Here is a 245,339-nt window from a genome sequence, read left to right as displayed (position 1 = left end):
CATATTTTTACATAAAAACAACTGCATAGGTACATAACAGGTGTATCGCCCATCAAAGTATTGATCGTAAAACATAGACCTGCGCAATGCAATCAGAACATTCTAGACTTGTGCACTCAATGTGTCGTCTGCAGAAGGTCCATTCTTAATGTTCGAAATTAAATAGGTTTTAATTTTATATACCACTAACTGGCTCATGCTCAGCTCATGGCGGTCGATCAAATGGTATGATACAGTTTTTTCAGAAACTTTGAATAGACTCGCCCCTGTTACATGGGACTGATGACATATCTACCATACCGGGTGATATCCAGGTATTTCATTCGATACCTTGTACCTAATTTGGTAATCAATCGAATATCTACCAATGCTCAAAAATCTTGTCTGTTAATTTCCTGACTTATATACATGACCTATGTGTGTACGTCACATACATTATTTTTTGAGCATAATGACTACTTACGTCTGATTATTTAGTCTAAAGTTAGTTTAAGAACAAAATGTAAATAAAACAAGCGCCGATATATCGTAAATACAACATTTAATTGGTAACAAAGATATCAGACAAAACATTTTTTTCTGCCCTTACTTGCATTAATACATTATATTATAACTTAATAATATATACAATTCACAATTTTAGCCGTTGGAATAGAAATGTAACCCAAGTCATTAAGATTAATACAATAGAACAAAAAATTCCGTGACATAACGTCGCTCTTATTCAATGAAAAGTTCTCACTGGATATCTACCAGAACTCAACAAGAACTAATGACATAAGGCACAATGAAAAATAATTATTTTGTCATAATACATAAGACGTTCAACTTTTCCATTCCGACGCGTAAAAGTGTAAAAAAGAAGACAATACATAATCGGCATTTATAACAAGAGGCAGAACACGCGACTTGAGCCATCGGCGCACGCATGTGTACATAGACGATTAATGATTTTAAGTATATGTTCATAGATCGATACACGAACTGTAAACAAGTACCTGAGTAAACGATAGCTTTGTAGTGACGGTAGGAAATGGTTCTTCCGACACAATTATCATTTTTTAATTTAAATAACATTACAATAAATACTGTGGTCGGTTCATTAAACACGTACTTGTGTAAAATGTTTAGCCAAAGGTTAGCATTAAATTAATATCACTACTTATTGATCAAGATGTATAAAAGTACTTAAATTATATTTATCTATGACACCTACCTCCCTATAGTACGGGCGGGTATGAAATAGTCTATGAGTTTATCCCAAAAAGTAGGCGGACGTCTCGTTGTAGTGAACATCGCAGGGATCGACGTCATGCAGATCTTAACCGGCTTCCGTTGGGGGTTCACGAAAGGGTATGGATGCTTCACCAGAGGAGAGACGGTGGTTCCGACTAAACTAATGGTCGGTTTCATAAAAGTAATAGGTTGACTCTTCACCACCTGACGCTGACTCGCTCCACCCAGTAATATGATTGGAATCGAACTTCCTTTCGTCGAACTCGTTGTTGGTCTGGTCGAACTTATCGGTGGTCTTGTGCTACTTATAATTGGTTTGAACGAAGACGGTCTATTCGTGGAAGTTGGCGCAGTTTCAATAATCTCATGGAAGATGGAGTCGTCATACTCCTTTGGCTCATCGACGAATGGCGATATGAACACTACTTGACGGAGGCTGTTTATATCTTGGACTAATTTTGCGTGTTCTTTGAGCAAATGCGTGCCTCTTGGTATTATGTTGGTGAAAATATCATCCATGCGTCTCGACATGGGCTCCGTGGTGAGGGAGAACTCAGCAGGTATTGTGGAACGCTTCTGGATGTTTTTCCTAGGCGTTGGGTTCTGGGCATGCCAACCTACGTAACATACATAAGAACATTATAAACAAAACGATACCGAAACATTAATAAACATTCGTTACCAAAACTACTTTACCTTCTTTGAGCATTCTACCAATCCTGTTTTGATTTGCGATTGCATATTCGATGCAGTTCACCTGAAAAGAAAGGATTCCTTTATTGTAACATCCATTGTTGTTCTTGTTGTCACTGCATATTGCATAATAACAAAGTTTATACACAGGAACTTAGGTATGTAGATACAATTTTGCATAGAAAAAATTATGTCACGACACTGCATTAGCGGCCTTTTCAAACACTCAAAGTTCATTAACTCGCAATAGGCGTCAAAAAACAATACATCAAATATACATTTCGCATGCGTATTATTATTTATGCCACAAGAAAAAAAAGTGATTATAATAGCAGACTACATTTAGATACATACCTAGGTATATTGGGTGTTTTTATAAATATTAGGAAATGATTAACAAAACTTAATACGATATGATTTAACTTATTTCTAATTATAATATAATTTACTAGAAACATCTACATATCAAACGTTGGTTTGATTAGATACTAAAACTTTTAACTAATAATCACGTATATTAATGGACAAAAGTTCTAGGTACCGGTAAACTATGGCAACTTTACCGGGCCCTTGGCAACTTTACCATACTATAGGTATTCGGTATAAACTCATTTATCTAAAAATCTACCCACTAGAATTCTGTTTTGTAATAGAAGTATTTTTAAGACATTAAAAGGAAATATTTACTATATTTTGCGTAGACGTAAGACTGCTATTATGCCAGTAATAGCCGTCACAATGTATGCGTGAAAATGAGCTAAAAGTTAGTTGTTCCTAAATTGTGCTTACAGAGCCTTAACTATTTGTCACAGGTGAGTGAAATTTTGATCTTGTATGTATATTATAGTTGGGATTACTGTTGTAATGTCAGCAATTGCTTTTTCTTTAATTTATTGATAAATAATCGCTTCGGTAATGTTGACACAGGTTAGGTAAAGTTGCCACGGCCTGCTTTGTGGCAACTTTACCTACAGTTAGGGTTGGCAATAAATGTTTTTTTCTTGTTTGTGTGTATGTAACCATTTTCGAATACCTAAATTTCACAGCATAATAGTGAATATCCTGGATGATAAGATATAATGTATTTAATAATACCTTTTGTTTTACAGCCAAAATGGCTCCCATGAAACAAAACCGCAGAAAACTCGGAGCTAGACACTATAAAAATTATACGAAAGTGATGTTAAAATTAGCTATGGAGATAGTGAAGTCATAAAATTAAAAAGTCAAGGATTAAACATTATTTTGTAGCCTTTTTTACAATTTTAAACATAAATACTTAAAATTTTAGAACTTAATTTAGTTTAAAAGGGAATAATATTTATGTTAGAAAATTGTGCGTTTTTTTACTTTAGGTTTAAGGATTATTAATTTTTTTTTTTAAATATAGATGTCATAAAAATGTTCCTCCTTTTTTGACAACCCCGAGCGTAACAAATTATTTGTATGTAAATTACGATGAAACCCGTGGCAACTTTCCCTAATGTCTGTGTAGCCGTTATCTTTATAGATATCCTCATACTGTTTGCATTATAATACGAAGAGGTCCTAGATGAAGCCCTCTGTACTTCAACAACTCTTCAATATGCAATACACGATGAATACGGCGCGTAGGTAAAGTTGCCAAAAATTTGGTATCTTTACCCATGTTGTTTTTTCTTTACTACGGCTAAAATAAGTGTTTGTATATAATGACGATTACGGTAAAGCGAGCCAGATAGACTACAATTCTAAATATATAGTTTTGGTTTCTATGCGTCTTATGGTTAAAAATATATTTCGTGTTTTGTTCTAAAATATGGTAAAGTTGCCATGTTTTACGGTACTAGTTTCGAGTCATAGAGGAACTCCTCATCATGAGCAGCGTGTGCAGACGTAGTAGAGTAGGTACCTAAGGCAAGCGCAGTAGAGCTCTTCTCCATTAAAATAAGTAAATAAACCGTGATCTTTATTTATTTTGTATATCTCATGATAGTTATTGTAAAAATAGGTATGCTGAAACTTTTGTCAATTTTCTCCACAATTATTAATACCTACATGGTTACATTTTACTTTATTTCCAATTAGGTGCAATGATATTTCGATAATAGCGATTAATGCATCGCCAAGTATGAAATGTGATCGTAAATTTTACCTGTCGACAATAATTAGTATTGTAACATACCAGCTTGTCAATTACGCGGTACACTGATTCCTGAATATGGATCATTGTGTGTTCATTAACAGGTCTAATACATACTCTCCATTTTTTTTAGCTTCATTAGTATGTAATAGTTAATATTTTATCGTTCACTTCTCGTTATATGATTATATCTACTAGTATAAATTTAAAATTGATACCCAAAAGACACGCGACTATATAAAACGATTACCTATAGACTAAAAATGATTTGAAAATGGAATATAGAAATAAAAAAATATCCAACTTTTGAGAACTAATCACCCTTTAAATGTTACTAGACAAGAAAAATCATTAAAAATAATTAACACAATTTTAATAATTCTAATTGCACACTTTAGATCAAAGGGAAGCTGAATAAAACATTAAAAAAATCGAATTTAAGTAAAATAGGTGTAACTTACATCTGTTGAGGTCTCGTAGTACTGGGGCATCAGGTGCATGCCCTCGGCGAGGAGCAAGACCTGGCACCACATGACCAGCCACTGCATGATCCTACCACTAACTGGTGCACTCGAGTTCATACACGGCCCCACCAACACACTCGTTCGTACTTTCCTCTCACTATTCACCACCAACAAATGACTGACTTTGTTTATTACGTTGCTAGTAGGTAAATCTCACCACATTGTAATTTACTACAATATTATTTATTTACAATATATAGAATAGAATAACTACCTTCCTGAGTCCGTATCTAGTGGTTGAAGGACTTGAAAGTGCTACTGTTAGAACAAGTTTCTTAAATTCGGTGCCCCAAGCGTAACAATCTCAGTTACATAAAGTATTTAGTGTAAAGCGTAGCATGAGAGTAAATTTCCTATTTTCGGGATAGTTGGGCCCACTAATACTACTATCAGATTTGTTATAATCTTACCTAGTCCTTGTTTAAGATGAGAATACTTCCTCCTTTCTTCAGCCTTGTACACCTGTATTCCCTTTAACTGGTTTATCTCGACTCAAGACTTTTTTCCATTCTACACTATGTGCTGACAGTTATAACCGAGTCGGGAATCGGTCCCATCAGCTCCCGTTTGTCAGACATACTTACAGTCACAAGACTAAACGAGAACAAGGCAGTACCTACCTAATATTTTTTGTTCTCAAGAGAAACTCGTCACGTTTAAAAATGTTAGGTGCCTAAATTATATGGTTATAAATTACACTATGCTTTGCGGGAATCGAAACCGTGACGCCTTACGCTGCATCGGGGTATCAACCACTGGGCTTACCGTGCAGTTCATAATATCAATTTAAATACAAATGAATCATAAAATAAAAACTATTTAGGTATTTTATTATATTAAGAGTGGACCTTCTGCATACGACTCATCGAGTGCACAAGTCTAGAGTCTAGAATGTTGTGATTGCACTGCGCAGGTCACGATCAATATTTTGATGAGAGGTACAACTGTATGCAGGTAATACAAAATGTAGGTACAATATTCGAAAATCTGAAATTGGAATAATGTGAGTAAATTCGATTAGAGAGTCGATGCAATTCCTTAAATTGACCCCCTCTACTCCCTAATCGAGCAAAATATCTTACCGAGTAGGTATGACAATAGGCTCAATCCTAATCCTAAAGCCCTCTCTTAATCCTAATCACATACATTCATCTACAACTTCCATGAGTGTAAGCAGGTGAATTTGTAGGATATTATATTCGTTAAGTAGGTACCATAAATGTTAAAACAAAGGAATATTCAATCCTGTGATTCTACCTCCTAACAGCGCCATCTAGGGAGCTCCAATCAAAATGTATAAATATAGATATAAGTACCTACCACAGTCCTTTGTACAAACTTACACATAGTATACCTAGTAACTCCCCTCACCCCTCACTTCAATGTCCACTATAAGTCGAGCCCTCGCTCGGTGCGTCATCTGTTGAGCCTTAAAACATCTAAACGGACCCGGTTTATTTAAATTGTCTGCCAGCGTCAGCGCGCGTTGAAATAATAATAATTGGTAGAATAATTATTATAGCTGCTATAACTAAAAGTGCTCAAATTCCTTTTAGATCTTGATTACTATATTAAGCTATAGCTAGAGGGAATTAAAGTGGTTTATATGCTATTACAAGCTATTTTGGTAACTTATTTCTGATATCCAATATTTGAAACTTACCTGTCATCATAATTATCAGCCTCAATTCTTCCACAGCTGAACATAGACCTCCTCCAGTGACTTACACTAACAGATCCGCAATTACAACCGACCTGCATCTTGCAACTTTCTGCCACTTTAATTACTATAAAGACAAGTCCATTCCATTCAAGGTAGTCTTTAAACTGCTTAAATTTTTGTACCTCTATCCTGCTAGATAGCTAGACTAAAGGAATGCTAGTTTTGCTAAGATTCAGTTGGACACTGTTCTTCAGTTTGCTGTTGAATACCGCTCCCGAGGACGACTCTGATGCAGTAGCAACTTTACGAAGCAAAATATTTTATAGCCTAGCGTCGTGGCTATTGTCGTAGCTAGGACATTTATATTAATCTAACCACATTCGCCCTTTTCTGTTGTAGGTCAGACACAGCTTTTTTATGTTTTTGTGACAAAATCATGAATCAAACAACACCATACGTTTACTTTATATTAAAAAAATGAAACATCGATAATGGTAAGGTATCTTTATTACAAATACTTAATGATACCTGTTATTTACAAGATAACAAAATTATACAAAACTTTTGGATCGTATTCGTTTAAGTATTATGAAATCAATCAGGTTCCACTACTCGCAATCACTCAAGTTCGAAACACATAGGTCGAAAAGAAAACACAATAGCAGAAAATAAATCTTTAAGTTATTATTTTACTCTCAATTTAACTAAAAGCTAGTTTAACAACCTAAGTTTAAATAATAAATATTTACCACGCACCTCCGGTACTATTACAATCATATATAATCTTCATTCATTAGGAATGCCCCATCCTAAACACAAACATTCATCAACATAGCCCAATTAAAAAGAAATTTAGGCTTTGTATAATATATATTAATTATTACGCTATGTGTCTAAACTTATTTGTATTAACACAGCAGCTATTGCTATTCAAATGATAATGATATAATCACAATAATAATTAGATTTACAATTAGCTGATCATTTGCTAGTGTAGTGTGCCTGAAATATTTTCCGGGCGTGATGAAATTTTACAGTTTTGTAGATTCTGGCGTGCTATTTCCAATTTCCAACCAAAGTCTACATAAGTGTAAATTTTCAACAATCCTGGTAAACTTTCCAGGCATCTCCAACCAATATTTCCAACCAAATGATTAGACTAAATAATGCGACTTATGGCCGAAATTGATAACCTATCTCAACCCGAAATCTATAGATTAGGATCGATTTTTGACAGAAACTGCATATTACTGTCCAAAATCTTCCTGAATCTACAGATTTTAGATTGAGATAAGTTATTCAATTCAGTTATAAAATATGCATAATCAAAGTTTATTTCAATAATGGCAAAGTTCTATAAAAACAACTGTAATTTTTATAAGATATTCATTACAATTGGAAGTCGTACGGGTAACGTAAAAGGTTTTGGATAGCTATTATCTAAAACATTTTAAATGGATCGGAATTAATATTAATTACATTTGCCAGTTAAATATATCAGGAACGTACCCATATGGTAGTTTTAAAACTGGCTCTTGATATCGTATGGCTCCTTCGATTTTAAGCATCATTAGTTTGTCTATGGCTATTCCACGTTGGCGAATATTAAATATTATTTATTATATAGGTAGTTCAATTAAAATCATAATACTTCAATGAAATTCACTCGCTATTGCATGAAAATCTTTGCCAATGTAGATTCACCATATAGTTTAAAAACTATATATTATATATTTGAAATTGTGTTATTAAGGTACATAATAATATAATTTGTAAAACATGTGTCACATGGTAAATATAAATAATGAAATGTCATAATCATTACAAAAAAAAAAATGACAAAAACAATTCATTCAAATTTCAAATCAGTCAGTTTATATGAAGATTTCAGTACACCATTAGTACGAGTTTGCTTCACGTTTAACGAAATCGAAACGAGAACGCGGTCGGCGCTCTGATTGGCCGGCTTAAATGAACCAACCAATGAGAGCGCCAAACGCACTATCGCTTCGATCACGTTAAACATATAAAACCAACTCGTACTAAGCCCTCAGTAAAATATTATCAGACGGTAGCGCTGTATCAATATTTATTGATACTGGAAACTAGACTTTAATTAATGTCATTTGCATTAGTGATAACAGAATACCTATTTTTGGAAAAAGAGGAAATTTAAAAAAACATATTTGTAATTAAACAAAAAACCCGTCTAATCATATTTATGAAATATTGAAACATTTACTAAGAATATTTTATATTGCAACGCGATTGCAGATAATATCAATATTCGTCAAACAGTAGCATATATTATCCTCCTATCAATATTGGACCTAACCACATAATGTAACAAAGCGACGGGCTTCGCAACTACTGCTGGCTCTGCACTCAAGCATGAAGTCGTGCCGCGATCCGCGCTTGAACTGTGTACCTCTCTACTAGCAAAAATTCAGTCATTTTCGCGTCGACGACGACATGATTTCTGTTGCAATTTAATCCACTTTTTTGTTGAAAATCTACTTCAATCATTTATGTTCTGTGGTCAAAAATAAAGAACGGTACTTTGAAATTCGATTTTTCGAAGTAGGTCTGCCTAACGCTACTACGAAAAACTAAGTGGGGATGCATTCACGTTCACGTACCGCAAACCTTTTGTCGCGAGCCAAAAAACCGACACTGGTCGCAGACGGCGCTAGGTGGGACGAGGACTGAACAACATCTACATTAATTGTGATTCACTGTTGTCGCGTACTATTGCGGGTTCACGCCGTAAGTGTAGAGCCGGCTTATAATACTAGCCCAGGTAACATTCTACGAAATATAGATATCTATTGCACCAAACTAAACTCTTGGTAAATATAATGATTGTTTAGTAAGCTATATATTTAAGTATTAATATCTTTATGTAAATAAAACATCTCAATATTTATAAGATCTATGAAAAACAACACAAGTTGTTTTTAATATATCGTAACTATATGCAGCATAGGCAATCTTCCTATTTTAATCACATTTATTCTCTTAATTACCTTACTGTGCGCCAATTCAATAGAGTCGTGTTGATGGTTCCTAACAGTCGTGATAAAAGTTGTATGAACTATTATGCCACAGTACTAATCAGAGATAACACGTAAGACGGCATCGGACACCGATAATTACGTGGAGGCGGGACACATGCCATCTCGTTTGCATATTTTCTAATTACTAAACTCCGCAAAATGTGATATGAAACTTACTATGTGTATTACTATTACTACTATCATATCTGATTAAAAATTTAATTTACCCTGAAACATATATTTTGGTCGAAATGCTTGCAAAATATGTGAACTAGTAAAACCGAGCCAAAAATTACACGTTCTGTTACTTATATCGCAACTTTGATGTAATTTTTACCGGCGCTACGTTTGATCCTTTGTCGGCACTCTTAAAGTCTGTTTACTTCTGACAATCTCATAATAAATATACACACCTATTTCAGTTTTTAATTTATTAAATTCCCCTATTTCCTAACCGGACGTTGTGATACAGGCCCTTAATAATATTTTAATTAATTATCATTTAACTTAGTCTTCGTCAACTTAGCTCTATAATCATTTGTTTGGTTCAATTACCAATAACGTAACTTTGCAAAGACAGAAAACTCAACATTCTGTAAAACACATACTATATCTTCGTATGCGCCAAGAACGGCGGGGTAGCCTAACGCTGAGCAGAGCCCGGCCCCTACACCTATTTCCGGACTAGAAATTGTAGGTCGCAAAATTTCAATAAATAACTATAATAAAAACTTAACGTAGAAAATTCTAGTTTTCAGGATTTACTGGCAATATTGGCAATTATTATTTAGATGTAAACTTTCTCTTTACAAATAATTTGAGAAATAGGGCTCTGCTCGAAACACAATATTGTACTCATTGGCATAGAATTGTAAATTGGAGAATATTATGAACAGCATTATGAATGAAATCTGAAAAATTTACATTTTCGAATAAAACTGTAAGATGTTTGCTTAATTTTCTGATAAAAACGCAATTTAATATCAGAAGCCCATAGACTTAGACTTGACTCAAAAGATATACTTTCAACCACACACTTTACAGTAAGTGCTGTATGTGATTTTTATCAACAACAAAAATAATTTCTCAAATCGGTCTATAACTGCCGGAGATATGGATTAACATACATAAAAAAAATACGGTTGACTTGAGAACCTCCTCCTTTTTTTGAAGTCGGTTAAAAATAGAAGTCGATAGGCTTGGCATATAGTCTGACTTTGCATGTTTTTATTTTATTTGATAAAATATGTACCTGTGTCGAAGTTGGTCCCTTATTTTGGAATGAAAATTCCATGTCTATGGATAGGAGATTAACGTAAAATATATTGTTCTGTAAAGAAGTGTGGAAATAACTAAATACATAATTGTTTATTAGATTCTCGTCAGCTTTGATCTTTGTTTTTTACTGTTTTACAACTTTGTAAATTTCATTTAAAACGCTGTTCATTCCTGTCAACTTTCACATATTATACGCAAATGAAATCAATAGGACGCAAATCAATCTCAATTTCTATGTAACGTACCTATTTAACTTCGCAATCTTTAAATCTGGTAATTGAATGACATAAAGCTAGCCGATCATTGCTTTTAATTGTATAGGGTAATTATACGTGTTTGTAAAACCAATGACTTTCAGACTTGCAGTTAAAACATTCCACTTCTCTCAAATACTATTATTCTATAACCCTACAGTCATTCTCCCACTCAACCTAGGCTTGACAAAATCTACTTACAAAGTATGTAGACTATCAGTTTATAAATTATATTTGTTACAGTCGGTAAACTTAGTAGAGCTCGTATAACGTACAAACCTCTCAGTTCGTATAGCGTTTGATATCAACCACGTCTTGTGGATTGACAACATATCAATTTAAATACGTCTCTAGACTCTTGTTATGTTTTTCATACAAAAAAATTACAAGCAAAATTAATTTTCAATGTCAATTTCTTCATAATAAACATAAACACTAATTTTCTCTCATACCGGATGGTAAGAGCGTTTTCTAATAAAACTTTTTACGTTTACCTGCCAGTTTTTAGATACGTGCGGCCTTTGATTTGCCATGATCTGCTAAGATCATTCTGTGACCTTCCCACACTTCAACTACTGCATAAATCAAATACAAGTTCTAATTTCCACCTTACCCCTCACGGCATAGCATTATAATACCTTACATAAAATTACAATATAATCTAAGATTCGCTGAGGTATATTTAGCATTTACGTGAGTTATCTCTCTGCGTAACCGGTGTACATTCCTCACAATCCATATTATTAAAATTACGTTAAATGTTACCAAAATTTACAACATCAAAAATTACAAACAACCACCGTACATAATTACTTGTATAAAACCAAATTGAAAGTCTACATCCCGTAATCGAATTTATGATATAAATAATATATCACTGGCTTTTAAAGCCAAGGCAGTGTAAGATACTCTTTTAGAAGTCTAAATACCTACATTGCCACAACAAGGTGAAGTATTATATTTAAAATCGTTCGAAACTAGCCATTTAATTACCATACGTAATATTTTTATGTCTAAATCTAGGTAGCGTTTTATAAAGCTTTATTGGCTAAGTTGGAATGTACACTGGTACTAAGTGTCCCACCACGCCCGGCGATGGGCTCTGCCCTCCGTAACATCGTGGCTCGAAGGCACCGGCAAGCTCGTAGCCCGAAGATACGGCGACCTCTGCCACCTTCACTTCTGTAACAAGTGTCACCTTCCATATAGTACGGACTTCCATAAACAAACAACACATTAAGACAAACCGGTTTTCCAATTGTGTTACTCAATTTGAAATGAAATGGGAATAATTTCGCATGACCATATAGACCTATTTGCGCAGCTAGGTTCGCTAACAGCGTTCAAATATTATGAAGTACAAAATAGGAATGCCATTGTACCTAAGTAAAATTATAGTAATGGACAAAGATCCAGCAGTAAAATATTCATAACATTTCTTTTTAATCAAAACATCTTTATGTATTTATGAATATGTTTGTTGTATTCGCTCATTACTATTAAATAGCTAACTGCTAGAAATAGCAAGATGCAAGCTTAGAAAAGATTTTTCGAATATAAACACGTACAATAAGGTCAGGGAAATTTAGTGCCGCAGAAGCATATTCTTGATCGAAACTAATAGATTTAATCAATGTTTCTTGAATGTATTCTGTTTCTAGAATTAGTAAATAAACTAATAATGGAAGAAAAATAATACACAATCATACAATAGCGAGCTTAATTCACTTTTTCAGTTGCCACAAATTACTTTTTCTGAATTGTAGGTGGTTTGCAAAGAAATATACAGACACGGAACAACACAAAGAATTGTACCAACCGGGAATCGGACCCTGCGCCAACTTCCTGCGTCTGGTGATATAATATTATTTAACGTAAAACAATACCACGATAATATACTAAATTGCTTTGGTTCGCTTATTTATGACTTCATATGATCGCAAAGCAATTACATGGCATGTTTACTTCGCGCGGTCGATGGCAATTGTCGGATTTATTTGGGATTACGAAACAATGCATAGTAAGGTAAAAAAATAATAGAACACAAATAAAGTCGCAATATGCAAAAGTAAGCTATAGCAAGTGTATGAATGGAGAATTCGTAAATATGTAATTATTGAGTATACAATACAAAAATGAGAATTTCGACAGAGCGTAATAAATTAGTGTTAATGTCGACGCGTAGCGTTAAGGTGTGGGAGAGTAAGGCCTTCGCCAATAACCAGCTGTGACTTTCACTCGCATACCGCACAAGTTTTATTTGTAGCTTCAGCAATCATCATCTAATTCTAGGATTATGGCACACAGTAACGGCACGGCGTTTTTGCTTTGGAAATATATCATACGATAGAAGATTTAATGTTCAAATTGAAATGCCAAGATAATAGCTGGGTTCAACTAATCGTGATTTCTAATCCCCAAAAAAGCCGGCAACGCACTTTTGACGCGTTTAGTATTTTGGCCGTCCATAGGCGGCCCTGATTGCTTACCATCAAGGAATACGTCTGCCATTGGCTTATATATAATAGTTCACTATTTTGTTTATCTGCTGCTTACAATATAAAGATAAGATAATAAGCAAAAATAAAAAGCAAATCTATACAGATGAATATAATGACGAATGTATAAATTATTACCTTAATCATCATCTTCAGCCGCTCCCTTCACTGGCTGCGGTATTATAGTAATCTCATCATTAATTTTTAATGGCTTCAAAAGAGTATCACTATTATTAGTCTTTGCAGGCACAGAACTCTTGCTTTTGTCCATGACTCGTTTGGCCACAACACTGTGGGCCGAATACACATGATTCTCAAACTGTTTGTACATTCCAAATGTAGCTGTGCATACGGTACATTTGTACGATAGATGAGCTGGTTTCAACGTCAGGTTGTGGTCTCGCGCCACGTGATTCAGTAACTTCCATTGATATACCTAGAACATTTATATTTGCATTTAGACCAAAATATCACCAGCGAAATTAAAAATATTAATGTTTTCTTATTAATAAAAAAAAGTTATATATGATAGCGCTTTCCTTACCCTGCCACATACGGGACACCTGCCCGCATCTTTTCCTTTATTGGCGGCCTCTTGCATTGAACTCGTGACGAGGCCGTGGGAACCCAGTAAATGTCGCTCGAGACCTTGATCCGTGAAAAACCTGTAATAGTCGGCAATCAAGTATTTAGTTATTTAATATCTGTGTTAATAAATGTCAATTGTTCAAAGGAAATACATATCAGGTTGTAGTTCTATGAAAAGTATTTTTGTACCTAAATTGACATTTTTGGCAGTTAAGTGGTGGTCTGTTGTAGATCATCTTAGGATGTATCTTGACTTTGTGTATCCACTGCATGTGATTCCGTAACTGTTCAAGGTCCTTTATATAACCATCACAAATCTCACAAATAACGAAAGTACTCTTCGAGTTGATGGCAGGAGGTGGGAGCTGCACAGGTGGTGGTTGTCTTGGTAAAGGTGTAATGGAAATCGATGGCTGATGCACTGACTTCTGCTTAGTATTATTCTGAAACAACAACAACTATATTAGTTGTAACAGTAAAATTATATGTTTATATTTACTAGAGGTTATCTAGTGGTAGAAATTATGCAAAATAAAATAACATTTTGGAATACAATGTTTTTTAAACCATCGTTTGGCACTATCATGTCGCTATCATTGAATAACACATAAGCCACTTTTTATAGTAAACTATAAATGTACCAAATTTTATACAGGTTATATAGATACACTAGTAAAAACTTGTACTTACTGCAGCAGGATAATTTGAGGACATAAGGACGGGTGCGTTGTGCCTGACCATCACACCGCCGCGCAAGATGGGCACGCCATGGACAGGCATGGCACGTGGCGGCACGGACATGGGGGTCCGGCCCCGTGGCCTGTATGAGGAACTTAGACCTGGCATTGCATTAGACATGTTAGAAGACTGTCGCCCCTGACTGTTATGCATATTACTTCGATTGAATGTGCTTTGATAAGAACCCATCATATTATTCCGGGATCTCGTTATCTGTAAATTAATTAGAATAGATATTAAGTCATATTCTTCAGAATTTACTTGAAAAAAAAATATTTAAACAACTGAATTGTGGTCATACCTTTGGTATCTTAGCAGGAGGTTCCCATTCAAGCGGTGGAGCCAAATTAGTTTCAGGTTTGAATTTCTTGGCACACGGTATTAGATGACGTGCCAATTTTCCCTTGCCGTTGTCCTCAAAAGGACAGTTAGCGCACTGGTGGTACGCGGGTGCTCTCTCCAACTTTCCTCTAACATTATGCTCAGCTTCCATATGATACAAAATATCATGAGGACTTCGTATTTCGAATGGACAAAAGTTACATTTGTAAACATTATTCTTCATATGAGGAGTCTCCAAGTGATGGGCCATTGCCAACTTAGATTCTGTCTTAAAACTACAAAATTCGCATTTATTTTGTGTAAAGGAATAAGGCGCATTATTTTCTTTGCTGAATTCAATATTCTTTATTAAAGAAGCAATAGACGATTCAGTGTTTTTAGTGTTATGTCCGGTCTTCTTCTCACGATTTAATTTTCGTGTCTGTTGTTTTAATAAATCACTTTGTACATATTCCTGAACAAGACCTAAGCCAATATTAATAAAAAACTTTCCAAGGGAGCAGTCGAAATAATTATCAGTTTTGTTTGAGCACACCTTATCTACAGTTAAATCTGCAACATCTTTTATCTCTTCAATAGAATCAACTTTATCTTTAATAATAATAGTCTTATTTTCTTCATCACTCATTAGGATTTCATCCTCTGAGTCTGTGAATGTGTCACCATCCCAAGAAGCATCGTCTTCTTCGCCGCCTCTCTTCCGTTTCTCTAAAATAGAATACATTCATTTTAGTATAATACATATCCCTACATAAAATAAAAGTGCAAATATTAAAAAGATACTTATAACAAGTTTAAGACTAGCACCTCTTATGAAAGTTTAATAGCATGTTAAATAAATAATGGAATTCAAACTTATTTTACTAATCCACTTTTAGTTACATAATGTATTTTTTTAAAGCAACATACCTTTTTTCCTCTTCTTCTTGTCATCAACTTCTTTAGCTTGTTCAGACTGTGCCGATGAACTTTTAGGATCAGAATCTTCCGAAGCACCCTCATCACCATTTTCTTTTTTATCTTGTTTCTGTTTTGTATCCTTACTTTGTTTTTCTTTTTCTTCTTTGGCTTTCTGGTCATCCAACTCCTTACCCAACAGGTCTACAAATTCTCTGAAGGGCTTTACAGAAGGCTTTTCATAAACATAGGGCACAATAAATGAAGGTGCTTCAACTACAAACATATCATCTGTTAAAGACGGTAGTATAGAAGTCTGTGCAGGTTGGGATGAACTCTGTGCTGCCACACTCGACTTGCTACTAACGGGTGTCACTGTTGTCCCACGGGCAACAATGCTTTGATATAAACTTTGTGCACTTAAACTAGAACTTATTGGCAACCCAGTAGGTTTAGGTGGTGCTGAAGTTTTTTCAGAATGTGAGGCATTAGTGTCTATGATAACAACAGTTGGTTCCTTCTTCTGATTATTATTTTGATTTAATTTCATCTGCCTGGCTGCCATTTCAACTAAAGCCTTAGTATCATTAATAACAATCGGCTTATTTTTGCGGTGTATGGTTTCTGGTGCAACTTCATCTAAGTCAGACATATGTCCACCATTTTCGACTTCGTCGTTATATTTTTTACGCTTAATAGCTCTACTACTACGGCGCAGTTGTACTTTGTTATCACTATTAGGTTTTTCTTCTTCCACAAGACAGTCATCATTATCACTTTCAATTTCTTGAACTTCTGGACTTGGTGAACCATGTGAGTTTCCATTTTGACTGGGAGAATCTTCATTTGCTAATACTATTACATTATTCTTATTTTTTATTTTAATTACACCCCCTTCTGGGTAATCATCTATTCTTTCTGGTTCACTATCAGAATTAATACTTACTGTGTCTTCTGCCCTAGTTTCGCAATCATATATTTCATCATCTGAAGAGTCAACTTCTGAGTCGAGCATAGTATCAGAATTCTGAAAATAAATAACAATTTAATTTATTATTTTAACATTGAATAACTACTATTTTAGGAGGTCGATGTAAATATGGATTTTTTACGCCTATAAGGAATTAAACCGGAACGTCAGTAACCCGCACCTATGTCGGTCGATCTTGAGAAAGCCCCCACGAATGACGCCGCGTGCATTCTCCCCGCGTGGCGCCCGCGTTTTGTATAGACCCGCAATTTCAGACCCTATGTCCGAACAAGGGTAACTTGTCGCCTGACCACTACCAGCCCGAGTCATATTGAAATTTGCAATAAATAAGTTTCAATTTGTCTAATTTAAAATTAGACAAATTGAAGCCACTTGCAAAGATATTTTACAAATTTTATAACACATGGGTACATATTTATGTAATATGAATGCTCTAGTTATAAGAATTACTGCGGCGCAAAGCTTTTCATCGAAGATAACAAAGTGCCGTCAGGCAGTGGCCAAATACGACGTGTACCCATGACAGATATTATTACGCAGATTTGTAAACAACGACGACGTTTCGTTGTTATACTATACAGTTATGTTAGTAATAAAGATCCCACCAAAAACTTCCGAGCACACAGATGGCTCTAATCCTATCCAAAGGTTTTGAAATAGAGGCCTGAAAATGCGTTGAAATGGTTCCAGGAAAATGGTTCAAGGAACGGTAGGGAGGTACGACAGTGTTTGCTTCGCTGTCGACTTTGTAAATTGATTTATACTCCAAACAACAACAATTCATACTTCATAATAAGACAACTAGGTCTCCCTTGGTTTTTCAAAATTATTTGGAAATAAAACTTGTCGGTCGCCTAAAGGATAGCTTTATTGTTCATAATGACCGCGAAAATTGTTGTTGACAAAGCGTACGCTTTTTAATCGATGCTAGTGTTAGACACAATCAATACCGAAAGCAGTAGAGGGGGCGAAACTGTCCTGAGTGCCCTTCACTACAGAACATTTTTCGATTTTGTTGGTTTCATTGTTTTCATAACAAAATTGAGACAATCCCAGTAAGTTACGAAAGTACGAGTGTTAGGACTCGCAACTTCCTATAAAATATAATTTAGTAATACCATAGCAACAAAAAACGGTAAATAAATCAATCGTTCATCATCAATAAATTTTCACTTCTAGCAGTAGAAAATTAACTTATTAATATCATAATTATATATTCTTTAGGCTAAACTAAAAGGTATCAGATAGAACAACTAAATGTGTGATCGTGAATATTTAATGATAATTGGAACGCGTAGGTATACTTATCATTTGCAACGATAGTCGATTCGATATTTAGTCTCAGTATGACACAGATATCGGGTTTAAGAAACTTTATTCTCATAAGAATACAACAATACACTTACAGATATTGGTATAAAAAAAGATTGCCTAAATAGTTAATATATTATTATATTAAATCCCGTGAAATAGCTATATAGCTATATATATATATATATATAGCTATTTCACGGGATTTAATAGGATTTCGAAAGACATGAGAACAAATCTTTAGTCAAAACAAATGTATTTTAAATTTGTTTACAAAAAAAAAATACGACTTTTGACCTCTTTAGTACTAATAATAAAATACGTAATACACGCGTAATTACGTTCAATCTGACATATTAAGAAACTACATAAACATTACGATAATGTTACTCTGGAGACAAAAGACATCTTGCACTATTTTCGCCAATTATGTTATTAGTCTGGCATTATGAAGCTTGCCTATTGCAATATGGCTGATACTGGCACAATGGGCTATCGTCGTAATCTCCCTGATTACGATAATTTTACCTATCCTACAATAAGTTGTCCAATATGCGGACCAAATAGATGACCTCAAGTTTTTTTTTAATGGGCCCATCTCACAAACTTTCTTGAGACAAATTATTATTATTCTGAATTGAACTCTTTGTAAAACAGTTTGTCTCAAAGGTCTTTTGAGTAAAGAAAAACACTTTTAGTATTAACTAAAAGTGGAAAATTTTCAAGGATTAGATGAATATAATTAAATATAATTTTTGATTCATAATAAAAATAACTTACCTCTTCTGGAGTAATTTCAGTAATGCGTGTGATGCTAGTGGTGTTTTTACCCATAGCTCTTGCTGCTTCAGCTTCTTTATTTTTTTGTATCATTAGTTTACGCAGCAAATCATCATTAACATCAGATTTGACATGGCAGCCTGTCAATGAGTCTGGGTATGATTCATTACTGTTGCCACAATTACTATCCATAAAAATTATATTATCGTTATCAATTTCACCATCCTGATCTGCCAGATCATGCACATCTGTGGCCAATTCGAGTTCAACATCTTGACTTTCACTGCAATTACTATTGTCAATCTCTATATCTTCTTCGGTACTGTTAGCTGTACCTCCTTGGCTGCTTTCACTGTCTAAGTGATTACTGTCCTCAGTATGATTGCTATTTTCACAGACATTGCTTGCATTATCACAGCCTTCAGATGCAGGTTCCTTGTTATTTTGTAAATTGTCTGAAGGGTTCGAGACAGAGGTGTCTATCGGATTTTCCATAGTACAATTTATTATGCCATTCATAGTGATATGAATCTACATTCCATGTGAGTAAACCTGTCAAAGCAAAACAACATAATTAGTGTGGTTGTTTGTTTTTATTGGGGGTTGAGTTTCAAAACATAATGTTACCTAAACAATTTGTAAAAAGTTGCTAATAGAAATCAATATAGTGGAGATGATGAATGATCATGACAGAGATGTCTCTCAAATCTCAGCATCTTATTTTGTAATGTAGTGAGAGGCGCCCCTCCTACCCGCCCTTCCCCTCCCCCCTCTGGCAAGGTGCTAGCTATCAAAATGGCGTCGTTCCATAGTATAGCTGTCTAAAGCTACGTGTACATAATGCACAACGAATGTAAAGGTCACATAGTAAAATCACTGAAAGGATTGATAATAACCATCGATTTTCTTAGATCTACATAACAGTTTAGATGTATAAACAACACCCTACGACTTGTCAAAGGAAAAACTCAAAACTTTCGCTCTATATACCATTTAGAATACTATTTAATGGAATGAATCATGATAATTTACAAAAATGTATGATCCCGTAACTAGAAAAATATTTCTTATAAATTTTATAAAAGTTATCCATACAATAAGTAGCGTTTTAGGGTAAACAACTGAAGCCGGCATTCAAAGCAGCTCTAAAATATCAACAAACGCTAAAATTTAGGTATCAGAGTGTTATGTAGGTAAAGGAAATATTTTTAATACCATACCTACTCCAGTCTGCAATGCGCTGTCGGTGAACCTTTTCTGGTACTCGGCCACTACTTGGTTATTTCAATGGTGGAACCCAGAACAAATTTATATACTTTTAATGTACACTATACACTTATTATGAATTGAAACCAAACTCAAAACGTAAACAAACTTAGGAATAAACAGACACCAACAATTTTGAGTACATAATTATTTTAGACATTTATAAAATTACAAATTAGGCATTAGTAAATGATCCCTTGCCACCATACTAATGCAATATGGCGGCCACTAGTCAGTCACGTGACTACTGATTTTGCCAGTAGCACCATAGATTATACATAAAATTTAGCGCACTCTTTCGGATTTTTAATTACTACTACTGGAAATGAAAACATCGTGTAATGTGCAGGGTCATAAATCGATAACAACGAAGACTAATATAAATAGAAAAATCAACGATGAGAAAACATTAACAGAGTTTAAATTCTATACCATTATTGTAAAATTTTGTGAAAACTGAAATACGTTGTTTGACCGGGGAGTCGAACTGTCTTCTTACCTTTTTGGGACTTAAATTGAAACATTTTGATTAAATAAATTTAATATAATTATAAAAAGGGCTCATTCAAGGATTTAGCTATCTGCAGGTTGATTGAAAATAAATGTTAAAATAATAAAAACCTACTTTCATTTCATATTTATAATGCTAAAAGACCTAGCTACAATAATAATGGACCGTGTTTATATCCACGCACTCACACGCAATGTCTCACCATAGTCACTCTTGACAATATAGACTTGACTTGACAACTGTCATGGACGATTGTTAGGTACTGGTAGGAGTTATTTATTAGTGCAGGCCTCTTAAAACGGCTTATTTTCCTTTAATATGTTACAACATCCTAAATAATAACAGAATACAACTTTTCCCTGAGCATTACAATTTCATTTATTATTGCAGAAATTTTGTTGAAGTCTTACTTGTAGATAAGAATACTAGTCATTTGAAAATATTGTGATTATGGTGATAATGGCATATCGTGTTTTATTAGTCTTCATTTTAGCAATAATATGTGTAAGCACAGAGGAAGAAGCTGCTTCTCGAATGTCGAAATCAGAACGCCAGAGTTTAAGGTAAATAATTTGATGTTTAGAATTGTTTGTTAATTATAACAATAGTTTCCTTTGATTGTTCTAATTATTTAACTATTTAGGAATAAATAGAAAGTTTTTAATACCTGTAGGTTACCAGATTATGTAGGCTACAATACAATAATATTCTGGTAATAATATAGTAAATTGCTATGAGGCAGGATATTGATCAGTCACAAAAGTCATGGTAGATATTTTAGTGCATTACCCCAAACTACCTAATTTACACCTAAATGACAATAAACAAATTTGAATTAAAAACTGGCTTTTATGTAGCTTTGCAAACCAAACATGTAATACAAAATCAGCTCAATCTGTTGAAAATATCTGCTTCAAAATTTACTTGCAAGTTTCCACTTCACCCACATTCATACACACATTGCAAGTTAAATAAAAGCTATGTGGCTAGCTTGACTAGCAGAAAATAATGATGTGAAAGGTATATGAATATATTGATGAGGAAAGAGAGAGAATTCTAATAAGAAGAATACTAAGTATCATTATTACATACCATCTTCACCTGCATTCCTATGGGATAAAAAGTAGCATATGTGTTATTCCAGACATTAATCTACCCTTATGCCCTTTTTTATTAAAAAAACCATGTCTGCCTTTGCATTTGGTGATAACTGAACCATTGTTTACAGGAAAACCTGTACATTTTAAAGTAATTTGCATTGCATTGTTTGCGATTTGCACATGAGTATGGAAAACTGTATCAGCTATGCGATCTTAGCTATACTGTGCTAGCTTAGCTTAGAAAGTTTTAGTTAAGTTAAGGTTTAATGTATTCATTAAACCTCTGTCAAATGGCTGTCAATCGCTATCTTATCTGTAATCTCTATCTCTCTTGTAAGTAAAGTACCCATGAATAAAGATACCACTACAGATGAAGACACTAAAGTCATTTAGTGCTGCAATCACATTTGATCACCATGGTGTTGATCAAATCAAACGCCTTAACTATATTATGTTTCATATGAGAAGGCTACCCTTCTCATGGAATCGAAAAGGTGGCAGATTATCACACTCTCCTTGATCAATGAGGCATTAATCGGCTGTTAATACTGCTTAAATATGTACCTATATTATTGTTTAAATTAAAATAAGTTACAAAATAACACAAATATAATGGGGCTCAAACTGACAAACAAGTAAACTTTAATTCAAGTGTTTTAATACAAGCAGGGTTAATGTTGACATTGATGTTCTTTCTCTTCATGTCCAACTAAGATTGTTAGACGGGTAGCAATTACCTAATGTTTTCACCATTTCAGGGAGGAGGCACGAAAAATGTTCTATCATGCATACAACGCGTACATGGAGAATGCATACCCTGCTGATGAACTGATGCCGCTAAGCTGTAAAGGACGGTGGAAGGGGATAACACCAAGTCGAGGTGACATGGATGACGCTCTTGGAAAGTAAGTAGCTACCCAACGAACCTGATGTTCATTTTAAAATAAGTTCATATTCATTTTTATATGTACAGTGAACCTACTCCAACCTGCAATGTTTTTATTAGGTTTTGAACTACATATTATACCAAAATAATAAAGTTAAAAATCAAAAAATAAAATTGACTGGAAGGTTAGCCACAGTACCTATGAGGAACTAGCTAGAGAATTTTTTGATAAATACTAAAAAAATATAAATACAAAGGAACAACAAATAGATAGTTAGTATTATCAGTATTTATCCTTTTTATTTTGAGTACTAGCTTTTGCCCGCGACTTCGTTCGCGTGGAATAGTGACTTCCGGCAAATTTTTGGTTTTAACCACATAGTTCCCGATCACGCGGGATCTCTTCAAAAATAGGATGTGGAAGATATTCCAGGGAACTCTTCAAAAATCAACATAATGAGCTCTGCGTTTGAATTTAATAGATGTATACTCACTTAGGGCATTGAAAAAATAGTTTAAAAACGGACTTAAACTAACTTAAAACTAAAGAAAGCTACGAATTACGAATTTATAACAATTAAAAAAGAAACTATATTACAACCTATCCTCTATGCTATAATAACCAAGCTTAAACTAAATAATTTAAAAGAAACGACTTAAATCTAATCTAATTAATTTATAAATTAGACTTACAATTTTATTAAAAAAACTAACTACAGTAACTACTAATAATCGATATCAAACTAAACCTACGTTAAATAGTTTAACCAAAAAACCAGGAAAACCCAACAAATAAACTTATTAATTGACAAATACAACGAAACCAATTTAGAATATACGAAACAGCAGGACCACTACAGACAAATAATCATACGACTGATAATACACTTTTTCTACGATAGTACCGAAGCGCTCGGCCGATACCCAACCAAATGAATGTAACGAAACCGTAGCGCGATCTATTTCGATCCCAACGCCATCTATCGAGGATAAAGACAACTTGGATTATTTATTTATACTCCGTTCGGGCATTTTCTTTGTACTAAAAGTTTAATTATATTGATATTATTTTTTTCATACCTTTTTACTATTTATTTACTTTTTTTCGATGAATTAAAACAATAACATGAACCGAAGTCGTGTAACGATCGACATAGAATTATCTATACTCCGTTAGAGCATTTTCTTTGTACTAAATGTTTTATTATATTGATATTATTTTTTTCATACCTTTTTACTATTTATTTACTTTTTTTCGATGAATTAAAACAATAACATGAACCGAAGTCGTGTAACGATCGACATAGAATTATTTATAAATAATTTATTTCTTATTTTTATTTTTTGATTTTTGAAATAAAAATATATCTATGTCCTTTCTAAGGTTCTAAACTATATCTGTACCAAATTTCAACCAAATCCGTCAAATAGTTGCGGAGATTAATGGTATAAGCATAGAATGTTCGACGTGATTCTTTAATTTGACATAACTTTTTTATTTATGAACCGATTGACATGAAACAAACACTAAATGTAAATTTAAGCATCCCACAATATATTCGTGAAAACCGCATCCAACTCGGATCAGCCGTTTCTGAGATTAGCGCGCACAGACGAACAGACAAACAGACAAACAGACAAACAGACAAACAGACAAAAAAAAAGTTAATTACATTTTTGGGTTCGACATCGAAATAACAATAACCCCTGCTATTTTTTTTATTTTTATTTTCAATGTACAGACAGCACTTTTCTACGATTTTATTATATGTATAGATTTATCCATAAAATCACCCATCTATAGTACTAGCAAGAAATTCCTAACCAAAGAGTTATTCACTTGTACTAATAATAGTGCAAGTAATTAAAGTACAGTTCTCATAACCATTCCATATGAGTATACCTACCTACAATTTTGTAATCCATATAAAGGTATTAAACATTAGGTTGATTAAAATCCTATTAACTCCAAAGTACATGCATACCTAGTTAAGTTATACAACAAATTTATAGCTTGTATGTACATTATTGAAAGTGTTTTAACCCGTAGATAAGAAAACTAGGTAATATATGTTCTGGCCATTCTTTAATTTATATTCTTTTACATAGCTAGCTAGTTAGTTAGTATACATATTATACATAGTAGAAGTAGATATACAAGCAATCATCTTTACTAGTGGTTACTCGGTGGTCGAAATTTGATTATATTAATTTTAATATTACAAACAGACACTTCATTTTATTTAGTGGTATTAAAAATCTATGAATACAATGTTTTTTGTAAACACTGTTTCATTATTTGCTAAATGTCCTTGACGTTTTCAACATCCTTGGTCCTTGGCGGTTATATTCGAAAATAAGTATATAATTTATACAATTCAAGGCAAATTTAATATTTGTAACAGGTTAAAATTGAGTGCAGAAATGAAAGTGCTGTAAATAAACAAAGTTTGTGCACAGTTTGACCTACATTTATTGTATCGGCGTGAAATCAGTGGAACGATGGAAACTGTTATGCTTGTTTCTGATTACTTCGTTTAATATTCAAGTAACTATCGTATAGGTTCTATACAGAGTGTTAATTCTTTTTGTATGGCAGCAAACGAGCGCGCGAATTATCTACCTGATGGTAAGCAATCGGAGTGGCACTAGGATTGTATTGGGAATTAGGGTATTGCGGATGTGGGGGTCACGCTGGTTTTCTCTCAAGCTGATCGAGCCAGCGTATTCATGCCGAAGCATGGCTCTCTTACGTGTCAATTTCTTACGATGTTGTATTTTTTCAGCTTCTCTCTAACCTTGGTGGACAGCTTAGATACGCTGGCTGTGCTAGGAGATTTCTCAGAGTTCAGTCGCGCCATCAAGCTAGTCATCAAAGATGTCACATTCGACCATGACATTGTGGTCTCCGTGTTTGAAACTAACATTAGGATGCTCGGGTAAGGATCAAACGTATACCTATCTTATTATTTATGTAAATGAATCGTGAATATTATTTTAACATAAGTAGTAACGGCAGATGTTAATTGTTATTATATTTATTCCATTTTTAGCCAATGACTACAACTGAAATAAACATGATTAATAGTGAATAAGGATACAGGCTAATATATTTTGTACCAGTTTTCCTGTGAATACGTAATATTGGTACCTATGTTGTTGTAACATTTATAAACTACTTACTTATAAATAGGTACACTAAAGTTATAAAGAGGAAAAATGCTGTTAGTTTGCTTAAATTAAATAGCCCCAGAAAGTAATGGACTGATGTAAAAACTTTACTAATAATAATATAGGATACTTTTACTCGTACATCGTGTAGAATGGAGTGAATCCCATTCCTGTATTCCTGTGTTCCTGCTCTCAAGTAAGTCTACTTGAGAGAAATTATTTACCTCAAGCAAGACTTACCTATTTTTGTTTTTATAATAAAACAAATATAACACAGTTAAAGAATACATTATTAAACAGTATAATGATGAGCTAAAAGTATTGACTGCGTTCAAACAACCTGAATTAAATAAATGTACTGAACATCATTGTAGAATTTTTACACCCGTTTAATTCCTAAGATAAATAATTGTTACACTTAATTGTCTTTCTCCTATGCAGGGGATTGCTATCAGCCCACGTGTTAGCCACCAAATTAAAGAACGAAGTGCCCGCCTTGCAGTGGTATAATGGAGAACTGCTTGCAATGGCGGAGGATTTGGGCAAGAGGCTTTTGCCTGCCTTTAATACGTCCACTGGGATACCACATGGAAGAGTAAGTACAGGTTTAAAAAACTAGTAGATTTCTTACCGCGGGTTGAAAGAAAGTAGCTCACATCACCCTCCATTGTCCTGACTAGATAGTCAGGAGTGGAGGACATAGGAGTGAATAATTATTTTTGTGTATTGCATTTATCGAGGAAGTATCTAGTCATACCATATACATAAATGCCACAAAGATACAGACTGCAGTAATTCAAATCCGTTGTAAGAATTGAGAATCTTGAGTTGAGAATCTTCTCTTTTTGAATTTAAATGGTATTCTGATGAATGTAGATTTAAATTCGCACGAACTACTTTTGGGAGATGTAGTGCATTATTTTATATTGTACTGTTTCGTAGTTAGCAGTTATAAAATTGAAGAAATCATAAGTAACGAACAAATAAAACCAATTTGCTACCGCGCAATTGATTAATAGTTAAACTTGGCGATAAAAGTAAACGAAAAAGAAGTTCATACATAGTTCATTAAAATTCGTTTAATTGTTGCGCAACGTATTGTGAATTGGATTCCCGTGTACATACTTGTGTGATCCACAATTTGGTGTTGCTAAATGCTACGTGTATAATGCATGTCTCTGTAAAAAGCACCTACGTCACAGGTTACGAGGGGTTTGCCATAATGTATATCTATCCTCATGGCATATCTATGTTATAAGATTAAATTATTGTTGTACAGATAAATCTTCGCCATGGTATGCGAGGGATGTCGGAGTCCCGAGAGACGTGCACGGCGTGTGCTGGCACTATGATCCTCGAGATGGCAGCATTGTCGCGATTAACTGGCAACCCCGTCTACGAGCAAAAGGCACATAAGGCTATGGACAGGCTGTGGAAGATTAGGCATAGGTAAGTGATCAGAAAAAAATAATGACTATTTTTGTATTATAACTCTCATTAGACATGAGATATTAATAATATTTAACGGCTTATTCCATAGGCGTAGCTAGGGGGGGGGGAGGGGGGTTTAATGAAAAAATGCGTACCTAGACATTACAGAGCGTTATTTTTCTAGTTAACATAGTACATCCCCTGTTTGGCAATGGTCCCTAGATTAATAAATTACAATATCGGCACATAGTCCTATGAAGCCAGTGATACTACAATGAAACGCAGTACCTCAGAGCGAAACAAATTTATTTCTGTCAAACCTAGTACCCTAATGTTTTGCCGGTAACGAAACCATATCGCGATTTAACTCGATCCCAACACCATCTATCGAGCTACATGGTAGTTTTTATATAAATATTATTTTTAATAGTAGTATGGTGTTGGAACCGAGTGTATCTTTATAAGAAAGACTTACAACTTGAACACATAGGTAGGCCTATGAATCTGTTTTAGTGTTGCCCAGCAAGAGTCTTGCAAGTCTCGCATTTACCAATTAACAACTTTAATTTTTTATACGATTATGATTTAACTGTATTAACTACCCGGCAAGAGTCTAGCTAGTCTCACAAATACCTATTATAATAAAAAATAGCCATAGGCAAATGCTATTTTTTATATGTTACGTGCTTTTGATCTTACAGAGTAGCTAGTATACTATATTTTGAGGTTGTTTAATAGCGGCCACACCTTACAATATAACTGTATAGTTAAATCTGTACAATACAGTTATTAATACTACAGTTAATACAGTTAAATCATAATCGTATAAAAAATTTAAGCTGGTTAATTGGTAAATGCGAGACTTGCAAGACTCTTGCTGGGCAACACTAATCTGTTTATTACATATAACATAAATTGTTTTTTTTTCTCATGAATGAAGGAAGTTCATGAAAGAAGTTTTGTTCGTTTTACTTTCTTGAACCCCTCCCGACACCTGGATACGCCTATGGCTTATTCCCATAACTATTTTACGAGGTCACTCGATTAGTTTTAAGTCGCGGTAGGGGCTCATAATTACGAAGTGTGGCGCGAAATACGACACTTTAGAACTACTAAACTACCTTTATACCAAACATGTTTTTGATTTGGTACAGACAGCCAAGTTATTTTCTTAAAGATTGCTCCAGTACAGAAACAGTAACGACAGGGTTTCGTTTAAAAGTAAAGAATTTAATTACCCAAAACAATAGCTATTATCTCCATACAATTGATTCAATATTGATTTTTTTTACCAACTAAACTAACTTACCTGTATTTGCATAAATCAACAATTTGAGTATGGAAGAACAGTGTTTCGACACAAATGGGTCGACTCGACCGAAGTAATAATACTCGTACCACGGCCTCACAGTAAACCGACGGGAAACAACGCTTGCGTTATGTTTTACCGTGTACGTGAGGTTACCGGAGGCCTAATTACTCTCCTCCACAATGCTCAAAACCCAAATGCCCAAACAACAAGCAACGCACTTGTAACTCATCTGGTGTTGTCGCCACCAAAAAAGTTACAATGTTGATCGATCTGACAAGGCAATATAGTTCTTATTTTGGGTGCTAATGATAACATAAGTTACTAATACGTGTATACTTCGACCTTGAAGATATGCGTTGTAGGTAAAATCGATAAACGCTTTGTTTCACACACTACCTATGTATATCATAATTTTTTACAACACGCCTCTTTTTACTATTTCACACATTTTAACTGACCATACCAACATTTCATTCATTAATTTCAAGTTACATATTATGTATATCAAAGTATCTTTATTCATGCATCGTTATTCGGGTGATTTTAAGCGAAGAAGAATTTTAGGGGTTCCTGGTCATCCATAGTGTTATTGATTGGGTTGTTCAGTTGTTCGGTTTGTCGATAATTTAGTCTTCAGTAATAGCACAGAATCTTGATTACCCTACCCTACATAACATTTATAACTTACCTAACTGGTGAAAATTACGTGTACCGTACGTAATATGTACATGCGTGATGTTGTGTTATTTTTATTTTAACATTTTCGGAAAACTTACAGCTAGAAGAAACAATAGAGAGACATAATATTACACTTGAAGGCCATTAACAAGTTTTCACAAATAGCTACAGTGTTAAAAAAAAAACATCGATTGGTGTCTGGACAAATTGTAACACTCCTATCACATGTGACTACAGAAAAAAAAATTAAGTAAAAAAATTACTAACTAGACAACGCTTAAGACGAGCAACACTGGTATTAAACAAATCTAAGTCAACATCACGCGAGATTACATTGAAAGATTTGCCTGCTCTTAACATAAAAGAATTTTGCCTGTATGTCGTTCTAACTCGTGGGACATGAATAAGGCGGGGGTTCCTTAACAGTGTGATGTGTGTTACCAGTCCCAATTTACTGAGAAGCTCCGGACAATCCATCCCACTATTAGCTATTTTAAAGAGAGTAGCAATATCAGCTATACGCCTGCGCTCGTATAAGGGTAGCATATGAAATCTTTTACACCTGACAATGTAGTTGGAAGAATATTTACGGGTCTTAAATTGTAGAAATCTAAGGAAACGTTTCTGAACACGCTCAATCCTATCAATATATACTTTATAGTTTGGGTTCCATACTTGTGAAGCGTATTCCAAGTGGCTGCGGACAAACGCACAATATAGTATTTTGTATGTTTTAATATTTTTTAAATCAGCTGAAAGCCTCAAAATAAAGCCTTGGCTTTATTTTGAGGCTACCCAAGCACTTGTGCTTGGGTAGCTTTTTTTATGATATTATCAATATGCACGTCGAAAAGCAATTTCGAGTCAAATGTCACACCTAGGTCCCTCATAGCTTCAATTCTTTTGAGTTCCATATTGTTTAATTTATATTGGTAGCTTACAAAATTAGGTTTACGAGTAAAAGATAATACAAAACATTTAGATACATTGAGCTCTAGTTTGTTCTTCGTACAATAATTCAACAAGCAATCGAGATCTTGCTGAAGAGCGAGACAGTCACTAATGTCATTAATTCGAAACAAAATTTTCATATCATCTGCATATAGAATTATTTTTGCATTTTTAAAACACGATTCAATATCATTAATAAAAATTGTAAACAATAGGGGACCCAAAAGGGAACCCTGCGGAATACCGGAGGGAATAGAAGAAGGAACTGAGTTGTAACCGTTTAAGGCAACAATTTGACAACGATTTGAGATATAAGACGCAAACCATCTAAATAAGTTACCCCTGATACCCAGACCAAGCAACTTTTGTAGCAGGATATCGTGGTCTATTCGATCAAATGCTTTACTGTAGTCTGTGTAGATCACATCGACTTGGGAGGGTTCAGACATAACATTGGAGAGGTAGTCTGAGCAGACAAGAAGATTGGAAACTGTAGACCTATTTCTTAAAAAACCATGCTGACAATCTGTAAGCGAGTGCCGTATACCACTATAGACCTGAGTGTAAACAATTTTTTCTATTATTTTAGCAAATATACAGAGTTTAGAAATTGGTCTATAATTTTCAACCTCATTTCTGGCGCCTTTTTTGTGAACAGGTGTAATATATGCCGTTTTCCAAATTTTGGGTACTACACCTTCCTTAAGGGAACGATTGTATACGATGGTTAAAGGAGTGGATAAACTTTTGGCACACTTAACTATTATAATCGGAGAAACACCATCAGGGCCCGCAGACTTGCTTAAGTCAATCGACTTTAGCAGCCTCAGAACATGCTCCTCACAAACCTCTACGGAACTGATGTCCGCAACAGTCTGATGATTGCACCCTTGGTCATGACATCTGTCGACATCTACAGCCTCACTTGGTAAAAAATTCCTATAAAAGTAATTGCTGAACATGTTACAGATGTCATCACCCAGGCCGGAAGCGTGCTGACCATATGTCATAATAGATGGGTACGAATTGGATGAATTTCTACTTTTAACGTAAGACCAGAATGCTTTAGGCGATTTATAAATATTGTTCTCTACACTTTTTATATAATCCTCAAACATACTCTTTTCGAGAACCTTTGCTCGATCTCTCAAGAGTATAAAAGACTCACGATCTGAAAGGTTACCATACTTTTTGAATTTAGAGTGAAATTTGAATTTTTCTTTAAGTAACTTAATAAGTGGACTTTTGTACCACGCGGGGTATTTGCAAGATGACTGAACACGTTTGGTAGGTATATAAGTATTACAGGATTTATTTAGTCTCGAATATAACAACGAAGAGGCCTCTTCTACAGACCCATCTTTGAGATCGCGATGCCAATTAAAGCCATCGAGTTCGCGAGATATTGACGCAAAATCAGCTGCCTGATATAAATATTTAATTCTAGACTGATTTCGTAATGCTTGACATTCAATAAAATTCGCGAAAATGTCCAAGGCAACATGATGAGGATCTTCAGGTAGTAACGGGTCAGGGCATCTATCAATAGAAATCACATTGTTGCAAAAAACTAAGTCTAATATTCTACCATTAGTGTTTATATGACTATTGTACTGTAACAGATTGCATGTATTCATAACATCAAAAAAATCAGACAATATTGAACCTTGTATATTTACCGGATAATAAGAATGTCCATCATCTGCTAGTAACCAACACAAATTAGGTAAATTAAAATCTCCCAAAACTAGAAAGTAATCAGACAGATTGCCTACTATTTTGTCGTGTAGATTATTATAAAAGTAAGCCAACTGCGTCATCAAACTATTGCCTGAGCCTTGCTTACAAATATACACCGTACAGATATGTAGCTTGTACGTTTTACTAGGGCGCAAATTTCTAAGTGTTATAGTTACCCAAATATCCTCGGCCGATGAACACCAGTCGTTACAGCACTCCGAAATAAGCTCACGCTGAACCGCGATGAGGACCCCTCCCCCGAGAGTCTGATTTGTATTTGAGTAGTTCCTATCTCGCCTCCAGACAATATAACGATCACCAAATAGTTCATAATCATTAAAATCATCCCTAAGCCAAGTCTCAGTTAGACATATCACATCATAGTTGTGTATATAGACGCTTCTCAGAAGATCAGATACTTTAGTCCGCAAGCCACGCACATTCTGATAATATATATTAATCATCATTTTTGCAATGGAAAAAAAATAGCACATAGATTAACACACCCGTTCGTAAACCGCAAGTTAAACGACAATAACATGACGCGGTAAAAACTGTAAACCAGCATTTAAATAAATCCTTCATAACTATAAACAAATTAAGCATAATAATATCATGTTTTATAAGTAAAAATGGCAAGTGGCAAAACATAACGAAAGACTCGTATACAATAATTAAATGGTTAAAAAAGTAAGGTGGAAGAAAAATTAAATACGCAAGGCGTAGTGGAAAAAGATCAACCTTATTAACTGATATGTAAGGTATGAAATTGTAATAGTCCGAGCAGGTAGTAAGACCCGACCCAAGCAGCACGAAGATAATAGCGAAGGTCATTAGCGCAGTTATACAATAAATGTAGATATTCGTACCAGTGTTACTCAAACTCTTAGCATAGTAAACAAACATGTTAACATCGGAAGAGAACTTTAAACCTATGAGATTCTTTTCAAATCTGATTCCGACTTGATCACTAATGTGGGAGAAGTTGTATTTTTCTTCACAAGAATCTTGCAATTTTTTACCCAAATATAGGAAAAATTCTTCTCCTTAGCAAGTAATTTTGCCTTGTTGAGCAACTGTTTGTTCTCAAATGTAAGGTGATCGTTAACATAAATATTACCACTGCCATTTAAGCCTATGTCAGTAATCGTTAGATTTTTACATTTCTTGGCTGCTGCAATGAAGTCATCTCGCAAGTAACGATTATGCAGTGACATAATGATGTTCTTGTTATCCTTGCTATTGCGCTGTGGAACTCGGGCAATGTAATTAATTTGTTCCTGTCTTACTTCACAGTTGACCTTAGTGCAAATTTTAGAGACAATTGTGAAAAGATTCTCAGAAGAGGTAACTGGAACACCTTTAATTTCCACATTGTTTAACCGCAATCTCTGGTCATTCTCATGCAACGTTGTCTCAATCTTCTCCAAACGCTGCTGGAGTCTCGTAATATCCTCCTTAGTCTTCTGTAAGGATTGGATTTCTTGTTCCACATCAGTTAGCTTGTCAGTCAGCTCATCTACAGTAGCATGAACATGGTCCAGCGACTTTTTAAAATCCGGCATTTCATCCTTCAGAGTCTTCAGCTCAGAAATGTCAATTTGAATAGACCTCACGTTTTCTACTAGCTGAGGCAACGCCGACACCTGATCTGTCAGTTTTTTTAGCTCCTGGAAGATGTTATCTAAGTCGACTTGTGTCACTTTTCCTGCTGTTGGTTTGCTGGTAGGGGGGTTCAATGGACTCGCCAGCCCAGTCTTGCATGCGCTGCATTTCCATGTAGCCTTCCTATCACCAAGTTTGCGATAGCCTGCCTCCGTTATACCAGCACATGGAAAATCATACCAGTTTAAGCAAAGTGTACACTGCACACCATCTCTGGCCTCAATATCACAGCGATGGCAAACAAACATAGTGACGAAGTCGTAAAATACGCAGGAACAGGAGTAATAAACAATGTTATGTGTAAAGCATCATAAAATTATAATGGTGTTATTATTTTTTTTCAGGACCTCAGATCTGATGGGCACTGTCATTAACATACACTCCGGTGACTGGGTTCGCAAGGATGCTGGAGTCGGCGCTGGCATCGACTCCTACTACGAATACTGCCTCAAGGCTTACATCTTACTTGGCGATGAGAAATACCTGGCCAGGTTCAACAGACACTACAACGCCGTCATGAAGTACATTAGCAGAGGTCCAGTTATGTTGGCTGTTCACATGCACAGGTAGGTTCACGGTGTTGCGATGTTATTAACTTATTATCATAAAATATAAGCATGTAACAGCTGTTGGTAAGAATAGAATAATTTTATGTAAATTGTTTTAGACCTCATTTGCAATCCCGGAACTTCATGGATGCTCTGCTCGCGTTCTGGCCTGGTCTTCAAGTGTTGCTCGGTGACGTCAGACCGGCCGTCGAAACACATGAAATGCTTTACCAAGTCATGCAACGGCATACCTTCATTCCTGAAGCTTTCACTTCTGACTTCCAGGTAAATATTAGTAAAAAGCTATTTATTACATGGAATTCATACTATTATAACTGGTGGAAACTTATCTTCCCTTCGGGAATTAATGGATGTTACAATAATAATTTTTATATCACGTTTGTTTACAGGTGCATTGGGGTCAACATCCGCTCAGGCCAGAGTTTTTAGAATCCACTTATTTCCTCCACCGCGCTACTGAAGACGATCATTACCTTCAAGTAGGAAAGACAGTACTTAAAGCGTTGCAGCAGTACACCAGGGTGCCTTGTGGGTACGCGGCCGTTAACGATGTAAGGACACGTAACCACGAGGACAGAATGGACTCCTTCGTGTTAGCCGAGACCTTCAAGTACCTCTACATGCTCTTCGGCGAAGACAAAGATATCCCCGTCAAGCTGGAAGACTACGTACTAACCACCGAAGCTCACTTCCTACCATTATCACTGGCAACAGACGGTAAAAATACCTCACAATTGACCTTAAAAATTGACGATGAGGATGACGACAAATATAGAAAGTGAGTGTTATTCCTACTTATATTAACGGAACTTGGCGTGATACGTTATGATTTTATATTGTGTGGCTTTACAGGACATGTCCTAATACAGCGTCGTTGGTAGCGGAGAAGGTACGGCGTCCGATGCGCCAATTGCTTGGATCGACGTCGGCGCGCCCCCCCGCCCGCCTGCGCCCGCTCAACGACCCGCGACAGATACACACGCTGTCCGACATGGGAATATCAGTCCTGACCCTCCCAGACGGTAGAGTCCAGTTGCTCTACACTACTTCGACGGTAAGATAAGATTCATTTATTAATGTTAGAACATAACTGGTAAACAAATAGAATCATTTTTAACGAAAACGACAAACTCGTGATGCTGTTGGTACACTTAGGTGACATTTCACGCTAACTAACACGTAGCCCGTAAGTTTAGTTTCTACCGAGAGTAATGTACTAAAACTTATTAATCTGTACTTGTTTATTCTTCAGGCCAAGTCTGCAAAGGATGCCGCGGAGGGTCTTACGTTTATGCGTGAAATGTCAAAGTGGAATTCCATGAGTGATATAGAGAACGGCGTAGTGCCAGCAGGAGTGAAAATCAATGATAAGATTTTCCCCGCTGGTCCGGGACATTTCGGTAAAGAGATCTCTGCCAATAACCAGTACATCAACTCCGTCGCCTTCGTCATTCCACTCGATGCCTGCTCACCCATTGAAAACAAAAAAGACGTCGAAGGCAAATTTGGCGTAGCCAAACGAGGCCAATGCACTTTCGCTCAAAAAGTACGTCATATGCAAAACGCTGGTGTTACTCTGGCTATAATCATCGATAACGTACCAGACTCAACGCATGAGAGTACTGCCTTGTTCGCGATGTCCGGCGACGGGAAAGATGACATTGAAATACCCGCCGTGTTTCTATTCTCACAAGAGGGACGCTTCCTCACAGATGCATACCTGGATAAACCAGAGATGTCAGTCACTGTGGGCGAGTTGAAAGCTCTTAAAGCACAATATGAAGACGTATGCGACGATGGTAATTGTGAAACTGTGTTGGAAACTCCAAACGTGTCAAATGACAAGGAATCGTTCGAACACCTTAAAAAAGTCCTGAGTCAGCTGGCGACGCAGTTCGAGTTGTCATTATCGAATGATGATCAGAAAAGTTGCAGTGACGAATCAAAGGACGTTGTTTTTATAAAGGACAAGTACACTAGTGAAGACGGTAGCATAGAGGGCCCTCCTAGTTGTTCGGTAAAGAGTGACACAAACAACTCGGAGCAAGCGAGCAAACCAGTTGTTAAGGACGACTCAGAAGATAAAGAGGACAAGTCTGATAAAAAGGCAGAGGACGGTTTTTGACCATTGGAAGTTCGCATTATGCAAAGGATCGATACAAAACTGACGGTAACTTTGCCTTACATTATGTGATGGTTCTAAGTGAAGCGCTGTAACAAAACTCAGGCATTGTACTTGCGGCTAGCAACATATACTCAGTGATACTGTCACTCAAGCTCGGTACCCAGATTTTTGTATAAGTTATAAAGTCTGAACTTCTATATTTTAGGCATTGATAAAGTATAGGAAACGTCTGTAATTCCGGTTAGGGATTTAATTCATAACTTGTCAACTCTTGTACAACAGGAACCAAGAGAACTACCAACCGAACTTAGAATTTATACTTGTTATCCTAAATAGATTGTCAATGTATAATAAATATTAGTTTAAAATTCAATATACCTAATCGTATCATAATATTATACTTTATACATATACCTATAATAATATTGATAGCCGTACACGACTTGCAAATTATAGTGATCAATCAAAATACTAGGCTCAAGTGTTTTGATGATGAATGTTATATAATTTAACTTATTTACAAATAGATTTTTTAATATGTTTTATTATCAAAAACACGTGTTGTCAATTCTATTTTGATGTGCATCTACTGGTCAGTGTGGCCTAAGAACTAAGAACAAAAGAAATAGCTAGGCCAACTTGATAATATCGCTTGAACAATCATTCTTTACAGGCTCGGTCGCAGTTACGTATGTGGCAATTTCAATATTTGTTGGACCAATGCATCAAAAAATATTGTACCACCTCTTTTATAATTTAATCAACAACCATTTTTTTTTATTTATCTAATAATTTTTTTTTTATATTACGTCGTTAATAGTGTCTTATCCTTTTTTTGTTACTTATACTCTTCGTACTGCTTTCTGCATGAAGATATGTTTATTTTTATTTATACTATATACTATCATTTAAGTCGTGCAATAATATACTTAATATCGAAACAGAGTGTATATTATGAATACCGGCCAAGCCAAGTGAAATTATTAAATGAAATATGTTTTTTTATACAATTTATGTAGTGTAATTAATAGAAAACACGTTAGTGTCAGTACAACTACAATGTGATGTAAATACTACAATGACTACAGACTTACATTTAAATTACATCCTAACATCAGTGTCATGTAAATAATATATAAGTAGTCTGTATTTGTACTACTATGTATAAACCGTCTGTACATATTGTTCGTAAGGTATTTTATTTGCCATTTCATAAAGGATGGGTATGGTGACGTTTGACAGTTGAACTTATTACATGTGTGTACAAAAATATAAAAATGATGTCATTAATTATTCATTTCTTTACAAAATAGCATATCTCTGTTTTCAATTTTGTACTAGGCTCTCTTTATTCCTTGTTAATTTTCTACATAAAAATCTCTTAAATACAAACAGTCAATCATAATGTATAAAAAAATAACAGTCAATCATCGAATGAGGGGCAGTATTACCACTGAAAGAATTAAACTTTAAAGATTTTAAAGTTGCAATAATTATTGGGCTATTGGGTTTTAAAAAATTAACTACTAAACGGATGACCTCGAATGCCACCACACCCTTGCTATGTGAAATGGACTACAATTATAAAGATTTTCCGTGCCTTTCAAACTCTTATGTTCCCTCTGTTTATGCACAATGATGAACAGGGGTAAACTATACTTATATCATTTATTTTTACTTAAGTATTCACTGTTTAAAATGAAGGTTTTATAAATATCTTTTAAAGGTTTTTATTATTTTGTTTTAGTACCATAAATCTGTAAATAAATTCGTGTTACTTTTAATTTTGTTTGGTTTGACTTGTTACACGCCCCCTCTTTAATAAAGTTGAAACTTCCTTGGTATATTATGGTGAGCAAGTGATTCATTGCTTGTACGAGTAATACCTACTGTAATAAACAAATTCTTTGTCGCAAAGGTCAGCTAATATCCTATTTATTATTGGTGATAAGATAAACGTATCGACGATGCCTGGATATATTGATATGAAAAATAACAACAAGGTATTTTATAAAATAACATCACATAGTTTATTCCGTTTACCACTTGACTGCCGGTAGATGAGACGCAATAGAGAATACATTTTGTCTCGCGTGGATCCGCGTTCCGGCGTACGACGGGTTCAACAGCATGTTACATGTACCCCCCAGGTTTAAGAGCAGACTTGAGTCGTCGCGGCTGTGGGCTGTAGTCGGGGACTGGCACAGGCGGACCTTGTTGCCAAGGTTCGCGGTTCCAGGGCACTTCCACAGCAGGAGACGGTGGTGGCTTCACTGGCGGCCTGGGCCTCATGTCCTCGAGGTACGAGAACGGACGGGCGGTTTGAGCCAAATTTGGCTGTGCGTGATGCCACGAATCCGAACGGTCGTAGGAGCGGCTGTAATTTAATAAATAATTAAGGTGTAAAAATTTGCGTACGCTGTAGAATGATGCTGTAAAAATAAGTTGATCATAATTTTCTCTATGGGAAGACTAGGTAGAATTAGAATAGGTAAATACCGACTATATTTTAACTATCATATTAAACTCGACACATTTTAAGCGAGAGTATAGAATTTCGAACAGCGAGCACTGAAAATAATGGGCTTCATGATTTGTTGGCACACTGCGACTCGTAAATTCGCTTGTTAAAGAGATGTGGTAAAATACGTAGGTGCTACTGAGCCGTCGCTTCGCGTTGAAATGGTTTCGAATCTGTAGCGTCAGGGCCGGATTTAGGGGAGGGCAACCGGGGCGAAAGCCCCGGGGCCTCCACAATAGAGACTTCGGAAAAAAAATCTTTCAAATTTCAACTAGTAAACCTAGTAAACATCTCTTCCTTTGATATTTTTTTTTGCTTTTACCTTTACCTACAGCCTAAAGTACTTAATGCATACATGATTATTTGATTATATTAATCTTAAATATTAACAGAAATCATTGAAATTTAATTTCAGATAATTCTTGTTTCCGATTATATTTATGTGTTTGTTAAATACTAAGAGAATCTACTTGGTTTCACAATAAATTATTTATTGAAAAACTCGACTGAAAAAAATTGTTCATTTTATTTGGAAAATAATTTGGGGCAAGGGGGCCTCCACTCCTTTGTTGCCACGAGGCCTCTGGACCCCTAAATCGCGCCTAATCGCCCTGTGTAGCGTGCTAGTGAAGATAAACTTAAAGTATATCGTTAATAAAACAATAGCTCCAATGAAGTGAAGGTACTTACTTGGAATTGTTGAAGTCATTGCGTGCTAGCGGACGTCTATTGGGCGGACGGCTGCTGCGGTCTGACTCATCGTCATTGATATAACCATTGTTCGCTCGTGGGCTGTAACAAGGGAATATTCAAATCACCGATTTCAAACGATCGATTTCTTTCTGTGTTATTATTTTTTAAGCTGCCTCATAGGTATATACAGACAGAGATAGGATTGTTCATATGATCTATATCTAAGTAGGCACCAGGAGCTGTACCTAAGTGCTTCTCTGGCTTTCGAGGGTACGAGTTCCAGTAACTCAAGTCACATGACAAACACCAAACAAGTGTTGTTTGCTGCGTAGCCACTTCTATTCTACCTATAGAAATGGCCGTAGTACCACTCCGGTCGCACTAAGTAAGTATATCTAGGGACCTACCTATTTTAAGTGGTTGACTCAGTAGGTACCTAATTAACCAGAAATTCGAGACAGATCGCAGCTTCTCTACACAAGATGGGTTTGCCATAATCTAAACGCTTGGAGATTTCAGTTTAAGAAGGTTTGGGTTTATCAGAGAACGTAGCTGCCCGGTCTTTGCTAATGTAGGAATTATTTTGTCATCGAAATGATTGCGGCTCTACAATACAGTTCTGCGGACGGCCTAAAGGGTTAGTAGGAACGGGGTGGTTCTTATTCAGTAAGAGTCTGACACTTCCTTTCACCCAAGGCGGGAGAAGTCATTAGGCACCTAATTATCCCCCCCAAAAAAGTTATATAATATTCAGTCTACGGTCGTCTTAATTGAATCACGTACCCTCTCGCATAAGGTGACAATACTTCGTTCTGTGCCGCCCAATTATTGTCATCGGGTTTCCTTGGCTGGCTGCAAACAATAAAACAATATCAATTAGATCATAAGTATATGATTTAGAAATGTCTTAGTGCTTTGCACACAGAATAGGCTTTGCAAGATAAATTTATTCATTACAGTACCTAAAACTAAAAAAGTAAACTTACTCGAATCCAGACAGGGCTCCCAGTTTGTGTATTGAATGCTGAAACAGGATAAAATAACAACTCAGTAAAGAAATTCTTGAGTTATTAGCAGGAGTTATATCAGGACCTACTTATCTACCTGTACGGTGCAAACAATGCACAATAATAAAATTCGTCATCACTTTGTTAGCACTTTACGTGACGCGCATCATTCAAATAGTGTACTATTCACTTAAATCAATGAACAATCATCAAATCTATACTATAAGTTGTGTGGTCAAACATCATCAAACACCATACACTACCAGAGGCAGACTAAACCTAGAGAGCGCTCTAAGAAAGCATCTAAAAGGCGCACCTAATTTTTTAGTTCCGTCGCGCGTCGCCACTCTATTGGCAGTTTTGCAAACGCGTCACGTGGTGCCTCTCTGTATCCTGGCGCCCTAGGTACTTGCTTATAGTTTCCCTTAGACATAATCAACGCTGTACATATGGGAACCCATATTTCAAAGTATATTGGAATAAATTAAAGAATCTGTTAGGAAGAGGTACTTTTTAGTGGAAGTATCGATGAAAACATAGCTACTTATGTGTTTACATGGGTAATTAATTACTTACTGCATTACTCTTCATTAATTTTCGATGCTCCAGCACGTAAACGATCAACAATATTATAAGTAGAATGTTGAAGAACGGTATCACGTATCCTTTCAGTGCAAAGGTCATCATGTACAACGACCCTTGACGTAAAAGTTCTACTATGAAAACATCTATAAAGGCAGTATTGGATTCAATATCTATTAAAGTAATATTGGCCTGCGAAAAAAATCTGGTGTTAGTATATAAAATTTGTGAATTCTTAGTAGTCTAACTATAGTCTACATATTATAATCTAATCTACGATCGATGCCATCTATCGACATCGGCCGACGCTAAACGATTGGGGTGGTAGCTTTAATTGATCACGGATACCGGCGACTAACCAATCGATCGATTGCCGGTCGATGACATCGGATTCTTTGGAAATGTATTTACTAGAGGGGCCAATGAAAATTGATTACTTTTTGGCAGAGAATAAACGTGCATGGATGGCACATGGACCATGGACTCTTAGAGATCTATACATGTATCTCTGACTCTCTGATCCGAACAATCGAGATATACCTCTCAATAGCTGTGCTGCTGATGCGTACTCAACGATACAGCCGTTGTTTAGGCAGGTCATAATGTGCAGCAAAAAGAGTATTGCTTCAATTGCTTGCTGAGAGTACTGATCCCTGAGGCGTTTATTCTTATTGTAATTGATCAAAGGAGGAACCATCGATAACCACTCGAATAGACTGATTCCTCAGGATGTCTGTAAGCCGTTTGCATAATAAACCAGTGAGAAATCCAAAAGTGGGAACCCTGATAATAAGGTCTTTATGCCAAGCACTGTCGAAAGGTCCTTTCTTGGCACACTCGATGGCCTAACTAAAGCTTAGAGGCACTTTGAAACGAGCTTACCAGTTTAGAGTTCAATGTACTATGATCTATTCCGAAATGAGCGGCTGTTGTTAGCTCCACTACGAAGACAGCTACACAAGTACCAATGTAAATTGGTACTACATAGGTGAGGTAGCGAGCTGCGTCTATGTTTTGTATCACTGCAAAATTATAAACGATATTATTAATTGCAAGTGTATATGTTTTGGCACCAACCCGCTTTCTGCCCGAACGGCGAAGCGAAGATGTGGCCAAAGGTGGATTTTGGTGTAAATTCTTACTCACATAACTTTTTGCAAGTTAGGGATTTGAAGGATTGGGGACGAGAGAATGGTAATTGGGACTCCAATTCATTCACATGACGAATCACAATGCAAGCATTGTTTCTTGCCGGTTTTCAATTATTTAATATCCCTCAGAGTTAAAAAATACGGTCAAAACTTCCTCGATTTACAACGTGTAACAAAAAGGGGGTATACATATCAATTGCACGGTTTCTAGATAACATAACAAACGATACAGGAAGGGCTTTTAAATTCATGTTTTCATGGTACCAAGTTATTAATTTTTCAAATCACGCCGCCGCGCGATTCAAAATTATATAGACAGGTACTAGGCGATCAGATTGACAGAAGAAATGTTCCGTAATATTAATGAGTGATCCCTGCAGGGATTTTTTTTTAAACTTATTTTTAGCTGTAACTTTGTGTAGAGATTCTATTCAACCTGTATTCATCAGGGCTTCTCGATGTATATGGCCATTTTGTTACACGTTGTATATATCTTTCTTGATTTTCGATGTTATTGTTCTTCTTCATTTATTTATATAGGTACACAGTGCTTACCTATGAGCAGAAGGATGGCAGATATGAGGCAGAGAGCATGGAAACTCAAGGTGAGCGCAGCCAGGACAAACACAGTGTATGCGGTGGTAATCCCCAAATCTTGCCGTAGAAACCCCGACAATTCGCATCGATCTTCTACAAATACGTGAATTATTATGATTTTATTATAATAGTTAATAGTAACATAAATGAACATTTATTTTATATAGGTTAGATACATTGTTAAGCTACGTAGTGGGCAGCAATCTTATGACATGGCTATAGATAGGAAAATGTTTATATTATGTAGCACCCTTAAGGGGGCCAAGACAGGTTTAACTAACTACTGACGAATAAATACTTCGTTCTTCTCAACTTTCAGTCACTAAGCCTATCAGGTTGAGCACTGAAACTTCTAACGTATAATTTTTCTTTCAGCCTTCAATGAAGACTAACATTAACAGCTAGGCTAAGAGCCAATCATTCAGGCTGGTAGTTGAACGGCCGGGACGTACTTAACCCATGCTATGTTTGTACAAGTACCAGTGTTTGAATTCAGGAATTTTAACCCCTTTAAGTACATGGGCCTCATAAAAAAGTAAGCAAGCCGATATTAAGGACTTACCTTCTAGAATATAAGCACCGACAGTGATCTTCCAGAAAAGCTGTGATGTATTTATGTTTTCTAAGTCCTCGAACAACGTGCCACAGTTCGAGAATCTGTATATCAACGCCGCAATGGACAGTAATATGTACACAAGGGACACTGTCTGAAAACAAAGAAATAGCTTAATTATCTACACTTGTCCTAATCGTATACAAGCTTACATTTTATGGCACAATTTTTGGATAAGCCAGCAGATAACTTACATAGGTAAGTAGGTAAACAATAAATTTCAACGAATTTAAAAACAAAAAACCTATTTGAAAATACTAATTGTAAAAATCTTTGATTCCGTTTGAAGCTTACCAACCTGCGATAGTACGGCACTAATCTTAAACATTTAAATAGTTTCGCTAAGCCAATAATGATAAACGTCGCAAGGCAACACAATAAATAAAATTATCATCATTAATAGATATAACACATCAGGTACTTTTTTTACCAACCATACATACGTATTACGATTTGAGCGACCTATTTTAAGGTACTAGAATAATTCTAACTGCTAATTCTTTTTAAAATAATAATTCCGACTATCGTTAATTAATAGATAAATAAGAACACATATCAATCGCAATAGTTTAAATCAAATAAATATTTCTTTAATGCAAGTTTCCCTACCTAAATAGAATATAAAATATCTAAATGACATATAGGGCGCATTTTATCCCGTATAGGACAGAGGGGGAATTTTCAGCGGACCTAATGAGTCATACACGTATGTACCACATCACGCATGCATCGATCGTATTGTAGCAGCGGTAAAATAGAAAATATTACTTACTATGTTAATTCCACTCGACAGCGCAGTAGTCAGTACAAGGTGCGACGAGTACTGGGTCTTTGATGACTTATCCATTTCGGCGATTTTTTCAAAAAAGGTGCTTTGTTTTTTCAAAAAACACGCGTCATGTCGAGTTCGTGATCGTATGTGAAGGAAATCAATGAGATATCAGAGTTAATCGCGGCATGATAATTGTTATCGATAATAATAACACCTACTATCTACATACATACATACATACACACATATGGAGCCTCGACACTTTAATATTTTCCCGATCACGCTAGCGGTCGTATCGAATCACTGCTCATATCGACAACATGTTGCCTTTCTAGTCTCAGGAGTGCGTTTCAAACTAAATCATGTTCCGTGTAAACATTGACAACATAATATATGCCATACACAACACTCGTTTCTCTTCGTGTACTAAAACCATTAATATATAAAACTCAGGATTCACATTCAACGTCTTAAAACCGTCCACTTATAATGAGATCAACATGCGCACTTTTCAAAAATTCTCGCATCTAACAGAATGCCAGTTGAGTGTTCACTGAAGAATTGTATACTACGGCAAAATATAATAGCCGCTTTTTCAATATAAAAACGATTCATTAAGTTTCCTTCTTATTATAGTCGCATAATAAAATTAATCTGTTTTTTTAATGGAGTAGATATTTTCAGTATATTTTTTTTTCCAAATATGTATAGTACAATAGGTATATCAAATATTTATGGGATAACTTCGGGAGATATTTAACCAGTGGTGTCGCTCACTTTCCCATTGAATAAAAAGTGCACTGTGTTGTTCCACACCATAATCTACCCCTGCTCCCAATTTCATTTCATTCCATTTAGTCGTTATGACGTGAAGGTTTGTGTGTTTGTACAAACAAACATACAAACTTTCTTATTTATAATAATAGTAGGATTGTACGACTGTCGCGTGTACTACGTGTGTCACTAATGGCACAGTCACTATAAAACTTTTTTCATGAAATGGACAACAGAATATATTTTCATACTCATGTTATATGTGATAATTTCGTCTTTATACAAAAGAAAAACTAGTAATTAAAGATTTATAAAGTAAAGCTTTGTGTCATTGATATACATAGTGTTTTTCTATATAAAAACATACTTACGCAAACATAGGTATTAAACGTACCTAATTCATAAATTTAAAAAAATAAACTACTAAAAGTTTTATAAAAAATGTAGCTATGTGAAGTCTCCATTCAATGCCTTGTCCAACTGCAATCACAAAATTGTATTGTTTTTCTTATAATTCAATCGCGTAAGGTTCAATTTGCAATGTCATATTCTTATGTGTATGTGTGAGTTTTTGGGGACAATTTCGAGTATTGTTTTATCCGATATTGTGAATCTTGGGTTTTATAAATCTATGACTAAAATAGAGCAATTCTGACGTTAGAAGCATGACTCATTTTGATAATTAATCGTGTGAAAGGTCTTCATTTGGAAATTATTGCGAATCTTGACTTTCCTAATGGTACCTATATTATTGTACAATATACCAGTACTGTACTTAATTTACTGAAACAAAACTGGTCTAAGCAGACCAGTGGGTCTTTATTTCTTACGGATAATTTCAAAAACCTATCTATTTGTACATTTGCCTACAAGAGATAGAATTTTGACAAATTTTGTATGGAGCTTATAATTATATAGGTTTTTGAAATTGGCCGTTAATTAATTAATTGATTAGGTAATAGTAAAAAGGTCCTAGTGACCACGAAATGACATGCTTAAAATCAACATCATTGAAAATGACATTATTGTCAAAGTCAATAACTCTCCATGACGTTTAATAGTTGTCCAAACATTACGTATCTACAGCAATAATATAAATGATAATACAGAAAAATTCTTTTAACATGAGTGCAATGTGAATCAGAAAAACTTAAAAAGATAACACTCCAGGCCGCTCACTACTAAATTAATTGTAATGTAATGCTAGATACTGTGCGGAAATACGTAACAGGTTTATTTTATTTCTTCTGGACATGGCGTATCGGTAGTTTCTGGTATTCGAGCTACTCTTTAGCAGACATGGTGACTCCTACCGACTCGGGTATGAAACTTAAAGGGATGGTCATGGTGATTATGATGGTGGCTTCTGCAATTCTGCATGCTGTGCCTCTGGAACAGTTCCCAATACTAAGCCTCGCGAGTACCATAGCAAGTGTACCGTCACAGATCCACACAATCATCATCGTATACCAATATTTACGACCAGCTGTAGGTAACACCAAGTATTCTGTGTTATTATACTTAATCACTATGTTGTCTGTGTTTGAAACTGGTTACCTAATATATATTGATTGTAACAGAGTTATGCAACTCGAATATATTTAAAAAGTATGTTAAGTAAACGCTTGATTAAAAATATTGTAGTTTTATTAAAATAGTTCATACAAAGTCAAAGAAAAATCAACAAAACGAAACGGGGTGGAAAGTAAACAAATGTATAACAAGAGTTTTATGCAAAATTTATTGCTATATAAATCATAAGTTATATAAAATTCAAGATGTCATACACTTGTTAGTGCAATTTGTAACCTAAGACGTAATGTTATAAGTACACTTATAAGTTAATCGTAGTTTTATAAGAACTTTAAACTAATCTCAAGTAATCTTGAGATAAGAAAGTTGTAAATACGACTACAATGTCCATATTATGTTACAGCCAGTTATATCTATTACACATTTACACAATAACCACAGAAGACAGAATTGGTTCCTGTCCAGTCTTTACATTGGTGATAAGGTATTAATTTAACTATCACATTGATTAGACAGCCCATAATAATAATTTGGGAATAAATAAATGTTTTAAACGAAAGACAATGATTTTCGCTCTCGTCATTGCATATTATGCAAAATGACGAATTATTGTGATAAATTCCTGTAAGATACGCCAACACGATCACCCAAAAATTAGGTGTATAAATAAAAATTACTAATCTTCACTGGACAGTATAAATGATGCAACAGATTACTTTGGCTGTTACACTTATTAACATAATACTACGCAGGTGCATAATAATCTGATATTGCATTACATTCAATATCAGTTATTATTTTTTTCTCAATGTATTTTTTATTACATAAATTATTTTGATTAATTATAGAATAAGAACTTACGTCTAAATATTTACAAAAAGTTATAAACTAGTAACTCTCGTATCCTTCTAAAAATCGATATAAATCTTTAAAAAATCGATGTGTTCTTGTTAATTGCTAACAGTACATTCACAAACAATCAATTACCGTCATAAATAATTAGAACATTTTATAAATATTACAATAACACGTATCATTCACAACGATCACTCATGAGTTCGTGACACATAAACATAGGGATGACGGTGTATGAAAATTAGAAATCTACTTAGTCCGTCAGTTAGGTTATAAAAAAAATATTAGACACGTATTTTTTATTTTCTGATATAAGATAACAATACTTAGAAAAAACCACGGAATTCAGATTCTGTATTCCATGAACAAAATGGATCAAAGTTTAGGAGTGGGACCGAATATGTCATTTCTACGTATAAAATGTACTTAGAAATGACGTCACGCAATATTTCAAATCAATATATCTTCGAAAATATTTGTTTACATAAGAAAATAAAAAATATGTGTCTAATATTAAAAAATATATCTACAAGACGGACATTAAAATACAAATTAGTCATCTACCCTATTCAGTTGCTCAGGGATTTTGTCTACGATCTGAGATTGTTACATCAGCTATATGATCAGTATTAACTCGAAATTACTTGGTGGTGACAATCTTTAAATCAATACAAAACGTCGGATTGATTTAGCGCTGCTGGAAAGAAAGAAAAAGCCTGAATTAGGAATACAACATCATTATTTTGTAAAAGACAACGAGCGATTGTCTTTATTAGGTTTTAACATCAATTTGTTAACTCGAAAGAGAAATTAAACTCTTATTTCATCAAACCACCTATTTTACCATTGCGCTGATACATTTATAAGGTTTTAAATAAAATTGTAAACTGAAAGATAGCAAAATGTTTCAAGGGCTTACTTTGAGAACGATGGGGAATTACTGGCGATTAAGTCTTCTTGTATGTGTAATACTCACGCACAGACCGTGACGTCACATAATTTTTCTTTTGTGTTAGAGAACTTAAGCTGGAAGCCGCTCGATGGACGGCTGTAAGAAAGAAATGAGTTTTATTAAATGATTGCAAACATAAGATCTGTTGAAATTAAATGTGTCATGTATCGAGGATATTTTGACTGTCGCAGACACGAAATTTATGATTGTGAAAGAGATCCTTAGAAAACTTGATTGAAATGCGTCTTGGGATATGTTTTGCGCATTTCATTTATGCCTCATTCATTGAGTACTTGAAGTTAGACAAATATCTTCGTCTGTGCAAGCCTCCCTTTGGTCTGCGGGTACACAATAGCAAACACATTGTGTCTCGCGTAGATCTGCACTCCAGCATACTGCGGGTTAAAAGTGTCTAACACAAATATTTGAATGAAACTCACATGCTTTTCTAGCAGGCTGCATGGCATTGTAGTCTGGGAGGGGGACCGGTGGTAGATCCTCGTCCGGAGGGAGTTGGTCCCGCATGCGGTGCGAGGACGCTGGTATATACGCCCAGGGAAGCTGGCCCTGGAGCTCGGCCGTTGTTCCACGCCGTCTGAATAATTACAACTCCTCATATTATAACCATCAAATACATTGTTTACTTTACCTACGAAATACAGATGGAATGAAATGATACTTTACAAAGCCGACGCGACGGTTCCTAACTCACAAAAACAGAGAAAATGCAACAGCAATGATTGCCACCAATGACACCTACACCATATCACCAGATTAAGTGTGAAATTTGGAAAACAGTGTCAGTCTATGTATCCAACTTTATCTAAGTCCAACATTGACGAAATACCATATAAGTGATTACGCAGTGTTAATGATTGGAGTGAGCATTCGAATGCAACTGTTTGTAGGAAATTGGCGATGAAAAAAGCAGAAGACTGCACTGCGCAGAGGTACGATGGTACAGAAAGTATATATGACCGGTTATAACAAGAAAATAATCTTACCAAAGAAGTCTCGTACCGAGACAGAAGACTCATTGAGACTGAAATGATAACGGTTGAATTTTATGAACGATTCAGAATATGGCAATTTCACTCATTCAGTGGAAATAAGAGATCTACACCATGGGTTATTACAAAGTTAATTTACAAGCCACTCTATCTCTTTGTGGCTGGTGAAACTCTCCTAATGTGGTAGTTGAATTAATTTCTGTAATTGTTTCATTGGTACACTCTTACCCTCGCCCTTCTGGTTGGCTGGAAGTGGTAGCAAGATGAGGCATGGACTGCGAAGCTCGTGGTGGACTGTTTCTTCCAGAGGTGTCTATAGTGGCACGGTCTAAGCGTCGCTGCTGCTCAGCTATTATATTCTCTAAACGCTGCGGCAATGACAGTAGACTCTCCGGGAAATTTACGGTCCGCTTCTTGTCTAGGTCTATGTCCACTTGCTGGTGAACGTGGTGTGTGTGGGGTGACCTAAAAACCATAATTATTCAGATGTATTTAAGGACATGGTATGTATATTTTATAATTTTAGCAATGTTGACTTGTGTGGAATTGAAACAATTTTAAAATGTGACGTATTTGATTAACGTAATCCTTAGTCATTAATAATCTTCAGCCGGAAAAAATAATACATTATTATTATTTATTATCAAATCCACTCGTTATCTCTCCGAGTAAACAAGGATCTATTTTAGGTGATGAATGATAAACATACATTGCGCAGAGCTTAACCTCACCTTTCGGGTGATATTTGGAAAGAATCTGGATTCGATCTGTTATGGATTTCAGGGGAAGGTGTCTTTCTGAAGAGGAACGCCTTCATCCGACGAAAGGAGCGGCTGAGACCAGCGCGTGGTATTCTGGTGGTGATTCTTTCGCTGGGTAAGCTTGCCAATTCTTCATCTCTGTCACTGATAGCATCCCTCTCGGTAACCATGGGAGGCGGAGGAGACGCTTGAACTGCAGTAGATACCTGGACGGGAACTTGAGGCGCAACTGGTGCTTGAGGTGCCGCTTCGATTTGTACTGGAACTGGAGCTTCTACAGTCTGGAAATTGAATTATGTCTAGTAATATAACTGGTCATAGTTCTGCAAGTCCTTATTCCGTAAATTATTAACGGCCCTCTGCTATCGATCGTAGGAAAGATTTTGTTTATAAATAGATACCAATAGGTCTGCACTGCTGTACTATCTAATCTCTGTTAAAACTTAATGGCAATAAAATCTATGTAAGGTTGTCGAGTAACCTTTAAAGAATATTGCGAGGAGCACAAAATTATACATAATAATCCTTGAAACTTGATACTATGTCTTAAACCATACTATGTAATATACCAGGGCCACGATCTTCTAGTCGGCGTGAGTTTGTCGTCAGTATCATTCGTCACGTTCAAAAATTGGTCTGAAGTATTTTTAACTTTTTTTTTATGAAACAAGCCGGTAATCGAGCAGACGTATTACCTGATGGTAAGCAATCGCCGCCGCCCATGGACACTTGAAACACCAGAGGCGTTACAAGTGCGTTGCCGGCTTTTTGGGAGTTAGGAATTTAAGGGTTGTTGTTCGGGAATCGGGGATGGGGAAGATTGGGAAGGGGGAATTGGGCCTCCGGTAACTTCACTCACACAACGAAACACAACGCAAGCGTTGTTTCACGTCGGTTTTCTGTGAGGCCGTGGTATCACTCCGGTCGAGCCGGCCCATTCGTGCCGAAGCATAGCTCTCCCGCACTTAGACTTTAGAACTTTTAAACCTTCTGTATCTTCTGTAATCGTTTCTGTTTTATTTGTCGTAATACTTACAACAATATCAGTTTCTGGTTTTCTTTCCACATTGCAATCCACAATGACGATGACAATAAGAATTATGTTAATGATAAAGAGTATGACGAATCGCGAGTAGAGGATGACCATGGACCAAGCAGTCCACGCGGTGTTCAGCTGAGCATTCCCGATTCCACTCACTCTGCCGCCGATGAAATCCATCATTTCTTGCAAAGTCTGGAAGATGAAACATCAAATAGATTAATAACAAGCAGAAAATCTTGTAAGAATATAAATAACTTCGTATAATGCAGATATAAGCACATTGAAAAATGCCTTATGTTGGATGTGTCCATTTCAAGGTCACTCAATAAATAGTGTTCTAAGATATCTCAGCTATGATTTAAAATATACTTGGTTCTTCAATTGAAAGCACGTAGGTACACCGTGTAATACCTAAGTATCACTAATAACATTGCCCACTGGTAATACGGCGTTAATATATAGAATCTGTAGGACGTGTTTGTGTTCTTTGTAATGCCTCAATGAATGTAATGCAGGTTGCAGATGAATGGTAATTGTTTTAACTTTTATTTATACTTAATTAACATTTTTCACTGTTTGCTCTTTTTAAGTATTTTAATAATGCCATAATTTTTTTTATGAAACACCGAGCTCTGCACTTGATCGTTTACCGGCTCGGTAAACGAGCAGGACGTATCACCTGATGGTAAGCAATCGCCGCCGCCAATTGACACTTGAAACACCAGAGGCGTTACAAGTGCATTGCCGGCTTTTTGGGAGTTAGAAATTTAAGGGTTCCGGAATTGGGGATTGGGAAAGGGGGAATTGGGCCTCCGGTAACCTCACTCACACAACGAAACACAACGCGGACGTTGTTTCACGTCCGTTTTCTGTGAGGTCGTGGTATCACTCCGGTCGAACCAGCCCATTCGTGCCGAAGCATGGCTCTCCCACACTTAAAATTCAATATTGTATTACTTTTCTTAATGGATTCTCATTGATTGGTTTATGAGTTAAAGATTTAATTTTACTTACCCTTGTGTGAAATGTATCGTTGGCGTATGTGACGGTCGCTACCACGTCGAGGCCAGACACGGCAGTAGTGAATATGATCCAGGGCCAACGAGTACATTTTGTCTGGTTATCTCTGGCTCCAGCCACTAAACATTACAACAGACAATCACATTGAAGGAAACATTTAAAAGGCATTTCATTCTACTGAAACATTAATCTTGAAAATTCCGACAATATCTAAGTAGGTATTAGTGTATTCTTAGGCTTTTTTTAAGGACTTCTCCCGCCTTGTGCGAGGCGAGAGAGAATGTCAAACTGCACATGCTCTTACTGAGTAAAAATCACCCCGTTCCTACTTCTGCTTTTTGAGCCGGAGCCCCGGTAAACCCGCTAGGTAATCCGCAGCTGCGGGTATTCTAAGGCTATGGTACTATATCTAAAGTTTTGAGCTCTGGCCAAAGGTGATGGCAATGTTTAACGGGGCATCTTGCACTACACTATAGGTTAAGATGTCCGAGGTTTAGGTTTTGTGTTTGTTGAAAGTACTTTGACACTTACTTATGATAATGATACTGCTGGTCATCCAAAACACACTCAAGCCGAGGCTGACGCAGTTTATAATGAAAGTCCTGAACACCGTGAACGGTTCCGTGTATAACAAAACGAAGGCTTCATTCGCAATACCGTCGATAGCTTGGCCGATGTTGATCGTTGGTCCGCATGCCACGGGGTCTGAATCAAACAACCTATTATTATTATAGATACCTCGGCAACTCGTAGGAGTGCATATTGTTGGTTGCAAGGTTATTATGGAATCTGAAAACGCTGAACTCGATTTTGAAAAGAATGATTCTGAATGAACATACTGAATAGAATGAGCATACTATTTGATTGTGTATTAGCAAAGTATTTTGAGTTGAAACTATATGAAAGTGGCTCAATTACTCCAATAAGTGTAATAACGAGCATCTCTCGTGGCTGTGGACGTGTTTATGTTTAATTCATGTTATACTTACTGTGAAAGTAAAGAACTCTTATGTAGATTAGAAGAGGGAGTCCTCTCAAAAAGTCGATTACGCAAAAATATTGCGCTATGCACATTGATGAGAAGACCAACTGCCCCACGGCTTGAAGCTGTGGACAAAGAAAGTAGTTATAGTACTTACAAAATAATACTTTGAAACATAATATACTTAAGATACAGGAGTTTTTAAGGGGGGAAAATCATCCAATGATTTCTCCCGCCTTGGGCGAGGCAAAGGGAGTGTCAGACTCTTACTGACTAAAAACCACCCCGTTACTCCTGCTTTTCAAGCTGGAACCCCGGTAAACTCGCTAGGAGATGCAGGAATGATGCAGTAATTTTAACATATGTATACCCTAAGCAGGTGAGTTCCCTCAATTGACTTATTGCTCATCAGTGCAGTGTAGAATAAAGAAACTGTTATCCATGTAAGCAAAGGGTCAACATTGCTGATGAATCAACTGTTGTAGAAGGAAATGGTTTATATCGGTTGCTCTGTGTTAAATTAGCTAAGGACAAGTGTATAGTATTGGCTACTGCCAGTGTGGTTAAGGAGGCAAAAAAGAATTTGATCCTAGTAGACTATGCAGATAATATAGTGCAATATACTTTAATACGTGTTTCGCTCAAGTAACTAGGTTCCTACATTAAATATAGTCTCCGAGCTCTGTCCGCGCGATAGTGTGACCTAAAAGTGATATAAGTACCTACACATGTACATATGTACCATGTATCTAGGTACGTGCTTACTTCTAACTCTGCCGTGCTGAACCCAGGACTTATCTTTGATTGGTATGTAGGGAATTTCGTAAGACGATCTTTATGCCTGTTGGCTTTTTGATTTGATACAGATATATTGAAGAGAATTTCCGTCGCACATTATGACGAGAGCAACTTGATAAGATAATCTATCAAAATATTCTTTATCTAGTAAAATTATTATTAATAAATCGGCACCTAGTTCGACTTAAAGAATGAGGATGTGAAATAAAATGTTGAAATAAATACTTTATGATTAAGCTGATAATACGTATACGTGATTACAGACACTGATAGCATTACAATGCTTACCGAAATGTTTGCGTTGGGTTAATCGTCACAATCATAATTAATGTGCGTGGTTTCATTGGCTTGTGTAGTTTTAGGAACATTTAAAGAAAGTATCTACGTTAGTTTTTTAGTAATTTGTAGATTTGTGGATCAACATGACTCACCGGCATTATTTACAAAAGAAGAACAACCGCGGGCGACTGACACAATGACCAACTTACACGGGCCAACAACATACAGTTGCCTTAATTACCATTTATAAACAGATTTACAAAAAGAAACCTAAACACCAATAATATATAAGCTAAATTAGATATCCTAAGACGTATATATCGTAGAACTTAGTTTTAGAAGAATAGTTTTGCAGAACATTAACTTAATTAAACAGTAGATAAAGAATGCTTTTCTACTCATAAATATGTGATTACAGACGGCCTAGCGTAGTCATCGACGAATTAATTAAAATATGCTTTAATCAAGTAGGTATTTAGTACAGATTTACATATACACTAGGTATTTTGGAAAGAATTTACTAACAAAGATAAGTAATCAGAAATATGTATGCAATTGCAGTGCTTATTAAACACAACTGAAACAGGATTAGATATTGAAATATTTCGGTATGAAATGGTTCCACCTGCCTACGGTACGCTTATAATTTTATCGTAACTGGGTACCGGGGTTCCGGCTCAAACCAGGAGTAGGTACGGGGCTATTTTTAGTCAGTAAGAGTCTGACACTCTCTCTCGCTTCATCCAAGGCGGGAGAACTCATTGGATGATTTGCCCCCTCAAAAAGAAGTATTTTTTTAAACTAGATGTTAATGACGTCAGAATTTTTTGTTGTGACTGTTTTGACTGTGACTATTCGAGACAGCAGTAATGTTGGGAAACAATAAAAAGACAGGATGCTTGTGATTAATGATATGGAATAGGAAACAAATGACTGTTCACTCTAACTAATTTAATTGTAATAAAATAATATACATTTTATCGTAATTAGCGCCTGTTTTACCACCTTCATATGTATAAGTAGTGCCCGATAAACTTATATGACAGATAGTGCATACAAATTACGTTCTTAATTCAAAGTTATCTGATACATAGAGGCTATCCAGACATTTTGAAACAAGTCCAATATGATAATTGTTACTTTTAAAAACTAATTCAACTATTTATTTTGATGTGTATGTAAACATGTATTTTTTTATGGAACACGCCGGCGTAAACGAGCAGACGGATCACCTGATAGTAAGCAATCGCCATCGCCCATCGACACTTGGAACACCAAAAGCTTTACAAGTGCGTTGCTGGCCTTTTGGGAGCTAGGAATTTAAGGGCTGTTGGGGAATCGGAGATTAAGAAGGAGTAATTGGGCTTCCGGTAACCTCACTCACATAACGAAAAACAACGCAAGCGTTGTTTCAGGTCGGTATCCTGTGAGGCCGTGGTATCACTCCGGTCGAGCTGGCCCATTCGTGCCGAAGCATGGCTCTTCCACACTTGATGGTTTGTTTAAGATCATAATATTTTGATAATGTCCACGTCGTTCTCACGGCGCGGGCGCCGGCTGTGCTTGTCCCAAACGTTCGCAGTATCGCTATCACTTAGGTACAGAAACTCTCGACTGATAAGCTCACTGATATTCTTACTATCATCTCACGGTTTACTATCGATTACGTTATTGCTATGTCGACTATTGGCCCATTTCCTTTTACTTTTCATAAAAGGAAAGTATCACGGCGTTTTAGAAAGGGTCATATTGACCCACATTTCCATTGTTGTTAACCCCATAACAAAATGGGGGAAACATGTCAATGGTGTTGCATTAAAATATCAAATTCTTAGGGTAAAATTAACTGATCAATCGCTTTCTAATATAAAGCACGTATTATCATCTATTTTCGACCGAAAATGTATTAATTACAATTTGAACTGGTCTTAGTTAATGAGAAAAGGGTATTTTGTATATGATAGATAAATATCAGCACTTCACACATTATTTCACCTACAGATTGAGGAGACTTGACAGAGCTTGCCAATATACTTTTATACATAGAGAACTCATGTGGTACATGGTAAGAAATTGTATTTAACCCGCTCATCACACATCGTACATACATCAACAGCATGTAGGTGACCACTGCTAAAAAAAGGCATCTTCTCACAAAGAGAAGGTTTAAGCAATCATTTAATCAACAAGCTTGCTCAATGCGGGAATAGAAATGCTTTCCTTCAGTATAGTGTAGTGCATCGCAGCGTAAAATTTTGGTGAAGTAAGGTACACTCCTATACTAGACCATAGTATACCATTAAATAAAGGTATATTTCATATATTTTTTGGACAATTTAACATACAAAAGTTGTCGTGTGCAAAATGCATCTATGAAGTAAAAATTATAGGTAGACCTTTATAGAATTTTATAGATTTTCTTTATACAACCACTCATACTAAATGTATTTACAGGGTAATAAAAAAATTGTTAATGTTAAAAATATCACACGATACGCAATGACGTTATACTTATACTTAGTAAAAAAACTATCAGAAAATAATAGGTATAAGTAGACACTTATAAAATCGCACAGCCAACAGTATCGGTAGGTATTAACACAAGTTTAGACATAAGAAGGCAAGCACAGGTTATCGCTAGCTTGCTTAATGCACACATTCCTAAATTATTGCTAAATTAAAACTAAAATAATTAGAAATTATTTATATATACACCTATCATTACCATTATCCCGGAAGGGGTGGGCAGAAGTTCATGCTTGGTACGTCATAGTATGTCAATCACTTTCCAATATTTATGGTACAAAGTTATAAAAGAAGGAATGGTTATTGCAACGACCACAAAATATAATGAGAGACGGACTTACCAGCGTGATGACACCGGAGGTGACCATAATTTTATTGAAACCCATGATCTGTGTAGTACGGTGTCTACTGCGCTATGGTACTATGGTATCGATATTGTGTACCGAGTGTGAGTATATGATCCCGGTCGGTACCGCGCCTCAGGCAGGTCGGTGCACTCCAGAGCGGCCCAGCATCACACTGATAGGACCGCTGGTCCAAAACTGTGTCTTTCTCCAAAGATAACACTCCCATATCGGATATATACCTGTTGACAGTTGGACGTCATCATATCTCGATCGTTTACTATGAAATAAGAGATATGACTCGTCATTACATTGTTATACTTGTCCGAACATCGGAAATACGGAATAGTAGAAAAAACATGATCTTTTTGTAGATAGCTGGGTCTTAATATGAGTTATGTAACTCATAATAATATAGCACTCAACATTAATTGAATACGAAAAAATCAAGTGTAATTTTTCAGTTTTTATCATTGATAGCAATTGAGTATAAGCATGCAGATACTATTACCTACATGCTTTGCAGTAAGTTTGTTATGACTTTCACAGTGTCCAATTTTTAAGAAAAGTAAATGCCCATCTTTTTGTTCCGCTTTCGGCAGTTTACTTAGGATTTAATTAAAGCATAATCTAAAGTTTGTCACGATAACAATTGTCCGATTCGATCCGTACCTTTTTTGACGAAACTCTAATCACAAAAAAAGCGAATGCTAATTTACAGTTTAGGCAATAGTAAGCATTTACTATTTAATTCGCCTGTATATGTAAATAAATACAAGGATAAATAAAGTATGTATCAACTGTATAAGACAGCTGTTAATTATGGCAGTTATAATTAGCACAAAGGGCGTCTGATGTATCGCAGAGAAGCTAATTAACTGGTGGCTATATATGCGACTGGTTCAAGAAATTTCCCATTGAACGCGTAACATTTTATCGAAAATGGAAACGCTGGTTAGTATAATCATTTTCGTAATAAGTTAATCTTTATAGTGTATATTATTTATAGAAGTTATGCTGTGCATAGTAACTGTTGATGCATTTTTGTCATGTTTTAATTGTTTATTGAGTATTGTCCGTTTGCGGATAGGTATTCTATTTTGTTTATACGACACTAAATTCTTTTAGATAGTGTCGCAGGTCTACAGACAAAAAAATGCTTTAGGAATATGCAGTGTCCTTGTAATATAGAATAGTGTATAATATGCATAAAATATTAATTCTTCTGAAATTCGAAATTTATTTGCTTTGTTTTTTAAAGTCTTTGTTTTTTAAACTCTTAACTTATTATTAACCCCTTTAGAAACTCCTTTATGATAACAATTAAATAATAATAATAAAGGCTAATCTTAATTATGTTTGTATAATTGAGTTGTTTTAATACATATGCATGTAATCTAGGCATCTTAGTACTACAATATTATAAATGCGAAAGTTTGTGAGTTTATGTGTTTGTTTGTTACTCAATCACGTCAAAACGGCTGAAGGGGTCGGGATGAAATTTGGAACTGCGGTTGATTATGGTTTGGAATAACATAGGTGATTTTTTATCCCACGGGAACGCAGGTGAAGCCGCTGGCAGAAGTTAGTATAAACTTCTAATTGAATATAATTATGTCGTTTTGCAGATGATACTACTACTAGTTTCTCCATGGCTTACGTTAGCCAGGAGTGAGGATGTGGTCAACAACACAGAAGTCATAGGAAACTCTTCGGATCCTAATAAAGATATGTAAGTAATTATATAGTTACTTCTAGTCCTAATTCTAGTCTAGTCCTAGTTCCGATTTGCGTTAATTTGTTAGTTCAGTACCCTTAGTATGAGTTTACTTTACGTTTAACGATATCAAAACGTGAACATGTTCAGCACTCTGATTGGTTGGCTCATTCGTATCGGCCCATCAAGGTGCCAAACGCGCTCTCGTTTCGTTTTCGATCAACGTAAAGCAAATTCATACTAAGGGTACTGGTGATGGAACGCTATATGACTATACCTATGATGTATAGGATTGTCACTTTGTAATCGAGGTTGCATAGCCAATAGGTAAAGGCGAACCAAACATAAATGTACTATAGTATTTTCATTTCGAATTTATTTACCATTTTTATTTGTTTTTTTTTTTTCATAATAAATAGTTAGTGAACTTGTCTACTTTTCTATAGACATTTTAAGCGATGGTCGTCATGAATATAATATATTACAGGTACGTTATCCATGCTATGGTGTATCAAGTGGGTATCGTTACCAATAAAACTGATAATGAAACTGCTAACATGAATTCTACGTAAGTATCTAGATACCCTAGACTAGCGCATCTCCAATCCCAATAAAACGATATGATATGATTCAATTTACTCAGATCACAGGAGTAAATTGAATCATATCATATCGTAGTTTACTCAGATATGTTGTGTTTAATTTTTTATAATTATACTCAGTTAATGATAAATCATGTTTCAGAAGTATGATAAATCATTAACTAAGTATAGTTACTTCTACTATAAAAAATGATATTTTACCCTATACGATAACCGAACCTAAGAGTAAGACGTCTTGCGAGGCGGTCCTACCGTTCACCTAACGACACACTAACTCAACTATAAATTAAATCCCATTACTAAATTAATCTAATAGTGGTACCTTTATTATTAGTGATCGATGACAATAAGGCCCCTAAGGTAGCAACGTCTAAATATAAACGTATTCATTGATCGTCGTCTATCGCAATTAGTTAGGACGTAAATAGAGCACTTCTACGAACATCCATAATGATTGAAGCCATAAAACTACGATACACGTGGCAAACTGTATTTTATTTATGTGTATGGATCTTAGACACGGATGACTGCACGGTTGGTGCGGTGGCTGGGCAACCGGCTGCCACGCAACGTGTAGCGGGTTCGATTCCCGCACGGAGCAATTCTTTGTGTGATCCACAAATTGTTGTTTCGGGTCTGGGTGTCATGTGTATGTGAACATGTATGTTTGTAAACGCACCCACGACACAGGAGAAAATCCTAGTGTGGGGCAACGTTTTTAAAGAAAGAAAAAGAAAGAAAAGACACTTACAATACATAGATTTTTAGTTTATCCGCTTATAGATGTATTTTCAGCATTTGTTGTGCAGCACCACCCTCCCGCCTGCAATGAAATGCTCATGTAGCAGAGGTGCACACACGCGTTATGCAATTGATTTTCAACATGATGATAACAAATCGCGTGCAAAGTGTTGTCTAGTGCATACGAGGTTATAACGTATGATTTGAGGACTTAGATTTTTTTTATATTTTTTTGATAACAGTTGGAACCTTGCCGATCATTTGGTGCCTGTTGGACGTCGATTTCAGGGACACCCTGTATAAGTACCCGATGAACTTATGTGTCCGATAGTTCATACAACTCACGTTTTAAAATCTGGTACATAGCGGCTATCCAGATATTGTGAAACAGACACTTATAGCGCTTACAAACTTTACTATTTAACTGTACAATGTAACAACGATTAAACTGTAAACAACGATTAAACTGTAAACTGTAACAACAATTTAACTGTACGATGTAACTGTACCGTCGAACTGTACCTACTGTAAATTGTAACGTGTGTAGGCTATATCGACGTACGATTTTATCTGTGCTGCCAACTTAAGTTATAAAAAGTTTCTGAAGTTAAAATGCAACAAACAGAGACTGCTATCATAGTATTTATATGTCAGTATGTAAGTATCTAGCCATTTTAATAGAAAAATCGATATGCGATCATTAGATGCCTATATTTAGATTACTAATAGGTTTATGGTAGAATATTATAGTAAACGGTGTAGACTGCGTACTACTACTACTACAATACACTTACATATTCATATTAATCTATAATACGTACACACACATAATATGTACATTCTTTCCAAGCAAAGGTTGCCTGAAATATATTATTTTAGTAGGTGTGTCCGGTTTTTGTGGGTTTTACGCTCTCGCTTGCATAGGTACATACCTCATTTTGAAGAAAAGGTTATGCAAAATTGTTAACCATTTATATATCTACTTTATTCTTTAAGTGGCAACCAAGAAGCTGTGACTTTCTTCCATACAAATGGCTCGGAAGGTCTGGATTTGAGCCAGATTCCAGCCCCACTTCTTACGAATGTGACCGCTCAGAGTATGGTAGGAGTGGCTCCGGTGGCTGGGAACCAAGGAAACGTTACAAATCAACTGCCTTGGAGTACTTTAGACCAGATGACCAATATGGCACCTGCACCATCTTCTGTGGCAGCAGGTAAGTCTAATTGTGGCACTTTTGAGTTGAGGTTCTAGAAGAGCACTTACAAATTAATTGTCATACAGTATGTCAGTATTAGCTTGTTAGCATCTTGGCCCACAGTACCACACAGGGAAATTTGTCCGTTATTATGTTTAAAGTAGAAAATAATATGAATAGACTAGCATCCTGTATCATAAAGGGTACATTAGTTGCAAGAACAAAGTTAATTATTTGATAAATACATATACGGTATTTAAGGAGTTATTAAGAAACCTACCGAGGGGTCGCAAGTGCGACTGCCGGGCAAGAGTTCTCGAGTTCGATTGCCAGGTCGGGCAAAGGATCACTGGGCTTATTTCGGATTTTCGAAAATTTCTCAGTGGTAGCACGGAGTGTGGAATTGTGTCCAGTATATGGCAATAGGCTCACCCTCTTTTACATGTCGCTTAAAACACAAATGGTGAAAAGTGTACATTATAAAGCGGCATTACGTGCCGTAGTGTGCACTTCTGCCTACTCCTTCGCTTTTGTTTTCATTAAATTGTAAAAGGTTCTAGACAACCTTTTAGAATATAATGGAAGAAACACAGGGTTTGTATATAAAATTCTTAGTAATAAAAGCACTTTCAACAAGCTCTTTGCGTTATTTATCTAATAATGAACCCATAACTTTGAAAGGGCTATTATCAAGTCGCTATTGATGTTATGTTTAATAAAAGATACATTTTATGTAGGTACCTCTACATACAGATAATGAATGAAAATTCTTAAATTGTATTTGATTTCAGTATTTTATAAATATTCTTAAAATTTTCATTATATGCAGAAAGAACTACACTTTCTGAATACAACACTTTAATTAAATAAATTTAAGTTTAAACCTCAATGTTTATTGAACAATACATTATGGATAAATAAATATGTGCATTAAAAACCTTCATATAAGTGCCTCAGTGCCCGATAAACATATGTGACAGACAATGCACACAAATTACGTTGTAAATTCAAAGTTATCTGATACATAGAGGTTATCCAGACACTGTGAAACAAGTCCTTTAAATTCGAGTCCAAACATTAGTGATTGGTGTTTCGATTTTTAACGAGAAATGTAGCTATAGCATAAAATATACTTTCACGTATCAGTTAAGTATTACATTATGTTTCAGATCCAGGCTCAAAGACGTCAAGCAGATCGATAAGAAGTATTGCCATCACGGATGCTGACACACCATTAAATAATTTCTACAGGAGTTTATTTAAACGGGACCTGGGTGACAAGCCAGTGGCCGTGAACACTGGCTCAGCGGTCATTCCACAGGCGGCCGGGGTTCAATCCATTGCCATCCCCTCTCTATTGACCCTGAACAATAACATGTCTGATATACCCGTGCCAATACCCAACACCTCTGTTTTACATTACTCTAAAATCAACACCCTTGTCACAAAACCATAAAAATTCTATTATTATTATATGTTATAGTCAGTAGTGGTTGTCTATTCTTCATTAAATTAAATATATTTTATGAAGTTATTACTTTTCTTACTAAAGATATAAGTTAATAAATACTTGATTTTACTTCGTATATACTAGTTGTTACCGGCGGTTTCGTCTGCGTCGCTACAAAGATGTGAAGGACTATGAAATTGTTTAACGTAAACAATTTTTATACAATACTATAAAAGTATAGAAATGCTTTTCACATTGCTATCCTTTTTAAAGTTACAAAAAGAGAAAAAAATATTTAAGTTATCATAGGTACAAAATAAGAGAAATAATATTTGAAAGTTTGCATCCTTGTTTAAGTGCTAAGTAACAAGTCTGGAAGGTGTTGTCCTTCCAAGATACGCAGGCGCCAACACGACGCATGCGCGGTCGTAATTTAATGATTTGTCGCACCTACGGACCCTCCGTCAGTAGCTAGGTAACGTTAAAGGTAACCATAAGGCAACCATGCCGTTCCATTTATTGTCTTTATAACCAATGCCTCGCGGGGCTTGAGGGCCGCGAACACAATCAGTGGTCGAGATGAGCTCGCCCAAACTCAACGAACGATGCCCGAGCACTATGAGCAACGGAAAAAAACTCCTCAGCAACGATTCTAAGGAAGATTCCTTAGACAATTCCGTAAGTACCTTTGCAATTTTTCACTATTACTCTTGTTTGATGAAACTGAGGCCAATCATAATAATTTCTAGAAAAAGCTGCTAGCAAGTTAAATATCTATCTTAACTTTAAGACATCAATGTCTTTACGTCAATGAGGTGAACGACCTTTGGCGAATCCAGCGCGAAATAAGACCACTGATTTGCTTAGTACCTAATATGTAATTGTGCATATCTAATGTACACAAAATAAACGTTATCTACATGCTAGTTATTTTGAGAAGTATCTATCTAAGACATATATCTCCCATATTTGAATGTTGTTGAAAATAAAAGAAATATTTAACGAACGAACCTTTTAATAAGAGATGGCATTGTTTCCTTTTCAGATAAGAGAATCAATAAAATCAGAGAGACCGGGCAAAAATGAAGAAGATTGGCGAAGGCGCACCATCATCATTGAAAAGAAAAATGGCAGTTACGGGTTCACGCTGCAAAGTTATGGGATTCATTACAAAAAGGTACGTAATTCAATCGATTATTATCAATTATTTATATGTATTACGTAGAGTCCAGTTAAAATCAAGCATTTGCAAATTTGCATTGCGAATTATATAAAAAAACCTAATATTCTATTTTCTACAGTGATGTCTACCCAATATTTCATGAAAACTAACATCTATGTACTATAAATTCTTCAGGAGCAGGAAATTGAAGTGATCACTTACGTGGACCACGTCGAGGGCGATGGGCCAGCAGCAGCAGCCGGCATGCGAGAGGGTGACGTCATCCTGTCCATCAACGGGACGGACGTGGAGCGAGCCGACCACGCCGCCATCGTCGACGCCATCAACCACTGCGACTCCAGAATGCGCATGGTCGTCATCTTCGAAGACTGTGTGAGGAAAGTCGAGCTCCATCTTAAATATATCAATCTCCAGAGAACACTGCAATCTAAAATGAGAGAACTGGAACAACTCACAGTTCGAGAACGGCAAATGTTTGATTGTAACTGGAAAACGCACAGCCTTCCCTCCCAAAAGAAGAAAACTTCTCCATCCGATGTAATTTCAGACAACGAAGAAAATAACATTGGTGAAAATATGAACAATGCATATTGTAGGCCGACTCTATCAAGTGAAAATGTGACAGCGGCTAAACCCCCTCAACCCAGCGTATTCATGTACCAATATTTAGACCCACGTTATGGGGCGTGTCTCATACAGCCTAACCTGCGCACAGGGAGCTTTGTTATTACTGTTGGCTCACCAAGGAATAGGCGAGAATGCCATCACTATGTTGTGAAAACTCCTGGCCAGGAATGCCATAGAGCTTCAGAGAATTACAAAACAAGCAGTGGGAAACACAATAAAGTTCACAGAAGCAGCCATAGCCATGGTTGTGCCCCATGCATGCCTGCCTATAATAATCAAGACGCAAATAGCCTTGAAGCTTACGATCTAGCCAGCCCCTGCTGCGATCCACACTGTGTGCCCAATACTAGAAAGAAAATGCGAAGAAAGAGAGAATGTTCCAAAGAACATAAGAGAAAGGAAAAATGCCAACAAGTCGATAAATCAACTCAAAAGCCTGACAGCGGGTCTCACATGCGACCCAAGAAAGTCTGTCAGTCAGGACATTGCTCCAGTCGCTATCGCTACTTGACAACGGAATCTACGCAAACTAGCCAGTGCAGCCTGCAGTCATACGCAACAAGTAACGCCACGGTAGCGTGTGATAATTCTGCTTCTAGTTACAGTACTTCTCTGAGCAGCGATACACTCTTTTGGGACAATGACAGGGGAGAAGCCAAATCATCACCCAAAATTCAATATCAAAGCAGCCATCAACACGTAAAACCAAAGTCCTGGGATAATTTAACGACTAAGGCGTTTGGCGGTTATGGATTCGGATACGGCTATTTGGATACCGCAACGAAACAATCTAACCGATCTAAGAGTCATGGACGAAACCACAGCAGCCGAAGCACACAAAGTCACCATGAATACCAGCACGCACACTCCCAGGAGAAGCATTCACATCGCCAGAGTGCACCGCACCACTGCTCGGTGTACTCTAGAAGTCATAGCCACTGTCCCCCAACCAAGTCAACAGAGAGCCTCATCATGGTTCCTAAATACCAGCTGGAGAGTAGCGGGTCTGAGAGCAGATTGGCGTGCGACTGCGTCGAGTCCATTGACTACTACCGCCGAGTGAGCACCAGTAAGAGTCCCGCAGAGCAGCACTCCGCGGCCTACTACACACAGCATTTCATTTATCCGACGCATTCCTACAAAAAGAAAGATCCCAACATAAGTTCGGAAATTACAAGACTTTAAAAGAGTGAGATTTAGGAAACAATAGGTACCTACTGTAATCGTAACCATCACTGCTCAACAATAAACTTATAGCCGAAGTCATTTTATTGTAGATGTTAAATTGTATTTTATCAAATCCGCCATTAACTGCTTTTTACCTACTGACATATTGTTTTATAATAAATTATAATTATCAACATATGTCTTGTATATTTTATTTATTTTCTAAGTATCATAACAGTAATTAAAGCTATATTGTACTGCAATTGCTAAATTTTGCTGAATTTTGCTACGGTACTATCATATTTAAGTCAAGGACCAAATCTAAAGTGTAGGCCAGATGCTCACAAAACAGACTTATTTAAGAAACATACAAACTAACACAATTAGAATCAAATTCATCAAAGGTGAAGTGCCTTGACTCTAAAAGTCTAAAATAATTTAAATAATGAATTATTGCGTCAACATAACAGATAAAATCCTACTAATAATAATGTCAGTTTCAAATGATCTGTACGATAATGGTACAGTCGGCGTCAGATACACAATATGTATTTAGTTTTTTTTTTACCCCAATATGGAAAATTCTCGCCTGTTGACTAAACATGAATAATCCCACACGTGGGTACGAGGGTTGCGGGAAACACATTCTTACACTGCCCTCAGAACTGGAGTCGCTCTGTCTTACCAGGCCCCACCTCAAGATGCAAGGAAGAGTGAGGTGTTAGTCTCCTCCATGCAACGTCTCGGAGGTGTTCGTCTACTCATAAATAGGCGCAGTGATGGCATCGAGCATCGAGGTTCCCTGCCTATGCGCATAGGATTTTCACGAAACATCCATGCCCCGAAAGCACCTGCCTTCTCCCGTGCGAGTACTATGATCGAGTATACTTATACAAGTCCAGACTTGCTCAAGTATACTGTAACGTTTGTGTCTACCATAACAGTTAATATTGATGTATAATATAATCGCTATCTTTTTAATAGAAAAATCCGATTGAAAAATTCAGTCGCTTATAATAATAATATGTTTAGGACATATTGGAAAAAATACATACATTGGAAAATATCATCCGATCCTATCCAAAATTTATCTTACAATGACGTAGATTATGCGTGAAAGACAGATCTGATATATAAAATATCTACTCATATGTGTATAAATAATTAGGCTGTAACATTATCTTTCTTTAAGAGTCATGCTTCCTCAATCTCTAGTTTAAGTGTGGCAAATTAGTTTGCTATCGCCGAAATTAGGTGGGTGAACTTATATCTAGCACGGATTGTGAGTTAGGCCAAGGGTCAGATGGCGGACAGTGCGCCTACGACGCCGGCAGAGTGGCAGAGCGTCGGCGCGCACCACCGCATCGGCATGCGTCGTGTCGCACAGCTTGCCCTGCCGCGGGCCGCGCGCACCAACTTCGTCAACGCTGCTTTTCTTCTGTTACCACTGTTCGGCATTGTTACTGCAGAATCAACACAAGTAAGAATTTCTATTTATTACTTACTTTTCAGTATCTACAGAAGAATGTGCAAATTATGTGAACTTACATACAAGTGTTATTAGATTTAGTACACTGTAATAAAAGTAGCGTGATATTTAATACCCACTTGTTTCCAGCTGCAAATCGTGTGTAAAGACTTTAATTCCCACCGGTGTTTTACTTTGGAATCGGAGTTCACCAATGTGGCTGAGGCGAGGGAAGTCCATTCAAACGCGAATCTGCCTAACAATTGCTTTATTAGCAATTCGAGACTTCAACCAGGAATAAAAAAAGTCATAACGGTAAAATATTTATACTATTTAATTTTGTGTTAAAGAGTTCCATCTATAAATGACTGTGATTGCTTGGCGAAAACGAAGTTATCTCACTATGCATTATGATAAGGCAGAGAAAGCACATGAAGCTCGGCGATATTTATTTACTGTTCGAAAACATATTTTTTTCATCTATTTACTATACAATAAGTTAAGTAGCTTAATAGTCTTGGTAGGCAATAAATCTAACATAATTGTGGTGATAAATATGAATAAATATCAGATGTCTTGAGACAGGCGACGAATGCTTGTGACCCAATTATACTTGTTACAATCTTTGAATATACATAGGAAAGCACTGTACACTGTACTAACTTAGTCATCTTATCAGTACTATTTGAAAGTAACGGTTTGTATTATCTTAAAACTATTCTTGAGTGTTGATAAAATACATTAGCCAACTACGTGAAATACTAAAAGTTTGCTAAATGTGGAACATTATTAATTCTTTCAGTCTCAATGGAAACGTATCGTAATCCTCTTGATATGAAGGTTTAGTAAACTCGTTTAGTTTCTTTAAATATTGCACACGTGCGTATTCCAGGAAATTATATAGAGCATCAGAATCAGGAAATAAAAGCTCTGATACATATATTTCATTAGTGGCCATCCATAAATTACGTCACACGTTAAGGGGGAGGGAGGGGGTCGACGAAGTGTGGCATTGTGTGACAAGGGGTGGGAGGAGTCCTAAATTTTGTGACGTCACATTTAAAACACGAACTTGGAACTATTATCGAAAAACTCATGTCATGTTATGTTAATTTTACTAAAAAAATTTAATTGAAATATAACAAATTTCGAAAATGCTGTTTTAATTAAAACATTATTTCTAGATGTAGCTAACATTATAAAATGTGACGTCACACTAGGGAGGGAGTGGTCTTACAAATGTGACCAATTGTGACAAGGACGGGAGAGGGGGTCAAAAATCAAGAAATTCGTGTGACGTAATTTATGGATGGTCCCTTAGATCTAAACATTACAGAAACGATTCACTCTGACAATAAAAAACTACTAAGTGCCCTATGCAGCTCTGTCAGTGGGTTTACTGGGCATATTCAGCAAAGCAACACACTAGGAAGTCCCTATCGTACTCATCATTATCTCATGTCACTATCCCTCTGCTACGCAAAGACCTATTCTCCATACAGAAGGATTGAGCAATAATAATAAACTACGCCTGCTCAAGACAAAGCGATTTCAAACTAATTTGCAATTATAATTCCAAATTCCCTCACGATGTTTTCCTTCTCCATATTAGTAATATCGAAATATATTTAGAAAAGACATAATAACTTTGGCATTGGTACCGTCGACTCCGTACCCCCAAGCTGTAGAAGTGGGCCGTGAGCCATCATTAACTAACTTCATAGTATATTATGTTAATTTGAGGCGTTTAATAAAACCCCAGAATCTTCTAATAGGCGAGGTTCACCTACCACAATAAAAGTAATGTGAAAAGTCCCTGTCAATCCTGTATTTGTCAAAAAAAAAAATGTTTCAAGTCAGCGTCTAATAATGGGACACTTTCAAAATATACCTCAGAAATGTGGGCCAATTTGTAATGAAAATAATTGCATGATAATAATAATTTAAGTCTCATCTACTTTTATAAGAGAACTCAACATTTGACTAAACAAAGAGTCTTCAAAAGTCATTTCTGCGAACTGACCTGTGTAGTAGAATAATAAAATTTTTGGTGTCTGAATTTTTCACAATTCCTCTATAATGGTATTTAATATTCTGAAAATTTATAAAAATTTTCAACTCTGCGAATTGAAGTATTTTTTTCCATTCGATTTTGGGATCCTATATTGACCGAACAATGCCTAAATATGTGTAACTAGTCAAATGTAGTGTTTTTCTAAATATCTACTTATTAAGAGTCTGGGATATACACTATTTTGTATACAGCATGAAATTACAGTTTAACTTATTACAAAGCTCAAAGCATTAATTATTACGGCCACATGATAACGTTGCGATAGAGCTTGAGTTCTAAACGCAGATATTTTTATTTATCGTATATGTATTAGGAGATAACTTCTTTTTGTCAAGGTTGACCGTGTTTCCTTGGCCTATGTTTCACAACTAATAAATACTATCGTAAATGGAACAAAGAAAACCATTTAATATGTCAAGGCAATCTAACTAAAACACGAATGACTGTATGTACATTGTTTTTAAAACAGGTCACATCGCCTAATGGGTTAACACACTTTCTATTCTGCAAGTCCTTGGTTGTGGGAGTGTTGGACAAGAGAAATATAGCGAGAGTGTTAGAAGGATACCAAAGAGATCGTCGTGAAGCTGCGTACTCTCCCCGAGGTCGGTACAGGGGTCAGACACAGTCCCAATATCTCGCAATAGACCGAGGAAGTGGTAAAGATGAAGGGAAAGCTGAAGCCCATTCCGCTGCAGATTCATCACGAGCGACCGTCGGTAAGAATAGTTGTAAACATTAATTTTTCTAACTTACAAGTTAATGTTTAAGTACAGGTATCAAAGTTACATACATTTCTTAAAGAAATTTACTTGAAGTGAAGAAGACAAGTGATAGTATCTATGATAACAATCAATTAAACATTTATTTCAGTTGGCAACAGCGGCATGGGCCAAGCTCAGAGTCAATCGATGTATGATCCGAGCTGCGATGATTGTTTGGGTCGAAATGATTTGGGAGCAGAAAGTTTGAAACGCCGACCAGGTGAAATGTATGTTTTAAAGAATTTGTCATTTTAATAATTCGGCAGTTATGTTTACGGTAATTTATAATAATTTTTATATACCTGTAATCAAACTAGCTACTACTATGCGGTAAGGCTTAGTTAATAAATATCTAATACATTATTTTTTTCAGTACCAGTCAAAATGGGCCAGGAAGCAACGGTGTTGGAAATGGTTCAAATAGACCAGGTGGACTTGGACCTGGTCAAATGGTCGATCCTAGGACTAGTGGCTATGGAGGAAATAATGAAGGTGGTACACCTGGTAATAACTACAACGGACAGTATGGACATCCTGGTGCAACTGGACCTGGTGCTGGGTATGACCCTGGTAAAGATGGATCTTTAGGCGGTACATCATTTGGGCCAGGACAAGGATATCGACCAGGGCAGGATTCCAATGCCATACCAAATCGGAACAATAATGGAGGTGGAGTAGGTACCCCTGGCACTAAGTATGGAATGGGTGACGGCACACATGGGCCAGGCGGCCCTGGTTCTGGAACAGGCACTGGGGGTCAATATGGACCAGGCGGCCCTGGTTCTGGAACAGGCACTGGGGGTCAATATGGGCCAGGCGGCCCTGGTTCTGGAACAGGCACTGGGGGTCAATATGGACCAGGCGGCCCTGGTTCTGGAACAGGCACTGGGGGTCAATATGGACCAGGCGGCCCTGGTTCTGGAACAGGCACTGGGGGTCAATATGGACCAGGCGGCCCTGGTTCTGGAACAGGCACTGGGGGTCAATATGGACCAGGCGGCCCTGGTTCTGGAACAGGCACTGGGGGTCAATATGGCCCAGGCGGCCCTGGTTCTGGAACAGGCACTGGGGGTCAATATGGCCCAGGCGGCCCTGGTTCTGGAACAGGCACTGGGGGTCAATATGGACCAGGCGGCCCTGGTTCTGGAACAGGCACTGGGGGTCAATATAGACCAGGCGGCCCTGGTTCTGGAACAGGCACTGGGGGTCAATATGGACCAGGTGGCCCTGGTTCTGGAACAGGCACTGGGGGTCAATATGGACCAGGTGGCCCTGGTTCTGGAACAGGCACTGGGGGTCAATATGGACCAGGTGGACCAGGTACGGGAGGAACTGGGCCTGGAATGATTGGAAAGTATGGCCCAACAGACAGTTCTCAAAATGGAAATGGGAACATTGGGCCAGGTAACCAACGATACATACCTGGCGGTTCAAATGATGGAAGTAACATACCACCTGGTTCCTTGATGTTGCCACAAAACGGAGTTGGAACCTATGGTCCAAATCAAAGCGGACGACCAGGAAGCGGCATATACCAAGGCGGTGGTCAAAATGGTTATCCAGTACAAAATGGTCGTTACCCAGGAGGATTAAACTGGCCTGGTCTTAGTGTTCTCGGAGCTGATGGCGTTAATTATTATTGCTGTGTTCCACAAAACGGTCAAGGTAATGGGTACAAACCACCTGGAGTCATTGGTGGAGGCCAAGGTAGTGGTGGACAATACGGACCTGGGGGACAACAAGGTAGTGGCTCAGGTGGCCCTGGTGCGGGTACAGGCGGACAATATGGCCCTGGTACTGGTGGTCAATACGGGCCAGGGGGTACAGGCGGATCATACGGACCAGGTGGCCCTGGTTCAGGTACTGGTACTGGTGGACAATATGGACCTGGTGGACCTGGCAGTGGTTCTGGTGGACAATACGGCCCAGGCGGCTCTGGAAGTCAGTACAGGCCCGGTGGCTCTGGAACTGGAACCGGTACTGGAGGCCAATATGGACCAGGAAGCACTGGAGGTCAATACGGACCAGGCGGTCCTGGTGCTGGAACTGGTACGGGTGGACAATATGGACCAGGCAGTACTGGAGGGCAATATGGGCCTGGTGGTACAGGTTCTGGCACTGGTGGGCAATATGGTCCTGGGGGCCCTGGTGCCGGTGCTGGTACTGGAGGTCAATATGGGCCGGGAAGCCAAGGAGGGCAATATGGGCCTGGTGGCACTGGGAGCGGTACAGGTGGACAATATGGACCAGGTGGTTCAGGTGGACAATACGGCCCAGGTGGTTCAGGTGGCCAATACGGCCCAGGCGGTTCTGGAGGGCAATATGGGCCTGGTGGTTCTGGAGCTGGAACTGGAGGTCAATATGGACCAGGCGGCACTGGTGGCCCTGGTTCTGGAACAGGTACGGGAGGACAATATGGCCCAGGTGGTGCTGGTAGCGGAACTGGAGGGCAATACGGTCCCGGTGGCCCAGGAAGTGGCACTGGTGGGCAATACGGGCCAGGTGGACAAGGTAGCGGCACTGGTGGGCAATATGGACCAGGTGGACCAGGTAGCGGCACTGGTGGGCAATATGGACCAGGTGGACCAGGTAGCGGTACTGGAGGTCAATATGGGCCAGGAGGAACTGGGTCTGGAACGGGAACTGGTGGACAATATGGACCAGGTGGCACTGGAGGACAATATGGGCCTGGTGGTCCCGGTTCTGGAACTGGAGGTCAATATGGACCAGGCACTGGAGGACAATATGGACCAGGCGGCCCTGGTTCAGGAACAGGCACGGGTGGACAATATGGACCAGGTGGGACAGGCACGGGTGGACAATATGGCCCAGGCGGCCCTGGTTCAGGAACAGGCACGGGTGGACAATATGGCCCAGGTGGGTCGGGCACGGGTGGGCAATATGGCCCAGGCGGTCCTGGTTCTGGAACAGGCACTGGAGGACAATATGGCCCAGGCGGCCCTGGTTCTGGAACAGGCACTGGGGGTCAATATGGACCAGGTGGGACAGGTACAGGTGGACAATATGGCCCAGGTGGCCCTGGTTCTGGAGCAGGCACAGGTGGACAATATGGCCCAGGCGGCCCTGGTTCTGGAACAGGTACTGGTGGACAATATGGTCCAGGCGGCCCTGGTTCTGGAACAGGTACTGGAGGACAATATGGACCAGGTGGGACAGGCACTGGAGGACAATATGGCCCAGGTGGGACAGGTACAGGTGGACAATATGGCCCAGGTGGCCCTGGTTCTGAAGCAGGCACTGGGGGTCAATATGGACCAGGCGGCCCCGGTAGTGGAACTGGAGGGCAATACGGTCCAGGTGGCCCTGGAAGCGGCACTGGTGGGCAATATGGGCCGGGTGGACCAGGTAGTGGGACTGGTGGGCCAGGTACGGGTGGACAATACGGGCCCGGTGGTTCCGGTGCTGGAACTGGTGGACAGTATGGCCCAGGTGGCACTGGAGGACAATACGGACCTGGTGGTCCCGGTTCTGGCAGTGGTGGACAATACGGTCCAGGTGGCGGACAATATGGGCCAGGCACTGGAACTGGTGGACAGTATGGACCAGGTGGTGGAAGTGGAAGTGGTGGCCAGTATGGTCCAGGTTCTACATATAATCCTGATAATCAAGCGGTAAGTTTACTGACAATATTTTTTTCAATCATCTACTCATTTACATTTCACGGTGTATTCTTCTTAACCTTGTATTACTTGTACAACATACCTTATTGTAATTTCTTTTAAGAACAAAGACTCGACACAAACAGTTGCATACCCTATGGTATGCCTATGCCGGGGCCACGGTGTATGGCTATCCATACACCGTGGCCCCGGCAGACGGTTGAGACGGCAAGGCTGTGTTTCCAAAGAAACTGAACTGCGCAAAGCTGAGCAGAGACTTATAAAAAAATACTAATCACTTTGCTCAAAATATCATTATCATATTGCTCATCTTCGCTCTGATTCAGTGGAAACAGTGTTAGCGGAGTTGAGTACATTATAATGTATGGTACGCGGTAGTAAGCGGGGCACAGCGGTGTCGAGCTTAGTGGAGCTATGCCAGGTGGAGCAGTGCTGTGCAGTGTAAAGCAGAGCTATGCGGTGTAGATGTGGACGGGGATGCGCGCGTTAGAGCGTGCAGCGGGGCTAAGAGGAGTAACGTGACGTCAGTCTCAGAAGTTGTTTGTTTGTTTGCTCCACTCACCTCTGCTCGGCCCAACTTGGCTCCACTTCACCCAGCTATACAGCTCAACTCTGCATAGCTCATCTTTGCGGAGCTTTAGTGGAAACACCTATCTATTTACACGGCTCTGCTCCGCTGAACTCCAAGTAGCTCCGCTTCTGTGGAAACGCACCCTTCGAGATGTATTGACATTCCCGCGACCGCTGCGGGATGGGAAATCTTATGGTGATATTCCTTTATCCTTACAATGACGTGTTACGTGTTACATAATAAATGCCACTGGACTCGTAGCACTCACATGTCGGGCTACTAGTCAAATAGCAGGATATTTTATTTAGAAGTAATTTATTATGGATTGCGCTAATACATAATGTCCACTATTTCAGGGTTCGGGCGGTAACCAGAATGGTATGTATTTTTAAATTTTGTTTATATTTAATTCACGAAATTAGGGATAATTAAAAAAGCCGGTAATTTGAAATCGGTAAAGATTTTGATTGGGGTTTCACCAGATTACCACGAGTCAGAAATTACGTTGACAAAAATAACCCTTTAACGAATTAAAATCTCATATGTAACTTTAATTGCAAAGCTAGTGGAACACTAAATTAGAATACAATATGGCAAGTTTAATAATTTACTATTTAACTCCTTAGGTGTACCACAAAACGTCATCGATCCCAACTCTATCATTGACGGGGATGACTCAGAAGCTCAAGCAAGTGTAAACCAAGCAGCCAACGGAACAGTCGCATCTGCATCGTCTAAAGGTGGCAACGACAAAGGAAGAGCGCAGACTAATGTACAGGGTACTTATACAGGCAGTGGATCTTTCTCAGCTCAAGCAGAAATTACTGGTGAGAATAAAGCCGCCAGCAGCCAGGTAGCTGGTGACAAAAGAAGTGCCTCAAGTACAGCCCAAGGCAGTGGTCGAAACAATAAATCACAAGCTAATGTAGAACTCGGCTTAGAGACCGGCTCAGTTGTAACTGGATCGCAAAGTGAAGGTATATTGCACTCGTCTAATTCACAAGTCCAAGGTAGTGTTAAAGGAGGTATGGCTGACGCGCAAGCACGAGGACCAGGCAGCACATCTTCACAAGCTCAAATCGGATTCACACCCTACAAAGAAGGTGATAAATCGCACGACACACAGAAAACACCATTCGTTGGAGGAGGCGTAGCTGCTGCACAATCCAGTGGCAGAACTGGCATGTCACAATCACAATTACACGGCACTTTCAAATACGGCATAACATACAACGGTGCTGCTCAGGCAGGATCTAGTTTAGACAAAGATGCAGTATTCCCAAATAGATTACCTTTTGAAAAGATTGACGTTAATGATGCAAGCAACAAGAACATCGACATTAATGATGAACCCAATAAAAACACCAACGTAAACGATGACATCAATAAAAACCTCAACATAAATGATGAAAATCTTAACATCACAGAAACAATAGAATATACTACTCCTGCACCTTCGATTGATCTATCTACAACGGAAATATCGTATGAACCGGGTGTACCAGAACCAGACAAAGATGAGCCACTTGGCCCGCCTGAAGATCCGTTCGACACACATAAACACGAAGATCACCATTTAGATGACCCATCATTGATGCCTACTCGTTCACCGCCAGTAGAAAGTAGACGATCGTTCCAACCATCTTACAATCCAGACGGGGACTACGAATACACTCCAGATAAAGATGATGCTCCACCAGAAGATTACGATGATGGTTTCGGTCCTGAAGGAGCTGATGCTGCCGATAGCGAACAGGGTTATATTAATCCTAGCTACAATGAATTCTCAAGAGATCCTGAAACAACACATCAATCACTCCATAGTCCAAAACGAAAAGGCGTAGAAGTGAGGCAGACGACCGGTGGTAATACGCAACATATATTGCTAGGCTCCTTAACAAATCAAGATGTAGAAATCACGCAAAGGAATTCAGAACGCCCTGATGAAAGTAGAATATACCAACCTGGAGAACGTGTACCAGGTACCGGTGGTTATACAATACCTATTGGATTCACAGGTAGTGTCAAATCTGTAGCGTCTAAAGATAAGACTTACGTAGTTGGTTCCAAAGAATCTCCTTCACAGGCACAAACAGTGTCCCTTACTTCAGGGAGCGGCAGAATTAAATACAAATACCCTCCATACCCAAGGAATGTTAATCCGAAAAATTTAAGGTCATTATACAGTCCCAAACCAGATAATAGTAACAGGTACGTTTCGGTCTCGAAATCAGTGACACGTGACCTGGATGGTGAAAATAATGTTCGGAAACAATATTCTCACACATATTACACAAAATCCTCATCCTGCGGTTATTTTACATTTACTTGTACCATGGTCAGCAGCGCTGAGGGTAGGAAAAAGGTTTGCAAGCCCAAAATTCCCACAAACCCGGATGGAACACCAATGAGGTGTAACTAGATATAGTATAGTAAATAACTTCTATCTTAACAAAATACCTATTTAAATACCTATACATTGTACAGACAAATTCATTACGTAAGATTCATTGGTGCTAGTTATTAAGACACTTTAGATAGTAGTAATTAAAATAAATTTCATAGTATTGTACATACTTTGATAAATATTGTTACTAAAAAATAAATAATATTTACTTGTCCTAGTTTTTGTTTCGTACCTTATATACCGTGATACACGGTGATGTAGCTACATGCAACAAACATTAAACTCTCATGGAACTTAGTTTTTATCCAACAAAAACAGGTTTTACCTTAGGGTAGGGCAATTTAAAACACAATTTTTGTTTATTACAATGATGACGTTTTATTTCTTAAATAGTTTTATCTTATTTCAATTTATAATTTTAGAATTTGTGACATTTAGATAATTTACGATAGTAACAAGTAAATTTTTAAACAGATAACTTGAAAACTACATACATTTTCTATGAATATTAGGTAATAATCAATAGCATAACCTGCCCGTACCTGTACAATAATGTACTTGGGTATGTGGAGATTATAGATGAGTTATTAAGCTGAATATAATAAAAAGGAATGTAGAATACAGGTATGACAGATCACATATCACAGGGCAGATGTATTTTACTAATGTAAATATAAAAAATATAAATTTTGATGGCAATATACTGCCATGTTGTACATACAAGAAATCTTCAAAAATATTGCGTAAAATAATACACGAATGCTAATAAGACAAATAAATTAATTAACATACGGCGTGGACTGGCGAAACTTTTACAAAATTAGTATATTTAATTAATAAATCTTACTTTTGATCAAAAATCAAAATGATCATATAGAATTCAATCAAAAATGACTATGTAAGATAACCTATTTATTATGTATACATAACTGAGGGGTGGGCTCGTCTGACTGGTATTGAATATGGTTTTAAGACTATCTAATATCTTACATATAATAAAGTAAAATATAAAAAAGAAAAACAAAGTTTTTCCTACAGTCGGGTAAAATTGGATGGATTGGGGCCTTTGGCAAGGGAAAATCAATGCTATTTTGTATAAAATAGGTAAAGTAATAATATATTTCCAATGAATGTAGTTAAATTGAGGTATATTTTATTGGAAATAAGAATTTTATTCTTAAAAAATTCAAAAAATAACCTTGTAAAGTTTCGACAGTCAAATTTAAAATAAAATTCTACAAAACAGGATTAAGATCAAGAAATATACTTGAAATAAAAACTAATACTGTTTCTAGCTGCCTCTTTAATACTGGTCTAGTCGAACATTGTATTGGAATGTAATAAAGTAACCAGGGTAGAGAAACAAGGTCCAACTATAAATACTGAAAAACTAGGGTATAAAAATTAAGTGCTTTGTTTAATCCAGTTGAGTCCAGATTCAAAATCTGGTTGGTGTTTATGTTACCTATTTTGTGAACTTACATTTAGTGGAGGTGGAATCGTATCCATTTAAACAATACGAGATAAAAGGGGGCCATAGGCATTATAAATAATTCAGAAGTTACTTCTAACCCTAACATGGCAACTTATTTGTACACATAACATTGTTGAAAACCTTCAAAAACTTACAAAATAATCTATTTTAAATGAGTATTAAGTACGTAAAGAATTAAGTACAAATGTTGCTTAAAGATAATAGCCGTGAACACATTTTTACGTAAAAATATAGTTAAAAAAGAACGATTACCGAGCAGTAAACACTAATTCTATATGTGATATGACACATAGACTTTAAATAGGTACATACATAGTTACTACATTCATAACACATAGATGCATATAAGAATCATTTTGTTTCAAATATTAATCATTAAATATATTACCCATGCTGACAATATAATTCAGTTAACTTGGGTTCGAGACTTTAAGTAGACATTTATTTAAATATAATAACGGCCAAGTAAACATCTTAATCGTGCGTAGATAAACACCACAAATGTATGTTTTAGAACTATAATGTTAATAAAACATTAATGAACGCCTTAACAATATCAAATTGATACAAACTAAAGAGAAGAAACAAAATAATAACTGTCAGTTTTGAGACATCAAAAGGAAAACAACAGGAATAAGTGCAATGTATTGTACTGCACAATAAATGCATATACTACACCAAATATACATAATATCCGTCGCACATATACACATTCGAATACACGTTTAACACTTGAACACAAGTTCACAAAAAATAATTCAAACACATGAGATCAATTTTTAGAATGCAAAAAGTAAAAAATAAATATTAAGTACCTACTTACATTACGAGATTCATCATAATGGCGAGATTTAACAGGTAGCTAAATACTGATGTGTAAGGAACTTGGATATAAATGGCCTCATAAATGAAGATCAAGGAGTCATGGAAATAATTTAAATCACACGTATTTCATTCTTAAAGTCAATGCAGTAAATTCCATAGTTTCATTATCAACCGACTTCTTTTTATAACATCTCACTAGCCTGGTGCTCCGGCTAGTTACATACGTACGCAATATTATGAAATATGTCGATATTAAAAAATATTAATCCTCATAACCTCATTATACTCTAAAACTACTCAAAAACGTACTAAACTGTTTGGTACATACTTTCTGTAGCTGCAAAATGTAAAATTAAAATGTTAATACACGTATTGAGCAGTTAGTTGATATGACTATCGTTGGTCAGTTATCTCGTGGATCCAGTAAAAAATGTGACAATATAGTAATCTCATACTATTTCTCTAAGGGTGGTTTCCCCGACCGGTGGATTACGTGAAGCTATTTAATAATAATGTCTAGATGTTCCTATAATCGTTATATCATTATATCAAAGTGTAATAAAATATTGAAATCACATCGCAATTTGAATTTGGATAGAGTTTAAAATGAAGTCGATGCGATTGCATTAGATTTAAAATAAAGTATAACGTGACCTACATGAAACAAAGTACATAGGTACCTTTGCCCTCGAGATAAGACATAACATACGATGACGTAATGAGTTTAAGAGTAGAACACATAACGCTTGGTGGGCGTCACCCATAACAGGGTTTAACTTAGAAAAATTATCGGAATCCCGATCGCAAATACAAGGTTTGTATTTAGTTTAAGTAGCGCCTCGTAAGCGCTTCAGCCGCTCTTTTTCTTGGTGGTCCACCGGGGGCTCGCGCTCAAACGATATGATTTCCAGAGCTGAAAAGATATTATGTTCGATTGAAAACACTTTTGTTTTGTTTAACTTATTGTTGCCGAGTTAGGCCGGTTTACATAATTTACTATAACATACTGAGACACAATCTCTTTTTTTAATAATCTTGCAGGTTCACATTTGTTAGCTGTCCTTATTGTAACTGTCGATTAGATTAGAACACAAAAATACATCGCGCATGCGCATACTAAAAATAAATCAACTATAATTTGCAACAAGCAACTTTACCACTAAATGTAATCAGAATTTCGCAATGATGTATTGTTAGGATTATTCTCATTATAGCAGAAACTAGCTTTTGCATGCGGCTTCGAACGCGTTTGATTTGAAGTTATTAAAAGTATAAAAAACTTTCTCTTGAATATCAATCCAAAAACCCCATTAAGACACACAGACTGCGGAAAGTGACTTTGTATTTTACTATGCAGTAAAACAACAAATACTTGCAACATCAGCACATATTATAAAATTATTCTAAGCATGATATCTGATCTAAAACTAAACGATTTTGCTGTCGCATAGTTGCTGCTGAGAAGTAGTTTTACAAGACTGGAAATGTAGCTTGGGATTGGCAGTGAGTGGGCTGATATTGCCGCGGCTATCGTAAGTTCTAACAAAGGCACTAAACATCTGGCAAATACCGGGCAATAGCGATCTCTTACAAAGCCAAAACTTCTAAACTGCGATCGCCAAGCGAGTCTAGCACCCTCTAGGGCACAAAAGGCACGATATTTTGAGATTCTTTTGAAAATCCCCTTTTTCGCTATGCAGTATTGTAACACCACTAAAAGTTAAATGCAAAAATCGCTTATGGAAACAGAGGATATTACGTAGCGCATTTTGGCGATAGCTTTAAATTAATTACGAAATATCATTTTTTTATTACATAGTTGCAATTAGCAGCCGCATAGTCGAACTGATATTTTACTAGAGACAAAGTATTATAACACATAGATTAGAAGCAAAATTAAATACGATACTTTCCCTACGCAGCTTTGACTGCATCGCCAAGACTTTCCTCAGGAATCGTACTATTTGAGACAACCTTACAACAATGTAGGGACTTCTTTTCATAATATGTAAGGATAATTATAATTACCTAATATGTATGTATGTTACAGCCAAAGTAATAAATCTTGATATTATATATTATCAATTTAGATAAAGTGATAAATGACACAAAATTAATCACATTAACTAGCAACTTTATATACTATCTTCGAAGACTTGGATAATGTAATAAAACGAGCAGCATGCAAGCAAACATGCAGCATGCGAGCAAACATGCAGCATGTATCAGGCAGGGTTTCTGTCATGGCTCCGGCACGCGTGCTAATCGTCGCAGACGGCTTTCGCTCACCACCGCAGCTTCGGCTTGTTGGCCGGCTTCGCCGGCCAGCCTCAGCCACGGTGGCTTGCTAGCAGCCTCCTGCTCCTCAGCCCGCGGGCCGCCTCGGTCCTACGCGCCTATGCGATTTTAAATTACACTCTAGGGGTAGGACAAACAAGACTACGTGGATTCGGTTTTGTAGCAATTCGGTTCTGTCACTAACTTTTGTTGCACAGCATATTAAATTTTTAACCGACATTATTATTTAATTGTTACAGGAACTTATAGCAAATGAGTTTGATCGAAATTATGTATAGGGCACTACAAGTTCACTACCACCATTTCCTTCATAAGTCATTAGGCCTACTAACGTTATGCGACTCAAATTTATGCCAAAACAAATTAGTTTTTGATCTTAAAGACTAATTTTTATCCTTACCAGTTATTCTTACTAGTAAGAGTCTTGTGACATTTTGAAATACACATGTATTATTACTTTGACTTACTTGGACTTCCTATTATGAATAATGTCCAGATAAAGTGATTAATTTATTACATTGTCTAGTGAATTTGGTATTTATATACAATTATTTATAATGACCAGTCATTATGAATAATTGCTATTTAATCACTCTGACTGTAACATGTACATAATTCTATAATGCACAGCGTTAAGACAGCAATGGCTTAAACATAGGAAAACTAACGATGTATTATTTTATAACTCCAAAATAAAAAGTAACGAGCCTTGAAACTCTCAGAAAAATTATGTCTGCAAAGGAATCGAATTCAGTACCAAGCAGATAATTAAGTAAAATCTTCCTAGTATCGATTATAGCCAGCCATAAGTAGAGAATTAAAAATACTATAAAAATAATCACTTTACGCAAGCCACAACAAATAAAAAACTATTCACAATATCCACAATAACTGGATTTAAAACCCAAGAGCTAAGTGCTGTAGTTATTGAGAAAATGTGCGCAATATTGCAATATTTGTAAACAAGGAATAAATCCCGTACTATTAATCCAACAGGTGGTTACAATCAATTTAATAAAATGTAGTAGTTTTAGTTCAAGGGCGTTTTTACGGTTAATCCTCTTAACCGTGAACGTAAATAAACGTAACTGTAATCATCCAATAGGAGCGCTGTAGTAAAACAGGTGTGGATTTTTTAATAACATTTTGCTTACTTTTTTATTGACGCCGATAATTATGTTCAATAGTCCTTCGGGATGCGAATAAACTTCGCTATTGGTATTTGTTGCAAAGAGCGTAAGCAAATACTTAAACTAATTTAACTACGATCGCTTAGAGGCTTAACGCTTTACTATAGCAGAAGTTTAATTTCCAGTAGATGCATGATTTTGTGTTAGCAAATATGATGAACAAGGCGCAGCTCTTTTCTTCACACAAAATGATTTAATGTTACAATAAGGACAGGCTCCCTAATTAACATTTTAACTTGTAAGTTTTGGTAGATTAAATACCTCAGTAACATAATAATAAAGTACTTACCGATCTCAGTAAGTGTTGGTCTATCGTTAAGGAAGCGCCACACTGAGATGTGGGGAGAAGGATGGGAGGAGACGGGAGTCCCCTCGACTGTCAGCTGTCGGCTAGCCAACTGAATGTTGACGTAACGACCCAACAGCAAACATTTCTCGAAATTCACGCGATTTCCAGGCAACCTGTAACATGATAAGCTTATTGTAACATAATACAATTCACTGTAAATTGGCAAATTCGAGGAATTATATTATAACTAGAATATCTATTTAATGCAAGTACTTACTTCGAGGGAGAGCCTTGGTTAGCGAAATGTAGATCTCGGCATGTTACAGAGAGTAACGGCACGGCTGTCTCACTGGGTGCTGCGGCCAATGCTGCGCGGTACCTATAATTTTAATGATTCAGCATCAAACACAAGAAATTTTTATGAGCATATCTATTAAGACCTGACAATATAGCTTCATTCAACTTGATTGATGAGGAATATTCACCTTGCGTGATTTCCACTAGGCTCGACGCAAAGTTCTAGCTGCCTCAGCTGCTGACCACATACAGCTGATGTCCGGCTCCACTACGATCAGAATACAACTTTCTTTAAGTAACAAGACAGTGCAGCATTTGCGCCAAAAAAAGGTCATAATCAAGTATAACTAACCGTCTTCTTAAGTCGCGTCACTGGCGACATATTCAATGCGCTTATGATAGCCATAAGTGAGTTAAAGTTCCCAAGGTTAAAACATTCTCGGGCTGTCATCACCCACTGTTCAATCACTCGAGCGCGGTATTTGCTTTTAACAGCCTGCAACAACACAAAACCAATTAATGTAAGCTAAACTAAAAAACGTCAAGAAAAAATATATAAAATTAATTTAATGGCATTTATTCACCTTAATAATATCAGTGGCCACTAAATAACTGAGTCTGTTAAACCAATCAGCGTATGCTTCCAAATTCCGCGTGCTTTTAGTTTCTATGTGATGTAAGCTGATAGAGGTTTTTCCACATGATGATGAAGACTGTGGGGGTTGTGTTGGTGCAAATGTTTGCACAAATTCTTCAGGGCCAACAAAGGATAGCCTGTGTAGCTCTACAATGGTCAACTGGTTCGCCAATTCGACTGGAGTGAGGCCGAGGGTAAGGATATCGCCCTGAAACAGATTTCAAGTCATTTTTTATTCTATTAAAATAGCATTTTTACAGCAATGTGTAAATTAAAATTTGCCTTACCTGCATCAACTGGTCCAAAGACGACACCTGAGGTGGTTCATTTAAGGTTTCTTCATATTGTTCAAGTGCAGTCAACTTATCAAGCAGTTTTTCCAGTGTAGTAGACATCTCTACCCTTACTGAAGTCATATGGTCTGCTGCACATCTGCACAATAATATACAGAATAGACAATGGAACCAACCACTCAAGAAAATCGATATTAAGAAAATAATATAATTTACCTTTGAGTTATACTGCGTACAAGAGCCATAACCCTGTCATCACGAAAATCGTAAGGAAACATGTTGGTCCACTGACTTAGCACCCTCACAAGGGATATCATGTCACCAAGTTCTTTCTCTACCAATTCTTTCATTTCAGACTTTCCCTGTAATCAAAAAATATGTGTTACAAGAATATTTAAAATAGTTGGTTTAGGAGACTCTTGGATGAATAACACTTACAATTTTTTCATAGCTTTTAAAGTAGCGCTTGCAGAGCTTGTTCAGTAGTTCATGTGGTTTTAAAAATAGCCGTGAACATAGTAGGAATGTGAATGTAAATGCTTTGCTGGCCCCTGGTCGCAGCATATCTACCAGTGCCTCTAAAGTGGCACTCACAATCTGACCATCTCTGTACTCAACCTCAGGCTTGTCAGATGTACAGTTCATGTATGGCAGAGTTGCTAGGGACTTCACACCAGATGGCAGCACAGCTGATAACTGCAAAGATAATAATTATGATTTATAGAACTTTACACTTATAATATTTTCAAATTACAAATAACTAAAGATGTTTGTACTACCTGTGGATTCTCTACTTTCTGAGAAGAAACAAAGTTGATTCCTCCATTCATTACAATATGTTTGCAGGTGCTTTCAGACATGAACTTGTTGCCTCTTACCATTGAATAGTAATCATCATTCTGTAAAAGTATTTTCTTATATTAATTGGTATTTGGTAATTCAAGGTGTTTCAATATTTTGTTTCATATAGAATTTCATTGTTTTGTTACAGAAAAAGCAATATTAATTTTTTTAAGGTATGTTAAGGTAAAGTGGCCATATGGACCATAGGGTTCATAGAAAAAAATATAAAAGCTTTATGCAATACATAGTTAGAGGAAACTTACATCATAATAAGAAAGGCCCGTTCCATGCAGGAGTGATGGGTCTGGTGGTAGTGGAGCAAGATCGGTGGGTGGTGGTGGCACAGGGGCCGGCTCGGAGGGGGCTGGGGGCACTTTCATATTGCACCCACTACATGAGGCTTCATTCAATTTACTTGCGTAATAATACATAGCCATTCAATTCCTCAATGACAACTAACACTAAAGGCTTCAAATGAAGCTTCTCGCAGGTTTTATGTTAAAGAACCCATTGAACGATCTGTGGAGTCAAAAACACACAATGTTGTATGGTTAACATATGTTGCATGTAAAAACTATTTACATGAAAATAAAACAGTTTTAACATAGGTATAAAACAGTGCATTGAAAATTTCCAGCTAAACAATGTTTGCACACAGCTGTTGATTCAATGGTACAGTGCATTTTATTAATTAACTAACTTCATTATGCTAATTAAAGACTTTCAGGAAATTTCTAGTGTAGTAAATATTGTTATAGTAAAATATTATTTAGTACTTGTTTTTGGCTATGTTGTTTTTGTTCAAAGTAATAGTCTAATCTAATCAGATATTAGACAGGCCATACAAAATTAGACCTGTGTTTATATTTACTATGCATAATTTGTTTTATTTGCGCGTGTATTAGCAGAAATACAACATATTATGTATTTTTATACTGGCTATACCTATAGAAAACAAGTAGGCAGTTGTTATGTTGGACATCATAATTAATTAAATTATAAGAATGATTTCAGAATTATTTTGAAATTATTTTGCATTTAATTTACAGAAAGCGAATACAACGTAAAATCGCCAGAATTCGTATCTAGGTACTTGCATCTGCGTCCAGTGCAAACCAAGGCTTCGTTAGGTATCTATATTATGTTAGCAACATAATTTAAATACCATAATATTATTTACCTAAAACCACTTAGGTTTAAAAGATAACTGGATGTTAAATAAGAAATATAAAGGCAGAATTTAGTAAATAATACAATACGCACGTAATTCTCATCCTTTTTGTTCCAACTAAAACATATCGACAAAATTGACAGTAGCGAAAGGAGAAAGTTGCTTTCTAAATGATTAAAGTGTTTAGAAGCGTACCTTGTATGGAGCTTTTAGTATGATTAACCACAGTCGAGGAAACTATTTTGAAACTAGTATTTCATACTTGACACAAATTACACTGTTTTATTAGTTAAATCTAAAATGAAAACGCAAAATAGCGCCAATCACACAATCACAATATTCACAATCAGAACATAGACAAATATTTTTTTTTTAATCCGTGTCGTACTTGAGCGACGGAACGAAGCTAAAGTATGTCTGCGCAAGGGTATTATGTTTCTCGGTCTTGTTCAACCTTTTCTTGTTTCTTGGGGCAAAGAATTTCTAGTTCAATTTGAAAATGCAATCACATAAAAGAATAAACAAAATGTTTTTTGCAAAGTATTCTAGCTTGTACAACGAATCATTAGAACAAAATAGACTGGCGCTATTTGATTCACCAAGCATCAGACATTTTGTTGTCCTTGTACAAAACAGTGGCGGGACTTTCAAAATACCACAACAATGCGCAACGACACGGGCAAAGGCTACACATAAAAGACGCATGAAAAGTCCTGTTTAACATTTTTAATAAATCCTTAAATATGAGTATTAATAAAAACCTGTCTACTCAATAAGTAAAACAGTTAATTAAACAGCCGCCTACCTAGGTACTCAATCATAAACACCTAAATAGGTAGCTCATAATTGAATGGACTTTTTGCTTAGGGCTATTTTTCTCTTGAAATGACGGATAATATTATGTATTATGCATTTTTTATTTATAGGTAATATTTTTTTTAAGTCAACGTTAAACAGGTCTAAAATGTTTTACCTTTATTTATCGAGATACACATATTCGGAATAGATAATTATAGTTACGTATATATTTAAATTGTCTTTATGTTTGACCTAAATACTAATGTTACCTACTTACTACCTAAACATTATTATTTTTTTTGTAATAATCATTAAATTAATTAACAAACAATTGTTTATGTAAACAATGAATAACATTTTTTATTTGGTTTATATCCAATATTTATACTTTATTTCTATAAAAATAATTATATGCAATAAAAATAGATATCGTTTTATTTACCGACTTAAATGCTTCTTTTATAGTCTGATTTTATTATACAGAAAACAAAAATAAACTTTTGTTAAGTTTATTTAAGACACACAACGAAATAAAATACATCAAAAAATATGTTTTGCTGGTTTCGAACCCACATCGGCGTAGAAGGAGACGATTAGATCAAGCTTGTTAAACCACTCGTCCACGCGCACTACGTCTAGTTTGGTGAAAATGTTGAATCATATCATTAATTGTAAATATTTTTAACCTTACCCATCTATAAAATTATAAAAAAAAATACGTATACTGACACAAAATTTATAGTATATACCAATGTGTGCGTAATGGACAAACGTTTTTATGCACATTACTATGGAATACCCACACAGGGATATTGTGTAGCGATAGTTGTGTCGATGTGTTGGTGTATACTAGTTAACGTTGCTTCGTGTACATAATCTGTCGAATAAAAACGAGGAATATCGATTTAATACCTAATAGGTACTTTTAGTTTTTTAGTTCTTTGCTTAGAAAAAACTAAGGAGTATTCGGAATACGATTGTAACCACGGATTTTTTTTTTAAAAACGTTGCTTCACGTTGTGGTTTTCTCCTGTGTCGTGGGTGCGTTTACAAACATACAAGTTCACCACATACACATGACATCCAGACCCGAAACAACAATTTGTGGATCACACAAAGAGTTGCTCCGTGCGGGAATCGGACCCGCTACCCGTTGCGCGGCAGCCAGTTGCCCAGCCACCGCACCAACCGTGCAGGAATATAGTCTGTATTCTGTATTATATATGTATGTACTTATTTGTAGGTAAATAAGTGGGTAGGTATGCCAGAATCGTGTTACAGTTTCATTGATGGTTCCATTGTCTCTGCTTACCCCAACGAGAAACAAGCGTGACGATAATTTCATGCATTCTGGGTAGGTACCCACTTATCCGTCTCTATTGCTTTTAATTATTTATGCTTACCTACCTACTACCAAAGAGAATAATAAGTATACCTACTACCTACTTGATAAGCACCTGTCACTAGTTTCCATGGTGATAAACAAAATTTGGTGTTGTTGACAACTGTCTTCGATTGTCTCATAAAGTCAATCTTGTATCACAATTTTATATTTTCTTGATTATAAAGATACCATTTGTAAAATAATTAGAAAACCTAATCAGATGTAACGACTATAACAGTGTTTGCAAAATGCCTTTATCATTTAACAGCGAGAAGCGATTAACTCGCAGAACCATCTCAACAACATTACCAGCCATAGAGATATTACAAAGAAATATTAAACCTGTACCAACGTACTACTCGAAGTAAATATACCTATTACTATATTATTATCCTAGATATTAAAAAAACACAGTAGTTCACCTTAGGGTCGGACATCGGCCAAGTCCGAGTCTATAGGGGCTGGTGGAATGTTTTACGGTTTTTTGGTACTTATGAACAGTTAAACCTACTTACTAAGAGTTCACAGGTGAAAATTATGATAAAGCAGATGGAAGGGAAAAAGCATTCAAAGTCACCTGTATCTTGTACCTATCCTCATCTCATATTAAAGTACTGTCCTGCTCAATTACAAAGCCGTGAAGGTCTCAAGTGGTCCCGTGCTGGAGAACGAGTCTGGTGCTACACTGGTGCTACTATAACGCCAACAGTTGACGTGATGGTCATATTTTTTTTTTATAAACATTGCCCCACTCTAGTATTTTCTCCTGTGTCCTGGGTGGATCACACAAAGAGTTGCTCCTTGCGGGAATCGTAATAATTGACGTTATAGTAGCAACGGCACTGAACGAAATATGGTATGTTTCAGGAAAATCCGGGAAGTGCCTTTTCATATACCCCACAAGAAGCTACTGGAAAAAATCGAATATGTCAGAAAGGAACCTGAACCTTTGGTACGTAATCTTTATTTAGAAAGGTAGATAGCTACTGGCGTTTGCCTCAATCAAGATCAGCTTTGAGGCTCTGGCCTCTGAGAGTTAATGAGAATAGAAGAAGAGTTTTATTATGTGAGAGCTGCTGCAATGCTTCTGGCGATGGTCCATCTCGATCGGAGTAATACAATAGGTACTAGCGCGTTGTGTTGTGTCGCAGATCATGGTGGTTGGTGGTGTTTGCCATATGAGTGAGGCTACCGATGGCCCAATACCTCATCTTCAATTTTCAAAAGGCCCTACACGCACTTATAAATCCTTTGCTGATACTGATCCATTGGCTTCACTTACCACCGGCACCGGGTGACCCGTCATCTCGATATAAAAAGCCGATTATAAAAAGTATCCGAACTATCCGATAAAAAAAATAACAATCACTATTTGTCTTCGATAATCCTCTATAAGGTAGATAATCATCATCCTAGTCAACGTCTACTCAGATCCACGAGGTTAAGAAACTATGTATTACTTATAATTTCCATACCGAGCAACTTAGGCCCAATGCCCAGCGACGTATCATTTGACGAATTCATGCAACATACATACACATGACAATGGATGGCCTAAAAATGACGAAAGCATGCGAAGCGTAAATCGTGCAGCTACTATGATAACCTATTAATGATTCAGAATAATTTTAATGTATGTTTTTGTTTATTTTTACAGACGGGATTCGCAGCTGCTCAAGAGAATCGAATAAAAAAAGAGCGAAAACCAAATTTAGAGCCACTAAAGTTGACTATAGAAGAAACAGAAGCCAGCAGTAAGTAGTTCTTACCGATAAAGACTTACAAAGACCTTTAGTATTTACCCATAACTTTATACTTAAATTAGTTTAACTGTTGATTAAATACCAAACTTTTAACCCCTGTTTCTTCTTGTAAGGTCTTATAAGAACTGCCTGTTACGTAATTTGACATTATTTCATTCATAAACTGTTAATTAATCTTATGGGTATAATATAAGTACCATTCCAGTACAAGCATGGATTTGAAATTTTCTAAGAAAGTAGTTTTTATTCTTAAGTGCCAGCTGTTTTATATGGTCAGGATCAGACAATACGCCGCGCGTGCGTTTTTGGTGAGATGAACATAAATTAACAATGTGTAGGTGGCGCTGGTGGTAGTGGTACCAAGAAGAAGAAGAAATTCATGATTCAGGATTCAATCACAAGTATGGATGACAAGGAGTATCAGACCACTGACCCCTTGAAAGTAAAACCACCGGTGGCATCTCAGACGGATGTCATAAATCACGTGAGAAGCAACCCGTCATGCGGCTTCCTGTATATGATATACGCTGTGGACCCACAGAATGTTTATTTTACTCCTTACTACCTTCAGTAAGCTCCTATTTATTTAATTAACTTTAGCGGTTAAGATAACACCTTATGTATTTTCTTTCTGTAATGTCAATAACTCGTTAGTCAAGTGGTTGCAATACAACTTTTTTTGTATTAGGTCTCTGAGACTAAGAATATATCTACATCTTATTTTAATATCAATTGACACCGAGTTCACAAAATGTTATCTAGCCGGTTCTCCGAAGACGTGCATTGGCACATCAGACCGGATTTGTATTTGTTTTTACTAGCTACTTATCTTTTTGTCCAATTTCCAGAGTCGTGACTTATGAGAACATTGACAAACGAAATTATTTTACAATAAGTCCGTGTGGGGTCACACACTATTCCAACGAGATGGTCTTTACGAAGCTGCCTGCCTGGGAACAAGAGTACACAATTTTTGTTAAGCTTACCGATGTAAGAATATCTATTACAAATTGACTTTATTAAAACTTCATAAATAATAGAATTTTCTAATCGCGACAAACCAATTTCAGATTAAGTTTTTTAAACTGTATCGTTATTGGAAAGCATTTTATGTTTGGAAGAAGTCAATCATGTTTAGAAAATATACCAAGATTCGTAACAAGTTGGCAAAGAATCTTTTCATCTTGACTCCGGTATTGGGCAAGGCGCTGCTTAGCATACAGGCGATGTGCTGTGAGATGTACCTAACGACGTTCGCTGATTTATCCAGAGATATGGATACTGCGTTCTTCTACTTTATTGAAGATCAGGTAAAATAAAATATGCGAAATTGCTGGTCATATTCTATTTAAGTACCTATATTAGCCCTCCACAAATCTCTTCGTCGTAATTGTGAACTTATAATATACATATAGTACCCTAAATGACTAAAATAATAGGGAACCCTGAAAATAATTTTAATGAACTAATACTATCTGTTGAAAACAACACAAACTTACAGATGAAACAAATAGAATATGTCAGAGACAGGTTAGTGGAATACCGCACTGTGGTTTTGGACGTGATCACCCAATCATGTCACACAGCACTGTACCAGCAAGGATTTGTGTATGATGACAGAAATATCCCACCTTTTCAAATCATCAGAGGAAAGCCCACTGGGGGCATGTCTTACACAGAGAAAGCGAATAAGAGAAAATACTGCGAAAGATTAGCGTGGTAAGATTAATTTAGCCCATCAATAAGGTAATAAAAAAACAAAATCACTAGTTTTTATTTTGTCAAAATAAATAAATAATTGCATCGATACCTTGCCTAATGATCAAAATCGCCACAATTCTCACCACTACCACACTAAAGTTCTAATTTAAAGACTATGCTGTCATCAGCATAAGGAGAAAAGGCGCAGGTATTCACTAAACTACTAAACATATTTATATGTCAAGGAAGTAGAATTGAAGGTTAAGTAATAATAGTAATCAAAATGTAATGCGCAGGTATTTTGAACCTTATGATTAAAAATTTATTAAATAATTAATATTATGCTCTCAGTTTCATAAAGCTTACGGATTATATGACTAATTACATGCTGTACCGCCTAACAAAGCGATCAAACACTATGATGGCCCATATGCTTCGTACTCATGTCAATTTTACTCCGCCTAAAGCACTATTAGAGGGAAATGACGTGGAAGAGGTGCTCGAAGTAATACCACGTGTTACAGAAACTTGCAAAGTACGTGTACCCATTCCATAAATATTCACCATTACATTGAGGGTTTTTTGGACACTTAAATATGGGCATTGACACTTTATGTTTGATTTCACAGTGGGCTTTATTCCAAGTAGATGCTTATATTTTACCATCTGGTGAAATGGAACTGAATCCCAGCGAGAAAGTAATATCAACTTACATCGAAAAAATTACCGGCTACTGGGAAGAGTACGTGCGCACATTCCATAACTTTTTAAACGATGAAACACTGCAAATATTTGTGCAGCCAACAATAATGGGAAAACTTGTCGACTGGTCTGCTGGAGTGTCGCCGAATTTATATTTCCTGATGAACCAAGACAAAACTATGTTGGATGATATAGCATTCATACCTTATTCCATTACACACGCATACGAGGCCGTATGGACATTCCTAAAACGTTACCAGACATTCAGAGATGATTATCGTGAATCTTGCGCAATGGACCTTAATATCATCAAGGAAGAAAGAGATGTACAAAAGTTTAAAATAATGTGTGATAGATTTGTTCATCAAATGGAGACTGTGGAAAGTGTCTTGTGCTACCACCCATTGGGTCTGCTGTTTTTGTGTCTGAGTCCCTTCCAAGAACTATTTAGGCCACAACCGAGAAAACTTTTCGACGTTGTAGCTAATGTCACACCTGAGTAAGTAATTATTTACTTTTCGTGTGCAGTCAGATCATTTTACCCGCTAAAAGGCTTTCGCTATTTTTCTGTTGTGTCTAAAGCCTTTAGGTACTTAACGAGTTTTGGTGTTATATAGGATCGGTCACGCCTGCATAGAAGAAATAATACAAGGTATTGAAAATATTAATGACGATATCGTTAAAGAACCTGAAACTGCAGCAGAATTAGTTGCATTCAACTTTATGATGGATGGTCTGGAAGCCCGGGTAGCATTCCTGGAGGAAAGACTTGAGTATCTTCGAGAACTTTACGATCTCATGGGAGAATTTAATATTCCCATATCGCCAGATGACATGACTGAATACTTAGGTGCGTATTTGTATGATACTAACATAAAATTTCCTTACAATACCTGCATTAAAATTTTATAATAAGTATTTCAAATATTTTTTCCTTTGAATAAATTCAATCTGTTTAATTGATAATACGTACTTAGGTTTGAGTGTGGCATTGGGAACTCTTCGGACTAATGTTGATGCACGTCTTGAGACTAGAAGTAAGTTGGCAGGACTATTCGCAAGTCGAATTGGCAAGGATATCATGGAGCTGATGTTAGATGTTAACAAACTGAGAGAGGAAGTTGCGGTAAAATATTAAAGTTTAATTTTCTTTTAACGTTTGGATTATTATTATTATTAATTTCCTTATTATTTTAGCAAACATGGTTGTATGATGACAAATCAGACATGGAAAAAGTAATGGAAACCTTACAAGAGTTACAAGAGAAGCTCAATGCATGCTCTGCGCGAGAGAAGCAAATACGAGAATGGCAGAAAATATTCAAGGTAAGGGGTGAAAAATTAAGGAGGAGGCGGGGCGCGTGAGGGAACAAACCTCCTCACGCCCCAGCCGTCGCGAGAGACACTCCGGGCGTAGGGGATCGCGAGACGATCTCCGGCCACCGTAAGTGCGGGCCTGCGGACGGCGAGCAAGGGTAGTTCGCCGCCCGACCAGAACCAGACCCGTGCGTGCGGCGCGTCGCGTTCCCCGCGCGCCTCAAAGAGCCATCGGACCATCACAGATGGGGCCCAGTAGGGCTGATGTCTGATCCGGAGTTGCGGACTACCTAGCGGGTTTACCGGGGCTCCGGGTCGAAAAGCAGGAGAGGGAACGGGGTGGTTTTTAGTCAGTAAGAGACTGACACTCCCTCTCACCTTGCCCAAGGCGGGAGAAGTAATTGAATGATTTTCCCCCCTCAAAAAAAAGGGGTGAAAAATAAACAACGTTTCTGTGGTTCAAAAGTTTTGACAAAGCGCTCAAGCTTTCGCATTGATATTTGTTAACAGATTTTTTACTAACGGGATTTTAGCCAATAATCTTGCATTTTAAAATACATAACTTTAAAAAAACGGATTCTTCTAAAAATAGCTTCAAAAAACCAATCCGTTATTTAACAGTCATGAGAATCGACTCCTAGGAGCTAGAAAACTATTTCTTAATACCGTGGCGCGTACCTGAGGGTCACTAGTGTTGAACCTTATACCTGGAGAAACGTTAGCACCGAGTAAAAACAAACCAAAACTATACTACAGCAACAGATGGTTGGAAGTTATTGGAACATTTTATTAACAACCAATAATTTCATAAATCAATAGCTATGCTAAATGTACATTCTAGGAAGAAATCAACGTTACAATGAAAGCTATATTAAAAACAACAAAATAAAACTATCCAATTACTGTTTTAATAGAATGTTGGCTGTATTTAAAGACTTTTATTTTCCTCCCCCGATTGAAACCGCTGGCGGAAATCTAGAACTTAATAAAACGAGTATTATTAATTACGCAAATCTGCAACGTTTAAATTAATTCCATTTGTAGATACCGCCAGCTCGACTGGAACAATTAGATGAAGCTATAAACGATGTTAAGCTCAGGCAGTTACTATGGAAATCATCTAAAGAATGGATTGATATGTATAAGAATTGGTAAGATAATATAAAGCACATTGTTTACCTATGTATATTTATGTATCTAAAATTATCAATAAAGGTGTCAGTTAGTATAAATTCCCTGACATTCTGTGGAGCTGTTTCGAATTACAAGCCGAATCTGCCAAGTAAGATGATTTGAGTTTGAGTTCTGCATCAAGAAACTTATAATGGGGGTTTCAAATTTCTTTATTTCTCTGGTAATTGTCAGTCTATATCCAACTGGTGAATAGTTTCAGAGATAAAAAGAACATCATTACGTTATTAGTATACGTAAATGTCTATAGCTGAATATTTTATTGTCAGGTGTGAGGCTCCATTCAATACATTAGACGTTGATGAAATTCAAGCAACTACCATCAACTTTGCCAAGATATTTAACCAACTGGATAAAGGTGTTCCTCCAAACAAAATCGTACCGAAATGCAAGGCAACTATAGACATAATTAAAGAAAAGGTATGTGGGACTTTGAACGGAAATTCGTATTAATTAGTTATTCATTGCTAAATTTCTAACTTAGCTATATAACTGATGAAAATTTAGAGTTTCATCGTAGATTCGTAGATTATGTACTTTCACCAGCCCTTGGGGCTTAAAAGTATTACGTTGTCATGTTTTAAACTATTTCTAATTTTAGTTACCTGTGATGTCATATCTCCGAAACCCAGCCTTGAAACCACGACACTGGGTGAAAATCGAAGATATTCTTCACACGAGATTCACACCAGACACGGTGCTGACATTGCAAGTATTTGAAGAATTACATGCCTTCCAACATGCTGATGAGCTGATGGAAGTGGCTGGGCAAGCGAGTTCTGAAGCTGGACTAGAAGCCTTGCTTAAGAAGGTAAAAAATAAACCATATTTTACCTAAAGTTTTGCTATTGTGTTACATTGAACACATAATCATGAAGTCGTTCATACCTCATCAATTCATTCATAAATCATCGTTCATGCCTTCAAATTGTTCGCAAAGTAGTACTTTTAAAATATACTTTTCTCATAATTAGGTGGAAGAAATGTGGGCATCTCTGGAGTTCCCGGTGGTATTACACAAAGATGCGAAAGACGTTTACGTGCTGGGTGGCCTGGAGGAAATCCAGACGTGTGTCGATGAAAGCAACATTCATATCAGCACTATACTCAGCTCCCGAAACTGTGGACCAATCAAGAGCAGAGTTGAAGAATGGGATAAAAACTTGGAACTATTTTCTAAAACTCTGGTAACCCACCGTGATATTTAAAACTCTATTGTGAAGTTACATAATTCCAGAGAAGTTACTACTACTAGTTACATAGGTGGTTGTTTTCGTTCTTTCTCGAATTCTTCCATACGAGATCTTTAAAATGCCAATTTTATCATACAGAAAAGAACTATTTGTTGATAAAAAATCAGCCCTTATAGTGTCGACTGTAGAGTCTGCTTTGTAGAGTGCATGAATACCTAAATATTTTTTTTTTTCAAATTCTTACGTAGATTTTCCAGAATGTTCATTACAAGTTATAGCGGTACATAAACTGACAATAACAAACGTCAGAGTTGAACTGTTAGTTTGCGTCGACTGTAGTTATTCGAGAATAACTTTGCTCGTTACAAGTTACACCGGGATGCAGTTAATTTTGAATGTCTCATACTTGGTGGTCTCACAATAGGTATTATATAACTTAATGCTATTCACAGGAAGAATGGTTCAACTGCCAACAGACTTGGATGTATTTGGAAGTGATATTTAGTGCTCCTGATATTCAAAGACAGTTGCCAAATGAAACAAGACTGTTCACTATTGTGGACAAGTCCTGGAAGGATATTATGCGCAAACTAGCCAAAGTAAGTCAAATTTATTTTAAATTTGACATAATATGTAACTAATACAGCCTGATGTTTTTATCACCAGCCATGTTTTTTTTTTGAGAGTTAGGTAGGAATCTTTGAAACATTCCATTATTAAATAAAAAAAAATTAACTGACTTTACTGAAGAAAATCGGTTAAAAAGAACACTAAAATGGTCTAAATAACTTTTATTGCGGAGGACGGTCTTAAATAAGAAACAAACAATATTGAGGAACACCGACTTGTTTTAACCGAATTCGATATTAAATTCATTTAGATCCTTTTAATGTCATTTTAACCGTCTATGTCAGAGAAGTCGGTTATTTTTTTTATGGTAAAAAATATTTTACTATTTAAAAATAGAATGTTTGAATGATACCTAACCCTCAGAAAAAAATTGGCTGGTGATAAAAAAATCAGGCTGTATGCCAACCCAATTATTTGTTTGTCATTTGTATGAGGTTTTCATTTTTATACGGACGTCAACTACGCTTTGAAATATCGTTCTTCTGTACGTACAACGGACAGTTAATAAGTACCCTTTTTTCAGGTACCTCTAGCGATGCCAGCGGCGACTCAACCTAAGCTTTACGAAGAATTTGTAAGAAATAATGAGATGCTTGATCAGATCATGAAATGTCTCGAAGCATATTTAGAGACTAAAAGAGTCGCTTTTCCAAGATTCTTCTTTTTGTCTAACGATGAACTTTTGGAGATTTTGGCTCAGGTAAGTCTAGATACTATATGAAGTTGAGGAGTTTGTTTGTTTGAACGATATAATCTCCAGAATTATTTTTTATTGTTTGGATACTCAATTTCTTGAAATAGTTATGAAACATGACGCTTCAATCGACAGGAACCGAGCAGTGGGTGAGAAATTATATTGGTGTGAAGTGATAAGTCTGGTAAAAATCTGTTTTTGAATAAAATTGCTGGTAACCTCCTTATTCAACTCTTTTGATGATTTGATATTTAAAGTTGATGAACTGACGTGGTGACCTCAAATGGGCCTTCCAGTGCGAGGACCAGCATAAACTTAAAATAAACACAAAATAAATTTATTTAATCAACACTCGAAATTTACTTTCCGAAAATGCGTTCAATTGTTTTTATTTTAATGGTTCTCAAAATAAAAACTAACCGGCGATACTGGCTGAAAATTTAAATATCAAATCATCAAAAGAGTTGAATTTTATTCCAAAATAGTTTTTTACCAGACTTATCACTCGGCCTACGTAAGAATACAAAAGTAACTCACGTCTTTGTCTCTACTTAGAATAGTTTTTATCCCGCAAATCTCATGGGAACGGCAAATATAAAATCCCGGGACTGTCTAACTTTTAAGTCACTGAACCTATTTAAGTTAAATTCGTTACTACGATAGTTCGAGAAATGACATAATATGATAGTTTTTATCCCGGAAATCCTACGAAGACACGAAATATGCATTCAATCTATCTCTTAAACCACTGAACCTTTTTGTTTGAAATTCGGTACAACGATGCGACGGTTGAGATCCGGGGAACCCAAATTCTGCCAGAATTATTTATTGGTCGCGGACGAAGTCGTAGGCAAAAGCAAGTATGTAGTAAGACTAGGCTTTTTAGGTCTGTAAATATAATTAACTTATACTATTTTTTTACATTATCCGCCTTAAAGCTACGTTATTTAATTTATTATTAATGTCATACGCCAATTCGTTTTCTCTACATAAGTCAACCTAATAGTTATAATTGTTTATTAATTACATTAAGTACCTACATTCATACGCACCTACTTGACCTAATTACACTAGAAATATGAGAAATAGATATTATAAAGCACCTTATCTTTCATCTAGACCCGCAACCCGCACGCTGTACAGCCACATTTGCGTAAATGCTTCGACGCTATCGCTAAACTGGAGTTTGGCGTGAAGTTACCGGAGAGCGAGCTGGTGGTGACAGAGGACGGTGGTCTCGTGGAGAGGGAACTATCATTCCAATCCAGGGATATGCTCCAAGCTAAACTAGCCAAGACTGCTAAGCCAGAAGACCTAACTACAGATATTATTGCCATGTTGTCCCCAGAAGGAGAAAGGGTTAATCTAGGCAAGGTAAATATTCTTGATCATTGGGCGTAAAGAATTTAATCACTTCATAATAAAATTAGTGGTATCTATAGTAATGATAAACGTGACCATTTTCGACAAAGACAAGCGGTTACACCGGAGATATTAAACCGACCTCAAAAAAGAGAATTATGTGGTTTGATCTGTATGTACCTAATGTATGTTTGCCCACGACTATCCTGCAATTAGCTTATGTCGATTAATAAACATTAAATTCATTGCGGATTCTTTAGTGAAACAGGTACTATTGTTAAGTTTTTCTAATTATTGAATATTTTTACACAACAGGGCCTCAAAGCGCGTGGTAACGTAGAAGACTGGCTCGGAAAAGTAGAAGAAGCAATGTTTGCATCAGTTAAAAGGTGCATGAAAAACGGCCTAAAAGATTTCCTGGCACGTCCGCGAGTGAAATGGGTCCAACTGCATGCTAATCAGGTAAACAACGAGTACCTTACCTACCTATTTACGAATTATGTACAATCAATTTTTGTGTCATGTTTTGATTATATATTGATTTTCTTAAAAAAATATATATCTATACTACTAATTTAATTTTTTTTACATGATTAACAGATAATTCTGGCAGTATCCCAAGTAATGTGGGCCAAAGGAGTGCACGAAATATTTGATTTAGGAATCCCACTTCGCATTGATACTGGTTTGATGGACTATGAAAAGAAGTGTGTAACAGACTTGAATGACTTGGCAGCACTAACACGTGCTGATATCAATCCTTTGTTCAGAAAGGTTCTATGCGCTCTTATCACTGTAGATGTGCATGCAAGAGATACCATCACACACATGGTGCAGAAACATGTGCAAAAAGCGTAAGTATTTAAGAAGGTACTAAAATAAATGCTGTTATAGCGAACTCACGTATTTCTGTTATAGTAGTAAATTAAACAAGGTGTACTAAAAGACATTAAACTATAAGATCTATAGCAGACGATTTTCTTTTCTTCGATGGCTTTATTTCATATGTATAAGAACGGTACACATTCACAGGCCCGTATCGTACGCATCGCAAGCACCGCACGCAACGGATTTTGGTTTGTCTTGTATAGAAACTCATATAAATGCGTTCACTGATCCGCATCATCAGCAATGCCTACATGCGATGAGTGCTGCTGACGTCATAAGAAATGCGTACGATGCGGGCCTGTGGACGCTTACCTTTAAAAACGTATTTTAGGAATAAATCCAGTTTTTAATTCGTAACAAGTAAATGCTTGGTTTCTAATTTTGTTACTTTTCTAGGGGAGATTTCGAATGGTTGAAAATGATTCGTTATTATTGGGAAGACGAGATCGACAATTGTGTGGCAAGAATGTCAAGTGCCATGTATGTTTATGGACACGAATATTTGGGTGCTGGAGGTGGGTTGAACTTCTAAATTGTAAAGCATTCCTTAAATAAAAAACATACTTACTTATATATATAAATTCTTTTATCTGCTCCCTGATATGCATTGGACCTAAACTAGGAAGTTTAGGTCCAATGCTATCTCGGTACTGATTTATTTACTATCTGTTTGCCGCCCTATCTATACTAATCTATACTTATATAATTATAAACAACCTCTTCAGCTTGAACGCGCTAATCTCCGGAACTACTGGTCCGATTTGAATAATTCTTTTTGTGTTAGATAGTCCATTTATTCAGGAATAGGCTATAGGCTATAAAACATTACGCTATGACCAATAGGAACCGAGCAGAGCGGGTGAAACCGCACGGAAGTAGCTAGTCCCGTATATACATAATAATTCTTAAAGGTCCATTACATTTTTTCTTAAAGGTGTGCTTGTAATAACGCCACTAACCGATCGCTGTTACTTATGTCTCATGGGAGCGTTACAATTGGATCTGGGAGGAGCCCCTGCCGGACCAGCGGGCACGGGGAAGACCGAAACCACCAAAGACATGGCCAAGGCTGTGGCTATACAGTGCGTCGTGTTCAACTGTTCCGAAGGTATACACTTTCAATACGTTTATTTAAAAACTCGGTGCTCTTTACATGCTAACTTTATAAAGTTCATAAAGGCTCACCCTTATAAGCCGGTAAACGAGAAGACGGATGACCTGATGGTAAGCAATCGCCGTCGACCATGGACACCCGAAACACCAGGGGCGTTACAAGTGCGTTGCCGTTGTTTTGGGGGTCGGGAAAATTTAGGAGGGAATAATTGAGCCTCCGGTAACCTCACTCACACAACGAAACACAAAGCAAGATTACTGAATAGGTGTTTTTTTTTTTGGAATTTCCTTAATTACTGTTGTTATATCCCATCTTACATAAACTTCTAGTACTAATCTGAATCAAATATCTAAAATACCGGTTCTCAGGTTTGGATTACAAAATGATGGGGCGCTTCTTCTCCGGCCTCGCGACATCTGGTGCCTGGTGTTGCTTCGATGAATTCAATCGCATTGACATTGAAGTGTTGTCTGTAATCGCTCAGCAGTTGATTACCATCAGAAATGCCAAAGTAGCTCGTGTGAACAGGTATGTTTTCAGCTAAGATCAACCTTCCAAGTAAACATATAATCACTTGCAGTTAACCTATTTACTGATTTATCTATCGCACGCCTTATTGTCACTAAACTTAAACATTATTCTTCTAGGTTCATGTTTGAAGGGCGTGAGATTAAGCTAGTGCGCAGTTGCGCAGCTTTCATCACTATGAACCCTGGTTACGCTGGTAGAACTGAACTGCCTGACAACTTGAAGGCACTGTTCCGGCCTATATCTATGATGGTGCCGGATTATGGTAAACGGGTCTTTGATTCTTTCCGAAATTATGTAGTTTTTTCTTCAATAAACTGTGTTTAGTAAATAGGTAACGTACTTCTAAATGGTCACCTCAAACTTGGTCAGAAAATATTATTCTGTTTAAAATATACAAGGGCAAGGTTTTTATGTAAAATCATCTACAAAATTTTCGAGAAATAGCACTTGTGTGGGACTTGGGCGGGTGACAAACAATACCTTTGAGTACCTACTTAAAGGTATTATTGAATTTGTAGCTTTGATTGCTGAGGTGATCCTGTACTCAGAGGGATTCGAATCCTCGAAAGGTTTAGCGAAAAAGATGGTGCAGATGTACAAGTTATCTAGCGAACAGCTGTCCAAACAAGATCACTACGATTTCGGTATGAGAGCTGTGAAGAGTGTTTTGGTAAGTTTATTTACTTCCTACATCATATTTTGTGTGATAACATAACGTCTTGCCTTTAGTTTCTCTTACTGTAAATCGAACATAATACTCGAATCGTAGACGAAATTACCTATTAAAATTTTTCCCAAATAATGTTAAGATTTTAATTAACTTGAACGAGTATTGCCTATCTATCGCCCGTAGGGCGTGAATACAAACAGAAACGAAGCACCCATTTCTCACTACAAACTCAGATCGAACAAATATTTGTTCCGTGCTGTAATCGAAACTATCTGCTACCGCTACGCTGAACATGCAGCAAACTCACTAGATAAAACAACAAACAACATAAAATTTCCATACAAAAGTAAGGCTTGTATTTCCCAGAGTATAGGCAGTAGCTTCTACACAGTTATAGACTTTAACACCCACCTTTAATAATAATAATAGGGATGAGCCTTTACCATACTTCAGACTTGGACACAATTTCAAATTCGCTGCCGATCAGCTCAGATATAATAATACTCATTAACTTATAACGAAACAGGCGCCTGGGTGGCATACATTATATTTTTGAAATATTACACTTGCGCCGATCGTTACCGTAGTACGTAAAGTTTTGTCTACCCAGACCTACCTGATTGTTTGTATAAGCACCTTATAGAAAAACTTAATAATGCATATTTTGATCAGTGGCTAATCGACCTCAAGATCCCTAGATCTCTTAAATAAAAACTCTCGCATATGGTTCGAACTACAATTCTGTACCCTTAGTATGTGTTTGCTTTACGTTTATAGTAATCGAAACGAAAGCGCTCTGATTGGCTGGCTCGAACAAATTAACCAATCAGAGCGCCAAACGTACTTTTCTTTCGAGTACTTTAAACGTAAAGTAAATTCATACTAAGTGTACTGTAGTATAGCAAACTTCAAAATATAGGAATGTTAGGATGTTGCATGTAGGTAATACTTTTTACCACCATTTTGTCAAGGTGATGGCTGGTGCATTAAAAAGGGCCAGTCCTGACCAACACGAGGAGATGACCCTGCTATGCGCATTGAACGACAGCAATTTGCCAAAATTCCTGGCTGCCGATGCAATCCTGTTCGCTGGTATATTGTCAGATCTATTTCCTGGCGTTGGTTTGCCTATTAGAGACTACGGCGTCATGGACCAAGCTATCAGTAAGTTTAGACATCGTTTTATGAACAAATTGTTATTGCTATATTAGTTATTATACCTTAATATCATTGAATTATTGTTTAAAATGCGTAGTTGTCCCAATAAACATCTTACTAATAATATAAACCAGCATCCGCCAGCGGTTTCCCCGCGAGCCGTGGGATAAAAAGTATCGTATTACCCAAGGCAGCACACCCTGTCTGTATACCAAATTTCATCAAAATCCATTCATTAGTTTCAGCGCGATTGACGGAGGAACATCCAAATAAAAAACTTTTACATTTACAATGTGATAGGGGCGAGACTTCTAACCCGTTAAGGCTGAGTTCTACACCTAATTTTATCGACAAAAGTCGGGGGTCGAAGTGGTCGAATTATGGCTATTTTAATATTTTTTTTACTTTTTTTAATATCAAAGGTTGTATGCGTCGTAGAAACAAAAAAAAACGACTAACGGTACCTAATAACCTTGGCTAACTAATTCATTACTTTTTTCATATGTTTGATAATGTTTTGGTGAGAAAAAAAATCATTTGTGAATTATTTTTACCGAAAAAATCACTATTTTTCAATATTTTCAATTAGGGGTTCAACCCCCTATATTATTATTTTTGTCGATAAAATTAGATGTAGTACTCAGCCTTAACGGGTTAGAAGTCCCAAGCCTATCACATTGTATAATATTAGTGTTATGCGAAAGTTTGTATTCTTGTTAATTCATCACACCAAAACGGCTGTAAGTATCGGAATGAAATTTGGAACAGGAGTAGATGGAATAACTACTTTTTATTCCACGGAACAGAACACGGGCGAGCCCGCTGGCAGAAGCTAGTCTACAATAAACATGAACATATCTGCAGCGAACGAATTAATCAATTAATTTACACATCCCATCCATATCCATGAGAGATAATAGACTGTTCGCCACACAATATATATAACTGTGTGGTGAGTTTTCGAAACACCAAATAGCGTTGACTAATGAATTGATGTGATTGATGTGTTCTCTTACTTTGCAAACAATGAGGCTATCATAAAATTGAGATAAAACTAATATTAAAAAACATCTTCCAATTCTAATGAAATGCCCACAGGAGAGGTGCTATCGGAGAATAAGTATCAGATCGAAGAATGTCAGATACGTAAAGTGATTCAGTTGCATGAGACCATGATTGTACGATGGGGCGTCATGTTAGTTGGTCCGACAGGAGGAGGAAAGACCGTCGTCTTGACTGTAAGGATTAATTATTAATTATCACTGAGAATCTGAACCGAACTTGTCTATGTACAAGGATTAGCTCGCCGCAAATCGTATCTCTATTAATAATAACAATAATATATTAATTTGCTCAAAAACATGGCATACAAGGATCTTACAATTTAAATGAGATTCACGTGTTATGTTTAATCTATAAGCATGCAAATATTTATCTAGAGCTAGAACAACAAATTTAACTTTCAATAAGCGTTAAAAAATAAAACTAAAAGGCAAATACATAAATGTAATCGTGAGTTTTTTTTAACTGTGCTATTATAGGTTTTAGGAGAAACTTACGCTAAGCTTTGTGAAATGGGAGTTGAGAGTCCACAAAATCAATTGGTGCACAAGTACATAATAAACCCGAAGAGTCTTACCATCGGAGAGTTGTATGGTGAAGTTAACCTACAAACACTTGAATGGCACGACGGCATCCTGCCTCTAAGTTTACGTACGGCTGTCCAAGTAAGTCCGGACAGATATTCAAATATACATAACATACGTTGTTTTTCAATCGATTCACAAAATATCTTAAACGATTGTTTCAACACTTCCATATAATAAACTTATTTGTCAGATAGTTCATATAGATTTCATTCTTAATTCAAATTTATCTGGGACATAGCGGCTATCCAGACATTGTGATACAGGCCCTAAGAGTCATAATACCCAACCGCTACCTTTTTCACAAGTAGCTGTAAAACTATTTAATCCTTAATAGATATATAACATAAACCTAAAGTGAAACATAAGGTTTCAGAATAAAAGCCTTTGTATCTGGTCATCAGTCTTCAAATTCGTACCTTGTTGTCAACCTGTGAAAACTAGACAGAAAAATATGAAAACTATGGACTTTTCTCCTTAACTCAAATTCAAATCATTTATTGATTATTGAGATATAACATTAGCACATTCGTTTCAACATGAAACCCGGTTATGGTGCGGCAACATACGTAATGACACAATAAGCATCAAGTCAGTTGGTATTTATTATTTGAGTGATTTATCTTATTTATTCAGTGTGATAAACCGGATCATCAATGGATAATCTGCGACGGTCCGGTCGACGCGGTGTGGATAGAGAATATGAACACTGTACTGGACGACAATAAGATGTTGTGTCTCTCCAATTCTGAGAGAATCAAGCTATCACCTTACGTGCACATGTTATTCGAGGTACAGTCCTTTTACAGACTCAGAATGTATTAATTAAATAAACAATAATTTTCCAAGAAACCATTGTAATTTTCCCTTTTATTGCAATTCAGTATGTTTACTGTTATACAAACCTTCATTATTTTGTTTCCTTTAAATCTCGGCCTCGGCTTGCATTGTTAAGCTGAACAAATACCAGAAGCCGTATTCATTTCCCCAGCTATTGCTAACTTGGTTAAATAATCGACAATAGCAAGCCTGAAAAACGCATAAATAATTGACTGTTGTAACGCGACAATGTTTTTTAACTGTTGGCAACTCGATTCTGGATTTTAAATACAATCGTAGGTTGCTGATCTTGCACAAGCTTCCCCAGCGACGGTGTCTCGTTGTGGCATGGTGTACATCGATCCGAATGAGATGGGCTACATGCCGATGGTACGCTCCTGGATTACTGAAGCCGTAGACAGGAACCTGTTCTCTCAAGAAAACTCCGAATTCGTTCATGAATTGTTCAGTATGCTAGACGTTGGTTTAGGTCACGTGAACACCAAGTGCCGTTTTGGCATTAAACAGGTACTATCATACTATCAATATACATTATTCGCTTTACAATCCAAATTCAGTTTCAATGAGACTACCTAAAAGTTACTTACAAATAAAAAGAATAAAGTGCTATAAAATTGTATATCTAACAAGTATTCGTAGCATACAAGATCGAAATATCATGTATCGTGTCATTAAAACCCTTTATTTTGCAGGTGGATATTAGCAAAGCGTCAGCCGTTTGCTATCTTTTAGGAGCATTGCTTTCGGAACCTGGTGACCGGTTCCCTGATAAAGCTGCCATCAAAGTGTACATCGCTCACTGCTTCGTATTCTGCTACGTTTGGTGCATAGGCGGTAATATTCTGGAAGAAAACAGGAAGCTCTTGGAAGAGGTCGTTAAGAGACAGTTTGAACAATACGAGGAAGCTGAATAGTGAGTTTTGTTTACATTATTATATTGCTGAAAAAAACTATATTTTTTTAAGAAGGGAAAATCATCTCGTTACTTCTGCCGCGTGACTTTTTCCTTCACAAACTCGGAAAAAGTCACATTGGTACTTGCCGTTGGTAGGTTTCGAACCCATCAGAAGTGAATCTTAAACCTTGAGATAGTACCTAATATTAGTGTGTTCACTGTAAACACTCATATCAACCCATGTTTTGGACCTTAAGTTATATCTTCAATCTTAAGTTTTTACTAAAAGCAATAAGATAAATTTTATTTTGCCTCATGATAAATAATTGACATATAAATTCCCTTCGTTTTACTTTATCGTTGTAGCTTAAGTATACCTATTTTAATCAGCTTATCGTTAGTTAGACTAACTAACTAATTAATGAAGATAGTTGCAAATACTCATGGCATAGAAAGCTCACCAACGGGGATGTGGTTTTCTTAGATACACGACTATTTAGAACAAATTACTTTATGTACATATCAAGACGTTCCTTTCTTTTTCTAACTTTTATTAACTGTTCAATATCAAAGAGTTAATTGAGACAGAAATATATTTTTACAGATTGTATAAACTAAATTTGTATTCTTTTCCAATTTTCATAGCGCACCGATGGGCTTCAATTTATTCGACATGTACATGGACACTCGAATGCGCAGATTAAAAGTATGGGCTGAAATAATTCCGGAGTTCTTATATGACTCTGGAAAGCCATTCTTCGAGACCCTAGTACCCACTATAGACACGGTTCGATACGGGTACTTATTTGAAAAACTTGTCAGCTGCGGGAAGCCTGTCATGTTCACAGGGAACACAGGTTATTTTCATATTTTAATTTGTTACTAAGCTCCCTCTAACGAACATAAAAAGATTTTATTCCCCGACACACAAAAAGCTTTCATTTATTATTTTTATCTACATAATTAATATTTTAATTAAGTATAAACATGAATGGTGTACTTACAGCTACGAGTTCCATTCATAAAGGTATGCTATGGTGTATTCAAAGTTATAAATACATTTTCAGGTGTGGGTAAAACTGTAATCGCATTAGAGTCATTGAACAAAATGTCGTTGGGCGGGTATTATATACCTTTCATATTGAATTTTTCGGCACAAACTAGCAGTGGAAGGACACAGGTAATGTGAACAAATTATGATTTAAACGTCTCCTTTACCACCCTCATATAAGTACCTTATAAACATAATATATACAAATTATGTTCTTAATTAAAAAAACTAGTACATAACTAGGCTATCTAGATGTTGTGAAAGAGGGTCCCCTGTCTTTTACTTACTCTTGTCTTATAGTATTTAAACGAGTTTCACTTTCATTAAAAATGTGTACTCTGTAGGCGGTGATTGAGTCTCGTTTGGACAAGAGACCTCGCAAGGCTTTGGGAGCTCCATTGGGCAAGAAAGTAATAATATTTATTGATGACGTAAACATGCCCCGACTGGACGTCTATGGAGCACAGCCGACTATAGAACTCTTAAGGTATAAACATATTCTTCAATAAAATTGTCAGGAAAGTAATTTATTTTGCTGTATGCACCGGAGATACATACTTATATATTACTAAAATAATAATATTTAACTGATTTCACTGTTATTTTTTCCTATATAGACAATATTTAGATTTCGGTGGATTATACGACCGTGACAAATTATTCTGGAAAGATATCCTCGACGTAGTACTGTCATGCGCCTGCGCACCTCCTGGCGGCGGCCGGAACCCGCTCACTGGACGCTTCGTCAGACATTTTGCTATGTTCTTCATTTCTGCACCAAACTCCGAAGCAATGAAAACTATATTTAAGGTTGTTTTTATTGTTTCTACTTATACGTAGGTACTAACGTAATACACTTACCTCCAATTTAAGTATTTCTATAATTATGCAACGTCACGCCTTTTATCCACGAACGGCACACAATGCCGCTATGTACACCCACATTTCACTATTTCTATTTCTATTTCCATGTAATAGGGGTATATTGGAGCCTATTGCCATATAGTGGGCACAAATCCAGCCTTGGTGTGAGAGAAATTTTTGAAAAACCGATAAAAGCACAGTAATACTTTACCCGACCCAGGAATCGAACCCGAGACTCCTTATTCGGCATGCACTTGCGACTACTTGACCAACGAGGCAGTATTTCTATATTTAGTGCAAGTATTACACTGCCTGTCTACTACTGAGAATTCTATTATCCTACACCCTGCACCCATGTAATCCTAGAAGATATACGACGGTATATAATTAGGTACTGAACAAATACTTACACAGTCAAATTAGATATTAGGCATTCAAGTTCCAGTAAGGAAACTTTACAAGCAGTGACTGTTGATCACGGGTTCATAAACATACATATTAAACATATCCTCGATTTGCACAAATTATGTATTTCTACATTCCTAGTTTTAAACAGGTTTGCGATTCATATTAGAAAATACATCTTTTATCATTTTATTCCTTTTCCATCAATCAGGCAATCCTCAAAGGTCACTTAGAGGACTTTGTCACGGAGGTCTCAATTCTTGGAGGACCCATAGTAGATGCAGCTGTAGACCTGTACTTGAAGATTTGCAGCGAATTACTCCCGACGCCAGCTAAATCGCACTACGTATTCAATTTGCGAGACTTGTCTAAATGCATGCAAGGAGTTTTGCAAGCGGACGCTGCATATATGCGAGCGCCGCAAGGAATGCTCAGGTATATGTAAATTAAATTGTCCGTCACCGACGTTTCCTATATTTTCAGTATTTAATCATATTCTTATTATTAATCGTAAATACAATATTTATTGAACACGACCACAATTTTAGTCGCATCGAGTCAGCCATAATGATCACCACGGTACTTATATTTAAAAAAAAATGTGTAGCATAGATTATTACCATCGAGGCGACCTCTGCAGAGTTTCTCAACAGGTAGGATTTGAAATGGACATGGACGAGGTTATATCCTACCCGATATCAATTGGGATAGGGATTTCTACCCTCGAAATTTTTGACAAGTGATTCAGCGTTTATCGATGTAGAAAATCTTCAAAATGTCGTCGCATTTACAAACTACTTAATAAATTTTCAGCTAGTCTTTAGAATCTTTAGTTACTTTACTTTTACGTACATATTTTGTTAACAATGTCCTTGTATTATTTCAGGTTATTCTACCATGAGTGTCTTAGAGTTTTCCACGACCGACTAATTAACATCCAAGATAAGAGTTATTTCTATCACCTTATGAGTAGTATTTGCGATAGATACTTCCAAAGTAAAATACTGGACGTGCCTGATGATCCTATCATTACGTCACCGCCAATTCTACTGTTTGGCGATTTCATCAACTCTGCTGTACCTAAAGAAAATAGAAACTATGCTGAGATACCAGATATTAAGAAGCTGTTGGTGGTTGTGAAGGTAGGTTGACAGTTCAAACAAGAAATGTTAACATGCCTGTTACTCCCCGTCGGTTTAGCAGATATACATTTCATATGAACAACATCAACTTTCCACCAGATATATTATGAGCCCCATGCACTTAAAAGGGGTTTATTGCAAAAATATGGTTTTGCCTAAGTTCACTTTCAGAACTGTCGCAATTCCAATTTGTCCAAGTTTTAATTTTTTTTTCAGGAATATTTAGACGAATATAACTCGACGGCTCGAGCAGAGATGCACCTGGTTTTATTCAAAGACGCTATAGAGCATATAGTGCGAATAGCACGGGTGCTGAGAGCTGAGCGTGGACACTGCCTTATGGTCGGTCCCGGCGGATCAGGCCGGAGGAGCGTGGCCACCCTAGCAGGACACATCAACGAATGCAAGTACGTAACATCCTCTCTCAATATTGCATATGAATGAGCTCCAGTCACGTTGGCTGGACACGTTTTCACAAACGCAATGAAGAAATTATCTATGCAGCCGGTCTGGAAGATTCCACGAGGGGACTCGGCCACTCAAACCGAGACTAAGGACTTTTGATTCCTTCTACGTCTTACGGTCACATGACAATTTAGTAAAGAGAAATCCTGTTCATGGACTCAGACATATATACGAAATATGAGCTTTATTTGTTTTAAAAAACGTAGACAGATAAGGTAAACAAATAGAGAAGAAATTCTAAATAAATATGTAATAAGTACCTAGTCATTTAGTAAAAGAGTCTTGAATAACAAAGATGGGAACTAGGATATCGAGTGCAGGCTGTCGCTAGTTACGAAGTTAGCATTGTTTAAAAAACAATATTAAAACGATGCAATTATTGTACGACTCAGTTACATTTGTATCATTAAGTAGAATGATTATAGACTTAGTATTGTTGGACAACTGCTGATTCACAGGCAAACAATAATTATTGATTCTCAACCCTTACTTTTTACATTTTATTTCTTCGATTAGTCTTTTCTTTGTTTACAATAACAATTGCAAGTATTGAGTAATTAAAAATAGTGGCCTATATTTTGAGGTCGATTTGTCTGGCTCGAAATAGTTTTGCTGCAGCAGAGCTCGAGAAAATATCGAGACGCGATATAAAACAATGTTGCGGTGGACCATCGAAAGGTAGGCTAGCATTCGCCAGCCGCTTACCAAGCGTGGGGATAGTGGCACACCGCTTCATTAAAACATACTCATAAAAATAATACATAACCCAGCTGATATTACATAACAATTTTTATAGTAAGTACGTCGTTACTAAGGCTCCGTTCGTATTCATGATCATCATCAACAGCTTATAAATGGGCCACTGCTGACCAAAGTAACACATGAAGAAGGTTTAAGCATTAATCACCCAATCCATATTTAATTAGATATTATAAGCCCAAGTTTCCTCACAATTGTTTTCTTTTACCGATTGTCAGTGGTATCTAAATATTCTTAGGAAGTACAAAGACCTCGATAAAAATCATATTGGTTCTTGTCGTTGGCAGGTTTCTAACCCCTACTCTTATGCATGAGAAGCGGGCATCTTAAACCTCCGAGCCACTATGACATTTTACTGATAATTATTTAATACTTTTCGACCTAATATTTGGAAAGAGATGAAATATTATAACGGTATCGGTAATTTAGTAGTAGCCACTGACCACTGCATCGCCCCGTGCATCCTATAATTTCTAGTGACGTCCGCTCCTTGGCTAGGCCGTCTCACGATATAATTTATCAATTTAGATAAATTTAGGTCACAAGGAGTGCAGGGCGAGCTCGCTCGAGATTCTTGAATGCAGTGAAGCAAAGGGGGCATACTAAGATCAGAGCACTTGACGTTCTATTGTCTTCTATCCCCTTATGGGAAACTGACGTCACGATACGTCTAGGTATAGAAATAATAGCCAGGTGCCAGCCGTACTTGATAGATACAACGAAACCGCCCAAACAAAAAAATAAATAAGCCTCTTCACCTAAAAATTTAAAAAATATACATTTTCATGATTCTGTACAAGCATGTGTACTTGATCCTCTTAGACAGTATTAATATTCTTATTATAGTTGAACGATCCAATTAGGAGCGTTTCAAGTCGATAGCATATTTATTTGTAAATTAAACTCTCTTAAATGTAGAAAAAGTCTACTGGTTGGTTGTGTTTGAAGTATTTTTTTTATAAATATTGATTTTTAAAGTGACTTCAAATCTTTATCCTCGCGGAGGATGAAAAATATCAAGTTACCTGTGCTGAAGATTCGTCCTAGATTTTTCCCTCGTTCGTATTATTTCTTTTTTCTAGTTGTACGCTTTATTGACTTGTCGCTGGGAAATGTTAAATGGGTCACCAACTTATTGCCTGTTCTACCTGATATAGAAAAATAAAAGTAATATGTAGGATATAGAGATAAAAGATATAGGATATAGATCAAAGCTATGATATTGAATGGTGACAAGATACTGTTAACCGCCATGTAGCTGTACGAGTAAAATGTGCCATTAAAATGCGCCGCCCACACGAAGTAGCTATGCGACGAAGATTCTCAGCTCGAGAATACGGTGCATAGGATAGCCATCCATAGCACGCATCTTTCCATATAACAAACATAACTTAGCAGAGTCCGTTTCCACCAGTGCTAAGCTATGAGTACCCATGAATATGATTGATGACAGCCAAACGTATCCATAGCAACGTAGCATAGTACATCTCTGGTGGAAAATCACTCCAATACTTATCTATACTTATAATAAATCTGTAGAGAGGTCAATTCTGTACATGAAATATATTTCCAAAATAACTATCAGCAGGTGATTAGTGATCGATACTGACGCCAAAAATGCAATCAGAAATTTTTTTGTCTGTCTGTCTGTATGTTCTTTATAGAAATAAAAACCACTCGACAGATTTCAACGAAACTTGGTACAATTGTTCTTCATACTCCTGGGCAGGTTATAGTATACTTTTCATCACGCTATCAATAGGAGCAGAGCAGTGAAGGGAAATGTTGGGAAAACAGGAGAACTTACTCCATATTTTAAGCTTCCGTCGCGTGTGCAGCCATAATGGTTAAAGCTACACAGAAATAATGTATAACGGAAATGTTCTCCTTAAAATTGTTTAAAAAATATTCCACGACAGCAAATGTCTATCTCTTATGGTTGACTCACAATAACACGTATAACTCCCGATAGCTTAGCAGTTCGGAGCTTTCTGATTATATTTCTTTACTCTTACGTTTGTAACACATTCATTAATTAATTCATATTATATTAGAATAAATCTGTAGAAGGGTCAATTCTGTACATTGAAAATATTGAAAGAATAAATAGCAGGGGGTGTTACACCCGTGCGTGCGGCGCGTCGCGTTCCGCGCGCGCCTCAAAGAGCCACCAGAGCACCACACATGGGGCCCAGTAGGGCTGATGCCTGATCCGGAGCTGCGGACTACCTAGCGGGTTTACCGGGGCTCCGGCTCGAAAAGCAGGAGAAGGAACGGGGTGGTTTTTAGTCAGTAAGAGTCTGACACTCCCTCTCGCCTCGCCCAAGGTGGGAGAAGTCATAGGATGATGAAAAAAAGGGGGTGTTGCTGGATCGATACCAAACCCAAATATGTGATTTTTTTTTGTCTGTCTGTCTGTATGTTCATGCATCACGTGAAAACCAACGGTTCGATTTCGATGAAACTTGGTATAATTATACCTTACTAGCAAACCTGGCGAACTTCGTTTCGCCATCAATGATTTTCCCTGATTTCCTGCTTTTCTTTTTTTCTTCCTGAATTTTTTTCTTTGCTATAAACCTCACGGAGCCCAAGACCTTTCCAACGAATGCAAAACCATGAAAATCGGTTCGTGTGTTCTGGAGTTATAGCGTCAGGAAGGAAAACCCGACTTATTTTTATATAATAGATTATCCTGGGCATAAAATAGGATACTTTTTATTCTGGAAAAATACATAGTTGTCCTGCCCATTTGACTATATGTACATATAATCACCCAGTACACCAACGGGACTAGAACAACCCCCACTTATCTCTTGCGGTATAACTAAAAGACTAGACTAAGACCTAGTATTACATTACGTCTACAATAAGTGCATCCATACACAATGAGTCCATCCATTACAGTAGTTAGAATCGACATGCCTCGTTACTGGTTGCAATGGTCGAAGGAGCATGTAATGTTTACGCGTGCACACACAGCGACACAACCATTTTATCAAGACCTCACTTTGTATCATCTTTTCCTACTTTTAAAGGTCTGTTTATACTGATTTTGCATAGATTGATGTGTAGCTTGTGTACGTAAATAACAAGTTGGTCACATATTGCTTGTCACATGCATACATTATAACAACGTAAGTGGTGGTTTGACTGCCAAGTAATGGCTGCACGGTGAATTGTTTACCTTCAATTTTTAATCCCGTCCTCAATGCCCTAATGGCTTTGTTGTATTTTTCCTCTTAACTTATTAGTCTAGATAAGTAGGTAATGTAGGTTATCATATTTATTGGTTACTTGCATAGTTGTTTATGTTTTCTATTCTATCAATTTAATAGTTTTTTAGAACAATATTGAGGTGTTTTCTATTTCACGAATCAGGTCGCACATATCAGTGCAGTTATCTATATACCACATCTATATATTAATACGCGATGCAAAAACTTTGGACCCCTTTTTACGAAAATTGCGCGGACGTAGGAGCATAAAATTTTGTACACTTATAGTTTATGTGTAGGAGAAGTGCAGAACGCTAATATTTTAAAATAATGCTTATAAAGTACATTAAATCAATAAATAAAACATTACACACACTACCATGCATAGTATCTGATCGTATTTGACAAAACGTCAAAATCGACAGACATTGCGATGATATTCTCACGTATCATATGAATAGAGATTTCCTGTTCATGATGCGCCGGAATATATTAATTTGAATTTTACAAAACTAATAGCAATTCGTTAAATAAATAATTTAATAATTTATTGTAAATTAAATCGTATATGGTCGAATTTCGACCACTAGGCGACCACTAGTACAATAATAATTAATTCTGTTTAAAACCAAATTGCAAAATGGTGCCACTTATTTAATTTACACGTATTGTAGGTTACAATGAGTGTCGAATTCAATCAATACTGTATCATTACGCAGGTGTATGGGGATGGAAATTAAGAGGAATTACGACACACCTGAGTTCCACGACGATCTTCGACTCATGTATATGCGCGCTGGTGCCAGTAATGAAGACACCGTCTTCCTTTTCACAGACACGCAAATCACAAAAGAAGAATTCCTTGAAGATATCAATAATATGCTCAATTCTGGTAATATTATTTTGTTGTTTGCCTACTTTAGTATTTCATAGTAACACTAATAAACACTAGTAATTGATATGAAGGTAACTTAACCCTGCAAGTGACTTATGCACGACATATATCCATGGTTACGGAAAGATTTGCCTTTAACACTTAGCTACCGACAGTCAAGGACTATTATAGAATATTTATAGAATTACGTATTTACACAATATTTTGACTAAGTTCGACTACCTACTTAATCGTAGCAATAGCAAGTTGCTCGACTTCTGAGCTTAATTTCCCAAAAAAATATTAACATTTTTGTTTTTGCAACGGTAGCAACAGGTCTAATAATGTACTCAGTATTCTAACTGAATATATATAAAATTTTAGTTACTACGTGAACAGATGATAAACTCATAATATAGTTACTTGTAATACACATTATTTGCACGAATTTAATATCTACTCTGTGCTACATAAAAATTAGATTTAATTTGGAACTAGGCATCAAATCACAATTATTGACTGTTAATGATCAATAACAAGATGGAACTTTACCTTTTTTAACAAACACGCTAACTAGCGGCATTGTATATTTGTAGGACGACCACGTGGTCGCCAGATTAGCCTATAATGAATACATGTGCTCCATGTCCGACCTATTTACATAAAACAAATGTAACAAAAACATAGAAAGCTGTATGCAAAGCAGTCATTTGAACAACTACCGAAAAAGGGACTGAGCTATTGGGTGCGATACCCGGGTTTTGGAGGGTTACATAGACATATTTTGTCAAATCATAACCATCACACCCTAAATACTGCTTCACCTTATCCTTTTCCTAGGTGAGGTGCCGAACTTGTTTGAAGGAGATACGTACGAGGCGGTTCAGAGCGGGTGTCGCAATGAGGCTGCTAAGTTCGGCATCAACCCTGCGGACCGTGACGGAGTCTACTACTTCTTCATCAACAGGGTCCGTGGGAAGCTACACCTCTGTATTTGTATGAGTCCCGTCGGAGAAGCGTTCAGGTAAGATGACCGTACTAGCTTTAAATAATACACATTTTTTATGTAGAATTCATACAATACATTCAAACTTCACACCTGCCTCTCATGAGGGTAGGCAGCGACAATAGACCGCCAATTGCTACGACACTTACATACCTCTTTCGCTTCATCAACAGTCATCAGTCTTTTCATCATGGTGTAGAATTCCTGTTAGAGAAAAAGGGGAATCCTAAACACCAGCCGCTAAGATTCGGTCGGCAGCATCCTTTAAATTCTCGTTGACTTAACATTGATTAAATGCCATCTCCAAGCGTGGGAGTAAAAGTAACTCTTTTAGGTCCACTACTACACAAAGACCTGACTGTTTTTCGCAATACACTTTTGCATGTATGGATGCATTACAGTGATTTCATTTGATTGCCGTTGCTATCCCATTTACAACAAAAGTCTGATTTAAATTAATAAATTACTTTTCATAACATTTGTAGCCATATTAATTCAGTCATTTGTCGAAAAAGGAGTTTAACTGGAATGTTTTCCGGGAATGTTGAAATGAGTGATGAAAATAATTTTATAAATTTTTATGTACTCTTACCAGGCAATGTTTTCAAATCGCTGAAATAATTATCTGTAAATTTTAAATTTGAACTAGATGTTTATTTATCATTTTTATTTGTTATAAAACTTTATGGGATAATAGATATAAAAACGAAGATGGCAATCAGCGTATCATTGCTTGAACTAAAATTTAAGATTAACCCGATACAATTAAGTGCGTCTCTTAAATAATACTGACTGGCTGGCTGGATGTGTACTTCATACCCCACCGCTATGGCAGTGGTGCTAGGATGTGATATCACACGTTAACACCTATTGGCTAACTGGCGGTGAAGCAATCTGTTATATTGTTTTTAATTAGTATAGTTGTGTATTTAGACACAGTTGCAACCGTAATCATCACAGATGATCAGAACAGATAATGACGTAATGCAATCACCCAAAAAAATAATGAATGACTAGTTCCGTATCTAACGTGAACCAAGTCGAGTCTAAGGAGAATGTCTTCCAAGACTACAAGTATATCATTTGGTCGTGAATGTAATTGTGTACGTAAACTACGTAGTGCTGCAACCACGACGTACCACGAATACTATGTTCCAACCTTGACCCTGCACTTTCACTAAGCTCCTGTAGCTTGGCATGCTGCCAGCAGTTTGCGTATTCAGTCAGTAGTACTTGAAATTCAGCAGCAAGCCCCAAAAACTGGGTTAAGTAATACTAGAAGTGATTGGATTAGAAGATAAAATAAATAAATGATAGCAAGTTAATAGAGATGTAGTTTAAAGTGGATGGATCAATAAATCTTGATTGGGGTCGGAAGTAGAGGTGCGCGGCTGCGCTCTGCAACCCGTCCCATACCCGCCTTGCACCTCCCCCCGGTGCAGTCGGTACGCACTATATTTTAATATACACCTAAAAGCTATGACGCAAATTCAGACCCGAATTTAAAGGGCACCGCGGTCTTGTTTTAGATTCCACCCGTCTTGTATTTTATTTATTTAATATATAGCTTTTGTACATACATATTACATAATTATGTTATGTAGCTTTTACCGTAAAGATGTTAACATCAACTATCATTACAATAATTAATTCTTTGCTTAATTAAAGTAAAGGCCTGTTGGATTTGTAATATCTTATTAGTTTTTGTTAACAAGCAACTGACAAATAATTTGATGAATTTCAGTTAAGACATTCCCAATAGAAAACAGATCCCAACAATAATAAAACAGTATAAACACACTGAATCCCTGCACATTGAATACCAACTTATAACGTTGTGCAATAATCATAGTTTCCACTCGCCATTATTACATTGCATTCTGAATGACACACTGACATGAAACTCCCTTTGTGTGGTCAGGCGGCGCTGTCGGATGTTCCCATCTCTAGTCAACTGCTGCACCATTGACTGGTTCACTAAATGGCCGCCAGAAGCACTGCTATCCGTTGCCAAGCAATGCTTACAGCCGCTCGGGAATCAAGAACTTGTCGATCTTATTTCTACCATATGTGTCACAATGCATCAGGTAATATGGACATTCTTTATAAATTAATTATGAGTATCTTATGAAGAGAAATGTCAACAAAATTATTTATTTGCAATAACGGCGATAATTATGCGATGTCCTAATAAATAAATAAATAAGATCTACTCTTTAGTCTATAACAACCTTTAAAGTATTGGTTTCTGTATGGTACATTTTACATGGGTATATGATATTCTACTTATTCCAACTATCGTTCTACTTAAATCGAAATATATGGCCTCTCATATAAGTTTTTATCTATACCCCGTGGCGCACCGCCTGTCCGGGCGGTGCGCTACCAAACTAGGACATTGATTTTAGAGAGCTACCGTTTTATTTTTAACTCGTAGAAGAACCAACTGTTCTGGCTCTTAAATATGAAATTCACATGGACTTTAAATATCACAGAAGAAATAAAAGCCGGCACAATTATATATGAATCACATTGTAAAAGGAACTGTAATTAACAGATTATAAAGTTTTAATTCTATTTTTAGGACGTGGATATAATGACAGATAGATTATACCAGGAGATGAGGCGTTACTTCTACACTACGCCTAGCAGTTACTTAGACTTGCTGAAGTTGTACTTGCAGCTGCTGGACAAGAAGCAGCAACAAATTATACGCGGGAGGGACAGAATATCCTGCGGCCTGCAGGTAAGCTGACTAAGTCTTCAACTGCTCACGGAATATCTGTCTAAAAAGACAAGTCTTGACGGTAAAATCTGCGAGATGTTCACTAAAATGCCTCTTAGTAGATACTATACAAACAACATCACCACGGTACATGTGTAAATATCTAATTATTTTTATCTTGATCCCAGAGCTAATTGCTTACTAACATAAAGCCCAGCATTTCAGTAGTTAGGCACGTAGGTCCCGCTCATTTAATCTGGTGAAACAACAAACTGTGACCGCGAGGGCATGGGAAACGAGAAGTCCAATACAAAACCGATTTCCTCAGAGGACACAGTGAACGCAATCATAATAAAACAATAAATATTGACTCTTACTCCAACGTTGGGCGAAACTCGTTACATTTAATACTCCCTCACAAATATTGCACAGAGACGTTAATAAATAATTGAAGAGCGAGTAAATAGCAAGGACCAAGTTTGAATCCCATTAAAGATGGCTTCCGTACCAAAGGCAAATAGACGTCTGTAGACTAGCTTACTAGAGATAGCATTAGTAACTAAGTTTACCGAAACTGACCGTTAACAAACAACATGACATTATTCTCTGCAATATTTTGAATATAATAAACAAACACTTGCGAATGAATCCTGTAATTAGGCCATACTTAAATGTTAATTGATAACCACGTGTGACTTCGATTGTTTTCTAGCCGTCGAAAGCTATTTTAAATATGTATAATAAACAAATACTTACGTCTATATCTCGTAATTAGGTCATACTAAAGTAATCGTAAGTGCTAATAGATTTCCACGTGTGACTTTGATTATTTTCCAAGCGTTGAAAGCTAAATCTTTACTCAAATTATACTAAACCTAAATAACAGGTAAACATTACTAAAAACAACACAAAAATGTAGCAGAACCAATTAAAAAGTTTTAATAACCAAACGTAGGTAACTTCTGCATCTAGAATATGAAATTAAAATAGTTTGAATGCATCAGGCGAGATTTTACTACTCGTACAAGTTTACATGTGACGTCAAAGTTAACGTATTTGTTTTCATGTCGCTGCGTTTACTATATAAAATAAGAAAAAAAAATTAAGAAAGCAACTGTATTTAATTTTCTTTACCGTCAATTTTTTTTAGGTCAGGTAATATCCCTAAAGCCTACCGCTAAATCTGAAAATTACTATGCTAAAAACCGCATCAAAATCGGTTCAGCCAAACGTGAGTTACTCGCGCACACATAGTATGTATATACATACATATACAGATGAAACTGAGAATCTCCGTTTTTTCAAGTCGGATAAAAATTGAAAATATATTGCTGCTGTTTACTTTTACTAAACTTCTTCAAAATGTAACAGATTTTAAAAATTCTTTAACCAATGAAAAGCCACGTTTTCAGCGTTTAATATGGCCATGTGTGATCACATTCGCTTTTTTATTCAAGAATAAAAAAGCGAAAGAAGTAGCGCAAAGCAGTGCCCAAATTTAATATTACATTTTATTTTAAAAATATATATCAATAATTTTTAAATAACAACTAAATAAAGACTTTATAAAGATTTATACAAAAAACTCCAAAAGTAACTACTCACTGTAGTTACTTTTGAAGTTTTTTGTATTAATAATGTTTTTTGTATTGATGAAGAGCTCAGCTCAGCTGCTGCTGCAATGCTCAGCTTGATGATTCCCGCGCGTTGTGTTAATTTTCTTGTAAAATAACATTATAAATTACATAACCGAAAAACGTAGTATAGTCTATAGGAGAGAAAATTAAAAAAGTCCATTAATTTTTGATAAATTTTTAGTAAAATAAACATGTTTATGATTGGCATAGGTACGTAATTTCATAATTTTTGAGCCGGATTTTCATTAGGATACTGATGGCTTGAAGTTAGAATTAGTGAAATTACTAATAATTTCACGTATCAGCGTTCAGTATTATGTAAAACTGCGCGTATATATTTTTAAAGTAAATCCGTCTTAATTCATGGAATGTTTATAAGTTTGATCTGTCTACTACCGATTTCAGTGCGTTTCTTTGCGAAAACCGTGTCAAGATGAGCTAGCTGTGATTTAAGTAACTTTTTGAACTTTACAACAAAATATTGATGATTAAAGTGATTTGTTATATTTCTATAATAACTATAAGTGTGTATAACTATAGTGTTTACCTATAAGTGAGTGTTACACTGCTACTTATGTATTAAAAAAGCTTTATGTGTATTGTTAGTGTAAACAGTCGTTGGTGAACCAAATAAATAAATAAAAATAAAAATAAATAAAAACTATCGTGAGAATTATCACACACACACACACACAACCTCACGTCTTTTATCCCCGAAGGGGTAGGCAGATGTGCACATTACGACACGTAATGCCGCTATACAATGTACACCCACTTTTCACCATTTTTTGTTATAAGTCCCATGTAATAGGGGGTGAGCCTATTGCCATATCCTGGATACAATTCCAGACTCCGTGCTACTACTGAAAATTTTTCGAAAATCCGAAAAAAGCCCAGCAGTACTTTGCCCGACCCGGGAATCGAACCCGAGACCCCTTGTTCGGCAGTCGCACTTGCGACCACTCGACCAACGAGGCAGTCCAGAACGTGAGAATTATCTAAATCTAAATTAACTAAAAATACTCACCTACAATAAAGGAGTAGACTGCGCGTCGTCGCCGCGTCTGCGCACACTGCTCATGATGAGGAATCCCTCTGTAACTTGAAATTAGTAGAGCTTTTCTCGTTCATATACGTGTGTGATTTGTTTAAAGATTTTTAATCGATAATTTCGGTTTGTGATAAATACTTTTCTTTGTCAGAGTGCTTTTTTTAAGAGCAATTTAAAAAATAAATGCTATTATTTTATAGAACTTACGCGAAAAATATGATTTAGGTCTTTGAAATATTCTCAATAATTGGTTTCGTAAGAATTTTCCACGAAATACTTATTAGAAAACTTAAAAACAAGATTATTATTATGGATTAAGTCTGTAATCTCGTTTTCCAGTTAGAGAGTGTTCTATGAAAAAAGTAATCAATTTTAACTACCTCTGTGATATAGTTTTTAGATGAAAATGTCACCATGTTGTCAATGGCACAGGTTTACAATATTCGATCATTGGTAATTTGCCTGTGGTTAGAAAGACGACGACGGTGACAATGAGATGAGATGTCACGTAACGTGGCGTCACAAGCTACTCATTACTGTATTTGATTACTGATATTCTTGTTTTTAGTTTTTTTTTTTCATTTTTAATGTATTTAGTCTCTTCTTGTGTTTATTTTTTATTTACTTTTAAAAAGTATTTTAAAAGTTATTCGTATTTTTTTCTACTGTGTCTTAGGTGTGTTGACAAACATACAAATTCACGAACCATCGAATGATGGCGAGGTTGTACTGTAACTGCCTAAAAGCTGTAGCATAATTGCTCATCGTATCGCTCAACGTCATCTCACAACTTGCGATCAGATATTCACATGACCGTTAAAAAATGCAAACAGTGTCCTGTCAAATAATAGGGTTCCGATATCATATTTCTGTATAGAACCCTAAAAACATTGTAGGGTCCACTTTGATTCCTAAGGGAAGCGATTCAATGTCACTTATTGAGGGGAGATGACGACCTTGAAAATGGTCCAAGGGTGTGTCCTAGCAACACCCTGTGTAATCAAACAAATTCAAGGTTAGAGGAAATTGAGAGCAGAAAGTCTGTGTGCTAATTTATTTTGTTCAATATAATATTTATGAGTGTTAAAAAACAACGGAAAATTATTCGATTGTTTTTGCGATTCTAAACAGGGTTTTTCTAAATTTAAGAATTTCGAAATCGTAAGTTCGAATGAGCAGTAAATATTTACTTCTTTGCTAGTCGGTGATCATCATACCAACGATGGAAAGTATCTCATTCTAATAATTGTGTTTTCATTAAACAGGGTTCTTCTAAAATTAAGAATTTTGAAATTGTAAGTTCGTATAAGTATGGATATTTACTTCTTTGCTAGTCTGTGATCATCATACCAACGATGGAACGTATCTCATTCTAATAATTGTGTTTTGATAAACCCAGAAACTATACGAAACGTACGAGGTAGTAGGAGTGATGGAACAACAAGTGCGTGAAATGGAGCCAATCCTCGCAAAGAAAGCAGAGGAAGGTCATGCACTGGTCGCCAAGCTGAAGGTTGAACAAAAAGCCGCTGACCAAGTGAAATATGCTGTTATGAAGGACGAGGCGGAAGCAAAGGTACTCCTAGCATTGGTTTCAAAATTAAGGTATAATAAAGTCTTATTCAGATTTGGATGAATATTAGTATTTTACATCTTTGACGTGACTACCATATTTCTTTAACAACCCATAAAATATGTTTACCCTTTTTGTTCGAAGCCAGGTAAATCCACGACTTAACGTACAGCGTCAATTATGTTGTTTTAGAAGTCTTTATCATCATATTAATTTAACTAGATAAAAGCTGAAGAAGTGAGACAAATAGCAGACGAAGCGAAAGCTGACTTGGCCCTCGCTATGCCGGCTATGGACGCCGCTCAAGCTGCACTGAAGGCACTCAACAAAGCTGACATCAATGAACTCAAAGCCTTCCAGAAACCGCCGGTCCTCGTACGATTTGTCATGGAACCCGTCTGCATACTTCTTGGAGCAAAGTAAGTACAAAAGAAAAGTTGCGTAAACAAAGGATTCAAGTTCTAGAGCAGTCTTTGAAGATCAGATCTAGCTTCCCTAAGAATTTAATTTAAACTCACACAAACAAGATTCCGTCGTCAGCGACTAAAGGGATTTTAATAAAGCAAAGCGCAGTACTGTTTGTATAGAACTACGTCCCGGTCTAAATCTCAAACGTAAGGAGTCGAGTTGTATTCATCCTTTACATCTCTGCTCGCTGAGTTTATTAAATTCAGTGAAATAGGTCCCCATATAAGTACGAATTTGTCTATTCACTACGCTACTGACCGTGATTTTAATTTCTTTAGATTGTTCGAGGTCAAAACTATTGCAATAATGCCACAAGGGCAATGAATGGTTCTATTATAGTAATTTTGTACCAAATTATTTAACATCGTTACCCAATATTGTTAATTCCTAACTATTGTCACAAGCCAACAAATAAAAGAATATTATTATATATTTCGTCCCTACATAGGTTTCTTTAAATTGGGTGTGAGTAATACCAACTCGAAAGGTTGTGAAACTACGTAACAACTAACTAGAAATGTTAAATACGATTTTTATTTATAGCAGTGTTATTCATTGCGCCACCACAAAGTATTAATTTTATTTTGGGAAGGTTTTTCGCAGCTCTTTGCGTCTGGAATACCTAGGTAATATATTCCAGACGCAAAGATAATAATATTTAGCCGACTACAAAAGAAGAGGTTTTCAATATTTATTTCAATTTTACATTTTACATTTTAGTGGTACTAATAGTGAACAACTACCAAACCAACGAGTAGGTAAGCCAATAATCGTACCGAAAAACCAATAATCGTGATTTTTAATCGAACATCTTACCGTAGGCCTGACTGGGATTCCACGAAGAAGTTGTTGGCAGATGTGAATTTCATCGGAAAACTTGAAGATTATGACAAAGATCATATTCCGGACGCTACATTGAAGAAGCTGAAGGTGTATCTCACTCATAAAGATTTCAACCCAGACACCGTCGTAAAAGTATCTAAGGTAAATGCTGCAACCCCACTGTCTTACATTCTTTCCCAATTTAGTAATACCTACTAGGCTATTACACTTTCATAAATCATTTTAATTTTAAACTGACGTCACTCGGAAACTGACGTCTCTCGAAAACTGACGTCTTAGGAACCATCATAAAAGGAATTTTATGGGGAATTCCATACTTTAAATTCTTATGCATTTTTTTCCTGCTTGTGTGCTCTCTTTCCTGTAATTCGATTGAGCAGGATGAAATTAATTAGTCATCATAATATATCAGCCACAAGATCTGAAGCCTCGATCACCTTGTAAGTGGATCCTTTAAAATGAATATAATTAAACTTGCAACGTACTTAAATCGCTTTATCAAATATGTTCCTAGGTATGCCGATCCATGGTGCTATGGGTGCAAGCTATCGACATGTACGCCAAAGTATTCAAAGTCGTGGAGCCAAAGATACTCAAGTGAGTAATATACTTTTTTAATATATTGATACTAAAAAATAATATTTTTTTAATTCACAGCCATTGACTGACATTTGATCAGCTGCGAAGATTTGGCAATACAAGATCAATCATTACGAATACCAATATAAATATGAACCACAAAGTAAATGGAATCCCACAAAAACCATTTTCATGTAAAATGTTAGTTACGAATTAACTACGAGCTACGAATTATAAGCTACGCACTACGAGCTACACGCTACAAGCTACGCACTACGGGCTACTCACTATGAGCTACGCATTACGAACTACACGCTACGACCTACGCTCTACTGGTTAAGTACAATAAGCTACGCACTACAAGCTACGTACAACGAGCTACGTACTACGAGCTACGTACTACGAGCTACGCGCTACGAGCTACGCACTACGAGCTACGCACTGCGAGCTACACACTACGAGCTACGCACTACGAGCTACGTACTACGAGCTACACACTACAGGCTACGCACTACGGGCTACGCACTACGAGCTACGCACTACGAGCTACGTACTACGAGCTACGTACTACGAGCTACGTACTACAGGCTACGCACTACGGGCTACGCACTACGAGCTACGCACTACGAGCTACGTACTACGAGCTACGCACTACGAGCTACGTACTACGAGCTACGCACTACGAGCTACGTACTACGAGCTACGTACTACGAGCTACGTACTACGAGCTACGCACTACGGGCTACGCACTACGAGCTACGCACTACGAGCTACACACTACGAGCTACGTACTACGAGCTACGCACTACAGGCTACGCACTACGGGCTACGCACTACGAGCTACGTACTACGAGCTACGTACTACGAGCTACGTACTACAGGCTACGCACTACGGGCTACGCACTACGAGCTACGCACTACGAGCTACGTACTACGAGCTACGCACTACGAGCTACGTACTACGAGCTACGCACTACAGGCTACGCACTACGGGCTACGCACTACGAGCTACGCACTACGAGCTACGCACTACGAGTTACGCATTACGAACAACGTACTTATAAGCTATATGCTACGAGCTACGCGCTATAAGCTACGCTTTATGAGTTACGCATTAACTAGGAGCGATGTGCTACGAGCTACATACTATAAAAAAATACATGAAAATGTTTTTATGGGAAATTTTATAGTTTGAAAACCAGTTGGCAGTTGAATATTAGGAGACAGGCGAGGCTATTGACCTCTCTGATTTGTCCGAGAAAAACCCAATATTAAAATAATTTATGTGTGGTAAGAGTATTACATAGCATAACCTAAATTCAAGAGTTATGCTGGCAGGCTGTTCTTTATGGTTTTGGCTAAAATTATTAGCGTATCTGCGACTTCTTACTTATGGTATTGTACCTATTGTTCATTAATGATTTTAATTGGTCCTGGATTTTTTATTGGTATTCTTCTTGTACAGAAGTAAATGTGTTATTATATTATTTCCTCGCTAACGGTTTCACACCTGGTGGTTCATAATACCCAATAGGCAGAGTTTGAACCTTGCAACCAATAAGCCTTCGACCAGGGTACCTAAAACTGCGACCAGGCACCGAGGTATGGGCAGCAGGCAGCCATTAAACTCATCGGTAACTTACCTGTGATCCCCAAGCCGCCTGCTAAGCGTAAAGATTAAGGAAGCAAAATACTTTGGACCTTAGGACTGTCAGAAGTCCGTAGACAGGGCCAGGATACATACTTACAAACTTACCATATTAACAGGGGCTTAAACGAAATCCATCATATCAAAAGTTTATACGTCGAACGTCGTAACACGGTTTTTTTATTTACTTTATTTTTTAGTATATAAAAAAATCCAGTCTACTGTTTTAAGCAAAATGTTTCGATAAAATAAAAAAAATGATACGCAAGTGGGTACCAGCTAATCAAGCTATTGAATTAATAGTAAATTGAACAAAATCTTTCTCTATTTTTTATAAAAGTTTATTTTAACTTTAGGTTGTCATCATTCTGTTACTGAACAAAGAACTCTTCTGACTCGGGTATGGAATGAGCAGACTAGTGACAACATTTGCTCAAATACGTTTTAGAAAACTTAAAAGTTAAAACACTTACTTGAAACAAAACAGTTGTAGTCACGTTTAAAATAAAAATGGACCAGACCAACTGAAGTCTCTATTCTTAAATGTGAAATGTGAATCGATTTTACCCACAGACCCACATACCCCTATACTGGTATATCCAGCTATCTAGGTACTGTCTGCGCGCACCCCGTTCACGGTGGCGGTCAAACGATTTAGTTTCTCTGTTTATAAGAGTGTATAAGGGTGTTACACAGATAAACTCAGAATAAGCATCGTAATTATAGCCATTTATTAAGCGTAAATGGACACAAAATATTTAATTATAAATTACTTCGAAATTAGTCAGTACAATTGTAGATAAATGTTCAATATCGTTAGTAGGAGATGACTTGTGATAAAGAAGTGTCAATTTATACCAAGAATTCCATTTAAGGACAAATATTAATTAATTAAAATGTATACAAGATTGGAGGTTCACTTCTTCCACGTATTCTATGATATAAATTAATTTATATTATGAATGCATTAAAAAATGTTTGCTTTTCCTTATAAAATTTTCCTTAATCTGCCAACAGAAAACGTCATCTACTCTACTAACGTTATTAATTAAATGCCAGTATATATTAGATAATAATTTACATTGATGGGTTACATTTATACTTATAGCAATTGTAAACAATAATAATTATGTACATTTACTTAGCGAACACATATCAAAGCAGTTTTGTTGGACTACAGAGTTTAAAAATAGAAATTCGTTGGTTCAAATCACCCTTGTGAGCCGGCTATAGGCTTCTTATATAAACTTACATTAAGCTTTTCAAGTTATAATATAATATGATTTTACCAACAAATCGAATTGAACACATGATTTATACACACAGAGTTCTTACTTCACAAGATTTCACATTACAATTATGTATAAATGAATTCACATTTAATTTTATTTGGTACCACATACACACATTTAGTTAAAAGACATTAAAATTGTATATATAATAATATATAATTATTATGTATAAAGTCAGATACCCTAGAACATAATAATATTTAGCCAGTATTTCGTTTCATTACTTCGGCACCCATAGACACCCGCAACACCAGATGATTTACAAATGTGTTGGTGGCCTTTTGGGAATATTATGTAGTTTAGGGTTTTGGGACGGTGACTGGGACTGGGATTGGGATTGGGCTAATGGGCATCCATTACCCTCACCGACGAAACACAAGTATATTACAAGAAAACTACACAATAACAAAAAACATTACAAATGTAGACACATTATTAATTATCTTTAATATATCTAACACAAAAATCATAAACATGGAATTAGGACGCTACATTTCATTTCAGGTTGCTTATATTATTAAAAATTTAGCATAAATAATATTATTACAACAATTACTAATATTTGAGATAATAATGTTTTTGACTTAAGTCTTACTTGAATATTTGGTCACTCGCTTTTTATAAGATTTTCCTTCTGGGCCGCGAAGCCTTAATGGTTCGTGTTGATACTCGAGTTCGGTCGAGCGATATTGGAGATGCGATTCTACCATTTGATGTGGATTCATGTTGTACCGTTGCATAGGTGTTTCGATGGGACGAAACTGAGATAACGGTATCTGCTCTCGGTATTCACGATTAGTTGGATGCATCTGTCGTCCAGAAGACGTGAAGCTTTTAGGGCCTAAAAATGTCGAAGTTGGATAAGTTGGGTTCATTGGCATTTCGGAAGTGATCGGGGTTTTGAAGGTTGACTGAACCCTCGATGTCATTTTTACTTTACAAGACATCGACACCACACAATTTGCGCTGATTCTGGAGATAACAGTAATGGTCGGTGGCCTTTTGCCGAGCCATACAGGAGACGCTGCTGCTACAGAGGTCGCGTGTTTGGAAGTGATCGTTGGTATTACAGAGGTCATTTGCTGCTGCTGCATTGCTGCTGAATTAGAAGATGAAAGTAATTTGTTGATTACAAATTCCTTAGATATACTAGTTTTTCGGGTCGTAGATCTTATGCATGTAACTGTAGTTGATGGAAGTACAGAAGCTTTTGGTCGTTTAGAACTCCCTATAACTTTACAAAAAGCTGACTTGTTTGATGGCTGCTCTACTATCGCGCTCATGGGCACTTTCGGTGAATATGAAGAAGGTGCACTTATATATATAGTGCATGGCGTCGTGGAGCTTGACAGTGCTGGTATCTCTGTATAGACAAACGATTGGAATGAGAATGACGAAGTATCAACACTCGTAGAAATTGTTGCTGACAGTGGTTGGGGTGGTGGTGGGGCAGTTGCTTCATCTGTCTCCCTCATAGGAAACTGAAAACGGTTTCGTTCATATTTTCGATTTTGTTTTGCTAGTGCAGCGTCGCACTCTGCTTTTCTAAGATTTAAAATATATCGTAATAGAGTTTGTAGCTGCTCGATGCGACCCAATAAAGTATATATTAGGGTATTATCATATGCATGAGGCATTTTCCGCCAATTTCTGCCTACAAAAATTGGTTGCTTATGTTTCGGAGTTTTCTTAATAACTTCGATGATATCGTCCAAATTCTCTTCCTTATCAATCCGATTTATAAGCTCAGCATCTGTTTTCAATTTTCTGTAGAGTAATTTTTTTGCTTTGATAATTTCGTACTCGTCATAATTTTCTAAGCATTTTATTTTTACATATATTTCCGGCGTATGTTCAAGTTCGACTTGAATGTACGTTAACATTTCATTAATTATAAAGGAAGGCATTGAAAATGATCTACTAAAGCACACGAAATAAAAAGGTCGGCGCGAAATTAGTGTCCCGGTAGCGCAAACACGTGCGGCTAGGTTCACGCGGTGCGGAGTACTAGTCAACGCGGGAAAATATTGCTCGACTCCTGTTGAACCCGCTTGACTGGTCCCTTATTTTGTGCGAACTTTTTAGTAAACCGTCGTTTAGCATCACTAGGTAGTCTAAGTATAATTATTTACTAAATACTATTAAATGTACAATTAAAACCTTGATATAGAATTTATATAGAATTTCTCTTTTCAAACGGGTTTGCTTTTCTTGTAACTTAAATATTTCTTTGTTTGCACAGGCATAAAGAAGCGGCTAGTATCCTGAAGAATGTAATGGCTGTACTTAGGGCTAAACAGAAAGAAGTAGAAGCTATCGAAGCTCAACTTGCTAAAATGATGGACGAACTGAGGGTACGTATAATAATTATATATTTCAGGGTTCCATATTTGAAAAGGAAGAAACGTAACCTTTATAGGCATTTTTATCTTAAAAACACGCCGATATATCGAATGGAAAGTGCGTAAAAAACAAATATGTAGTCAATTTATGATTCCTTGAAACTGCAAAAATCCTTAATTTATTTAAGATAACGACTTCTCATAAGTATAATCTATATTTTACTGCCGACACAATTATTATTAATTTAATTTATTGTAAATAAATATCTCTGTGGCAACAGCGCCCAAACGTATGTCACTTAGGTACTACTCATTGGTCTTCGTTGGTTAGGTATGATATAACAAAATCTATAAATCAGCCTAAGTACGATGGTTAATCATTTTTCATCAGTATTCATCTGATGCATTTTATTTAATAACATTAGGAGGGATTATAATAAGGATTGATACTCTTGTATCATATGGAATCTGTAAAATATCCAATAACTTCTACATCGTAGAGACGTCCTTTGCAATTTTTTTGTAAGAAATGCCATTCTATAATTCTTTGTATGTACAGAACCCTTGATGGGCTTCCCTTACTCACTGTTGTTTGTAAATGCAAGGCCATGGGCGGAGCTTCTGAAATCCTGATCAATGACTCTGTCTGCCTCACTCAAAGTACACAAGCGAGATGCAATACAATATGGCACCTGCCTATCCCTACATTCGCACATGATGTGTTGAATTGACGCACTTCCTCCCACACCCAAACCCATGGAAGGTAGTAATCAATACCCGCCTCCCTTTACACATAAACATTTAAGTACTTGTATGTATTTAATTTTTACTTACTTCTGAGATTTCAATATGTTCCTGTTTTCATATTTGTACTAATACTCCGGATCAAACAAAGTCTATTATAATATGTGGTTTGAATATCGGTCGTAAATGGCTACCAAAAGTATTGGTTAATAAGGAAGTCATATCCCCAAAAACTTAGACCAAGAAAATCTATTTAGACGTGTAAAGATCGTTAGGACTTATTCTATTTCTATGAAAAAATGCAAGCATTTTTTGTTTAATAGTTTATTAGTTAAATGATAATTTAGCATTATCTAACGCCTTGAAAAAATAATTAAGCTTGTTGAAGAAGAGCGCACGAGATTGCAAGCTGACGTTGACTTGGCAGCCGCGCGGTTGTCCCGGGCCGGAAGGCTAACTCAAGCTTTGGCGGACGAACAAACTCGCTGGGAAGACAGTGTTAAGGTATCGTTAAATCTACAGTTTATGTTTATATATAAAGTTGAAGAGAGCTGAAGTTAGTTTGAACGGTATAATCTCTAGAACTACTGGTTTGTATTGAATAATTATTTTTCTATAAAAGGTATAGGCTATGCACCATCACGCTACCATCGATAGATGCCGAACAGCGGATGAAATCGTGCGGGAGTCAATAATTATATTAAAAATAAAAGCTCCAACAACATTAATAATTTGTCAAATGCATAGCATTTGACAGATTTCGAGCAGGAGCGCTCTCAAATATTTAATTAATTAAATTTTTAACTGTATTTTCCTAATGACTGACAAGCTTGGAGTTTATAGTCAGTTTACTATAATTTTACTTAGAAGAGGCCTGCAGTCCAGCAGTTGTCTGACAGGGACTATAAACGTGATGATAACTACAGATCTTGAGTACATTCAACAGGCGGCGTCGAAAGCATTGCACTGTACTACCGGGGACATTATTATAGCGTCTGGTTGCATTGCCTACTTCGGCGCCTTCCCTTCAAACTACAGGCGGGAATTAGTGGTCAAGTGGATAGATCAGTGCACGGAATTGAAAATACCGGCTTCTGAGACTTTCGAGTAAGTATTAAACTGAAGACAAGACAGAGGCCATGTCTGTGAACCAACTATTCATATAGAAATACTGTTAGTATTGTAAACTTTGGCGCCAAACAGTAATTGTATACGGAAATGAAAAAGGACACAAGTAATTTTTAGTTAGCCTATAAATTTCGACTAGAGTTATGCCCGGGCCACTAAAGCCAAACTCGTGTCCCACCTCCCCTCTCATCCCAACAGTAGTTAGGTCACGCACACAAGCCTAATTGTTGCTATGCAACGCTCTTATAGTGCACCCCCCAGTCGCGGTACCTCCCTAGCTTTTGCGTGTGGTAGTGAGATCACAGAGATGCCGACATATTCAGTAAATCTATAATAATATCAGATCATACAACGTTTGTGTGAGTAAATATGCACTAGTGTTCGACATTCAGCTTCCGATGCTTTTATTTTTAGTCTACTCACACTAACACAAGTCATAAGCCCTGATCGATATTCACTGCAGCCTCCAGGTACCTGGGGCTTGTTTAAAAGCAAATGTATTTCTCTATGTTAGGGAATTTGGGCGACTTTTTGTCTTGTTACTTGAGTACTTGTTATTCTTCCGTCCTTAACCAGACTCAATTTAAGCGTAACAGTACTTCGTATAATCCGAGGTCGAAACTAATTACGTCCCTGTGCAGTAGTAGGCCATTTTTTTTTGTGGGGGGAAAATCATCCAATAACTTCTCCCGCCTTGGGCGAAGCGAGAGGGAGTGTCAGACTCTTACTGACTAAAAACTATCCCGTTCCTTCTCCTGCCCTTCGAGCCGGAGCCCCGGTAAACCCGCTAGGTAGTCCGCAGCTCCGGATCAGAGTAGTAGGCCAATGGGACAAGCAAAATCGAAATTATATACAGTTTTCATAATATACACTTAAACACGTGAAATTTATGTCGTTTTCTTTCTTTTCTTTCTTGCCTAAACACCTTGCCCTAAGGAGTACTTTCGATGCATAAAGTAAAAAAAATCGGTTTATTTACTTTAAGCATTTTACGCGTATGTATTATTAAATTTGTCATACTAAAAGAGCCAGACTTGGTTCCTTGCACTGAGCGCGATTTCAGGTTCCGTATTGGTGATGAGAATTTCTTAATATGAAGATCTTATCGGTATCAGAAGATAACGATAAGATCTTCACATTAAGAAATCAATCGACTATATCAAATATTCATAATCGCAAGTTTGAAAGTTCAATATAGCTTTTAACTATCTTTAATATATCATTTGTATGAATTAATTTATATGTTTGTTTTAAATTAAACTCTGTTCTCAGTCTGATCGCCGTAATGGCTGACTCATACACGGTCAGGACATGGAATTCGCAAGGATTGCCGCGCGATGCAATATCCACAGAGAATGGCATTTTGGTGACAAGAGCCGGGCGATGGCCTCTCACCATCGATCCACAGGAACAGGTATATATTTATTTTATTATTATTATGTAATGCGAACAGCAGCGCAAATGCAAATGAAACGGAAGAATATGCGCTTCCTGCTCTTACACGGCTGATAACACAGCATAGGTAGGTACAGAAATCGGATCCCTATAAACGCACAGAGATTTATTAAATGGTAAAGGATGGAGAATGTTCTGGATTTAACTTAACCTCGATTTAGTAGATATCATGATATCATGTTTATTTTTCTTTCGGATTAGTAAAGCAGACAAAACATCACCTCCCTAAAATAAATATGTAATTATGATATTCTTCTTGAGAAATGTACTTAGTGTAGGAGTACTTTCTGATCAGGTTTCATAAAACAATTCTGAGAAAAGTAAGTAAGCAATAACTTCAGTTGTTATTGTTATTATTCTACTGCTACGCTTTCTATTCTTAGATTCGACGTCAACAAGCTTCTACATGACATTTGATAATTAGAAGATTATTATAGATATTTATATGAGAATAAAATCTTCAATAGTTTTATAAATTTATGTGTTATCGCAGGCTAATAGATGGATACGAAATATGGAGAAAGACAATGGGTTAATGATAACAAAACTGATTGATGCGGGCTACATTCGAGTCCTGGAGAATTGCATTCGGCTCGGTTGGCCGATGCTTATTGAGGACCTCGGGGAGTCGCTTGATGCTACCTTAGCACCTGTGCTTCTGAAGCAAACTTTCTTACAGGTGACGTGAATATAAAAGACGTATTATAAAATTATTATAATGTGGAGCTATCATATAGATCGCGTATTAATACGCACTTTTATAATAACGGCACTTAAAAAAACCTCTATCTATACTTATATGATAGATAATAGATGGAGCATTTAGCTTAAATATTAAAGCATTTTCTAACTAAATAATATTACTTTTTACTCAAAAACCTTTTATTTAAAACGAATTGAAATTGAAATTTGTTTTAATATAATATAATATTTTTTTCCAATTACTTTTGTAAAATTAAGTGCCCGAAATATTTTTTCATCTTTCAAACATTAGCTTTTTTGATAGCAGTTTAAATAATAATTTGTAAACAATTATCCAACAGGCTGGCAGACTGCTTATTCATTTGGGAGACAGTGATATAGAATATGATACGAATTTCCGTCTGTACCTCACGACGAAGCTAGCGAACCCACACTACTTGCCGGAAATCTGCATTCAAGTGACCCTCGTCAACTTTACAGTCACGTTGTCTGGTCTCGAAGACCAATTACTGGCGTTAGTACCTACGTTTATTGTTACTGTTTACATTTTCCGAAATTTAAATTGTATTTCTATAGAAACTTATTATGCAAGTAGTTTGTCATCTCCGAATATAAGTATGATTCCCTTATTGTACTTACATAAAGAAACAAGTCTGTAGGTATGGGTAGACAAATCTGTACACAAATGTATCGGTACCGATCGGCGCAGGTAAGGAATAACGTAGGCTACTTTTATTAGTCAGAAAGTCCGTAATTTACGCGAACGAAGCCGCAGGCATCAGCTAGTATTTCAATATGATCTGTTCACTACTACTACCCTTAGGGCCAACTCACACCGAAAGAGCGGCGAAAGGCAGCGGAGCGCAGCGACCCGCTCGGTAGAGAAGGCGCGAGGATTCCCGTGACTGCTCGAGAAGTCGCTGGAATGCGCGAGAAGTCGCGGGACACCGCGCGCCATCTCGAGCCCGCACGCGATGAATTCACGGGTCGTTCTATGCGCAGTTCACTTTCAATAAAACTCGAGGAAACTTGTGTTTATGCAGTGAAAATGAGTATTTTGGATTTAATTATTATTGCACATATAAATAATTATTATTGCGAGGGGCGGGATATTGCCAGCGGCCGCTCGTGACTGCTCGAGCATTCTCGGGAATTCCCGAGAATGCTCGCGCAGGCGCACGGCTCCGTTTATGGAATTCGCCGGAATTCCTGCGGCTCCGCGGGCATCCGCGCGCCTCGTTCGAGTTTCTCATGCGATAATAGTATTTATAATAATAAAAATTAAGTTAAAATTCTCATGACACTGAAACTGCGCTCCGCTTCGCTGCCCTTCGCCGCTCTTTCGGTGTGAGTTGGCCCTTAGTGTAAGCACCCTTGTTGTCACACAGGTATGTATACATGTCAGTTTCTAAGTCTGCATAACTTCTGTTCACGTAATTTATGAAATGATTTTCTTGCATTATTAACAAGTCTAGTTAATATAAAAAGATGCTATTTATTTTGTTGCTAGTGATGTAGTGAGACTAGAGCGCCCAGACCTTGAAATATTGCGATCGGAACTGATTGTTCGCATCAACACTGACAAAGCATCACTGCTTGAGATCGAAGACAAAATCCTGAGATTGCTTTACGCTTCTACTGGGAACATTTTGGATGACGAGGAACTGATTGAAACACTCAACGAGAGTAAAGTAAGGCCATATCATTATTATTTAACTTTTGTATCCCTGCACCCCCCCCCCCCCACCCACCTATATTAGGTACGTCAAGTTCAGTGTGGTTCAACGGTAAGTGAGACATATTATGACGGCTATCGAAATTCTCGGCGTAGAATTGCATATGCCAACAGGTGAAAAGCGAGTGTTATGTGTGCAAATCTGTTACTCACATGTCACTCGCTAGTAAGACGTTTGTATATTGTTGTTCATATCGTATCGCACGCTTTTTTATCCCCGAAAGGGTAGGAAAAAGTAGTACGTTATGTAATGCTACCGCTGCTTTGTGTTATAAGTCGCACGTAATAGGGGATGAGCATATTGCCAATACTAAACACAATTTTTGCCTGACCCCGAATCGAACCCGAGATTTCTTGCCTGGCAGTGCCACTTGCTAACACTAGACCAACGAAGCACTAGTCAATATCAAGTGGTGACTTTTAAGGGATCGTGAGAGTAAGAAGTAGAAGGTCAGTTTAGCTAGAATTACAATTTGGTAGTAATAGGAATACTCAGCATAAACTTGCCTTAGGTACCTACCTGTGCATTCTCGGAACAGTTTCTATGACCCGTTTTCATCTGGTCGATATTTGGCTTTACAAAACTAGAATATGTAGGTATATCTATGATGCTGTTAACTTCCCTTCCCAAACTTCCACCCTTTGATAAATAAATGCAAATAGGTACTTAGCCTGGATTCCCAGGGGAGTAAATTAATTTAGTAATTGACTGACTTTTTTTCTAGTGTCTTTGTATCGCTTAGTTATCATCACAGTATAAACGATAAACACTACATTCTTCTTAATCACTCGACTTATTTCTTTGGATATTAGCTTTTACAATAGGTAAATAATTGAAGGGCACTTCATTCGACATGCAAGGTCAGGGCTGCATGGAATGTAGGGCCGTTGCGTTCCGAGTGTTTCATCTAACCACGCTATTCACTTCGGTAGCAAGGTTATTGTATTGTATTCATTTATTGACAGGTACAAATAAATAGATGTATTAGATTTCATTAATATTTTATTTTCGTCTCTTCTTGTACTTTGAGTTTTATGAGGTAAAAAGTACAAGGGGAGCGGTGCAATTCCATCGTTTAAAATGAAAACGAGTCATTAGATAGTTACACTAGAATGTGTAGTGCCATTGTAGGAAACACTAGCAACTACTTATTCATAATTTCAGTAATTTGTTAACCTTTAACTAGTGACGTGAAAAATTTATAACACTATAGGTGACGTGTCGTCTCACAGGCTACCACTTTTAATGTAGATTTTTTCGGAAACTATAATTGGAATGTTTTGAAACTATATGTGTATTATACCAGTAGTATGTAATAAAAGACATATTAATGAATTTATACGTTTTTATTTATATATTTATATTTAAAAAATAGGAACAAATAATAGTGAGGGCATTTCAGACGTTTTCGAAGTGAGATCTTTATTTTACTTTAATTTTTATTTTAGGGAAGTGCATTATTCTAAGAATTGGTAATGTGCGCGACGCCTGTGAGGCTACACGTCACTAGTTAAAGGTTAAGAAAACGGGATTAATGTGAGACACCTGACACATGATCGAAAGTTATTTTAAAAGGAAAAGTTTAATAAATCATTCGCAGATCGAGACGAGGCAGTTAATTGTTAAAATCATAATACAGTTATACCAATTTCTTGACTATTTTTTTTTTATTGAACTCCTAAAATGTTTGAATATCAGGATAGGCCAGTTAACAAAATTGATGCACTTTGCCAGTTACAATGTTAACTGCCATTAGAAATTAGGTAACAATTGAACCCACGCCGAGCTCAGGAAATGCATCCTGATTCCGAGACAAAGATATTTTCATGTAATTCGCTTTGTCACGCAACTTGCATCCTATCAATTGTTCGCAAATATTAATGACTTGAACTTTTTTAGGAAACTGCTGAAATAATTAACGCTCGTCTTGAAGAGACTGAAGCTACGGAGATAAGCATATCGGCGGCGCGCGAAAAGTATAGAACCGTAGCGACAAGAGGAGCCGTCTTATATTTCGCTGTAGCACAGTTAGCAGATATCGATCCCATGTACCAATTCTCATTGAAGTACTTTAACCAGGCGAGTATTCTTTTATTTCACATGTCTGTCTTTGCCACTTGTTGCTAAAATAGTATTCCGAAACGTGAGTTCAAGGCTTCATTGAGAGATACAGAACTGAATGAAACTTGTTGCCTGTAAACCCTTTAAATATCACCTGTTAAGTTACCCATGGCAACAAATCCGGCAGGTTACACCTGCTACATTCTGTTGCCAAGATTATTTTCAATCATATCAAAGGCAAATAAAGCTATATACGGGGTGGCTGGTGAGATACCTTCAATACTTATGGAGAGTACTCGGTACTCGATTCTCGTTAACTTGATAGAAAAAAAATAGGTGCTTAATTTTTATCGAAATGTCTCTAAAAATTTGTGAAATTTGGATAGGTCTCGATGTAGGTAGGCAACAGCTGTAAAGTGTAGGTAACTATGTATTCTGTGTTGATAGCGCGCTGCGCGAGTCCAAGTAATCCGCAGTTAAATAAATAAATACTGGACTCTCGGTGTACTGTGTACGAAGATTACTAAGAAGTTATTTAATATTTCATTTTTATGTTATTTTATTTCATCATTATATGTTCGCATACTATCACGTCCTCAAATATTGAAGGTATCTCACCAGTCACCCCGTATATGCTAAGTTCACAGTTATACGTAGCTACGTATCCCACTGTTAATATACCTATACGAAAACATAGTTATTGTTACTTTACAGATATTCAATCAAGTTATAGAGAAAGCCGAAAAATGTGACATTCTCGAAACCCGATTGGAAATTCTCCGCAACGATATAACATTGTCTGTGTATCGCAATGTCTCCAGGGGTCTATTTGAACGACACAAATTAGTTTTTAGTTTCCTCCTAAACACAGCTGTGTACTTAAATGCAGACATTATCACACCAGAACAGTGGAACTTTATCCTACGTGGAGCTGCTGGTTCGGTTGTGGTTAGTAAAACATTATAATTTATAAGTTGCCCTAATCGACGCTTTGATTTATTCGCTTTATTATAACTAGATAGTTTGTAACTGCGGTTGTGCCTATTAGTAATGGTACATATTACAGCGATTGACGCAAAATTTTAGGCGAAAATTTCACTCTTGGTATTTACGTACTTCTTTGAAAATTGTTTCATCCCTACCTTTAAAATACATTACAACCAGAAAACGCTTTGGTTTAAACGTAACTTTTTGCAGCATTACTGCAACACGGCTTAAAATATTGTATATAACTTCGAGGTGTGGAGTAAAATCCTACTAATTTAATTTCTATATGCACTCCCAGGTACCACCCAAAAAGCCACCAATCGAAGCGATGACTGAGCTCATGTGGTTAGCCATCAACCACTTAAATGAAACTAATCCTCGATTTGCAGGAATAGTTGACGATTGCTTTAAGAGAATTTATATTTCGATTGGAAATTTCTCTACGGTAAGTAACCAATTCGAGTCGTAAAGATCCTTAAAAATGCTGGATAGGCACGGAGAGGTACATTTTTAAAATCTGGCGGAAGGTGTCTGGTGATGGAAATGATAAATATTAATAAGGTACAGTCGCCGAAGATGACCTGATTCCTAAGTTAGCCCACTTTAAAAAACTACAGAAAAGATCATCTGAAACATTTCAAACTTTTACTACTACTTTTAATTTCAGACGATATTTGACTTGATCATATCATGTCAAGACGAAACCCGTTTTACAAAACTAGGTTTTGAAATTAGGTTTATTAGACATCTTATTATTATTGAAATTAAACCATTTTCGTAAAACATAAGAACGTTTCTACTTTAACATATGCGAGTTTTCTAGTTTTGAACGCTGACCATCATATTTCAATCAGGAGTCACACAATCTGCTATAAGACTATGATCTATGTAATATTCAGCATGCCAGATCCCCATCCTGGGACCTAGGCCAAGAAAAGCAGGAACTAACAGGATTTGACTAACTGGTGTAACATCAGACAACATCACGCCACTCGGAGATTCAATAGGTCTTAGCGAATGAATGGCTGAACAGACTTCAATGCCCTACCGCTAACCTCAACGTTTTCGACCCGAGTACTTCTCGAAGATTACTACTAACTAGTACAGATGCCGTCTGTATGACGCAGGTGCTCTCAGGTCATAATTGTATTTCGGGAAATTTCTGGAGGTCTAGGTATGTAGGGAGCCAGACATTTGGTGCTATCACTGCGTCTCTTGTGAGAAGGATACAGTGTGGCATGCGCTAATAGAATGCTTAGCACAGGTCAAGCAAGGCCGTGCTCTCATTTACAAGTACGGTGGATACCTGACACTACCGACTGTTTTCTAGAAAACAGTCGATAGAAGTCATGTCGTGGAAGGACACAGACCGTGAAAAGAGAAGAGCAGATAGCACCTCCTAGGAAAAAGCTCTACTCAACCAAACTCCTAAGAAAGCAGAAAATACTCTTTCGTACCCTCTCTATGAGTACCTACTTCCCGGCCGATCCATTTAATCATCTGCGTGAATTAGAGCCGCGTTGCTAGTATGTGATATAAATGATTTAAAATCGCTTAGTGTACGCCTACTATTATTATTAATTATAATTTGGTCTGAGCAATAGAAACTGTGTTCAGCCTCGTCTCCGCTAGGAACATTTGTCGAGCGACATGTGTCCCCAGAGACATCGGGCGATGTCGGACGATGTCGGGCGACGTCGGACGACATCGCCGCGACATTGTTGACTGTGCGACAAGGAACAGTTTCAACAATGTCGCGGCGACGTCTCCTGGGACACACGTCGCTTGACAAATGTTCCTAGTGGGGACGAGGTTTTAGGGTCATTAGGGTGTCTGGCTTTATTTTAATTATTAATATGGTATTTTTAGGACATTCAAATTGACAAGACGAATTTTGTGGCGCCATTGGTAAACTGGGATGCTAGGCTGACAGCATTTGAAAAACTAATGTTATTAAAGTGCCTTAAAGAAGAGAAACTAGTTTTTGCGATTGCTGAATATGTGGCTTCTAACCTGGGAGCAGTGTTCATAGAAAGTCCCACTGTTCAACTAAATACCCTGTACGTATGCAATGCTGAGTTCAGTTATTTAATTATTGGAATCTATGAGCACCTTTCATTTTAGTTATTTAATAGTAGAGGTAAACAACGTTTGAACATTTAGACATTTATTTAATTTAAAACGTGTTTCTTGCATTAACATAAAAGTAACAATTGGTGAGTATACATATAGTTATATACAATCAAGTATGTAGCATAAATATACCTACAATTTATATAATAATAATTAAATAATATTCGACTGCACCGCTTTGTTTTGAACAGAAACGATGCATTATCACAATATGTTTAGGTACAACAAATTAAAGAAATGAACAAAAATACATAAAAATGAGTATTTACTATAACTCAATTTATAATTAATTATAAATATATTTCTATTCAATGTTATCAGTATCGTGCTTTCGTAGGAGCTAAAAAGCTTGAATAGGAAAATTTCAAAATATTTTACTCAGATGTCAACTTAAGTTGACTACAGTCGGCAACATCTAGATGTGAACTAGATGTTAAATTAAATCGATGAATCATACCGTAGGTTAGCCACCCAAAAGCACTGAGATACATCGATAACATATCGCACACAACGCCAAGCAAATCTCAACAACAATGCAATCTATCGCTTGCGCAGATATCTGTGCCTTATTACATACAAAATGCATTCGTTTAACGCACATACCAAAGATAGTTTGACAAATAAATTGAAACATCGCAAGTACATTTCAGAATAGATCAGTCCGTAGTATAGTTTAAGCTCATATTTTAGTAGTGGTCCACACTTCGTACTTTAGTTATTTTCGAATAGGACGTACATGTTCCAGCCAAAGTGATTGTACCGAACAATATTAATTTGTGAGGATGATTGAACCAGATGAAGTTTAGGTCGAGTTGACTAACAGCCAAAACTAACAACAACCGATCTCACTCCCAAAGCTTTGTGAAGGTCGATTTTTAAGATTAGTTCTGAGTGTCATCTAAAAATCCAGATCGATCCAGAGATTTAGGATTAAGATCGAGATCGGTCATTACTTTCAGCTGATAGTCGGTTCGCATAGCATATAAGATTTTAAAATATTTATTTTCGTTCTTAGTACCTAAACGAGATATTTTTTAAAGATTTAATTGTATGTAGTTTATCTTGTCTTTTTTTTCATTTTATATTCACTTTGGCTGTATACATTCGACATTAAACGTAAAGGGAAAGAAGAGAATGATCTTAAAAACAAGCAACATTTGGAAAGTACCTAAGCTCTCATCACTATTGGTACCAACAATACAGTAACCGTATTGGTGTCCCTATATCTGGCAATTTGTACGCACCCAGTCTTAACGAAATCCTACCTATCTAACCAAATTAAAACACACAGATTAAACTCTACGGCATTTGTAAAAATCAACAGAAACATATTATATGGCAAAATAGCACATAGGTACTTGTGTAAATATAATATATGTGAACAGCGCGTGATACGAATGCAACAACCACCTATATTTACCTTTCGTCTTTTGGCCCCCCTATTCACACGAAGGATGGCGGGACAAAAGACAAAAGGTAAATATTTCATCTAACAACAGAGACGCTATGCAGTAAATCACGTACAATAATATACATTTACTTTATTATAATAATACCTAGTAATGAAACTCTTACTTAATAACACCCATTTAAACTAATCTTATAAAATTTTAAACGTGATCAAGAAGCATTTTGTTAATCAAATTCGAAAGGGGCACTGCTGCACGGGAAGTGCTTTTTAATATCTACGATATTTTTGATACGAAGTGAAATAGTACGAGTTACTATAATATTGAAGTTTCACACTGAACTATTTAGTTCATTAACCCCTATACACAAAGATAAGTTATTTCACTACAGTGCCTACCTACTGAGTATAGTATCGTTAATAAAACTAGTGAATACACATAGCTACAAATATTTGTCTTCGAGAAATAGGTATATAGGTATAACTGTAGTGGATATGTGTACTTTTTTAATCCTTACTCGTAATTTTCTTCTCACGCATTATTTGCGTGCTAAACTTAAATCACATCTATTCGTAAAAAATATTAATTTAGTGCAAATAACCAACTGCCGTATTGCAGACTTCCACCTCATTTGTTACATCTTATGTTAATTATAAAATGTACCCATATTGTTCCACCTACCTAACGAACCCTGCCTACGCTCTTAAATTCATACTTTATAGTTTATAACTAAGTTTGAAACTTAATATAATCTAATATAGTAAATCGAAACTACTACAACGAACTATAACATTAATAAACTTATGACAATTGCAACATTTAAAGCGAAAATTTAGACAAAGGAAATGAACTGCTAGGTATGAAACACATAAACATACAATAGCTCTATTATAATTTAATTAGATTTAATTTGTCATGAAATTTATCATAACTCGAAGTCTCGAATAAATAACATTTGTAACGCGACATCTCGATTATGGTTTGTGTAGAACGCATGCGAGCAACTCTAGTGGCATCGCCACATCACTATTCCACTTCCCCGCCACTGACCGCTCGACGCTTGCGTAGAAGGTCGTAGCCCGCGACGCACGCGCCCACAATGCGTACCGCGAATTTTTAAGTTTTACCAGTCAATCGTGGGTTGAAGTTTCTTTCACACCCCTGAGAACAAGCTCTACCATATCGACGTAGCGTCTATTGTCCATTACACACTGTAGTTTAATAGTTGACTTTACAACACTGCACAGCATCATGTGACCTAAGTCTCTTTGTTGAAATAGTCAATTGGAAATAATCAAGGTTTCTCCCAAAGCAGGTAATATTTTATAACTGACCATAGCAAACTCATTCCCCAATTTATTCTAAAAACTATTTTAGTTTTGTACAGAAGTCTCAACTTAGTTGCGACTGGCACCTGCCTTAGATTTAGACGAGGAGCCTTTTGATCGCCTATTTCAGACAATTATGCTGGGATCCCACGCATATTTTACCGATGTTCCTGTTGAAAGGTTATTTAGAGTGTGCAAGTCTTCAGGTGCAATGTCAAAGTTGAGAGAAATGTTCTGCTTGATGTGCAAGGGATTAGTGGACTTTGGAATAACCGCTACATCTTGTTGTAGAGCCCACCTTAATAAAAGTTGAGCATTAGTCACCTCTAGTTTCCGAGCTATAGCTGTTACCTCTGGATGGGTTAGCAAATCATCATTCTTTAGTGATTTTCCTCCAAGTGAACAATATGCTTGCAAAACAATATCATTTGCCTTGCAGTAATCGAGAAGTTCCATTTGATAGTAGAACGGATGCCACTCGACCTTTGCAAAAAATAAAATTAAAATTAGTGATTTGTATGACATTAATTTATTCCTTATCATATTTATGAACACTTACCTGGTTTACAGCTGGAACCACACCGTGGTTTCGCTCCATAAGTAACTTCAGGTGGTACTTAGTAAAGTTGGAAACACCAATAGCATTGACAAGACCATTATCATAAAGCTCAACCATGCTGGCCCAAGTTGTAAGCCGTAGTTCTGCATTCCTCTTATCATTCACGGCTAATTTTTGTGTTCCAGGGAAATGTATCAGATATAAATCTGCAAAATCTAAACCTAAATTCTCCAGCGAGTGTTTGTATGCTCTCGATATGGCTTCTGATCCACCATGTTCAGCAGGAGCTGTAATATATTTTAACAATCTATAGACAACCATAAATAAGAACATAATGCAATAGAGAGAAATCATGTCAATATTTATAAAATAACAAATTAAAATAGGTATGAATACCATGAAGCAAATACAAAGAGATGTCATATCTGGACTTCCCTTTAACATGATATATGTGACACTGTACAGTGAGTACAGTATGTTACAAACCACCACTGTACATTCCATCTAGCCGTCCCATACTACAAAAATTTTACCAATAATTTTAATATGCCATAATTATTCTGAGTACTAATAACCTATCACCTTTTTACTTATAATATCATAGGACAGAGCCGTTTTTTTGTATCACAGTGCTCAATCATATCTTTGTACTTGATTCATGATGAATACTTACATAACTTAGTAGTTATGAAAATATCGTCCCTCTCCAATCCATGTTTGGGAAGTAGGGTTTTAAATGCTTCCCTTAAACTGGTTTCATTACGATACACTGCAGCAGTATCTATTTAACACCAAAATTTATTAGGTTCCTAGTTTATTTTAAATAGTAATAAAAAAATATATAATTAAGTTATACAGTTTTAATGAGCTCTATTCTACAAATCAAGCCCTTTCAATTGATATCCAATATCCATAGTGGAGGTAGTTGTGAAATAAATAGATTGTATTATGATCATCAAGCTTAAGAGATAAGACCAAATATCCGATAGCTCCATTGTTAGGAAGGGATAAAATTCCAATTACTAAATTTAACCCAAACAAACAAATGTGGCAAGCTAAATAAAACTGTTTAATAAGTAAAGTTGGCAAACTTACCAAACATACGATATCCCGCTGATAGGGCTTGATCAACTACAGTCATGATAACTTCAGGGCTACGGATGCGGTAGGTTCCCACTAAAGACAACAAGAACAAAAAATGAAGTGTATGCTTTATTTAATTTAGTCTGCTGGAGAGGTATTTAAGATTAAAATTTGCAAACTAGAGCAATGCATAAAACAGTAGCTTTACATTTGCATACAGTCTATTTTAAATTTAATATAACCATTGTATCATTTTATATTTGTACCTACAAAATTAAGCTGTCGCACTTGTGTTAGACACGTTCGTATTTCTTTAACTATTGATTTCTTAATATAAAGTAAAATATAACTTACGCCCCACTGCAGGCATTTGCGTTCCATTATTTAATGTTATTTTTGTGCTCGTTATGTTAGAATCTAATGCTGCTGCCATTTTAATGGTGATTAAGTTTCAATTTACATAACACGATACAAGACAACAAAAAAAGTTAGAACTTTATCAAAAACTTTTCTCAAAGTTTACTTCTCGTAAACACAAAAGAAATTGATGACGAAAGCACAACTTAAGAAATCGACTCTACGATATAGGAATATACCGCAGATTACAACATTTAAGTTACTGTAAAATTATTTATCTACAACACCACAGGTGAAGGTAGGATTATTTCGCCCCTCACCAACGCACCGATCTAAACCGAATACTGATGGAAAGTGAAACGCTGTTGCCAGTTCGGGCTTAGTGTCGAACTGTCGAATTGACGTAATAGGTGACAGGTAGAACTCGAGACAGAAAGTGTCATATAAATGTCATCTAAATGCCACTGTGACGTTTCGTACAGTGTCGCCAATATGAATTTTCTTAAATTCTACCAGTCGTTATAATAAATCCATGTTTCGTACCGTAATCCGGTTACCAGACACGGAAGTTTCGCGAGGTATCTTTTTCTGATTTGGAGGGAGGAAACGCCCGTCATCATCCCTTGTAGGTACAAAGCGTGATATTTTGATAAGGTTCTTTCGAAGTTTGTTTTTTACAATGGCTCATCGGTTACTTTTTGTTTTAAACATTTTAAGAGAGAAAACCGCTTTACATCCGGCCAAAAACGGTAATAAATTTCACGGTGTAGATCTACAGGTTTGTGGTAACTAACTTACCCTACTTACCTTACCTATTTACATTTACACCTACAAGTATTTGTAGGTATAAGTAGGTTTGTATTGTAAATGTTAAAATATTGTATGCTGGACATGCTTAATATTTTTACACAAGTACCTAGCTGGCTGATTAATGTTGGTAAATGCAAAGGATCATGGGTAATTTAGTATGGAAATGGAAATAGACGGACACACGTCTTATGGGCAGACGTGCTCCATCGTAGGCCGCATCATCACTTACCATCAGGTGAGACAGCGGCCAAAAGTCGGCCCATTTAAAAAAAAAATTGACGTTACATTACACCAATAGAAATTAAATATAATTTATCGATAAGTATTCGATGTCTAGATCACGTAAATATAAATCTTATTTTAATTAAAGGATATGATTTTTGAGGAAATTACTACAAAAGCTGCTATTTAGCGTTATTTTATTATATATTTATATAACTCTTAATTTCGTTTATTTCTCCTATGGAAAACAAGTGCACTGTTTTTTACCGACTTCAAAAAAGGAGCAGGTACTACGTTGAAGAGAAGACGGCCAGATCGTAGCGCCTTACAAAAAACCGCAATGCTGATCGTAAAAAATATTACTTTTTCTAGATACGCTGATACAACTGAGACTATCCCTCTGGTATTTGTATTAAGCACAGGCTCTGATCCTTTTGGAGCTTTTCAAAAGTTTGCCACGGAGATGGGGATGCGTGACCGTGTACATTCAATCTCACTCGGTCAAGGACAAGGACCAGTAGCCGAGAAGATGATAAGTGTAGCGAAACCTAAAGGAGATTGGATTTTCTTACAAGTATTGAAATAATTATTACACAAACATATTTTTAAAATGCATGTTTCGATCAACTATAACTAACTAGACAATCAACGACAAAAAACGTCCTAATAACTAATAAATTATACCATTTGGGTTGCTAAAGTAATGTTAATGTAATAAGGGGTTAAGTAGGTACTTATAATAATAAAACTGTAGAGAAGTGCTACGTAGTTGTGAAAATAAATGGTAGGCAGACTATGCAGACATTGAACCCAAAATTGTGATTAAAAAAAATGTTGTCTCTCTGTATGTTCATGCAAAAATTACCGGTCCGATTACCATGAAACTTAGTGTAGGTACCTACTTAATTATAGGTACTTTATTATCCGGAGCACAACACTGGGTACCTACTTTTTTCCTAAAAAAGTATACAGCAGGACACTTTTGCGACGTGTTTTTATTAGTAATGCTTTATAGTTGATAGAAGATTGCATGTACAGTACCTAACAATTTGTCAACGTACCTACTCACCTGTTTGTCATGTAATGTTTTACAGAATTGCCACTTAGCAGCTTCGTGGATGCTTAACCTCGAAGTAATAGTGGCTAACTTGAGTAGTGAATCCGGCTGGCCACATCCCGAATTTCGACTCTTCTTGAGCTCTATGCCCACGCCCAAATTCCCTGTGTCGGTTTTGCAAAATTCTGTTAAGGTCACAAATGAACCACCTAAGGGGTTGAAAGCGAATGTAAAAAGAGCTCTTATTGAAATGGAAGAAGATTTCTTTGAACAACATGGTACGGGTTATTCTACTGTCAATACTTATTGTCTAAAATCTGAACATTATCATCCTCGATCCCTTACCCTATTCATAAAAAATAATACGTACCTCGTACTTACAGAAATTAATGTTGTTACTTTGGTACCTAGTAATAGTAGGTATCTAGTAGGTAGATATCTACTCAATCTCACAAACAATCTGGATTTCGACACGACACACACTACTTCACAATCACAACTTTCTCATTGAATTTTTCTTTTTACTCTTTTCTTTTAAATGGACCTTCTAATTAAGAACTAGACACTATTACTAGAACCAAATACAATAATTATTTTAGTATTGATACTTATTGTATTTTGTAATTGATAATTATTGTATTTTGTTATTGTATTATAGTATAGATAGATTAGATGAAAACTCTTGATTTTTGTTTTTCAGTATTGGAACAAGACTGGCGCTCGATGCTATTTGGTATTTGTATGTTCCACGCAATCATTCAAGAGCGCAAGAAGTTCGGCCCGCTAGGGTGGAACATTACTTACGAATTTAATAATAGCGACCGTGAGTGCGCTTTGATGAACTTGCAAATGTTCTGTGAGGATGGAACCATACCTTGGGATGCTTTGGAATATATAACAAGTAATAATATAGATTACCTCATAAATTTATTTTATTACAGAACTAGGATAATGGGTGTTCCGCGGAATTGTTTGATATACCCACGGCCACTTTCTATTATCGCACCCAGCACCATCGACAAGGAGTTCACACTCACACATTGGAACCCAAATGGACCCGTACCATTCGGTTTCAGAGCAATTTCCTCTCACAGACCCTCCGATTGTGGAATGAACTTCCCTGTCGAGGTTTTCCCGGTAGGCTACAATATGGGTTACTTCAAGAAGGAAGAAATAGGTTTCTTAAGTGTCGGCAAAATGTATGTAATGCCCCAAGTGTTGCTAGGTTTCATAGGCCACGGTAACCACTTACCATCAGGTGGACCGTGTGCTATCTTACCACCGTCGAGGAATGAAATAAAATAAAAAAGGATAGGTAAGTACAAGTAGGTTGGTTGAATAGTTACCGACCTAAAGAATTATTAATTTTCCTTGTAGGTCTTATAACATACGGAGGTCGCGTAACAGACATGTGGGATCAACGCTGCTTAACAACAATTTTAAAAATATTCTTCTCACCGCAAACCCTTGAAGATGGATATGTGTACTCCGAATCGGGCAGATACTATTGTCCGAGATCGAAAAAACTAGAGACTTACAGGGATTACATAGAGTCATTACCGAATAATGAGAATCCAGAGGTATTCGGTATGCACGAAAACGCGAATATAGCATTTGAGGTATCGTCTACTTATCTATGTATTTGAAATGACGTAGCTGATATAGTAGGTACCTACAGACGACTGCACAATTTTACATTATTGAATTTTCCCTAAAAAACGTGTAAGTTTTTAACTCACACGAATTTAGAAGAGATTTGACAGATTTGTGTTAACTACCTTGAGGTACAGATCTAAGTGTGAGCGTACCTACCTACCGTTTTCATTAAGACACTATTTCTTACCTATTTTACAGAACAAGGAATCTCTCACTTTAATAAAAACAATAGTAGATGTACAGCCTCGTGCCGCCGGTTCTGGTGGCGGGGACACACCGGATCAAATTGTCTGGCGAATTAGTGATCAAACACGATCCAAAATAGCTAAATCTATAGACAAATCCCTCATCAACCCCGATCTCATGATACCTGATGATATGGGGCAACTACATTCTCTCACGACTGTACTGATACATGAGACAGACAGGTTCAACACGTTGCTTCATTTAATACACCATTCACTAAATGAACTTCAGAAAGCAATCAAGGTAAGTTTAGAAGTAAGCTACATTCGTAGAATACAAGTTGGAAAAAACTAATTTAAAAACCCAAATTCTGCCAGAATTCATTATTCCACGCGGATGAAGTCGCAAGCAAAAGCTAGTAATTAATAAAATGTTCTCTATCTTCCTCTTCCTTCCCTTTCCTCTTCTTCCCCTTCATCCGGCCCCACTCCTACAACCTTAACAATTCTTCTACGGCTCCTATTGATCGTATGTTTTATAGCAAACAAAAATAAAACAAACAAACTCTTCAGTTTTATATATTTGTATTGATATAGAAATGGGTATAGGTAACTATACCCATTTTATTACTTTACCTACATGTACCTCTACATCTACACTTTAATATATAAAGCTGAAGGTTTGTTTGTTTGAACGCGCTAATATACTGGTCCGATTTTAATCGTTATTTTTATGTACAAATAGTGCATTTATCGAGGAAGGTATAGAGTAAGTATATATAAAACATCACGGTACTACCAATAGGGGCTGAGCACCGGGTGAAACAGTGCGGGAGAAACTAGTAATAAATAAAGATTGAGTAGATACCTGTTCCTACCCATTCCAGTAATTACGGATAGGTACCTAAAAATACTAAAAATAAACCCATACTTACCAGGTTACCAGCCTGATTCGTTTTTCCCAGGCTAATTATTTGTTTACTAGCTTCCGCCTGCGACTCCGTCCGCGCGGATGTCGGTCTTCGTGTGGAAGTTTTATTTCTCAATTTTGAGTAACTCTGACAATGACATCTTATAAATATCTATTGGACCCAAATACGGCAAGGCCCATAATAATTAAGGAGATCCCTCTATTGAGCTACTGCTGTTGAGCTCGCGTTCTGTAGAATAAAACTGAAAAATAAAGTTTTTTTTTGAATGACTGAATAAAAAGTATCCAATTTTATGCCCAGGATAATAAGGTATAATAATTATACCAAGTTTCACAGACAGATAAAAAAAAATTAATCACATATTTGGGTTTGGTATCGATCCAGTAACACCCCCTGCTATTTATTCTTTCAATATTTTCAATGTACAGAATTGACCCTTCTACAGACTTATTATAATAATATGAATGAATGAATGAGAGTGTTATAAACGTAAGAGTAGACAAATATAGTCAGAAATCTCCGAACTGCTAAGCTATCGGGAGTTATACGTGTTATTGTGAGTCAACCATAAAAGATAGACATTTGCTGTCGTAGAATATTTTTTAAACAATTTTTAGGAGAACATTTCCGTCATACATTATTTCTGTGTAGCTTTAACCATTAAGGCTGCACACGCGACGGAAGCTTAAAAAATGGAGCAAGTTCTCCTGTTTTCCCAACATTTCCCTTCACTGCTTCGCTCCTATTGATCGCAGCGTGATGAAAAGTATACTATAACCTGCCCAGGAGTATGAAGAACAATTGTACCAAGTTTCGTTGAAATCGGTTGAGTGGTTTTTGTTTCTATAAAGAACATACAGACAGACAGACAGACAGACAAAAATTTTTCTGATTGCATTTTTGGCGTCAGTATCGATCACTAATCACCCGCTGATAGTTATTTTGGAAATATATTTCATGTACAGAATTGACCTCTCTACGGATTTATTATAAGTATAGATAGATTTTGTCTTCCTTGAAATATCGGCGCGTCCAGGACATACCTTCAATTTGATTCTTATTTTCAGGGTATTGTGGTAATGTCAGAAGAGTTTGAAGAAGTTTTCACCTCTTTTATAAATAATAAAGTCCCTAACATGTGGCATAAAAAAGGTTATAATTCGTTAAAAACTCTTGGCAGTTGGATACACGATCTCACTTTACGAGTTGACTTTATACAGGTAAGTATACAGATTGAACCACATTTTATCAACAGAGTATTAAAAACTTAATTAGCACAACCAAATCGAAATCAGTGGTTCTTTGCTAACATACCTAACTGAATTGTATTCTTTCAGAAATGGTTGGTAGATGGCGCCCAGCCGAGCAGTTGGGTATCAGGGCTTTTCTTTCCACAAGGCTTGCTCACAGGGTCACTACAGTCATACGCCAGACGCTTCCGTGTGCCCATTGACGCGCTCATGTTTGACTTCTTTCCAATACCGCTTTACTTATCACAAGATGATATTTACAAGCAAAATAATAAGAAAAAGGTTCGTCTAATCAACGACCAATGACAATATAAATATAGCTAGGTACAATCATAGGCGTAGCCAGGTTTTGGTCGCGCCAGATTAGTGCGTGGCGGGACGAGCTCCGGCGCGATCTCATGGCGAAATGGCAGCAACAACTGTCGCAACCGAGGGCTGGGCTCGCTGTCATTGCAGCGATAAGTCCCCTCTTTGAGGAGTGGCTAGAGAGACGCCACGGCGTCCTCACCTACCGCCTGACGCAGGTGCTTACCGGACATGGAAGTTTCGGTAGGTTCCTGTTTTTAATTGGACAGGAGGAAACGCCCGGGTGTCATCACTGCGAGGACCGCCCGGAGGACACAGTGGAACATACGGTTGCGCTGTGCCCTGCATGGGCTGAGCACCGCCGTGTCTTCAGGGATGTGGTCGGCGACGGCGACCTCTCGCGTCCGGCATTGGTACAGCCAAGCCATGGTGCGGAGCGAGGGGGACTGGGATGCCGTCTCCTCCTTCTGCGAAGCAGTCATGCTGGCTAAGGAGGAGGCGGGGCGCGTGAGAGAACGAACCTCCTCACGCCCCAGCCGTCGCGGGAGACACTCCGGGCGTCGGGGATCGCGCGACGATCTCCGGCCACCGTAAGTGCGGGCCTGCGGACGGCGAGCAAGGGTAGCTCGCCGCCCGACCAGAACCAGACCCGTGCGTGCGGCGCGGAACGCGACGCGCCTCAAGGAGCCATCAGACCACCACAGATGGGGCCCAGTAGGGCTGATGCCTGATCCGGAGCTGCGGACTACCTAGCGGGTTCATCGGGGCTCCGGCTCGAAAAGCAGGAGTAGGAACGGGGTGCTTTTTAGTCAGTAAGAGTCTGACACTCCCTCTCGCTTTACCCAAGGCGGGAGAAGTCCTTGGATGATTTTCCCACCTCAAAAAAAAAAGCCAGGTTTTGGTATCGGGAGGGGTTCAAGAAAGTAAAACGAACAAAACTTCCTTCATGAACTTCCTTCATTCATCAGAATATATTATGTTAATATAACCAGTTACTAATAGCTACTTAAATTTTATCTTAACATTTCGGGGGGGGGGCTGGCTACGCCTATGGGTACAATTAGCTAGCCGTGCTAGTAAAATACCTAGATTAAATTTTCATTCATTCGAGTAGATACTTAAGTATCCAAATAATTGTCCTGAGTCGTCAGAGTCATAAGGGGTTATCGCACGATATTTTACCAGACGGCTGGCAGTAGTAGCTGGATGGGTATACCGGTAAACGCACGCTCCGTGCGTACGGCGCGTGCGGCACGGATGAGAACAATCTAGTAGACCGATTTGTCACATGACGTGGTTTTGTTGTTCTTGTATCTTTCAGGGCGAGGAGGGTCCCAGTGCTTACGAATACTTGGAGCTGCCTGATGATGGTGTGAACATACATGGTTTGTTCATTGACGCTGGGCGCTGGGACATCGGATTAATGTGTTTGGTTGATGCCCTACCAGGTAAGTGATACTATACATTTTTGCTTAAGACTACGTTAGTATTAAAAAATCTCCCTCATCGATTTTGATCACGGTGGCCAATCTGTTAAACTAACCCACTGTGCAGGATATATTTTAGTGCACAATTTATTATTGTGTGCGCAAACACAGGTAAACTTTGTTGCCTCATTCTCTGAACCCGATGGGACGGCAGACCAACACGATATCGGAGAAAGGTCAGGCGCAGGACCAACGGCTTTCCGAGCCACGGGGGTGAGACACCGCCGGTCTTACTGACTCTGGGGTAATAATGGTTATTTTACTTAGAAAATGCCATCATTACCTACCGTTTTTCTCGACGCGGGTATCGAACCCGCGACATGTTGCACAGCAGCCAATCACCCAGCCACTGCGCAAACTGTTACCACTATACTATGGCATAATTGCCGGCCTAACCCGGCAACGCACTTGAAACTGTTAGGTGTTGCAGATGGCTTTAGATGGCGAGGATCATGATATTACCTTGACCCGTAACAAAGTATATTTTACCTATTAAATTGCTGCCTGACATACCTAAAGAATTGCACTTATGATTTACTTATATATCTTTTTGACCAGGTCAAATGAACCCTCCGATGCCAGTGGTGTGGTTCAAGCCAGTGCTTACACTTCCGAAACCCGATCCTCGATATGAAGCACCTCTGTACAAGACATCAGAGCGAGCGGGTGTGTTGTCCACCACGGGACACAGCACAAACTTTGTACTGCCTGTATTACTGCCTTCAAATCACCCACAAAGTTACTGGATTATACGTGGCACAGCTCTACTTACGCAAATCTCTGACTGAAAGTTTTTATACAATCTAAGCAAGCAGCTTCCACAATCAGATGAAGATCAGGGAGTATGTATTTTCATAACATGAGTGGCCCTGCCTAATTTATGTAGATGTAAAGTTACTAGTATTTGTTTACAATAAACAAAACCAAGTAGCTACCTACGGTTCGATGATGATGTATGCCTATTCATAGGTAGGTAATTGAGCTGACAAATTAGAAGCAGTCAATTACATCGTGACCGCAAGGACTACTGTAAGTAGTTAATATTGATTAAAATGCTTATTGAAAATATTATCTCGTCGTTTTGTTTCCGTTAATAGCCAACTTGGTACCTATAAGCTGAGTATATTGTTAAGACAAATAAAACTAAGTATAAAAACATTCCAAGTAAAGATAAGTGGATATGGACTGGATAGGTCTCTATTCTTAGAAACCTGTGATAGTGCTAGGATCGTTGGCAATAAAATACAAGTGGAAATTAAATTAATGTGTTGCCTAACTAGCTGCCAACAAGAATTTGGTTTCCCTGCTACCAACATCTGTGTAGATGTATATATTGATAGGATATATATTTTTGGAAATTAAGTAATGAATACACAGGGTTATCAGAAACTGATTTATTTAATCCGGTTTAATTGTCATATTTCTATATGAAAAAAGGTCACAATGTAATTAGGGCTCGCGTAGACACGTCGACCGTCTCGACAACACAAGTACGAAGCGATCGCCAGTCGACTGACTGCGCGGGCGCTGTCAGTATGCGAAAAGAAACATTTTCTAGGAAAGTCCTGCGTGGAGGCGACAATACTAGTCGCATATTATATATATTTCAAATATTTACTATCCTAAGTTTACGGCGGGCGATTTGACAGGTCCCTAGTTAACACTAAAATACAGTTAAAAGACGACGACAGCAGAACGACGTATCGGGTTTCTTTTAAAATTTGCCCGAGACCTGATTTCAGAAGCCCTAAAAATATAAATAAGTGATTTATAAACAGCGTGCTCCTAAATACAGCTCCACACAGGCCTTTTATACATTAATGTATATTTTATTTAAATCCACTATTATTACATGTGAAATAATGAATATCACAGTAGTATTTCCTTTGATTTGTTTATTATATTATGTATCGGTGTGTATTTTCAGCAGTTCAAACAATATAATAGCCCTATTCAATTAGAAAATTAGAAAGACCTAGACCGGAGTTGTTTACCTAAATAATGATTCACTATTTTACTCATGTAGTGAATTTTAGTCCCCTCACTTCACTGTGTGTGTGTACTCGAAATCCAAAGCTTGCAAATGTTACTTTTACTAGGATCTTTAAGCTTTATAGATTTAAAGTCAATTAACATTACGGCTTGAATTCTTTTAAATTTTATTACTAAAAATACTTGGTTCTTTAAAGAATTTTGTTGGTCGTAACTGAACAGTAGCTGCGACAAGTATTACCTCGTCTGCGGCAGACGCATGAGCAATGAGACCGAATCTTTTGTGAAGGAGCGACTAATCGCAAATTTTGTAAACATGATGCATGTGAACTATTGAAATCATTCTCTACCAAATACATTAATTAATAATTTAATTTACAGTAAACACATTACAAAAGTCTGTAGTACCCTTACATTCATTGACAAATAATCATTAAATCTAAGATTGAACCAATGGATAATACATTAATAATATTCTACTTTTATTTGTATCAAGATTTTGGTTACTGAAAGCAAACTTTAAAGTCAAAGTATTTTTTAATGTTTTAAAAATTTTGTAATAGGGAAGCGGACAAATATTCGAACATACATTTTTATTAAACAGCAATAAAATAAAGTCACACTTTTGATAAATTTCAACCTGACGAATGTGTCACGTTTTTAAGACAAATACTTAGTAACAATAGTAAAAAATCAAACTTAATTATTTTCCTAAACTTTCAATTATTAGTTATTGTTTTAGGACGTAATAATGAGACAGATGAGACAAATAATGAGACTATAAAATATATTTCTGCCTGGTCCGCATCTCTATTATTAAATTTATGGGAAGAAAGAAATATAATTATGATCTCAGCTTCTCGACGCGCGCTGCGCCGTATGTCCAGTCATACCTACTTAACCTATCTACATAAACAATAGTTTCATCAAAACATACTTCCGTTTCTATTACAATTACATAATTATATTGATTAATCCACATTTTGATATAAATCAAGTTGAAGCCGAAATTTAGAACCACATTAAAATATTTAAGGTACGTTAAATTCAAATTGTAAAATCCTGGCGATTCTAACGTCATTGCTTACTATATTTGCAGTGCAAATAAATAACTCTTTATAATCGAGTAATTTGATAGCTAACCACTTGAACATGGAGGTTGATCAGCCAGGCTGAGGGGATATATACAACTGCTCAACCACATACTCCTGGAGGAGGCTACAGTACGTACGAACTTGAAAACTTCTGCATACAACCACTGACAAGGATAACTGTAAATACTATAACAAAGAGACACTTTCATTATTAATAACTTAACAGAGAGAATGTTGGCTATTCTTCCGAAAGGTTCAAAATTCCTTGTAACTTCATCCCCTCATCAATCATCATCAATTCAATTCAATTCATTTCAATTCATTATTTTCATTTCATTACATTTCAATTCTTCCGAAAGGTTATAATTGCTTGTATCTTCATCCCCTCATCACCATTACTTTATACACATGAATTGTTTAAATTTTTATCCTATGTTTTAGTGGATTTTAGTATTAATGTGTGTTTGATATCAAACCACACAATACAAAAGTAATTATTTGATCTAAATTACTTAGAAAGTGAACGGAATGAACAATTTTTCCACCAATCGTTTTTGTGGTTTATACTATGCTTTAGTGGATTGTATTTAACGTGTGTTTAACATCAAATCACACAACACAAGAGTAATAATTCGATCTAAATTACATAGAAAGTGAACGGAATGAACAATGTTTAGCATTGACATGTGAAAATTCCCCCGGGAGGGTGGGAAATGCAGCGCGCGTATTAGGCGGCAGCGCGAGGAGAGCGGCGGGGGAGCGCGGCGTCCCCGCCACAAATCCTAGTCCTCTGACATGAACGAATTCTGCGACTTGAGCTCCTCTAGCCGTGAGATCTGCTGCCGCAGGTACATTATTCTGTGGGCATCAAACATTTTATTGTACATATACCTTAAAATATATTTTGACCAAAACAATTGATTTATATAACAAAACGGGTCTATTTTACTGTATTTAAAATTGTTAATGACTCAAGCACCTATCAATAAATAATTGTATTGTGTATACCATAATAATTATAGTTGCTTAATGTTTTTTTTTTTTGATAAGACATAAAAATTCTACAATTACCTGAACATCTTTGTCAATATTAATTATCAAGACAAACCAATTCTCCGCTAATATAATTTACTTACTTTTGTTCCTGTAACGTGGCCCTTATCTCCGTGTGGCGGACAAGTGACCTAGAACACTTCAGCTCAGCGGATACCCGTGTGCATTGCAAGCATCCTAGCTGATATGCTTCTTCAGTGAACTTGTTGGCCTGGTACAAAATAGTAAACTAAAGTCATTAATTTTACCTACAATTAATGATATTATAAAATAAATTAATCAGATAAAGATAGAGAGGCAGTTTCTGCTTTACCTGTTTTTCTAGAATATCTGCTGGCCAGCCAGAAACATGTGACGTTAAATCTGCCCGCACGTAATTGATGAGCGACGGCGTCAGCATAGGCGGCGCATGATGAAGTGTACCACCCACCACTTGTGAATAACTTCCTAGACATTCCACTAGAACACAAATATTACATATTTAGTATTCATATCCAAAACAATTTCAGATATAGTTAATTTGATATTGCTAAGGGTAACTAAATATATGTAGCTTACTTTTTCTAGGTAACGCGGTATCTAGGTGTAGTGGTGGCGCATGGGGATCTATATTTTCAGAGTGTGTTGGCGTCGGTGGCCCCGGGTCGCGATGTGGCGTTCCCGAACCACTGCGAGTACCGTCACAGATAGGCGAAACCGTCGCGCCATTGTTATTGACGGGCGGTAACGTCACCTGTGGCTGCACCGCAACAATTCGGGGTAACGCCGCTGCTAGTAGCGAGCCACTCTGTAATATTAAATACCAAACGTTAGTTACAACAGCTATCAAACAATTTCGCAAAAACTAGATGTAGTGCATGAAACATACCGGCTGATTTGAATTGTCGAGTACAACAACAGGCGGAACCGAATTGTTCTCTGCATTATTCCGTACAGATGAATTTGTATCCCTGGCTCCATACGAATTCTCAGAGAGTGGCGTACTCCTGTCCGGCGAGATGTCCATATCTTGTAATGATTGTCCATCTATTGACAAAAGACTCTATTAACAAAAATTTATATTAATATCCATTAAGCCAAACGATTGGTTCACCTTTTCCGTCATGTGGAGTCGCCGAATGTTTTGGTCTAGATCGATCGTGCACCTCTTCGTCTCTACTGCTATTCCAGTATCTCTCCGAAGCACTATTCGTTCTTTTACTAGATTTTTCTGCTTCTCTTCTGCCTGATCTTGAACTTGATCTCTTATCCCGACCTGAACAATGGAAATATCACAAATTAATTGTTTTTCCTTTAGGAATAAAGGTATGTAACATTTTTGTACATAAATATCAGTAGATGCATGATTATCAATGAAGATAAATATTTATGTTGTGTGCCTTTATATTAAAGAATTACAAATAACTGATATCAGCAATTAAAAACCTACTGTAGAAACATTTTAACTTATAATAAGTAGATAAGTGAATATCGATAAAAATAGGATTGGGCTAAAAGTTATTTTTATTTTTAAGCTTGAGAAGGCAGAGGAAATAATATTTATTTATTCACTCAACATACAAATATTCTTCCAGGTTGAACCCTATGTCATACTGTAGCGTAATTAAAATACTACATATTATAATATATACCAGTTTCTAATAAAAAGTAACTAGCTTCCAGGTTCAATTCAACTCTCAAAAACATCTTGTGCTCTTTTAGGTTCTTGGTGAAGGTGTCAATTTTGTTTCAACTTCGAATTCTTTCGTCTATTGAGTAAGGCTATTTTTTATGGAAATAGTTTTAAGAAAAAGAGCAAAAGCTAGATTTTTTACAAATCGCAACGGGATGTAAGAAAAATATTTTTAAATCAATAATTTTTTCACGTTACATTAGACGAAATAAACTCCCAAAACGAAACTTTTTCAACAGCGACGCGAATTAGATGAGGCGCAAGTTTCTACTGGTGGCTCCGCCTGAGTACTCGTGATGCCAAATAACAAGTGTTATTCCAGACTACAATCTTTTTTATCCAAAGTGAGAAAGAGTAATAACCATACATTAACCCTCACATTCTTTTAGTATGACAAAAGCATTATTTTAAGAGGAAATATAAAATGGAAAATATTGTGGTCCACCTTCCATCTACACCAAAAGAAATGTGCATTTAGGTAGTGTGAAAAGCTTTGTATATATTTAGGTACTATTTCTGACTCATAGCTTAGGTTTAATCAATTTTATTAGAATGGGCACAAAATTTATTATGAATTTGATTATTTTCTATTTAATAAAACTGGATAGAATTTGTTTGTTAATTTTTATATATAGTTCATATCATACTCCTAAGCTCGGCGATACGGAATATTGCCGATGTCCGGCTATGGCCGCCCCTTTTCATTACTACCCACTGCGACATTTCTTCTAACGCATGTTAGTCGCATTACAACGCGTTACAATAGTGACACCAACGCGCTACTGTATCAATATAAACGCAACAGTATCGCTACAAAAAGCCAAGGACGAAGGGACATACTGGCCTTAGCGTTTAGAAAATTATCTCAGGAATCCCGCGACAAAAGCGAATTAAGCGTAATCAGAAAATCTGTTTTAAACATAAAATAAATTTGTGTATGTATATTTTAATAAAGCGGCAATGGCCGCAATATCTGCGCAGATGTGTCGCTCCACATAAACCCAATTAAAATATCCCATAGGTGGGGGTCACACGATTTTGAAGGCCAGCTCACGGGTATTTCAATACTAAAAAACTTGTATTGAAAACGTGGCTCAAATACTATATTGTTTTCGACCCATTCACCGAACGTTTGGGCCGTTCAGTTCAATGCAAATAACGGATACGGTTTTTCAACCCTTATACAATTGAATCTTGCGCAAAGGTTGAAAAAGACTTTTGTTGTAATAAAATAACATCTGTGAGGTCGGAATATTCATAACTATACCCTATGCGCTCTAACAAGGTGCGGCTGACAGATGCCTGTATGACGTTGACGTCTCTCTTTAGGGATGGACATTAGAAAAATCTTTTTTTATCGCTATCGATACTCGCAGCATACATTTAATTCTCTTTAATTTTTTTATTAAATGTGTGTGTTATTTAGTTGTGCAGTCTAACTACGTGTATATAATTGTCAAAATAAATATTATATGACCGAGCCCTGAGGTGTTTCAGAGTTTCAGTTTTAAAGAACCGTGAAGAAAACAAGCGTATATTAGTTTGTATATGTTAGATTAAGTACCATCACGCATTATCAATGGCGCCGGAAATGTCTAGAAAAATGCCTACTACTTATTTCTGCTCAGATAATGTCACTGTGGTTTGGGCAGAGAGAGCCGCGTCTACAGTAGATTTACCCACATAATTAAAGGTTTTTTAAGAATGATAATTGAACGACGCAGGATTTTCGTTTTTTATTCTAAAAAAACCTCGACTACCTATCCATCGTAGCCGTACATCCCATCACTAAACACGACTATGGCTTTACGTTATACGCATAACACTGTACTTTATTTTTCATTTCATTAGATTTTAATTAAATAGTAGAACATTCCGGTTGGTTTTAATTTAATTAACTACGCTTCCGAATGATTTAACATAATACGAATGTGATACAGCTAAAATATTAAGGCATAATTTTTAAATCGCAGCAACTTTCAAGAGTGATACGAAACGTTACTGAATCTGTCAGCCGCACCTTGTATAGTTAGGTATAGTTCCCAGGATCTGGATTCCATACTGAATAATATAGAAAAGTCAGTTAAAGTCATCTTGGATTGAAGTACATAATGTCAAAAATTAAGATAGTTCCACAGGTCATGACATGTTCATGTGATACCAAGATAGCTCTCTGATTTTGGAAGCAAAGCAATAGTTCCGAAAATTTAACTACAATTTTATAATATTAAGTATAGAGAGTCAATAAACACTGTAATTATATAATTTATTTACTTGAATTCTTAATAAACAACGATTTGCCAAATTTTACCACCCATAAAAATCTCAAATCAACACCTATGACGAAAAGTTGACAATTTTGAACAGCGGCCATCTTGGATTTACATTTTGACACCACCCTTTTTACAATCTTCCGGATTTTACAATCCTCCTGCGACATAAACGATACCCAGCGCAGCGTCCCGCGTCACGCGCGTACTGCCAGCGGTTCAAGCTAATTTCAACCATCGACTCTATACTAATAGCGTAAAGTCCACTACGGATAACCTAACATGCGACAAACTTATATTTGCGTTTAGTACAGATATGTGTGTAGGGATCTATCTACCCACAGAATTAAGTTTGTTTTTAGTGTTTATGTAGGTAGGGAGGCCTTTGCCCTGCAGTGGGACGACCATGGCTGAAAATAAATAAAATAATTTAGTGTTTATACTTTTTTGGTACCGTGTTGTGCCCAGGATATTAAAGTATTATTATACAAAGTTTCATCATAATAGGACCGGTAGCTTTTGCGTAATGCATGAACATTCATACAGACAAACAGACAAAAATATTTTTAATCACATTTTTTGCTTTGGTGTCTTTCTAGTGACACCCCATACTAAGCATAACATAAAAAAAAATACAGACCAAAAATAAATATTTATAGCAACAATGGACAAACACGCACAGGGTGTAATTTTTTGTAGATAACACAGAAATGACTGTAATTTAAAAGTATATTATTAAGAATTTTATAATGTTTATGCTAACTAGTACCATGTCAATCACTTGGTGCTATTAGGACATCGATTTCAGGGATACTTGTAAAAAAAACATATATTTAAATGTAAAAGTACCGAATTTACAGAAAAATCAAGAGTGCATCTAATAATAATGTCTAGTTACTGTATATTGTGATGTTTAACAAATATGATCTCTTTCATTACAACAATGTGATTGCACTTATGTTGTGAGCACAAATAATTGTCAGCAATCTCAACTTTGTGTGTATACTATTTAACATCAACAATGTTGTGCATTACATAATTGTAGTAAAATCAACCTTGAACCTTAATTGGATAATGGCAAAACATGCACTTCTTCCTTTTTGTACAATTGTGCATTCATTATATTCAATCAATGCCATATTAATCTCCCTACACAAGTAAATGCAAAAGTTACAAAGTATTTATTTCAAATAGACCAGGAAGGCACTTTTGAACGACAAAGCAAATATAATAATATTAATAACGTCTGTCTGTCGGTCAGTCCTCTAGTGAAGCTATTTGCTTGTTCCAAAGTGTAGATTCCTATGGAGAAGAACAAGCAAGAAACTCCATAGGTTACTCTTTTTCAATCAGATTCACAATACAATTCTTGGTTACATTGTTTCGATTGCTTCAATTATGTGAGAACAATGTAAAACTAATATTCAGTCAAAGGGAATGAAAAAGAAAATAACCTTGAGGACAACAAAATCAATGCAGTCTGGAGCTGAACAGTCCCAGTTGACAGCACCCGTTCACGAACATGACACGTACACCAGCACCGCCCAACTCAACCATATTGCAGGGAATCGAGCGATCCAATGCCCGTGACACCGCCAATGAGACCTTTGAGTGAGCATGACAACTCCAAGCTGGCACAAGTGCATTCTACTAGTCAAATTCAGTTTTAGTTAATTACAGGGCTCTCACATTAACAATGATTGTATCAAATTTAACACCTTCATTGCCAACAAAAAACTGTTAAAGGCTATTCCTCCACTAGTGTCGGACAGCGTTGTCCGACATGGCGTCTAAGGTGTTAACAGAACACATATGATATAACATGGTTATATTACTACATTATTGGAATTAGTTTTTTTTTTTTTTCATTTTCGTTACCCTGTGGAGCCGGACCAGCATGCCTCCAAGCATTTTTATCCTCTATACATCATTCAATTTGTAGTATGCTAGTCTACACATCGTTTTTTTAATACATAATTTAAATTGTCTTTCCTTTAGGTGTTTTATTTCCTCTGGAATTTTGTTATAACATTTAACACAGAATCCCATGAACAACTTACTTATTTTTGCCAATTTAAAGAATAGCTGGCTCAATCTATCCTTATGTCTAGTTTCATAATTGTGTCTGTCAGACACTTTGTCAAACAAGTTTAGATTTTTCCTAACATACATAATATTTTCATAGATAAATTGACATGGAACGGTCATAATATTGATCTCCTTAAACTTTTCCCTGAGAGATTCGCGACGACCAAGATTGTATATATGTAGATCTGACGGCGCGCTTTTGTAAAATAAAAATTGACTCAATGTCAGCAGCCTGTCCCCTCAGCAAAATGCTATACAACATGATGCTATGGAAGTAACTGAAGTACACTAGTCTTGTCGTGTGTATGTCGGTTAACTGTCGGATTTTCCAGACAGCATAAGCTGCAGAGCTTAATCGTCCCGCTAGAGATGTAATGTGAGGACCCCATTGCAATTTGTCGTCTACGGTGATTCCCAGGAAAGTACTCTCTTTTACTAATTCTAATTTCTCAGTTACTTTTTCATTCTCCTAATCGTTGACCATTATTTAGATATTTTAAATAATTTCCTAAAATATGATTACATTTTTGCTTTCCACAAGTCTAATAATCTTGAGAGTATTAATTTTAAAATATATATAATTTTTCGGTATAGTTTAGACTCAATCTGGGTAATTATCCTTGTCAGAGGTGGATTAAATCTAGAGACCGCGACAGGCAAGCACTGCACGGAAGTGACCTTAGAGAAGACGGTGGCATAGTGGTCACGTGCCGCTATGCACAGAGAAGCTACACGTCTGCCTAGCGATTTGCCATAACAGTTGTAATGCCCCCATAGTATAACAGCAGCTGGTCTATCAAAAGACCTGGTGGCCTTTATAGGTGTTGATGGTGGCCACCATAGTGTTTTTGTGAGGTAAGAAACCCACACTCCCTTGGTTTTCTCCCCAAAAAAAACTAGGTGCTTTGTGAAGCTTTCTACCCATCATCAAAAGAGGGCAAGCACCTCATAGACGTCTCTAACTTCTTTTTGAGCTACCACCCCTCAATGGGAGTCTCATGGCGCCTTAGGAATAATACGACTCTGATCCTTGTTAATAGTGTAATCTATCTATATCTTTAATACTATATTAAGAAAATAAAGGTTAAATTCACCAATACTTATTGAAAAATAATTTAACCTTATAAATCTTTATTTCACAAGATATGTTGTAATTATCGAGAAGATTTATTTTATAGTAAATTGTGCAGAATAGAAAAATACCAATAAGTTAATGGAAATGTTTGTTTCGTTAATAATAATATAATAAAAAGTACATATCGAAAGCGATCATAAACATTTAATACAGAGCCATCTGGTAGTTTATAATAGTACTTATAATGCCAAATTTAATCACTAGATGGATTTAAAGTAATTCCAGTAACTTGGGGACTGGCGCCCCAGTGAAAATTTAACTGTACTGAGAAAAGCTCTACTAGTTTCGAGTCAAAGATGGAGTCTTCCTAGTGATGGGCAATGATAATAATCCGGTTAATATCATTTGGCTAATAATCGATTAAAAGCAGTTAATAGCCATTAATAGCCAATTTTGGCTGATAACCCTGCTATTAATGTTATTTTAGTGATTGAAAATTTCCCTTCATGGTTTTCAGGCTTAGGACTGTCAGATTAGACTTCATTTTCATCATCTTTCTTTATAGTAAATAAATGTGCAATTTAAAAGTAGGCCTGCAGTTGCAGGCCTACTCTAATTCAACGAAAAGCGAAGTTTCGTCCGCAACTTCGCAGATTTTGTACTACAATTCTATTTATTGCGAACTTTGGGGAACTAAAATGAACGAATGAAATGAAAATAAATAATAGGTTTTGATATGAAATTAAAAATAAAACGTTATTTCAAGTAATTCTATCAGTAAACCAATAAAAACTACGGCCGAAGATTAAACGAAACTTCGGATTCGAGAACCGGAGTAGGCCCCCAGGTTCATTACAGTCACAGGATATTTCATCGATTTCTGATGTTGGATAGAAAGGTTCCGAATCCATGTGGAAATCACTTTCCGTATCTATACTTGACGGTCTGTTTTCCAAATTCCAGTTGTGTGATATATAACGTTATTTTTTCTGCGGTGCGGGGGTGCGGGGATGAATGTTACCTCCTTTTTTTTTGAGGGCGGATATCATCCAATGACTTCTCTCGCCTTAGGTGAGGCGAGAGGGAGTGTAAGACTCTTACTGACAAAAAACCACCCCGTTCCTACATCTGCATTTCGAACCGGAGCTCCGGTAAACCCGCTAGGTAGTCCGCAACTACGGATCAGGCATCACCCCTACTGGGCCCCATCTGTGGTGGTCTGATGGCTCTTTGATGCGCGCGCGGAACGTGATGCGCCGCACGCACGGGTCTGGTTCTGGTCTGGCTCTGCTCAGCCCACGCAGGGCAAACCGCCACCGTATGCTCCACCGTGTCCTTCGGGCGGTCCTCGCAGTGATGACACCCGGGCGTTTCCTCCCACCCAATCAGAAACAGGAACCTACGGAAACTCTATGTCCGGTAACCGGCACCTGCGTCAGGCGGTAGGTGAGGACGCCGTGGTGCCTCTCAAGCCACTCCTCAAAGAGGGGACTTATCGCTGCAATGACAGCGAGCCCAGCCCTCGGTTGCGACAGTCGTTGCTGCCATTCCGCCATGAGATCGCGCCGGAGCTCGTCCCGCCACGCACTAATCTGGCGCGGCAGTGGAGTTTCGCCCCAGCGCGCAAACAGAAAACGCGCGCAAGCACCTTCGCCTCCAAATCCCACGGCAGTAGTCCGGCAAGGAGGTTAGCCGCCTCTCCGGAGATCGTGCGATATCCGCGAATCACCCGGATGGCCATGACCCTCTGGGACGTGAGCAGCGCCCGAGCTGGCCGCCGCATCAGGTTCGGCACACAGGGGCGCCGTAGAGGGCCATGGACCGCACGATCCCCGCGTACAACCTCCGGCAGGAGGCGTTTGGCCCCCAGCGGTTGGGCAGGAGCCACTTAAGTGCAGCCCCCGTCCGTTCCAACTTAGGAGCCAAACGTCGGAAGTGCGCATGCATGTTACCTACTATCGACTCAAAATAGCTAATAACTAACTTACTTAATGTACCTTACATTTTTACGTATCGGTTAAAATTATTTTATAGGTAAAAATAATTAATTAGGTATATGGTTAAATCACAAAGCGATGTGTCAATAGTAATTATATTTTTTATAGTATAGGATCTCTAAATTAACAAAACTGAATTTCCCGTGAATGTGAAAAATGTGTACTTATTTATTTTATTATTAACACTTTTTCATATACAAATAGTGAAAATAAATAAAAAGAATAACAATATGTTGAATCACACTGCGTACACGCACACAATTTATGTTTACACCCACAGATTTTACAATAAAACAAAAAAAGCATTTATTTTTTTAACTATATATTAATAGCAGGGTTATCATCCATTGGTAGGCTATTAATGGCTATTAATGGATTATAATCGATAATAACTCAAAGTAGCCGGCTATTTACCCAACACTAAGTCTTCCTCATGAGCAGCGGCAGCATGCGCGGACGCGCACCCTTATTTTAAATTAATATAGTATGCTTTACGATAGTAATAATAAAAATCTAAAACTGAAGAGTTTGTGTATTTGCTGTTTGTTTGGCTAAACGCGCTAATCTCTGGGACTACTGATTCGTATTGAATTATTATTTTTATGTTTGATAGTTCATTTTCTAGGAAAGCTATTGGCCGAGCCGAGCAGTGTCGGAAATCGCGCGAGATTAGCTGCTATGCAAATAAGTTTAACCAAGTCATGTTTATTTTACAATTTCAAATATGTATTACATGATATATTGAGTTCCAGATCATAGTTATAAACTGGTCGTTATCTAGTATAATAGTTGCATGTACCTATAGTAATATAATTACATTGTTATCATGTAAGGTAAACGCAATATGTAAACATTATATAGACAAAAATTAACTATATTTATCGAATCAATTTGTATTGAATATTATATTATATTTAATAAGTTTTATTTTTAGCTATACTTTGAATGACATTTGCAGATTTTAAAACTTATCCAAAGCGGCACGCGGGCGCGGTAGTAGAAAAAAAAATCGGATATAGAAGTGTTCAGGTATAAAACGCAGGAGCGGTGTAAGTAGCGGGCAACCTAGCGACTAGCGCGCGCAGTCTGCTCGCGGTGGTATCAAACGCATAAAGTCGTATGTTTGTGTTCACGTAAGACTAGCGGTGGTACTCGCAATTCCATCGCGCCATCTCAGGTAAGTTCAAACGTGTTATATGGGAAAACTTGTCGTGACATATGTTTCATATTTCGCGACCCCACCCGCACCCGCGATTAAGTGTGTACGAGCTCTTAGACTACAATTCAAGCAGCAATAGATATTTTAGATTTATTTTCTCTTATGTTTGGAAATCAGATTGTCTGCAGGGTCTGTATTGTTGTATTATTTTTCCATGTGGGTTACTTTTAATATCTTATTAACAGTACTCACACCAAATTACTAACCTGTTGTTATTGTTAATTTTACTAACTGTAAGTCTTCCATGTTATATAAATAAATAAACAATAAAAAAGACAAACAGTTACTGGTACATAAATATAATATGCATACCCACTTGTGTTGCATACAACACAGTTATGTTGTGGGTCCCAGGTCAGAAGGGTGAGATATTCACAATTTGTAATTTAATAATAACTAGCTATATGAGATCTAGTCTATGCATCTTGACTTTGCAAAATTCCACAACCAATATATTTGAATATGGCAATCTGTGGTTTCCCCCTACTCCCATGGAATATGGGTGTGGGATTATCTAAGTAACTATTTTACTTGTTTCTTAGAATTTGTTTGGAAAATAATTTATTATGACAACTAAGTTTATCATTTAATGAATGAATTTCACTATTTACAGTGATAAATCACTAAAAATTTATTAATCTTTTATTGTTTGGCTATTGTAGAAACATGTTTATACTGTATGAAAGAAAACATAGACATGCTCATCGGGACAGTCAAAGAAGAGCTATATTGTTATAATGAAAAAGTTAGATATGTGCAAATTGAGTTTAAACACAGATAGAATTTAAAAATAAAAATATCAAAATGTAGTTCAGATTTTCCAGTCAAAAATTCATCAGAGTTAAGAGATAATTTAATTTAATATACCCAAATAACATTTTAATCCACATGTTGTGTGTAATGCACAAAATGAATGTGCAGCTATCATATAGATATTGATGTACTGTAAAAATATCACATTCAACATCTATTTAGATACTTGTATCTCAAATGGGAGAAAGGAAGAATATATTGAGTAAATATACCTAATTTCCTTTCATCAATCTCTTTAGGCCTGCCCGTTCAATAAATAGTGTTTTTATTTGACCCTTTTCAATATTTATCAACAAAATAAATTTAGTTAATGTAATGTCCATTTGAGACACACTGTACACACTGTGCCATGCATTCTCACTTAATTCACTTCTTTCCTAATAAGTATTCATCCATTCTTTCACTACATTGGAAGACCAAACCACTTCAGCATCTCTCCTCACTGCACCATATAGAGAATAATGTAAATAGTAGGTACTTACTGCTTCTTGATGAATATGTTGAATCTTTGGATGACGTTCTCCTGGAGTCCCATTCTCTAGGCTTTTCCCACTGTGACACTTCACTGATACAGTTATAATAATACTTCTTCCCTGATGAACTAATATGCTCTGACCATTCACGGCCAGAAACACTTGCTGAAGGTGCACTTCTCTTCTCATATTTACTACTCCTACTAACACTAATGTTCATGCCACTAGTCCTATTCTTTTTATCTGGTTCATTTCGTTCATGATTACTTCTCTCTCTCTCACTGTCTTTGCTACGTTCCTTCGGTGATCTGACACTATCTGAAATTATATTAAATAGTAAAATTAATATTCATTGTTTTCTACTTCTGTTTTTTTTTTTTGCAAGCCATTTGCATAAAATAATAATTCGCATATTGATGCAGTGAAACAATCGCTGTGCAATGTCTCATTTCAGTAAAACAATGACAATAACTAACTTTAAAACTAGGTAGTACATACAACTACTTTAGCTAAAATAAATTTTTGGACAACCATTTATTTCAGCATAATGTAGAAGTAATAGTGACAAATTATTTACCTCCAATTTTAATGTTATAACTGTGTTTAGTTCTAACTAATAATAATTAACTGTTTAGGTAAACAGCTAAACTTTGCAAAGATCTTATTAATAAAACTTAAGAGAAGTAAACAAAGTGTTTTATTTAATTTACTCTGAGTAAGCAATTTATTTATATATATAATATAATAATATAATATAATATAATTGCAAATAAATGTTTCATAATTAAAACATTACTTTGTTTTGTTTATATTAAGTTGACCATTCACATAAATTGTAAGTTAATTATCAAAAATCCATATGAACAAACATTTCCCTAAATTGTAGGTTGTATACTAAATTAGCAAACTACACATGAATGCAATAAATGATTTGAGTTTGAACTTCTGTAAAAGGTATTATTTTGTTAAATATTGTTGGAAGAACCTAAATATTAAACTCCATTATTTATTTTTAAACATTCTTAGGTTAAGACAATTTCCTAGACACAAGATAGATGAAGATGGTAAAGAAATCATACCTGTATACTTATTTCTAGAGGATTTGTAGTCTCTATCTCTCTCCTTTTCAGAACCCTTCTGTAGGTAAACATTCCTGGATGATGGATATCCTCTGTCATCAGCCACATGACTGTAGTGGTGGTGTCCATGGCCTGATTGACTGGAGTGTGTGTTGTGACCATGTGCGGACACATTACCATTAGGGGATCGAAGAGGAGTGTATCGGTTTTCAGAAGAGACATAATCATTGGCTGCTCTTCTTTCACTTTTTGAATTGTATTTCTGTTCAAAGAAAACACTTTTTAAGCAATAATGTATAATATAACTACCTACTTTATACTTTAATAAGCTGCATCAACAACAATGCTTAGTTCCACTACATAATCATTTCTAAGACACTTTTATGTTTTGCCATTACAAACAAATGTAAACAATAATAAAAAGAAAGCTACAGAATTTCTAATTATGCGAATGTTTGATTGGTGAACTAAGAAAACGTAAGACTTGATTTGATACAAATACAATCACAAACTGTGATGGTGAATGCATGTAAACAAGAGTAGTTTTATGTTGAAGTGTTATTAATGTTTAAACTAAAGAAAAACATCGTTACAATAATTCCTCAACGTTTAAACATGAAAAGAATATTGTCCAATGTCCTCTTTACAAGTACATATCTATAATTCGATTAGGTCAAGAATGATGTACAAATATTAGGTATATTTTCATGAGAACTAGTAAGTAGCATGAAACTTTGATATTAATCATTTTAGTAACCGCTGAACAAATGTTGTTGTTAAAAACAGGAAAAGAATAGTCGGGATCAATTATTACGTAGAGTGGAGTACATAATTCAGGCAAGGTTTAACCATCATCTTTGGTAATGCGTCTGCAATTGTATACAGAAGAAATAAGGGTCATACCTGATACGGATGGGACTGATGCTTCTCAAAGTACCTGAAAACAGACAAAAACATTTATTACATTCACCTAAATTATAGTAAAACTCAAATCGGCGACCGCCATCTACAGACTGCAAAGCCGAAGCATTGAAAACCATATCATACCCATCACTTATTCGCTGCGGTTTCCTTGCATGCATTACCATCAATGCAAATGTACGATTTAATACGGCCTCAGTAATAAAATGCCAAATGAAACCACTGTCATTAAAAACAGTTTTACAGAAGGCCGTGTAATATCTTGATGGACGCCATGTCACATTCAAGACACTCAAGCAAGAAAGAGTCAGTCGAAAAGCGAGCGAGATAAAAAATATGTCGATGATCGACGCTTTGATGATGATAGAGGTTACGTTGAGTCTATGGTTAATAGTTAATGCATTGGCATAATAATTTCAGTATAATTTACGAGTTTTGTGACAAAAAATATTTTAATATCGTCGTTGCTAAAATATAGACGACTTTTGTAAGCTAATAAATTTTCTGTTTTCTTTTTATTTTAAAACACCGACATTGCATAACCTGAATTAAAAATTTACCTATTCAGGAATGAAAATTCAATAAATAATAAAACAGTAAATAGATTGATTTGTAAAATCTCAAATTTACTTGACCGGAAATACCTACCTACTGCAAACGGATTATCAGTTATCGAGAGCCTTCTTTTAAAAATATAGAAATGCATTCGAAACCTAGATATGTACATGATATTAAATTTGCTACAGATAAACCGCAATGATTCAGTGAAGGATTTCAAAATTACTTTATTGATAGGACTACCTTTTCAACTGATGTTGATTGCCTATAGCGTATGTTATTTTGTTATGTATTGTATAGTTCTGCATCATCGATCATGAACGAGCGTGTACTGTATAACTTTGTGTTTAATATTTATGTAAAAGATAAGACTAGAGATCAACAGCTATAAAAGTTTGAGGGTATTCTTCTGTAGAGACAAGATAATTATAAGTTTCGATCACTGTATTGCATTTGTTTATTATTTTTATTTTTGGCGGTATAATTATAAAAAACGGAGAAATGTTAAAACTAATTATCAACTTTATTTAAAAAAATAATATAAATAAAATAATCTCATTTTTTTGGATGAAATGTTCAATTAGCGAACATACCATAAATAATTATGATTAATACAATAAAACTTCATTCTTTCAACAAGTTTCTATCCCGCAATTTTTACTATGGTGAAACAGAGACAATCAGCTAGGTAGATACTCCCTTTGCACTCGGGTCAGCTAAAAAAAACAACAAACTTCCGTTGAAACTTCTAAACGTTTTAGTTCTATTTATTGTATTATTTTCATAATGTTACCGTTTACGTATAAATAAATGAGAAGAAAATGGAAGGTAAATAATTAAAGATATTAGATATGGTTTAAGTACTTAGAACACCTTATAAAAATCCCAAATTTAATAGTGATTCACTTGTATGTACAACTTGTAAACTGTTATGGCGTTTGTGTCTCGATATACACAACGCATATTCGTATCTCTTCTCTATTGTTTCATTTAAAGTCTAAAAGTATTGAAAAATCGTTGCTAAAATATGTTGACAACATAAAAATGAAGTTATTGTAATTATAAACAAGCAAACAGTGAAAGCGTATCGTTTTTAGGTTATGTTTCCATCTTTCATTGGTATTTTAGGTGGGTTCGCTAAGACGGGATATCAATTGCATGTTTTTTTTCGACGACCGTGTCCCTAAAAGTGATGTCTGAATGAATTTCTCACGGTTTCTAGATATTCAGTCATGGTGGGAAGTGCCCAGCATCGCGTACTTTTGTTCTTTATTCAGAACTGCATTCAACCTTTTGGATTTTGACATTGAAGTAAGTAGCAGCTACGATTTGGCTGATGGAACACTTGCTGATCCAGTTTATTTTTTACGATTGCTATGTGTTTTTATCTTTTAGGAACTTGAGGAAGCTCTGCTTACCGATGGCACCGAGGAATCGGCTAGTTCTCTCCTGACTGAGTTGATAGTACGACTTTTGAATGGCTGTTTGGGCAACAATGACATCTCTGCCTTTAATTATCAGGTAAATTAGAAATAGACTCATTCATTGTTGTTTCGAAACTATATATAATGATATAAGATATATACTGTATTGTTTTGGTGTTTCAGATGTACTTGAGACGTTTGTTTAGAAGAAAATGCACAGATACAGGGAGATATAATCCATTCAACACTGATATTGATTTCCAGTTTTTACCCTTACGGACTAAGGTTGAGATTTTGTATGCCCTATGCGATTTTCGATTAGATGCAGATGATGTGTTTGATTTATTTAAAAACCTTGAAGCGGAAAGTCTAAGGGTTGAACCACTCGGGTAAGTTTAGTTTTGGTACTTTATTACTTACACTATTGGTCTGTTTCACCATTCATATTAGTACCAGAGTTTGTATTTGGTAGATAGTGGCTATCCAGAATCTGTCAAATAGGCTAAGAAACTATATATACACAACATTATTATATGTATTGAGATGATCTATGATGACATTTTTAATATTATTTATCTCCAGTTGGGATGACAACTACTCTGCATACTGGTACTTTTATGGCACAAGATTATATCGAGAAGATATAATTAAGAAGCCTAAAGGAAAGAATAAAAAAAAAAAGAATAAGGAGAACAAAAAACGAGGCTGGTTCTATGGTGATGATTGGCTCGATGACGACGATACCGAACGTGTTTGGCAAGTGGTTTGTTTTACTGAAGAAGATTGGACCCACCTGACAGAGAAGTTTAGTAAAGCCACCAGCAAAGTTGAGAAAGAGTTGTACCGTTCATTATCACAAAACTTTTTGCCGGAAATACCTCGACTCTTTCAAGAAAAGGAACGTCTACAGCGGAAGAGGTAAGCTTATCCAAATATCATTTTATGAGTTACAACCTTTCATTAGTATTTTTTAATTACTGTTTTTAAGACCTAGTTTTATTATTATTATAACAATCAGGTACAGTTTTTAATATTTTGTAATGTCTGATATATTTCAATTTTTTTTTTTGTGAATAGGCTATAAATTATAAATGTATTTAGTAGAATTAAAAACATTGTATAAAATACAAAATAACTATTCAGGAGAAAATTATATTTATATGAACAGTAATTTATTATATTATACTTTCATCCTTATTCAGTTTCATATCATTTTAGGTTTAAGAATTTATTATTATTATATATCACATCTATGTTTACTTTAATATTGCATGTAGTATAATGTATCCAAATTTTGCTTAATATGTGTATAAATAAACAAACAAATAAATTATTAATTAAATTATTTATCATTCACAAAATAATACATCTAAGCTAAGAAAAAATGTGATGAGTTTTCTAATATATAAGATCTATCCATCCATTTGTTAAAAAACATTGCCATGTGCGATTGAAATCAATTTTGCATTGCAACTGTATCCAAATGCTGATATAGATCTTGCGCGAATTTAGCAACCACTTTAATTTATATTAATTGTGTTGATGTGCTGAAAATGCATATTTTTATACTCTTTCTCCCACCTTTTAACTCCATCTTATCATTTAACTCTTAACTCTGATATTGATGATACATGAGTTGTATCTAGAAATTCGGATTATGGAGATCTTATTTTTACACTTATTGCTGGCGAAAATTTTTGTTTAAATACGTACATATTCTACGTCGTAAGCCCGTATTATGGAAATGTAAACTATATGTATACCATATTTGACCAGCCCTAATTGTGAATCTTCTATTTATATTCATTTAATAAACTTGCAAATTTGTGCAGTATAATAACGAAGTCTTACGTAGAATGAAGTTAAAAATATGTTGTCATGCAAAATATTACGGGAGACACTGTCATATTACATTGCTCTAAATATGGCCCGTTGGCGCCAGCGCTCCAACCAAATAGAAACTGACTAAATTAACTGCCATATGAAGCGAAAACCGGCGACATTTACATACTTGTTTTAGATAATGGTTATCGATTTTATGAAAATGTGTTATGCACCAGTGCTATGTGGAACAAGACTTATTAGTGATTCTACAAGAATGACAGTTATGTGTATCTCGTATTACTATCCGTACCCGATTCAAGCTGATATGAACATGTTGCCGTAAATAATGATTATTATGGGAAGTATATTAGTAGTATAAAGCCGAAAGAATACGACCACGGTTGCATTTATAGAGTAAAGCATGTTATTCGTCCCATATAACAGCAGCGTGGTATTTTAATTTTACAAGAACAATTCGAATCTCTTTGCTCTTACTGACAATATGAAAGTCGAAGTAGCCGCCAAATGACTAATTCAAACACCGAATTCAGGGCTCTTCGGATTTGCTTGCGACTGCTATACCAATTAAGCATTCAAAATTATATTTGCGAAGTAAAAACTGTCCTAATTATGCAATATGGCTCTTTAAGTCCCACAGCATTAAGTATTAATGACCTTTTTTAGATCGAATCCAGCTTTTGCAAGGATATTCTTTACAGTACTTAATATTGGTTCCTAACCCACCATGTTTAGCTTGCGCAATATTAGATTTAGAATATAAATATTATGGTATGGTGTTAAATAGTATAAATTAGTACGGTATCACACAATGGTAGTCTGTCAACGTAACATGCTGCCGTTAGTACTTATGTTCATATTTAGTTTATATTTCTTTTAAATATTTACATTTAAGTGTACTTATTATAACATTTAAGACTAATTACGTAAACGAACGTTGATAGTTTTTAAAAACTAAATAAATATATGTACTTAATATTTTCCATTTTATCATTGTATAGTACTTCATATTATACATATTTTGTATGTCTAAAAATCATCATCATCTATATAATGTTATCTTTGTATAACTTTAAGGTTGTTAGAGCTAGCGCCAAGAAGAACATCGAGTCGTGTTTTACAAAAAATAAAGCAAAAGGAGGAAGAAACCAAGCAATCCACGCATGACGTAAAGGAAGAAGAAGAGGAACGAAAAGAAACACCAGATCTTGCACGGGAGAACCGAGCCAGGCGGAGAAACTTATTAAGGTACGTGTTGTACGGTTCCTATTCATTTTTACTTTCCAATCATCACCATCCTTAACCCGATTGTGGCCTTAGCTGAACATACACCTTTCCCTAAAAAGATGTTTAGAGATGATACTGTCCATTACTCGGTTAGTCACAGGTTTAAAACATACCCGGGCCACCCAAGAACTCGCAGGACGCGCAACCACTGCTGCTCTGCTGGTCGTGTCAAGCTACATGACATTCCAGTTAATCCGCAACCAGTTGTGTGATCAGAGAGGGCCTCAGGTCCACGAATACCGCATCTCGTGCGTACGCTATCGTCAATTGACGATTGCCAGCCGAATATATGCGTTTTGAATAAAAACAATCAAAACATCATCCTAATAAGTCGGTACACAAAGAACTTTATTTTCAATCCGTATCTAAGAATAATTTTTGAGAGAATTTTCTTTAAACTCCTATACGTTGAAGAGTTGTACCTTCCATCATCGGTTAGGTAACTTTATAACGTTGTATTAAAGTGTAAAAAAACGTAACATGTCGCTACGTATTACGGATTTAGGGATATACGGATATACGGTGGCGGTGTGCCCTGCATGGGCTGAGCACCGCCGTGTCCTCAGGGATGTGATCGTCGACTGCAACCTCACGCGTATGGCATTGGTTCAGGTCATGGTGCGATCGTCGATGCCGTCTCCTTCTTCTGCGAAGCAGTCATGCTAGCTAACGTCCCGTCCCAGCCGTCGCTAGAGACACTCCGGTCGAAGATCGCGCGACGATCTCCGGCTACCATATGTGCAGATTTGCGGACGCGAGTTACGGTAGATCGCTGCCCAACCCGTACGTACGGTGCGTCAAATTCCGCGCGCGCCAAAATGATCCATCAGACCACCACAGATGCGGCCCAGTAGGGTTGATGCTTGATCCGGAGCTGTGGACAACCTAGCTGGTTTACCGGGGTTCCGCCAGCCAGCAGGAGTAGGAACAGGGTTGTTTTTAGTCAGTAGTAGTGTGTCACTCTCTCTTTGCCTCACCCAAGGCGGGAGAAGTCATTGGATGACTTTGCCCCCTTAAAAAAAAAACATTACGCATTGTCCGTTACAGTTCAAAATAACTAATTTCTTTGTTTTAATACCATTTTGAAACCTGAGCTGCTACTTGTCCAGCCTGCCTAAATGTTATGTACATTTTCATGCATTGCGTTCGAAAATATATTGTATGCATGAAATTTTATCATAGAGAAGTAAATCAAATAAAATAATCTCGAAATATAATGAAAAAAAAAGAAATACTTATTTTTAGTGTGACAAATGACATACCTAATAACATACAGTAATATTTTCATGTTAGTAGTAATGAATACGCATACTTGTTGAGAAGTAGGTTACTCCATTTGTATTTGTTAGGGTAGGACGCAGACCGACCTACAAAGCAAATGACATGGCGTGGGTGTGGTTGGTTTTCACTTAGTAGGAGATCTCTATGGAAGTAAATTCGCTCATTTCCAGTAAATACACATAGTTTTCAGGACTAATTAATTTTACTATACTCATAGGTACTTTATTTAAGCTCCGATGAGTTTAATTCAGGCATAAATAAATGTTAAAGTCACGATGATCGACTGGTAGCAGGCCAATTGTAGTGTTCTAGAATCCGATTCTTCTCCGCTACTTTAGTTGTTTTTTTTTTTAGTTTAGTTTGTACTAATTAATTGTTAGTTTTGAATCGGCACTAATTATTAGATATAATTCAATATTCATATCATACGCAACTTTTACTTTAAAACCGACCAAAACAAAAATGGAAATTTAGACAGAAGATTCTATTCTTCTTGTATGTTATATCTTCCAGATAAATTGTCTTTAGAAGTCTTTGTGACAAGACTAAAGATTAGCACTTAGAAGGCTAGGTTTAGCCACATGTGTAATGTACCTAAGAATTGACCAATAAAATTATATTGAGTAAAATAGTAGTATTTTACTTTAACTTTGTCATGAAAATGTTCAGATAAGCTTTGAAATCATGCAGTGTAGTCTCTCTAGTTTTTACAAATAGCTATTTCTTTAATAACAATGTCAAACCTCGTTTAAATGCAACGGCGACGTGTAATTTACGTTTTTTACTTGCTTTAAGATGATTTAGAAAGTTCTTCAATCGGACGTCCATCAAAATCTTATATTCGTTTTTGCTCAATACTCTTTGTAGCCAGTTTGAATCGGCAGACTTTTTCGGAATATCTTTAAATAGAAATAAACAATTCTCATTTTTTTTTCAGATCTAAATCAGAGTCATCTGATTCGTCAGACAGTTCAGCCAGTGAAAAAGAAGAAATGCCTCAAAAAGTGGCAAAGTCGTCCAAAAGCCATGATAAGCGCTCAAAAAACTCGTCCGTTACTCACAAAGGCGAACCTCCACCAGAGCCGCTAATAAAAACGGGAAGGAAAACAAACAACTCGCTGGCATCCGCTACAGGACAGATCGTAATTCCTGACAACGACGAGCCAGTCAGCAGTACAAGAAAGAAACTCAAGACATCACAAATGTAAATATTTCACCTTTTACTTCTATGTTACTATCCACAACTAGTTATTAATATGTGTACCTTTCTAATTACTACTTTTCTGTTATAGATTTGGTCAAACAGATGAGGATATACAAACTGACATGTATAAAGTTCTGAAACAATTGACTGCACACGATGATGCATGGCCTTTTATGGACCCCGTAGAAGAAGAATACGCGCCTAATTATTACGCCGTTATAAGGCGACCTATGGATTTACGTAAAATGGAAGAACGTCTTGATAGTGGCTATTATACAGATTTTTCTATGTTCAAAGCTGATTTTAAACTTATTGTTAACAATTGTCGTTTATACAATGGCCAGGACAATGGTTTGTATAAAACATATCTGAATTATATACTGAAATTATTAAATACCAGTTAGTTCCGATTTTGATCGTTAATATTTGATTTTCAGAGTACACTGTGATGGTAGATAATCTACAAGCTGCATTTGATCGACTGACTGAAAAATATATACATAGACTTTCATCATCTGATGAAGAAATTGCTGTCGAATACCAGTTACCAACTCCTTCAAGGAAACATAAACTGAAAACGAACGAATCTCCAACTCATCATAAGAGAAAGAAACGAAAGTCTCATTCAGAAGGTATGTATAATATATTTCATCTTTTAATTTTAAGAAAATGCCATTTAATGTAAATTTGAAAGTAGTATTTTATGAATTCTTCTACATTAGATACCATCTCATATTTTAATAACATTTTCAGGCGAGCCTAAGTCCAGTTCATCGGACTTGGTTCCAGAAGAGAAACCCGAAGAAGAGAACATCCCTGACACCGAAACGAAAAAAGTTAAAGAATCTCATAAAAATAAACAGAGTAAAGGTAAAAAGAAACGTAAAGGTCATCATCGCCATGGTAAACATTCCAAAAACCATAAGAAAGATTCTCACAAATCTGAACACTCTGAATCAAAAACAAAACACAGTAAGAAACAAAAACATGGTAAAAACAAAGACAAAGATGGCAAAAAGTCAAAACAAAAGAAGAAAAAGAGCAAACATCATGAATCTGAAGATACGGAAGACTTGAAACGTAGCATCTCTCAAGAGTCTTTAGAGAGTTCGAATAGGAGTCGAAGTGCCAGCCCATTGCCATCTATTCACACACCGTCACCATCACCAACGGAACTAGAACCAGCTGATCCCCCTGATCAACTAACTGATCCAGATTTTGTCAAAGATAAATACGATAAAATTAAAGAAAGAAGACGACATGCTGCTAAGGATGCTTGGGACTCGTTATTTGACTACAAACAAAAAACTGTTGATAAACAGAAACAAAATTTACACATACCCGAAAAAGAGAAAAACCAGAAGCTAAGAGAAACTATAGAGAAACTGAAAGCTAAAAATGAGAAGTATAAAGATAGTTCTTTATTCAATTCTCTTTTCTCCTCGAGCCAGAGCAATTTAGATACAGAATCAAGCAACACTAATGATTTTACTAGCAAGGAGGTTGATTCAGAAGACGAATCATTAGAAAATCAAAAGACGAAAGCTAAAAAGGGCAGCAAGAAAAATTCAGCTAAGAACGAGTCGGCTTCTGAAGCTTTAGAACAAGCTGTAAAAGATATAAGTAAGTGGTTAGATGATGCTCCAAAGGGGTCTAATATGAGCTCCCCTTGTGATAGTCCAGCTCAAACTATCTCTACTGAAGAGCATGATAACAGCAGGTTAGATGACGAACTTTCCCTAGGAGAAAAACCTTTACATGCTAGAAAAGAAATGTCTAGAAAACGACCGTCATCTCGTGAGCCGAAGTTGCTTAAGCGAAGGGAAATCCAGAGAACTATTGAAAGACTTCAACCTGGAAAAAGCAAAGGAAACTTACTTACTAACCTTAGTAATAAAAATGCAGAGAAAACTGAAGAAATTCTACCGGCAGGTCCTCAAAATAAAGTTCGTGACGCTCAGAAGGCTGAGGAGTCTAGCCCTAAACTAAGCCTTGGGTCTGTTCTACCAGCTGTGGAGTTTGCTTTGGGTAACGATCATAACTTTGGAACGAATGAAGAAAATAAAGCCGAAGAACCTAAAGAGACTGTTAATACAACAGAAGCTCCAAAAGAAGATAAAGTTGAAGAGGCTCCTGTTGAAAAGAAACAACCAGAAGAAGTTGTTGTTCAGCCAAACAAGAAAGATGCAGAGGTAGAAACGGAACCTCAAATTATAACAAAACCTAACCAAGAAAAGGCTACTCCTAATCTAAGTGCATGGTTTAAAGCTTTTGGTGCACCCAAAAGTACTGGCCCTACTGCTCCCAAGAAGAAGCCAGAAGAAGCCGACTCTGAAGAAAAGGCACTAGAAAATGCAAGTACTGATACTAAGCCTAGTAGTCCTAAAAATCCTGTTAAATATGACTCTCCTACTGGGCCCGATACTCCTAATCCTGAGGGTAGGGACAGTCCATTGCCCAACGTAGGTACTACGCCGAGACAAAGAAGAACTAGTACAGGGAGTTCTGTATCGGAAAGATCTTCATTTAGTCAAGATCTTGATTCGCCTAGACATCAAATGTCTCATACTTCTCCACTCTTGCGGTCACCAGCGTCTCCAAGAACAGATGATTTCCAAAAAATAACATATCCTATAATAAATGGTACTGTCAGAGCTGGATTCTATCAAGATACGACATCAATCAAAAGTAGCCCAGAGAAAAGCTGCAGTCCCCGAGAAGCTCCTCAATCACCTTATTCACCATATTCTCAACATGTTTATGCTTCCAACAATGTCACGGCACCATCAACTCCGAATTATTTCGTAGATCATAACAAGAGTCCACTTCCAACTTATAATCAAAATCCACCTCCATATTTCGATAATCCAAAACCTCCCACACCAAATAAGCCTACGCGAGGTCATGATGACTACGCCCAAATGCCTCAAGATTCGTATCAACAAAATCAATACACTGGCCCGTTTTCGCCTGCCTACACTCCATACACTCAAAGTACTACAAGCTATTCACAAGTACAAAATACGCTGAATACACCACAAACTACAATATCAAATAATCCTGTTCAGGCTAATCCTACCCAGATGATGTCTGAGATTAAAACTGCTCTGTTTCCTGTTAAAAAGAGAACTTACAATGAACCAGAACTTGCGGCTAAAAATGAGAGCAAGGAAGCGCTTGGAGCAGCTCCATGTAAAAACGATTATCAGAAAATATCGACATCTTTACATTCGATGAATCATCCAACTTCCGTCGATGACATAGCTTTGGCTTTGAGTGAAAAGTCGGAAATGGCTAAATTAAATAGCTTACGGGAAAAAGCCTCTATGGAATTTGCTACTGAAAACAGGGATGCGAAGTACGATATGAATGAATCTATGCAGGGTAATAAGAATCCTATCAACATTGACATGGACAAACCAATTGGCATCATTAAAAAGGATAATGTTGACATGGTTAACATGGGTTATCTAAACCCTGAGATTGATAGACGAAGTAGTGGTGATACACATGCCCACGAAGTTGATTACATGTCACGAGACATATCTAAATCAAATATAACCCAGCAGCAAAAAGCTTATGATGACGCCATAGCTATTAATTTGGGATTGAATAGCCAACACCTACAAAAAAGTATTCCTAAAACAAACATGAATCCAGGAAATATTCCTCCAGCACATAGTCAGCCTCATAATGAAATGAATATGAATCAAAATATGATTCACGCTCATCATAATCAATACGATAGTCTTGGTGGCGGCCAAAGTGTCAGCAACTTTTCAATAAGCGACATAGATCTGGCGAATAAGAAGTTGTATTCTTGTAACACTACGCCTTCGTCTGCTGCAATCGATTATGGCAACTGGAAGATGACAAACCATATGCGCAAACAAGATTTGTTACCTTCTGACTATTCTACACCCTATAGTGCCAATAATGTGGAAAAACTTAAAAATGAAATGAGTGCAATAAGTGCTAACACAATTGCATACAACAAAAATCTTCAGCATCAGCAGTATAATTCATATAATATGACAAGGCCGAATTTACAAAGATCCCAAGAATTGCAACAAAATCTTCCTGGGGAATTGAGAATACCTAATCCCAGAGGTCTTCTTAAGAATGATCATATGACTGCAACATCATCAATGAGTGATACTGATGCAATTGCCAAAAATATAGATACACTTGCCAAATCTCAGAAACCTGAGAAACTTGTACAAAATCATCCTTTAGTAAGTTCAAACCCATACAAGACACCATACAGCAATCCTACTTCACTACCACTGGACACATTGCGAAACTTGCCAAATATCCCGCAGATGCTGGAGAGGTACACTAATGATGAGAGATATTTATCTTCGTTTGCTAGTAGCCAAGCAGCGTCTTTGTACCACGACAAATCATTTCAAATGGCACAAATGTTTAATAAAAGTATTGCTTCAGATATACATCCAGTAAGCACATCTGTTAGTGTATATTCTCAGCCATCCATGGCGATGAGTAAGGACAATAGTATTTATAAAACTTGTAATGCTGCACCAGACATGAAACAAACAAAGAACAAGAGGAAAAGAACCTCTGAGACGAAGCAAACAGCACAGATTAGTCAATCATATCACCCTAATTCATGTGGCACTGATGTCTTATCATCAGTGAAATCAACTATGATGCCTGGCAATGCATTCAATTTTGGAGCTTCAACAAACATGGCTTTAAGCAGTGGACTATATGGAGATAATGGCAGCTTTACAATTGAAGACTTCCGTAATAGTACCGCTAATCAGCTTATGGCAGCCAATTATATGGTTGCAGCCGTTGCGCATCAGCAGCGCAATAATGCCGAGGTAAATGCAGAAAAGTTAGTGAAACCCGCGCATCAAAATTCAACACATACAGCAAGCTCGTTTCCTTTTATTGGCCATTCACAAGTCAGAGCTGGTTATCCTTTCGTGGGGACGGACCCGACTTCACCGTTGTATCAACAATATCTTCAACATCAAGAAGAGTTATTACGGCAAACAGGTGCACAGATTATGAGCTTGTATCCCGGCGGCTATCCTCCGACCCTTGGCGTCAGGCAACCGTACGACATTAATCGACCTTCTTGGCTCTAGAGAAGTAACAGTAACAGTAGCATAGCTTCTCATGTGGAATAAATAATCATAAATGTGACTTGTTATAGGAAAGTGTAATTTAAATTGTTTGTAGATTTAAATAACGTAGCATTTTGTGAAGGTTTTATGATTATTTCTTATTCACACATTATTGTAATGGCAATGTTTATTTTATATCATGACAAGTTAATCTTTAATCGATTATAATTATTTTATAATAATAGTATTCGCATAGCCTGTGATGACTGGATGAGAGACTGCTTCTTAAACGGTTCCAGGAATAAAATATACACATCACTTTAGTGAAGGAACTCTTTCGTGTTTCGTAATTATTTTAAACGATAAGGATGTTAATATAAGCCCGTAGTTGCGTAGGCTATTTCCTCAAGGTTTATATGTTATCCTTATATGGAATAGAAAGCGCTTAATTAGTACAATTTTATTTGCCCATTCCATGTATACTCAATATTTTATTAAATTAAATTAAATAGTAAAATGTTAAAATTAGTATGTGATTATCTGTATTAATAATTATTGATTATAAAGAAGCAGTCTTTGCAATATCACTAGGTATTTTATACTCATATAAATATTTTAATGTTAAAACATTATTTAATTAATTATAGTTCATTCATTATAATGCTTTTTAAGCTTTTTAGCTTTAATTTACTGAACATTATTACCATTTAATAAGGTCACATGAATTTGTTATTATATAAATTTAAATTTTACGTTATACTACTTAATTTAGATTGTTGTGTAAATATTTCACTATTTTATTTACGATCGACGTTTAGTAGCAATTTAAGTATTTTTCGTTAAGATATAATTTAGTTTAAATGAAATTCATGAAATTAGTATTAAAAAATTCATATAAGAATTATTGAAAACAATTCTTCTTGTGTAAAAATAAAAATTTTGAAAATAATCGACTTGTTGATAAAGATAACCTTCGTATTCTTTGCTATCCTCCTTTTGTCAGAAAAATGGTGTTTGTTGACATTATGGTGCGTCTAGATGTCGCCTTCGAATATCACGTAACTTATTACGGTGTTTAAAACATGAAAAATCTAGACGCACTGTAACGATACATAACATCTCAATTGTTACAACTGTTCAATTGAATTGTTGCTGGCATTAAAAGGTATGCTGTACATAATGCTCTGCTGTATAGCATAAGTACCTCTATTCTATAAACATCAAAATAACCAAAGGGTAGACAGTTGCACATGTCTTATATAACAACCACTTTTCAGTTATGTATAAGTCCTTAGTCATAGGGATCTTCTATAGCGACTTCTACTATATAAAGTTTCTTATGATTGGAAAAGGAGATTCTTGGGCCAGGCGAGGTCATGCCTATTATGCATGTTTAATCGCGTGTAAATTTAACTTGAGCGATCTAGATTGGGTGACGTCATCTGTCGATTTGTCGGGTAATCTTTAATGTAATATGTCGCCACGCCACTCTTTATACAATGTGATAGGGGCGGGACTTCTAGACTACATCTAATTTTATCGAAAAAAAAATAACATGGGGTGTTGAACCCCCGATTGAAAATATTGACAAGTAGCGATTATTTCGGTAAAAATAATTCAGAAATCTTTTTTTTTCTTACCAAAACATTGTCAAACATATGAAAAAAGTAATGAATTAGTAAGCCAAGGTTATTAGCTACCGTTTATCGTTTTTTTTTGTTTCTACGACGCATACAACCTTTGATATCACATAAAGTAAAAAAAATATTAAAATAGCCATAATTTTTAGGGGGAGGGGGTTCAACCACCCATATTTTTTTTTCGATAAAATTAGATGTAGTACTCAGCCTTAACGGGTTAGAAGTCTCACCCCTATCACATTGTATATTACTACTGAAAATTATTTGAAAGCAATGTATTACCGGCTGCCGTGTAAAGGGTAGCGGGATCGATTCCCGCAAGGACTAACTCTGTATGATCCACAAATTGTTGTTCGGGATCTAGGTGTCGTGTATGTTTGTAAAAGCACCGACGACACAGGAAGATAAGAGCGTGTAGGGCAATGTTTAAAAAAACATCGTGTAGCTTCTAGCCAGGTAATTAAGACTGCGATTTTTTTACGGCGGCGGCACATGTGATACCTACTTGTGTCGTGTGAATCGTGTGATGACTAATGCTGCTGCTTATGTATAGCTCTAGTGCGTCGTAAAACTAGTCGAGTTCCTTGTCAATTACTTGTGTAAGACATTGTGTAACAGTAGGTAGGGTAATTGGAGGGGTTTATCGTTCGAAGGTCTCATCCCAAGAAATAGGTGACGCGGTAGCTAGACACTTGCTGACTGAAAACTTTGGATAAGTTTCTCATATCCCAGACTATAAACCAACCCGTTCCAACTTCTTTTCCGAGTCGTACTCTTGGTACCTCTCGGCAACCCACCCGCGTATGGCAGGCCTACTGCCTGCCTATCCACTACTACCCAAGTACCCACATGGATTTATAAAGGACGCGAAGTTGGTTAATAAACATAAGTTAAATAAATATAATTGTATGTCCAGTAAAGATCTCTAGAAGCTGGTGATGATGCTGGTATGATGGCGAATAGTGATGGTTTGTTGTTGTAATTTGAGTTATCCAAATAACTAGTCAGATATTTTATTGGATGCAGAAGTTTAACTTGGTGAGTACTAAATCTGTTCATCTATTGGTTATCACTAACTGTTTGTACTGTTAAATTATAGATCCAGTATTGAAACATAGTACCTTTTCTAAATATAATATTGCCATAAAAATATTGAATTGCCATCAGAATTTCACATGTCTTTTATGGTATGTATATTTTTTTATACAAACATTACATACCTACATCTGAATTGAGAAAAGTATCAACAGTACTTTAAAGTCAATTATTAATTACCTACATATATGTTTATACAGGTAGCAAGATATATCAACTTGTATAAAGTAAAAATAAATAAAAAACGAGTTCTGAAAAATTATTTATTGTGTTCTGTTTAGCATAGTAAAGCGTTTGGATCAATGTCTCACTTGTATTATGTTATTATATTATAGTAAATCAATACTTAAACAATAAACATTAATGCTTGTCCATCAGTTTAAAAACCTTGAATGGGCCCACATGCAGTATTCTGCACTGCATAACAAAATCCCATCCTGCAAATAGAAACTACTCAATAAGCAAACAAATATTTTGAATAAATGAAATACCTTATGAAATAAAGATACATTGAAATCAAGAATAATACATTATTTCCTACAAATAAACAATAAAAACTATCATGCAGCTACTGAGAAAATTCAATTATTTATTATATTAATGCAAATTAGGTTTGAAAAAAGAAAAATTAAACAGTTTGTTTGTGATTTAATGACCTACTCTGAGTTGAAATGAATTAATTTAATATAAAATTATATATTCTATTATTTATTAACTGTAAGTAACATTAAAAAGCTTACTATTCACCCACCGGGCTTTAAGCAGGTTGAAAGTTCAGTGATTTTATTAAAACTTCTCTTTTCATTATAAACTATTCAAATTTTTAACTGTTGGTGTATAAATAAAGCAGAAAAATACATTCTTTAGTTAGATTTAGTGTCACTTTGTTCTTTCCTCTGCTGGACCATTTCTCTGATGTTGTCTTCACTCTCTTTCAGATTCTTCTCTAAATACTGTGTATTGTTCTCTAATTCTGTTATACGAGTTGATAATTGAGACTTTCGTGTCTTTAAGTTGTTCTTGACCTCATCTAAGTCGGTGAGGAGGAACATTCTGCCAACGGATTCATAAGTTTTAGTCGCAGGTGGAAATGTACTGATCTCTCGCTGAGTAATATCTACATGCTGCAAGAAGCGTTTGAGTACTTCTATTTGAGAATCTATCACTTGTATTTTTTCACTGGTTTCTACCATTTTAAGTTGCAATTCAATAAATGCTTTTTTCAGTTCCAAGTCCACTGGTTTAGCCATTTTAAATACTTCTTCAATTCTGTAATGCCTTTTTAGAACAATGGCGAAGTGAGGTTATTTTGGTTTTCTGGCACTGGTTTTCTGTCAAAGAGGGGTAGAGAATAGAGACAAGTAAATCTTTTAAACTTGAATACATGCTTTTTGAGACACTTGATAACTTTTGAAAAACTACAAATATTTTTTACAGACGTTATGTAAACTAATTCAAATTTAAAAAAGTTAGTCACTAACTAGTTTATGACAAAAAAAAAACAATTACTTAGTTACTGACTAGCAGACAAGACAACATCACACAACACATCTGAAACAGACATGACCTAAGGTGAAACTGTAAAACTTAGCATGTATGTTCATTGAAGAGTGTAGGGCAGCACTAAGAAAGAGAGGATTTCCCAAAATGTATCGTTTTATTAATTAAAATTTGTCTGCCAATAGATTTACTCATTCTTTAGAGTTATTGATTTAAATACACTCCTTTCCTACAGTTGTACCTCGATCTGTATTTCTTGATCTTCTAATCTCTTGCCTGATCTTTACTTTTGGTTTACTTTGAAGTACCGTATAATTATACTTTTCTATAATACAGCTGCTGTAAAAAATTGATTGTCTTTGTACTGACCGAATAATATTTATTATCTGTATCTGTGTTTCATATCATAGACCACAGTCCTTGGTGTAACCATTATTATTTCACATTTCAATTTCTAAATATTGTAAATGTTATTAGATTCTACTTTGTTTAATAATCCGTCTTCTATCTAATGCAATGGTAAGTCAAAAACAGTACATTTAAATCATCAACCATTATTAAAATATAAAGATAATAAACATCTAATTTTAAAGGTCAGAGGGCTAATTTAATTTATAATTTTGGTAATTTTGTAGAAAAATTACAATTAGAACAGTGGGTCCTTTCCACAGTATTAATGTTTTCATTTTGTGAATATAAATCATTGAGTACTTAATTAACGCAATGTTGAATGATTTTATTTGTTTGTTGTCTTCCAATAAATAATAATGTTTGTTGATTGAATATTTTTAAAGATACACATTCATTATGTGTGGAAAAATCGATTATTTTTCTACTGTCTGGTTCCTGTACTTTTTCATAATTTTTTTATTTATCACAGTAGGTACCTGCTGTAGCAAGGCCATCATGCCCCGGGATATATTGAGTGATAGTTTAGCTGTCTTGAGGATAGTTGAGGTATCGTTATATTCTTTCATTTTATTTTTTTATTAGTAGGCTGTAAGTCAATCAACCTATAAAAAAAAACAATTATTTGCTTCTAAGCTTTTGCCTACAAGTCTAATCTTGCATGTGTTGTGCGAATGAAGCCGAGGAGTAAATGCATTTAAATTATGTAAACAATAAAAAATATAAACATATGGTCCATTAATTTAGCAATCTACATTTAATTTTGTCAGTGGTGCTTACAGTTGTTTCTACAATGGAGACTACTAATAAGAAAGTTTCTCAAAGGCCAAATCAAAGATCAGCATTCACTGCTGGTCAATGTTCTTTGTGAATAAAATCACTTGACTATCTATTCAGACATTAATATATCTAATATATCAAATTCTCATGTCACAGTTTTCGTTGCCATATGCCTCCGAAACTGTTTGACCGATTTTGATGAAAATTTTTGTGCTTATCCGGTATCTATAAGAATCGGCCAACATCTTTTTTTCATCCCCCTAAATGATAGGGGTAGTACAACCCTAACTTTTTTAATTTTCCGCAGACGAAGTCGCGGGCAGAAGCTAGTAATATCTAAAATAACATACAATTGACGTTTATGGAGTACCAGCCTTAAGAAAATGCTGACCTATTATAGTTGTCACACCATTTTAATTTATAATCAAAATGAAGTAAATAACTATACCTATTTGATGGCAATAACAATGCTGAAATATATGCATTCATTTACATCTCATTGAACCCAAAGGTTCTATTTTTGTATTGTTTTGTATACATTCCTAATATATACATTCTGATTAAGACTGACTGCTAACAAAAATCTGTTGAAAGTAAATCTTCGACTAGCACTGGTCAGTTTGCCACCTATGGCGTTTAATGTGTTAAAATACTAAACTATGTGCAATGGAAGTAGGCTCACCTAAGGTGTGTTCTAATTGAAAAACTAATTTGGTAAGCAGTTTATATGTTACTGTTTAACATAATAATATAATGAAAACTTGACATAATAGTCAATTACCAAATTGCTAATAAGCCATCCAAATATGCTTAGGTGACACCCATGCCATAAGCATAAATTTCAGAATCCTTTGAGATTTTGCTGAATACTATAATCAGAATTAGAAAAGAGATCTGTGATTGTATCAATACTTGCAATGCGTTTATCTCTTGACTTTTTCTAGATAGTGAGTGATTTTATCATTCCATGCTACTGAAAAAATATAATATTTTTTGAGAACTACCTACACATCGAAGTGGATGTACTATTAATGATAAAAAATACTTATATTATGTTTTCTATTTACATACATTTGGATGGAAAAGCATGTACAGATTTTTTGTAAAAGCTCAATAATTCATTATCTTTTTATACATAATTCTTCTGTAAGTGTGTGTATGTCACTGAACTTCTCATAAACGGACCGATTTTGATGAAATGGATTTTGGAGAATGGTTTAGATTCACAATTTTGTCTGCTGAACAATGTGTTTTTAATTAATTTTTAATTTATTAGTAGTTGTTGATTTTGGAATGTTTCACATTGGATCCGACAAATTTTCAAATTAAAGACGTGAAGACAGAACAATGTCTGTCGGGTCCGCTAGTTTTCTTACAAAATGCATCCATTGGCAATTATTAATATTTCAAAGTTAAAGACTAGTGAAAATCTAATATAAGTCTAATCTAGTCTAGTCTAAGATAATGGACAATAAGTTGTTTAGATGTTATTTGCTCTCTCATCAGAATCTAATGATACAAAGCTTACTTTAATACTTTGGTTGTAATGACATCATTTTGTGCTGAGTACACATACATTACTTATGCAGCTGTTCATTACTATTAATTACACTGTAAACAACATTTCATTTGATAACTTTATAAACTGTAATACTGTTCAGTGTTGTCTTGTAAGTAGCTTTTGGTGTGGACTGTGCTTAAATCCTTGTTTTTTTTTTATAATGTTCAAACTGTTATCGCATTTGCATGTGGGCCATGCTTCTGGTGATGTGTGCTTTACAAGAATCATGGTAACTATCAAGCATGTGATGTGAATTTTTGTAAAGGAACTTTAATTTTTTATCTTAATGTGCTGTGTCATGTATTCAAGCCTGATCCCAATTTAAACATAATTTTGTTATTCATATTTTATGTTATATGATCTTTACACTTGGTGGTCATAAATATAATGGTTCAACAATAACATATATTATCTCTACATGAAGTTTATATCTTATTCAGTTAACAGTATCTATTTATTGGTACTTAATGTTTTTTTTTTCCAAAATGTTATATTGTAATTGTATTACAGCATGAAGACGAGGAGAACTGGCCGCTTGAAAACAAACCATCATGTAAACAGAGTAATAAAAAATCATCCAACATTCCTATGAACAGTCAGAAGTCTATAACGAAAGATGACTGCGCCTGTTATTATAATTATGGGTATGATTCATTTTTATTCCTCTATATTAGTATAGGTAGATGAATTCGGTACATGTTGGTATTGTTGGTATAAAAATATACTATTAGGTACTTATTATCGTTAGTCGACTGTTCGCAAGTAGTTGCAACTGCGAATGCTAAACAAGGCCTTAAGTTGCCTTAGTTTATTCATCAATAGACTTCACATAGTTATATTTTTTTAACAATATCAAATGAAAAGAGAGACCAAGCCCTTTATACAGCGATATCACATTTATATAAATGTGATATATATTTACACATATATTGTATTGCATAAATAATATTATAGAAGTAGTCCTTCTATAGTATGTTAACAACTGCATGTTTGTTTCGACATACAGACTTTCAGACAGTAGATACACACATACAAATATTTTCAAATGTGATAAGAAATTTCAACATTGAACAGAAACCACTTGCAACCAGTTCTAATAAACCTGTTTTCTATTGTGATAGAGAATTTAACAGGGTGACTTGAAACAGGTGTACCAAATGAAATAAATTAGAAAGTGACAATATTTGTGCTACTACTGATGCAGTCCACTCATAATTTAACACAAATGTAATGGATGGCAATAATTTTGTTGAAACTTAGAGTACATTGTTCATATAGGGTATAGGAACAAAAGATAATTTTATCACAAGTGACCTTTTGTGTGGCATGTAATCACTATTACTTGATAATTTCCTACTCTTTCCCTTTTATAAAAATAAACTGGAAAGAGTTACTGTGTGAATGCGGAGTAGGTAAAAGTTCATATTAACTAAGCATATTGTCTTTTAATTCTTGTAAAAGTTGGAGAGGTGTACATTGGATTGCACCACCCACTTTTTACTAGTTATGTTATAAATTACATGTATTTTGCCATACATCAAGCACAATAATTATTATGAACTGTAGACTTCAATCAATATTTTTCCTCAGCCATGGCGACAGTGGAAATGGCAGGCAACACGATCCTGTATACCAGTACAAAACGAGTAGTCTGCCGCCTGCATCATCAATCAACCAATCCTGGGATGAAATTGTGTGCTCTGCACTGCGAATCACACCCGAAGATATTGCTAATCAACTCACTCTGCTTGATTTGCCGTGTTTTAAGTCTATCAGACCAGAAGAATTAACTACGTGTGGATGGAACAAATTGAACAAGTTGACCGTTGCACCCAATGTGGTAGCATTTACAAAACGATTTAACAGGGTAAGTACTTACTACATTTTTGCTAGAGCTATGCGAATTTGTATTATAATTTTATAATAGTTATGTTTCAATTACCTAAATAAACTTCATTAAGTACATTAAAATAGGCGTCCAACATTGTCCAGAAACGATCATTACCAATGATAAGAATCACAATAAGTGACCTCATCTAGAGGGCATTCCTACATTGCTAAGCAGCTACAACTCAAAGTAATTGATGATTGCGATTTCCGCGACTGAATAGTTCATATCCTTTCGTCTAGTTCCACTTATTGTAGGAAGACCTAAGGATTTAAATTATGTATAATACGCACGAAATCATAAGAGAATAGACCTGAGAAGCCAGAATGATTTTAATCTTGAATGATTTGTCTCATAATACAAGATGAGTAGTTATAGTTCAATAAAATAAAGCAGTATTCATCTGCATGAATATATAACGATACTGCATCGCTGCTGCTGCTGCGCAAAATCAGTTGCGATAAGCATACTACTTCCTACGTATGAAGTCATGGCATTGAAATAACTATATTCAAAGTTAACAACGATTTGTAATAACATATAATTATTTTCATTCCCAGGTTAGTTTTTGGACTGTACAGGAAATATTGAACGGGCAGTCGCCGAAGGCACGAGCCGAAATATTGGCGCACTTTATAAAAGTAGGAAAAAAGCTTCATGAACTGAACAATTTGCACTCTCTCTTCGCTGTTATCTCCGCGTTACATAGTGCCAGTATATACAGGTAAGGAAATATGAGTATAATTAATATTTATGTACTAGTAATATCAATTAGAATAACTAAATGATCATTTACTAAAGGATTGATAGTAATTTTAATAATTTAAACTTTGTTCATTTACAGGCTATCAAAAACGTGGGCGTGCTTATCGAAGAAGGATAAACAACAGTTCGATAAACTGGCGGAGCTATTTGGCGAAAAGGACAATTGGACTGCACTGAGAGACTATTTAAGATGTATTCCTTTGCCATGTATACCATATCTAGGTAAGGAATCTACACATAACTTTGCTATTTTAAATCGACAATTGAATTCTCTTTCAGTCCTATAGTCATATTTTATAGTCCATAGTAATAGTAATATGTTACTTATAAAATGGTTTTATTTGTAAGGGTAGAATTGCACAAGAAACCTCGATTTGAAGGACATACTCATCTATTAATATCACTGTTCTCTCAAATCGATTGACACAGTTCTCACAAATCGATTCATGAAGTCTTGAGCGACAAAGTTATGCTATTGCAGAATCGATCGAAGCGATCTGGGGACTTATTATTTGATATGTATGCAAGTATGTAATATGATGCCTCAGCAGCCCACTTATTTCTGAGAAATTATTCATGTCTGTTGTGAATTAAATTTTACTCTGCAGTTTTGAGCAGTAGAATCTATGATGTGCGTAATTGTTGATGATTCTCAATAAATCGACAATATTATGTCTAAATAAAATATGCCTTCATTATGTCCCACACGGGTGAAGCTTCATTTTTAGTTCATCATCATTAGAATTACTTATCAGCCACAACACTACTGAACATAGGCTTCCCCAATGACATCTGAATCAACCGATTGGCGTGAGAACAACCACTAGCAACAATATTGTACAAGATTTGTCACACATTCCTAATTTATTCACATACAAGTTCAAAGTCATATATTTCGACCTGGTCAAGTTCAACCAAGTTATAGTCAAGGTAGCGAAGGCTAACAATATTAGGCAGTTAGCCTTGAGCTCTTATTGATCTATAATAAATAAATTATGAGATTGCTGAATTGTTTATTATGAACGAATATTGATCCAATTAGGCTTGTGACAGTGCTGTTTCTAAGTACGGGTATATTCCTATGCATGTGGTTACCATATCCACAGTAGTTCTAACTGCAGTGTTTTGGATATACAATGCGAGATCATGATAAACTAGTTTTGTATAACTTAATGTGTTGCCCTGTATATATGATATATATTTACAACATGTGACTGCGTAAAAAGAGAACGAAAACCTTCTATAAAATAAAAATAAATATCTAAATGCTTTGCTAAGCGCATATCTCTAGAACAGCTGAACCGACTTCCCTAATTCTTTTTTGCTGGGTTTGTTATTATTAGCCTATTAGGAGAAGGTTCCTATGTAAGAAAAAATAACAAAGATGCGCAGAAAAAATCCAAGGCGAAACAAAGTTCGCGGGTTCGCTGGTTTCCTATATAAAACACTTCAACAGTATTTAATTCACGACAAAACATTCTAAGAATGCCAAACACGTAACTGTTTCAAAATCAGATTTTCATGTTTCAATGTTATTTTTGTAATTACAACTTTACTTAGTTGAATTCTTTAGACATTTTAAATTCCTTTTTTTATTAATTTAGGCTAAGGTTTTAGTTAGTTTAGACTTTAGAGTAATAATTTATCTAATTCTTATTTTATATGGAAGCTTGTAATGACTTGTTACTTGAAGATATATAAAATATTAAGGCTAGTTGTACAATTTGTAGATTAACTACTATCTGACACAAAATTTAGAAAGAGCAATATCTCTCTATCTGTTTATTAGGGTCAGTTTTGATAGTGCCCGATAAGCTCCCGAACGAATCACGAGGTATTTTCGTTTACATTGTGATAACAACGCATTAGTACATATAAACAAATCGTTATATACCGGAAAGCGGCTCTTCCTGGTTCGTCATACTTTTGTAATCATAAGAATAACTCTTAATGAGTTTTAGTTAGATGGATGTCGCTTTCAACAGGCCGATCTGAAAATGAATGGGCAAGGCCTATGTCCAGTAGTGGACTTTTGCTTGAGGCTTATATAATGATGAGATTTTTACGTATGTTGGCAGGTTATGTTAAATATAAGTCATTGTGCAATGTGACAATAGCTTAACCAACTTAATAAAATTAATAACATTGTAGGTACTGGACTGTTAACTTAATGGACTCAACATTGAGTCAGCTGGTTAACGGCGCATTCCAATAACCTTCCGATCGGTAGATTTGCCTACCAGCGGTAGAATTTTGACATAAGCTCTATACAAAATGTGTCAAAATTCTACCTCTGGTAGGCAAATCTACCGATCGGTAGGTTATTGGAATGCGCCGTAAGTGCTCAATGTGTCGTTACAAACGCTAAAACAAATCGTACTGTCTGTGGGATTTGCTATAAATATTATTTCAAGTATTCGAACGAAGAAATGTTTTACATAACAGTTTTCAATTTCATGATTCATAACAACCGCTCACCAACTTTTATGTAGGATTCGTTACGTAATCGATAAAAATAGGACTTATATAAAAATTTTCCTTCAGGGAGTAAATGTAAAGCTGAAATATGAAACCATGGGTCGTGCTAGGGACTATTCTTATACCTACCTACTACAAAATCTATAACAAATGTTACCTTATGTTATTAGATGGGAACACAACATTGTAGAAACAAGTGTCACCTATTTAAGCATAGGGGTTTCTTTAAATTTAGGAGACGTTGGTGAAATGTAATTACTACTTTTATTAGGTATATCGTGTTGTAATGGCCAAGTAGAATAAATTTGTCACCGCTCCTACTCTTCTGCGGGTATCATAAGAATCGACTAAAATACAACTGACCCTGGAGGGCAGTGTGCTTGTATTCACTTGCCAAGCATGGAGCTTACATGGCATGGCAAGACCCACATGGGTTGTTGATGATGACCATTACTGGTACTAATATTACTTTTTTTTCAACAGGTATATTCCTGACGGATCTCGTGTATATTGATATCGCGCACCCTCCGGATTCGCCCCACCGCGTGGCCAAGATGGCGGTCGTGTTGAAAGCGCTGGAGAAGTACCAGACTTCGGAGTACGACATCCTCCCTCTACCCTACGTAGCGAACTACCTAAACAGTGTCCGCTATATCGAAGAATTACAGAAATTTCTGGAAGATGATCAGTACAAGTAAGTGTTGTTATCTATTTATGCATGTTAAGTCCATATTTGATGCGAAAAGATAGAGGGATAATGAAGAAATATGAAATAAACCCAATAAATAAAACTTTCATATATGGAACTACTCCCATATACATTAATACATTAAATGCCATGGGGGACAAAAGTAGGAGGAGCGGAGGATTTGCCTTCAACAGATTTTAGATGGCAGTCAGTCTTATTAAAATTTTGCAACTGTCTTTACACAAAACAAACCAAACGAGTGTAGAACAAACTCATCTATAGAACTACACTCGTCAATGGCCAATTCCATCACCCTCATTTAAGTACAAGATAAAGTTATGATAATGGCAATCCAGATATTATGAATGTAACATACGGGCCATAAGTGTTATGTAAAGCATGTTATCTAAAGGTAGTTATGGTATTAACATAGCTAAATAATCATTTATTTACTTATAAATTAGAAAAAAATGTTACAATATGAGAAATAATGTAGTGACAAAAGTTGAAAAGTGCTAAGTAGACTTATTACAAACCGTGCAAAGAGTTTTGCGATATCCCAGGATTTTTGCTGAGTCCTGTAGTTTCTATGTGATCACTCTATTTTTTTGCACGAAATGTTTTTAATATTTGCTACATATGAAACGTCATAGTTTAGTTAATTATAAACTTCAAAGACGCTGTTGCGTTGGTTTTGTAATTTAATTGATACCATTCAGAACAAAAAGGTCCACGACGTTGTCCTCGCAGAAATTTTGCCCAGAAACTGAGTTTCAGACAAAACTAGTTCCCTAGAACGTTACTAGATGGCGTTAGTGGTGGCAAATTTAAACCGAGTTGTCACTGTTTCGTGTTGTATAGGTACGCATACAACATTTGTTTGTTTGAGTTTTTTTTTGTAATGTGCTAATACGGTTCTGATTATATCTGGCTTTAATAATGAGAGTTAATAAAAGCAACCTCTATATAAAAAAAATCTCATGATAAGTTATTAATTGAATAAGTGCTGTAATAAGTTTAGAAGATATTAATTAACAGCTTTGTGTATGTGTGTGTGGTGACAGCAGAAATATAATTCACATATTTTCACCACCGCCATTTCCTCGGGTATCGTAAAGACTAACTAAGGCCTAAGGCTACACATTTGACGGAGACAGCAGCAGTCAGCTCTCTGATAAATAAATTTAAACGTTTTAAACGTTCTTATGTAGAGGAGGCCATTTATTCAGCAATGTACTGTCACGGGCTGTAGATTTGAGATGCTACTATTAATAAAGAAAATAAAGGAACAATAGAGAAATATTTACATCATCATATAAGTTTTTACATCATCAGTTCATTATAATGAGTTTGTGCACTTTATTTAAAATAAAAAATCATCCAATGTCTTCTTCTGCTTAGGCGCGGCGAGGAGTGTCAGACTCTTACTACTTTATAAAAATGTCGATGTCCGCCAACATGTTCAATTAGTAATCTTTTTCCATGACAAAACAAAGTGCACAGATATAGCTTAAAAATATTTTACAATACCTACTTACAAGTTCACAATAACTTTAAAAACGGCCAAAACACTTGCACACACACAAAAAAAGCGGCACTTAACCGGATGCTCGGTTAAAGTAAACCGCCGGTTTGCTCCCTTAAACAGCTGATTAACAATTTTAACAGTTGGTTATGTGTCGGCTTAACTCCGGCCTAAATACCCGATTCCCTGATTATTTTTTAAACGACACTTAGTGAACTTGGGCTTAAATACACCTCTGCCTGCACCTCTAAAATATCAAGCGAGGTGTTAAACGTTATTAAATACTAAATAGCTTTAAACCAAGTTATTAAAAAGTTTCACGCGCGAAAACTAGTTTACAGAAACTAAACTAGATGGCGCTAGTAGTTACTAAAATCACGTTGGCGGCACAATAAAATTAAATGTGGACTGATATTGTTTGTCGCTCAGAAATTTTGTAGGTAACAAGTATTAACTTGCACACGTTGTGGTTCTCATTTATGAGGGCGCGGGTTCGAAACCTGGTATTACTTACACACTTACCTACCAATGTTACTTTCCGAGTTAAGATTATTCAGATACTAGTGATATACGGTGAAGGAAAACCACATGAGAAAGCCTAAGCTTATAAATCGCCAATCCGCATCGAGCAAGCATGGTGATTAATGCTCAAAACTAAGTGAGAGTTCAGGATGCCCCAACTGCATTAGATTGCTCTATAATTTCAGTCACAGTACCTACATAATATAAAGGTGACAAAACCTATTATTTTAAGTTAATAGACCTGCACTAAAATGATTTTATAGAACCGTTAGTTTAAATGTTCATAAAGCTGAGCGTTATTTATTTATATTTTTATCTCATGAACAAATTTTGAGAAGTCAAAACAGTAAAAATATTGGCATTATAATAGATTGCGCATAGAATGTACCAGAACATCGGACCACAAAAGGTTTTAACAATGCATTCATATATGCATCTGGAGCTGTAACCGTTCACAGAGCGAGGGCCAATTACCGTACCCCAGCTATGCATCCGTCAATCTTCATATTCTAGAATATATCACACAAGAACATAATTCTGTTAGCCGAGGCTCGCATCAACTGCAATCACGGCACTTGTTTGCTATTCTTCGATCCCAGTTAGTAGCTAATCCTGGACCCGTAAAGTCCTAACGTGTGCGCTTGTTCCTTCTGAGGGTAAGCCTTTAGCAAAAAAAAAAAAAAATATTCATTCATATTCTCCTTTCTTTTCTATTTTTATTTTACTGGCGCATAATGCTGGTGCGATTTATTATTTTTATATAATAATATTTTATGTGCGCTCCTTTTATTTTCATTTGCGAATTTTATAAAAAGCTGAGTTGGGCAAAATTTCACGATGATATTCGGTTCGTTTTGATGTTTAAAAGTAATTATTTTATAAAAAAATGCGCTGAAAGATACTAATATAGAATTTTATTTCAGATTGTCGTTAAAATTAGAGCCGCCTTCACCGGTTGGGAGCGCCGCTGGTTCCAAGGAGTCAGTCAAAGAAGTAATTGCTTCGGGAGCTTCGAATACGAGTAACATATCACCATCACACAAAGTAGGTTCCGGGTCGTTGCGTCTCCAGGGCTCGTGTCACCAGGGCAAGTTCATCCCCACACATCGGAAGTGCCGGTCGCTCGGTTCCAAGTACGTTACTTCCATTTCATATTGCTATTAATAATTTTGTGTCTAATATTTCATAATTCCAATTAACACACATGCTACTTTGTAGAGTCCTGTTCAATCTGGATATGCTGAAAAATTAATTTCTTCTCTCACGTAATGTCATTGAAAACATGAACATTATATTCGGTATTGAATAATTTATTTACGCATTTCTACAAGTAGTCTTCATTCTAACTTTGGGCTTTGGGGTAAGCTTTCTATACTTATTTCTCATGTATCTACATAAAATATTCTTTTTTCTTCATGTGGTCATTTGGTAAAGCTAAATTGCTAAATTAATTGCTTTAAAACATTTCGGCCATTATCGTAATTCTAAACGCATTTGCTATAAAAATGCATTTAGTCATAACAAGTTTTTGTCTTTTTTATTAGCACCTTTAAATTACGATCTATTTATAATGAAAGTCCAATAGTACTTTTCCATTATGCAGACGGCATTGTCAAGTGATACAGAAGTAGTACATTTAAATTGCGAAATCGAAGGTATTTGTAATGGGAAGATGACGGCGTACGAAAATTAAAAATCTAATTAGACCGTCACTTAGATAATGAAAAAATAGTAGACACGTATTTTTTATTTTGTCATACAAGATAACAATACTTACATAAAACGAATCGAAATTTAGGAGTGGCAGCAAATACGTCATAAAACGTATCTAGAAGTGACGTCACTCGATTTTTCAAATCAATATATATTCGAAAGTATTTGTTTCTGTAAGAAAATAAAAAATGTTTGTCTAATGTTGTAATATTCTACAAGACGGACATTAAAATAAAAATTCTACCCTATTGCTTGTTTAATCAGAGTATCGAATCCAAGGCATTGTTGTTCGACAGCAGCAATTACGAGTTGTAAACAAGGCAGATGAGTCTAATTTAAGACATTAGTTTTAGTCTACATTCACTGAATGCGACAAAGCGATGCGATCTTAATTACATTTAGCTCAAATTACGATCTAAGCGAGACGTCGCAAGATGCTCTTAGTACGTAATGAACAATTACGTTGTCGTATGTTACAATCCAATTTCCGAGCCAATGTACAATGCATAAACTAAGTAGGTTGCTAAATACTATGCAAACCGTGCATCCTGTTTCAAATATTGAAGAACAATGTATCGCCAACGTCCAACAACTATTTTGAATATTTTATTCGGTCGATTAAAAATATATCTATTTCTGTAGGTGTTAGTTAGGTCAGTTAAAATATAGTCTATGTTAGAAATTGGAGCAAAATTGTACTATTCTCCGTGGAATTGTTTAAAAATGGCTCTGTCGCCGTCATATCTCAGACCGACGGCATATTTTTCTGCTCCCATTTCGAGATAGATCAGAATATTACAGTAGTATTTGATTTGTAATATTTTTATGACAGACGAATTATTTGGTTAACATTTAACAAATAATGTAGAAATTAATATACCTAGTCCATATTAAGTAAATTAATGCGTGTTAGTGGCTAACATTCAATATTACCTACTAATTCAATATTGACTTTATTGCGGTTGTAAATAAATTCGGTGAAACACTATTGAAATTGCGTTGTGGATCTCTGTAATTTTCACATTAGTATTAAAAGGATTTATTCGAAAATTGAGTTGTTGGGTATCATGAAAACCCCTATTATGTCACTGAAAATATTTTTAATGAAATGGCAAGCTGCTGTTACACACAAAGCCGGATTCAATTTGTTGCCAGCGAGTAACTCGCTGCTTTTAATCCTTTTGGAATTGCTTACGATTTGTGCTAATTGGTATATTGATACAGTGAAACGCTACCGAAAAAACTGATTGGATTAATATGAATGAAAGTAAATTGGTTCACTATTTTTACCACGGAGCTTCGTCCAGTGTGGTATTACTATAATAATATAACCTAAAAAGATTCTAAAAGAAGAGGTAATTCTCTAAAAGAAAGATAAAAATATGACAGGAATATGAAATAAATCATTTTTATCAGTACCCTTAGTACGAGTTTGCTTTACGTTTAAAGTAATCGAAACGAAAGCGCGTTCGGCACTCTGATTGGGTGGCTTATTCGAGCCGGCCAATCTGAGTGCCGTACGCGGTCTTGTTTCCATTACTTTAAACTTGCAGCAAACTCATACTAAAGGTACAGGCCCTTACTGAATATTTTAATATTCTGTCCGAAAAAAAAATGACATAAATCATATTTTTGTTTTTTGTCTTAATACATAAGATACGCCTAGTACGAATTTGTTGCTATGGGATATTATATCGAACACATTCTTAGACTGTAGCTTAGTCTAAAAGCATAGCTACTCGAAACATGTTGTAACGTTTATATTGATTACTACTGAAAATGGAAAAGTCGACCGAAAGTAATAAACCTAACCTAAAATAGTGTCTAGGTTCTTGTCATAAATTCAATCTTAGGCGCGGCTGAGCGTTTCTTTGATACGAATATACTGGCAACCCGAGAGATACCATTGCCTTACAAAAAACAGACGTGAAACGATGCTTGTGTTGTTTCACTGTGTGATTGAGGTTTCCCGTTGTCCAACCCCGTTCATCCCCAAATCCTCAAAACCTTAACTCCTAAAATGCCGGCAATACATCCACAGTGTCGATTGCTTACTATCAGGTGATCCGTCTGCCGTAGGCTTGTTCGCCGCCCTATCCTATAAAAAATCTTGTCTTTAGAAGTCTTGAAATTGTTAAAGACGCAGCATGACATTGTTTTATTATAATGATATGTTATAACAACCACTATAACCTAATGACGAGGTTTATCCGATTGCACATTCCAAAGCCAATTAGTCACTAATATGCACTAATGCCATCAATTAGCGAGATAACTTAGGTGACCTAGGTCAGACTTTCGGTCACTCGGTTATTGGAGATAATATATTGGGACGTTACGATCCCGTTTCGCTTAGCTTCAATAGGTAAACGTATACCTATCATAGGATCTATACAGACGACACATCGTTACGTTACTGCGTTACTACTACATTATGCTTTACCTGAACTTCAGGTTCAAAGAGTACTTTGAACCGATTTATATAAGAATTTACTCAAATAAAATATAGAAGACGCTCAAAGCAGTTTCTAGATAGCTTTGGCAATCGCTAAAGTTGCATCGATTTTCTTTGAAATGCGTATACAGTAAAATACATGAATCGTATTTTCTGAATAAACGTCTTAAACTAGCTCAACTCTAAGGGTACCTAACTACATTGAATCAAAGTTCATGTATGAATTGTTCAAAGTCCGTGTCGAGTGGAATATAACATCCTGCTTCGGATTAATTGTATTGTGAATCTGTTATCGGTGCAATTGAATATGATTGCTAAATTACAGCGGTGCGCCTGACAAAGGAGGCTGGGAAGCAACGTGATGCACGCCGGGATAAAATGACTTGATCGTAGCTCTTTGTCGCGAGTACCCACTGTGTGCAATTGTTGCAATTCTAGCTTTATTACTTTAGAAATTGGTTCTTAAAGCAAGATTGTCACATTCTGTGAGGTCAACGCACCAAGGTATCCTATAGATACGAGCGGTTAAATTTATATTTTATCGTCGGTTACGCGGACGTGCACAAAATTAACGATTTCACACAACGTCGAACAAAACGTACAGTACAAACAATTACACACATAACGAATACTTATCTGAGTAAAAACTGAAATTTCCGCACTAATAAATCCCGATTGAAGCCGATATTGATCTGTAATACCCCGCTTGAAGCCGGGAAGCTACTAATGGATTAAAACCACTAATAACATATTTCATAATAGGGTTTATAATAGGATGATACACTGCGTTTAGATTGAGAGTATCAATTCCCTAATTGTATTTTTTTATTTTGTCGTATGTATGAATATTTCATAGCTCACGAAGACCTCAATTAATCCAATTATTAACATTTCGATTGACAACCCAAGAACCTAAAACTATTTGTTATTTTTTTCTTGAATGACCTTTCAGTCGTTAAGAAATGCGTAAAGCAAACAAAGTTATTTGAATACAATCGACGATAGCTGCAGCGGAGTGATAAATTGGCGTTTCAATTATACCTGTCCGGCAAAGTGTAAAGGAAAACTTTGCATCACGTTACTGTTTGAACGGACAAAACGATGAAAATCGAATGACATTATTTCTGATTCAGATTGGACGAGTTCTTTTTGTGATGCAAATTGAATTTGTTTCGCTATTGTTTGAGATCTGGGGTGAGGTTGAAAGATACATGAAATAAGTAAGAAACTTTGGCACTGGCTAGATTAAAATTTTGCTTTGATACAGGTTTGTTTTTCTTTTTTGCTTTGAGTGCCATGTTTATCCTAATTAAAATTCTAGGTAAGGAAACATCATATTATGCCTTTGCCTTTGCACAGGGAATCTGCGTTTTTTTACACCAAAGACTGATTGAATTAATACTTATTTTCTCTAAAGGAATGATATTTCTTAGTTTTTCTATTTAATTTAGAAGTTAGAGCATTAGTTTACTGATATTGCAATGCATATTTTATAAGGACTGCAATATTAATTTTAGAAAATATTTTTGTTTCGGTTCGAATAAGAATTTCAAATAATAATAGGAAGTCAAGTTGAGGTTATTAGAACTTGAGACCCTCTTTAACTACCTCTCTTTCTACCCTCTTTCTCGTTCGTCAGCAAAAAACGAACGAGAAAGAGGGTAGACAGATTTGTCTGCTCTTAAACATCCACACCTGCATTTACTCCAGTTCATCCGTGATCATGGCGCTTGCAACAGTTCCGAAATATCGGAAACTAATCGACATAAATAAACATGGTAAATATCCCGTCTCAAGTTCTAATAATATTGTTAGTGACCATGTAAGTTTAAAAAGAAGTTGAGATTGCCTAAAAACCAGATCACATAAACAAACATAGATGAATAGCTTCGTCTATTTCTATATTGGTATAATACCGCAACTACGATGTATTGCTATAATCATCGTGTAAAATATCTCTTCCAAACAAATCGTGTGTCAACGGCCTGACATAATTTTTATAATTACTGTAACATTTTCGTTTACGGATATAATATTTTTACGGATACATTATACGCATGGATATGCGTCGTAAATTCGTAATATGTTTGTTTGAAAATAAATTAAATTATTGTAATACCGAAATATAATGTGTTATTCTCATAATTAGAAATTAAATTTTTCAGCAAGCGGATTTCTTTTACATGTTAGTCTAATTTTATCGCTCCCTCACCACCCACTCATTGTTTTTGGTTTTTATATTTCGTAAGGAATTATCAACAAACACAATTGGCACAAAATTATGTAATTAAATCTGAGATCAAAATTGGTTAAGGCGATATTTGTAACAACGTTGAGACATAATCATGTTTTATTTAGATATATAAATTATTATAATTATGTACAGTGTATTTTTTCTCTTGCGATTGGGACCTAGGTTTCGTAGCGCGAGCTTGCCAAGAAATTTTCACAAGGTCAATTTTGGTATTGGGTGAGTCTTTTCCTAGTTAATGGACACGGAGGCTTGCGTTGTTATGTAGACATCGATTGTATATGATATGTATATTTTATCCAAATGATTGTAGAAATAAAACAGTAATTTTAAGCATGTTTTCTTTTCTTATTTTCTTGTGTTTACCTGGCACAGTTTTCGAAAACTACGTGGACCCCAATCGTCACAAACCTACCTCAATACCTAAGATAGTTATAATATTTCCACATATAAATCCTAGCAATCACGTAATATCGGATATACAACAACAAATTGGTAACATCAGTTTCAGAGAGCGCGACGTCAGAGCATCACAATACAGGCGTCCATCACTGTGTGGAACGATCAAATATAATTACTAGTATAGACAGATTAGTTCGCTTGAAATCCAATCTTGCATTCCATCATATTGAGGTTTCAAACTAGTTATAATGTTCTATGCATATGAAATGTTTAATTTACTCAACATTATACTGCACACAGACTCGGTGAAACTTTGTCTATTATTTGTTTAATACAATTCTGACCACCCCATATTGTAAATATGTAAATGTAATACTAATCGTGTTGGGCCGTAGTTTCGATTTTTGTGCACAGGTTATTTTTTAAGAAGGCTTTTTGGAACACTGATAATACCTAATATTATAATCATTAGTATGCGTAAATAATGGACTAAATAAATACAAACGATACAACTTTTTTACTAATGGCTTCTTAGGTTGTACACAAATGTTCAAAAATCCATTAAAGATAATTATAAAATTAGCATAATTTTCCAGATTCAACGTGCCTTCGGTTACAGTACTTAGTATAAACAAATAGCGATAGCTACCTTGGATACCAACGAACTCGGGTCTCTAACAAAATAAGTAAAAACTATGAATAGAGAGAGCTTATTTATCTAAAATGGAAAGTTCAAGATCTAAAACCATAACAATAACTGATCCCACTTGAGATCAAAAGTAAAAGAGTCTAAAAATGCCTGCGAATATTGTTAGATATTGTTTGTATTCGTACGCGGACAATGCATTATGTGTCTCCTAGACACGTCCATTGTGGTCAGCACATTTTATTCATTGCTGTAGTGAGATAATAAAACTTCGAAAATTTTGGCACTTAAGAAATTTTGTGATATTGGATTGGATCAAAAGTTTCATCCGATAAAGATTTGTTAAAGATCCAAATTCAGTGATTATGTGAAAGGAAATAAATGGAAAAGTCGTTACAATTTAATGTAGAACGCAAATATTATTCTGACGTAAATCAAATTAGAATACAGGTAGTGAACCATGTCGGGTGCAACAAACTTGTGTTGTTCGTACAGTAAATATGTACTGTTTGCATTGAGTTTCCTTTCGGGAAATTGCGGTTCCATGAATACACAGTTCAATGGGTCGAACGTTTCTAAAGAAAATGTTACTACAAATTCTAGTTCTGCTTTCCAGTTAATAGTCGTTGTAGTTACACACATGACTAAATGTTTTGCTAAAATATTATCTTTTGTGAGTGTTTGCTACCATTTTTGCGAATTGGGTGTGTTTGTCGAATAAACAACGCACCCACCCAAAAACGTGCTATTACGAATAAACAGCCTCGGATCTATATTTATATGGCAAACAATTTGAATATTACATTTAGTGATTATATTTTTGTTCACTGTACGAAGGCCATAGTGGGATTGCATCGGTTGGACCGTGTTGTACAATCGAGTAGATGTGTACCGATTTAGACTTGCATCAATCTTGTATGAACGTTGATGCCCAACTTCCGTTTCTAGTTAATGCTAGTTTCATGCTATGCCCTAGTGGGACCGACCGGCTCCGGATGTAGTTGCGAGTTATTTAAATCGTATAAGATATTTATATTATGTCATGAGTTAAATAAAGTTAATTATTGTTATTCTGTCAACACGAAAAACAAGTAAAATATGTTCCAAATATTGAAATTCGCAGTTTCCAGGTTTACTGTTCTGTTTTATTAAATGGTCCAGTGTCTGTTTCCGTTTCGTCGTAACGGACAATTGTGAGTGAAACAATTACGCTGTCGGCGCTTATTGACAGTTCGAATAGAATTCTCCCGAAGCGCCAGTGGGCACATGAAATCAGATAACAGCTACCCTGCACGATACTGTTTGCGAACTTGATTGCATCTCTGAACTGTCTTTTTGTTTACCCTGTATTCATTCGGTTTTTTCGACGAGAAAATCAAGAATTTCGAGTCATTTATGAAGTAAATATGTATAGATAAAATTTCTGCAAAATTGGAAATTAGTAGTTGGTAACTTTAAATCACTTAAAACTAATTTCAAGCAAGCTGACATCTCTGAATCAATTCATTTGAGAGGAATAAAAGTTGATCTAATAAAACGTAGTGATCAAAACTGACAAACTAAACTAATGGGCCGTTTTACTCTCCTAGTTACTTGGTAGAGCGGCAGAGAATCGTAGATGGTAAGATTAAAAAAAACCGGCCAAGTGCGAGTCGGACTCGCTCATGAAGGGTTCCGTAACAGCAAGTAGATGACCTAATATAAAAGTTGTAAAATAACTTGGTTTTACATAGTGTTTGTATGAACGACAAAGTTATATTTGCGTTTTATGAAAATGTTTTATTTCTTAAAAACTAATAATTATATCTGGTTCAAACCAATTTTCGTTGTTAGTTTCTATTGAAATCTACAGCATATATTTTTTTAGTTTTCTCACTCTCTTATTTTAAAAGTTAGAGGGGGGGACACTAATTTTTCCACTTTGGAAGCGTCTAACTTTCAAACGGTTGATTTTGACGAAAAATGGTTTTAGAAACCTTAATGCCTTTTTAAAGACCTATCCATAGACACCCATCACGGTAATGTTAGCTGAAAAAAATTTTTTTTTCAATCAGTTCCATGTATGGAGTGTCCCCCTTTAATTTTTAAATTTAATATTATTATTCAAAGTTCGAATAGCGGTTATTGAAATACATCAACCTACAAAGTTTCAACTATATAGGTCCAACAGTTTCGGAAATAAATGGCTGTGACATACGGACGGACGGACGGACAGACAGACATGACGAATCTATAAGGTTTCCGTTTTTTGCCATTTGGCTACGGAACCCTAAAAAGTGTCTATGTGTCAGATTAACACGAATCGTATTTAAACTTTCTAAGAGATAAATGTAAGAATAATTTTATTAGTGTTATTTTTAGTATAGAATTTTCAAATAGAATTGTATAGTGTGCAAGAACCGAAATGGTTTGTTTCATTTATTTTGAGTTTAAGTAACTCTGCCTTATGCTTCAACAGAGTCATGTAAATATCAATTACAAATATGTGTTAAAACTATTTTTAGTGTAACTATTTGTAACTATAGTCTTAAAGATGATTATGTCTATCAGACGTCGACGAACAATTATGTATGTAATTATTTTGACGCTCGCATGCCTTCGCTATTTTGTATTTAACATTTCCATATTCACAGTTTTTGATGTTTGTCGGTAGATTAAATGTTGTGATATTATAGTGTGTGCAGAACTTGTGATGCTTCGTGTTACAATGAAACCTGCCGCTACGCAGTGCGTTAGCAATTCTGTAGTACAAGCTTATCTGATTTAATCCATAGCAGTAGATATCAAGCACTAGAATGCTTTGTACGGAACGATGTTTGTTATGAACCCGTGCCACAATTCCGCTAATTCACTTATTCGTCCATTTCACAGACGCATGCCACTTGTCGTGTCATTGTTGTAACTAAATTCAAATCTGTTTGTGCCTATGATTGGATAAGTAAATTAATTTGTGTCAAGTCCACATGATTGCATTTTAGCATAATAATAACATATTAAATTTAATAGCGGACTTAAGCATCCTGTGAAAAACTGATATTAAAATTGAAGGCTTATTTACTTTTCAAGACAAAGTAATCCTATTAGCCTTCTTTATGCAGCGTCTCTCAAGCTTAGTAATATTAATTTTAGTAGTTTGAAAATATCCAGATTAAAAGTCTTCGACTTCGTAAAGCTTTTCAATCGCTCTTCGGAAATCGAGATATTGAGCTTTAAAGAGGAATTGCGGCTGTCGGCTCTTAGAAATACATTTTCATTTTTACATCGAAATGCAAAATTTTATTTGACTCGCGGTAGATACCATTACGTACCGTGAACTATATTCTCTCGTGCTCCAGTCGCTTGTGCAATGTGAATTGAGTATTTGTTAAAAAAACAAAGCTCACTTCGTGCCACTTTTGTGTGCAATTATTTTTCCTTGGCGCCGCAATTCCTTTTGTATTAACAATGCTTTAAAATGAAGTGTATAAAATGTTTATATTTGAGCCCGTATTTTGTGGATATTGTAACTTGTGCTCGTTTTAACACGAGTCTTGATTTGCAGCATATTTGGAAAGAGCCACACAGACGACAAGATGGAGAACAAGACCCCTGCTGGTTCAGTGAACTTGCTCGACGACACCCTGCTGGAGTCACCCAGTTCCGTTTCAGGCGGGAAGATGTCCCAGTCGCTGCCACACTCGTAAGATAATTTAACAATTTCCTTTCTCACACCGAGTTTCTTGAAAGTTTTACGGAAATTAGTTTTACATTAATTAATAAAGTTTTACGTAAATGTAGCCCGTATAATCCCTCATGTTATAAACAACCAGCTGACGATTTCCTTCATTGAAAATATTTGGGTAACTGTGACTTAATCGGGTGGAAATGAAATTGCAGCATACATGTTTGGCTGGCTTTCATTTTATAATCCACCGTATGGACCGCAGCTGACGTTCATAACGCTTCATAATACAGGTTTCTGAAACATTTTAATAGTTATCAACGGGAAGGAATTAACTAATAAAATTTAGTGCTTTTACGGGCTATAAATATGATATTGTTTCTATATTGTAAAAACTTGTCTTAATATCTTTAAGAATATTAGAATATTGAATAGTAATATTTCTTGTAACAAATGATCAGTTTTGATGTGCTAAATTCAGCATTAAAGACGTTAAACAAATATGTAGACTTAGAACATAAATTGTTTATATGTAGTTGTAAATATGCAAATAGCTTCGCAAATCACCATTAAAATTTTCCCAACCTTGAATTGCTTTTAAGAGTCTGGAAAATTAGTTGCGAAGCGAGCTTGTACATAGGTATATTACCAAAGCCACCGTGCCTGAATATTGCTATACACGATCAACTACGTTTGCAGATTGCGAGCTTTTTACGCATCATTCTATGAAATCTGTTCTGCATTGTATCACAATTGTAACAATATGAATAAAGTGGAAATGAACACAGTAAATTGTAGGATGATCAACATTTCTTTGCAAATAATATCTATTACTTCAATGTTCACGCGTTTCATGTTGTTAGACGAGAGTAGAGCAATTATTTAGTTTTGTCCATTTCATTACTGTGTTTATAAAATAAACCACCAGTTATGTAAATGTTAGTTTTTATGAAATTGCTTGGATTGGCGGTCTGACCGAACGAACTACAAACTTTTTAATGTGGCAACACTTTTCCGTTATAAATGTTAAATTATTACTTTCTATTTGAGATTCGTATTTTTATTCAGAACAGTTTGAATTTACTATAGTTTTATCGTAACCCCTTAATGGTACACACGTTAACAGAGTAGTTTTAAATGAAAAAGAATATATTTTATACTACTCTGTGTTCAAAGGATTGTGGTAAATTAAAAAGGTTGCAAAGAAAATGTGTACTTGATAGGCGTCCGATTAGACTTGCAAACTAATAAGCTTATGTAAAGGTTGTGGTTGGGAGCCTTGTGAGAACAACATAACGAACTTTCAGTGTTCTTTTGTATTATTTTGCTTTGATCTTTTATAAAAGAGCTTTGTTACTAATAAGGGTTCGTGAATATCAGGATTAGTTTAAGCAGCTTACAGCAGTAATGTATCTCCTTCCTCTTGTTTTTAAAATAAAATACGTAATTTATTAAATAATAATGCAATATTCTACAGCATTATACCATTAATGATAAGGTGTTGAGAAGTAACAAGATGTCGCTATAGAGTGGGAAATCCCTTTTATACATCAACAGCCTCGACAGGTTTATCCGGCCGTCGTCGTAGAAACTCTTTATAGGTGTGAGGCACTTTGTACAGAGCCTGGACATTCGATTTTAATCTTATCGGCTTCCTACGGCCGTGGCTTAAAGTCTCTAGCTTTGAAACGACACGAGCAACTAAGAACTAGAGTGCAGCTGGTATACCCATTTCCAGTTTTTAAACGTTGCACATTCTATTTCCGATCTGTCTGAAAAATATATATCCGCTTGTCGCTTACATCCTTATGATTTCTAATGTTCTGTAGCAAACCGTTGAAGGTTTGCGTAGACTAGGTATATACACGGGATTAATACTTTAAAATTGCTGATTGCTCCTTCAAAATCAGTTTCCTTTCTATTGAAAAGTATTTTCCGGGGACAATTGTTCGATGCAGAAGACGGATTTAGCATTTCCTCTTTCCAATGTTATTCTTGTCGATGCGAATTTTTCATATCTTCGCTGACCCACTTTTAAATTGGATTGTGCTGGCGAGAAGTGTGGATAAATCTGGTGAAAACATCGCAATTTTGATATGGAAACATTCTTGTTGTAGTGATATATCGAGGGCTGACGTCATCCAGTGCGACTTTCAAGGATTCGTAAGGAGGAAGACTATTTTGAAGGATGGGCGGAAAATATCGCTGTCGTCCTGGCAGCGCTACTGGCTCCAGCTCTCGGGGAACATCCTCGTGTTTTATGCTTCGAAGTCCTTCAAAGGGTAAGTGGCTTCTTTTCACATCTTTTTCTTAACAAATTGATTATTTTCCTAAAATTATTAAGTTTTTGTTTTAGGTTTATTGTAACTAAATGGAATATCTTGTCCTTGCGAACCAACGTATAGATTGATAATAAATGTAGTATAAAATGTATAAAGTGCTATAACGGTGTCAACGTGATTGACGTCACTCAGTCCGTGTCATGTCGCTCGGTGTAAACGAAATGTGTCATGGAAGCCATATTACTCGCTTTGATATCGCCACAGCCAACCGATCAACTATAAAATCGAGTTTAGGTGATATTATTTTATCAAACTGCGCCCGCCACCGCCACGCTCGTGAATCGTTTTCATTTGTCTATAAAAGTTTCACACTTTCTTTGTTACACTAGTTAGACTTATACGTCAAAACTACAATTTTTCTTCTGTATTTTATATACGTTTAACAAAATGCTACTTTGTGAAACGGGCATATTAACTTGACAAAACTTTTCCTTCTACCTGGTAGGTCATGTTCTCAGGAAATGATAGTCATGTTTATTTCCTTCATGCAGCTTCGGTTACAGCGTCTTAGAGCCCCGGAAATCGACTTTATCTGTCGTATATAGACGTCGTTGAAGATAACATGACATTTTTTATATTTATAAAGTTCACAATATTATGCACGTGACAATACAAAAATAATCTTATTTCGCTAAAAAGAAACAACCAAGTGATTATATTTAAAGTGCAATATAATTTTTATAGCGCGTCTAGTGCGCAAACTATTGTCCTATACGCCGATTAATAATTCACGCTTTTGTTATTGGTTTTGTGGTTTGTGGCATGTGGTGCGGTATGACACGAAAATCGAACTCACTGAACAATGTGCCATTTTGATGTTGAAACAATGTACATTTTGAATTGCCTAGTTACTAGTATCAAAGTAAACTAGTAAAGTATTTTCAAAGATTGAAATTAGTTATATAAAGTGCATCTCGTTGCTGAGAGTTCAATTTTGTGAAGCTCGTGAAATTAATTCATGCTCGACAGAGCTGCGTGGAAATACAGGGCAACCTAACGTCGTCTATTAATTATTGTCGTTCATGCAACGAGAGCGTTTGCTCTGAAATTCGAACGTGACGTCCGATCATTGAATTTACGCCCTTTGATTTGGTGGCTTGTAATTTGTAAACTACGTAATTGCCTCGATGTATATTGTAGATTCAGGCCATTTTCACACGCTCCACTTTATGTAATGTATAGCTATGTGCGTTACCTTCACATGGACCAAAATCTATGTACTAAGGAACATGCGCTGACATATGCACCAGCTGTCAAACGCTCAGATCACATGTCGTTTTGTCTCACAACTAATAATAATTAGTGACTTTTCATACGCCAGATATCCGGGTAGTTTTGGACGTATGTGAAAAGGCGCTTACAGATCCTAACTAAGGCTTTCTTTTGTTTCTCGTTGTTGTTATCTTCATTTGCAAACAACCGAAAACTGAAAAGAATACTCTGTATTGTTCACTATTATATGTAAAACTGTACTGTAGTATCTATTGTTTGGATATTCGAAGCATACGAGGGAAACTTTTGTTTGTAAAAAATGTGCTCGAAAGGTTCGTGTTCCGAAGTAATTGTAAAAAAACACTATTTAGTTGCATAGTTTGTACATACGACCTGCGGCAGTTAAAAAAATAATTTTAAACTAAAGACTTTTCGCATACTCTGATATTTCGCACTAACAGCTCGTAAACAATATTTTGATATTCTATAGATAACCTCCGCATATTTTGGTTATGAATATGAAATTAATGCCAAATAACTTATTACTTACTCGAAAACCGGTATCTGTTTAACAAATACAATACATCTATTTTGTATAGTAGGTGTATGTAATCTCTCCAGGTCTATAAATGATATTGGACGTTAATCGTGCAGGACCAACCGCAGCGACTTCCGCGACGAGAAGTGCAAGGTGCTCTGCCTGGTGGGCTGGTTCGCCAAGATGTCTGACAGCGACAGCGCTGACGCATTCCAGCTGATCAACCATCACACCGGCACGCTCTACAAGTTCAAGTACGTACCTATGCCTTTTCTCGAATCATTCTACCATACATGTCATTTGCTTAAGTAGTTAGTAGGGTTCAGTATAATATACTGCACAGCTATCACAGTTAAGTCACACAAAGGTAATCTTTCTTTTAGGGCCGCTTCGGAATCTGCAGCGAAGATGTGGGTTCGAGTGATCGAAGATGTCACTACTAAGATTGTGAAGCCCCTTCCGGCTAATCTCATGTCGTTCGAATAGAACTACTCGCAAGCTACGCGGTTGATTATACCTCGCCGCCATTTTTCAATCTCAATCCTTATACTACGTAAGTAACTATGCCTTTTATGGACAAATTATATTTTAGTTATAAAAGCTTGTAATTTTGTGTGCATAACTAGGAAGTATATCGATATTTTTCTGTATACGTCACAAACGGTCGTCATTGAATGTAAAACGTTGTATTGTTGAGTGTCATTCATTCTAGAGTTCCGTAACTAGTAACGACATGTCTAACGTGTGTCCGTCCGGAAACTGAACATTGTTTCAGTTGGCTCGCTTCGACCTGAATGCGACCAACTCAATTCCGAGCTTTATTGAAGCTAAAAACAATCAAGTGGGATTGGAAAATAAGCAACAATCCATTAATGCACAATCTCGTTCATTGAAAGCGGATTACGTACAAGTTGTTATTTATTCAGTAAAAACTTCGCGATTGAAGAGTAATAAATAAATATTGCATTTATTAATGTACAGAAGTTAAAATTTATCAGTATATTTTTGAAAGATGATATAAATACGGAACTTTACAGTGATGACGTATTAAATATAGGTACACTGTACGTCGACACGCTGTCAGCAGTACATTTGTATCGAGTCTCTCGCATTGTTATTCAATATTTTACATAATCTAAGATACAATGTAATAATGTTCACTGGCTTGAATTAGTGCAGTTCATGTTAGTATTTTAAATCTATATCTTAAAAGTGGACAGCTAAATTATATCATCATCATTCTTAGCCATTTGATCAATTTTGTAATCTTAAAAAGATACAGATTTAATTTTTATCATTTAACTATACCTACATAGGACGTTTTTAAAAAGGGACATATCACATAATGTTATGAAATAATATTTTTAATCCGACATATAACTATATTTTTTGTGTGTAACATTGGTTTTAACTTATATTGACCAAACTTGACGCGGTTTTAGGTAGCTAGATAGCTTTTTCACATGATAAAAATAATTTATCAACTGTCGTATAATACTAACATCGTATTTAAATAAACTTTTACTCAACAAGAATACTCTGCAAACCGACAAAATATTTTAGGGAGACCTTTTTAATTAAACATGAACAAACTAGTGTGATATTGCTTGAGGCTATTTACTTGCCAATTAGCTTTCCTTGTTAAATTATTATTATAGATTTTCTTGCCAGATCTTCAGGCGCTCAATATTACCTTTTTTATACTCGTAGCTAATCGTAAGAGCTCTCACAGGAAATACAAGAACAATAATATTTATTATACGCAATACATTTTTAGCAAATCACTTTTCGTCCGCACTTTATACGAATAAGATTATTTGATAAATTGCCTTTTACAATTTATACTAGAATATCAGTCGCGAAAGCCTTTCAATATAAGGCTAAATAAAATATTGTAGCGTCGCTTTACGTAAGGATAACGAACAAAATTAATTTCTTGTGCTCACTTATTCGTGTTGCTCAAATGATATCGTCACATTTTTTCAGCTTTAGCGGCATTTTAGTGTAGATTGCACAATCTACTTATGACGTATTGGACTGCAAATAAGGTTGTATTTCGATCGCCCGATCTTGAGCCTCATCACGGTGTTTAAACGAGGAAGTATTGAGGCTGCAATCGATTGCTTTTTCAGTGATGTAGGCTCAAAGAGCTTGATGATATATCCGCCATTTGAGATTGCAATCGAGCGCAGATGACACCTATACGCGATTCGTTCGTTTTGTTATTAGTGGCCTGTTGGCAGGGCGCGTAAGTCACAAATATTTAATGAAAGCGACAACGAGTTTCAATCTGTGAACAATAGTAAAATTTAGTATCTAATATCAGTAAGGTTGTTAGATGACATCTTCGTATGGTCAAACACGAGTTGTTGGTTAATGTAAAAAAAGATCGCACCCGTATATTATTGAAAAGTGCTAACGTACATATAACGCGATCACTCAATTATTTTAGCTTGGTGCTATAGCGTAGCGAATAGATTGTAACGGTAAGCGCGACTGTAGACGTTGTTATCGAACATTTAATATAAGTACATCTGAACAATTAATATCAGTACCATAAAATAAAGAAATATTTTTATTATGAAATATAAACAAATAAATCAGTTTAAAATAGAGTTTAATATAGGTAAATAGATATTGTGCCATTATAATCAAAACAAGTATTAAAAAAATCTAATACAAAATAATACATTTTATGATGCTCGATATGGAACCGATATTAGTAAGAGAATCTATAACTTTTTATGTACCGTAATAAAAATATATAATATCTAATTTATGCACCTCAATCATGAATCTTACTACGGCTATCAGATTATATTACCATATTATATGTGTAGCGTAATGCGACGTCCTCGTCAACTTTATTTCCTAATATATTTTAAAGTCACAAAAACTGATAGAGCATTGTCCCGAACTAGATATTCACGAGCTTGTTGTACGTACAAATTCGTATATTCTGCAATTTTAATGAATGTGTGCGCGTCGTTTTTTAAACTAAACTTTTCCATAATTCAGAAAGTAGAATGAAAAATTTCATCTTATGGAGGATTACTATGTCGAATGACTTTTTCCACTTGTGTAGTGTACTATTTACCGTGTTAGTTGTAATCATATGATATTGACAGTAAGATTTTATACAATAAATTGCTTGTAAATGTCCAATCGGTACTATTTCCTAATTACGAAGTATTGGAAATTAAGATGATTCATAATCTTGGAGTCCTACATTTCTAGTTTTAGTTTGAGTTCCTACCTGTACCATGCATGTTAAACAGCAACGTACGCTCCACTTTGTTCGCGGTAAACCACTATTTATTCTTTGCTCATAGCGGGATCGGCGGTATGTTCGTTCGTACGCTTTCAGGGTAGCGGTTCTGTTTTCTGCCATAATTAGGGTTCTCGATCCTCGCAAACAATTATGTTTGTACTCAGGCCTACCGATATTACCTAGTCAATCAAACAAATAGCCGAAATATTCTCTCGAATAAGTATAGTCTAATCATAAAACGTTTGCACGAGTAGTTAGCAATATTTCGAACATTATACATATGTAAAAGATACTGCAAATTCCTTCGTAGAAATACCTGTTCAAAATGATTTTTAAACCTCTACAAAAAGTATAAAATATATTATAGCCACTAACTTATTTGAGTCGTATTTTAATAAATGTCAAGTTGATAATACAGAATATTACTTGTGTAAAATGTTCCATGTTTCAAGATATTATAACACCTCCAGTTCTCTTTGATTTTTCATAGCGACTATAAGCTTGTATTCCTGGAAACACCGCCGCTTTAACCTCGGGAATTCACTCCACAATAAATAAAATTATTTTAATCTGTATTCTCTTTTAGTTTTTATTTTTTTTAAGCGTTGTTTGTCTGTTCACACTGGTTTTTATTGTCATATTCTGTTGGTGTTAAACCTATGATTTTTATTTATTTAGAATTTACAAAAAACTTTTGTATTGTAGCATGGATTTCCGCAAATTATGACTTATGAATTATGATAAAAAATATAGAAATATAAACTGAACATTTGAGAATGGTTGCATAATTCGTATCGTTTCCCGATTGCACAAATTTACAAAGTAGACGTCCGCGCCGTTGTAACTTTCCCGAACCAAATGCAATCCTTTCGAAGTAAACAAGTTGCAGGTTTGGGAATGTTATCATAGTTGCTTAAAATACGAGTAAAATAAGTTAAGTGTTTCCGAATCTCCTAGCGAGCACTTAGTTCCTATTTATACTGTTCTCACATTCAGAAGTTAGTAAACATTGTTCAATACTGATGAATTTTCTGTGGTGCCTAGAGTGTTGAAATAATAAGCAATATATTCATGATGTTCTAGCATACTGTTGCAATAGTTAAGTTATAAATAATGTAATTATGTTGAAGTTGTGTCCGTTATGTCTCGAATACGAATCTCTACTCTCACCATTTTCGAATGTTACGATGTTTTTGACTATGTGTCTACTTGTTGTATTTTGCCAGTAGCAGTTCGTCTTTTTTTAAGAGCACTTGATCCAGTCTCGTGTGTGCCATGTTCTATGGAAATTGTTTGCTTTCCGAGCGCCGACGTGGCTCGTACGGTAGCCACGTGCAAACTTGCTCTTTATTGGACTGCATTCACAACCTTTCAATTTGGTCACGACTCGACGTCAACGTTGCGACGTTTTAGACATGACGTACTAGTGACGTAGGCGCATCGGATCGTTACAATGTGATTCTTGTAATATAGTTCGCGTAGTAAAGGACGCACATCTCTTAGATCGGCCTGGTTATTATGTAAGACGTGACACGAGTGTAATACTCTAGATTGAAACATGTTACGAACGAAAGAAAGCATTATGTATCGCACGCGACATGACAAACGTTTGATTGAACTTTATTTCGTTTATAATCGTTATAAATACATCCACTATTATGCTAATTTATGTTTTGTATTGAAATACAAAATGTTTTCTTTATATTACCAAAGCTACGTAAATCTATCTTTTGTATTGTAGTTTAAGTATAGTTATAGTGAGGCTATGATATTTGACTGATCTGAAAATGTTATATCGATTCTAAAAGCACAGACTAACTTTGAATTTATAACCAAGTTGTTGAATCTTGATTAATATTTGTTTTGATGGAATTGCTACCAGACTCGGTTCATTTACATGACTTGCACCACTTTGATGTTTGTTGTCAACGTGTCACTATATATTACAGTCTCTTAGTTATTCCTGTCGCTATTTTTACTTGAGTTACGAATATCATTGTAATTAAGCTTTGTACGACATACTCCTAAGTGTATTTAATAGCACATGTGTGCTCTTGTGTTCAATAAAATTCCTACAAAATATACTTTATGTTTGTATTATTTAAGTGTACCAATGTACCAATATCTTAACAATATTTTAGTATTAGGTTATTTAGAACTTTATAATAATAAATTTAGTTGCTAATATTTTCCAGGTTAAATACTTTATAAAAGGTTTTGGTTTGGTTGTTCAACGTTTTAGTAAAAACTTTTATAGCTTTGACGTTAGCACATGAGAGTTTGCGCATTGCGCATGTTGTTGCTCAGGGAGAAGGAGACAGTGTCCATACGACAGTACGCACACACTCACACAATTCTTGGAAGCGAATGTGTGTGCGACTCTCACCTCTGCGCATCGCGTAATTTTTATTGTCCTGCACACATTTTATTGTGTACCCTAAATTATCATGAAAGAAGTTGGGTAAATCAGCTCCATTAAATGCAGTAACATAAACTACTGTACGATATATCAGATGAGTTCTGATGTGTACTTACATCGTCCTATGAAATTGGCTATTATCAGAGCATTCAGCCTTCCTAACCATGAGCCGGCTATCGTTCGCTATAGAGTAGTTGCTGAACATCCAGTAATGCATGCAAACGACGCTGCTTCTAGCTACACAGTGGCACTACGCACGCGCCGACTGGCCGGCACTGTAGCAGCCGCCCCGCTTTACCTAACGTCGCGGGGTTTTTGTAAGCAGTAACCAAGCTTCTTGGGAAACTTTTGAATTAGCGGGTAAAGCTGAACCAATTTATGTGAATGGAGACATCAGACCAGTTATAATGTACGACTGGAGCGCGGGGAGCGTAGTGCGCGCGCACCACGTTCCGCAGTGTGCGACTTCCCCCACAGTCGTCGGACAGTTGCCGCGCGCCACAAGCGAGTGTATAGCGACCTTAAGCTATTGTGAACATTCTTGTAGGGTAACCGGTTCGCGCGAAATACGTCTGCCGGCCCGTCTAACACGACAACTACAATATGCCACCAACTTAAAGTAAGTTTTAACCACTTTTATGATAGTTCAAAACTTTGTACAACTATTTTAATAGTTGCTGTCACTCACTTTAAAACTATTTTAAATGTATTTATTTACTATTTATTTTAAATTTCTTAGTGTTTATTGGTATGGTTTATTTGTAAATATTTTGTTTTAAGTGAAATCAGAATACACTCCTATATAAGTTTATAGTAAGACTAAGTAAATCCGATGTAAACATTCTACGATACCATGGTTGGCTTCAATCGATAAAAAAATCGGCTTGCCCACGATAATTAGGTAGGTTGAATACGCTTGCGTGCATTGTTGTTTTCACTGGGGATTGGATACCTATTCCTATTCTTGTTTAATTTTTACTTTGTCTAGAATTATGTACACTTATATATGACATAACTACACAGCGAGCAGTAACACAGCGAACGCCATGTCTAAGACAGCGCGTTCTCTTTACTCCTAGAGAATTTTTTTCACTTTTGGGAAACTCACTTTACATTTCAGGCCTAAAACAATAATGTGAAATCGTAATAGGTACAATAAAAAATACATTTTATTTTCATAATCCTTGTAGTCAAAAAGCGAAAGTATACAAAATATTTGGTAGGCGCTTTGAAGGCCTGCTTAAGCAGGATCTATATTTTGGAACGAAAGGGATGGGTATACCCACGAAGTTACCAAGAGGGTGGGCCATTCACGAATATTTATGAGGCTGACACAAATGCCAAGCATTTAAGTTGTTGGAATCACTAGTTACTAAGGTTCCAAGTCGATGTATTCTAAAACTATTGAAAGGTATATGTTTTGATTGTTATTCTTGCAGGATAGTATCAAAAAGGAGTTATTTTCAATTCACAATTTCACTTAGAAAAGGGTGTAGAGTTGTATCAAATGCGAGTTGATGAAGACCTCATTAGAAGACACCCTAGGCAATATCTAGAAACCTGAAGAGAACCTTGAAACCTAAAAATATCCATCCTAAATCTGAAATTGTAAATTTCACATTGATGTATGTGGAAAAAATAAGAAAGGTAGGTATTTTGCAGGCTTATTGCGTTTTTGTTTTATTTAGACTGTATATCCTAATGGGAGGATAGCGTGACGATATGTTTTAGGTAAATATGTTTACTCTATTGCTAATGATATTCAATAAAGTCAAGTATTTTTATCAAGCCAATCAAGTAAAAATACTTGATTTTATTGAATATTGAATATCACGTACTTTTACTTCACAATTCTTATTCCTCTGAATATCAATTCTTATAATACTTTAATAGGTATGACATGGTAAGTAATCATTACTCGATGTCATATTACAATACTTATGAATCCAAGCATAAAAATGTCTACGAACTCTGTCGGGACGATATGAGGTAAAAAAACTTAAAACGAGGTCACCGCAAGCAACGGGGAACCCCTTCCCCGTTGTGTAAAAAACATAAGATAAACGAACGGCCAATGAATGCACACTGACATCTAGATTTCTTAAAGCGCTATAAACTTGTATGGTATATGGCATCATTTAGGTCAAGTAATACCCATCTAGCGCGTTACTGATGACGGTATTCATACAAGCCGTATAAACGCAAAATCATTCAGGTCTAGAAATATTTGAAAGGAAATGGCATGAATAATGTCATCATCTCATCTATTCTTATTCATAATCACCGACTTAGTGATTGCTTTCGTAATGTAGCATACGTGTGTATGATCTCATGTACCTGATGTACTGTGACCTCTAGCTACTCATTAGAAGAACTAGCAAAGTATTTAAGACTTCTCAGGAAAGTACGAATATTTAGACGAACCGGGCCAAAGTTGGTGTCAAGCCAAACTTCATTCGCTTTAAAGTTAATATTTCTTAAACATTTTGTAGCCAACTTATGGCTACAAAATGTATTAATGAAAAATGTTTTGTTAACGCTTAATTACGTACTGGAAACTGGATTAAAAAGCTCATTCATGTCACGTGATATGAAATAAATATAATTGTTTTGACTCTCATAAAAATATGTGCAAATAAACTAATAGATAACCCAGAATGAATTTAATGCGAAGCATTTAATGAATACCTAAATGATTTCAAGTTGCTGTATGCACTGTTGCATTTCCAGTATTTCTTGAATTCCTGTGTGGATTCTTGTGGATTTGTCAAATCACCAGATTTTGTTTAGGGAAATGATAAAATCATATTGTTATTTTGACATCCTTCGTGGTTTAATCAAATCCCTTAGAGATTTGACCAAATCCCAGTTTTTATCATATCCCTGCGACATACATATTGTAGACGGGTATACTAAATGGTGGTTCAAAATCATGATCGTCAATCGACCATGCCTATGGTAACGGTGAGGGTTCAAAGCACAGCTACAGGCTGTGATGCCGTACTTACTGGTCGGAAAAGGTTATTACTCTTATGAAGAAAATATGAGCTTACACGCTTGCTTAAGGCGGATTAGCAATATTAGACTTTTAATATAGAAACAGAACAATTTGTGGATAACAGAAAGGGACGGTTCGTGCGGGAATCGAAATTGCGACAAGTTGCGCATCAGCCGGCTATTTCACAAACCATGCAGTCACATAATAGGATTGTAAATTCAGGTTCCCAATAAAAATATCTGAGGTCTCTAAATAAACTTAACAACATTGAACTTACTAAAATCATAATAGTAATAGCCAGATGTGCGGAGCGAGGGGGAATGGGACACCGTCTCCTCCTTCTGCGAAGCAGTCGTGCTAGCTAAGGAAGAAGCGGAGCGCGTGACGGAACGATCATCCTCACGTCCCAGTCGCCGCAGAAGACACTCCGGATGTCAAGGATCGCGTAACGATCTCCGGTCACCTTTGCGGGCCTGCGGACGGCATGCAAGGGTAGCAAACTAAAGAGCCAGACCACCCAGATGGGGCTGATGCCCGATCCGGAGTTGCGGTCTACGTAACAGGTTATTGGGGCTCCGGTTCAAAGCAGGAGAAGAAAAGGTGTGCTTTTTAGTCAGTAAGAGTCTGATACTCCCTCTCGCCTCGCCCAAGGCGGAAGAAGTACCTACCTAATTAAATTTTATTTATTTTTAGCCGTGGTCGTCCCACTGCAGGGTAAAAGCCTCCCTACCCTCCTTCGACTCCTCTCTTTGCAGAACTTTCTGCAGCCAATCCTTATCGTAGGTGTTCGTCCTGTCATCTCCTTCTGGGCCTGCCGCGATGTCTGTTGAAGTTTTGAATTTGTTTTGCCTCTCAAAAAATTAAAATAACCAGATATGAAACCAGCACCCTCACGGTCCAGAAGCGCACGCTTCTTACCTTAACCCCCTGTCCACCACGACATTTGGCTCCATACATAATTATACCACCTTAACGTATTTATTTATTAATGGTGAATCAAATTAGAAAATTATATAAAGGGGTTATTATTCAGTCATTTTGTCATTCATAATTAGTACTTACTTGTTGCTTACAGTGCAACAAGTTCTTGTGATTACTTGTCGAAACAATAAATAACTACAAACAACATCAAAAGGAATTCGCAAACACGTGATTGACCGGCTGTAACTTTAATTAAAACGGTGAATATGAGAATATTCTAATAAAAACGTTAAACGTTTTATGTTTCTCACATAAAACGTAACAGCTACAACAGTTAAATATTGATTCATTGATTGCAATTTTTGAATGTAAACCTCATGCGGTAGATGTGCTTAAACTGTTAACTGAAAACGTAAAGGGCCGCGCGCGGTATCCTTTTTTCCTAAAATCGGCTTATATTTCAGTCACGATTCACGTTTTGTATAGCAACGATTTATAGAAAAAAAAAAAAACGGAAAATACAACCAAACTGTGCAACAAAATGTTTTATTTTCGGTGATTGCTTGGAATGCCACTGGTACTGACCGTACTGATTCAATGAATATTTTATTTAAGCAACAAAGAATAACCAAAACCGATGTGGAGTTCTACAGGTAGATACTTTGAATAATTAATACATCGACAATTACGATAATGTCACCTAAGTGCACTTAACGTATAGTGAGCTGGAACGACACCGAGTGATTAAACTACTTGAGCCGGTATAAACTGAAGGTAGGTAAGTGCTTTCGAACTTTGTAGTTCGAATCCTGCGCCACGGTTGTGATGTAAATTCCCCACTTCGACCCGTAATTGTATGGGCCAAGTTGACGGAGGAACCACAAAGGCAGCTTTCATTCCTGAGAAGTTTTGGTTTCGGTGTAGTTTCGAGGACATCGTATTTACCTGCACACAATTAAAACTTGTGGTTTAGTTTGCTAACAGTTTGCATGCTTTTATTTAAAACTAACCGTAAGGTACGGAATAATAAATTTTGAATTTGGTTATTTGCATACATTGAAATTTAGACATTTCTCTCGCTTTTATTATGTTTTGAAAAATGCGCAATTCACTCCATAGAAATATCCACAACTAACTGAAACCAAAAAGGATGTACAAACTAAAAACATATTATATACCTAGAAGAAATAGAGAATTCACATTTAAACTCAAAATGCCTGTAGATTGCTGCTCAGCCTGTGCAGGGCAGACTGCCATCGTATGCTTCACCGTATCCTCCGGATGGTCCTCGCAGTGATGACACCCCGGGATTTCTTCTCGCCCAATCAGAAGCAGGGACCTACCGAAGCCCCCCGGGACTTACCACTGCAATGACATCGAGCCCAACCTGGCACATGTTGCATTCCAATTCCTTTAGGAATCGAACCAACAATGTAACGTTGCGTAGCAGCACAGGCAGGACGATAAAGTTGAGACGGTAGTAAGGGTTTATTACTTAACCTTTCAATAATACCCTGCGAGTAAAAACCGACGTGTTGTGAAGAGTTGAAAAATATTGAACTGCACAAGGTAAGTAAAAGTTACAGTTTGTAGAACGCTTAATTTGCTTCGTTGCTTGAGTAAGAAATGAGATTTCCAAACAAGAGGTCAAGAGACATTATTGAAGAATTTCAAATAAACAGCATCCGGATATAACACATGACTTGAAACTATGTTTAGTGCAGAGCTATTGCTATTGTTCCTTATTATTGAAGATAAGGAGATTTAGTGATGTAGCTATTAGACCACAATTTTAAATAATAAAATTAAAAAATGGACAAAGCTTGGACCATGCTCCCGCTACTGGTCGGCTCGTATTTTATAAAGTAGTATTTAAAAATGTAATTCTAGAGAATTTTAAATAAATATAATATGGAAATTACACCATACAAATAAAAATGAATATAAACAAAATACAAGACTTTCTCTTTATCTTACACTATTACCCTAAAGCTTTAGTACCTATTAAGGTACCTTGCCATGATCCCCGACCAGCTAAACAAACGACAATGCTTGAAACATGGCTTGAATAAAAACAACGCAAGAACTACAAACATTAAGTACTTTATGAAATTGCTAGGGGGGGGGGGGGGCTAAAGGTTGTGCAAAGAAAAGAGAGACCTTGTCTTAAATCGCGAACTTAGATCAAACATAGCTCTACAAACAAAGATGACGTAACGACAATGTTGAACGAAGGCAAAATGTCCAACTCATTTCTATGGCGTATGTACACAGTGTGTCGCATGGCGGCAAAGTGTATAATAAGTATAGGGGAACATGACGGCCAGTCGCCATACGTAAGCCAGCGAACATGCAAACATATTAACAAATTACACCATTTTACTTTAATATACGTAAGTCCTTTTGCATCATCAACACAATACCTTATTGTACTCTTTATTCTTATTTAAGAAAATTTTTTTGTAACTATAAAATGTACAGATTAAATATGCCTAACCAAATAGAGACTATATCGAATCTTATTCCTCTTTCTCATGTCGAAAATAGTCTCATTTAAAAGAAAATGCATTAAAATTAAAACATTAAAACCTTTTCATTAAAAACATTTTATGTTAAGCAAATTATATAAATTACGTAAAAATACAGACAAGTTCACCTTATAAAACTGGAGACGCTAAGCATGTTTCTTTCTAGCTTTTATAACAAAAGTAAACTGTTGTTTTAACATTTTACTTTTTACTTTTGTTATAAAATCTCCTGAAATGTTGTGATTACATCTGCAATAGTTTTAAATAAGCACGCCACGGTAAAAGTAGTTGTATTTTTTCATATTACTAAGACGAAGTCCTTTTTTTAACCGACTTCCCAAAAACGAGGAGTTTCTCAATTTGGCCACTATGTTTTCTTTCCATCTTTTTTTAACTTACAACTGTATGTAGTCGTCCCTACGCTCACCCAATCCACTGCAACACTAACTGCTTATAATTATGATAGTTCAAAAAATTGTTGGTCCCAAAAAAAATGTTTTCTATATCTAAGTCGGTTTTAATACGTAAATATTAATTATTTTTTTCGACAAATAATTTGTAGGACACATAAGTTTTATTTCTAAACGATTTATTAATATATTTTCTGGTTTCCCTTCCTTCGAGTGTCTGATTTGTTCGTCCGTATCAAAGCCACATCACAGAGCATTGTCGCAGAAAAGGTCGCTTTATGAGTAGTAAAATATTCCTAAGTCACAGTGTTCAAGTTGCGACCTTAGCTTATAATATAAAATTTAACCCTCATTCTAACAAACTAGAAAGTTTACATCTTATATCTTATATCTTATATATAAATATATATATATATATATATATATATATATATTTAGAATTTTATATATAAATATATATATATATATATATATATATATATATATATATATATATTTATATATTTATATATAAAATTCTCGTGTCACAAAGTTAGTCTCCAAACTCCTCCGAAACGGCTCGACCGATTCCTCTGAAATTTGGTAAGCATATTGAGTAGGTCTGAGAATCGGCTAACATCTATTTTTCACACCCCTAAATAATAAGGGTGGTCCACCCCTCAAATTTTTTTTTCATTTTTTCGACAAAATTTTTTTTATTTATTTTTTTATGATACGATATTCAAAAATACATACAACCCTAAGTTTTTGCCCTTCTATCACCAACCCCTATTTTTTATTAATCATTTATGGCAAAACAACGTTTGCCGGGTCAGCTAGTAATATACGGTAATAAAAATGTATAATACGATCTTTTCGAAAATTGTGCAACAAACTCTAAATACTTAATAGTAACTTTTACTTTGAAACACACGCTCAACACTTTTTAGAATTTCTTCAATCAAATCTTAGTAACATATCCTGTCTGATAATCAAATCTGACGCATAGCATTGCACCATACGGTAATGGGATCCAACAACAGACGTGTCTTACGTGGTAGGCTGCTGACACCTCTAACGATTGGCTAGGCAATGGTCCATGATTTGATTCAACTATCTAATCTCCGTGAACACGACGACACATCCTATTTCATGACAGAATTGAGCTTGGTTCTTGCTTAAAATTGTCAATTGTAACGAGAGTGTCGCTTCAAGTTATTCCCACTGAGTCTTCCTGGACGATGCAATTCCAATTTGATTAAACATCTGACCAGAAGTTGGGAGGTCAAACTACCAAATGTAACATGAATTCTCATGTCGATCATTGCATGGTTATGTCACAAAGAATGAATAAAAATTCGACACAATTTTTAATACACTTTAAACTTCTGTATTCCGAATTTTAGCTTATGTGGTAGTAAATATGCGTATTATTTTTATGACTCGTAGTTTTTTGCGTACAATGACTTCTAATCCAAAAGTCCATTCTATTTTAAATCCTATTACATATGAAATTTTCATTCCGATCATTCCGAATTCTGTGTTGAAAATAGGAGCACAATGCGACCACAAAATGTAGTAATACTAATCATTAATATTTCTGTTTCAAAGGGATTTCTATCACAAAAAGAAGCCATTTCATCGTTTCATCCTATTCATAGTGAACATGGTTTAAATAACACTCTGTGTATAGAAATCCATTTCAACCATATTCTGGCCACATTTGCAATTTCAATTCTGTTTTACTAATATCACCTGTCTCAGAAATAGGTCGGAGTTGGAAATGGCTTTCGGTTTTGTACTGTAATTACACAAAATGATAATATATAATATATGCAGGAATAGTAATACAGTTGAATATAATTATAATTACACTACATTAGTCTTGATAAAGACACCTTCGTCAGCGTCATCCAAGGGAAATCCTATATTGTTTGAGCTTGGTCTTGAGCTCTTTTGCGTCTCGTATTATTTCAAACATAATTTTCATTAACTAAAAATAAAATAACAAAAAAATCACCGTTTATTCACGTATTTTAATGGTGAAGAGCTCCACTAATTTCGAGATACCTACAAAGGGACTCTTCATCATGAGTAGCGTGTGGAGACGCGGCGATGTCGCGCAGCTTACTGCGTGCTGAGTAAACCGCATTCTTTTTAGTTAATTTAGTATGTCTCACGATGGTTATTATAAAAATATAATCGCCATTCTTGGCAGGCGGCTTGAAAAACGCAGTTAGACCTGTGAAAAGGTATTTTGTTTTACGTTTTTCTGTCAATTATGTGATGAAAAGTAACCCTATAACCACACATACAGCGCTGGATGTAATTTTTACTACATATTACTGTAGTTAGAATTAATCACAGTAATATTCATTATGTACACCTGTATTGATTCACACCTCATATCAAGATCACTAAGTGCAAGCGCTCCAACACCTATGCGAAATTGGCTGAATCTACAAAGGCCTATTGTCTTGACGTCAGTACGCACGACATCGTATTATACCACACAATCACAAGACGCACTAGATTCGCTTACACCATTCAGTCAATAACTAATTTCGCACCTCAGACCACTACCTTCAAACGAGTATATCCACGTGACTGACGATTGCATTCCACAGGTAGTTTAGTAGGTTTAGTTTAAAAAAAACATATAAGGAAAATACATTTGTAAGCGTAAGTGATAATAATATTATTATAAAGATGTTAAACTTTCTTCCACAATTTTGTCAGAAAGAAACGTTTTGCTACTGAAAAACACATTAAATCCTAAATTAAATAACTCAATGAACATACTTTATATTATGTACATACATATTTGTTTAAAAAATTATTCATGTCACGTTTTTAGACTCAAAACCGAATTGGACCGAGTAGGACAGATTTTTAAAATCCTATGTTTTATACCGAATACGAATGTCCCAATAATAGGTCAGTTGACCCAGTAATCAGCCTAGTATCACACTTCCAGTGGTCACGCTCACAACTGTCACTCCAACAAGATCTGTTTTTTATCTTGCTCTACGTATTTTTTTAATAAATACTATTTGGCAGTAAATACAATTTCGTCAACAGCTCGTATTGTCTCTTGTTTACTGGAATAGTTCGGAGTTTTAAAATTTTACAGTAAACATTATGCAAAAAGTAAAACAACTCACACGAATTCAGGATAGTTATAAGTTGTACAATGAAAAAACTCAGTGTGAAAATGCTTAAGCTAACGCGTTACGTATATTATTATGCAGTTGTGACGTTGGTCATTGCTCAATGTTGGTCACAGCTAGCTTTTATAGCGATGTTTGCAAAAAATCCTTGACATGCCAATCTTATGTCGAGGACTCACGACGATGACGGTATGCCAATAGTCGCAGAAAAAAGAATGAGTGTAGTGACAATAATACAAGTACCGTATTGTTTATGTATGTGCTAACACCTTTTAGGACGTAAACAAAATGTGAGAATGTTTTTCCTATTGCTATTTGGAATGACACAGATTTAATCATGTATGATCTGCGATGTATTATAATTCCAGATTAGATTTTTTAGCAAATAACGTACATCGGGCCATCTACTCTGATAAACCTTGACCTGGTAACATGATATCGGGCGTACCAAGCAAGATACCATTACGAATTTCGCGCCCTAACCGAATAAATGCTCAGTTCATCCGAGTAACTCTCTATTTCGCTATAATTTTGTATCGATCGATTCTGGGGTGAGGGGCGCAGGTGACCTTGGAGCGCCCAGCTGCCAGAGGAGCTCCCACGAGTTGACCTTGACTTCGAATTGCCGCGTGCGCCTCACGCTTACCTCCCGAACAATAACACCGCCCCTAGTCGTTGCTCCGTGGCGGTGCGTCAGTTTTCCGCGAAGTTTACTGGTAAAACTCGAGTCTTGGTGGGCTATCAGTGGATTTCTGTGTTATTTATTGAAGTAAATTGTGTGTACGATGTAGGTTTCCCGATTCGGATCCTCCATTCCCCGTATTCCATTACGTAAGTGCAGAGTGTGATATAAGTCGTTTGTTCACTGCGAGATTGTACCTGACCTTGCACCCCGGGAGCCCGGCTATTTGGCCATTGCATTCTGTGGCGGTGTGCGTCGTATTTCAGTGAAGGTGCGTGCTTATTATCACCCATTTGTTTTTAATTACGCTTGTTTATGTGACGTAGGTGTTGGTGTCGATGTCAGTGTCTGTGTTTACTAAAATGTTATTGCGTATCGCCTGAAAAATGGCGCTACGTTGACGGATAAATACTGTGATCTGGCGTATTTTGGCTGTACAGTGGTAACGATTTTGGCGTAAGGCCAAAAGATATTGTGATTATTCGTCTCTTGAAATGTTACAGCAAAGAGAAAATGAAATTTCGTTCCACATTCTGTTATTCGAATAAAAGAATCTGAATGCGTTACCAGAATATTAGTGTAGGAATACTTGGGTGTGTTTTTCATTTTGTTATCTTTTATATTTTTCTTTTATTTTTTGCATTTTGCGTTTTCATGTGGGCTTGAGTTCAAAGGTCAAATTGAGTGTACCTAGCAACAGCGAAGTGTCATGACATTTTTGTTTGCGAACTGATATGACGTAGCGCTACGATCCTAACATGGCGCTTCGTAGCTTGCGGCGTAGCACTGTTACGATGCTTGCTTACTGTGGCTACGAAAGTTAAATGCGTGGATTACTTGCACGGCGTTGCGTAACTTTACAGTAAGCTCGCATAATTTTACTGTGTATTTATAGATTGTGTGTGTTGTTGAACAGCTCCGTAGTACTGAAGCGTTGGTAATTTGGGGTCCCATAGGGAATGTTCATCGCGTCACCGTCGAGGAGGGCGCCGCTGTGAGGGCGGGGCCTTCTCTGTCATTGTCTTACTTACGAATTTATTGATTTTTGTAATAGAATTAGAGACCCAGGGTCCTTCGCTTGTGCTCTCTCTTTTGGCTGAGGCGATTCACGTGTGTTCATAATTTTTGTAAATCTGTTTTTAAGCGGTTAACATGCTTTCGTTATAATGTAGTTTTAGATTTAACACTTTGTTTTTAAACAATGTGTAATATTAATAATCTCTTTGCCAGGTTTAAAATATTAAATACATATTTTTAGGCTCTTTTTTCGTGTCTGGGCATAATCCTAGGCTACTATTTCCACACAGAGCATTATCCTAAACTCCCGAGAGCTCATAAAGAGCGCAATTCTTTTTTTTTTTGAGGGGAGAATATCGCCAATGTCTTCTTCCGTCTTGAGCGAGGCGAGAGGGAGTATCGGACTCTTACTAACTAAAAACAGCCTGTTACTACTCCCATTTCTTGAATCGAAGACCTGGTAACCCGCTAAGCAGTCCGCAGCTCCTGGTCGGCATCAGCCCTGCTGGCCCCATCTGTGGTGGTCTGATGGCTCTTTCTCGCGCGCGCAAACCTTACCCCTTACCCTTGCTCACCGACGCAGACCGGATATACGGTGACTTGAGATCGTCGCGCAAGAGCGCAACTCTTGCTCTTACTTTCTATTGGTCGTACTTCTAGGCTTCTATTTTGTCGCATGGTGGTGACAATATCCATATGTTGCATAATTATATGTCTATATGTTCCCATTATTACATGTATAGGGCATAATAGATAAAATCATTCCTTTTCGGGATATAATTAAAAATCTATTTAGTCCGGCGGTTAGGTAATTAAAAATATTAGACACGTACCTACATATTATTTTCATTTTGTTGGATAAGTAAACAGTACTTAGACAAAACGATTCAAAGTACTCCTAAGTAGGATGATTACGTCATTTCTACCTATAAAACATCTAGGTACGTTTACCTAGCTAGAATATTTGTAAAAATATTTATGTTTAAAACACATATGGCCCACATCGCTTCGGGTCTGAGCGTGGAACTCGTTAAAAGTAAAGTTAAATTCAACTGCAAACTGCAAGTGACAAATATGAAGTTCTAACTAGAGGGCTGTTGAACTGTACTTTGAAATAAAGGGATTTGGACGTCTAACTAACTAACAAGCTTGTTAAACTTTAACAAATACAATAAAAAACTATTTATTTGTAACTAGCTTCCGCCCGCGACTCTGTCCGCGCGATTGTCGGTCTCGCGTGGAAGTTTTATTTCTCCATTTTGAGTAACTCTGACAATGACATCTTATAAATATCTATTGATTGGACCCAAATACGGCGAGGCCCATAATAATTAAGGAGATCCCTCTATTGAGCTACTGCTGTTGAGCTCGCGTTCTGTAGAATAAAACTGAAAAATAAAGTTTTTTTTCTACGTATTTTTCAAGGATAAAATGTATCCTATTTTATGCCCAGGATAGTAAGGTATAATTATACCAAGTTTCATCGAAATCGAACCGTTTTCACGTGATGCCTGAACATACAGACAGACAAACAGACAAAAATTTTTTTAATCACATATTTGGGTTTGGTATCGATCCAGTAACACCCCCTGCTATTTATTTTTTTAATATTTTCAATGTACAGAATTGACCCTTCTACAGATTTATTATATGTATAGCAACATAACAAATAACTAGACCTTTAGGCATGTTATATCAATTAAAATCCAGATTTTAGCTTAGGGCTATACAAGATGTAAAATGATTGAGGGATATTTTTGGTGTTGTAGATCCGTTGGCTTTTTTCTATTGGCTACGGTAACTACTTTCCTTCAGGCCTGCTGTAAACTTTTTACTCTTTTTTTAATGTAAAAAACGACGTTATACCTCAGTATGATTTTTTCCACGACGGCGAGGTACTAAAAGAAATATGCCTTGGCTTGAGAACTGTTCCGTTCTTTTTCGTTGATTAAAAAAACATTTAAAAAATAAGCAAGTGGCATGACGAGCTTCCTAACTTAAAATAGAAAATATGGAAAATTATTTTCCAGCACAACACAGACTTACAAATAATTCCGTCCTACACCCGGTTATTCTCTGCATTTATGAAAGTAAAATTTGTTTTACATTTTACACTTAAATACCAAGTGTTTGTTGGTAAACCACAATATTTAACGTTTAACATAACTAAGTAATTGACAATGTTAAAATTTATCTTACACGTTCAAATATTAAATACATTTTCATTTTGTGTGAAATTATCTGATTTTGTATTGCTTGCGTTAAATTTAAAAATACTTTTTGTTTTGACGACGTCGAATCATTCAGTAGAAGCTACCTATGACCTACCTGTATACCAAAATCCTCATCTTATGGGTCTCAAAAGATTTAATTGGTGGTATGTGAGATATAACGTCCATGTATGCGAAAAATGGTTGCACTTAGTGTCACTCAGAGGCATTTAATATGTGAATGATTACTTAAAACTATTCGAAGGACTGGGTTAAGTTACAATTAAATGACTCTGACTTAAGCGATTAGGTGTATCTACATATACCTATGTATTTGACGATTACACTAGTTTTTCACTAGTTAAGTAATGAGTTTCATGAAACAGAGGACGAGGCTATTGTCATATATGTCTGTTTTACCTTACTAGGTAAGGTTATACAAGAATATTTTACCAGGCCCCGGGGCCTTAGGGGTCACGTTTGCAATCATGGACTAAAGAGATAGTTTTGTTTAATTAAATAAAGGAAGTTTAATTTAAAACTACGGAGAAAATGTTCAACTTTAGTTTGAAGAAGTTAAATTTTCTCTAGCGTTTAGTACGCTATGCAATTTTGAGTCTGATTCAAGATGGTAGATAATTAAATTTTCCAATTTTGATCAGTTCAGGGTAGAGTAAAACTTAATAACTATTAATTTATTACTTATTACTAGGTAGTGCCCGCAGCTTCGCTCGCAAGGTTTACAGACTTTGAGACTTCAATTTCTATAATAATAGTAGTCTAAGTTGCGCCTAATTTGAATTATTTAATTGTTAATTATTTTTATTAATTAACACAACCGAAGTCCACAGATTATAATAAGGAAGAATTAAATTAGTTAACTAGTATGTAATACTAAGCAGAGACTTAGTCCGTTGCACTAATTTCCACATTAGTGGTCAGTCGTGCCAGTCAGCTATAGCACTCAGGATGACTGGTGACTGGTGACTTCCAAGCAGTTCCACCTTAGTACATCATTTAACTGCCAATAAAAGTCCCGTAAAATCGCTTCAACCATTTCAAAGATTAGCCGGAACAAAAAGCTAAACAAAAATTTAAATAATATATTTTGGTAAATAAAATGAATAATGTATGTAGTAAAAAGCGGTTATATCAATATTACAAACAAATTGATTAGAGAGCAGAGTAAACTATATTAATAAAAATTATCGCATACTTCTCGCGGGTTACCTAAGAGTCGACTAAGGGCGTACACATTAGGCGGAGATTGGGAGGCAGTAGTATATTATTATAAACCTTTTAAACTTCAGTTTTCGACCTACCTGCCAAACATAAAGATAATGGTCAGTCCTCTAATGTACGACGATCGCAATATTTATCATTAAATTGGAAATAAATACTATCGTACATTGTTATTATAATATAATAAAGTGATATGCAATATGTACCAGCAATGTTCAATAGAAATTTGTCATTAATTATGTCATTACTATTATATGGCTAAAAGGCTAGGCTAATAGTTTATTTGACCTAATTTCCATCCAGCACTCCGGTATTAGCGGTTCGTTCTAGTTTTCAATAACTTAAGCTTAATTGGTCTTCAATGGAAAATGTCAATTACAGCACTTGTAGGAAAATATAAGTTAAAAGGGAATGTTTAGTTTTATAATTATTTTTAGTCGGAGTGACCTTGTTGCACTCGTAGTAGCATAGTTGCAAGCGTGATCAAACTAAATGCGATCCAACGAAGTTCCTAGTTTAATTATCAAGTTAGACAATGAATGTGCATGTGAACTTGTATGTTTGTAAACGCACCCACGACACAGGAGAAAATCCTAATGTGGGGCAACGTTTAAAAAAAAAAGTTTAAGTATTATTGGATTTTTCTCGCAAAAAAGCTCTCTCTTAAAAAAAGCTCTCGGAAAAAGCTCAGCTCAGAACTAAGTCATTTGGTTACATTTTTAAAGACTAACATTTATTTTTCGAAATTGAGATTACTTTTAGATTATGTACTCTAAAAAGTATAAAGAATGGCGTTTCTCAGTGAACTTTACATACAAATAGTGAATAATTATAATGCTTATACATTATCATACATGTCTTATGTACAGTGATATGATCGTGGACTAGTTTCGAACAAAACAGGCCGACCAATTATGAGGAGTGCTTGGTGGATTTGTCCCGAAGCGTGACAGATTTTAAATAGGTCAGATATATTCAGTATCCCTTTGTCGTATGCTTCATAAGCTGCAGTAATGGCACAAATATTGTGGGGAAATACGAGTTCTACTGTTCAGTTATACAGCACAAATAGTCACTCGAAATATAGCATAATAGCGAAATATAGAACCAAATTCAAATAAGTTGCATCTGTATCACAGAATTCCCTGAAGGGGTGTATGTACACGAAACATTTCGCTAGTACGTTATTATAACGAGCTCCTATTAAAATATCGAACATAGTCAAAGTTCGACTGACAAGTTCGTTCGTCATTTTCCAAGTAAATTTTTAGTACTGAGAAATATAATGTTAATATCAATGTGCCTTTTGTTATTGGCTACCGCAAATGCATCATTATTATAAATTAATTTAATTAACTAATAGACATACATAATAATGGATTTGTTTATAATGTTTTAGTATTTATGTGGTTGCGATGAAAATGATGAAATAATAATTTCGCTTTATAACTTTGGAGGTGTATTTGGATCGAATAGGCGATCTTACAATTTCTTATCTAAACATAACTTACATAAGCATTAAGTACACAAACTTTAGATGACATTTAAATATCTGTAGGTGTAGGTTTTTCTTTCGTTCTGAAATAACGTTTACCTAGTCAGCTTCAACACTAAAATTTTCGATTCGTGAATTATAAACATACCTATAACTTCACTCCGTACCGAATTCGGAACAACGATATGTGCGCGCACAAAATTTTTCTGTACCAATCAAAAATCCTTAACGACTACTACCATACCAAAAAATTCTTTACAAATTCCCAACCAAGGCAGTCAACGTAGACCGACGCTAGCGTAGGATTTGCCTTCCAATATTTTTTAGTTGGCAGTTACAGACTTTAATCAAACGCTTCATAGGATGGATGTTAAGAAAGTGTATATTTTTTGTGAAAATAAATAGATGGTTGCGATGCGAAACTGCGAGCTGAGTCACCTAGTCACTGAGTGGACTGTACAGTCGGTAGTTTATAATACGCGCCTTCATATAAGTACCAGATAAACTTATGTGACAGATAGTTCATACAAATTACGTTCTTGATTCAAAACCTTACATAGCGGTTACTTTATTTGCTACTATTATATTGTAAAATAGGGCTAAATTTGAATCGTAGGAAGAATAATGTCGTAGTGAAAGTTTACCCGTACGTATTATGATAAAAATAGTATCGCGGCCGGTCAAAGGTGAAGCGAATGACCGACGCGGGGGAAATAGGCCAGATTGTTAAAGAATGTTCCAACTCGATATAGAACGAAACAGTTGAATAAAGTTCAACGTATCTGTTCTGAATGAAACGATTCAATCACATTGTTTCAGTCTATCGATGCTCCCATGTATTTTTCATTTGAAGTAATAATAGGTTTGCCACGGGTTGTTTGACGTTGCTATCGGTCGACTGCCCGTGAACGCATCGTTGCGGTTCGCTTTTCACGTGTGCACTAAGCTAGGTTTTATGTCGAGTAGCATAGTGTGAAATGGGCCTTGACGTGTTAAATAACTTGGGGTTGTAGAAAACTATTTTTTATCAATAGAAATATTACAAAGGGGAATTTGATAGATACATATATCGTGATCACAATAATAATTGTAGACTGCAATGTCATAGTTCAACTTCTAGGTTGCAACCGAATTCTGTAATGAATCATAAGTTAAAAATCCATAGTCTACCTTACTGAATTTACATTGTAGATTCAAAGAACTCATACGTAAAATATCACTAACAAGATCTCTTATCAAATTTTGTGCGAACTTAGCTAGATACAATTAAATCTTCGAGAAACTGTGGTACACAAGGAGACTTACGAAGAACTAGTTTTATTGTAGTATGTGCATCGAAATAAATGAAAATGTGCGACGTTGCAAGGTATTACCTAGACGACGCCATGTCTTACCTAACAGTTCATGATATTATACTGTTGGGTTGTATGCAAATGACAAGCAAGTTTTAATGATGTACGCTCGCGGAAGATCTTATACCTAAGTTCGGCAACCTGATGACGCAACCTACATTACTTCATCCTACTTCTAAATGGGGTCGCAACTCGCAGATCTCTCTCATTTCTCTTCCAAACAATTTTATCTTCCACACAATGGACCCGCAATTATCCAGTTTTAGCTCATTCTAATGGAACTCACTTTGTCTCCATAAATTAATTGTTAGCAAACTGGTGCTTTTCGCGTTTAATGCCTCAAAGTACGAATCTTGCTGCATTCAGATAAATGTTGAATAGAGAAAATCTTGACAATAGACAATCTTGTCTTTGAGATTTGCCTTGAATTAAGATTTATGTGAACGCTGCAGGAGGCTGGCTACGCACGTAACTACAATGTAAACTAACCCGACATGAATATTTGATTTAGGTACAAATCGCAACAAACAAATCAAGAGATCTTGTACAATATATTTGTTCGTTAGACTTTGTGTTGCTATCCAAATGACCCAAATAAATATCATGTCTGCGTACTTGTGCAATCTGTTTATATATTTATTTTGTATATGAAACTGTAGTTTATTTATCAAAAAAATATTTTTGATATTCTTTTCGTTACTTAATGATCACGCTGGCAAAATACTGAAATGTACATTTAATCCAATTTTACTGATTACTTTTATTTTATTTAACAGATTGGACGTAACAGCAATGGTTTCTTTTCTTCATTTTTAATCTATCTTCCTGGGGCTTGACACCGGTAAGTAATGATAATACTAGCTTATAACACTTCATCACACTTGACAGAAGTTATTATAAGTAGTAGGTACGAGTAATTGACTTCGTGCTATTACTGAGGTATATGTTATACATGTTCTACTAGCTTCTACCAGCGGGTTCGTCCGCGTTCCCATGGGATAAAAAGTATTTGAGACCATAATCTATCTCTATTCCAAATTTCATCCCGGTCCCTTGAGTATTTTTTTCGTGAAAGAGTAACAAACATCCATGCTCACAAACTTTCACATTTATAATATTAGCAGGATAATAAAATATAGTATCTAACTCAGAATTTATTTAAAATTGGCGTCGGTAACTATTTTGGTAATAGAATATTAACGGTATAAACACAGTGATAATAATTTGCCTACATTTAGTATAGAAAATGTTTTTGTATCAACTGATTGTTAAACATTTTAACTGTTATGATAGGAAATTAATTGCATTTTGGGGAGGATGCTAAACATCTAGTGATGAATATTCAGAATCTTTGGTTTAAGATGTAAACCCGTAGGCTTTCAAATTATTATCCACAGAAATATAATTTCAAGAAAAAAATATATCACACTTTTCAAGTAAATATGTTAAAAACAAAGAAATTGAATCGCAAAACGAATATAGCAAATAGGCGAGCAACTATTCCTGAAGCAAAATCCCTTGACAATATGGCTAATCAAAGATTCAGTGAGTTTTGTAAACTAGGCGGCCTGTGTCCGTATTTATGGGCTGACACAGAGACAAGTTATTATTGTGTCCATGCAGTCAGCACATAAAAATACTCTAAATATAGTCTGGGTCCATTCGGAGCTGACCTGCATATCAAAATTGGGTCTCGGTAAAGAATAGATAGTGCTATATTTTCGAGGCACACTAAAGAAGATTGGTACAGATATTTTTGATATAAATATACAAGAATAATTTTACTATTTAGAACAAAATGTCTTAAAATGGTGTTTCTTCAAAAAACTTTAACTTTTATTTAACAAATCATTAATCGCCCGCGTTATTAAGCATCGTAGTAGCTTAGTATCATCCTTATTTTGATTGGGTTGGTTGAGAGTAGTGTCACAGCTTAATTTATTGAACAAAACAAAGTTTGTGCTTCAATCGGCAGAATTGTTAACTTTTGGTTGAGGATAATGTCACCGTTAACTTTTTGGGTTTTTTTTGAAGAATCACCCAAAAACTAAATATCAATTTTATTTAATTACCTAGTATTAATGTCCAGGTAAAGGTGTTAGACATCAATGGGTATTTGATTAGTTGTAAATGTGTTACTTATGAATTGACAATAATATGACGCGATGTTTACAATGCGTCTCACCATAGACGTAGTTCATGCCAGAAAGTTGTTGTGAGATCAAGACATTCCGCAAACCTTAATTAGTGAGCTAATGTACTAAATCAAGGGTATTAGGTATGAGCAAATCGAGTACAATTTGTGATTTAAGTAGTGATAAAGTGAGATAATGTGATATATTTGTGTTCAGGCATGCCTGCCAAAATGATGAGCGCAAGAGGCGGCGGCGCAGCTGGTGGCGACGTCAGCGTAGCTGATAGTCCACTGGCATCCTTCGAGACATTGACTCAGGCCGCCATCATCGCCGTCATGGGCATTGCTATAGTCATCTCTAATATTCTAATTATAGCTTCCTTCCTCAACTTCAAAGGTAAACTAAAATGTTATTCTTTTACAATTTATGTTAAAAAACATTGTTTCGCCCTTAGATTTTGCAGCGATGTTATGTGATTTTTTGCTAGGCCTTGTGCTTAATACTACAAGAGTCACGAACCGTAATCGGTTTTAGTCTGTATCATCCGTTGGAAATTAATCCGTGCTGAAGTGGATAATCTATTGAATTGGTCAGGTTTCTTTCGAACGGTTTACATTAGTACATTGAACGCAAAACTGGGACACCAGTGTACCTATATCAACATACACATTTCAATTACTAACGTTCAATATTTTTTATTAGTTAGTAATTACCTGGTTCGTGCTTGGAGTAGTAATTAAATGGCGGGGAAATGTAAACATACGTATGTATGTAATGGAAATGAATTAGTTTCGTTTGATATTTTTGTTGCTTCTTTGCAATAATATTAAATAGCGTTTGTATATTTTCTATGATGCAGGTCTTTCCAATGAAGTAATTAACTACTACTTGCTATCGCTGGCTGTGGCGGACCTCTTGATCGGCGTGTTCGTGGTGCCGCTGTCGGTGTACCCGGCCATCACGGGGCGCTGGATGTTCGGCGACCTGATGTGTCGGCTGGCGGGCTACGTGGAGGTCACGCTCTGGTCCGTCTCCGTCTACACCTTCATGTGGATCTCTGTTGACCGTTATCTCGCAGTCCGGAAGCCTCTCCGCTATGAGACGGTTAGTGCGACGGTAGTTATCCTTTTTAATATGTTTTTTTAGCTAGCTAGCTTGCATCTTTTATGCATTCACATTTAGCAATTTGATCATTCGAGTCTTTTGATGAATTTAAAATGAACAAAATCATTTTTCCTATAACCGTATGAAAGTAATTAATTCTTCTTGTAACTATAATATTTTAGTAGACTACCATTTATTTTATCTTGTCTTTTTAAAATCTCCTTTGTACTTAATTACATTTACATCTACATTTTAGTCGAACTTTTTCCTTTTGTTAGCATGAAGATTAATTTTTACCTTTAATATTTCTTCCTATTACCTTTTCAACGATTTTGCCCCGGTTGGATAATACGATACAAGAAATGATAGTGTAGTATAGGCCGCACGTGTTCTAGGCTAATTATTAATAACAATGTCCATGGACCAGGTACAAACGCGCACTAGGAGCCAATGTTGGATGGTGTTCACATGGATTTCAGCTGCAATGCTCTGTTGTCCTCCTCTTCTCGGCTACAAAAAGGAAGCAAACTTCGACAAGGAAACGTTTATCTGCATGTTAGACTGGGGCACCACGTACGCGTACACTGCGACCCTCGGCATCCTCGTGCTGGGACCAAGCGTCATATCGATCGTCTACAACTATTATTATATTTTCTCAATGAAGCGTAAACTCAACAGCGGCGTACCTATCCATGACAAAGAGTACGCGACGGCTCTAGCTGAGAACCTGTCGAACCCGAGTCATTGGATGAGTTTTATCATGGTCTGCACATTCTGGCTAAGCTGGACTCCCTACGTTGTTGTCAAGCTTTATGAATATTGTACTGATCAGGAGATAAAAATACCAATGTTACATTTCGGTGTAGTTTGGATGGGCATTTTAAATTCGTTTTGGAAGATTGTTATACTACTTATATTCAGCCCACAATTTCGCCTGGCGCTTCGAATATTATGCCTGACAGCGTGCTGCCGCTCCAAGGGGCGCCTGGCTGCAGAGCTCATGGGCCTGGACAATGATGACTGAGTTCATCTTCTGGCAGGTATGTAAATCCTTTACGAAGTCAACAACTTGAGCACACGCCCCATTGTGCTGCAGTCAATATTATGGATTTAGATACCTTGCCTGGCTGAATAGTCCGCCATGACAGTGCTCGTGGGTTTGGAATCATATGTAGAAACATAATAATATGGTTGCCACAAGTTGTCCCAATATTGCTGTATTTAGTAATAAGTGATGTTTGTTGACAAAGTAATGTCACTGCTGATTGTTCATCCTACTCTGTGCTTGACACGACGAACGTAAACTTCTCAGGTTTCTAACAATGGACACTGGAACAGTTGAAGTTTTCATAGACTACGATGTGTAATCGAGTTATGAGTTCTGTAGGCAATGACTTTTGACAATAATGTGTTTAAGTTGGAAGTTCGTAAACACTTTGCTCTGTGCAATAAAATTCATATCATTTTCTCAATAAAAATTCGTTACTTTAGACATTATGTAGTTTCTAACTCATTCTAAATTAAAAATGTAAGAAATGTTTAGTATTTAAATAAATGTTTATTTAGATAGTTAATATAAGTACCACAATATTATTTTAGACTAGTATATAGTCATAGGCCGCTTTTAAAAAGCATTGTTGATTCATGTACTATTGAAATATATTGTGAATGTTATGTTCATATGAAATGGAGCCAAGATTTAAGTTTAGGTTCGTTTTATAAGAACGTGTTGCACCCTTAGAATAAAAGTAACTGCCGATAATTATTAAACTTGATGTAGTACAGTCTATTCATATAAATCTTTAAATTTAACAAGGAGTTTATGTACTCTACACATTGGTAATCGATCACACTTGCAATTATATATCTATGTATTCAATCCTTACTTTTTTTAAACGTTGTGTTTCATTAATTTAACTGGTATTTATTCAATTCAGTTACTTTAATTCTATGGGGGTTTATGTTTGTACGTCATGTTAATTCTAAAATTGTAATGTGTTCTATTCTAATATGTATAGTACAAGCCGAATATTATTGTGTCGCTTCGGCATTTCGTCGGCGAGAATCCTAAAATATTTTATATAATCACGAATAAATGCTTTATTTTAAATAGAATATCTATTAGATACGTGTATCATAGCAATATCTGAAGATGGTTCGAATATCTTGGATGGTAAATATTTATACTATATAGTTGAAGGAAAATACTGAGCTAAAGTTGTATGCCAGTGTGTTTGTACATGTATCTGAAGAGTATGCCTTTGATAGGTACTTGTAGTGTTAAAGAAATAATGTTATTAAAAGTTCAAACAATAGTTACGTATTGGGAAGCCAATATTAATAAAAAATGTTCTATAAAAATAATGTCAGTCACTGTGGTCAGTCACAAAATGTGTTGTACATTTTACATTAGATATATGAAAACAAACGAGTTGTCTGATCATAACATGGTTAATATTCAATTTGGCTTTATCAAGTTCAATAATTAAATTATTGATAATGTACTGGCTGTAAAATAGTACCGTAAAAGCCTGTTCCGTTGTAGCTTCATTTGAATTTTGTAAATTTCATTTTCGTTAATGTTTAACATTTATTTAGAAATCCCAGAATTTCGTGTAGTGTAAATTTAATATTTTAATGTATTGTGTTATTGGTAGAGAGATCGCCAATGTTACGTGAACATGGAAAATCATAAATGATGGAAATTCTGTTTAATTAATAGGTAATTTAAAGCCTGTTGTGTTTTATATTTGCGCGAGGCTTGGTCCTAGGTATTGATAACTATGGAACTAATAACAGGTGAGAAGTGACTGTACGTAGAATTACCTGCACACTATACAGTCAGCACACGAATTTGGCATGTAAGTAAGAAAGCAAACATTGACTTACTATGCAGACGTTGGTCGGCTATATACGGAGTCGAGTACATAGTAAATAAATTAAAAAGTTAAAAAACCCCCGACACAAAAACTTAATATATGGGAAAGTGGTCACCATTCGTACGTGGGGCACATTCGTACAGTTAGTATATCAGAAAAACTAAACGGCACACAAACACGCCTTTGCTTGTGTGCATAGACATACCGGCCACCATATTGTTAGCGGAGTGGCGCGGCTGTCGCACCACGGTGTATCGGCTGACAAGACGTAACGTGTTTTCGCGGGCGGTGAGTAAATTTTTTCCTTAGGTGTAATTCGCAATTGTAAGTAGAATTGTTATGTTTTTGACAATATGGTGATGATTAATTAATGTTAATATTGTTTATTTTGAGCTTTAATTGTTATATTTCTCAAAACTAAATTAGATTTTGTATAAAGTTGTACTTTAATTTTGTGCAAGGTATGGGGTGCTTTCGTACAGCCAAACAGGGGGCACATTCGTACGCGTACGAACGCTCCCTTTAGATTTTATTAACCAACACAAACTAGTAAACTTTTAAAATACCAGAGATTATCCACCAGCAACTTGCTTTGCACTACCAACTTGTTGAGTTTGAGGTTCCATACTACAAGTATGTGCCCGATCCAGTTCTCGAAAACGGCCATATCACGTTGTACTGGGATCGATCTATCATCACTGACAGGACTATTGTAGCCAATAAACCTGATATAGTGGTGATAGACCGACAAGCGCGCCGCACGATGATAATCGATATCACCATCCCTCAAGTCGACAACCTCGTGAAAGCTGAGAAAGATAAACAAAAAAATTATTGACTTGGCTCACGAGGTTGTTGACATGTGGAATGCGGATTCGG

General features: G+C 36.1%; 17 protein-coding genes across 42 annotated transcripts; 8 read left to right on the top strand and 9 right to left on the bottom strand.

The window, feature by feature from the left end:
* Window positions 1-524: 524 nt before the first annotated feature.
* On the bottom strand, window positions 525-4,634 carry LOC118265070 (uncharacterized). The gene is made up of 3 exons (XM_035577787.2): window positions 4,513-4,634; window positions 1,933-1,993; window positions 525-1,853 (listed from the first exon to the last, which is right to left on the bottom strand). The coding sequence occupies exons 1-3, from the start codon at window positions 4,630-4,632 to the stop codon at window positions 1,213-1,215; spliced, it is 822 nt and encodes a 273-aa protein (XP_035433680.2). The 5' UTR covers window positions 4,633-4,634; the 3' UTR covers window positions 525-1,212.
* Window positions 4,635-6,727: 2,093 nt separating this feature from the next.
* LOC118267516 (uncharacterized) lies at window positions 6,728-20,471 on the bottom strand. Its single transcript, XM_035581600.2, has 9 exons — window positions 20,192-20,471; window positions 18,972-19,523; window positions 15,902-16,916; window positions 14,952-15,700; window positions 14,603-14,863; window positions 14,102-14,355; window positions 13,869-13,989; window positions 13,463-13,760; window positions 6,728-12,008 (listed from the first exon to the last, which is right to left on the bottom strand). Exons 2-8 carry the CDS (start codon window positions 19,488-19,490, stop codon window positions 13,464-13,466), a joined length of 3,216 nt encoding a protein of 1,071 aa, XP_035437493.2. The 5' UTR covers window positions 19,491-19,523; window positions 20,192-20,471; the 3' UTR covers window positions 6,728-12,008; window position 13,463.
* A 484-nt stretch (window positions 20,472-20,955) lies between these two features.
* On the top strand, window positions 20,956-38,160 carry LOC118277199 (ER degradation-enhancing alpha-mannosidase-like protein 3). The gene is made up of 10 exons (XM_035595954.2): window positions 20,956-21,311; window positions 22,607-22,753; window positions 25,521-25,673; window positions 26,347-26,500; window positions 27,185-27,354; window positions 34,027-34,248; window positions 34,350-34,515; window positions 34,641-35,029; window positions 35,104-35,305; window positions 35,504-38,160. Exons 1-10 carry the CDS (start codon window positions 21,199-21,201, stop codon window positions 36,374-36,376), a joined length of 2,589 nt encoding a protein of 862 aa, XP_035451847.1. The 5' UTR covers window positions 20,956-21,198; the 3' UTR covers window positions 36,377-38,160.
* On the bottom strand, window positions 31,645-34,019 carry LOC126912431 (uncharacterized). The gene has a single exon (XM_050704499.1). It carries the CDS (start codon window positions 33,928-33,930, stop codon window positions 32,950-32,952), a length of 981 nt encoding a protein of 326 aa, XP_050560456.1. The 5' UTR covers window positions 33,931-34,019; the 3' UTR covers window positions 31,645-32,949.
* A 222-nt stretch (window positions 38,161-38,382) lies between the features above and the next one.
* Window positions 38,383-44,481, bottom strand: LOC118277295 (uncharacterized). Its single transcript, XM_035596059.2, has 9 exons — window positions 44,313-44,481; window positions 43,490-43,634; window positions 42,886-43,020; window positions 42,062-42,201; window positions 41,174-41,371; window positions 40,577-40,614; window positions 40,374-40,442; window positions 39,588-39,689; window positions 38,383-38,753 (listed from the first exon to the last, which is right to left on the bottom strand). The coding sequence occupies exons 1-9, from the start codon at window positions 44,385-44,387 to the stop codon at window positions 38,510-38,512; spliced, it is 1,146 nt and encodes a 381-aa protein (XP_035451952.2). The 5' UTR covers window positions 44,388-44,481; the 3' UTR covers window positions 38,383-38,509.
* A 2,323-nt stretch (window positions 44,482-46,804) lies between these two features.
* LOC118265110 (uncharacterized) lies at window positions 46,805-64,427 on the bottom strand. 11 transcript variants are annotated; one of them, XR_007707153.1, is made up of 13 exons: window positions 64,279-64,427; window positions 60,259-60,330; window positions 57,186-57,430; window positions 53,249-53,366; window positions 52,791-52,964; window positions 52,254-52,378; window positions 51,234-51,431; window positions 50,168-50,478; window positions 49,665-49,901; window positions 49,431-49,468; window positions 48,867-49,021; window positions 48,394-48,522; window positions 46,805-48,171 (listed from the first exon to the last, which is right to left on the bottom strand). XR_007707153.1 is itself a non-coding variant. In XM_050704496.1 (13 exons), the coding sequence occupies exons 3-12, from the start codon at window positions 57,228-57,230 to the stop codon at window positions 48,496-48,498; spliced, it is 1,428 nt and encodes a 475-aa protein (XP_050560453.1). In that variant the 5' UTR covers window positions 57,231-57,430; window positions 60,259-60,330; window positions 64,279-64,427; the 3' UTR covers window positions 46,805-48,171; window positions 48,451-48,495. The 11 variants fall into 11 exon arrangements, 9 of the variants coding, with proteins under 9 accessions (XP_050560453.1, XP_050560454.1, XP_050560449.1 ...); XR_007707154.1 differs by having other exon boundaries at window positions 46,805-48,168; XM_050704496.1 differs by having other exon boundaries at window positions 48,451-48,522.
* On the top strand, window positions 58,091-62,933 carry LOC118265170 (uncharacterized). The gene is made up of 5 exons (XM_035577899.2): window positions 58,091-58,142; window positions 58,817-58,920; window positions 59,393-59,473; window positions 61,245-61,462; window positions 62,614-62,933. Exons 1-5 carry the CDS (start codon window positions 58,131-58,133, stop codon window positions 62,898-62,900), a joined length of 702 nt encoding a protein of 233 aa, XP_035433792.2. The 5' UTR covers window positions 58,091-58,130; the 3' UTR covers window positions 62,901-62,933.
* Window positions 63,085-66,069, top strand: LOC118265162 (uncharacterized). The gene is made up of 3 exons (XM_035577887.2): window positions 63,085-63,572; window positions 63,940-64,071; window positions 64,252-66,069. Exons 1-3 carry the CDS (start codon window positions 63,474-63,476, stop codon window positions 65,887-65,889), a joined length of 1,869 nt encoding a protein of 622 aa, XP_035433780.1. The 5' UTR covers window positions 63,085-63,473; the 3' UTR covers window positions 65,890-66,069.
* A 1,031-nt stretch (window positions 66,070-67,100) lies between these two features.
* On the top strand, window positions 67,101-77,013 carry LOC118282322 (uncharacterized PE-PGRS family protein PE_PGRS54). Of its 5 annotated transcripts, none has more exons than XM_050704487.1 (8): window positions 67,101-67,351; window positions 67,490-67,654; window positions 69,883-70,132; window positions 70,287-70,404; window positions 70,551-72,727; window positions 72,767-73,809; window positions 74,746-74,767; window positions 75,016-77,013. In XM_050704487.1, the coding sequence occupies exons 1-8, from the start codon at window positions 67,175-67,177 to the stop codon at window positions 76,809-76,811; spliced, it is 5,748 nt and encodes a 1,915-aa protein (XP_050560444.1). In that variant the 5' UTR covers window positions 67,101-67,174; the 3' UTR covers window positions 76,812-77,013. The 5 variants fall into 5 exon arrangements, with proteins under 5 accessions (XP_050560444.1, XP_050560445.1, XP_035459254.2 ...); XM_050704488.1 differs by having other exon boundaries at window positions 67,102-67,351; window positions 70,551-72,976; window positions 73,055-73,809; XM_035603361.2 differs by having other exon boundaries at window positions 67,104-67,351; window positions 70,551-71,443; window positions 71,489-73,809.
* A 140-nt stretch (window positions 77,014-77,153) lies between these two features.
* On the bottom strand, window positions 77,154-86,717 carry LOC118282352 (ras-GEF domain-containing family member 1B). 2 transcript variants are annotated; one of them, XM_035603397.2, is made up of 12 exons: window positions 86,330-86,717; window positions 85,227-85,482; window positions 84,900-85,019; window positions 84,559-84,816; window positions 84,337-84,482; window positions 84,115-84,259; window positions 83,775-84,035; window positions 83,543-83,686; window positions 83,379-83,458; window positions 83,171-83,272; window positions 82,894-83,066; window positions 77,154-80,029 (listed from the first exon to the last, which is right to left on the bottom strand). In XM_035603397.2, exons 2-12 carry the CDS (start codon window positions 85,398-85,400, stop codon window positions 79,944-79,946), a joined length of 1,689 nt encoding a protein of 562 aa, XP_035459290.1. In that variant the 5' UTR covers window positions 85,401-85,482; window positions 86,330-86,717; the 3' UTR covers window positions 77,154-79,943. The 2 variants fall into 2 exon arrangements, with proteins under 2 accessions (XP_035459290.1, XP_035459298.1); XM_035603405.2 differs by lacking the exon at window positions 86,330-86,717 and adding an exon at window positions 86,227-86,304.
* A 1,700-nt stretch (window positions 86,718-88,417) lies between these two features.
* On the top strand, window positions 88,418-155,211 carry LOC118269503 (dynein axonemal heavy chain 6). The gene is made up of 67 exons (XM_035584674.2): window positions 88,418-88,680; window positions 89,184-89,268; window positions 89,974-90,070; window positions 90,418-90,649; window positions 90,928-91,069; window positions 91,150-91,389; window positions 91,581-91,798; window positions 92,132-92,315; window positions 92,410-92,981; window positions 93,100-93,332; window positions 93,460-93,608; window positions 93,680-93,808; window positions 94,844-94,950; window positions 95,260-95,410; window positions 95,592-95,801; window positions 95,965-96,177; window positions 96,636-96,782; window positions 97,337-97,513; window positions 98,627-98,881; window positions 99,185-99,331; window positions 99,470-99,723; window positions 100,154-100,272; window positions 100,692-100,865; window positions 101,240-101,399; window positions 101,519-101,664; window positions 101,921-102,072; window positions 103,044-103,236; window positions 104,329-104,468; window positions 104,772-104,957; window positions 105,513-105,668; window positions 105,996-106,223; window positions 106,409-106,629; window positions 107,257-107,468; window positions 107,679-107,791; window positions 108,007-108,149; window positions 108,280-108,472; window positions 109,143-109,366; window positions 109,818-110,073; window positions 110,290-110,480; window positions 115,235-115,407; window positions 116,230-116,413; window positions 118,317-118,482; window positions 118,980-119,141; window positions 123,208-123,384; window positions 123,604-123,800; window positions 124,671-124,833; window positions 125,207-125,289; window positions 130,454-130,565; window positions 131,676-131,801; window positions 132,244-132,404; window positions 133,698-133,839; window positions 134,374-134,559; window positions 134,924-135,096; window positions 136,093-136,273; window positions 138,218-138,397; window positions 139,094-139,327; window positions 139,665-139,811; window positions 141,236-141,426; window positions 147,640-147,841; window positions 148,362-148,602; window positions 149,025-149,225; window positions 149,702-149,943; window positions 150,179-150,469; window positions 152,165-152,317; window positions 152,435-152,629; window positions 153,975-154,101; window positions 154,699-155,211. Exons 1-67 carry the CDS (start codon window positions 88,565-88,567, stop codon window positions 154,926-154,928), a joined length of 12,285 nt encoding a protein of 4,094 aa, XP_035440567.2. The 5' UTR covers window positions 88,418-88,564; the 3' UTR covers window positions 154,929-155,211.
* Window positions 141,517-146,634, bottom strand: LOC118269583 (uncharacterized oxidoreductase YtbE). Its single transcript, XM_035584794.2, has 5 exons — window positions 146,233-146,634; window positions 145,891-145,971; window positions 145,469-145,576; window positions 144,796-145,082; window positions 141,517-144,719 (listed from the first exon to the last, which is right to left on the bottom strand). The coding sequence occupies exons 1-5, from the start codon at window positions 146,309-146,311 to the stop codon at window positions 144,363-144,365; spliced, it is 912 nt and encodes a 303-aa protein (XP_035440687.1). The 5' UTR covers window positions 146,312-146,634; the 3' UTR covers window positions 141,517-144,362.
* A 308-nt stretch (window positions 155,212-155,519) lies between the features above and the next one.
* On the bottom strand, window positions 155,520-172,209 carry LOC118269662 (WW domain-containing adapter protein with coiled-coil homolog). 3 transcript variants are annotated; one of them, XM_035585083.2, is made up of 10 exons: window positions 172,013-172,209; window positions 171,869-171,902; window positions 170,966-171,227; window positions 169,896-170,204; window positions 159,373-159,534; window positions 159,148-159,287; window positions 158,838-159,066; window positions 158,593-158,738; window positions 158,363-158,508; window positions 155,520-158,084 (listed from the first exon to the last, which is right to left on the bottom strand). In XM_035585083.2, the coding sequence occupies exons 1-10, from the start codon at window positions 172,051-172,053 to the stop codon at window positions 158,009-158,011; spliced, it is 1,545 nt and encodes a 514-aa protein (XP_035440976.1). In that variant the 5' UTR covers window positions 172,054-172,209; the 3' UTR covers window positions 155,520-158,008. The 3 variants fall into 3 exon arrangements, with proteins under 3 accessions (XP_035440976.1, XP_035440817.1, XP_035440895.1); XM_035584924.2 differs by having other exon boundaries at window positions 159,148-159,305; window positions 172,013-172,208; XM_035585002.2 differs by having other exon boundaries at window positions 158,363-158,490; window positions 159,148-159,305; window positions 172,013-172,208.
* A 918-nt stretch (window positions 172,210-173,127) lies between these two features.
* On the top strand, window positions 173,128-185,548 carry LOC118269938 (uncharacterized). Of its 2 annotated transcripts, none has more exons than XM_035585439.2 (10): window positions 173,128-173,272; window positions 173,667-173,755; window positions 173,840-173,965; window positions 174,052-174,257; window positions 174,451-174,786; window positions 176,788-176,958; window positions 179,216-179,482; window positions 179,571-179,833; window positions 179,920-180,114; window positions 180,236-185,548. In XM_035585439.2, the coding sequence occupies exons 1-10, from the start codon at window positions 173,266-173,268 to the stop codon at window positions 184,597-184,599; spliced, it is 6,024 nt and encodes a 2,007-aa protein (XP_035441332.2). In that variant the 5' UTR covers window positions 173,128-173,265; the 3' UTR covers window positions 184,600-185,548. The 2 variants fall into 2 exon arrangements, with proteins under 2 accessions (XP_035441332.2, XP_035441260.2); XM_035585367.2 differs by lacking the exon at window positions 173,128-173,272 and adding an exon at window positions 173,347-173,572.
* A 2,014-nt stretch (window positions 185,549-187,562) lies between these two features.
* On the bottom strand, window positions 187,563-188,815 carry LOC118270405 (prefoldin subunit 1). Its single transcript, XM_035586019.2, has 2 exons — window positions 188,065-188,815; window positions 187,563-187,750 (listed from the first exon to the last, which is right to left on the bottom strand). Exon 1 carries the CDS (start codon window positions 188,561-188,563, stop codon window positions 188,177-188,179), a length of 387 nt encoding a protein of 128 aa, XP_035441912.1. The 5' UTR covers window positions 188,564-188,815; the 3' UTR covers window positions 187,563-187,750; window positions 188,065-188,176.
* A 365-nt stretch (window positions 188,816-189,180) lies between these two features.
* LOC118270069 (ras-specific guanine nucleotide-releasing factor RalGPS2) lies at window positions 189,181-220,003 on the top strand. Of its 4 annotated transcripts, none has more exons than XM_035585606.2 (13): window positions 189,181-189,332; window positions 189,694-189,770; window positions 192,073-192,206; window positions 193,153-193,429; window positions 194,011-194,174; window positions 194,295-194,437; window positions 197,177-197,387; window positions 200,352-200,561; window positions 206,013-206,066; window positions 210,437-210,574; window positions 212,674-212,838; window positions 214,765-214,902; window positions 215,032-220,003. In XM_035585606.2, exons 2-13 carry the CDS (start codon window positions 189,720-189,722, stop codon window positions 215,132-215,134), a joined length of 1,788 nt encoding a protein of 595 aa, XP_035441499.2. In that variant the 5' UTR covers window positions 189,181-189,332; window positions 189,694-189,719; the 3' UTR covers window positions 215,135-220,003. The 4 variants fall into 4 exon arrangements, with proteins under 4 accessions (XP_035441499.2, XP_035441798.2, XP_035441713.2 ...); XM_035585652.2 differs by having other exon boundaries at window positions 189,205-189,332; window positions 189,697-189,770; XM_035585905.2 differs by lacking the exon at window positions 206,013-206,066.
* A 543-nt stretch (window positions 220,004-220,546) lies between these two features.
* On the top strand, window positions 220,547-243,193 carry LOC118270494 (G-protein coupled receptor 52). Of its 5 annotated transcripts, none has more exons than XM_035586597.2 (6): window positions 220,547-220,957; window positions 221,778-221,985; window positions 239,119-239,183; window positions 240,694-240,873; window positions 241,337-241,581; window positions 242,009-243,193. In XM_035586597.2, the coding sequence occupies exons 4-6, from the start codon at window positions 240,696-240,698 to the stop codon at window positions 242,603-242,605; spliced, it is 1,020 nt and encodes a 339-aa protein (XP_035442490.2). In that variant the 5' UTR covers window positions 220,547-220,957; window positions 221,778-221,985; window positions 239,119-239,183; window positions 240,694-240,695; the 3' UTR covers window positions 242,606-243,193. The 5 variants fall into 5 exon arrangements, with proteins under 5 accessions (XP_035442490.2, XP_035442020.2, XP_035442187.2 ...); XM_035586127.2 differs by having other exon boundaries at window positions 220,573-220,957; window positions 241,337-241,593; XM_035586294.2 differs by lacking the exon at window positions 221,778-221,985 and having other exon boundaries at window positions 220,573-220,957; window positions 241,337-241,593.
* Window positions 243,194-245,339: the final 2,146 nt, after the last annotated feature.

This window comes from Spodoptera frugiperda, chromosome 25, assembly GCF_023101765.2.
Source record: "Spodoptera frugiperda isolate SF20-4 chromosome 25, AGI-APGP_CSIRO_Sfru_2.0, whole genome shotgun sequence".
Taxonomy (NCBI): domain Eukaryota; kingdom Metazoa; phylum Arthropoda; class Insecta; order Lepidoptera; family Noctuidae; genus Spodoptera; species Spodoptera frugiperda.
The sequence above is the reverse complement of the archived record's forward strand: the minus strand, read 5'-3'. Positions and strand labels throughout refer to the sequence as shown.

What these genes read in the sequence shown, in the direction of transcription:
- LOC118265110 (XM_050704489.1), bottom strand. Translation starts at nt 57,230, where the DNA reads ATGGGTTTCAATAAAATTATGGTCACCTCCGGTGTCATCACGCTG. An exon ending in ACGATACATTTCACACAAGG is followed by an intron (nt 51,432 to 52,253) that starts GTAAGTAAAATT and finishes TTCATCTTCCAG; the next exon opens with ACTTTGCAAGAAATGATGGA. An exon ending in AACCAGAAACTGATATTGTT is followed by an intron (nt 50,479 to 51,233) that starts GTAAGTATTACG and finishes TTCAATTTCCAG; the next exon opens with ACTGTAGAAGCTCCAGTTCC.
- LOC118282322 (XM_035603351.2), top strand. Translation starts at nt 67,175, where the DNA reads ATGGCGGACAGTGCGCCTACGACGCCGGCAGAGTGGCAGAGCGTCGGC. An exon ending in AAACGCCGACCAGGTGAAAT is followed by an intron (nt 70,405 to 70,550) that starts GTATGTTTTAAA and finishes TATTTTTTTCAG; the next exon opens with TACCAGTCAAAATGGGCCAG. An exon ending in ATAATCCTGATAATCAAGCG is followed by an intron (nt 73,810 to 74,745) that starts GTAAGTTTACTG and finishes CCACTATTTCAG; the next exon opens with GGTTCGGGCGGTAACCAGAA.
- LOC126912431 (XM_050704499.1), bottom strand. Translation starts at nt 33,930, where the DNA reads ATGTTTGTTTGCCATCGCTGTGATATTGAGGCCAGAGATGGTGTGCAG.
- LOC118269662 (XM_035584924.2), bottom strand. Translation starts at nt 172,053, where the DNA reads ATGGTAATGCATGCAAGGAAACCGCAGCGAATAAGTGATGG. An exon ending in AACATATTCATCAAGAAGCA is followed by an intron (nt 159,535 to 169,895) that starts GTAAGTACCTAC and finishes TCCATTGTTCAG; the next exon opens with GTCGGGATAAGAGATCAAGT. An exon ending in GCCACGTTACAGGAACAAAA is followed by an intron (nt 158,085 to 158,362) that starts GTAAGTAAATTA and finishes TGATGCCCACAG; the next exon opens with AATAATGTACCTGCGGCAGC.
- LOC118270405 (XM_035586019.2), bottom strand. Translation starts at nt 188,563, where the DNA reads ATGGCTAAACCAGTGGACTTGGAACTGAAAAAAGCATTTATTGAATTG.
- LOC118277199 (XM_035595954.2), top strand. Translation starts at nt 21,199, where the DNA reads ATGGTGATAATGGCATATCGTGTTTTATTAGTCTTCATTTTAGCAATA. An exon ending in CTGTGGAAGATTAGGCATAG is followed by an intron (nt 27,355 to 34,026) that starts GTAAGTGATCAG and finishes ATTTTTTTTCAG; the next exon opens with GACCTCAGATCTGATGGGCA. An exon ending in GATGACGACAAATATAGAAA is followed by an intron (nt 35,030 to 35,103) that starts GTGAGTGTTATT and finishes GTGGCTTTACAG; the next exon opens with GACATGTCCTAATACAGCGT.
- LOC118282352 (XM_035603397.2), bottom strand. Translation starts at nt 85,400, where the DNA reads ATGGCTATGTATTATTACGCAAGTAAATTGAATGAAGCCTCATGTAGT. An exon ending in CGGGCCTTTCTTATTATGAT is followed by an intron (nt 85,020 to 85,226) that starts GTAAGTTTCCTC and finishes ATACTTTTACAG; the next exon opens with AATGATGATTACTATTCAAT. An exon ending in TGGCCACTGATATTATTAAG is followed by an intron (nt 83,687 to 83,774) that starts GTGAATAAATGC and finishes GTGTTGTTGCAG; the next exon opens with GCTGTTAAAAGCAAATACCG.
- LOC118277295 (XM_035596059.2), bottom strand. Translation starts at nt 44,387, where the DNA reads ATGGATAAGTCATCAAAGACCCAGTACTCGTCGCACCTTGTACTGACT. An exon ending in GTACATTGAACTCTAAACTG is followed by an intron (nt 41,372 to 42,061) that starts GTAAGCTCGTTT and finishes TTTTTTTCGCAG; the next exon opens with GCCAATATTACTTTAATAGA. An exon ending in AATGACTTCAACAATTCCAA is followed by an intron (nt 38,754 to 39,587) that starts GTAAGTACCTTC and finishes ATTAAATTACAG; the next exon opens with CCGCTCCTACGACCGTTCGG.
- LOC118269938 (XM_035585367.2), top strand. Translation starts at nt 173,545, where the DNA reads ATGTTTCCATCTTTCATTGGTATTTTAG. An exon ending in ATCTTTCATTGGTATTTTAG is followed by an intron (nt 173,573 to 173,666) that starts GTGGGTTCGCTA and finishes CACGGTTTCTAG; the next exon opens with ATATTCAGTCATGGTGGGAA. An exon ending in ACGAAAGTCTCATTCAGAAG is followed by an intron (nt 180,115 to 180,235) that starts GTATGTATAATA and finishes TAACATTTTCAG; the next exon opens with GCGAGCCTAAGTCCAGTTCA.
- LOC118265162 (XM_035577887.2), top strand. Translation starts at nt 63,474, where the DNA reads ATGAGCTCGCCCAAACTCAACGAACGATGCCCGAGCACTATGAGCAAC. An exon ending in AAGATTCCTTAGACAATTCC is followed by an intron (nt 63,573 to 63,939) that starts GTAAGTACCTTT and finishes TTTCCTTTTCAG; the next exon opens with ATAAGAGAATCAATAAAATC. An exon ending in ATGGGATTCATTACAAAAAG is followed by an intron (nt 64,072 to 64,251) that starts GTACGTAATTCA and finishes TAAATTCTTCAG; the next exon opens with GAGCAGGAAATTGAAGTGAT.
- LOC118270494 (XM_035586294.2), top strand. Translation starts at nt 240,696, where the DNA reads ATGCCTGCCAAAATGATGAGCGCAAGAGGCGGCGGCGCAGCTGGTGGC. An exon ending in TTCCTTCCTCAACTTCAAAG is followed by an intron (nt 240,874 to 241,336) that starts GTAAACTAAAAT and finishes TCTATGATGCAG; the next exon opens with GTCTTTCCAATGAAGTAATT. An exon ending in ATGAGACGGTTAGTGCGACG is followed by an intron (nt 241,594 to 242,008) that starts GTAGTTATCCTT and finishes TCCATGGACCAG; the next exon opens with GTACAAACGCGCACTAGGAG.
- LOC118267516 (XM_035581600.2), bottom strand. Translation starts at nt 19,490, where the DNA reads ATGAATGGCATAATAAATTGTACTATGGAAAATCCGATAGACACCTCT. An exon ending in CTGAAATTACTCCAGAAGAG is followed by an intron (nt 16,917 to 18,971) that starts GTAAGTTATTTT and finishes ATTTATTTTCAG; the next exon opens with AATTCTGATACTATGCTCGA. An exon ending in GGTGTCCCGTATGTGGCAGG is followed by an intron (nt 13,761 to 13,868) that starts GTAAGGAAAGCG and finishes TAAATGTTCTAG; the next exon opens with GTATATCAATGGAAGTTACT.
- LOC118265170 (XM_035577899.2), top strand. An exon ending in ACTGCTAACATGAATTCTAC is followed by an intron (nt 59,474 to 61,244) that starts GTAAGTATCTAG and finishes TTATTCTTTAAG; the next exon opens with TGGCAACCAAGAAGCTGTGA. An exon ending in ACCATCTTCTGTGGCAGCAG is followed by an intron (nt 61,463 to 62,613) that starts GTAAGTCTAATT and finishes ATTATGTTTCAG; the next exon opens with ATCCAGGCTCAAAGACGTCA.
- LOC118269583 (XM_035584794.2), bottom strand. Translation starts at nt 146,311, where the DNA reads ATGGCAGCAGCATTAGATTCTAACATAACGAGCACAAAAATAACATTA. An exon ending in GCAAATGCCTGCAGTGGGGC is followed by an intron (nt 145,972 to 146,232) that starts GTAAGTTATATT and finishes TGTTGTCTTTAG; the next exon opens with TGGGAACCTACCGCATCCGT. An exon ending in TTTCATAACTACTAAGTTAT is followed by an intron (nt 145,083 to 145,468) that starts GTAAGTATTCAT and finishes AATATATTACAG; the next exon opens with CTCCTGCTGAACATGGTGGA.
- LOC118270069 (XM_035585606.2), top strand. Translation starts at nt 189,720, where the DNA reads ATGCCCCGGGATATATTGAGTGATAGTTTAGCTGTCTTGAGGATAGTT. An exon ending in GCCATGTATACCATATCTAG is followed by an intron (nt 194,438 to 197,176) that starts GTAAGGAATCTA and finishes TTTTTTCAACAG; the next exon opens with GTATATTCCTGACGGATCTC. An exon ending in TGCCGGTCGCTCGGTTCCAA is followed by an intron (nt 200,562 to 206,012) that starts GTACGTTACTTC and finishes ATTGGGACCTAG; the next exon opens with GTTTCGTAGCGCGAGCTTGC.
- LOC118269503 (XM_035584674.2), top strand. Translation starts at nt 88,565, where the DNA reads ATGCCTTTATCATTTAACAGCGAGAAGCGATTAACTCGCAGAACCATC. An exon ending in CCATCGATCCACAGGAACAG is followed by an intron (nt 133,840 to 134,373) that starts GTATATATTTAT and finishes GTGTTATCGCAG; the next exon opens with GCTAATAGATGGATACGAAA. An exon ending in ACTGTTCAACTAAATACCCT is followed by an intron (nt 141,427 to 147,639) that starts GTACGTATGCAA and finishes TACTTTTTCTAG; the next exon opens with ATACGCTGATACAACTGAGA.
- LOC118265070 (XM_035577787.2), bottom strand. Translation starts at nt 4,632, where the DNA reads ATGAACTCGAGTGCACCAGTTAGTGGTAGGATCATGCAGTGGCTGGTC. An exon ending in ACTACGAGACCTCAACAGAT is followed by an intron (nt 1,994 to 4,512) that starts GTAAGTTACACC and finishes CTTTCTTTTCAG; the next exon opens with GTGAACTGCATCGAATATGC. An exon ending in TGGTAGAATGCTCAAAGAAG is followed by an intron (nt 1,854 to 1,932) that starts GTAAAGTAGTTT and finishes TATGTTACGTAG; the next exon opens with GTTGGCATGCCCAGAACCCA.